Source organism: Lepeophtheirus salmonis, chromosome 1, assembly GCF_016086655.4.
Source record: "Lepeophtheirus salmonis chromosome 1, UVic_Lsal_1.4, whole genome shotgun sequence".
In the NCBI taxonomy this organism is placed as follows: Eukaryota; Metazoa; Arthropoda; class Copepoda; order Siphonostomatoida; family Caligidae; genus Lepeophtheirus; species Lepeophtheirus salmonis.
In genome coordinates, this window is record NC_052131.2 from 27,596,182 (window position 1) to 27,843,607 (window position 247,426).

A 247,426-nucleotide genomic window follows, 5' to 3' on the forward strand; every position below is an offset into this window, starting at 1 on the left:
ATTTAAAATGTATCTAATTTTCAATGCAATTCTTAAGTGTTAGTTATCATGCAAAGACTTTCTTTAAACACTTATTCGAACACTCATTAGATATAGTCATTACATATTTTGTATATCTATGTAACTTAATTAAATATCCATTGTTTTCTATGGTTATGAAATATAATGAAAATGTAAATATTGAAATTTTATGTACAAATTAATTTCAACTATACTCTATATTTATATAATTCCTGGAGTTCTCAGACTTTTTACATTGTGTGGCACGCACCTGAGAAAAAGTCAAAATTTATTCAGATACAATCATTATTGAATATCGACAGTATTGATAAAATGTTATAGAAACATAAAAATAAAAAGCAACATTTTTTGGAAGTCCATATTTTATTGACCTTCGGTAGTTCCATTATGTTTCAACAAGTTTTCAAACAATTATATAAAGCACTACTATGAAAATTTAGCATGATAGAAGTATGATTTTGGTATCAAATTAAAAGTTTTCTGGGATGAGGAGCTTAAAGAACTAAATGAACGGAATGATATTCAATATTTTTTTATATTTCGATAGGTCTATCTTTGGGGACTAATTTTGAGGATAAAGGATTGCTCGAATTTTTTTTTTTTTTTTTTTTTTTTCATCAATAGTTCAATATTCCACTAAAAAATAAATTTATAATAGTTACTTCCTTCAAATTTAATTCAAACATTCAAATTTAATGTTAATTTAACATCAAAACATTGAAAATCATTGCTTTTCCATAGTTTAAAATTGATTATACCATCAAATTCATACTTTTTACCCCAAAAACATACAACTTGATACCAAAATTATACTTTTATCATCAGTATGACCTCTAAAATCAGTTATTAAAGTTTTTAAATATGTAAACGCCACCTAGTGGGGAATATTTTAAAAAGTGACATATCTCGCTGAAGCTCACGTACATGACTAACTGTATTTTTGATATCAAGGGTTCTATTTTGAATTTTTCTTGGTGACTTGAGGAGTTAACACTAGTCAATTACCCTTCAGGATCTCCTACGGACATAGGAAGAAAACGTGTTCTAAATTTTCAATTGCCAATGCACATAAAGTGCAGTATTTATTCCCCACAGCTGATTTATTACTGTACAGTGAGGTTACAGCCATTCGATATCCCAACAACTTTTGTTCATAAGAATTAAAATACTGTTTTCGGATCCCCGTTAAATCCTAAGATCCCCAGTCTACTCCAGCGCCCCCTAAAAATTCATGGCTAACTGTTCAACCTCTGATATTTTGCCATTTACAATGCGTCCCTTATTGTCACCATACAACAAATGCTATTCTCCCATTGTTTTCGATCCTGTCTCAACAAAAATTGCACTCGCGATTTTAGGAGGTGATTAAAATTCAGAGGCTCGTCCCTCCCCATGTGCTGTAAGAGGGGAACTAGTGTACTTCCCCACAAGTTTAACATAAGATTCCAGCAATATCCTAAACCCCTAGATATTTGCAGAATATTTATTGTATTGTTGGGCGGATAAATTTCCCAGAGAAGAATTGCGTTAGGATTTAAAAAGAAGTAACGAAACATATTTTTTTATCATGGTGTTTCTATTCACCCCCACCCTCCATACACACATACGCCTTGTCACATCTCCTCATGCCACTTAAAGTACGAGAAGATTGAGAACCATTGTATTAATATATCATATGACTGATTGAATTAAATAAGGAGAAAGTGTCAATACAGATGTTATGTTTAAAAATGAAAAAAAAAAAAAAGACGAGAAAATATTTACAAGTTATGTTTACTGTTAATATATTTTATACATACATATCTGTCATCATTTAGAGACAAGCCAATAAAAATAAATTGTCAAAGTAGTGCAAACAAAGCAAAATTGATAAAAAAATAAATAATTCTTCCTAAAAAAAAATCAAGTATACTTTCAGGGGCGTCCGCAGGGGTGGGTGTAGCCCCCACCCAATATTCGATTTTCCAAAAAAAAAAATCCAAAAATATAATTTTTCAAATTTTAATCTAAAAAATTTAAATTTTTGTAAATAGCTATCGATTATTGATTTTTTTTTTCCAAAAAAGTTAATATTTATATTTTAACATTATAAATTTTTTGTCGACAGCAGTGGATTTTATAATTTCTTTTCGAAAAATTTTATATTTGAAATTTATTCTAAAAAATGTGATTTTTTGTAAACTGCTCTCGACTTTTCAAATTTTTTTTTTTAAATTTAATTTTCTATGAACATCTTTGGACTTTTGAAATTTATTTTCAAAAAATCTATTATTTGAAATTTTCGTGAACTTTTATTAATTTTTAATTTTTGGATTTCTTTAAAAAAAAATCCAAAACCCAGCCTCCCACCTTTTCTAAAAAATATAATCCTCTGGACACCCTTAACTTGGCAAATTTATTATCTACAATGACATAAATTGTAATTACTTTACATTAATTTGATAAACTATATAATGTTTCGTGCACGATCATTTTATATTTTTTAGACTACTTGATATAGCCCTCCAAAATGTTTCATAGGGACACAATAGCCGTCCCATAAAAGAGTTTAGTGATGTTCCGATACCCATATATTCTATTCATATCAGTTTCAAAGTTGGTATCTGTATTTTGATTATTTTTCAAATAAAATATAAATTAAACGAAAATGTCAAATAAACTTTTTATATTCTGTGGTGTTTTTGGTTGTAACTCATATGTTTATGACATTTTTGTTATAAACTACCATTTTCCTTTTTTTAGGTAGGCCAACATTTCGGAACGTTACATCATATATTTCTATGTCATAATGGCAGACCAAATAAAGGTTCAAATTTAGTATGATACCATTGTATATGCTTCAATAGCGTGCCACACAATAATACAAGTATATCGAACAACTCTTGAGCTAGAAGAGTCTAAATAACGCCATCACAAATATATGTAATAATTATATTATCTAGTGACGTCATCCTCAGTCTATTTTAGCACCTTCGAAGTATAATTACCAATTCCTTATAAGCATATTATATATACTTTGAGTAGTTCTAACCCAAGGATAACGGAAAACTATTCTTTTGCACTTTAATATTTGTAAAATTTGATACATTACTGTGGTTGTTTTAAAATTCATGACGTTTTTTATGGCCTTATAATAGGTATGATAACTATTTTATTTCTCGTATTATGGAACTTTTTTGTTCTATTTCCAATTTTATATACTTTTTTGTTCTATTTCCCATATATTTTAAATAAAAAAAAATCTTTTTTTTTACTTATTTTAGAACCGAAAATTATGGAAATGAAGTATAGTTAAATATTGTTCAATATATGAAAACATTTAGGAAATTTTTATAGGAAATAAATTTGTAAATTGTTGGTACCTAATAAAAGTCTGAGGAATTTTGAAGCAAAATTCTACAGAAATAATTTTTCAGTTTAAGGTTTTTAAGTGTTTTATTTATATTATACAAGGACTTTATTTTTATTTATATTTTAAATGAACCTTTGTAAACCCAGTAATAATAAACATACTAATCACACACATTCCAGGTACTACATAGTTTCCCTCAGAATAGTAACAAAATAGCTCATCTGTTGATATATTGAGAAATTAAAATGTATGTTTTTCCTCTTCATATCTTTTTAATAGTGAAGCCATTGTTTTTTTTGAGCACAAAGACGCTTTCTTTTATATATGTTCTTGTAAATATACATTTTTAGTCTGTGAACCTTTGCATCAGTTTAAAAAGATCTTAAAAAATGTGATAATGGTAAATGCGTATCTATTTCTTAAATTATGTCAAAACTTTCAAAAATGGATGATTCTGTCACGTCTCAATTTTCAAGTTTCAATGCTTTAAATAATTTAAGTACTTTTAATGTTCTTTTTACTTTAAAAAAAAAAAAAAGCCAAAACAGTCATATTTTTAAAACAAACTTTGGACAATTAATGATTATTTTTAACTTGATTATTATTTAACAGATTTTTCATTGGTTATACTTATTAGGTGTATATAAATAGATAAAATAAATTGATTTTTTCTCTTCTTTTTTTTTTTGGCATTGAAATAGCTTTATGGGCAAAATTGTATTTATAAGCTTATAAAACTGAAATTTCGAATATCATTGGAAGAATATAGCAATAGATTTCATTTTATGCATATACTTATGATGTGTAATACAAATATCAAATAGCACAAATTCCCCATGAATCACAATTATCAACATATAATTAATCATGAAAAATTCAATGGATATTAATAATAAATATTATTTTTGACATCCCCTTTAAGTATCTAAAAGAAATATTGAGATTCAAGACGTGTGTACCATACTGACACAGCTGAATTAATATTATTTCATTGATATTATGAGCAAATGCAATGGGTATGGGTTATTCAAGGACATCGTGAATAAAATAGTTGTTTATTTGTAATATATTGCAGTCTCGTATATTTTCCTTTTTATTATATGGCTTTTTATATATACCATATTGCATGGGGGGGATGGCTTTTTTGATTTAGGGACTTCACAAAATGAATACACTTTTTAGGATTTCATGAAATTTAAGCATTTCTAATCAACTACCATATTAATCATAGTAAATATTACAAAAAATATAATTTTATAATTTTTAGCAAAAAATATTTTACCAGAAGTAGCAAATCTTAGCTCCATTTTCGTTAGTGTACATAATCTAAAGTCAAATTGGTTTACTATTGGAGTCGTAGGGAGGTAACAGAGAAGCACTTTATTCATACACTGGTTTCATTCATAGATTTATGATGACTAAGTTAGATGTAAAAAATTGCATGCTAATTTTATTCAAGCAGCATACCATACAAGGAAGTCTTTCTTAATTACATTTTCAATAAATGTGTGGTGTTTATAGTATACATCACGGCATAACTATCAGGTGTTTTATTGTTATTTTAATAGTTCACAATCTTTCTAAAATATATGCAAGGAATTTGAGTAATATAACCCTGTTTTATTAAATGCCTACTAGACTTTTGAATTGAAAATTAGTAAACCAGTAAATTGAGAGTTATGAGAAGCAAGTTGAGACAATCCCCTACATCTACAGTACTTACCATTCCTCCCCGAGGGCAAAATAGAGGGAAGCAATGCTGATGTGGTTGGAGATGTTTAACTTGCTCTGTACAGTGCTTCACCAATAATAGTTTAGAGGGTTGAGGTCGGGAGATTAGGCAAATTTTGACTTGAGAAAGAGTGAAAATGATTTTGGATTTTGTTACTGTGAATGCATTTTTCAAGCTATTTGGACGAAAATTGGCAAAAAAATAAAAACAATACTCTATTTATTTACTTTAGTCAAACTGAAAAAAAGCGTTACCAGATATCGTAAATTAGCATCAAAGTAATTTAAGTTTATTTCTGGGAACCTTTTAAATGAAACAGACAAACATTTTCAGGGTTTTTTATGAAATATCTTGTTTCACAGTTTGACTGTAACAAATACATATATTTATTCTCTAATATCCATAATTAAAGGATTCCTTTTCAAGTTAATGTACATATGAAAAACCCTCCAAGGGCTATTCCATGATAGACACAATCTAAATGCATAAATTATTCAGTATCAACAGGTAAAGTTATTATTATTAGACTGTATCTTAATGTTCTGCTTTTATATGTTTACCTTACTGTCTTTTCATATGCAGAATAATTTGCATAAATAGTTCTGTAATGTCTTAAAATAATGGAAGTATATTTTTAAGATGTTGAAAATTTTGGGGCTTTTTATTTTTCATTAAATGCATTTCTTGCATACCTTTCATTTTTTATATATAAGTAATTACATTATTGTCTTCACCAAAGTTACAAAGTGTATTTGAAATTCAAGGTGTTATGATATGACATGAATTGATATTTCACTAGATTCTGAGAGCTTCTATAACCAAATATATAGTACCCTGTAAATTTTTTATTAGTAACTATCATTGCCTTTCATATTGTGAGAACTAATTAAACAGAGATATTGTGTTTTTTTTCCGCAATATACTTATTTTATTATTATCTTTCATACTATGTATTGTAAGAACTTCTTCCATTCAAACTTCAAACATAACTCTCAACACATTAGCAACAATAAATTAAGAAGGAAGTGCAAGTATTATCGAAATCATTGTCATTGATATTGATAAAAACTACGTTCGAATTATATTGAAGGAATTTGTAAACAATCTGCAACGTGTTTTTGACGCTTTTTCAATCCATTATGATTTATGAGTTACATTCATGTGCATTAGTGATGTATTGAATCCACATGGGATTTTGCGACTGCAAATTGTCTGCATTTTATAAATATTTCACTTCCCTCAGGTCCTTCATCCTAGTTTTACCGTGAGCAGACTGGACAAAAATAAATGTGAAGGGCGCTTTTCTTTCTTTTCTTTTATATAAAAAACAACTTAGGAATTAAAACTCTTTTAGAAATAAGATACAGAGTCATTTTTTAAATTACACTCATTGAAAATAAATTGGTTTTTTTTTTCTCAAGCGGCTTTTTTTACATAATTGTTGTTTATAATTAATAAAATTACGTGCTTCTATAAAATGTATCTTTATTTATGGACTTTTTTTAAACATATTTATTTTCTCTGTTTGCACATAATTAAATTGCTAAAAATTCCCAGCGTTATGGTTATAATAAAAAGTGAAGTGTATGGCTATTGCATTCCAAATACTCCCCCATAATCCAACCTTTATTGTATTTTGCAACCTTTTGTATACCAATCGGTCCATTAAAATCTGAACACTTTGAGTTTTTAACTTCAACAAGATATAACGTATTAATTAACATTAGAATTTCAATAAAATTAATACCATAAATAGATGTGTATCTGAGCTCTCTTAATAATTAATTTAGACATCCTTAGCGGCAATTATGGCTTCCAGGCAGTTGTAGAAGGTCTTGCACCCTCAGTGGATGTAGTCATCCACAGTGGATACAAGTCAATACTTTCAGTTACCTTAAAGGTTTGAAAGGGTTAATTTCATTTAAATAAAGTAAATTTTCATTAGAGTCTAAATGATGACTTATATGCTCATTTTGTTTCTTCAAATTGGTTATAAATGTCTCTTCCAGTTATGCATTTGCATTGGTGTCCACAAGATTATATAAATACAGTTGTGTGTTTGTGTTCTTTGGAGAAAAAAAATTCCTTTTGTTTTTCATTATTTTGTTTTCTTTCAGTGGAATAATTTTTCAAAATTTCTTCATTTGGGAGCCCTTTTAGTCCTCCGCTGTAGACGCCCCCCTAATTTGCATACGTTTAAGATGGAAGAGCTATTAAAAGTAACATCTCAAACAATGTTGTTTGGGAGATTTTATATATCTACATTCGAGTATATGTCGTTGAGACTAGTGTGAAATCAAGGTTAGCTTCAGCGATTACAACCATGAGTATTTAATTTAATTTAAAGTGCCGTCAAACCTGGTCTAACTCCCACTTATTTTAAGCGTGTCACGACACTACACAGCCATATCCAATTTTTAATTGTTACAAAATAAGAAACCCAGTTTAAGAAATCACTTACACTAAGTGGTCGTATTTTCAGTTTACCTTGACTGATAACTTAATATATGCTTAACTGTAAGAACATTGTGTGAACTCTCTTTTGTTCATAGATATTATTTAAACTTATACTTTTTTCTCAAATTGTTCAATCTCCATAATAATGTTACTCATTTACTAGAAAAGTCCTTTTTAAATTTCGGGCAGAGTTGGTGAATAATGAATACTTTGAAATTTAGTAATAAGTTTATTTTAAGATTAGAACATAAGCTGTAAGCAGGTTGATAATCCAAAATTAACCTTTGCCTTCTCACGTCGTTACCTTTATTACATCACACAACCTTTCATCCAAAAGAAACAAAAAAAGGCCGGAAGTCATATGATAGTTAGCCAAATAAGTCAACCACAAAGCTGTTATTTATCTCTTGAGTACTTCCAGACTATCGACGTCATATTATTTTTTCACAATTTTTAAAATTAATTACATACATGCATTTGATGATATTAAAACACTACATATTACTTTATTCGATAAGGTATTATAATATTGCTAAGTAATATTTTAATAAGCGCAACTATACATTTGTATTTTTATAAAATACCCCTTAAAAAATTCATGAAAGTAATAAAATGGCAATATATCTTAGATATATACGACGAGGGATCAACAAGAAAGTGTAATCTTGTTGTTTTGGTTTTGTATAACTTTTTTTCCCTGTTGATTTATGAAAAATAATAAATTATGAAATACCCATGATGTATCAAGAGTGACGAGGGAATCGACAGCTGACAACAAAAAACACAGAGCATTCTTGTGTTTGCAAGATAACACCATGTTCTACATTAAGTTGCACAGCATAAATAAATAAATAAAACTTTTTTACAGATTAATAATTTATTTGATTAAGGCAGTCTTTGATATGAAATACTTAACTACATACGGAATTTCGAGGGAAATATTTTTTTCCCCTTTTTTTTTTTTTTTTTGTAGATATAAAGTACGAGAAATCCTAGAAAATGGGACCACGGAAGAGAAACCATGCAGCGTAGTTAAGTTAGATATTTCACTTGATGAAATTGATCTTGTAAAAGTTTTTGTTTCTTGAGTTTATCATTAGAATTTTCTTTAATTCTAATTCCAATAGAATATGGAACGTTTTCTCGTGACATCATCACCTTGGAAGTCAGCCATATTGTAGGAATAGTCAACCAAATTTTGCAATATAAAAAACCCTTACTCATAAACAACTGCTTATAACTTTTTAATTTGGGTACATTGTTTTTTATACTTTTGTTTAATAAATATGTCAACACAATTAGCTTTAACATGGCCTCACTTTCGGTTTATTATGCAATCCATAGTATCAGTGAAACCCCGTTTTATATTTTTAAAGTCGTAATTGACTGTATTTTGCAACTTTTTATCTAAAAAGAAGCAGAAAAAGGCTAAAAATCACTTTTTATTATTTATAGTTGTTTACGACTTAACAAGAACTAATTCAACCAATCAACGTTAAAAACACTAATAAGAGAAAAACAAGTAGAAAAATTTAGTGCTGGCAAAAAAATACACTGTAAATTTCTATTTTGGTGACTATATCGGTGTCTGATTGACAAAAAGTTTCAATTTGTAATCTTATTTTTTATTCTCCATGCATTTGAACTCCTTTTTCTGTTGGATAAACAAATCAGTCAGTAAAATTATAGCTGAAAATTACATAATTCCTTCTTGATTTATTTTATATATATTTGATATTATTATTTGGTTTCCTAATACACTGATTTTAATATCATATCTTATTATCGTCATTTTTTTGGCAGCCCCTCATATTGCAAAAAATAAATAATAAACATTATAAATTCGATCTTTCGTAATAATTTTGATTGTTCCTGATTTAGTAAATAGAAAAACAAATATATATTCTGCTGTTTTTGGTCATAGAAGAGTAATTATATTTAATGATTGAATTACCGTATATGTGCTTAACAATTATAATAATTTACCAAATTGCATGCATTACTTATCTTGCAATAAATATACATAAAATACATAGAGATGCTTATTTTATTGAATAACATGTAAGATTTGACTCATGAAAACAGATAGAAATAAATCAATTTATATAGGACCCAATATACGAGTACATATTGCAATCTATTTGAGACGTTTTTTTATAAATACAAGTATGTATACTCTGAAATTGATAAAAGCCTTTTGGCAGCATTTTACTTACTTAGTTCTAAGGAAAATCTTTATCTATAATAATAGGTAGTAATGATCAGTTATTAAATGCAATAAAACTATAAAGATAATTTGAGTTCTTATCGTTAAGAATTATTACAGATCGTAAAGAATGAAAGAGAGAGAAAAAACGAAATCGGATCCTTTGCCAATCTTTGAGCAGTGTTTTTCTAACTATACATGTATTATACTAAAATTATTGCAATCAATAATAAATAATTCATGTGTATTTCATACGTGTTATTTTGACTTATGTGAAAATACACATGCTTTTGTAGGTATTTGTCTGTAGATTAAAATAACTTGTTATTTTTAAACTTATAAATACCATAATAAGATTAAATTTTTGAGGAGAAAACAACGTTGATATCCTTCTACTATAAAATTAATATTTTAAGTTTAGTAAGAAATCTTTTTTTTTTTTTCACAAAAAAATTCAACGGTTATTGTACATACCACTTTCAGAAATATATTTTTTAAATTTTTTAAGAGATTTATAGTAAAAGGCAAACAATGACCCAATAAAACTTATCTTTTTTTAACTAATTGTCCAATGACAAGAGGCCAATCCTTTAAAGATAAGGAAAACCTTTTAAAAAAAAAATGTAATAACTTTAAATAAAATTTACATTCATGATGAAAGTGACACGTGTTTCGTAATCTAGAATATAATTCATATTCTAAAGAGACTTATGATCCTTTTACAAGATACAGTAAGGTAGACGAGTAATTAATACACAAGAGTTCATTTGAACATACGGAACATTACATTAAATAACAGTAACGCAACCTTGTCTTTTATTTCAATTTACATCTATTTTATATTTTCTTTAATAAATAATTCCATTTTTTGGCATCTCTTTATAAATTGTATCACACAGTCTGGATTTTCTTGTACTATCTTGATTTATAGTGGGAGGAACTGTACCTCAAATATCTAGAGCGAATCAAAGGAAATATACCTCTCCATGCCTCTATCAAAATTTAGGTCCTACCTCCCTCTTAGAAAACAACATCAAAAAAATGAACTAGGCTTTGCCTCTTCATTCAACATAGTAGAAGCTTGATGTCAATGAGGGTGTAGTATATAACAACTCGAACCCTGAGTCCAATATCGTACAAGGAACCTGTAAATAGTTATGATTATATTCTAAGTTAGAAAACTTCGTTAAATCGTATCCCATCAAGGACGTTAAGGTGTCTCATTCTTTGATGCGGATGATTGTGATTGACTATTCCATGTCCTTTCGCTATTCCCATAAACAAATTCTGAAAATGTCTCCAAGATGAGTGGCACATTGCTTTAGAATTGGGACAATCGTATTTTTGAAGGCATATTGCAAACTCTCTATCGCATTCGCATAAATGATGAGAACAAGAACTCCGACTGTCTCGACTATTCTTTGTTACTGTGGGAAATATAAAGTATACATTTTTACAAATAGGAAATTAACGTATTGTTGGGCTTGAAAAAATAAACTGTTTCTATGGATCTAAAATTTTAATAAACTTTTTTCTTTTTTTTATACGTTAATATAATCAGACTATTTGAAATCATTTGAAAGTTATTTATTGAAATAACCTTATATATGAATTAAATTATTTGGTTTTGAGCTACGTTGTTCTTTTACACTATGAAGTTTACTGGTAAATACTTATAGATCCATTGATTTCAAAAAGTAAAATTTACAATGAGGCATATCTAATAGCATGCAACATACAAATTAGTTGTATTATTAAATCTAAAATAACTAATAATTCGGAACATAATCATTTTTTATCTCGCAACCTAAAGACAGACCTCCGCTGTTATGCCCAACAGTTGTTATTCTTTTTCAATTCTCCGTTAGAAAACTGGGATATGATACATTTCAAAATTTATAAAATGCAACTTATTCTTTTTGATCAACATTTTATCGCCAATACTTTGCAATATAAGAATAACAAATTTTAATTGTTTAAATGTTTATCATTTAATTAAATACTTTATTTTGGAGGTTTCTTTTTTTACCCAGTTCATTATCAGAGTTATAAAAAGGATACTCACTAACGGTTGGTTAAGCTAAGCCAAAGAACTTAGACATAAAAATAATATTACCAGGGATGTCCGCAGGATTATATATATAATTTTTTTTTTTTGCCTTCGATATTTTTGGAAAAATTTAACAGATTAAATTGCTCCACTTAAGAAGTCAACTTTTTTAAAAGAAATAGTATCCATAAAAAAGTAATCATCCTTATTTCCCCATTAGAAAATTTTCCCTCCTTAGATATCAATAATTTTTTTTTAAATTTTCAATTGGATCTTGAGCATAAAGATTTTGGTTATTTTTATACCGGTCCATATCAAGAAGATAGATCACATAACTACAAAATTACACTTAAACAACCTTTTATAAAATAAAAATTATGTAAATGGATTTAAATCGATAACTTTAATGAAACAACACTAAAATTTCCTCTTTTTCGACATTTTACAGATTTTCAAATCAAAACGCGTCCATGAAGGATACCTTTTTTGGACGTTCGATAGTTATTTTCTTGTTTAGAGGAATAAAACGAAAAAAAAAAAAAAAAAATCAAGCGATACCAAATTCCCAATTTTTGTCATTTCGGTACAGCGATTCGTCATTCGGTACAGAGTACATATATAATCCAGCGGCGTCCCTGTTAACTGAGTAGTTATTTTTGTAATTTTAGCACATCCTCTCACACACATATACCGGGTATTATTTTTTATTTAATCCCGCGGTATACGTATTGTTGGGCTTAAAATAGGCTGTAATGTCCCTAACGGCAGAGTTCCGGCACGTTCATGTATGAAACTAAATCATTTTGGGGCATGCATAGCTATTCTTTGGTACGTAGTCTTTGAGAAACACAAGCTTAAAATATAATGAAACTTTTATTGAAATGAAGAACATATTTTTATATTACCGCAATATGGAGATCCTCCATTACACCTCCACTTATATCCCACAAAATAGGGAAGATGATATTTCAAATTCATACAAGAAGTCTTAGTATAACACCAATCATGCATCTTACAACATCTATAAATCATAAAATCTCTTATAAATATCAAATTGAATACATAAAAGTTAGTTCTTTACTTTCAAAATAGTTTTTGCTTTAAATAATTATTCACTAACCAACAAAATCACAGTCTTTTGTGTGTTTCAAGATCAAAATAGGCTGTACTTAATATCATTCGATACCTTGATTCTAAATATGGTTCTAATTTTTCTCTATTCGCCTAAAATTCTTCTTGTCTTTCCTGAAGCCACTAATATTGGAATTTTCTTAAAAGATTTAGTCGAAAAAGGAGTTTTGTCTTTAAATAATTGTGTTGACCTTATCACAAATGGACAATGACATCGAACTATTTTGTAAAAATATATATATAATTTTTTTTACTATTCAGATGTTTAGCCATCTGATGACTTTTTTTTTTTTTTTTAGCTATGAGCCTTTGAAGAAAAAGCATCAATTTTCTTATTTAAACAAAGAATACTCGAGCTCTAAAATTGATAAAGGCATATCAAAAAGGTTAAAAATCTTTTTATATTGGAACATATTTATATAAGTTAACTACATGTATATTTAACACCAAGCGCATGGAAAAATTTGAATCCTAAGAATAGCAAAAATTATCCGAAGCTATACGGTTTTTTCGATATGTCTTTTACTATTAGAGAAACCCTAAGAACGAATCAAGGGATCTAATTCTACTAAGTACAGTCTATTTCAATATTGAGAAATTTTTAATGTTGAATAGTCTACTTGGAACAATTACCTATCAATTCCATCCACAATACCCCCAGAGCCCAAGAAACCACAGTAGCAACCATAGCCTTGATAAATCAAAGGATTACAACCTGTGGCACATTTTACCATTTCTGATAAATCCAATGCTCCTCTTTTTCCACGAAGTTCTAATTCAGTTAAGGATCCATCAATTGAATTGTTTCTTTTTAGCTCTTCGAAAATTGAATCTTCTTCAGAAAAGTATTTAGGCCTTTGAAGCAAATGAGCTGGAGTTTTCCATATCTTTTGAACGAGAAAAGGATCGCTAGAACACCAGATCGTGCCTAAGGTAAAATATGTATTGTATATGAAAATAATTAAAAACAACAAATACACATGAAGGAATACAAATAAGAAACGAAAGGAGGAAAGAAATAATGCATTAAAAGAAGAAGAAAGTGCATTAATAATTTATGCATTTTTGTTTTTGGTAAAAAATATGAAGAATATAAAGGAAGGAAACTTTTCTCAAAAAAAGAAAAAATAAATAAATTAGTTATTTATAACAAAAACAATTCGTTGAAAGATTCCACTCACTAAGAATGAGGAATTTTTTCTCGTTATAATATGCATATATCTATGTATATAAATGTGAATCTTATTGATACCTAGAACAAATCAGTTCGAGATGAAAAGACGTATTTTTTTATAGAGTAATGAGGTCAGGTACACTTAAACACTCTTAAGCTCTTTTCATTACATTCGTATTACATAAAACTGATTATCGTGAAAATCTCCATTTTGAATATACTTTTCTTCGAGATATTGAATAAAAACTGAATTTGAGACGGACGGGGGAGGGGGGGATGAATAGTATTTTTCACTGATTTTCCTTGAACTTAAATCGTTGGAATAATTATTTGAATTATCCTCAGTTGATATAATTTATCAAAGTTTAAAACTTATTCATTGAGAATACAATTTGAGATATTTTAATTTTCGGAACAAAGGAGACAGTTATGTAACGTGTTAGAGTTTTCATCGTGTTGTTTATTCTATATAGATGCATCACTATATTCAGAACGTAGCAACAGCTATTCTAAGAATGCAAGTGCACTGCGAACGTACTAAATAGAGCACGTACAAACAATACAAAAAAATATTCTCTATTAGGTGGTGACAGTCTCTAGGTTGTTTTTAACTAGTTGTTTAAAAAAATGGAGCAGGCTGAGAATAATTTTCACAGCGTCCTTTGCCTATATTTTTATTAAATAATAAGCTTATTTGGGGAAGTTGAATTATTTTTTACACAAGATGGTGCCTCTCTCTGTTGCTTTATTTACAAACTAATATAAATATACAGCGCTCATGCCCCGTTGAAGTAAAATTTAAATAGTGAAGTACAGTTTAAATAATATTACATATCAATCAGAATATATTTTGAATGTCACCAACTCCATGGCTCCGAATCCAACACACATTATTATTTTTTAATAAGTTTTATAGCTTATTTAAGTACTATTGAGTCATTTGAGTCTAAAGACTTTAAATATAGATTTTATTTATAGCTATAGATAGTTATTAGTTATATGTAGTAAATAATTGTGGCAGAAATAATTAAAATATTTTGAAAATATTATATTTTACAAGATGAGCAACAAATGAAATAGATCAAAATCTATCTACTGCTAATACATACATTCAAAAGTTTCTGAACATAATATATGGACTCGAATAGAAAATCAACAAGACAAACAACCTTTCACTGCAAATATATACTTTTTTCCGATTGACTATTCATAAGACTCATGGATATTTATAATAATTTAGAAAAAAAAACTTTGCGAACACTCAATGTTAAATTATAAATATGTTTTATTTACATAAATTATAATAATACTTTTAGCCGTAGTCAGAATTGGTATAAATTTTCCGACTTCTGACTTCGACTCCAACTCTGCACCGCTGGTCATAAACATATTGAAAGTAATAATGTAATAGATTAAAGATTCTAGTTATTTATTCCCAAAGAAATTCAAATTCTTAATTCAGATTTTTTAAATTTCTATTTCAAATTCAATTTTTTAACTCTTTAAACCCCCTCTAGTTATGGAATAATTGCAACATTTCACAATTCGTATTCAAATAAAGTCTTCATGCATAATTATTTAATCAAAAATAAATGTATGTTGTGTCTATTTCAAACCATCTTCTAGTAATTGAACTAGAAACAAAAAATATACCAACTGCCCTCTGTTTCCCGAATCAATCAAAGTTTTGAGATACATATCCACATATTCTTTTTAATTTTCCTTTAACTGTCCAGATAGAGTTACATTGACAAAGTATCAGTAAAAAATATAGTATTACAATTACTCCATCTGATGTAGGAATCTTCTTTGAAGACCATATACATGGTATATATTTTCTTTTCTAGGAACAACCGGACCACGAACATACGCACATTGAGTTCAAGAGAATAATTTTTCCTGATTGTGTTGACCATTAAGCTACGTCGTTACATATTATTATTATTTCAAATTGTTAATACACTAAAAAAACAAATTCTTATGTTACATGTGCATTACAATAACAAACCATTGGAGAGGAATAACCAGCAGATTCCTGTTACTTAATCAAGACAAAACTTTTATGCTCACAATTACATAGCTACAAAACTATTATCCTAACTACTGTATTTATAATGTGTAAGTGAGTGTCATAGGGAATTGAGTTGATTATTTTAATGCAATGGGATACTTTAGATTCTTTTTTTTAATAAGCTAAAAATAGTTTTTTAATTAATTGAAATGTTAGAAATCACTACTTATGTACGTAAAATGTGCATATATATACATGTATGATAACCATAAAATATCCTAATGCTTATTATGCAGTATACTACATGTTATTGAAGCTAATATAACTTTTTTTTATTAAGGTAGAGGAATTAGCAAATTACATATATATATAACTATAACTATATAAACCTAATTTAGCTGTATTTCTGTCCACAAATTATTGATTAGGATGTAAAGGAGAGAGGGAGATAATTAATATTTGAGTAAACTGATATTTTTCAATTTTCAAGCAAGATTCTAAGAGCTGTGTTCAAGCACTTTCGTCGAATAACCACCAATTAGTAATGTTTTAGCTACGAGTCTGACTACAGCAGTGACTGTGCCCTGGACCAATAACAGGATGAGCTGGGATTAGGACAAATATCATTGTTTTCAACATTTTCTTTCCTTTCATTTCAATTTTTTTTTTTATAAATATAAATTTAGAACTTAAATGACCTAAAGAAGTTTCACACTTATTTTTTAAAAATAATTCGAGGCCCTTTTTTCAAATTAAATTTTTTGTAGAATATATAATTTTTATTCATTAAGAAAATATATATATTATAATTAAATTATCATTTAAAAAAAAAGAGGTCGATTCGTTCTATTTTATGCCCTTTTTTAGGCAGTTTCTCATCGATTTGTGTATATTATTCAATAATAAATATATATATATCCTGCACAGAACTCTCTAAAACTAATTCTGACCTGTGACACATTTTCTGAACTTACATTACCCCGGAGCATTTTTTTTCTTCGTAAATTATTTTTCTTTTGAATTTCAAGCATGAATTTAAATTCAGTTTTTTTATTTATGAAAATATAATTAATTATTTGTGAACAATTTTAAAGTTAAATGGGATTAATATTTTAAGTATTCCGTGAAATATTAGTCTTAGAAGTCAAATATTTCCACAGAGGTAATTGGAAACAAAATACTTGATGCTACTTGAGATATGTACCTGGCCAACCGTTATTATTTATTCATCTATATTGTACAAATTTTGAGAGGTGAAGAGTCATTTTTTACAATTTTTCTATAAGCAATGTTGTAGAACACATCATTATCTGTTGATTTCTTAGAAAAACATGGTCCTGGTCGTCACCATGAGGAAACAGTATGAGAAGAGGATTGAAATACGATTAAAATTTAATCCATCCATGTAGACATTGTAAATCGTCTTCCTCGAGGCTCCAATCTTCTCCCTCATGGCCTTTTGGGACAATCCCGGGCAGACAAGCACAGCTACCTTAATCCTCTTCTTGTATTTTTTTACAGATAGTGGCGAATAGAGAAATGTTTTTTCATAGCAATCGACAGCTAATCATGCGTTCTACAACATTTTTAATAGGAAAATTGTAAAAAAATGACTCTTAACCTCTCAAAATTTATAGAGATTAGTAAATAATAACAGTGGGCTAGTACAAAAAAATACTGAGGAATATTTTCATTTTTAATTTGTTGTGAGTAGAAAAAATCTCCTAATACTTAAATAGGAAAAGACTATAAAGGAATCAATCAAATAGTAACTGTTTTTGGCTGAATTAAATGTTTTCAATTATACCCATAAACATTATGTATTATTGTCCATTATTTGTATTTGATAATCACCACTGTATCAAATTCACCCACCGATGGGGGAAGGTGAGACAAAACATTGTCAATCCCACTTCTCAATATCCAATCTATAAGCTAAGTAATATGCCAAAAAGTCCTATATTGAATTTTGAAATTAAATTGCATTATTATAAGAATATAGGTTATACTAGAATACTAGTATTAAATAAAAAATAAATATTGTTAAATGGGTGACTAATTTATTTTATATTCGCATAATGAGATACGTATGTACTTAATATAATTAAACTCTTTATAGAGTTGACAAAGGATTTTAAGTACATATGTGTATACTAAGGAGAAGCAATCAAATTTAAAATGTTATAATGAGAAAAATAACTAAGAAAAATAATTTTGATAAAGATGTAAATTCTTAATTTAAAAGGTTATTACTCTTTAGACCAATGGCTTGAATAAATAAAAGGACGTGAGTGTCATTTTCTTAACTTGAAGGTGAGGAGGGGGAGCTATGGGTTATAGTTACCGAGTGTCCAATAAAATATGAACACTTTGAATTTTAAACTTCAACAAAATATAATTTATCAATTAACAATAATATTTCAACATAATTAATACTAAAAATAGATGTGTGCCTGAGCTCTCTTAATCATTAATATAGCCGGCAATCATGGCTTCTAGGTGGCAGTGGAAAGCCTGGAACCGGCTGAGACTATTTTCCTCTGTAAGACGTCCCAGTTCTGGCTGACAGTGGCTTTGAGGGTCTCAGTGTTCGGATGACACTGCAGGGCTTACCTTCTACATGCAAACAAAAGGTTTGGCATCAAGGCAGTGGGGGCCAAAAGTGTCAAAAAATAACTTAAAAGACTCATCCAAAAGAGTCTTGCAATGGAAGATATTGGTTTCTTTCATTGGTAGTGTCAAAAGTGATCTCTTCATCCTCACAAAGTTATTTCCGACCACTTTTTGATAACTCTCTGGACAGTCTGATGTGAAACCACAAGATTTCTTCAATGGCCCCTCATTTTCTTTAACTTTTCCAGATCCGTTTGGTCTTTTTGAAAGCGCCCTTCTTCTTCTCCAACTAGACGGTGGTCCTGGAGAAACCAAACTGTTTGGAATGATTGATTGGAAATTCGTCGATCATGTTAAATTGTGAATTTATTTACTTGTAGGTAAGCTAGAGAGATCAGATTTGATTTGGTTTGTAATGAATTGTTTGTGCTTTTTTACATCGAAATATGAATTAATTTAAATCCCTCAACCATTATTGATTATTGAATTAGTAATTTTTCAGATTTATATGGACCACCCGCTATATAACCAAAAGCGGCCAGCATTGCTGAATAAGAGACAACCAGACATCGTCCGGACAATGCCAGGCTTCACACATCTTTGATGACGCCCCAGAAGCTCCGGGAGTTCAGATGAGAAGTTCTTATGCACCTACCCTACAGTCCTGACCTATCAACAAGTGACCATCATCTGTTCCTGTCAATAGCCAACGCACTTGTGGGTAGAAATTTGGCCTCAATAGAGGTACGTGAAAATTGATAAATTGATTGTTCCTAGTTTTTGCAAGTAGGAACAAGGGGGTTTCCGAGAAAGGCATTATGAAGTTGGATTCTCGTTGGCAGCAAGTTATTGAACAGAACGGGGTATACTTCGATCAATTTGGATAATTATAACACTTTCATATAAAGCATTGAAATAAAGCAAGAAATACAAAATTCCTTTTCCGCCATACCTATTACTTCAAAGCTGAATGACATTTCCCTGTTATATTCAATACAGAGTCACCTCAGTGACTATAATTATGAATGGTAAGTGTTATTTAGTCACTACTTCCGTGACCTTATTCATGTGCACAATAATCATTTTTATTTTCATTAACATTATCCATTCATATATTTGTCCATTATTGGATCATAAGGATTCGTGACACAACTATGTAGTAGTCAATAGATCATGTAACATGCAACGTGTGTATTAAACTAGCATTGACCATCACCTTTTTTTACTTTCAATTAAAAGTTTGTTGAAAATAATACGGTGTTTTATAACATTTTAATGTTATACATCCCTTTGGAAAGTTACTTTTTATAATACCTAACTCTGTACTAAAAAAAGGTTTTTTTCCTAATTTTCTTTTTTTGTGTGTATTTTTTTTTAGCCCCTATTTATATGAAACACAAGGTGTTGTAAGTTATTTAACTTTTTTAATGTACTAATTAAAGTTAGTTGATATTCTACGTACAAGGATCATTTTTTATGTATGTATGTATATAATGTGTACCTATTTATATTAGGGTGTCTCAAGGCATATAAAGTATTTTCTTGTCTTCAAAATCTGACATACATAATCCCAGTTTGTTTCTTTTTTATACCAAACATGAAATAGGATTTTTCTCTCTCGAAAACAAGTATAACCCGTATTATTTCTTTCCGGTATATTTTCTTCTCAAATGCAAATGAGTGAATTAGTCATTTTGGAACGCTGTAACACACAACTAGCTTCACCAAACACAAAACTGTTAATGTATTTTTTTAGTTTACATTTAACCTTTAAGCATGCTTTCAGTTTTTGGATGAAAAACAAATTCGTGTTATAATTTTACACTCCTTCTTTATGGAGAAAAATAACGTTTAAGCTAAGCAATGGCTTGAAAAATGTAATGGTGACTCCACTCCATAGAGTAAATAAATAAATAAAAAATTAAATATGAATAATTTTAACAAATAAAAATACCTGGGGCTTTTCAGTTAAGTATTAGTTATATTTTAATCATTGAAAAAGAGGGAAGAGAAATTGATTTCTGCTTGAAAAAATAATATTTTAATTTTTTTGGAACAATTTAATCTACAGTTTTATTATATTTATTTATTTTGTCTTCACAGGGTTAGAAATCAGACACTGATGTTTATAATACATACATGCCGGAAATGTATGTTTGGGAGATTTATATTAATTTTTCTCTTTCATGCACGTATTATTCTATACTTTGTAGCTGACGTGTACTATTCTTTAAATCTGATGTGTAATATATGATATATTGATAATATCTGTATGTAGAAAATGTTTCATATACACTTACTACCTAGCTATTAAATACGTATAAAAAATATGTTTTAAGAACACATCATGGAAAAAAGTCAGACCTTTTTATTTTATTAATTATAGAAACTCATCTATTTACCTTCAAAATAGTTTAAACCATTAATAACTTCATAGTTATTAATAAACACTATTGCTACTCTTAATTTAGAATGCAAAAAACCTCTTGTTGTACAACAGTCTGAACGCAATAAGTCTTATAATCAAATTTTTCTACGAATTTTATTCAAATCTATAAAAATTGGGCTGTACTTTGAATATTGCTACGACACCATGATTTGTGTACCGATTCCCGTTTTCAAAATATTTAGATAATAAAAAAATATATAAACCATTCACGCTTGTCGTGATTATATGAACACTACAATTCTCTATACTATTAAATAAATTCTTTTAATTTGAAAATATGAAGTACTTATATATTTTATATTCTTCAAAAATAATCTTTAATTTATTTGAACAATTTACAGGGTGGTCTTCATAAATTTGAAATTTTTTTAAAGGCTTATAACGAACGAACTAGATGTGGTAGAACCATATTTATTTATTTATTGAAAGGTACATTGAATGACAGTACAACCAGTACAGGTTTTCCTTCTGAACTTTTAATTTATATTTCCTGGATCGATGGAGTAGCCCCATGAAGAAATTACACCTTCCAACAAGACAGTCCAGCGCCCCACAAAGTTAAAAAAGTGCAAGATGGCTTGGCTGCAAAATGTCTCACTTTTTTAGGGCCGTAAACAACCTGAACCCATGCAATTTATATCAATGTACCAAGTATAATTCGTGTGTGGAAGACTTGAATAAGTCCTTTACACGTAGAATGGTAAAGGTGGATCCGTGCAAGGTCGTCCGGATCTGTCATAGCTTATTGTGTCATGTGGCCGACGTTATCAACAGAGGCGGATCTTATTATAAATAATTGAATGTAATTAAATATAGGTTTCAAATAATAAAAAAACATGGTTCTGCCTCATCTAGTTTCGTTAGATATAAGCCTTTTCCAATGTTCCCAATTTATCTGGACCCCCCTGTATAATAATTTCTGTCGGTGTTAATATTGATTTTCACTACTCAATCTTTTTTTTATTATTAAATAGCAAATATCTATTCAAAACGTTATGTTGATTTTTTTGGAGTATTGAAAAAATAACTGAAATGATTTAAAAATACTTTTCTATTGAGGTACTTTAAATGTAAAAAAAAATCCCATGGTTGAAGATTTTATAATGAGAAATTAATGTCAAAATAAAATATGGTTAGATCTACCTAAGTGATTATACGAATACAACCTTTTTTCGGCCAAAGGATGTCCATTTTTGTGTAACAATAATACTCTCTTCTTTACAACTACATAGTATTAGCTAATTTTAACAGATTTATTCAAAAATCTCTAAAAAAGTATTTTTCGGCATTAATTAGTTAAGCTTACATATTTGTACACATACATAAGCGTTCTTAATATTTTTCTTTATAGTGAATGTGTTCTGAAATAATATAATAACTTTTTTATGGCAATTTGAGAAATTTCTCTAGCAATGTTTTATTAAAATGAAGATTGGTGTTGCAAGAATTGGTTCAACCAATTGAGTATAGTGCTATTTTAATGCTTTTGTACCATTCCAACTTAAATTTAAATTATGGACTTATGACATCACTACATTTAAGTGTCTTGAATTTAAGTTTGGCTTATATTAAAGTCTACTTGGTGCAAACGGACCTTTATCACTATCACACAGATAAAATATTAGTTAATACTAGTATTAGTGCATAAGTTGGATTTTATTTTTCCAATATTAAATTTTTTTATCAAATATTTAATTCTTTTTTGAAAAATTTCAAATACTTAATTTTTTAAAAAGAAATTTCAAATATTAAATTTGTACAAAACTCAACAAATATTCACATAAAATTAAATTTTTTGAAAAAAAATCTCAGAAATCCATAACCATTCTCGCAAAATTAATTTTTTTGGAAAAAAATTTCCAAATTTCATAGCTGTTTATAAAAAAATGAATTTTTTGGAAAAGTTTTTAAAAAGCTACAGCTATTTACAAAAACTAAATTTATTAGAAGAATATTTCCCCAAATGTAAACAAAAAATATTTTTCTTTTTGCTTTACTTATAAAAATAATTTAAATAATAAAATTTTAAAAATTCAATTACTAATAAAAAATTTATAAAAAAATTCAAAAATTCAATTTTTGTAGAAAAATTTCAAAATACATAGTTATTCAAAGAAAACATTGAAACATTTAATTAAATATCAAATATTAAAATTTTTGCAAATAAATTTCAAATATTCAATTTTCTAGTAATAACCAAAAATTTCTTAAGCTTTTTTTTGGTGGATTTGGTATTTTTTTCATTACTAAGAACAGTAATAAATAATTAAATATTGGTAATATTTAAGAACCGAAATCGCAAATTTAACATTATTTTCCCAATGCTAATTCCGATTCCAGAAAAAAAAAACAATTTTATAATTCCGATTAATCGTCCCATCACTAATTTATACAAAATATATAAATAGCTCGATTTAAAAAAAAATGTACTACTCTAGAATAAGTGAATATTTATTAAAATTGTTCATTAGTCTTTGTAACAGAGTTGTTTTTTTTCGGTCAGGATGAAAACATTTTACACGGTTATAAGGGTAATTTTTTTTTTTATTAAGATTCATTATCTTAAAAATAAAGTCATTCGTGCAAATATTCATGCGGCATAGCAAAAAATATTATATTTGAAATAAATATACAAGAAATTTAATATTTGAAAGTTTTGTGAAAAAAATTTAATATTTGAAAGTTTTATCGAAAAAAATTAATATTTGAAAATTTTGTCGAAAAATTTAATATTTGAAATTTATTTCGTCGAAAAAATTTTATATTTGAAATTTCATTGTTTTACAAAAAAAACTAATTTTCCAATATTTTTTTCATATGATTAAATATTTCAATTAATTTTTTTTTCCCAATTTTTTTGTGAACAATTGTATATTATCGAATTTTTTGTGAATAACTACTTAGATTTAAAAAAAATATTTTTTCAAATATTTCGTGAAATGCATTTTGAAACTTTCTTCAAAAATTATAATCTTTGGATTTTTTTTTTCAGTTTGGAAGTAGTTTAATATATTATTTAGGTACTATTATTATATTATATTAGAGATTACTACGCAATTTATGATTTTTCTTTATGTGTATGTATATTCTTGGAATGTATGTGAAGTAAAATTGTTTTTATTCTCAGAATTTCTATACTTGTAGCTCTAAAATTATGTATGTAGTTCTCAGATTTTATCTAAAGTTTACACAAAATATTTCAATCTCAACAAAGAAGTAGCAATTAAAATTTAAATGCTCTAAGATATCTGTTTACATACGTAAATATCACAAGAGTAAGATGCATCATATCAACAGAATATTGACAAATGTACTACATGATTTTTAAGACATTTAATTAGGGTATTACATCTGCCTATATAGGTTTATACATACATAAAGTTTTTTTAATGAATGTTGAATTAATGTCATTAATAATGACGTAAATCCAAGTATTTTACAAGTAATAAAAATGAGTAAAAAAGACTTATTACTGAAGCAGTCATAATATGGAACATATTTGATGTATGTTCATCATGGCATATCTCCATATCTTATGAGGCGCTACAAACTAAATGTCAGTCTTAAATGGATTTAAACATCATGTTTTAAATAGATTTCAGAGTGGTTAACGGTTCATTTTTTTACGAACACGATTCTTGAAGCCCAATTAGAGCTACAAGTTTGGGATTTACTGTCGAATCTGAAGTCTTGGTTAAACTAATTTAGGTATATCTACTCAGCTTAGCAATTTTAATTGTTTTTCTCAACCATTCCAAAGGAAAAAATTACAAAAAAAAAAGAAGATATTAAATGGCGATTATAGCATTCTTTCCATTTGTTTTACATAGTTATTTTTCATTTACTAAAGGATTAGTAGGGATATTTATAGTTGGCGGGGTTTATTTCGACTTGAATTCATTAACATTCAAAACACCAATAAGGAGCAAGAATGGAAAAATTGTCAGCGGATAAGTAAATACAAAGTAGTTGATTATGCTTGTGCGAAAACATTGTGAATTTATTTGAACTCAAATCCTATTTGTGTTTTTGAGCATCCAGCTCTGATTTCTCCATTTTATGAGTATTGAAATTTAAAAAAATATATATAGAGAGAGAGCTTAAACAATAATAATGATGATAACTTGAAAGAAAGGAGAAGTTTTTGAGTCATCAAGTCTGGAATCTTAATCCATTGACTTCGATCCCAAGTTAGGACCAACACCAGTAGCCCATGACGAAGGAGACGAAAAAAATATATAGGGGGGGCTTGAGAGGATTTTCAAATAAAGTTTTTACATAGTTGCAGTAATCTGAGTTGAGCCTGAAGTTGTTAATCGTTGATTCCAAAGTTATTAACAACTTTTTGAACTAATTTTTGAGGTTTCAAAGAACGTATTTTTCCTTTTTAATTATTTATCTATCCCGACGATTAATATAAAAAAATGAGATTGAAGGGATTGGGAGATGATTTATTCTGTATATAACATGTATTTTTGATAATAGTTTAATTTAGCAATAATATAACTTTTACAGTCTAACAAATTTAATATTTTTTCTTAAAAAAATAATTATTTTTGATCATCAATTTACCACTATAAAATGTACTGGTAGAAAAGTATTCAATTTTTTTACGAATGCTTATAGTAAAGGCAAATAAAGTTCAATATGTATAAAATGTCTTTTTTAATGTTGGGATATCTACATACCCAAGGAACAAATATTAATACAGCAATAGAAGTTAATAAATACTCGCATTCAGATTAGAAGATTAGTTAAGGTGGGTTCACTGACGTCCTAAGACACTCATTTCGGACACATAATTTCTCCCTTTTTATTATTATTATTATTGCTAGTGATGAAAATCTTGTGTACAATACGCATGTTAAAAAAACGAAAATCAACATGGTAATCCTGACAATTTGAAAAATGTTTTGGAGGAGAGAAAGAATAATGCTCATGACATTGCATTAGATCAGCTGTGACAAGGGATGAAGGAGAAAAGGGAATAAACAAAGACATTTGCTACGATGTTGATCTTCAATTCTACTCTGAGTCCAACAATCCTAACTCCCCAACAAATCCTCAGGGTTACACTCCGTCTCTTATGAGCACACACGATTATACAATCATGTTTTGTAAATAATTTAATCTATTTGGAAAAAAAGGTTCACTACTCAGGAATTACGTAATAATGACAACTGCTGAGGATAAGAAAATTCATTCTTCAGATTACCAATTCCAAAAAAATAGTCAGCTAAGAGATTTACCGAATTTACATCATTGATTATTACATTTCACTTCATTATTATTATTTTTTTTTTTTGGAAAATTAAAAAGTTACTACAGAACAAATAGTAACAATAGTAACAAAAAGGAAGAATAAATGCGTGCTAAATTGGGCTTTAGCACTTCAGTGAGCCCACTTTAATTCAATGGCGAGTTCCCAGGTCTGATACATTCAAGGGATTGTTTAAGCCCTAGATGAAATAAAATGAGCATACATACATTAAAATACGTACATACACATGTATAGAATAAGGTGATTCTCTAACAAACATTTATACATATATATGTATACATAAATACAAACCCATCTAAATGCCACTGTATGACATTAAATTTGATTAATTTTAATTTATGACTATCCCATTGAAACATATACAATAATATATATTTCTTTTTTAAATTAATTAATTCTTATGAAAAATAACAGAAAAAATATCTATGTTGAATATTATTAAATAAATATTTTAAAACAACTGGAGCGACGGAGATCTGTGAATGATGTATTTCTACATAGTTAGGATCAAAAGCCTCTAATGTATTTATTAGTCCATGTAAAGCCACAGTAAAAGATAGGAAAAAAAAACAACAAAGAGAATAATTCATCAGATCCATTAAAATCCTAAAATTAACCTTGAGTGTCTTACCTACATATGTAAATGATTCCTCTTCCACACACATATATATATAGAAATATATGGACATATAAAAAAACGTGAACAAAAAGTCAATTTACATATTATAAAAATATAACACTTATGTACAAAAAAATAAAAAACTTGGACGAATGATATGCTTGTATATAACAACATACAAATCTTTGTTTTGTATGGACAAGTGTATTTACCCAATAACATATATAATAATGTTCACGGATGGTACCAGAGTTCTATTAGGTAAGTCAAAAGATACTACAAAATAGTTTGTAAATAAATAGTTTCTATACTGGACATTATTTCATGATAAAATCATATGACATGGGTTAGTGCCGTTTTAAATACATATTTTATATATTAAGCTATTCACATCACTTTAAAGCAAATTGCAAATCTATGAATCTTTGTTAATATACGAGTATTTACATATGTAGATGCAATTTTTCTCTAATGGGAAATGAAATATAATGATAGATTCTTACTATTCATGGCTTAAACGAATATAAATAAATACAAATTTTATAACCAACTTATGTGGGAATTATTGAATAAATGCTTGCAAATGTATCTTTTCACTTATATAAATATATTGGTAGGCTCTCATTTTTTGTAATTAATTTGCCTTGAGCTTTTTAATCTTACTACGTTGCATCATTGGTGGTATGACTTAATTTCGTGCTTTCAATTTTTAAAATAATTAATTGACTTTAGATTGAATATTAAACGACACTTGTTCCTTGTTTTGAGACCTTTATGAGTGAGATATTTGATATATATTTGAAACTTAGTGGTTCTAAATAAATTATTTTGAAACATTTTGATTGATGATTAAGTATAAATGCGTGAGAAATGTGTGGCATAGAGCGTGATATTAGGTGGAAATACGCGACTCGTACGTTAATTACGTGATACTTGAGATATCGATTTAAAATAGATACTTATTGATAGCGAGTGGATCTCAGGTACAAATTATATTTGATTCATAACAAATATGAGGAAATAACAATTGTGTGATATAAGATCCTACTTCACTCTACAGGATTCATCACAATAATGCATATTCCCAAAACATGAATAGCTCCTACGTATCTTTGTTGTCAGTAGTTCGTTTTTTAAAACCAAAATATTTTTCATTCAGCTAAGAATTGAAAGAAAGGGCATAATCGTCTATCTACCAGTTAATTGGACAAACAGTTGTAATTTGACACCACTGATTATTGCCATTGGCAAATCAACTCCAAATAGTGCTCAATGGAATACCCATACATCAAGTTTCAAGGATCCTACCAAAACAAATTACTTTTCAACGAAATTTATAGAAAAATCCTATATTTATACCTTTTAAATATTTATGTTTAAGATACATAAAATTACAATATACTAGAGAACATTTCATAAAACATTATTTACCATCACAAATTTAAGCTTTAAGGCTTTAGTAATAATAAATGATTGATTTTAATATAAATCGTTTAAAATACACCATAAATCATTTAGAAAATAGTATGAAAATTATTTTAGTGTGGCTGAACAGATTTTGAGTGTTTCAATTCATCAATGGAGAAAAGTGGTAAAGCAAAACTATACTAACATAATTATGAAAACCAAATATTTTGAAATTTGATTTTTTCTGGTCAGTTCCAGTCTGATAGAATAAATATATATATAAGGTACTCCATTGAAATCTAAAAACTCACAAACGCAATAATTAATGAAGGTTTGTGTGATTGAAAGGAATTCATATTTCGTTATATTAAAGCATAAACAATTTGTTACAAAACAAAACCAACCTGAGCTCTCTTGCCTACGTGCAAGTCGAGTAAATTATACTTAAATGTGATCTACGAATTTCAATTCACGCACTCAATTGTGCGTTGGGCGTCTCTTGGACCACCGTCAATGCGTCAGCAAGTCCAAAACGTTGAATAGGAAGAAGGGGTTATGTAAAAAAGCCAAACTGGATCCGGAGGAATGAAAGAAAATATCCCAGGTCAATCCCCTCAAGTCTATGAGGGCCCATGCAAGAGATCTCAGGGTATTATACTAAAATGTCCAAAAAACTATCAAAAAAGTTGGTGGAAAGTCCCTTGTGAGGATGGTAAGTCCATTTTTGACACCAACAATGAAAGAAGCCTATCTCCTCCGTTGTAAGACTCTTTGGAACTATTTTTGACACTTTTGGCCCCCTACAGCGCCGATCCCAACTTTTCACTACACATTTCGTGTACATGTCGAGGAAAAGGCCTGCAGTGGCTGTCATCCAAACACCAAGGCCCTCAAAGCCACTATCAGCCAGTACTGAGACACCATGACAGATGACTGCATCTGCCGCCCTCTGGAAGTCACCATTGGCGCTAAAAGCGGCTACATTAATGATTAAGAGAGCTAAGACACACATCTATTTATAGTATTAATTTGGTTGAAATTCTATTATTAATAATAAATTATATCTTGTGAAAGTTTAAAATTCAATGTGCTCAGATTATAATGGACCACTCGCTAGATCTGTCAGACAAAAAATATAGGTCAACACCGATTTTATAGATGGATTGGTGATTATATCATTTACAAGTATGTTTTCAAACTTTGAACATTGGTACAATGATGGCATATGAAGTTTGAATGGTTTTATATTTGTTTAACTTGCGCAACTTAAATTTAGGGTAGATATTTAAGGGAGACATAAAAAACCCAATTTAAACCAATTAAATTTCGATTCATATCTTGAGACCGCGGACTGGACCGAAATATCGGTCTTGATTGTTATAGAAAAATTACTGAATACCGTACTAAAAAAAAGGTCTCAGATCCAGTCTCAAAACAAATAATTACACATTTCCTCGAGTTTTAGTTTTTAATTTTGTTAGAAAAAAATCAAACTGAACCAGACCTATTTAATGCCAAATTAACCCAATATACTTGCTACCCAGAGCCAACTCTGAAACCTAATAATAACTATTAGAATCTTGGCTCGACACATTGAATACATCACCTTAATTGTGTAAATTTTACGAGTAGATATATATATATAGGCTCAATCTGATCTGACAATAATATGTCCAATCTGGATTTAGTTTGAAGGTTTCCTTTAAACAATTCCAAATTTTTGAAAAATAAAAACGAATCCACTCAAAAATTGGATCGGACCAGCATTTGGTAGCTATTACTATATTATCTAGTCTAAATCTAATTCGTTTTCGATAGTTCTTGCATTGTATGCATTTAAAAAGAAAATACTCAGGATTGACTATTTGAGACATGTTTATAGTAGGTGATATGTACTTACATCTATGATGACACCTGTGTATCGATGTCAAAACCTTTGGTCTCCCTCTTTGTACATAATTAAATGATAGTATGAATTATAATATCCTACTAAGAACAAATGTGTCTCAAAAGTGTGTCAATTAAATCATAATATTTTATATTATACTTTTGAGGTATTTAACAGTTCCTTAGAAAATAATAGATATATTTAAAGTACGGTATTAACTATATATATTGTAGATGTTTGTATTAATAAAAAGATATATACATTTGTTAAACGCTAAACGCACAAATGTCTTAATATTTGGATTTTTTTAAATAATTATATTATCTTATATATTTATGCGTCAAAAATAAGAAGGGATGTATTGAAAAATTACATCCGTAATGTGTATAATTACTTTGAGATATGTACAATGTAGATGCAAGGTTATAATTAAAGTATTGCCTACATTACGAACAAAGAACAAGGCATTACTTACTCAATACTTGTAACCTCAAAATGCTATAAATATACATAATAGGTTGAGGAAAAAGTAATTTCGTATTTTTCGCTTTATTTCAATGCTTTATCAGAAGTGTTACAATCATCCGATCTAAGCCAAGTATGCCCCGTTCTGTTTCATAACTTGTTGCCAAAGAGAGTCTAATTTCTTAATGCCCTTCACGGTAGAGTGGATGCATAAGAACTTCCCATCCAAACTTACAGAGATTCTGGCGAATCATCAAAGATGTACGCGGCCTGGCGTTGTTTTTATAATGTCTCGTTGTCTCCTATTCACCAATACTGGCCACTTCCATTCGATTGTCAGCTTGAAACAGTCGAGTTTTTTTTACAGTAAAGGGGAGAATTGAGCGAATAAAAAAATATTGTTCGAACTTCTGTAGTGTAACACGAACTGAAAGAGTATGAACCCCGTAGACATCGTAAATTTTCTTGGTCGCTTTCGATGCGTTTTTCTATTTTAGCTAGTAAAAATATAAAATATATACTGTACAAAAAGTGTTTGTAGTACACATTCACACCTTTACAACGCCTTATCGTCCGATCCCATGGGACCAATATTGAAAAATATACCTAGTTAAAAAAAATATGACGGGGAAATACGAAATTACTTATTCTCCAGCCTAATATTTTAATCAAGTTTTGAATCCTCCAAAAAATAATTATAAGCTCAAAGACAGAGTCATTTACATTTTTTTATGGACTATATATTCTTATAACAAAAATAAAGGTAAATGCTACTAATAAATAGGGATAACTATAGGTTGGAAGACAAGCCATAGAACATCATATCCTCATTATTCTATAGGACTATATACAGGTCATCCCATTTTTATGATAACGAAAACATATTCTTTTAAAAATAATAATAAAAAGTAGAAAAAAAAACCCAACACATTTTTCAGAGTCATGCCTTATTTGATAAGTATATCAGAGGTTGAAATGTTCGATATCCTTACATTTTACACATGTTTTAATCGGTTAAAAAGGTTGGTGGAGTTGGTTTCAGCCTATTAACATTGAGTTATAAGTCTTTCCTTAGGCCAATAATAAAGTAACCTAAAATTATAGGGATTTTGGGTGTGTTTAGATATATGTATATGGTGTGTACAAGTTGTAACTTGTACAAGGAAAATTGCTAACTTTGAATGAGGATAATTATGTAATAATAGAATATTACCACATAAAAAGTCCATATTAGTGATGGGACGATTAATCAAAATCGGGAATCGAAGAATCGGGGTTTTTCTCGAATATGGACAGGTATCGGGAATTTAATGTTTAATTTGCGATTCAAATTCTTATTTATTACTTTTCGAAGTTATGAAAAAAAAAAAAAAAAAAAAATAGCGTCAGGGAAGCAAGGCTGATTTCTAGTGATTTTACTTAATTCTTTTTTATTTGACATATTTATAAGAGTAATATTTACATATTATTATTGTTTTTTACACTTTTATGTTCGCTTTAAAATCATTTAATATTCTTGCCAAATATTTTTCTACTTTTAAATACAATAATATTTAATATTTTAATTTAATTAACTATATTATTTAAAAAGTTGATCGTTATATAGGCTTTAACTGTGGCTACCGGTTGATAAAATAAATTAGTAAATAGTTTGTAATTAATAATTAAAGAAAATCTTTTGAATAAAAATCCACAGCTGCTCATAAAAAATTTCAAAAATCCTTAGCTATTCACCAAAAAATTAATTTTTTGGTGAAAAATTTCAACTGTTCACAAAAATAATTTTTTTTTTTGGTGTTCATAATTTAGAAAAGTAATTTTTAGTTAGTTATAAATAAAAAGTTTCATCACCAATTAAACTTTATTTTCCGTACTCCGATTCTGGTTAATCGTCCCATCATTATTAAAAATAGTAATCTTAACAATTTGTTCATACAAGTTACAACTTGTACCAAATAAATATTTTGATTAACAAACATTTTCCATTTTTCTTTCATTTTTTTTTAAATTTGCATGTGCAGACAAATATACCGCTTTCATTACTTATTACAAAAATTATAAACAGGTCATTAATCATATTACATTGTTTGTTACTTAATATGCAGACACATAATTTTTTATTCGGGGGGAACGTCAATATTGCGTCCACATGAGTATGCTTTAATGAAGAAGAATAAAAGTCGGTTTATAGGTAATCATTTGAGAAGGCAAGATAACTACTGCTCATTAAGTCCACATAAGATAATTGCTTTAATTACTACATACCCCTCTGGATATTAAGGCTTTCATAATAAAGTTATTACAAATAACATGTTCTCTTTTTGTTTAGAATCTTTAATTTTGATATCCAACACATAATTAAACAAGAAATTGGTATTTAATGACATCTAGGCAATATACCTCAGTTTAAAAATGCAAAGAGATATAAATACCATGCATATATTTTTGTACCTATATATTAAAGCCTTAAGGCAGTTATTTTAAAAATAAACTTATATTCAAATATATTGTTACAATTAAAGCCACAAACTCATACTTTTTTTAGGTATGATGTATACATTGATTATTATATATAATAAATGATTTATGTATTTTTATGAATATCAATATTACATCACAATATTAAGAAACCCTCCTTCACAGATTAAAAAAGCTTCATAATAATTTAGTCACACTTTTATATATGTTCTGTATTGCAACACTCATACTTATAGTTGTAGGATGAATGAATAGATTGCCGAATAATTACCTTTGATTAAAAGAGCTAATTATAGATTTCATCCTAATTAAATTAAAGCAAAGAAAATAATTGAGTTATTACCTTTACGACTTGATGAGTTATACTCTTTGTTTGATAATTGTTAAGATTTTATAAATATAGTGAACAGTTTTTCATACGGGAGTAAACGAAATGTATTCTATGAGAAATAATATTTTTTATGACGATGAATAAAGTATAAAATATACTATATTCTTTTTCTATTTATCAATCAGAAGAGTATTTTTTTATTTTCCTATGCTGCTATTATTATTCTTAAATAATTGGTGAGAGAACATCTAAGTTCAAAGTAATCACTTGAGTGTGTACTCATGAAAGATGGAAGGTAACGCAAGTGATTGGTTTGGTAGTTATAAGTGTAAGTCCTGATTGGACTTAGTGTCTCCAGGGCCATTAACACAAACCTGAGGATGACGTCATACCGCCTTTACAACGGACACATCCTTTCAGATAAAATTAATGGCACTGGGATGCCCACAGAAGAAAATTGCTGCATGGTTCAATGTCCCATGGTAACCTACTGATATTTTATTCGGATGAGAAACAATTGACTGTTCACAGATCCCAAAACATCCATCGCGACTGCTCCCCGCCCCCTCCATCTTCTTTGGGCCACAGGAGTGGGTGGGTACAAAGAGGTACTGTGAACTTCTGTCTGACCAAAAGATACCTTCGATGAAATATGAGGTCAATGGAGTCGATTCCCTGTTTCAACAAGACTCAGCCCTCTCACAAGGCTTACATGACCCCAAACTTGTAGAAAGAAGAGAAGGTGCCATTTTGGGATGCCTAAACCTGGCCCTCTAACTCCCCCAATATGAATCCCATGGATTGCTTCTTTTAGAGGGAGTTAGAGAGGAAGTTTTTTGCCAATTCACACAACAGTATCGACTCTTTGAAGGTATCCATCATCAAGTACAGAAACAAAGTCTCCCCGCGCACATGGTCAATGCCTACAAATACCTTACGACACATATCGAACGAATAATTGGCGAAAATGGCTAACACATTAAATCAACTTTTTTTTGTATTATTAGAACTTGTAAATAAAATTTCAAACCTTTACTTGCTTCCCTTATTGCTCAAATACAGTTAAAGGTAGTTCATATTTTCCTGAACAACCCTGTACTTTATACAAGTATACTTTATACTGTATATAAGTTGTATCTTGTAGAAACAGATTGTACAAGATAAAATTTCTGTAATTTTTAATTACTACAAGTATTATTATAAAACCAACTATTACATTAATTACCATATCATATTTAATGTTATCATTTCCTTTTGATCTATTAAAACTATTTATTTAGTATGCAATAACAAGTAATATATTTGGAGCATTTAAATTATATTATTTGACAAATAATACTTATAACTAATTAGTTTTTTTTTATCAAAAAAGGAAAATTATATTACCTTAGCATAGTTACCATCTATTGAAAATCTAATTATTTTGTTATACTTATCCAAAGTACTGAAAAATATTCATTTAAATACACCATATTATTTTTTTTTAAATTGTATATTGTACAAGTTATCTTGAATAATTTATTTGGAACAGGATTTTATCTGTCTTAACATTTATAAATCTATGCTTTTACCCTCCTAGACATATTAAGTAAATATCTAGATATAGTTATATAATCACAAATGGCCTCAAGAGTTTAACTGTGATTTTTTCATATATGAGTATGTATGTGAACATAATGTTCTAATGATGTTTAGTTAATAAGAGTAATTTTATCATCATTGCTGTTATACCTAACGAAAAGGGTACATATAGCTTGATTATTATTACTGTTATAGACATGACAAGCAAATATGCTTACCTACATATCTGTAAAATTTGCTATTCATGCATGTCATAAACCATAAATGGAGAATAAAGAAGAGTAAGGAAAAAAGGATAGTGCTTAGATTAGGAGCAAAATCAGTGATGTGACTGGATAAGAAAAAATATCTGCTTCTTTAGGTTTTTCCTTCTCATTATTGTATATGTTATTATGTATATGTATAACATATATATATATAGAAGCCCCATAGAGATGAAAACGTCACATGGAGTTGAATATTGCTACATCATGATTTTATAATTAATAGGCATAAATATCAAAGAGTGCTGTATTCGAGTTCAAGTACTAATATCAGAGCTGCTTTATTCGATCCCCGGCATGAGGCATTTATTAATTATAAACTAAATTCACAATTGTTCTATTAAACCATATGGGCTAACCCCCCATAGACCTGACTTGGCTCGAAAGTGCAAGCGGAATTGACTGCCTAGCATAAAAATGAGTATATCATAAATGTATCAGTTATTAAAATATTATTTTATAAAATGTAAATTGAGTAGGTATCTGATTAGTTAAAAATTGAAGGATTTTTTAGCATTTTTTGTACATATTTACTATAAAAGGGTTTGTTTGTTAAAATCTTATTTTCTTTTTTACTATATTAAGGAAGTTATAATTGATATAAATCCCACCATTTGCCCTAATTCCATGAATTTACCACCCTACACTTTTTTTTAAAGATTTATTAGTGTTTTATCTTTAGATGGTTGGAGCTTAAAAAGTCATAAACCACCAACTATTTAAAGTAATGATTAATTTTAAAATAAATTAGTTTTCTTAACCATTTGACAGCTTTTAAATAGTGAATTATACTTGACTATCCTTACATTGGTTGACAATATATATCAAAATTCATCAAAATACTAGTTTCTTCATCTTTAAGTAATCTGAACTCAGAGTTAAGATTCCAATATTTCGTTTCTGAGTAAGACTACTATCAATGATACCACATCCCAAATTTTAATTAAATGCCCCATATGTATATAGTGATAAAAATTGTATGTATTTTGGGCATGTTAATAAAGAGAAACCAGAAATTGGAAGAATTTTTTGGAGGTGACAAAATAAGGTTCCATGACCTTTCATTAGATCAGCTACAATCAGCTGGGACGAGGAGGAGAGGGGAAGGAAATAAACAAGACATTAGCAAGAATGACTCCTATGTCTAGCCTCAATTACCTGGCCAACTGTTATTATTTATTAATCTCAATTATGCTAATTTTGAGAGGTTAATAGTCATTTTTTTACAATTTTCACATGAACAATACTGTAGAACACATAATAAGCTGTCGATTGCAAACAAACAGTGTCCTAGTCTCCCCCATGAGCACACAGTACGAGAAGAGGATTGAAATACAATTTACAATATCATCCATGTACGGATAACATCGTAAATTATCTTCCTTCAGGCCTAGTCTACTCCCCGATGGCTTTCAGGGACAATCCATCGCAGAAAAGCGCTTGTATCTCAATCAAATTCTCGTACTGTGTGCTCATGGTGGCGACTAGGACAAAAATTTTCAAAATCGACTGGTAATTATGCTTCTAAATTAGTGTCCAAAAATAAACACATCAATCAAATGAAAGAGTATTGATTTTATATTATAACTAAGCTACAAAATAATTGCTACATTAAATCTGTTTAATTTGCATTACAAAAGTTAGAAACAAACATAAACCATGTAGGAACCATTTTATTTTTTAACAAAACAAAAGACGAACAAAGTTTTTTTGTGCTCTAGGATTATATGATTTATATGTGTTCCCGAATGTTTCCATTTTTTGTATGCATACAATTTATTAAGGTATAATTTATCGTGTTTTTTGTATTTCGTTCTTAAAAGCAGCTGTTTTCTAAAGTTTTATTGAAAGAAAATTTGTTATGATTATATGTACTACTAATAATTATTATACAAAATATTTTACATAAATTTTTTTGCCACAGCCTAACCACAACTTGTGGTATATTGACAAAATACACCCTACTCATTTTCATCAAATTCATAAACATTCTTTATATAAATTAATATAACAACTTCATAAGAAGTATAATATATATTAATTTAAAAAAAAACTTTATGTAATTCATTTATAAACATATTCATTGTATTTGAATTTGTTCAATTTACTTATTTTTCAACATTTCTTTGAATAATGTAAATTGTATTATTTTATTAAAGGAGCTTAAATAAAATTATGTTTTTTAATAAATATAAGTATTTTTTTTCCTTATTTTTTATACCATGCATGAATAACTCGATACATCGATGGGTGAAAATTTTAAAAGTCAACGAAATCTCAGAAACTCACTTTTTTCTGTTCATAATAACAAGGGACACATATTATGTAAACTCTTTAGTAGTCCATCATAAATACATTGAATAATGAAGTAAATAATTAGTTGTGTTTGAATTTTTAAACAATGAGTGAGCTACAATTCTTACATTTTGCATTTTAAAAAATTATGTAAATATTCTTAAACAATATACCATAAATATACTTGACTATAAGTATCCGTATAAGTCTTCCAAATTCATTTTATACTAAATTTTACAACATTATTTTTTTTTAAATATAGATGCATCTATATGTGTAGTTCCAATTTGTAAAATTGGAAACATTGCCGGAAAAGATGATAAAGGCTATAAAGAAGCTTCTTTTCATCGATTTTCTAGCAAAAATCAAGAGATTTTAGAAAAATGGAAATCTATCATACCTCAAAATTAGATGCTTATTAATTCTATTTGAGTACATCGCTTAATTTTGTAATAAACAGAAGTACACTCAAATATAAAATCGAAATGTACATAAAACAACAAAATTTACTCGAAATAACAACATTAAAAATTCAAGAAAAATAATAAGTGTAATGAATTGGTATTTGACTTTGAAAACAACTTATTTTATTTTAGAAAACATTTAAAAATTTTTTTTTACTAATATTATTATAATACATCTTAAAATACCTCACCCAAAAATGTGTTCTAATATTTTTAGAATGAAAATTAGTTGAAATTAAAAAGGAACTTGTTTTGTTCTTTGCATTTCAATGATGAAGATTTTAACACGGAACATATATGCTCAAACCTATCAATCTAAAATAATCTGAACGAAGATGTAGTTTTGTAATTAAATCTTCATACTACTTCCATGATTGAGCAGAAGCACAAAGAAAGAAAAAATTAATAAACTTCATCGAATGTCTGAATTTTTTTAACGATGATAATGTTTCCTCTTTATCTTAATTGAAGGGAAAGTTGCATTTGAATTGCGTTTCAAAACGAATTCAAGTTATTTGTCTGGAAAATGAAGTACAATTTTTTATTCATAATTAAAAATTATGCGGATCTAATTAACATATTGAAAGTAGTAATTTATGTATTGTTTTGTATAATAATATAAAAAATTATGATACAATAACTATCAAACACAACCGACAAGAAATTTCAACTATATATTTCAGCTTTTAAAAATTGTGTTATAAAAGTGTAAAAAATACTCAACACTACATTGAAAACAAATTTCTTTATTTGGTTAGATTTTGGGGATTAAAATCAAATAATTAAAAACTTTTTAACACAGAACATCTAAATAATAGATTTGTAGTTAAATTAATATAATATTAACGTTTTTAAAATGATAATAAGCTTCGTTTAATTGGACTCTACCCCGTTTTTCATTTATTATAGGTATCCAGATTTCAACGTAGTTGGATTCTGAATCGACTTTTAACTTTCTTGAAATATTGATGAAGCATAGTCATTGTTAGTTTATTTATAACTATATGATGTTAGAGCAAGCTGTTAAATTGACCAATACTATTATTTTAGTATTTCTCTATTATTTTAGATGATTTTAGAAAAACTAAATCTGAAATTTAATAATAATTTCAATAAAATACTTCAAATTAAGGAGCTCACAAAAACCATATGTTCCAAACCTTCAGCATTAGATTTTTCCTTTTTCCTTAAACTTTAATTCTATACTATTTGAAAAAAGTTGAAATATCGAATTTATATCATTAGGAGATTATCAATCGCCCCATAAAATATATTGATATGAGGCTTATACGAGGTCAATTATGGGCTCAACAGTAGAGGAAACGTAGAATGGAGTTGTCATATGAAAATTGCGTTTTCAAAGGTTTTGGAGTCAGTGCCAAAGGATAAAAGTAATATTTGGACTGCTTGGGGAAAGGAAAAAAACTCAGGGGGAGTCAATGACAGGCCTATTTCATTCGGGGTGAGGGAAACCATCCCGTTGGCTTACCGGGAAATCCTTATAACTTTACAGGGCTATATATTAATATAATATAATATATATCACCGTATGCTTATCCTAATAACTCTTTCTCGAAAACCTCAACGTGTTTGTTCATTTATAAAGATATCGTAGATATAATCCTATATATGTTGACTTTTTAGTATGTAAGTTAGGAAAACTCATGTACTAATGATCTTGAAATGTATCCAGCAACATAGATTATTATATCCCTCCTTGATTACTTTTAAGGTAAAACAGGCCCATCCAAATTAATGAAGGATCAGATTGGTATTTTTCATCTTCCTCTCATTTAAGTCCTTCCCTAAGGAGGGCGATATCCTCCATCACTATAAGGAAATACATATACTGTCTCGGTGTAAAATATGACATCTTGAATTCCATATGACAACAATGAAGTAAATATTTATCTGTCTCGTGATTAGAGAAAGAAATAAGGACTTCTGAAGACTTGTTCAGGAACAATTCCTTTACTTTTTACGAGTCACATATGGGTAATTAATGGCATTATTACAAGTCCTTAGTATCACAACGATAATAAGCTATATCCTTTTAATAACTAACTTAAAAGGTGATCTTCAGAGGTTTCGTAGATAGTGATCATCCATATAGTATAGTATTCATGTATTATATATTCTAATGAGGATAAGTTTAATTCGTAAAGGTGTAGAGTACAAATTACTCAACATAAATAACAATTTAAATAATGATGTATTTTTCTATATTATTCATGTAAACGTTCATATTTATGTATTACTCAACTTAAAAAAACCATGGCCTTTATTGAGTGCCAAAAAATTATAGAAATAGTTCATGTTGGCACTTCACACACTAATCAATAAAATGAAAGAGATTCTAGGATCATGTTTGAATTAAATTATAACTGATTTTTTTCTTGATTATAAAAAGGTTCAATCAAATTTTTTATATTTTAGTATTTAAAATAAAACCATTAACTTCAAAAAGTATTTATTTCGTATTTTATTGAATAAATATAATTTTTGTTACTCAGTTATAAAAGAAGTATTTTAAAAATTTTATTTTAAAGATAACAGTTTCATTTTCAAGTCAAAATTAATCTTTCATCATTTTGTTTAGTATTTGATTTTTACTGCCAGGACATTAACAAATTAAAATTAATTAAAAACTCTTCTCTTTCAGATAAAACAAAAAATATAGACCGTCAATTTCTAATAATTATTCTCAAGTTGATTTTTTGAGTATGAGTATACCAATATATAGACATTACATAGGGAAGTAGGCATTATTCACGCGATGAGAAAGTAGTTGCTTTATTCTGGGGGAGACACCGAACTGGCAGTCTCGCAGTCGCTTCACTGAGCAACAAGAAAACCTCCTAATATCCCTCTCAGGTTGTAAGAGATGAAGTACTGGGTCAAAATACAGTTTAAACTCTACCAACGCCGCGTTTCTAGGTACCAAGGAACCTTTCTAATATGATATAATACACACCTGCCACGAATTTTGTAGGTGAACTACTGGCAGCGTGGCAAGTTAGATTTCTCTGCGGCTGCTTCCCTAAGCATCCAGAAACACAACTAATATCCCAATATACACCCCCAGGACCATGTTGTGCAGGCGAAGTATTGGGCCTCAAGGCAGTTTAAACTGCTCCACCGCCGCAAGGAAAGAGCCACTCTACCTCAGTATTTATATGACTGAGAAAAAAAACTGAGATTCGTTTTAGATTCTGCGCCCATAGATAAATTTGAGTATTGTCTTAAATTCACTTTTGTAAACTCCCCTCTCCCTAATTGATCCCCTGTGTAATTGATAATACATTTATTTAAAAATAATCTTTCCCTTACAGTATACCAAATAAAATATTTTTCAAATTTTCTAAGTATTTTTTTCCATTATTAATTCATGATTATAAAAAAGTATTTACTTTAATTTATAATGCTTGTAGTATCATATGTAAGGAGTTGATGGGCAGTAAAGGAGGATAAAATAAATAACATTTTAATTGGATACCAAACTAAATAGGAATACACAACTTACCCAAAACTACCATTATGAGAAAAAATAAGGTGAAAATTGATGAGTTGTTCATGTCTGTCTCTTCTCTAGGGTTTCGTTTCTTCTCTTTCACAATTATAAATAAATATATTTTTGTGCAAAAATGGTGCAATGTGTGAGTATACTATGAAGAAGAATGAAGATAAATTTAGTTATAAAAAATATAATTATATCTAATATTTCTGTAGCCAGCAAAGACTTTGAAGCACATAAATTTTTTTTTTATTTAAGATGGAATGTAATATTAGTGCATAATTCGATAAACTTCCTCGTAGTAGGAAACTTTCGAGCTATAATTTTCGACTAAACCATTGTTAAGTTCAAACAACTGACAAGTTGTATGCTTGTTCCGAAAAAAAACAACTCAGCGCTCTCGTATACATATAGTAATAGGTACGCAATACTCCCTCTAGATTCCCTGCAACAATTATAAAATGGTCTGTATATTATGTATCTGTGTAACACTCATTGAGTCTGTTGTATCTATAATATGTAGAGACATGTATATGAACATGCATCCATGTGATGATGGCTCTAGTGATAATTCATAATATTTTTAAAAAACGAATTATTAATGGAATCATTCAGATAAATGATTAATTATTGATTATGATGATTGTTATTGAACTCCGAAATCATTTCTCACAAGGCTCGTTCAAAATATGAGTCTCATTCTATTTACCTATAAAGCATAAGTACTGCTTCAAAAATTATAGTCATCCCGTTAATTATTATCAAGGAGTTTTTCTATGGAGATAAGGAGAGAAAATAATTTTTGGCTCAAATACATTTAGTAATGTGGGAGTGAATTTCTCCAATATATACTTGTAATCAATAAGGGGTTTTAAAATCAATTTATACAAGAACTAAAGGACAAATTTGATAGTAATATTAACTATTATATTTTAATAATAAAGGTTAAAAATATCAACATTAAATTTAATGTTTATTCAATATGGTCACCCTTGGCCTTAATTGCAAGCTTCATACAATGCATAAATGACTTATAGACTTCAAATAGTTACTGAGTAGATATAAGTTTACTTTACTTATTGATGTTTGACTTCAATGTCTTGAAAACTTTCATAAAGACCAAACTGATCCGGAGGAGTTGAATCAAACAGCCTAGGTCAATCCTTTCAAGTTCATGAGGGGCCATGCAAGAGGTGTCGGAGTATTACACCTAACTGTCCAGAGAGCTAACAAAAAGTGGATGGAAAGAGCTTTGCGAGGGTAGAGAAGCCACTTTTGACACCAGTTATGGAACAACCCCATCTACTCCGTTGCAAGACTCTTTTAAATGAGTCTTGAGTTCTTTTAAATTATTTTTTGACATTCTTGACCCCTCGACTACACCTTTTGGGTACATATCGAGGAAAAGGCCTAGAGTGTCTGTCATCTAAACACCAATCCCTCAATGCTACTGTCAGCCATAACAATGTACTATATCTGCTGCAGGTACCAGGCCGTCCACCGCCTGGAAGCCATCATTGCCGCTAAGGTCGGCTACATTAATGATTAAGAAAGTTCAGGCACATTTATTTATGGTATTAATTTTGTTGAAATTCAACCGTTAATTAATATTTTACACTTTGTTGAAGTTTAAAATAAAAAGTGTTCAGACTTTAATGGACCAGTTGGTATATTAATGATCTTCGAACGGGTTCAACATGCCCATTTTATCGAATATGAAAAAGCTACAGTTACATGATTTGAATTACAATTGAATAACATAATGCAGATTATAGTAAATAATTAACCATTTCTGTCAACATTTTATTGAGTCATTAGATAAAACTGATCTTAAGGGGTAGGATTTATTATTTTACTCTGTACTATATGTTTGTTTTAATCGGTTTCTTAACTGTAACTTATATTGTTGTTTGTTTTTTTAGTTGTTTTTTTAATTATAGATTTTTTAAATTATTAATTTATATAATTTCATCAAAATTCAAAACTCCTTTATTGCAAATAAATTTGAGATATAGTTTACCATTTAATGTATAAATAATTCTTAATATTTTTTTTGTCAAACAGTTTCCTGAATAAGTTTATGTGAACAAATTTATACGATTCACAAACTTTGATTAATAATATAAATCAAATAATACAAAAATATGTTATAATATGTACAGTGAAAATAAAATAATTCAATACTTTGAAAAATCCAGTTATTTATTCATTAACAAATATAATTAAGTATTTGTTTCTCACTCAAACTTGATTTTTTTAACTGTTATAACCGTATATAGCTACTAGAATAGTTGTATCAAATGTGAGTTACATTTAATTGTATTTTGCAAATAAAGTCCAGAACGGTATAATTTAGAAAAATATTTTTTTATAAATAGACCTTGAATGCCACGACGTCACATTGCTAACACAAAAATAACCTATGTATATTGTTGTCAGCTGTCAATTATCTCCTGTTACTCGATACGTCATGGCTATTTTATAATTTATTCTTTTTTATAAATAAACGAAGTATTAAGTTATACTATACTTATGGTCTGTTTTCAAAAGGGCAGGAATATAATTTCTTGTTGATCCCTGGTTGTATATATATATTCCCTATCTTATTATTTTTATTAAGAAATTTTGGTTATCATTGAGGGATGCAAATGAATGGCTACGTTTTTAATAAAATATTACTAAGCTATATCATAGTACAGTATCCAATAACTTAATTCGTATGATTTTAATATTATTATATATATATATAATATATAATTCTGTGTAATTCATTTTAAAAATTGTGGAGAAATAATCTCATAACAATAATAGCCCGTGAGTACTTAAGACATAAACATCAATTTGTATGATTGACTTATTTGGCTAACTACCAGATCTCTTCTGGCCTTTATTCAGTTTCTTTTGGAGGAAAGGCTGTGTGATAAATAAAAGGTAACGACGTGATGTAGGTATACTCTCTTAAATATTAGTGTGACTGAGTTAAACAAGCTTCGTATAATTGAGCAATAAAGAAACAAAAAAGTGATAATTGTCTCCAATTTTAGCAGGATATAAAGAACTTGCTGTATATATTGTGAAAAAAATTAATTATGAAAATACATAAATCAAACTATTTACAGTTTCAAATTCATGTCAATATAAATCATGCCAAGTAAAGCTGTGTATTTGAGTAATTCTTTTTGTAAATGTATTTATAAAAATTCATTAACAAAAGTTTTATTTCCGTACCACAATCAGATAATACAAGTAATTCCTACTTCATTTTAGATATTTATGAATTTAATAAATTTATTACAGCGGAACATTAATTTTCTACAAATAAATTCAAGGCAAAAAAGGAATTTATCTTTTAGCGCAAAATCCAAAATTGATCTCAATTTTTCTCTCAATTATCTGTAATATCTGGGATTACAGTAATTCGAAACAATAAAGTGATCTTTTCACGATGAGTAGAGAATTTAAATAATTCAAAATGAAATTAATTAAAAAATACAAAATTTAACCGAAATCTCTCGTAAGGCATACAGGATCAATAAAAACGCTCTTAAATAAGTTTTTTTAATCCTACGTTTAATTTGGTGATGGTTTTAAATGTAAAAATATATATAATAATCCCAGATATTTCATAATTCAGATGACTGAAAGAAAAACTGAGGTCCGTTTTGGATCCTGCACTCACAAATAAATTTGATTATTTATTTCAATTTATTTGTACGCAATCTCCCCCCTCTCCTAATTGTTTATATATATATATATTTTCTTTTTGTAACCATGAGTTTGATTTCTAAGAGTGACTGAAATAATCTAATTAATTACTCAACAAATGTATTGTGACTATTCTGTCAAATATGACTCGCCAAATGACCTTAGCAGATGAGCTTTATAGAAATTATTTATTTAATTATTTCGAAAAATTATCATTCTTTGACTCTGTTTATTTGTATTTAGAATCAATTATTCGACATAAATATAACTTAAAATTCTTTTATCTACTACAAAAAAATATTAAAATTTGCATGATCAACTTCTTATCGTTTTTTCAGAGGAACTCTGTCTATGGTTTGAAAAATATTAACAACAACTTTGTGGAACGTATTGTATATCATCTAATAGAAGTGCTCCATAATGCCCATATCAAAAAAGTATTATTTAAAAATAATGTTGTTACGAGTAATAACATTAAATACATCATATAAAGTAGCTAATGAAATTGAATGTATTGGATTGACAGATTTTTTTATTGAAATAGGCGAAACATTTCTTTCTCTAGAACTTTTTTATATGAACAAATTTTTAATCGAAGTAACTATGTCCCTTACAAAATAAATATCACCTTCCAAAGAAGTATCTTACAAACTGATGTTGGATCGAGTTAAAAATATCAAATTTGTTCGCGTTTGAGTTTTTGAGTATTATTACATAATACTAGGTTGGGAAAAAAGTTATTTAGTATTCCTCACCGTTTTTTAACTAAGTATATCTTGTTTATTATTGGTCACATCGGAGTATACGATATAGTGTCGTAAAGATGTGAGTATTTACTACAACCGCTTTTGGGGAAAGAATTTGTCTTGGCTAGTTCAGTTGTGAATAATTGTGCGCTAAGTATAGAAGTCTCCAAGGAAAAAATTCCCCATATTTTATATTTTTACTAGCTAAAAGGGAAAAACACGTCAATAGCGACCAAGAAAATTTGCAATTCGTGTTGCACAGCAGTAGATCGAGTAATTTGGTTCTGGTATAGTGGAGGTGAATGATTTAGGTGGTGTTTGTTGGGATTGACAGGAAATAATATACTATAAGCTGCTCCTATATGGCCAAAAGCTCTATTCAGCCTTAGACTGTTAAAAACTTGACCGTTTGAAGCTAGAGATCGGACAGAAAAGGCCAGCATTAGTGAATATAAGACAACAAAAACATCATCAAGACAACACCAGGCTGCACACCTCTATGATGACGCACCAAAAGATGTAGGAGCTCAAATGGGAAGTTTTTATGCATCCTCCCTATGGTACAGACCTCGTACCAAATGACAACTATCTGTTCCTGACCAACACTCTTTGGGATACACATTTGGCTTCAAAAGAGGCATGTGAAAATTAGGTGTCCGATTTTTTTGTCAATAGGGACAAGGCTTCTACAAAAAAGGTTATTATGAATTTGGATTCTTGTTGTCAACAAATTTATCGAACAGAACAGGGTATACTTGGCTTAAATCGGATTATTGTAATACTTCTTATAAAGCATTGAAATAAAGCAAAAAAAAAACGAAATTGTTCTTTCCACAACCTACAAATTGGTTCTTCCATCAATTATGCTTTAAATAAGAAAGGAATGACTGAAGTGACTTCCTTTTTGAGTGATAATTAGTGTTTCGTCTGTCCTTTTTTATTTTTCTCAATCCAGTTAGAGTACCGGTCCTTCGGACTGTAATGCCTAGAACTGATTAAAAAAAGAAGATATAATGCTGAGTGATGTCATACAAGACCGAACAGTATAAGTCTTATGTCTGATACGTAGGACTGAACCGGACAGTTCAGTTCTATATATAGACCAAGAAAACACTTCTCATAACCATAATTTTGCTTAATCCTTTTTCAAGTAGTTGGAGTTCAATCAAAGTCGAATTTTCCACGATATATTTCAGGCAATTATTTTAGTAATTTTCAGATAATAGACTGCTTTAAAAAAAATTGAAATTTTTAATATTTCGAGTAACATTCGAATCCAATACTACTACACATAATCTTAAATATATTTTACCAAAAGAAGTCTACCACAAGTAACAAGAATTCCAATGATGTAACGTATATTCTGTAGTTTTCTGCTCTATATATGTATATTGTTAAATCAGGTTGTATATGATTTGTCCATAGCCTAAGTGATTATAAGTACATATGAAAGTCACATTCGTTCTTATTTATATAGGTTGATATTCTTATGTTAGTGTGGTACTTATATATTCCAGCGTACATACATAAGTAGGTACCTACTAGTATATATTGAAAAATAGTAGAAAATAACATTATAACACCACTTAACCTCAATATATATTATAAAAAGTATTTGCAAAGGATATTATTATATTATCAACTCCACCGTTGATTAACGAATTATTTATATATATATATATAAAGTACATACAAAGGAAAATACAGTGTTTAAAGCTTTTTTTTACCTTTAAGGTAGGAGTTCAATATCCTTGTGATAAAACAATACTATAGGCGGGGGGGAGGGAGGGGGAGTAGAGAAGTAGAACAACTGGTAGAAGAAGGGAAAAAAAAAAAGAATAGAAACACCTTGTCATTCCTCCATTTTGAATAATATGTCTTATCCTTACATTTAAACTATAAAAAAACTCTTGGTTGAGAGAAACCTGTTATTTTTTATAATACGTAGGTAAATATACTTTTAAAATATCACTCCAATGTCTCCGATTAGGATAACCGTCCTTTTTTGTTGGCAAGTAACAAATGAGCAGTTATATATGAGAAAAAGTGTTTCTTCACTAATATATTTGATGGATTGAGATATTAACTACTTAATACAGAATATGTACATTGCAATCACTATAATTGGAATGATAAATTATACCATAAAATAAATATTTCCTTCATAAACATTCATATACTTATAATTATTGCTACTGTTTTAGTACTCAACTGATTAGCTTTTTTTAACAAAAAAATTACACAACTCATCAATGAACACCTTTAGAAAGTTTTTGTACATTTATCATCGAAAATAATTTGGTTAATAATGTCATTTAAATTCTTACTTTTAATCATTGATGGATGATACAACATACTTCAATCCTTATAAGAAGTGTATACTTATTTTAAAATATAACATGAATATAAAATAACTAGTTCATACAAGTGAATATTTTGCAAAAATGTGAGTTTTTTTTTTTAATATGATGTAGTTATTGAGATTATATATTTTTTTGTTTTATTTATTAAGTTTGTCATTGGACATTGTCCTCAAGTTTAGGATTGTATTTAACGATATAAAGGATTTGATATAATACTGCTTCATCAATTTCTTAACTTTTGTATCATGAAGTAAAAAAAAAACACTTTTCAAACAGCAATTCAATGTATTCGTTTGTGATTGACCGTGAAGAAGAAGGAGGGACATAAAAGAAGTTATACCTTGAGGAAAAAAAGAGTTTTACCTACCATTAAGCCCATTAAAAATCAAAAGGATAAAGTAACGGAATCATGTCTGAGAAAGCTTTACGTCTGTCTCATCTAATAAATTCTTAAAAACATGTTTTAAAGAAATCTTTGAGCTGCATTAAAATATATACCAGTTATGAAGAATCAAAGGACATTATACACTATACAGTTAAAAAAGTTTAAGGTAAACTACAAAAATGACCCGATAAGCTTGTTTATCGAAGTCTAAGTAGTTCTGCTCTGCCATATCTCAATGGAGTCCATCACGCAAAAGTTTGAATCTTGTTTTTAAATATTTTTTTTATTATTACTGACACTTTCATTCTTGTTCATAAATTCTAATTTACCTAGCATATGAGCTATCAATATGAAGACAGTAGTTTACTTCTGAAACGCCGGCATCTCTCAGTAGACTCGGTGTAGTATAAAAGAACTTGATAAGACAAAAGTTTTGTCAAATTTGGGATAGGATCTCTAGATGAAAGTAGACAAATCTCTTTAAGTCGGGATGTAATGAAGTAGACCAAAATAATTTATAATTATCTTTGAAGTTTGGTATGCAGAACCAACTGGCTGTCCAAAAAATTTAAAAAAAGTGAGTGTCCTTTATTATTATCTTTTTTTTTTCTTCAAACTTTGCTCTCTTAATCATTAATATAGCCATCCTTAGCGGCAATGATGGCTTTCAGGCAGCGGTAGAAGGCCTGGAACCCATTGCAGATGTAGTCATCTATCATTTTGTCCCAGTGCTGGCTGACAGTGGCTTTGAAGGCCTCGGTATTTAGATGAACTTCCACGCGACCTGTACCCAAATTGTGTAGTCGAGGTGATTTGTATCAGGGCAATAGAGTACAGGAGGTCCAAAAGAGTCATAAAAGATTTCAAAATAACTCATTAGACTAATTGAAAAAAAAGTCTTGAAACAGAGGAGATGGGTTTCTTTCATTGCTGGTATCAAAGATGGCCTATCCACCCTCATAAGGCTCTTTCCACCCACTTTTTTTATTGTTCTCTTGAAAAACTGGTGTGAAACCCCAAGATCTCTTGCATGGGCCCTCATGGACTTGAGGGGATTTGCCTGTGCTATTTTCTTTAATTCGTTTAAGTCCCATTCAGTCTTTTTGAAAGAGCCTTTCTTTCTCTCCTACGTTTCGGACTTGTTGAGGGCGTAGATGATGGTCCTGAAGACGCACAACTGATTAGATTACGCGAATGGAAATACGTCAATCACTTTCAAATGTCATTAATAGGACTTGTACGTAAGCTAAAGAGTTCACGTTTGCATATGAGTTAATTTTAATCACTCAACCTTAATTAATAATTGCATAATTAAGTATCAGATTTCAATGGGCCACCCAGTATATTCACATTTTTTACAAAACGCAATCCAGCGCAGGACTTCCTGTTATGAGTAGGGACTCAAACAAGTTCCCCCAGTGTCTTCCTAGCTACACGTCCTCCCTTGATCCTGAGGAAAATTTCAAAGTATTTTTAAAATTTCTGTATAGAAAGGACAAAAAGCGAATAACTGAAAACTAACAAAATGATTTGCGATTTTGTTTTCAAAAATAACATAAAGGTTTGTCAAAATAGATTTTTAAATTGCAAAATTTATTCCGGAACTGAATCCTACCTTGAAAATCATATGTTTGACACTTTCACTCTCTTGCACCTAGTTCTCTTTTAAAAAAAGACAATAATGTTTAACATAAAATGTATAAACCCCAACTTTTTCATGCCTGCTATATTTAAGACTACACCAGGTACATTTTTATCCATTAATTCACCATAAAAACTAATTCCATAAAATAAATTACATAATTTAGGAAAAATGTTAGGAAAAATTTATATCAATATTCTCAATACAGTTTACTTTGATATTAATAATCTCTATGTATATATTACAGTTTGTGGGTGTGTCCTCACCGTTGGACCTAGGAAGCTGAAGCTTTGTATGGTTGCCTGTATGAATCTGATCAGGCTAAGTTGGGGGTAGGGGTGTATTCTGTATTCAATACACGAAAATTATTTTTTTGGAGATCAAGAAGACTAGATTGGGGATTATATAATTTATCAAAAAATAACTGACGTCTCAAAAAACAACTTTATGAATAGCAACGTTTTCTAAATTTATTCAAAATCAAAAAAGTTATGCGCAAAATAAAAACTAGGAGATAATTGCACTTTCCCTTTTTTTCAGGTGCACAAAATGTATTTGAAATGAAATATTAAAATACATTTTGTGGAAATTTGCCTGAAAATTCATTTGTATATAAATTTATTTGACACATGAAAAGTGATGTTTAACAGAAATATCTGATATTTTCTGTATATATTTTTTTCACATTTTGAAGAATGATTGCCCCCATACGATGCATTTTGGAAATACATTTTAATTTCTAACACTACAAAAATGTAGTTTCAATTTTTGTAACATTTTATTAAACAACTTTTGCAACATTTGTAAAAATAAACCATTTTATTTTCTCAAAGACATATTCACCATAACTTTTTTTGTCTTTCAAGTACGAAAAAAATGTTTCTCTTTACAATGGAAAGAAATTACTTTTTTCACCTTTTTTGAAAATTAGTGAAAAAAGTTTTTGCAAATTTCAATTTGACAATTTAAAAAAAGAAAAAAAAATGGACTTCTCATCTGGACAATTTTTTTAAGCATATATGTACGTATGTTATTAGAAGTTTATAAAACTATATATTAATTAATTATACATATTTCTAAGGTTAATATAGATACAAGGTTATACCATAATGCGTGTACGACTGATTTAGACTTCCGCCACTCTTTTAATATTGACGTCATAGTAGATGAGTGGTTGTGTGTTTTGTCAAAATCTTTTTTTCTTCTTCAGCACTCGGTACGATACATTAAATTAAAAATTCCAGCAATAGTGATGTCATAGACTATGACTGGTTGCGTGTTTTGTCAAAATCTGCCTGTCTTGCCCGATTACATGATGGTATAACCTTGTATTTCTATTAACCATGCATATTTTATAATCCTCACACACACCAAAGGGGTTTAAACAATAAGAAGGAATAATATTGACCATTGTCCATGCGATTTCCCACCTTCTCCTTATCCCGAGTAACCCCAAGTAAACTATTTGCTAGTAATGTATATTTTTCAAGTATATTTAAAGCAATCATTCAAATTTGACTTAAAATTATTCAAAATGATCTAATCGTGTATAAAATAAATATCTAAATGTACAATAAGTCTATAAAAATATGTGTGTACATAAAATAAATATTTTTTTGCTCATTACAACGGTTGTTATTTTTGTTTTTACAGGTACAAACACCTAATTGCAGAAAAGTACGATCTTAATTCCTGTTAAAAATCATATTTCAATAAACAGAACATACATAAAATATTCCTAATATGTAAAAATAATTATTGAAGACATAACATTTTTAGAAAAAAAGGTCAATTATAGATGTTATGACCTACTTTTAAAGGTACAAGTGATGTTTATTTATAGATTATCGATTCTTTGTGAATTAAAGATTTTGTATTAATTTGCAGTCACTTCCTATAGTTTCTGATTTTATAATCATGTACGAGGGTCGTTTGAAAAGTCCATGCCAAGTCCGAGAGATGGCACTACTGACGCATATCGAGGTTATTTTTCGTCCTTTTTTTATAAATCCCTCTGTTTCCTCGATTCAAACGAATACCAAACAGAAAGAAATAGACCGATCTGGCTGAAAGTTTGTGTGTGCTCTTCCGTGAGATGTTAATACCTAAACTTAACCTTCACACGTTTCCGTGGTCCCAACTCTCGGATTATGCACTGACTTTTCAAACAACCCACTTATTGCCAAACTATTTTTTCACATATTTGACATGGAGTCTAAGTTTTTTTTTTTTTTAAATGAAAAATAAACACGCTAATATTAAGGCATAAATATTTATGATATTCAAAATGATTTTTAACTTTTAAAAAAATTTAAATATTTCCTCCTCCTTTTAAATGTTTCATATGTAATAAAATCAAAAGATGTTATTAAATATTCTAAAATAAGACATATGTCTTCATATACTATGCGTGATATTTTATCTTTTCCTTCTCCAAAAGGGCCTGACTGAAGTATAGATTCATTATTTGTTTTTTTGTTTTAAAATATATGCCCTTAGCAACAATTCTGTTCTCTCTCTCTTCTCTTCCTTAACATGAGTATTTGATTAAATCATCAATAATTGTGAAGGAAGGAAAAAAATCAATTTGAGGATAGGTAACAACCAATCAATATATGATATGAGTGTCATTAGTAATTAACTATTTACAAAAGTATGTAGGGGAGACTGGAAATAGTTTCAACAGTTTGTTTTTCAAATATTAAAAAAGTTTTAATCACAAAATATATATGAGAAGTTGAAAATATGTGGATAAAAGCACCTTTAGTAGAAACAATTTCTTTGTAAAAATGGTGTAAGTTTCAATTGATTTTGTTATATCTTGGAACAATTTAACTATTGGTTCTTTTGTTCATATAATGTTATCAAAATTCAAAACTCAAATAGTATTGGAGATATTGTAACTTGTTACAAAGGGGGAAGTAATAGAGGTAGATCAAGCTAGAAAGTATTGGGCTTCAGTCTATGTCGGGCTACGAGATATCGGGTTTCTGGTCGTCTAGCGTGCCGAAATATGAGGATCTATACAATAGATGTAACTCAATTTATACTCATGAGGCCTAAATTTATTTGAAAATCAGAATGTAATAACGAATTGATTAAGCCAAAACTCACAAAATCAAATCCCAATCAATTTAACAAAAAGCCATTAAATTTGAAGCTTTACATTTTCATAAAGTTATATAACTTTGCAATCTTACAAAAAGGCTTATTTGTTCAACCTTCTGCATTTTAAAATGTTTAATGTATGTCCATACGAAATCAATCATAAAAATGCGATTTAAAAAAAGATATTTGTATGTGTGACACTTACAAATTATCAGTAGCGTCAAATTCAGCCTATTTTTCATACGGTGTTAAATCGGAGATGAAGTCATCGATTAGTTGTAAAGGAAGTATTTTACATTAGAAATAAATGTGAGGCTGGAAGGTTCAGCCCATGAGCTCTTCGGGCTGGGCAAAATGAGGTTCAGAAAGCAGACTTTTGGGGCCAGGCATAAGCCGAGCTCACATCTAGTCGATAATAGTGTTGAGTTTTGTTCTAGGAATGATAGATTCTTATGAGACTGTAATAAGTCCGTGGTGAACAGTTACAAAAAATAAAAACGACAGTTAAAAAAAAGAAAAAAGATTCGATTTATAATTTAAAGGAAAATCTAGGTTTCCAATTCCGACAAGTACAGAAAATATTTGTCAAGTAAGTCTCAAACTATCATTAAAGATCATTAGGTCTAGATATGGATCCAATCCAAAGAGGACATTGTCAATTTCACAATCGTCTCCCATCAGTTCGTCTTCAAAACTACAAAAGAAGAACAGCCCTGTATGTGAACTAGAACATCCTGAAGGCTCTCATAGGGTGTCTAGTCTTCATAGAAATAACAAAGTCGATAGCAATTGATTGTCTAATACAATAAAAAAATAGGTATGATAACGTTTTTAACCCTCAATCACTGATAAAATTGGAGAAAAAGTACGCTATATTTAAACTTTTTACGACATCTTGCTTACCCGGCTTACGGTCCAATACTAGGTGTTGTTTAGAAAACTATTTTTGTGTTCTGGACTTTTATCTAACTTTCAGTGCCTTCGACAAGCAACTTTCAAATCCGAAACGTGGAGTCACACTGCTGATCAACAAGAATTTCAAGCCAACAACTCAATTTCAAGAATCGGATGGGAACCTTATAGAGATATCCTACAACTTTTCGGGAATTACTTTCGATATTCTGGGAATTTATGGCCCAAATTGGGACACCCCTGATTTTTATAGTAAAAGCTTTTAACAATTTTGGCTCACAGGCCAACAATTATGAGTGAGGATTTTAATATAAAATTGGACATTAACAGGGACTCTACAAATCCTAACGGAAAGACGAATGCCCGCGCAAATAAAATACTTCGCTACATCATTCAATCATATGATCTCTATGACACAGCTGAAGCCGTAAAAGATTATAGACATACCTACTTTTCTTCTGAAAAATCATCCAACCCCGCGTCCTCAAGAATTGACCTATTTCTATTCATTGGTATTCAAAAGCAATCAGTCATGTCATATAAAGTAATCGATACCAAAATATCCGATCATAAGGGACTGTACATTAAAATTAATTTGATACATTTCCCAAATTATAGTGATAAAAAGCTTGGAAATTCAATTCATCGCTATTAGATATACCCAAAGTCAATTATGAGATCGTGGAAATAATTGAAACCACGAGATACAATGTCAAAACAGGATGTGAAATCTTCTATGAAGTACAAAAGATGCTATCAAAGATCAAAGCTCTATACATACATGCTGGAGCCCGATAAGCCACCAATAGGAATAGGAAAATTGGTATCATTGAAAATATAAATAAAGAGGACATTTTGGATCGTGAAAATAAATTAAAACTGGATCAAATCTTCCGGATTCTGACCTAGCATTTAGAACCAGATTAAAAATGAGCATCGAAAACTGATCTAAATCAAGATTATAATGTGGTATGATGGAGAAAAAAAGGAACAAAAGCAAGGATCATGCTAGCAAGTGGAAAAATATCTGAAGATCCTACAGAAATAAGTAAATAAATAAAAACCGTCTTCTTCGAGCTGTATCAATGCTTCGATTGTACAGCACTTAAAAAATGTTCTAGATGTACCCATCGATCTGCATACTTCTACAAAGAACTCAGATGAAATGTGGACTTTAAATTCATAATTCCTCCGGATGATAATAATTTCATCGAGAAACATTTAACGATACAATAAATCTTAACTGTTGTGAGAGAAAACGCTAAATCTAATAAAATTCCTGGATGCACTAGTTTTGGTTTTGAATTTTACAAAAAATATATACTTTATTACAATTCTACGAAAAGATAATGAGTGTTGGATATTGTCCTGAATATGCGTCTGATGGAAATATCATACTGATTCCTAAAAAGAATAAAGATGCAAAATTGAAAAAATTTTAAGGCCTCTTACTGTGCAAAACTGTCTTTATAAGATTTTTACATACATTATTTTAAATCCCATAAACAACGTCTTGGATAAATTTTTACATGAATCTCATTATAGATTCTTAAAACATACGCTAATGGACTACATTCCTTGCACTCTACAAATGTGTATAGAAAGTGACCAAGAGGTGACTTTAATGGCTGAAAATTTCGCCTAGGCAATCGATACTTTATCACACGAATATATTATCAAAAAGCTGTACAGAAAGGATTTCGGAGACTATATCATTCGAATGGTCGGTGTAACCTTAGCGATAAATAGAATAGCAATAAGGTATGGAAACCAGTGCAGTTACTTTGGGAATAAAAGAGGCGTCCGCTAGGGGGATACACTGTCTGCAACAATTTTCATAGTATGCTTAGACAAACTTATTCGTGATGTTCACTCAGAAGCCTCGATAAAATGATTTCAACTATCTGATAGAACTTTAAAATATCTGTGCTACGCAAACGATCTAACTATGGTATTTTCAGGAAACACCAATCAAAACACTAAAATCAATTGAAATATTTATATGCATACTTAAAAGTTTTTCCGATCTGGTCTTTTTGTGAATGAAGAGAAAACCGAACTTTTATGTCCTTGTGGCCCCGTAATATCCAAAGAGTGGCCACAATTTTGTTTTGGAAAAAACCTCAAATGGTGATTGTGTCATTTCACAGAAAATTTAAAATAATTATAATAATGAAAGTTGAGTGATTGAAATTAATTCATATTTTGATACATTAAAGCATAAACAATGAGTTACAAAACAAAACAAGCATTAGTTTACATACAAGTCGAGAAAATGACAATTGAACGTAATTGACAAAATTCCATTCGCACACTCTAAGCAGTTAAACCACCGTCTATACTATTAACAAGTCCAAAACGCCGAAAAGGAAGAAGGGTTCTGTCAAAAAGGCCAAATTGGTTCCGTAGCATTGAAGAAAAAAAACCCAGGCCAATCCCCTCAAGTCTATGAGGGTCCATGCCAGGTATCCCCGATTTTCACACCAGACTATTAAGAGGGCTATCAAAAAAGTGGCTGGAAAGAGCCTTGTGAGGGTGGAGAGGCCACTTTTGACACCATCAATCAAAGAAATCCATCAGCTCTATTACAAGACTTCTGATTGAGTCATTTGAGTTCTTTGGAACTCTGTTTTGACACTTTTACCTTCCCTCACAACCCTAATTTGATCCCCTTGACTTCAATTTTGGGTTTATGTCGAGAGAAAAGCCTGTATTGTCCGTCCTCTAAATACAAAGGCCCTCATTGCCACTGTCAGCAAGTTCTGAGACGCCATGACAGAAACTATATCCGCATCAGGTACAAGGGCTTTTGCCGCCACCTGAAAGCCATCATTGCCCTAAGGCCTACTACATTAATGATTAAGAGAGCTCAGACACAGTCACTTCATACCAGGTACATATTGTAGGGTGAATGCATAAGAACTTCCCATCCAAGCTCCCGGAGCTTTTGGTACGTCTTCAAAGATGTGTGTGGTCTTGTGTTTTCTTGATTTTTTTTGTTATTTCCTATTCATCAAGGCTGGCCACTTTTATTCGATCACGAGCTTCAAACGGTCGATTTGTTTATAGTAGATGGAAGAATTGAGTGAAAAAAGAAAAAACAATCGGCCCCGTATATCTCGCAAATTTTCTTCTTCACTTGGGACGCGTTTTTAGGTATAGTATGTAATATAAAATATCTGACTTTATTTAAATCAGATGGAATTTAAAACAAGTGTAAATTTTATAAACCAGCTACAAGTGTTACAATTGTGTTTGTATTGTTTACTCTTCTATATTACTATATAGTCATCAGACGTATATCCCAAAGGATAGCTATCACATACCTAGATACAAATTATGTTCTTGACATATTTGAGCTTTATCAAACATATTTAATGTAGATAGTTTCCGAAAAAACAATTGTACATACGTTTTCATCTGTCGTCCTAAATCGCCCAGTTCTCTCCTAAATATTTGCTCTCTCAGTGAAACACAGCATGCATATATTTATAATGGTGCTCTCCACAAATATATTCGAACTGGTTTGGTCACCAAAATTGATATTGGTATATTAATAATTTTTCAACTAAAAACATATCTCAAAATGTCAGTAATTTTCCAAAACACAAAATTTTCAAAAAATCAAAAAAAATTAGGTGTTTGAAAACAGACTTAAAACTAGGCTAATAACTTTTTTTTAAATCATTTTAATAAATACTACTAAAGTACTGATATAATGAATCCCACTAATATATAATATTGGCAATAGAGTATGTTTTAGTAATTTATTCCTCAAAAACTGTTCTTAAGAATAATATTCTTAATTGAAAAACGATATGTTTAACTGTTGCAACTTCCTACAGTGACAGAAATAACATTTAACGGCTTCTATTTAAATGTAATTTACGAAAAAAATAATGACAGCTACAATCTTTCAATAAGTTCAATCGATAGTAAAAAGTAGTTGTTATGTAGTGGTAAATTGTTAAGTAAGAGGATCATAGATATTAAGCCAGTACCAAATACCTGGAGGTGAAATTTCTACCATCTCCCCTACTCATAATATTGTTATATATGTCTAAGGGAACACAATTTGATTAAGACTAATCTAAAATTTACGTAGAAACATATATCCGAAATAAGGTTACATTGTTATCTAATTGACTATTTCTAAATGGTATTTTTTGTTTGGGTAATTATTTAAAAATCTTACCTATTATTAAAGACATAATTAACTTTTCAAAGATTTGACTCACCTAAGAAAGTTTATGGTTATGTATCATTTAAAACATTTTACTTGTACTATAAGAAAGTTTTAATTATCTCTTTTATTTCTTATAACATTTCTATACCCTCATGAAAGGCTATTTCTCTCTCTTTGTACATATATAAAATACGGTGGTCGTGTAACTACAAACAATTAAGAATTACAAAAATATTGAATTTGCCATTTACAGGAGGCCCCCGCTTATCGCAGTTTTTGGGGGAACAAAAATCTGTGTTATATTATATTTGTATTGTACGGGGACTTAACCCTGTAAAATGGGAGAAATTATTTCTCAAAGTCCACTTTTTTCTATTTTTTCTTTCTTTCGAGTTTTGTTAGGTGAATAAATACACTTTATTCATGACAAATTATTTAAAATATTACAAGTAAGACAAGATAATTGTAAAATTTAATCTTTTGTACTTGATTTTGAATCCAGTCATTTCAATACTGTAACATTTAAAAAATCAAAACTTTAAAAATATTTATTCAGCACCCTTTTTAATTGCAAGTTTGCAAATATTTAATTATAACCAAAAGTTTTAAATATAGGTATATAATAAAATACTTACAAGACACTACCTCTATGCAATATTATAACTTCTATTATATAAATATATAGGCATAATATGTAGATACAGATCCCCTATAATGTATATCCAGTTTCTTTTTAGTCTCCTGAGGCGTATTGCGTTTCATGAAGAAATGTTTAATCAAGAAACGCAATTATTTTTCGTCATTGTTTTGAAAATCAACGGCATTTCCTCGATTTAAACGAACGGCAAACAGATAGAAGTAGACTAATCTAAGTGTTCCTCCAAGAAATGCTACTAACTACACAATATCTTGATACGCTCCAGTAGTGCCATTTATCGAACTTTGCATGGACTTTTCAAACAACCCTTCTATGATATTGTCATATTTTAATTGAATGTGATTAGCTCAAATAAAAGTAAATAAAAAAAAACTGGTGTTCCAAATTTCAAATAAACAGTGCCATAAAATTTATAAAGGTATTTAGGTTATAAAATATTTTGCTTTGATATTTGTTTAGAAGAAAATATAACACATAGGTTTACAAGTGTCAGATAAAGTTAAAAATATGGAGTTGCCAAAGATAAAATTGCTATAGTATTCAGATTTACGAATGTGGTGAAGAAAAAAGCGAAATTCATAAATGGGTAATTAATTAATAATTTCTTGAATGATAATAATCGTAAAATAAAATCACAAGTCCAGGTTATGAGACGAGTGAATATGACTCTCATTTAGTTGTTTAGTTTACCCAAAAAATATACAGATACTAAGACTGTGTATTAGATATTACAAGGACAAACTCAGGATTATATGTTTTTTAGATTTCAAATAAATTTTTTGGGACAAAATTAGTTTTTTTTTGGAAAATTAAATTTTTTGCAAAGAAATTTTTTTTCAAAAATGATATTTCAAAATATATATATATATTTTTTTTTTTTAAAGAATCAAATTTTTTTGATATTGGGGTGGAGGGGCCTCTCCACCCCACCCCCTGCAGACGTTCCTGTATTAAATGTTAAAAGTGTATAGTAAATAGCGCCAGATCTGCCGTTTACATTTGTGTTAAAAAAATAAGTAAGAAATATAAGATTGTTGGAGTGAGTTAATGGAAAATAAAACACTACCCACCAATGGTTTTGAGTAGAAGTGGAAGTGTTTTAGCGCTACCAACATGAATGGATCTCTAGAAAGTTTAATAAAAAGTGTGAGAAAGGCTTTAAACGGAATTATGAATTATAAAATTGTCAAGTTAATCCCGGATGAATATTCTACAATATTGTACAAAAAAAACTATGATAAATTCAAGGGCATTGTTCCCTACTATTTCTGTTAAGCCCTAGACAAAGCAGGACTCATTGCACCAAACAGTCTCTTGTAAAGGAAATAAATTATAATGGAAAACTAAAAGAAGCCGAATTTAGCTATCTTCGTATTATAAACTTCATTACTTGGTCAGATGGAGTCATTGTAACACTGTCATGTTTATTTATACTTAATCGGGGCAACTTCATTTTACAAATGAAAGGACAATTTAAAAAAAGTTATATTTGACTTAAAACAGAAAATTCAATATCAAAATATAAATACTACCATTAAAATAACCTGACCTAAAAAATAACATAGTGACATATTTTACAAAAATACTCTTTGACTATTTGAAGTTATATATTAATAAAACAACAATTGTCCAATACAAACATTTAGAATTATTAGAATGACTGATGTAAATATAAATAAAAAATTTACTCAAACATAATTCCTCAATACTTATGTCGAAAAGCACTATTAAGATCTAATTTTTTTATGACATTGGTGAATTCAGATAAATAGTTTCAGAAATGAAAAGATTATATGATCAATATTGATACACAATTAGTTAGCTCGTGTTGCGCATTGTATTGTCAATATATGTATATAAAGAAAGGCAATATATTCTACTTACCAAATTTACAATATTAATACTCTCTCATTAAGATATGTCATATTTACATTAGTGGACTAACACACTTGGAAGTAATTAACCTATCATCATTCTCTCTCCACTATATTCAATAACTATTCTTTAACCCAAATCAAAAATGCAAAAGTACAGAAGATTAGAATGTGCCTTCAACATTACCAGTTCAAAGTGTCATGGAAGAAAGGAAAATACCATATTATTCCAGATGCTTTGTCACGAGCTCCAGTAGATGATCCTGAAAAAGAAGAAGAAGAATTGGAAAGTGGAATGAAAGACACAGTTAGATTAGCCATAATTAGAATAGCTGTAATTCAGAATAAAATCCAAAATATTGGTTTCGTAGATCCAATCATTGAAGAAATACGAAATATACCAAAAGCGGATGAAGACTATGGAGCACTCGTACAATTCGTGGCATGTGGTCTGAAAGAAAAAGGAAGACTAGAAAATCATAACGTAAGGTCATTTAAGAACATGATCGAAGACTTAGCTGTTGAGGACGGTTTAGTATCGAAAGATACACGAATTGACGTCCCCAAAGTGTGCCAAAGACATCTTCGCTAAACTACCTTTGTCGCATCAATGAAAGACGAAAACCAAAAGAAGAGCGAGAGAGTCAATATTCTGGACTGGAATGAACACTGAAATTGACAAGATTATTGAAAACTGTGAAACTTTTCAAAGATTTTTGAAAGTATGTGTGTTCTCTCTCCTAAAATAATATTGATAGTTTGTTAAGGTCCTTATTGGAGTATAATTGAAGATCGACATGGAAGTAACTCCTGCCATATTTTTACTAGATACGGAGTGGGATTTATTTTCCCCCTTGTCCTCTCATAAATTATACAGCAGAATAGTTGCTTATAGATAATTTAGTGTTACGTCATAAAAAATAACTACCCTCTTCCCATACCTTCTATAAATTAACAGTGTGACCATGTTAATTATTGATTTTTTACCTCATATTTTTATACAAATCTATGTATAGTATACAAATCAACTTTAGAGTAAGACTGTGTCATTCGAAATATTATACTTACAATACCTTGTGACAATGTAGTAATGTAGTTTAATTAGCAGGTAATATTTGTAAAATCAGTATTAAAAGCAGGTAAAATTTTGATTCATGTTCCTTTTTAAATTATATCATTTATAAAAAAAATTACATTAATTTTGAATTATTATTGAAGGTTGCAATTATATTTTATAATTTGGTAGGCCTAAAACTAAATTCCCTTGGAAGATTGTAAAATGCATAATTTTATATTATTTTGTTTATTTTTCCCATAGTATTTGTTAAGATTTAAATATCTTTATTTTTAACTGGGTAAAACTGATCATTCCTTTATACAAAAATAAAAAGGAAAAAAGAATACAAGGTACTATGATAAATAATTAATATCATCTAAACAAGTCGAACTCCTAAACTACTCCCCCTAGACGACAGAGTGAGTAAAAAGGTCGTCTAGTTAGTAATACACTAAAAAAAGCATCATAAAAACATTGATAAATAAACAAATCGATCATTTTCCAGTTGTAGATCTTGTGGATCTTATAGTCGGAGACGCTGGAAGGATACTTGGAACTCCAAATGCAGGTCGAAATCTATCCATCGAGACATTGTCAGTTTTTGATCCAAAGTACAATTAATAGTAACGATCGTGCCTCTCAATCACCTTAAACTGGCCTAAGAAAGTTGGAGAAAGAGACTATTTTATAGGTTTATTTTTAACAAAAACAAGTTCGGGTTTTTTTAATGTTTGTTAATGGTTCCTTTATTAAAGTGTCTCGAAGGAACGTGTGTTATTTTTTCCATTGTTTTAAAGAAACTTTCGACGTCGAGGTTGCCGGACGTAAAGGTGGACGCGTTATGAAGAGGTTTCTGAAAACATGATTGATAGGAGGCGAAGCAGATGGGTCTTCAACAGTGGAAATATAGGAATTACTAAGTTCCTTGGCTGCAACACACATTTGCTTCACCTCTTCAATTGAATGGGACTCTGCTCTTAAGTATCCTTGCTGGTCTTTAGGCACATTTCTGATGAGGGCCTCCCATGGTAAATGATGAGGCAAATCATGGATGTATTCCTTCGTCTATAACTTCCCCAGGAGTAAATCCTGATGAATCGCACAGCATATCAGATTTTTTTAAAATTCTATCTGAAGGTGAGAGACCATATTTTTTAAAATTGCCTTTTTTGCACAATCATACATGATTCCTTCTTTTTTACTAGGAATAGACCTAAAAACTTCACCAGGTAATGCTGAAGCCATTAAACAATATTTGGTCTGATCTTCCTCATAAAAAAAATCCAGCTCAATTCTTCGAAACCAATTTTCCGGATCCATCGCCGAGAATTTTCGAAGACGTAGTTCTGCTATGGCAAGAGCTAAGTTGCTGACTTCTTCGGCTACTACTTTTGTTCGATCTGAGGGACATTGTCCGCATGGTCTTGATAATCAGAATGAGATTTTTTAGGAGGCATGATATCACTTCAGTGTCACCAATGTTAAGATTTAAATATCTTTATTCTGAACTGGGTAAAAATGATCATTCCTTTATACGAAAATAAAAAAGTAAAAAGAATACAAGGTACTATGATGAATAATGAATATCATCTAAACAAGTCGAACTCCTACATATTCATTATTCTGAAAGAAAATATTGGTCTGAGGCATTAATATAAATATAATTTGTTACATATCTAGATCACTTCCAAGTTCAGAAAATTTAATAGAACTCTATCTATTAAAACTTTAATTGACAAACTCATTTATTTATTTCTAATAAATCTTATACTTTTTGCATAATTCCTACTTATTAAAAAAAAAATTGATACTTTGAGGATACTATTTTAACCAAATTTATTAACAAAATGCAATCATAATAAAAATTATGCCTTAATTGTCAATATGTATACAAATTACTTAATTTTGTTTATAAAAATAATTCATAACATATACTGGGATATTTGAATTCATAATTAGTACAGTTTATCGGCAAGCGCGACAAGTTCTCCGGCAGTTTCTTCTAACAGTAAATGTCGAACATAGAAACCTTTTCCACTGACATGTGAATGCTCCCCAAAAGTCATAGCATATCTTTGGTTTAGATTCTGGAATATCAACATACTTGTATATATATGTGTATCTTAAATAATATGAATAAATTTTTCTGCTATTACCGCAGAGTTCGCATGTCTTAGGACAATTTCTTCTAACATTTGCATTCCATCTACATTTAAACTTTTTATAACGACATTTGCGACTCAGATCTCTACAAACTGCTCAAAGATAAATGAGCTTATACATGTTATATATCAAAACAAAGTATTAAATATTTTTTTATTCATACTTATTGGACGCTTGGTAGTTGTTGTATTAGAAGGCACTATAATATATAAAATATATGAATTTATAGTATTATAAACTATTTCCGACATACTTATTGGACCCATAGTAGCTGTTATATTGATCACTGTAAAATGTAATACGTATATATTCAAAAAATTAATATTACATTTATTTTGTTACCGAGTGGTGGTGGAGTTGAACCCGGAATAACAGTAGCATCTGAAAAATCAATAAATGAAATTATAATTATGATAAGTAATGAAGTTACCTTGAGAACGAATTCTGCTACAATAAAAACATATCAAGATTAGTAAAATGATCCTCATTGTAGACAATATATAGTAGAAATGTATAATAAATGATGTAATTGTACTTGCTATTTATACTTAAAATATAGATATGAACATGTGTGTTGCAGAATTGTTTCCTATACAGACAAATAGGTTAGTCTAATTTTAAATTTATTATTTGACATACGTAAAGTATCCTACACATGCTGACTTTTTTTTCTAAAATGATTGCTTGTGGTGCCAATAGATCAACTTTTATTTTTAATAATGTTATGTTTTGTAAAAAAAAAAATGTAGCACATTGAATAATATTTTTTTGGTAAACTAACAAAGGTGTATACATTTTTATTTAAAAGTCTGAAAATATAGGTACAAGAAAAGAGTTCCTATCTTTTTATTATATCTAGAAACTTTTTTTTTATCTTCAAGAAATTATCGGTCTTTTCTGAGATAAACACATGAAGATTGACAAAAATAATTATTAAAAAATACCAAAAATGAAGAGTTTTAGTAAAAATCAAAATATAAACATTATATTCTTTATATATTATTTATTTCAAAATAAAGGGTTGATTTTATTTAGTGGTACACTTAATTGACATTTTAAAATATAGGAAATTTATTCGTTGATTGTATTCAAATTAGGTGATAGGTGACTCAAGATTCCTTATGTAAAGTTTCGACTCAATTTAAACAAAACAAACAGGAACGAGTGAAGCAGAGCAATAAAGGAGAGAAACTTTGAAGCTTTTCCCTCGCAGCATGTCCTTCGAGGCATTATCCAAGAAACTCAGGAGGAGTTTCAGTGAGAAATGTCTTCAGAATAAAAAATCCACCCAGAACCATGGTCCTGGACATTGTGACCACCCCAAGCAATGCCTGCCCTCCCATTTAAAGAAAATTCAAGTTAGCGGCTTTAAATGAAGCCTCTAATTCATATTGTTAAAAAAATGTTTACTTTGAAGTTTAATTAATCATATGAAAAAAGATATTATTTTGGTTTATTTCGTAGAAGAAATTTTATTTATTTCTGTTATAAACTTAACCTCAGTATTTTAAAAGATTTAAAAAATTAAAACAATGAATCTTCATTATGAAAAGAAGAAGGAAAATATAATGACGTCACTGATGATAGACATAGGACTTATATAACTGTAAAGTAATAATTTTAAAATCCAGACTTAATTCATTCTAACCCAACACAAATTATGCAAATAAATATAATTAAAATTCATTTATATTACACAATGGTAAACTTAAGACTATCCCAAAAAGTATGAAAAGCAAAGATTTTAACTTATATTAATATTAATATCTATACAAGTAAATCCTTTCCAATACATATTTCCATTGTCATGAAACTTACGATATCCTTGCTTGATACTTTATATAATAATAATATTAATTTTAGAAATAATTATTTAAAAAGACTAACATTAATTTGCATAGAGTATATATTAATGATAATGAACTATCAGTATGTAAGCTTATAGTAATATGTTTTATGTATTTTATCCAATTTGCCATTTATTACATAATATAAGAGTGGTGAATAAAAGAATAGCAATCAGTAAAAATTACAGCATCCATATTTTTTTACATACATACATGAATAATAAATTTTAATTTGTAAATTGCCCAATCTATCTAAGTGTTCCCAGATTATCACTTGCGTTCTTCTATTTCAGTTTTTTATTAAGGTTATTTACTCTAATTCTTGTCCTTGTTTTCACAAAGGATATAAGGACTTCTTTTGGCCATTTAGGATATAATTCAATTAGATGATTATGCAGCCTTTCAAATACGTTTGGGTTTTCGTCAATCGCATCTTCATGGTTACAATGAAAATCTTTGAAATGTTTTTACATCCTCTTTTGAGTATCCTCAATTGAAATTCTTTAAGGGATCTATAATTCTTCTTACTTGGATTTTTGAGTGGCTCTCTTCTAGGATGGTTCTTATTAAATTTTGTTTAAATTACTCTGAGTTTAGTAACTTGCACTTGGTTTTGTACCGATACAATTCCATTTAAAAAAAAGTACTTTTTGCAATTTTTTTATTTGCCCAAAAAAAGCCCATTTACTTCCTCACACTGGACTCTTTTTTTCGAATTTGTAAATGTGAATCTGAGACCTGTATGCCTTGTTCAAAAGCTCTTGTTGGGACTCATTAATCCCACTACATATTTCCATGAGCCCTACAATATCAGCCTCTGTTTCTGAATCCATACTGGTTTGCTGGACCTTACTTACTTCCAAAAGTGGTTTCACGAGCTCTTTCCTTTTGTGAGTTTCCTTATGAATATCTCTGGAGGATTTGGGTTCATCTGAACTGGGAGAACCAAAGGGAATATGGAGTGAGTGAACTGCATCACTTTTTAATTTCTTCCTGGCCTTTAATTCAAGAAGCTCAGCCTGGAGATTTTGTTCAAAATCATTAGACGTAAAATGATATCACAAATCTTGGCATTCTTAATATTAATTGGGGTTTTTCTCCTGCTGGCTGAGATCCAAAGTCGCTGGAGCATCCAATTTTTCTTAGGAAATGTAAAATACTGGGCATCCCGTGGATCAGAAAAGCAGGCCATGGCACAAACACGCTTTGAACCTCGAGATGACACCATTTTGATAGGTAGATCCAAATTATTGCACTTCAATAAAATTATCTGAACTGCCGCAACTGTGACGTCAATACGTCAGCTGAGTCCGCTAACGCCATCCAGACTGCCTTAGAAGATCCTTGCCAATGTTACTAGAACAAGGTTAGACAACAAGAAAATGGCTGGACTGTTCTAGTTACATTAATCCTTGTTGCCTCATCTTTATATATAGTCACCTTAGACCAGAGGGAGTGAGGTAGTTAATAAAGGAAAATCTATGATAACTAAGTGTGTCGACTTTAATTTCATGTACTAAGTCTTGTAAAGGCCTGAGTACCACAATGGTGACCCTGACGTATAATATATAAAGAGAGGAGGTAAGTGTATTTTATAAGCAAAGTCATCAAAGACTACAACGACAAATAAAAATTGAAGTTTTAAAAAATTACTTATGATAGTTGATACTGTAACTCCTCTCCATGAGTCATGACCCTCCAATGACGTAGAGGACCCACACCTATTTAATTGGAAAACAAAAATATTTGTTATCATAACGTGGAGTAAAGAATAAATATGTTAAAAAACAACGTTTCTAATAAAAATAAAATCACTAATTATAGAAAATAACGCTGTTTCTGTTAAGTTGATTCCTTTTTGAACAAAACACTCCAAACAATGATTCATACAACTAGAAGCACAATTTGATCTCAAAGGTGCAAATGATCAAAAGAACACACTCTTTCATTTTATATCGGAATTGCCTGAGGAAGTAATTGGTCACTTCGACGAATCGGAGCTCGACGGAAGTGGAGATGCATCTTATGATAATAATACATTTTATACTCCTTTGGAGGAATCCCGAATGAATAAATATATTGAACTATTACAAGCTAAAACAGGACCTGAAGAATCTTATAAACACAGTAAATTGATATTCCTATCGAACAAATATCCACGTGAAGATTTAATCAAATTTGCATCAATGAGCAGAGTTGCACAAGAATGCAAACCAATATTAAAATTGTGCAAAAATATTTTGATTTATATTTGAAAAAATGAGATAGGATCGGCTTTCGTGGACCTCAGTTGACGAATAATACTCCAATGAAGTAAAACAACTTCTTTCCAAATAGGTCAGACAAACTTTCCCCGTAACAGGAGCTAAGATTATAATTAGAATTGATGCATCTGATTGGGCTATTGGAGGAGTTCTGGAACAAGAAATTAATAAGGATATTCTTCCCCTCGCATTTTATAGCAGGAAATTAAACGGAACTGGAAAAAAATCAATTTTTGATCGTGAGCTGCTATCGATTTATGAAATAATAAAAAGTAAAATCACATGATTGAAGATAGCGAGGTTGACAGACTTATAGATTACAAGCCGATTGTGGATATATTGAGACCAAAAACTTCCAAAGTTGACAAACCAGTTTTATTGGTTATCCATAAAGAAAAATACAAGTCAATATATGAAGCCACTTGGCACGTTTGAGAATACACCACAATCGTACGTATCAAATTAAACTTTATATTAGAACATGGAACAATAAATAAAAAGGATTAAAAGGATCATCAAAAAGCTTAATCAATGGCAAAATACAAAAAATAACCCTCGAGTTACCCCATCAGCTAGATTTCAGAAAATATGAATGGATATTTTGGGGGCATTTGAAGAGTCCAGTAAAGAAACAAATACTTGTTCACTTGCATTGATCCATACACCAATGGATATGTACTGAACCAATGCCTAACCAAACTTCACAAGAAGTGGTTAAAGCTTTGATGAAGTGTTAGGTATCAAATTTTGGAGAACCTGATACTATTCATTCGGATAGAGGTCGACAATTTGTAAGTGATATATGGTTTAATTTCATCAAATATTTTGGGATCAAACACACAACTACTCCGTCCTACAGACCACAAACTAATGGATTACAGGAGAGAAGGCATAGAAAAATAAAGAAATTAATTAGAACAAACGATGGTAAATAGCATGAAAATCTTCCATTATGCTTGTTGCAGATGAGAAGCAATCAAATGACCGATAGTGAGCTTACCCCAGCAGAAATGATATGGAGAAAATATAAAAATTCGCGGCAAAACCATTGGGGTATATCGTATAGATTCAACACTAGATTCAGTTCGAGAAATTATTCAAGCTATACCTTATCCTGGAACTAATCACCACAGCAAAGTTTGGAATTCGAAGGAAATACGTAAATGTAATAGAGTTTGGGTTAGGGATGATATAATTGGAAAAACAGAATGTTATTTAGGTCCGTATACTGTTCTGGCTGGAGACAACTCAACTTTCAGAGTGGAAATAAAAAGATCTCCAGAAATAATGAATATCAACTGACCAAAACCTGAGTTGAGTTCATCAGAATAAGTATAATTTTTATTTTCTGTGAGTCATATGGTTATGTTTAATTTATCATTTTTTATCGTTTATTGTTTGTTGTTTTTCTGTTTCAAAAAGGCGGAAGTATAGAAACTATGTTTAGACATGGTAGGTGACACCCCTGATCGGAAGAGGGAACAGAGGGAGTGAGGTAGTTAATTAAGGAAGATTTATAATAACTTAGTGTGTTTACTTTAATTTTATATACTATGTCTCGTGAAGACCCGAGTACCACAAATATAAAGAATTTCGTATTTTAATATATTTTCATTATTAAAATTATAAACAATTCAATAATTTTAGCATAAATTGTTTGAAAAATATAGGTATAACAACTAAGTAATGTGTATATATATATATATATAATAGTTGACAATCACTTTAAAAGTTTTTAAGTAAAGGATCAACAATTTCTTTGAAGTTTTATTCATTTTAAAGAATGATAATAAATTTTCTTTTTTTTTATCATTTTATTAACTAGCTGAATCAGAGAGTCTGCAAAAATGAGTAGATTATTAAAAAAAAAATTAATATTTTACACCTAGTTTTAGCCAAATATAAGATGAAAAGATTAATTTTAACGTGTAAACATATAATGTAATGTACCCGTATATATTTTATTCTATATAAAATTATGACTTAAATAAATCTAGGTATTGTTCATTACGGATAAACTGTATGTATACTCTTATTTAAATCAATGACTGACATATTAAATTTGTCAATGTTTCATTGTTTTTACTTTTAAATTTATTATTTTTGATAAAACTAATGGTTTAAGACATTAAATTTATGCATATTTGATGTGTAATTAAGAACTTTGTCAATTATGCATTTTTTTAAGTAGTAATATCTCTTAACACAAATTATATTAGTATTGTTTTATTTAAAAGGGCTCAAAAGTCATTTTTTATTAAACTGGAGTGAGGGGACAGTGGCAAAAACTTTTTTGACGTACAAAGTGGTCCATTAAAATCTGAGCACATTGAATTTTAAACTTCAACAAGATATAATTTATTAATTGACAATAGAATTGAAACAAAATTAATACTATAAATAGAGTGTGTCTGAGCTCTCTTAATTGTTAATTTAGCCGCCCTTAGTAGTAATGATGGCGGCAGAAGGCCTGGGATCCTCTGTAGTGTAGTCATAGCGTCCCATTTCTGGCTGACAATGACTTTGGATGGTCGGTGTTTGGATGACAGACACTGCAGGCCTTCCTTTGTCAGGTACCTTAAAATGTGTAATCATGGGGTTGGCATCAGAGCGGCAGTAGGTCCAAAAATATCAAAAACGAGTTGAAATACTGATTCAAATCCCATTAAAAAGTGTCTTGCAACGGAAGAGATATGTTAGTTCCATTATTGGTGTCAAACGAGGCCTTTCCACCCTGACAAGGATCTTTCCACCCACTTTTTGACATCTCTTTGAACATACTCGTGTAACACCCCGAGAACTCTTGCATGGGCCCTCACAGACTCAAGGAGATTGTCTTTACCTGTTTTCTTGAACCCTTCCCGGTCCAGTTTGGCCTTTTTGACAGAGCTCTTCTTCCTCTTCAGCGTTTTATGACTTGCTGACGGCGTATACCGTGGACCTGGAGATGACCACCTGTTTGGAGTACGTGAATGGAAATTTGTCAATAACGTTCTGGTTACATTTTCAAGACTTTAACGTAACCTAAAGAGCTCAAGTTTGTTTGGTTGATACAAATTGTTTATGCTTTAGCACATCGAAATATGAATAAATTTGAGACACTCAACCTTCATTAATTATTGAATAAATAAATGTTCATATTTCAATGGACCAACCGGTATATATATAGTTGTTGTATCAACGCAGTGACACCTCGTCATTTTACATAATTTATGGAAGGTCAAAATGAGAATAATACTTGAACATTATTGAAGGTTTTTTGTCATTTAGGACTTGCAGGATTAGTTCATCTCTTTCTCGATGATTGCTCATTTTTTCTGTTCAATCGCTCATTTTTGAATTGAAGAAGTTTATTTATGTAAATACCTACATTTAATTTTTGGATATCATTAATCGCAAAAACTTGCAAGGATTTTTTTAACCTAAAAAATGAACAAATAATCACGAATACGCAATTTTTTAAAGAAAATGAACAAAAATACTACAAAAGGGTCAGAGCCTCTTTTGTATCTTTAAAGTAATTGGTATTACTTTCCCTCTTATATTTTAACCTTGAAATTATAATGCCGTACATGCTGCAACCAAAAATCTCATAAATAATTTTAAATGAAGAAATGACAGTACTTACAATGAGAAAAATGATCCTATTCTTTATATTTTTTAAAAATGTATGCATTTTTTGTATTAGAAATAAAGAAAGAAATAACTTATTAATTGATATTTGAATATTTTAATGAAATTGACTTTATGGTTAAAAATGAAGTGAAATGAAATGAATTTTTATATAAGTAAAATTTTACTCTTCATTAGAGACTTTTTTATGTGCGTTGCTAATGTATTTTTAAAATGTGTTAAATTAATATTATTATGAAATATATGTTTTTGTAAAAGTTTTGTTTTTTATGCATTTTGCATTAATAGAGTGTACAATGTACAAGTTACAACTTATACGTCTCATGATTCCTTATTTGATTACAACATCGGCCATTTTAATTAACCGCTATAAATTTCATTTTGGGCTATTAAAATTTCTTATTAATGATATATATACGACTGATAAAACTGTTGAGCAATGTTTTATCTAATATTGTACAAAATACTTTTATATTCGATGTTAAATTTACAAAATTTTAACCTTCTCCTAGGTCCTATCCTAAATCTTAAGAATGGATCCCATGTAACATTTTTACTATAAGACGTCATAATATTTATCAGCCAGTGCTGTCATCATCAATTAATCTCTTAGATTAAGTATTTAAAGTTTATAACTTCAATTAGGCCTAAATAAAGAAAACTACTAAATAATGTTGTGAATAAAAAGTAGTTGAAGTTTAAATACATTTATTCATTTGTTCAACTAAGAACCAGTTAACTATAATATTAGTGAAAATGATTCATTGTAAAATACATTTTAGATGTTTTTAAGACGTTTTTCAAGGACCAATAATTGGGTTGGGATGTGGAATCATGTCCCATAATGATGATCGATACAACTTTACTTATCAAAAAACCATTTTTTCAATAAAAAAGTCAAAATACAGAAATATTATATCATCTAAAAAATATTATATCATTTTACTTTCCTTATCCCATGTACTTTAAACTATTAATGTCTTTTTTTGTTGCAACTTAAGCATTTGTTTATATAAATTACAATTTGTAAACGACATATATATAAATATGACGATAAAATATTTTTTTCCTTGTAATAATTTGATTATATATTAGCAATTATAGGAATAGGAAAATGCATACGCATAAAATTCTTGTTTCTCTATTTATAAGAACCCATAACGACAAATATCCTATAAAATACATCGTAAAAGGGTTTTTGTATCCATATAACGTGACTTTAAGAACAATGGTCAATTTCAAACTCTTGGAAGGACAAAAAAGTAATACTATTTTTGCATTTATATTCAAATGACATAGTTATGAACAAAATAAAAATTTACATAATTCAAACAATTTTTTTGAAAACTCTAACAGTGAAAATTTTTATATTTACCCCTTGTTAATGAACAGGGATATTGTGCATTCCAAAATTTAATGAATTGATTCAAATCTGCTTAAAATAATTTTTATCTGTAAAACTTTTAATTATGCTTCCTAAATATCATAAAAAATGCAACTTTTTGCTGCTGTAAAAATTCATTTTCTTGCAATTATTCGTAAATATTTAATAAGGACATTTTCGGTACCTACAAATTTCTAGAAGAACTTAATATTTCATAGAATTTCTTATTAAAATAAATGTTTTAACTGCAATAATAACAAATTATACCATTTTGATTCCCTAAATTAATGTTATTAAGATTAGTTTTAGAAAATATTTTATTTTGATAATTTTAATTGATATTTACTAGTACAAAATGAATGAAATAGTTAGTATTACAAATTAAAATAGCGTAATTTGTAGTCTATGCCGATTATGTTTTATCCCAGTTAACTCACCACGCAAAAAAAAAAGAAAAAGAAAGGATGTTCACATAGGAGGGTCAAAAACATTTTTTAAATAGAGGGAACAAGAAATACTGAATTCCATATTATTATTTCATAAATTTTATACTTCCTGCATTATAGGTAACCTTAATAAATTACAAAGAACTGCACTAATAATATTACATTTTTATACAATTTATTGGCACAATTTGGACCATCAATAAAGAATTAACATTCCTTTAAATGTAAATGGATATCCTGTGTAATTATAGAATAATTGAAGGAAGAGATATCATTATGTTAATAATGAAGATATGTACACATGCAAATCATTTCATTACATATGCATGTATTTTTATAAATGCCCAATGGTTGAGTATCTAATGTGGCATTATGACTTAGGCACATTTCATGACTTTGTCACTCTATACTGTTGTTTCTTATACCAGTAATATTGACAAATTTAAACTGTGTTACTACATTTGTATATGTACTTATTATACTTACTATAATTTATGATAGAAAATCCGGATTATGTTTAACCCTACTAAACATTTAATATTCAATGTCGCTCAAGTAAGTCCGGACTTCCTATAACTGCATCCCAATCAATAAGGGAAGCAAGTAATCCATAGGGTAATTATATAGGGGGAGTTAGAGGGCCAGGTGCTGGGATGTGAAAATGACACCTTCTCTTCTTTAAACAAGTTTTGGGTCATGCAGGCCTTGTGAGAAGGGGCCGAATCTTGTTGAAACAGAAACTTGACACCATTAACCTTAGCTTTCATCAAAGGTTTCACTTGGTTAGACAGGAGTTCATAGTACTTGTCTGCACCAACCTCTCAGAAAGAAAATAGGGAGCAAAGCACTATGTTGCTCTCAATGACCTCTAGGGTCATGATACTGGTCGAAAAAATGGTTTTAAAGACGTGTGGGATATTAGCTCTCTCTGCGGCCAACCATTTTTCGTTTTAGATGCTGTAGGATCTATCAGCAGTATTATTTTTCTAATCCAAATAAAAGATGATTTGGTTACTATAAGACTTCAAATCGTTGAGTAATTTTCTTCCGTGGGCAGCCCGGGTAGGCTTCATTTTATCCGTAAGGATATTTCTTTCATAGAAGCTGTATGATTTAATCCTCAGGTCAGGGTTTTATGCCTTAAAGACTGTTCTTTTTGGCAAGAGCGTTGATCAAAGTTTTATGAGAAGAATTCAAGAACTTTTCAGGCCTACGAAGAATATGTGAGTGCATTTTGTATTAGTCGGAGACTTTTGAGCTTTTGTGACAGGAAGAGATCCCCTATCTTTATTCCTGACCTATAACGATCAAGCATATTAAATCCTAGCTCAAACCCAGAAATGGAGATATTCCAATATCTTAAATGTCAATAATTTTGACTTACAGATGAAGTCCTTCAAACGCCACATGTTTATAAAAAAAATAAAAAAGTTGGAAGGATCGCTTATGAAATACAATGAAGAAAGAAAAGTTTTCTTCAGCTATAAAATGAACTGGATCGTAGATAGATATTCAGAATTATCATTAAGGAGTTGAATCTGGAAGTAATGGTTAAACAAAACTTTTATCTTCACTATCAATGAGTGTCATTGGTAGCAGTTGTAGTAATATTGGGCTGCCAACTTTCCACTCGTTGTGGTAAATGCATGCAAGTCTTTTTGACTTTCTATTGTGTGAATGATTTCTGCTGAAGATGATCAAAGTGAATAAATGTATAATTTTATATCTTTATGAAACTTTAATTATGGTTTTTTACACTATTTTGCTCTACGTGTTGATATAAATTCGTGTTTAAAATAGTCCATATTTATCGAATTGATACTGTAATGCAAATTATAGCAAAAAACTTGAGTCAGTTGAAACCGAAAAAATCGGAAAGTAGCCAGATTATAGTAATTAATTGTTTTAACTTAATGCAATTTATTAACATAAGATAAAAGTTAGAAGGGCGACATTTTCTCAAATAAATTTAAGTCAAGAATAGAATTTATCTTTTAGTGCAGAATCTAAAACTTATCTAAGTTTTTTCTATCAGTGTTCTGAATTTTGAAATATCTGCAATTGTAATAATTCCGGAATATTATCGTTCAGAGTCATTTTTTTACCTCTAAGACAATCACCAAATTAAAAGAAAGATGGATAAAGTGTTTTTATTGATTCCGTATCTTGTTCTAGACTTGATATATTTCCTTTTTTAAGCTGAAAAATGATAAAAAGCGGTATTCTTCTTAAGATTCTTATAACTTATTAATCATTTATACTGATAACGAATAGCATAGCTTATATTATAGAAAAATATTCAATGTTTAAATTAAAAATCAATTACTGTTTTATGTTTATACCTTTGAATATGAAATAAAATTCATTTTGTTTAATTTTCTCAGTCTAATATTAAACCCAAAACATAGAATATTATAGCAATTGGTCTAATGAACTCATTAAAAGCTTTAATACATATTTAAAAAACTTATAAAATATAATGGAAGAAAATAAATTCCATATTTACAAAGAATAAAAGTACCTCATTCAAACTTTTAATCTTTTCGTAAATTGTATGAATCTGCTCTTTGAATACATTTGAATACTTTTTATCACAAACACAAGTGGTATTGAGGTTCCACAAGTGATTTTAATTTATATTTGCATTAAACTTGAATACGCAACTTTAAGCAACATTGAAAGGGGCTCTAATTGTGTAGAATGATAATCATTATTTGGGCGTCAGATCTTTGAACAATAAAAGGAGGAGTCTTGTCCATTCTACTCCCCAGGAGATGATCAAACAGTTATAATTCTTTCAAGTTATGTATGTTTGTTATACATATATAGGATTTATACACATGCATGCAAAAGTTTCATATTACAGGAAGAGACGTACTTATAAATCAACTTGCTTTAATGTTATTATAAAAGGCAGGATTTACTGTAGAGTAAGGTCGCCTTAGACAGAGTTAATATCAAGAATAATATAGTCAATCTGGGGAACAGATAGGGTTTTCAAGCTAAGAATTCTGAAAATATACATTAACACACTGTAAAGTATAATTTTACTTCCAATATCTCAAAATCCTATTTCCTTTTATTAATTGGGGTTTAATACGTGAAAGAAGTTCCTTATAGAAAAATTATTTCCTATCTAATCGCCTATTTAAATTTTTTCATTGATAATTTGAAGGACACAGTCAATCAAGAATGGGCCATGATGTATTAGGACTATATAAATACCAGGGGCGTTTGCAGGGGATGGGCTGGAGGTGCTATAGATCCCCCCCCCCTAAAAAAACAATACAAATTTACTTGCTCTTTAATAAAAAATTTAATATTTAAATTTTTTTTTCAAAAAATAAAATTTAATTTTTCAATTTTTTTGCCTAAAATTAACTTTTCGTGAACAACTATAGATTTTTGAATTTTTTTCCAAAAATTTTATATTTGAAACTTAATTTTTCAATTTTTTTGTTAATAGCTGTAAATCTTTGAAATTTTTTTTCTAAAAAATATTAAATTTTTTGGAAAAATATTATTTTTTATAAATAACTGTGGATTTTAAAAAAATATTCGAAAAAAGTTTATCTTTTGAAAATAACTATGTATTTAGGAAATTAATTTAAAAAAAAAAAATTTCTATTTTTTTTTTGTAAAAAAAAACAGTTTATTCGTATTTGATGTTTTGCTTTTTTTATTACCGAAAATGAGACGAGGAAGAACCAAGAACAATAGCAACCAAAACTACTATCGAGAACTTTATCACAAGTAATTGGCTATACGTATGTTCATTGTAAGTAGGTTTTCTTATTTTTATATTAAAAAAAGAATGATTGAGAGATGCAATGAAGATAGTTATATAATATATAAGAATATATTGATTCTCTGCATTATGAACCGTATCAAATCTATTTGAATATTTATATTGATATTTTAAAATGCATATGAAGATTAAGTGTAAATATTCTGTATTTGAACATATTTAATTTTTAAATTGAAAACAACAACTAAAACACAAATTAAATTAATTAAATATATATTATTTTTCAATTTATGTCCTGAGTTTTTAATGAATATATAATAATTATCTGCATTTCGAAATAAATTAGGTATTTAATTAATGAAATTAACTTAACTAACTTTAAACAATTTTGAACGTTTTAAATTTATGTATCTGTATTTTTACTGCTTAATTAAAAAAATGAATACATTTAAATTTTAAACTTTGACAAGATATTATTTGTTAATTAACATTATAATTTCAAAAAAAATTAATACTTTAAATAGATGTGTGTCTGAGCTATCTTAATCATTAATTTAGCCACCCTTAGCAGCATGAATGGTTTCCATGGGGCAACGGAAGGGCTGGCAACCGTTGCAGATATAGTACTCTGTTATGGTGTCCCAGTGCTTGCTGCTAGTGGCATTGAGGGACTCAGTGTTTGGATGACAGAAACTGCAGGACTCCTACTTGAGTGCAATATAAGTCATATTTCTTTTATTTTAATCGGATTTGCAATTCAAAGACACTAATGTCACTTTAAATTAAAGTCAATTGACTTCAAAGTCAATCAAAACTCTCTATTAATAGAAACTGTCAAAAAACATCAAATATAACCCCCAAAAAAAAAAAAAAAAAAGTAATTTCAAATAACTTTAGAGGTAAAAAAAACTTTGAAGATTGAAACTTTAGAAAACATTAATTTTTGATTAAGATACAACAGAATATTGAATTAACAAATCCCTCCAAAAATTGAGCACCCTAGTATACACGCTAAAAATAAAAGTTTAGAAGAAGTTGACCTTTTTGTTAACTTGACCTTATATATGATCTTAAAACTATACTATAAGCTGAAAATAATATAAAACTATTGCTTAATCATGAATTAGCTTTAATGATCACGAAATTCTCTAGTTTTTTCTTATTACATTGAAAACAGATTTGAAAAAATACGCATTCATAGGTGAAAAAAGTAATTTTAGGGTTAGGGGAGGTGGGTTGGTTGGTTTTTTTTTTCTTCCAGAGTGCTTAAAATATCATTTTGCAGCTGAAAGGTTGGGCTAACATTTAATTTGCTCATTGTCATTATTTTAACATCCCCTCCCCTAATTATATAATGAATCTACATAGTGAAAATATTATCTGGAGTCGAGGTATTTCACATTAATCTGACAAATATAACTAGTAAAATATACCGAGTGTTCAAAAAGACTTTGACCACTTTGTGCTTAAAAAAACAAACAACAATCATTACAGATCAGAATAAGGTTGTACAGGAAAATCTTAAAAATAATGATTTATTTACACATTATGAAGATTATTAATTGCAAAATTGATTTCCACCAGCTTCAATTACAGCCTCCAGACAAGGGTGAAAGACAGTATATACTTAAAGCAATGTCTGCCCTGAAAATCCTCCTATAATGGGACTCCACAGAAGCTTTGAGGTTGGTAATGCTGCTTTAGCAGACTCTACTGGCTTTGGACTCAATATTCTATCATATAGAAAAGTCAAAGGATTTGGATCAGGGGACTGCAGATGTTAAAAGTCTTAGGTACAGAAATTCATGTTTTCTCTCATATAGGCTTGAACCATGGTTACGCTGGAATATCCACGACTTTTTCCCAGGCTTCTTAAAGGTCTTGTGGATCTATGGCAAGACTTGGCTTTTCAAGATCTTTAAGTAGTTAGCTGTTGTTGGAAACTAAACTGGCTATATTGTGTCACCTGTTGAGGATATGATGATTTCTATACCGATCCCTGAGGCTTTTCCTAACCTCCACAAGCTTTTTTAATAATGCCAGAGCGGCATGGGCCAATATGATTTTTTTTATTCCATTGATAAAAATAATTAATATATAACAATAAAATACCAATTTCTCGTTAGCTAATAAATCCAACTTTAGCTGATATAACTAGAAAATTTGATTTGAACTTTAAAAAATCTCTTAAATTGTTGTCATAAAGGTAGACAAAGACTTTTTCAATGCCTTGTATTATTATAAGATTAACTACATTGGTCTAATTTATTATTTCATAGAATACATAATGAAGTGAATTGATTTTGATTTGATTTAAGTAGATACATTATTACAATTGGTAAAAAAAACGAAAAATCATTTACAATCAAATATTACATAAGTTATATATTTGATACATAGTGCATAAAAATATTCTAAATGATGCATTAATGTATTCATTTCAGCAACATTTCTTACTATTGAAAATACATTCGTTAATCAACAAGAAAGAGAATATGTAAAATGATTTTGTTTCTTTGAAAGCACAAATAAAATGAAAATTTACAAAGTAACGTAAGAATATATCTGCACACTTGTGAATATTAACAGCAGGTAGTAAACAAGCATATTTTTTTTAAATTATCAAAGAAAATTACTCAAAACATTAATCCATAGATGGAAAAATAAAATAAAGGTAAACTATGCTAAACAAATAAAAAAACACTTAAGTTTAAAATTAATTAATAATTATTCACCTTAAAGCTTGTCACATCATAAACTCAGATCTTTACTTGTCCTTTAAAAATCATGAGATCTCTGGAATAAAAACTGCAATATTATGCGTAAAGAGTATTACATTTTATAGTTTTAAAATTTAAGCAGAAGATGACTTGTTTTATTTCATTATAAGCCTTTCCATTATGTTGTCTTTAATTATGAATTTGTTTTATAAATACAATTTACCAAATATTTTTTTTTATGAATTTGCACGCCATTTGCAGAAAATATAGCTTCTATTCAAGGTTAGTAGACTTTACAAACTTTTTTTTGATATAGTTTTGACTCATTCGATTCTAAAAAAGAACTTGAGGTCTGCAATGCTGTTTTGTATTGTCAGGCAGCCTTGCTCTCTAACTGCTACCAGTTACTTTCGCCCAAGGGATTTGGGTGGCCATAAATCATTTCGTCAAAATTCTATACTCTATAGACCATTCAATTTTGTATTATGTAGTCTGTTTTTTAAAATAAAATATGTACCTTGATGATTTTAGCAACTGTCGAACGATAAACTTTTTTTTTCATTCCAAATATAGTTAAATACATTCTAAGATAAGTTTCGAAGGCCCTCAAGTTGCAGCCTCTGGTACTATAATGAAAAGTTTTTAAATTTTAATTTAGTAAATAAAAACATACCAGAAGCAATGGGAGCGAATTGAAATAGTAATATATGAATGCATATATTTGCTAAATTTAGTCTGGGACTAAGAATTGGCCTAAATGATTTATAGTGTAAGATTAGTTTTAATCTTATAACATGACATTTACTTTTAGTGTATCACACAAGCATTAAAACAAAATAAAACAAAAAATCCGTTGGTAATTAGACATTTCTGGGCCAATTGTTCCCCCCTAACGAACTTTTTGTAAAATAATTGTTACAAAATGTTCTATATTATAACAAGAGCTTATTCTAATACAACAAATCAACGATCGGAACACTGATTAAAGAAAAATAAGCAGAAACATCGACAGCTGATAAAAAACAAAGTTATTCATTTTTTTGATGGTGAGATTAAGCTGAGAATATCCAGCTAATTTAAACAAAAGTGCCAAGGATAAAGTTCTTGTTTACACACAAGCTCCAACTAATAGTACTACTATTTTATATATTGTAAAATTTTACTTTTTTTTTAAATGTTCTTTTATAACATATTATACTAATATTGTAATAGTATAATATTTACTTATACGTAATCAGTGACCAATCTGAAATAAAAACTGTCTTTGAAGTCCATATACCGGGTGGTCAATTAAAATCTGAACATGTTAAATTTTAAACAAATATTAAACTAATATCATTTATTAATTAACAATAGAATATCAACAAAATAAATACTATAAATATTTGTGTGTCTGAGCTCACCTAATCATTTAGGTAGCTGCCCTTAACGGCTACCGAGGGTTTCCAGCGGAAGAGGAAGGCCTGAACCTGCTGCATATCTAGTCCTCTGTCATGTGTTCCGGTGCTGGCTGACAGTGGCTTTGAGGGCCTCGTTGTTTGGATGACGAACACTGCAAAACCCCTTGACATAAATCTTAAGGAAGTAGTCGAGAAGGTTGACTTCATGGCTGTATGAGGGCATAAATCTTCAAAAAAGAAATCAAGATTAATAAGAAAGTGTTTTGCAACGGAAGAGATGGGGTTCTTTCATTGCTGGTGTCAGAAGGGGCCTCTCCATTAATTATTGAATTAGTAAGGGTTCGGATTTCAATGGACTACCCGGTATAATAAATATGTACATTTCCTTTTCTTGAAAAATGTCCTTGCTTACTTTATATGGGAATTAAATAGTAAATGAAGATGTACGTTTATATAGGTGCGTTCTAGTATTGCTGACGCTCCCTTACACTACTGCCTGTTACCCAAATTAAAATTGGGTTCTTTGTGTCTAATGCACTCCCTTACCAAATGTATCACGATCGGAGGTGTGACTGTGTTTTACTTACATGTAAAAAAAAACATTTTTTTTTCATTCAACCGGTGATTGAGTATGAATATGTACTAGGTGAAGAAAAAAGTTCTGAGCTTTTTTTCCCTAAATTTTGACAATAAAATTAACATAGCTAGATTGACCGATTTAAATGGTTCCGAACGGTTTTCTGGCCAATCTTTAGTTCTTAAGCAATAGAATAAGTGCTCACATGCCGTCAAACTCGACGATTTTCATTATTTTATCGATATTTTCGACGTCCATGGGACCAGAGTGGACTCGTTGGAACTACTGCTTTACTATCACATTCGTACTTTATTGGGTACATAAACAGTAAAATAAATTTTAGTTGCCTGCTCCACATTTTCACCTTTGATGCTGAAGAATATAAAAAGAAAAATATTTTTGTTAATTCCATTTTGGAACTCTGTAACCAAACACTAAACTGTAAATAAATTTTTTAAGTTTACGCTTAATCTTTAAAGCATAATTTCAGCTTTTTTTTTTTTTTTTTTTTTTTTTGATGTAATGTATTAAGTGTGAAATATACTAACGAAAGACATTTCCCGAAAAACGTTCAAAACTTTTTACTCAATATGTGACCTAATAGTACGCAAAATATGTTCATTATTGAAATTTACTCTTGTGAATGTCTCTTGACAAAAACATAAATCCTCGGTTCACCCCTTGACATAATAATTATATATAATTAATTCTTAACTAAATAAAAATACACTCCCTAAAGGTCATGAGGGCATAACCAATTCTTTAAAAAGTCGATTAATAATTAATTATTTCTGACACTACGTACTATCGGGCATTTCATACATAGAAATGAAAAGTAGTTTTTTTTAAAAGGAAGCTTATATAAGTACACAGTATGTATACAAATATCGATCATGTATTGTCCTTTTCAAAGACCGATTTGGTATTTGGTCTAAACGGCAGTCTGAAACCGTGAACCAAAATTAAATACTCTTCAAATCGTTAAAGGATTTTTAAAGTATCGCACGAAGAATATATGATTTTATGAGGAAAGGAAAGGGCTCCCATCTACTTCCTAGTAGTTCTTCCTGAGGAGCTATGTATGTGTAAATATTCGTATATTGTATTCGTATTCGTATATTCTATAGATACTTAAGTTAACAAGTGGTCCATTTAAATCTGAACACTTTGAATTTTAAACTTCAACAAGATATAATTTATTAATTGACAATTTAATTTTAACCAAATTAATACTATAAATAGATATATGTATGTGCTCTCTTAATCGTTAATGTAGCCGTCCTTAGTGGTAATGATGGCGGCAGAAGGCCTGGTACCCACTATTGATGTAGTACTTTATAATTTTGTCCTAGTGCTTGCTGATAGTGGCTTTGAGGGCCTTGGTGATTGGATGACGGACGCTACGGGCCTTCCCCTTGACATGCCCCAACAGATGTAGTTGAAGGGGTTTGTATCAGGGCTCTATGTAGGCCAAAAGTAGCAAAAAAGAGTCCAAAAGAATTCAAAAGAGTCTTGCACGGGAGGAGATGGGTTTCTTTCATTGTTAGTGTCCAAAGTGGCCTCTTCACTCTCATAAAGCTCTTTCCACGAATGTAAATTTGTCAATCACGTTCAAGTTTTATTTTCTGGACTTGTACGTACGCTAGATAGCTCAGGTTAATTTTGTTTCGTAACTAATTGTTTATGCTTTAATATATCGAAATATGAATTAATTTTAATAACTTACCTTCATTAATTATTGAATTAGTAAGTGTTCAGATTTCAATGAACCATCCGGTATATGTAAAAAATCCAAAAAAAGAAAGTTTAAAAAGAATGAACAAAACACTTTAAAATATTCAAAACATATTTCTCTAAAACATTACATTATGTGTTTATATATTGATCATGAATGAATATAATATTTTAAAAAAATATTTTATTTTTTTTGCAAAATAACACTTATTAATTTACCTATGTAAGATATATAGCATTTAAATAATACGTATTTTTCATATTATTTTTTTAAATTTAATTAAAATATGTATTGTATTAAAGACAATTCCAGGCAAATATAACGTTTGTAATATTTATAAAGCTGGGTTTTAGGTACTTCTCTTAAAACTCAAAGGCTCAAAACATTTTGTATCGCAGGCTTATCTTAATCCCAATAAGTGTAACTAAAATATATTTATTCAATTTTTGTGATTCAAATCAATCCTTTGTCAATGTTATGCTAAGTTTCCAAATTTCTCTCTAAATGAACGTCCATAACCCTGGAATTTCTCTTTTTCAATATACTAAATATCATTTTTCGGCTAAATTTCCTTATGGTGCTCCGGTGAAATGTATGTTCAGGAAATTGTACTTCAGAAAAATGTACATTCGGCAAAAAAAAAAAAAATCGCTCAATTGGCAGCTAACCATAAAAAAAGTAAATAGAAACACTTTGGAAATTTAGAATCCATACAGATCAATTGGGTAAAATGTCCTAATTCACATAAGTACTAATAAACATTAAATTAGATTAAATAAATGAAAAAGTCTATAAATTATCTTTATATTTAAATGAACAAATTATATTTTCTATTATATGTTCTAAAACGCCCCCATTTTCTCTGGTTTCCTTTGTCCAGTAATGCGAGTTGTAAACACTTTATTACTTCATTGTTAGAGTAGTAAATCGTAAACATTTCGAGAACAGCTTAGCTGCCATGACGTTTCATTAGCTGCAATCATCTATGAGAGGAAAAGAAAAGAAATATACACTAATCCCATTTCGTATCGATCAAAGACATAGGCAATAACAGGTGCGTCCGCAGGATTATATATATATTTTTTAAAAGGGCTTTGTTTTTGGATATTTTTTGAATTGAAAAATAGGAATTAAATTTTTCTTTCAAAAAAATTTACAATATTACATTTTTGGAAAGAAATTTCAAAATCCAAACGCATTTACAAAAAATTTAAAACATTAAATTTTTTGGAAAAAAATTTCAAAAATTCATAGTTATTAATTTGGGAGGAGGCCATCTAGACCAACTCCTGCGGACGCCCCCGAATAATTACTCCATTGGCGATCGTCAATCCTTTTCCCAGGTGAACTAGGACTTATAAAGTATAAACATTACAAGATTATATATTACTTCTTTATCATTATTTATTAATTATTTTATCACTATTTTCCTTTTTTGTTCTTCTCCTAACTATATAACTAATTTGATCGAGATACAACAGTGAACTTTTTTCAGCATGTATATTTTTAGTAGATATGGTTCAACACCAGGAAACAAAACTTCAACTATAACGTTTTTTTTTATATATCTCAACGTAACTAACCTAGACTTTATTTTTTGTGTATACGAGTATATCTATATAATAATAATCTCTTATCTAAACTGAATTTTTTTATGTCAGAATCAAATATAATTAATTTGGTCTCACAAAAGTTTATAACGGTTTCAGAACGTTCTAAGATTTCCACACAGTACCATACACAAGAACAAAAAAGGTTAATATTATAGTTCATAACGGTGTATCTATTTTTAGTTATACATATTTATACTCCTACATGTACAAAAATTGCTCTTTAGTATATGTCACGTAAATAGGAGGGGGGAGTTTGTTTGGTCTACAAATTGAACATAAACGACATCTCTTTATTTTTATTTATTAATGGTATGAATAATTACATAACGCTAGTAGAGTTATTTAATACATATTCCTATTAAATAGCTCTGAAATATTTAAAAATTAGAAAATTATTTTTTATTTGAAATATATGGTTTTATACTCTATATTCTCAAACTCAATATAAAATCTCATTTGTATAAGTCATTATTTCGACGTTTGTATGAGGTTATACTTCAATATTATTATTTATTTATTTTTTAATCTTGTGGGAAAATTTTCAAATTTACCTATGTATTTCTTATACTTGAATTTTAATTACGCTAAAAAGTCAATTATAATAACATTTTTTTCTAAATCTGATATAATTTTTTTTTACCAACTTCCTTTTCAATTAGTCTGAATTTTTTTTTTCAACTACTTTTAGATATTTCTTTATTTAGAAAGATAAATATGTAAGAGTAACTTTCAATATTAAACATAAATAGACTAATAAAAATTTATTTGACAAGGTCGTAGGACTATCCGTCGAATAAAAGGCAATTTGCCAAACAGGTAACACGCCGAAGATCAATTTGCCGAACAAACAATTTCGGACATTTTGCGGAAAGAAGAATTGCCACATATTGATATATGGAATTACTTATTTTAATTCAATTTAAACTGATATCATGATAAAGAGGTATTGTTCATATAATGTTCTGTATGTCATGTGGCATATCATTCTTCCTTTTTATCATCTAATAAATCCTCTTTTTGATATTGTGCTCGTCTTCATATAATATATTTTTCTTATATATTAGCTCAAAATATGGTTGATAAAGAAATTTTAAAAAATTATGAAAGTATCATCCATTAATTTGTGATGACATTGATGAATCGGTCAATTTCAAATCATACTCCCTCTTCCAGACTTTAAAATTCTAATTGGATCAAATAAGAGACTGGTTGCGGCATATGTGAATATAATAATAATTTGATACATATGCTATTGTCATAAAATTTAAATACAATATTAAAAATGACATCCAAAAAATATTTGAGTAAATAAAGTGACAAATTTTAAAAATAGCTTTACTTTTCATTTGCTTAGATCTTTCTCTGAGTAGTTAAAGACGGAGAAACCTCCATGTTCTTCAAGAATTAGAATAAAAAAGAGATATACTTTATCTCCAACAACTAAAAAAAGATATTCTATATCTACGGGATGATGATTGGATGAAAATATATCCAAAGAAGAAAATAAAACCAAGCTAAGGCTCCTTCCAGAGTATAGTCGACTCCTCCGTGCTTAGGAATATATCCATCCTATTATAATAATGAATATATTCAAAGGATAAACTATGATTTGATACATCGTCATTCAGATTCAGTTAAAAAGACTCTGGATGTGAAATATAATATATGTGTATGTTAATTAGGTACTACAACAATATGAAGACCCATAAAACTAAAAGGTACAAAAAACAACAAATTGCAACAATTGAATCAATTTAACTGAGACAAATTTGATGTTTTGATGTGCTTTAAAATTGTCAATTGAATGAAAAATGCTTCATTCATTAAGACAAGAAGAAGAGAACTTCTTCAAAGAATGAGGAACAAAGAAAAATAACGAGAATCAAAATAAGATGCTTGATAATTTATCTCAAAGATGCTCCATTTCGGATTTCGTATTGCTAGAGGTCTGACAGGATCAAAATTCATCCGAGGAAAACTATCAGGCCTCATAATGGAGTAAAGTTAACTCCTTCCTTCGGAAAAGAGATTCTAAGATCAAAACAATTAAGAAATCAATTCACAATCGGTAACAACTTTAAAAATTTCAAGCATAATTAATTATTATTTATTCAAATTTGTATTTTATTAAGAATTATGACGTCATTAAAAGATATTGAAATCGTATACATTATTATAAGACTATTGTCTGTTTACAAGTACACTCCCATAAAAAATTACAAAATTGAACAAAAGCCTTCGTATATGCAAATTTTTTAAACAAGTATTTTTTGAATTATTTTTAAATTATATTCATTATCGCAATGAAGGATAAATAAATTATATAAAAGAGGAAATATATTGAGTTCAGAACACGATATGGAATTAAAAACAATTCTATGATAATAAAAAAAAACCTTTGATATAAGTTTTATTAATCGTACTTTTGATTTAGTTTTTATAGTGAAAAAAGACTCTGAACAATAATAGTCCCAGATATTTTTTAAACCTGATGCGTCTGCGAAAAACTGAGATCAGTTTTGGAATTTGTGCTCAAATATAAATCCCTTCTTTGACTTAAATTCAACTCTACAAAATTATTGTTCCCCGTGTAATTAATGAAGAAAAATTCTACGAATTAACACATCTAAATACTTTTATGTCAAATACATCATATGAATAATACTTATTTATCATACTATTATTTTAAATTTAATAAATATATACAATTATATATTTCGATATGGCAAGAACCATTTTTCGTCCAAATGTCCTTAATTATCTTTTGGCGAAATGTACTTCAGGAAAAAGTGTTTCGGTTTGCCTCACAATTCGACATATGTACAAGAATGTCTTACAAATAACATGATAATAGCTCAAAAACTTTTAATCATTTTAATTATTACAGTTTGTCATATTTTACTTAGCTGGAATTAAATTAACAAGCGGAAAATTACTTTTAATTGTACTCGACGGAAAGGAGGGTATATATATGAACACATTTGTACATTTGCAAAATACCAGTTACCAATTATGTTCCTATGGCAAAAAAAAGAAGAAGAATAAAGCATATGTATGTATATAATTTATTCAAGTGACAGTGATCAAACAATGACGTTATAAATATCTTTATGTTACTAACGACACTGACAATCTATTTCAAATGCTTCCAGCAAATCTAAAAGTAAAAAACGTGATTAAAAAATAAAGAATAACCATAGAGTTATAGTTGAATAAAGCCAAAACTACAGCTTATACCATTTACATTGTGTATGCAATGCGCTAAACTTAGAATGATATTAAATGAATTAGTTAGTTATAGTCGTATATCATTAAAAACTGTTTTTGTTGTCTGTTTCCATATTTTACGTCCACTAAATTTTATCAATTAGGTTTATTAAAAGAACCACATATGTTGATCTAATTTATTGTTGGAGCACATTGCGGTAAAAAGTGTTTAGTAGTGTAAGGTGTGTATATATTGGATTAAAATATCTGGCATTTTTGCAAATGAACTTTCCTATTGTTCATAATATTATATTCTTTCATTATACTATAAAAGAATACTAGCTTTTTGAATGTGGAAATTGTGTAAATATATTAGGTACATCAGAAAGAGAAAAAATTTGAAGAACATAAAAAAATCAACTTGTAATTTGGTGGAGTGATAAAATCCACTATATTTTTTAGCTGACCTGTTTTATTTTTTAATTGCTAATCTGAAAAATGAATTTTATTTTGGTTGCTCTGCTCTGAGTCAAATGCCGACCTTGCTGTTCCTCTGATTCCATTGTATGCGATGAGGAAGTGGTTGGTGAGCAGGTGAAGGATTCGGCCAAAATACGGTTCAAACTCTCGCGCCGCCGTATTTATAGGTACCCACCCTTCTAATATTATAATAGTACATCCCAGTCCACGGTTTGTGCAGGCGAACTGCCGGGCCAATATGAAGTTAAACTTTTCCACCTCCCGTCCCTGAGCAACCCAGCTCTTAAGTTGTACAATTTAAGTAATGGACTTCAATGCCGTTTAAACTGCACCACCTACACTTTTTTAAACCCCAAGATCCCCTTCTAATATTATATAGTACACCCCAGCCCACGGTTTGCCGAAGTGAGCATCTGGGCCCAATGTAGGTTATATTCTTCCAATGCTGCTTCCCTGAGCATCTAGAAACCCTCAAAATATCCCAAAATACACCCTGTCCTTATGATAAGTGCTTCGAGGGTTGGAAAAGGCGTTGGCATAAATGTATTGTATCTGAGAGGGATTACTTAGAAGAGGATAACATAAATATTGATGAATAAATAAGTATTTCTTCCTAAATAAATACAAAGTCACCTTACTTTTTGAACACACCTCGTACATTGACCATTTCTAGATAAGATTTCTATTGTTTTTATAACACTGTAAAATTTACAGCTTCTTAGGCTGTGTGCAACCTCTAAACATTAATCAATATAGCTTAAGCTTTATGTATTTTTTGAATATGTACGCCTGACATTCGTAAATTTAAATTGTAAATATTAAGAATTAGTCTATGACTAACATAAACAATTGATTTTATTAAAAGAGTCTAGAAATGTAACCTTCATATAGCAAAACCAGAACTGTTCAAAATCGAAATAAATTGGTGTATTATAACTTTATAGGAACTAAAATGATAAATAAAAAAACTTAATGATTTATATCTATTACTGTCTAATTACCACAAACTGCCAATCAAAACCCCTTTGACTCCTTTATAGGTATACTTTTTAATTTCTTTACTACTATGCTTCTTTTTAAAAAAAATCCTTTACAAGTTATGTTTATCCTTAAACACGAAGTTCTCCTAACCTTAGCTTCAACTCTAATATATCTAATAATAATAAAAAGAGAAGTAAAATATAATTCATTTTAGAATATTATAAATTCATCGATGTCTTAAATGGTGCACGATATTTGACAATCAAAGATATGCATATATATATATATATATATACCCATGCTACATAATTTAATTCTAGGAAAATTACTCACTTTGTAAATGGATATACTAAAATTTCAAGTAATGGTGCAATAATGGCTTGCTAGGAAAATATAATTACGAATGATATATTTGTAGATATATTAACAACATAGAGACTGCTAGAAACATTGCGGATGTGAAGGAAAGTGGAGTTTTCCTGAAATATACTAGAAATGGAAATACATTTTTATAACTTTTTAAAGTATTAATTTTTCAAAGTTTTTCCGGATATAAAAATGATATTATATTAAATGCCAATATATACTAAAGAGGCAAAGAAAAGGAAGTATGTTTTTGCAAAATTCAAAATAATTTGATGCTGCGGAATTAATGTAAAAAAATGTATCTTTAAAATTAAAAGAAAGACTTCATCAAGAAAGTTAATTTTTCCCTTCGAATCTAATTGTTCAGGAATCCTTTAAGATACCTAAATATTAAGATGCATTTTGAGTTATTAGAGCTATAATAATTATTATAACATTCAAATGTTATTATAAATTTTAAAAATATCTTAAGGAAATTGTCTATTATTATCTTTAGTAGTTCAGCAAATCACCTCCATTAACATTATATTTATGAACAAATTTCAAAAACCAAGTCATGACTATATATATTTTTTTCATAAATGATTATAACATAAATTGATTATAACCTTAATATTGGTAATAATTATCCCACATTGTAAATTAAATGTTATTATGCTATTTATCATTAAATAAGTAATGGCAAAAAATAATTGTCATTCATAAGAAAAAGATAAATATAGGGACATTTATAAATTGCAAAATATGTACCAATGTTGAATTCATGAATGTATGTAAAATGTATATAATTAAAAAAATCACGATTCTTCATATTGTAAATTGAATCCTGCTAAAGATTTTCAAATTGCAAATTGTGCTGTTTAGGGTGCAATTGAAATTCTTGAGTTTAGATGAGAGTTTGCTCTCTCGAGCTTTAAAAGTAGAATAGCTTGGATGTTAACTGAAGGCGAACTAGTAAGAAAGGAAGAACTGTGAACTATTTTTATTGGAACTACTACAAGGTATTCAGCATTCACCATTAAAATCCCTGATCTGGATGGTCCATCCTGGAAATATGCGGGGGATCTTATTCACTACTACCCTTCAAGTTTGAATAAGAATAGGAAGTTTTTACGTCACCTGATACGTATCCATAGACAGTTTAAAAAGTTCTGCGCCTCAAAAGTTCAATAATTACCATTGAAACTATAGCTTTTTTTTTGTTTTGTTTTTTTACATTATTTTTAATATTTTTATGTGATTTTGTAAGATTATTTAATATCTATTTTAAATCTATGGACATAGTTTATTAATCTTTTAGAGAAAATGGATGTTATAATGTAAATTATCTGTCCACCATGTTTATAGTAATCATGCATCTTAAGTTTAGGAATTTAATTATAAACTATAATGTTTATTTATATATTTTTTTGCGTATGTAACTTCCATAGACTAATAAAGGGGGGAGGGGAAATGTTATGTAATTAGTTGAAGTACGTAATTAAATACTTATACTTTGAAGCTTACTAAAAAAAAAAAAACAGATTCAATATTTAGGTGCTTCAAATTACAATTCTTACTTAAATATGCACTGTATTTATTTGAATTTATAGCTTGATATTTGCACTCAAAGTTCCAGTTCTAAATGTAATAAGCTCAGTAAGGAGTTTCCATAAAACTCTACCAATGGATGTTCACCTCTTAATCTGAAAGATAACATATATATATATTTCAATAGTCTACAACAGCGTTTTACATAGTGGGCGATACCGCTTTGATTTAGGGAGGCAGTGATGAAAAACCGGTGATTACATATAATTACAATAAAAAAATGATCTACAAATCCAAGTCCAAAAGACTAAAATATCCTTGTAATAACTTATGTCCATGATATTTTTTCCCCATATTCAAATATGTTCTTAATTAATCACTGAGTCCCTCAATCTAATTTTTTGGGGTCGTTACTTCATTTGTTCTTGACTTATTAACAAAATTTTGGAATTCATTATCGATATTGTAAAGAATGTTTTTCCTGTGCTCTTATTATTTATCCACCTAAAAACATGAATATGAAAAAGAGAGTGGGAGATGTATTTTTCTATAAGAGTATGTTGTATAAAAGCTTCCATGCCTGAACAAGTTATAAACTTGTATAAGGATGTTCTACAAGTTGCCATTTCTTCGTTATGAAGTGCAATATATGGAACATATAGAAAATATTTAATCATTGCATGATCCTCATCTAAAGTCCTGTAAATACTTTATTTGAAAATTATTTATCTCATTTTTTGGTGAAATTTTATCCAATTTACAAAATATACACAAAAGCACACCATGTACATAACATGTTGGGGAAAAAGAAATATAGTATTTTCCCCCTCTTTTTTATAAAATCTTAGTAAATCTTGTTCATTATGCTGTAAAGGTGTAAGTGTATACTACAAAAAAAAAATTTGTACCTTATTGCACTTGACCGGTTCAGTCGTGATTTATTTTTCGTCGAATATGGAGGTATCAAAGGAAGAAATTCGGCATATTTAACATTTTTACTACCTGATAGGGATAAACGTGTCGAAAGGGACAAAGAAAACTTGTAATGTATATGGAACCGAATTATTCCGGTTTGTGTTGCACATAATTGATTCGACCGACATTTTTTCATTTTTTTCACTCAATTGAGACCTCTACTGTGAACAACTCGACTGTTTGAAGCTGGCGATATAACAGGAGCGTCCAGTATTGTTGAATAGTAGACAACAAGACATCAATATAACGCCAGCCGTACGCATCTTTAATGACACGCCAGAAGCCCTGAAAGTTCGGAAAGGAAGTTCTTATGTATCCAAACTACAATCTGGACCTAGTAGAAAATTACTACTACCCTTTTTTGTCTATTGCTAACGTAATGGTGGGTAAAAATTTGTTTTCAATAGAGGCGTTTCAAAAATTGGTTGTTCAACTTTTTTGCCAATATGCAGACTGGCTTCTAAGAAAAAGTCAATATGAATTTGGATTCTTGTTGGCAACAAGTAATCAAACAGAAAACGGCATACTTTGATTAAATTGGAGGATTGTAATACTTCTTTTAAAGCTGGGATTCCCAAAATTTTTCAAGCTGGATCAATGTAGTTTTTGGGTACATTCTACAAGTTTGCCTGCACGCCATACTTTATCTTTCTTTCTCGAAATTGGAGACAGTGACAGCAAATAGTCTAAGATTAATTATTGCGGCCTGTTAATAATACTGAAATAACTTTCAAATGTGGAATACATTATTTGAGTACGAGGAGAGGGATATCGACTCAAGCAATCATAATTGCTCGAATGAAATGCTCATTGAATTTGATGACAATTAAGTTTCTTTTCAGGATACCAATTACGTTCATCATGTAACTATACTGTAATGGTTCATGGTAGGTACAAGTAAAAGTTGTTGTGATTTTCTTAATTAAATGTTATTTCCTGCAGCCTCATCCCTCAGTCAACGGATAAACTCCTGCACATAATGTGACCTTCCATCCATTTACTTTCATGATCATCCAAAGTGCTAACTATCCGAATATCTCGAAAAGGTCGAGACCCCTTTCCTCCTAATCGAATTATATATTCTTCGCTTATTAAAGTTATTTCCTTATTATTAAAAGGTTGCAATAATTGAACTTCCGATATTCATTGTCGTTGTCTCCATTTTCAATATAAAAAGAGAAAGTAAGCTGTACGGGACAACTTTTTCAGAGATATTAACAGATTTCACATGTATATATAAAATAATAATTGTATATAAACACTCATCATATATAACTAGAATAAATATATAGTATATTTTACCCTATATCAAATAAATTAGTATATCTGATTTCCTGTTATTAAGAATTTCCATGTTTGATGTTAAAAATTATTTAAATTATTAAGGAATTCGTTTGTAAATATATTTACTTTTAACTAATTGACGATAAAATAGTATAAGTTATGAAATCAAAAAAGTCATGGTTATAATAGAGAGGTTCTGTGATTTAAAAAGAATAGTTTATTCAGATGTATAGTAATCCATAGATAGAGTCAAATCTTCTAAGATATTCAGCAATTGTATTATTTTGTGGAAAATAAAAGACCAAATGAAATATTTTATTTATTGAAACCCATTTTTAACTTTTTGAAAAAAATTAGAGAACAATAGTCTGGATTTCTTTGATAAAAAAATGATGCAAAACTAAAAAGTAATGGTTTATATTTAGGTAAGTTATAGTATTCCATAAAAATCAGATTTGAAGGCAATAAGAAATGTTATTTGATTTAGCATTTTGTTATTAATTCTGTGATGCTAATATTTCCTATATTTATTCGACAGCAACACAGTAATCAGAACTTTTCGACAGAAATTACTACAACATTTTCTGAGCTTCTTTTATTTCATATTATGATGTTGCGACATACAATATTATATGGATGGTTCATGTCAGATTTATGAAACTTCTTCAAACGATAGTTGAAACATTTAAGTATGTGAGAAAGTTTAAAAAAATAAAATTTATCAAATAATATACCTATTATTTAATTATTACTTATAGATTCCCTTCTCTCTTGCAAAAACAAAATGAGGTCCCCCTACAACTTTTTTAACATATCTAACACTAAGTAATAGTCAAACTAAAGAAGTAGATGATTTTTTATTTTTCCAAAAAGATAGAGTCTTGTAATTAACTTCTTGGGCTGCCTAATCTAATTTTTGGAAGAACCATTTCACGTCAAAGAATACTTTTGATTAAATTATCACTTAATGTCGTTTTCATAATGTCAGCAATAATAATGAGAAATAAAGATGAAAGAAATTTGTCAACAGTTGACAAAATTTTGTCTCAAGTCCTTCTCTTTAGTAGCCCTTAGCTACACAAATAATATACAAATATGACCGGAACAAATCAAGTTACATCAACAAACCTTTTTTTTTTTCTTCTAATATTGGAGATTGTGATTCCTTTTTGTGAACTGAATAAAAAGATTCGTTCGCTTAATCATTTCTAAATCTAAGGTACCCCCTCTTCCAATAAAAATACATTGGTACCATTTTTGGGAATGATCCAAACTGATATTTTAAAAACCTGTATAGAATCAATATATCAAATTCAAATTTTGAAAACACACAACCTCATCAAATTTTCAATTCTACTATCTCCATCAGTAAAATTTTAATTGGTCCTTGGAGCAAATATGATTGTAATCTCTACTAGTAGAATTATTGATTCTCTTAGTAGATATCATGGTCGTAATCTGTCTACTAAGACAGATTACGAGCATGATATCTACTAGGAGAATCAATGATTCTACTGGATTTCAATCTTTACTGTCACAGATACAGTAAAAAAAATCATAGCTAGAAAACGAACTTAGATGCTTAGCAGTTTCTGGAATAACTTTTTTTCAATATAGTCAACATTTTTACAGAATTATGTACTTTAAATTCATGTAATCCATCGAAAATGAAATTAAATAACACTTTTACACTTGAACGAAGGAAAAACCACGGTGTAACTCATTTCTAAAGCATAAAAAGGATCAAATAAGTTAGTAAAATGGATATCAGTATTCATTTTACTCGAGACTAGTAGACCTAATATTTAACTATATAAATCTAAAATCTCCAAATTACTTTTATATTTTGTAGAAAAAAGTTATTTTTATGTCAATTCATTTCCTTATTATTTTTTTTTTCAAGAATTGTCTCTGCTGATGTTTCCCATTAACAACTATGTAGGTTTTATCTTGTGTATGATAATCCTTCAGGTCATTGTTACTAAGGCAAGGGCCAAAGCAACAAGGATTTGAAAAGAGAAGGTAAAACTAAAAAAAATTAAGACTAACACTCGATTTCATTGTTGGTCTCTGCCCTCATCAAGTAGTGCTAACTAACTTTATGACCACCTTATAACACAAGGGCTTAACAAAGAAAACAAGTTTTTTCCGTTAAAAATTGTCTTTTTTTAAATAAGTTATTATTATTATTTATTTATTTTTAATTACTTTATAGAGTGAAGTTCCTATAATACTTTTCAAGTCGTTGCTTAGGCTGAACAGTATTTTTCCATTAAAAGCAGTTTAAAGTTAAAACACAATTATTATTTTTATCCATTAGCCTCGTCTCCTTCGATTCCCCGTTTTAAATATAAAACCAAGACTGTTGCATAAAATAAAAGTTGTACCTATGTTATTAAGTTGTTTATGCTAAGACACAAAAACCCTCGATATGAAATGGAAAATTGGCGTCAGTCTAAACAATGTGAAACATATGGCAAGGAGGAAAAGGGACCAAGTAAGCCTCAAGAGGAAATTAAGATCAAGAACAACTTCTTTTGTTCGAAAGGACGTCTTTATGGAAGAGATTTGAACTCAAAGACAGACTCAACCATGTCAGTCAGAGTTCATGCATACTAGCTACCTATAATACCATCAGGAAAGCTGTATAATGAATCGGATAATTATATATATTCCAGCAGGCAGGTGTACCGAAAACACAGCGAGAAAAGTGAACTGACCAACTTTTTTCACATTTTTAGACAAAGGAAAATGGTCTCAATCATCTCGAGATCCCAATCCCACTATTTTTTGTGAAGTATCATGAAAAGGAAGATCAACACCATTCCTCATCCTAATTTGGAGATATTAAAGGTAACCATCGTGGAGGAATGGGCTGATTATCTAGAGGACAAGATAGTGGATGCTTGAAGGAGTTTCCTTCCCCGTGTACAGGTTGTCGTCTCCCTAAACAGATCATAAATTGAATTTAAAAAAAATAATGGTCATGCAATTCTAAAAATGTTTTGTTTTTTGCAAACCTACCAAAAAATTAAAAATTATGGCCAATTTTTTGTGACGTCATTGTATCTTTTTTGTGAAGCTATTTTTGAGTGTATCTTTGAATTACTTGATCAATAGTTTTTAAGTTCATAATCTAAAATTGATCACAGTTTTTCTCTGAGTCTTTAGATTTTAAAAAAATCAGGGATTATAATAATTTCTGACTTTCATCGTTTAGAGTCTTTTTTTTCTCCATTAAAGCAATACCTATATTAAAAATACGATTAGTACAAGTTATTATTCTTAAGGAATGGGGAATATCATAGAAAAATATTAAACTAATCATTTAAAAAAATATTTATTTGAAAAATTATGCATTCCCAAGGACTTTTGTTCCATTTTGTATTTTTAAAGGATCCCATTTTGAAATATTAAAATTATATACTCGTTGTGAATGGATTGCTTTATAGTTTCGATCCTGTTATCTCATTTCCAGTCCATTCTACTCCCTTATGGAATCTGGTAATTTTCTACTTATAAATTCTCCTCCCGTCGTCCCTCGTGGAATTCGAAATCCAAAATTTGAGCATCTTTTGAGATGGATGATCAAGTTGGAAGTATTCTCCTTCGATTGCTTAGATTTTCATTTTATGGGGTATGAAGTCATAAAATTGACATTGAAATTAGAAAAAATATTATGATAATGTTGACTATTTGCTAGTTCATCCCAATAATTAATGGGATCACTAAAAAATGGAGCAAAAATCCTTAGAGATACATATTTTTTTACATCTTTTTTAAAATTATACATTGAATATTTTTCTTATAATATAAGCCATGATATTCCTCATCACTTTGTATTATACATAAGTTATAAGGGTCTAAAGAAGAGTGTCGTTTTTCATCATTTTTCAGAATAAAAAGGGAAATATATCGAGTTCAGAACTAGATCCAGAATCAATAAAACACTTTTTAGTCATAAAAACACTTAAACATAAGTTTTATTTATCTTACTTTTAATTTGGTGATTTATTCAGGGTAAAAAATGACTCTAAACGATAATAGTCCTGAATTACTATAATCTCAGATATTTCAGAATTCATATGACTGAAAGAAAAAATGAGATCAGTTTTAGATTCTTCATTCATAGATAAATTTCATTTCTGTCTTAAATTCGTTTGTCCTAACTCCCCCTCCCTAAAAATTATTAACACTGTTATACAATTATTTATATAAATTGGTTTATTATATATCTCTTGTACAAAAGTTACAAATTGTTGAGTTTCAAGTACAAGTTACAAACTAGAGATGACTAATTTAAAATGAAGGATTTACAGTACTTAAGAAGATCATGCAATAAATGAATATCCCCTTTATTAGTGCTGTAATTTTTGACTATTTTAATACAAATAGGTATATAATTATTCTGTGGTACATTAGAAAGTTCAAATATTCACAGTCAATACTCATAAATACATAATTACCATGTGATTTTAACAAACCAAAATGTAATGATAGTCTTGCTAACTAGAATGACCAATGTTGTAATTAAATAATAGAATTTAAGACGAATAAATTGGAATTTGTACAATTTCTTTGTACAAGCTGCAACTTTCAAACACAACGTCCCCGATGTACACTATAATAATATCTTTATATATATATAAAAAAGCCATATTTTCTCGAAAGTAATTAAGTACATTAATTTATTTTCATATCAATTGTTTTAATAGGAAATAAGGTGTAAGGGATATTTACATAGATCCAGTTTTAGTACAATGATGAATGGACAACTAAAGTTGGAAAAAATTTATTATTTGTATGGAAAAAAGACATTTAATAACTATAATTATAGTCGTACAACACAAAATATAAGTGTACAAAACTTTGATAATGTGTAAATATATACTTACAAATTACATCCGTTTTTATACTATTCCCTGTTGTTTAAAAAAAGTATCGACACGTCATTCATTGTCAAATGTTAATATTTGATGAATACTTCAATGAGAATTACATATACAAATAGATTTTCAAATTAAGTGAAAAGTTTAGTAATTTAATACTATTGACAAATAATTTATAAGAACTGTTGAATAAATGTAGTAAAAATTGAAGATGATTTTCAATTTGAATTACTATATTTTAAGTAGTGTTTTTTTTGTTTGTTTTTTTTCAAATAAAAAAAGTATAATTTATATCAATAAACAGTAAGACTTTAATAATATTTTATAACTTCTCCATGTATTTATTAATTATATGTAGAATGTAAAAAGGCTTAATTAAAGAAACTCTAAGGGCAGAGTTGATAGACCAGTTTCAAATATTAAATTTTTGGGAAAAAATTCAAAAATTAAATTTTTAGAAAAAAAACATTTGGAAAATTAATTTTGAAATATTAAAATTTTTAGAAAAAAAACATTTGGAAAATAAATTTTGAAATATTAAAATTTGTAGGAAAAAAATCAAAATTTATCATAAATTAAACTTATTTTTTTTAATTTGAAAAATTAAATTTGTTGTAAATAGATTTAAAAAACTCAATTTTAAATATTAAATTTTTTGGAAAAAGTGTTTCTCTACAGATGGGAGTCAAAATATCCAAATAGAGCAATCGACAATTTTTAAAATATCACAATATAAGATGACTATTTTTTTCCTTTTATATATTTGTCGTCTTTTTTTATTAGAGTCTCTTTAGTTTTGATCATTCAAAACTTCAAAATACATTCACATAATTACAAATATCATAAAGAAAATTAAATATGTTTCTATTATATATTTCTCCAGCAATGATTTGATAAACAGATACAACTGTTGTTTTTTTATAAAGTAGGTATAATTTTTAATTGATTCGTCTTTTGTTTGGCCCTTTATAAAATTATTTATCATCAATCTGTATAAAATAATTACTGATCAATCAATACAATGTAAGACTGGTTTTTATTTTAAGTGGTAATTCGAGTTCTTCATGATGAAGAATCCACGCAAAAATAATTAATGGATCATTGAACAAATAATTTTGAAGCCAGGGAGAAATGATATATTATGAAATATATAACGCAATATTTTAAATCCTCACTTAACCTCTGTATTTTTTAAATATATTTAATAAATAAAACTCGTATATATATTAATTATCCTACATAGATAGTATTAAAATAATTTATGATTGTGTGTGTTTGATTTATGTCCAGCTTAAAAACAATGATAAAACGTATTTATTTCAAAAACGGAGACAAATAAAAGTTGTTTAGAATTTTGATATAAGTAGGTAAAGTTATGTTTAATTCTGATCAGACAAGATTCCTGGGTTCTGGAGGACAAGTTTGATTATCCTCTTTGAAAATAAGTCGATTTTTTCCCTAAAACAAGATCGATTCCCCGTGTCTCAAAGTTTCTTTAAGGTATGGATTGTCGATTCGAAACTACGGCAAAAAATTAAAAATCCAAAAAACCAACTATTTTATAAATGGAAAAAGGGAGATTGTATATTAAACAACAATTATAAAGGGGAATTAATAGGAAGATTAACGATTTAATTTTAGCAAGTATCTTCAATCTTCATTATGGCTGAATAAGGAACATGGCTAGTTAACAATGGCAATGCATATAAATAAATCACAAGGTCAAACTTTTGAATAAACTGCTGTATAAAATTATTATTTTGATATGTTTGATATTTTTAAGAGTGTCAAAAGGGGGTGGATGTTTGATTATATTAACATCAAATCGATAGAAACAACAAAAGTGTTGTATACAAGGAGGTTTTAGAATATTACCTATTATATCATGAAAGTTTATAATAAATCGTTTTAGTTTAGAATTTTAACATAAACAAGCTAAATATAAATAAAATCTTCTCTTATTTTTCATTTGCTATATTTAAAATACAGTATTCGTGCAATTTTTTTTTTTTTTTTTTTTTTTTTTTGGTTTCAATAAAAACTAAATGTTTTATTATGCCTTGAGATATTAAATAAATATCTGAAAATTAATATATCAAATATTTACGTAGGATAAGTTACGCATCATCGGACACATTGAAGAAGTGTTTATGTTCATATACTTAATATAGATATCGTGCGTTGATAATTGATAAATATGTTTTTAAAAAATTTTGTATCAAAATATATTCATTAAAATATCATTAAAGATTTATAAACACTATCAAAAAATGCCAAAATTTATAAATTCGGACAAGTTTCAAATCAAAAATTTTAATTTTGGACGTCATTCGAATCATGTTTCTTAATTTCAGACACCATGAAATAGCAAAAATATAGATAAAATAAATATACATAGGAGTGCAGATGTTGTTTGAATATGTATCTCATGGGTGGATAAAATTCGAAATATAACGGACCTACTCTTGTACGCAGGGAAATCCTTGATTATTTGTCAATCCTTGAGATAAAGGATCCCATATTATTTTATACGAACGAATGGAAGGAGGAACAGCCACACGGTATATAAATTAAAAGAAGAAATTAGAAAAAGAAGAATGATCATTCCTCCTTTTGTCGTATTAATAATTTAAAAAAATTATAAAGTATCATGTCTGTGTTTCCAACTCCGTCACGGGGAAGAATATAATGGAATCAGTTCTGCGATATGATACCATGTATTCCATGGATACCTCCAATATCCGATTCACTGTTAAATCTCTACTCGGATTTTAACTCTAGAAAAGTATCTATGGAGTCTTTCGGAGTCCAAGTTGCTTCCCTTCAACTCATGGAACCTCGGAAAATAATCAACTTTGCCAATATGATCCTATATTTTATTGAGAATATTCCATGTCAAAATCTATATTAATTATCATCCTCATAATATGTTGGATCCATTATGAAGAGGAATTGTCTCTACCTCTAAATCCTTCATTTACTTCAGCAATCAAGAGTTAACATTTATATTCCGATAGATTATGTTGATGTTATGGCCTTTTACATTCTTTGGTTTCATTTATCAATAATAATTATGAATTACTAAACCATTATCTGCTTTATACATCTTTGCATTGCCGTTCTACAAAATCCAAGTATCCTCTTTGTTGAGAAAGGTTTCATTCACTAACTTGGAAGATCCATGTTCGATTTATTAATAAGCAAGGAAGTCAATGGACTACCTCGTCCTCGATAACTCTAATGTATTTAAGAATATAAAATGAAGCTGAGCTCCTACAGGATTAAAGAACTAATAAATTACAATTTGCCACTCCGTTATTGCTAAATTCAGTTTCTCATTGATTCAATGATTAAAAACTGTTTTCATATTGTCTAATTTATTGTTTTATTAATCAATTAATTTAATATTATAAAATACCATTCATAAAGGAATTAATTTGAGTTCGTAATTGATTAATTAGTTCGAATATATTGCCTTGCTTGGGTAATAAACCATTGGAAAAAGGTATTCTGTCGTTTTCTCATATTTTTCCCTCAATAAAAGGTATTCATCCAAATGACTTCAAGATTCAACTTCCACCATGAATATGCTTCAAGGGGAATAGTCGCGATAATCTAGTTAAACTTAATGTTAGTATGAGCACCTCTAAAGGTATCTATAACAATTATTTATACTTGAAAACGTAATGTTAATAATTATTATTATTTAGCAAATAATATGACAAAAATCCAGCAAATAAATAAAATACTAATGTCAAAACTCCTATTGAACTCGAACATGGGAATTTTTGTTTCTCAAAAACCATTCCATCAATCGATTCGAAATTTAACAGGATTATTTAAAAATGTGTGATAATTAAATAACAATCTCTTCTGATATTCTTGGTTGAAGTACTAATGAATTGTTACGAGTTAACTGTTAAGTGTTCGACAATTTGGAACGTCCGACGATGCGTAACTTAAGAGATTTAATAAAAAGGAACAATAAAATATTAAGAATAAAATACAAGAAGATACAATTAGTTGAAAAGAGAATTATTCAATTTAACTATTTTACAATATCAACAAATTATGACAAAACACCAAAAATGATACTAAGATTCCCCATTCCTTATATCACATTAAAAAGAATCCCTTGGTTCAAACAATCTTTATGTCTATGATAACACGAATCAAATGAGAATCTTCCATCCTGGCCAAATAGATAAGGGAAGCTTGTGCTGTCTTTGCCTATGCTGATTGAACATAATAAACGCTTCAGAAATGAGTAGCTAGTTATTATGTCAAAGGTATATAAGTATAAATATAAACTCTATACCTTAGATTTGAAGGATAAACGTAGAAAATTATCTTGATTCAGATCATGCTAATGTCTTACACAGGTCTTGAAATGATCGACGCCCATGAAAGATACATTGATGTGACAATAGATATTCTTCATTTACTTAATAGATAGATGGAGCTTAATTCCTTCGTCCATGATGATTGACAATTTCATAACAACGAGAACAAGCTTCATTGAGAGAATGCCGATGTTGTTTACACAGATTCCATTTTGTATCATATGTACTCATTGTACTAATTGTCAATATAATACACATATATTAATATACTATAATATTAATACATAATAATATAGACTCATATCTTTTTTTTTTGAATTGTCTTCCACTTTTTCCAATGGCAGAAGAGACTAAAAAATAATAAGAAAATCGGAAGCCATACTTGAAGTGTCTAGAATTATAATACATCTTTTTTTTCTCTGTTCCTCATTCGGTCTTTGATTAATTAACTCTATTTTTCTTCTATTGATCTTATCAGTTCTTATATGCGTATATGATTCCATAGAATATTTAAAGGGATTGATGTATTTTTGAGCCGGTAGGGAATTATTTACGAGGTTTAAAGTCACTATTACAGACTGATGTTATGGGAATCTGCACAATGCATTATAGTTCCATTAAAGTAGATGTTATTCTCTTCTAAAGAGATGAGATTAAAATAGATGTGAAGATAAAATATCCAAACGTTATTAATAGGATATTATTTGCTGAGGTTAAATGATGGGTGTAAGACAATAGTATGGTCATTTTGTACCACATTTATCAATAAAGGTTTCAGTTCCTGAGGAATTGCTGAAAAAGGACGCACGGTCTTATCTCGCTAACACAAAAATGCCCTATATATTTTGTTGTCAGCTGTCGATTCCCTAATACGTTATTGATTAATCCAATGAATTCTTAGCTATCTTCGTTTTCAAGAGGACAGGAATAAAATTTCTTGTTGATCTCTTGTCGTTCATCTAATATGTTCATTAGCCATTTTATTATTTTTATAAGGAAATTAATATACAAATGCAAATGTATAACTACTATTTTAATAAAATATTACTAAATATTATCATACAGTGTCAAATAAAATACTATGTAAATTTTAACAATATGTAAATCATTTTAAAAATGGTGGAAAAATAATATGACAAAGATAGTCTGGGATTACATAAGATATAAAGTGCAATTGGTATGATTGACTTATATGGCTAAATACCAGATGATTTTGTTTCTTTTCTTTTTTCTGTTTCTTTTTGAAGGTATTAGGGGTTAGTCATAAACGCTGTGGTTCCTTTTTTTTTTTTTGTGATAAAATAGCCAGTTTATTTAACGCTCTGTTACTGAAATGGGATATTTTAGACCTGCAGATTAAGAAAAAATGCTTCTTATTCCTTTAAATCTACATTAAATACCAAATACTTTTCAATATGCTCCTGAAACATCAAATCTGAATATATACAATTCTTTATTTATCTTGGTATATCCTTGTTTAAGATTTATTCACTAATTTTTAATCGAGATTTACCTTACCATTAAAAAAAAAGGTTGCAAATATACATATCAAAATACAGTGAGAATAATTCTTAAAACTTTACCTTCTTTATTTTTTGTTCCTATGAAACAGTCGTTTATTTGTCAAAAAATTATTTTTTTAGAAAAACGCTATTAATGGTTGGCATGGCCTTAAACACCAAAAAATCTGTTTTAAAATCCTTTCTTGAGCCATAAAGACCTGCATGAAAAATTTCAGCAAAAATGTATTAAATAGTTTAGGTGTGATTCCCAGACAAAAATGCCAACACACACAAATGTATAGCTACGCTTTTAATAAAGTATGACATTAATACTGTAGACTTAGATAATGTCTACCATTTAATATATTGATAATGTATTAGTAAATTATTAAAGTTGTATGATATATGTAGTATTTTAATTCATTTTTACAGGTGCAAAAAAATAAAATGGTTAAAAAAGTGATACAAAATATAAATGACGCAATTATTTTAATCATTCAACTGTGTAATCATGCTTCAAAACAAGTATTTTTTGTAGTAAAAACTTTCTTATCACGATGGATAACTCTCTTCTTTTTTTTTCTTTTTTTCATCTCCACATAATTGAAAAATATTGATTAATTTATCAGTTTGATGTTTTCCCAAAGTTTTAATCAAATACAACTGCCTCCCATTACATATAATTATATGAGTTTTAATTTTTTTTACCAATACTCTAACCGTGTTTTAAAAAAAGAAGGATGTTCATTAAATAAGACTAGCCAATATAATTATTTTATTTTTAAAAAGGGCTTACATGGGCTATTGGAAAGAAGTTAATATTATAACTTTTTTTAAGATAATATTATTTTAATATAACATTTCTTTCTATTTCTAAAATTACCTTCTTTTTTTTTTAGAAAAGGTCAATCCTTTTTCTGTTCTTTAAATTTTTGTATTCTGTCTCCTATGTCATCCCTGGTATTATTCAATCTACATGGCCTAATCTAATTTGTGATTGTCCCTTTAAAAAAATTGATTTTTAAAATAAATACTTTTGACGAGGTATTTGATACCTTGATAGGTAAATTATAACAATAATTTTACAATAAATTCAAAATATTGAATACCCCAATATCAATCACTAGAAGTTACTAATTTATCAAACCCTCAAATTACTGCTTCAGATCTATTAAACTATTTGTCAATACATTGTTCAACACACCTGACATTGCTTTAAATCATTTTATTGATATATAAAAGAATAAGTATTTCAAATTAATCAATCATAGTTATTTTGATATCAGCAACAACATGTGGAAATTTCTACTATTGGTTGGTTTTTTCGTCATCTCGATAGACTCGCAGAGTAAAATTTGCTTCCAGCACATAAATTCATGTGAATAATTTTTTTTTTTAAATGTTTTAGTGACAAAAGTCACAACTGGACCTATGGTCAAAACTACAGTAGCCATTAAGAGCTCCACAACCACTCCATCAAAAACAACGCCTCCCTCTTCCTCAACAAGTACTTCCCAAGCCACAACCTTATCCCCCACAACATCTAGTATAACAACAACAGCTCCAAAAGGTTGAGCCATTTCTACCATTTATTTAAATAATATTTTGTTGTTTATTATGTTTTCAGTGTGCTGCGATCTTTTTCCACGTTTTTGTAAAACAATACATAGTTGCAGGAGCTATCGAGCTAGAAAATATTGCCCTAAGACTTGCGGAAGATGTCGTATGTTAATTAATATTTATTTAACAATTGCATTTCACTAATTAATGATTCAATTTTTGTAATGCTAGGTCCAGTGACTAAAAAGCCATGTAAAAACAGATGGGGATATTGGTGTCAATACTACAGGAATTATTGTAACTATTATAAAGTGCGAAAGAATTGTAGAAAAACATGCAGAAGATGTCATTAAAAATACAGATAGTAATCGTTATTTCAACTGTTATTATATTTTTTATCTTCTATAAATAAGCTAATAAACGTTTTTTTCGAACATTGTATTTTTTTTCAATGCTTTAAAAAAAAATAGTTTGGATACATATTTATATTTAACTAATGACCGTTCAGCTTATTAACTTCAATTCTACATTTGATTACATTAGTCGTCCATAATGTTTTTTTTAAACCTTTACTATCATTAGTTGATGGAATCCCTTATATTTCAATTATGTCTTAATTAACTAATTTGCAAGTCTGAGTCGAGTCCTAATTCAATATATATAGAAACCCTTATTTTCTACTTCTCGGACGAAAATACATTTACAGTGGATCCCATGTACAATAGGCAAAATGATCGGGTCGTAAGATTTGGAGAAGTAAACTGTAACCTCAATGAAGTATCTGCGACCAAACATCCGGTCTCAGTAATGAGGCTCGGGTTTGTTTCATCTAAAAGTCTCAAAATATAGTAAAATGAATACAGATTGACTAGCAAAAATTACTACATGATTTTGCATACCAAAGTGTTTCCTTAGATCACAAAACAAAACAATCAAAGAAAGCTAACTATTGTTTTCAACAGGAAGGAAAAGAAAGTTATGGTCAAAGGACTTCTAGTCACTGCAGAGCCCCGACCTGAACACCATAGATTATAGCATCTCGTGGCAAATTGAAGGCAAGGCCTGTAGACAACGTCACTGCAGTATTGAGTCCATAAAGCAATCAGTTGAGAAAGAGTTGTGATCAATGCTGAAGCACTACGTTGTGCAAGGCGTTCTGGGATCGCATGGAGTGTGAAATTGAGACCGAAGGTGCTCAAATTTATAAATAGTCTTGAATAAAGAGTAATAATGAAGTTCCAATTAAAAAAAAAAAATGTAGAATTTAATTTAAAGCTACGAGGTGTAATTACATAATTGTTCAACGTTCGTTATGTTCCAAGACTATCGGATGGCCCAGTACTTGATACCATGAGCATAAGTAGTTTGTTTAATTGCAAATTTTGTTATAATGTAATGGATTATATTTAAAATAATTTATTTTAAATTCATAATAATACATTACGTAAAATAAACACTACAGGCCCTATATTATAATACTCTTTTGTACTGAAGAGGCTTAAACTTTAATAAGAAATATTATTTAAATCTTTGCTAATAACTAAATATACGATGGATCGTATATAATCAAATACAACTGCCTCCCATTTTAAAAAGCTAAGAATCTGACTGATCAATTTGGAGTTGTAATCATTTACGAACAAGTTGTGGATTAATCTTGTTTTAGCCCCTGTTGATTAATGCTTTATTTGATCAAAAAGGCTTACTTGTGAGATACATATTCATTTGTATAAAAAAATAATTGAGTTTTAAATTAATGATTCATCAAAATTGTTATCAATACGAGCGTTTAAAAAAAGTGATTTTTATGGACGACAAACTAGACATGCCTTAATAATGAATAGTTATAATTCTGGATTTTGTATCTAATGTAGACAAACTTTATGACACGCGATTTTTAAGAAGTAAATAAGTCATAATATAACTTCGTTCATTCATCGGAATGTGAGCCATCCCTTTATGCATTTATTATAATATCGGAGCAAATATCAAAATTTCAAGTCTTTTTTTCGATACCAAAACGATATTGAATATTTAGCCCAATATATCGGTTGTCCAATTTCGATCTGATATCTCATCCCTCGTCTATTAACATCATCATATTATACTTTTGCATATAAGTCTCAACCCGTGTGATTTGGTTACATAGCCAGAAACGAAAATAATAATAAATGGTTTACTGATATCTTCACGCAACTCTTCCTCCTCTATATGATATACATGGTTTATAGCTAAAAGCTTTCTTGAACAGTATTACGTGTGACCGGTTCAGTCGTGAGTTATCGTGCGTCGAGTATTGAGGTCTCAAAGGAAGAAATTCGCCAAAATTTAACATTTTTACTACATAACTGGAAAATACAGGTCAAAAGTGAAATAGAAAGTTTGCAATGTATAAAGGGCAATACTTTTTATGCTCGTGCTGCACAACTGTGGTTCGAGCGATTTTGTTTTGGTTTAGTTTAGGGGAATTATGCTCCATGGTTTTGCAGGCTTGTCATCGGAAATGTCGGTAAAATCAAAGAAAATATCGAGATAGACCGTAATGTTAGGAGTTGCAATACCACCCAGAAGTTGAACATCGATCATAAAACCGTTTTGAACTATTTCCAGTATTCAAAAAATAACTCAATTTTGGGGTCCACACGAACTGACGAAAAATAATCGCATGGACCAAATTTCCATCTGAGAATAATTACAGCTTTAATCGGAAAAAAATCGATCTATTTTTAAAGCAGATTGCCAATATGTCAATGTCAAGTGACAGAAACCCAATGAGGTGTCCCAGAACATGGCAAAGCTAGGATTGACTGCCAAGAAGATAGTGTTTTGTGTTTGGTGGGATTGGCAGGGAATAATCTACTGAGCTGTTCCCCTATGACCAAACGTATATTCTGCCCTCTACTGTAAAAACTATACTGCTTGAAGCTGGTGATCGGACAGGAGCGGCCAGCATTGATTAATAGGAGAGTAATATTATTTCATTTAGACAATACCAGGCTGCACATATCTTCGATGGCGCCCTGATCCACCGGGAGCTCAGATGGAAACTTCTTATGTATTTTTATCAATGAAATGACATGGAAAAAATGATTTACACAGCGAATGACTTCCCACCAAAAAATTATAAAATAATATGCAATACTGTTGATCATTTAGGAATATCTAACAACCCTTCATACGACCTCTGCAACCCTCTAAAATGTACAATTAAGGATAGAATGATCCAGAAATAATATGTGATGTCATTATTTGATCCGTATCTCACTCCTAAGCAGTTCTATCTGAGATACCGGGTCACCTTTGGAGTGTGTTATATATCGAAAGAGTCGTCTTGCAAAGAATGTAACAAAAAGGAAACGCTCGCCCATGTCTTTCTTGACTCCAAGCAACTGCAACTGATATGGATGGAAAAACCTCATAGACTCACTCACTATCTAGTGAGAGGGCCCACCCTAGAGGAAAAAATTATAGTTTTTAACGGCGTGGCACTAAACCTATGGCAAAATTGCAAAACATGATTGCAAGGTCGAATTTTTGAAGATGTTAAATTCACACAAATATAGCTCACGCTGCTCCTATCAAATTTAGTTTTTTTTTAAATCCTTTTTTATGATTGTTTTTATTTTTTTATTTGATGATTATTTCACTAATATGTAAAATCCTGTTTTTATATCATGTTTTTTAGGTGAGCTCTTATATTTCATTTCTGGCCTCCCTGTTTTCTTTTTTGTAATTTTGTCCTTATAATATGTAGTGTCGACTTTTTTTCTGTTACATTTATTAGGATTTATTTTTAAAAAAAACCCAAGCAGAGAGTCGTCTCCATAAAATAAATGGATAATAATAATAATCAATTCTTCGTGATTTTTACGTTTTTATTTATATAAGTCTTAGAAAACATATAAAATGTATATTACTTTGATTTTCAAATTAGTATTAAAAATTGGTAATATTGAGAAATTGAAGTAAATGTGTAATCTTTTGAAAATATATATAACTTTTCCCCAAAAAATGGGTAGATATAAGATAAAATAAGATTGACAAATGGGAGTTTACAATTTTAGTACTGCGGTCCTCGCACCTAGATTGTTTCTTTACCTTCATTTCACTGGATAATCTAGATATTAAAATATAAAATATGTATTTTCAAAAATTATTATATATTTTTTAAATGTTTTTTTTTTTTTGCATTCATTAGTGTGTTTTATCTATACTTTTTGCCCAAAAACTATACAAAATTATTAAAAATGACATTTTTGAAAAGCTTTAAGGGGGATTAGGGAGGATATAGGAGATACTTAAATCACTAAAAAAAATAATTTTCGAGCTTATCATATCTTAGAGCAGGAGTAAAAATGCCGAGACATATCAAAATAAAAAATTATATAGGTCTAATGGGGCATATTTGGCTTAAATTGGATGATTTCAATACTTCTTATTAAGTACTGAAGTAAAGGGGAAAATATGAAATTACTTTTTTCTCCTTTTAATATATATAAATACACGATTTGAATGCATAATTATGAAGCAAATGGGTGCAATTGATAGGGGGAATATGGAGGGATGTATTTTTCAGATTTTATGAATCCATAATAATTCCATTCCCCAATATTTGCAACATTTATGCAGAGCGCTCTTGAATTGTAGTTGTTCATGATATATAGATGCATGTATTTAATCGTTAATTCTTCTTCATTATCACGGGAGGTTGGAAACTTTTCTGTCTTTCATAATTTAAAAAAAAAAGTAGAATTCGTCTCATAAAAGAATATTTACAAAATGGCGTTATCATCGTTATTTTAAAAAAATATATATAAAATACTTTTATTATCCTTAAATTAACATATTAAAAGCGATAATGATTTAGGAAATTCAGAAAAAAATAGGCGATATAGGTCATTTATTAATGAGTCAAATAAAAATACTATATTTTAAAGATGATATAAAGATGCCTGGAAGCTTGATAAGTTTAAATAACCTATTGCCATATCCGTAGCATTGAATGTAAGATGATATATACTATTAATAGACATATTTTTTATTTAATCATTGGATTCATTCTAGAAAAATTATGCAAGCATATCCAAATAAGTTTATTTTGTATTAAATTAACAAAATTTGAAGAAAATATGATATGATTACATATTGCAATTATTTGTGATCGTTATAGAAAAAATATGGAAACAGCCCAATCTTGTATTTGAAACACTCTAATTTTACCTTACTCTTATAGATTGGACCTTTAAAGCATCTCATATGAGAGTTAGACATGAAAAGGTGGATGTTATTGTCTCATCCCACCTGCCTTTCTAAAAAAAAAAATGACGGACTTTATAAGATATTTCCTTTTTACAATATAAAAATTTAATTAATTTAATATGTATGAAGACTTTGTACATAACAAGATATTTTCCTACTCCTTAAACCCATAATTTTGAATTAAACAACACTCTAGATTCGTACTAGACTCTAGAGCAAGACGAAATACCAGAATATAATTAAACTTATCTTTTCACATAATATTAAGTAAAGTACTCCAGACTATTGATTAATAAACAGAAATTAATCAATAAATGCTGCATGTACCAATTAAAATTAATTTCTTTTTTGTTTTAAAAATGTTGGCGAAGTATTTTTAAACATGAAATATATTTTGAAATTTTACTTCACAAATTCATATAACAAACTAAAGTACTATACTGTAATATTAGTGAGAATGTCATCTCTTAAAGCAAACTTAGAAATTTAGAAAGTTTTTCAATAAACAACAACCAAAAGAAAGTTTCACTGCTAATACATTTATATCCATCGTAGAAGAGGAAGAGTGCAATAACTGACTGAAATGCAACTTCTGATATGACCAACTCTTGGCTTCAAAAAAATTTCCCTCATCTAGTAAAAAGAAAATCATTCCAGGACTACTCGACCAAATTAATACACTCAAATTAACATTACTTTTTCTATGGTTGTATAAATTTAATTTGTCAATAACCTCATAGTCAATACGAGAATAAATACATTACATAAGAATAATTATTACACTTTTATTGATTATTATTTACATCTATTATTTTATTTCAAAATATTATAAGTATAAATTAATGGGCTATATTAAAATTATCTTAAAGCTGTCCTAAAGTTTGGTGAAGACGGTTGTGTGTTACAACGTTCCAAAATGGAGGTAAGAAAATGGACAATTTGATACATTCTTCATTATCAGTACAAGCAAGGAGAAGTAAAAAAACAACATTGGACCCAATACAGTATCGAATGCTACAGCAAAGCAGTGGTTCTAAGGATTCTGTTCTGGTAATGTGAACGTTGAAATTGTCGATAAAATAATGGAAATTGTCGAATTGGTTCAGTATGTGAGCACTTATTTCATTGCTCAAAAACTAAAGATTAGATAGAAAACCGTTTGGAACCATCAAAATGTGATAATCCCAACTATGTGTCGAGGTAATGCAATAAAACGCACAGAACTTTTCACTTCAGCTATAATTAAAATGGTCAATTTTAGAAAATATGAGCATCATCTAACTTTAAATTAGACTTTTACTTTTCAAAGAAATAAATGTATTTTCCAGTGTATTTCTGTAATTTTTTGCATTGTAAAAATCGGAAGACTTAAAGATAAATTAGGATTTATAATCGCTATATACGCTCAAATTTCCATCTTTTTACTTTCAGGGATGTGAAATCGCAGCTTCGCTATATTTTCTTATGACTCATTTAAACTTAGTACAGTCTGGTACAAGAAAACTCGTTGTATTCCGCAGACGTTTGTACTCTTGCATAGACAATAATGTCAATGCCATCGTCCCACTTGAATGTTGAACATTGTTTTCTGCTATGAAATTATTTAAAGTGAGCGGAGGCCATTAATAAAGGAGGATCTTCCGAATTCAATAATTTTCTTAAGAGTAAACTGCAATATGTAACTATCTGTTTTTTTTATTTTTTTCTAAAACAGTATTTGAAAATATATATACATAAGCGAAAAAAAATGTTTGGTATTGAAATAGGTATGTAAAACGATTTGTAAAAAATTAGATTTGATGCAATAACTAACGTTACTTGATGCTTGATGTATCCTTTTCTTCTGATTTCAGTGATTTCGACAGGAATTTTCTCCGCTCCTTTAATTTTACATCGACTTTTGTAAAAAAAAAAAAAAAAAAAAAAAAAAAAAGGAATTGGGACTTGTACTAAGTTTAAATGAGAGAAAAAATTGATACATAAATGGTCCATGTCAGCTTCATATAAAATTCTTTAAAAAATGATAGCAAGTTACACCTAATATTAATTATTTCAATCTTCTCTCTATTCCAAGAGGAGAAAATATTTGAAGCGCGCTTTATGTTGTTAACAAATCTAGTTTTGGAGATAATTATTATCTCCGTTTTTATTAAAATCCTAAATATGTTACTTAAGTTTCAACTACTCATATACTTTTGTATTTGACCCCCTTTGGAGAGTATGAGAGCGTTTTTCTTCTTTTTTTCTTGTGTTTATCAATTAATAGACAGATTAAAATATCTGTACACATATAGGTATCTATCTATCCAAGTGTGTGATTTACCAGATTGAAAATAAAACAAAGAAGTTCGTTTTAAGACTCTAGGTTACACTCAACAAGTACTTAAAGATCATTTCATTATAAGTGGAAAGGTTTATAGGCAATTTTTTTGAAAAAACTAAATTTTAATGATATACAGTGAATAAGCGATAAGTATGTTGGGAAGGAATAATGAAGTACTATCAGGTTTTTTCAAATCTTCAATAGTGAGTAAGTTAGATAAAATTTTGCATGTTGGGTCAAATAGAGTTACAAAATATTAAATATGAGGTGGAATAAAAAAAATTGATCACATCACTGATAAAAATCTATCTATATATTTATTTTTCTCAAAATTGAAGAATAAGTTTCATACCAAATATGATACTTGAAAGAACGACAAAAAATAAAAAAATAACATAAATACTAATGGGTTTTTGTTGAACCTTTTTCTTTATTTCCTTTCTCTATGTATTTTTCAAACAACCCTCTGAGATTTGATTTTGCCTGCTTATACCTAAAAGAAATGATCTTTTATAAGTACTGAATAGTTCTTATTTCACACAAAAATATATGTATATTATGAATGAATTGGAAGAAGCCACTCTATACGTGCTTCTATTCCCCAGGCCTTTTAACTTTTTAGTTGATGACTATGACAATATGCTCCCACTACACTCCACATCAATATTTTCCCTACTTTTATTTTATACATTCTTCATATAAAGCTCATTTGAGGATTGGTTGAGCGATAATAATAATAATTGTTGTTCATATTTCATTAAATATCTTTCACTTTGCCTATATAAAAACCCTGTCAATAAATTTTTAATAAAGTTTCTAACATAATTAATTTTGACAAATTTCATAAAAATAAATATGGAGAATATGATATGCAGCAAGGATAATTTTCTTATGATAACAAACATTTTAATCACTTTGTTCTATATTTATGATCTCTTAACTTTTTCTTAATCCAAATTTTAAAGCCGGATATTTCATCTCCAAATTATGAATTCCTTATTCTTAATTTGACAAGTATATGCTATGTTAAACGTTATTTATGAACAAGAAATAAATTTATTTATAAGGAAATTTACTCGTATATATACTATTTGGGACTAAAGTTTTAATATTTTTGTTATTAATTTATTCCATAAAATGAATCATAAAGTTAACACTTCACTTACAAAGTAATTGTGAATTCATTAAATTAAAAAAATAATTAAATAATTGATCCAAGAATAATTTTTTGAATGTGCGCACAATATTGAGAATTTGACTGTATCTTAGCAAAGTAGTCAACCTCATATATATATACTTTTTTTTAAAGATGTACTCTGAAATAACATTTCCATATTCATAAAAAAAATCGAATATTTATATTGAATTGCCTGCTTGCAATGCATTCTGATAATTTGAAAATTAAGTTTGCAGTGGAGGAAATTAACTATAAACCCAAAAAAACTGTCTTTTTGTTAAATTTTGAAATAAAATAGCGCAGTGAAGGGTTAAAGAGAACGTAAATGCAAAAAAGTATTGAAAAAAAGAGACAAAATTTTATTTACCGAATAAAAGTTTTACAATAATTGTTTAATTCAATCATTTTAAATATATATACATTTGTGCTTCTTTTTAAATTATATACTTTAGTTACAAAATTAAAGGTATAATTTGTATTTTTGGTTTCTATTGGATATAACATATTGATTATTTCAACTATTTTTTCAATGATCACTGAAAAAAAAATAATTATTTCTTAGATCAGTTTTACTGTTATAGTACCAGATATCCCTCTTCCAAAATTGTCATTTAAACACTTAATTACAAATTTTTTGTGATGTGATAATGTGGCCTTGATGTTTTTCTATGAATGGGAATGGGAAAAAAACATCGAACAAAACTGAAAGAAAATGTCTTTTCATCAACAATAAAAAGGTGTTTTTCTTTAGTTAAATCATTCATAAAGCAGCCAATGGACCGTAGATCCATGAAGACTAAAAAATACATCTTTATACCTCAACTAAATGAAAAATAAAATTGTGCAAATGATGTTCTTTTTTATTTCCTTTGCTTAGCAAGTAGAATTATTTAACTAAATTGAGTAAATAAAAAATCTCCAAGATCTTTTGAAGATTACATTATGGAAATATACATTATACGACTCAATATTATAAGCAAAAACATAATTGTAAATTGGTATTTTCCATAAGCAATAATAAGGAAAGGCATAATTCAATTGGTTTTCACTTTTACTTAAAACTGAATGGATACAAATCCCACATTACATCCCTCTTATATATCTTTACTCTTATTTTTGTGAGGGCCCTAGAATTACTTACTACGTTCTTGTAAATAAATTATAGGATTATCAAACGTATGTGCGTATGTTTTATTATATAATTGTACGCTAAGCTTTATAAAGCAAGTTCGAATTGCTTTAATGTCCTCTTCAAATAAGCCTATATAACCAGCTATTAATTAATTACTTCAAAATTACTTGTAAATTTAATAAATATGCATACTTGAAAAGAAGGAGGCCCACTAAGTACATGTCGATTACCAGCCCTTAATGCCATTGAGCTCTTCTGGTTATACCGCCTGTATCTCCTCAATTTTTACAAATCTCCGTCCATTTATAGGTCTCTTCAGTTTTGGGTTAAACAAAAGTCACATGGGACCAAATCTGGTAAATATGGTGGCATAGCATGATTGTAGTGTTGTATTTGGACAAAAAACTCTCAACGATTCTTTGTATTAAAATTAAGCAGTTTCGTGACAAACTTTGCTGACACTCGTATCATACCCAAAACGTCTGAAAAAATTTATGGCACGAGCCAACAGATATGTCAATACCCTTAGCAACTTCTTTTTACACATTCGAATGTTTTCATCTGATGTTGACGTGCATGGTCGTCCAGAGCGAGGCTCTTCATTGGCATCTTTCCGGCCATCTGGGAAGAGTTTGTACATATTGTGAACTGTTTTTTTAAGCCTGGAAACATTTTTATCGAATACATAATGTACATGGTCCTACTGAAAAGAGCATTTCCCTGTGACGTCTGCATTTTGGATGTCTTCTATCTTCAAGCCCTAAAAAAAGTTCTCAATTTGTACAAATTTTATACAAATAAAACCCTTTTTCATATAGACCGGAGGTTTTCAAACTTTTTTAGCTCATAAACCACTTGCAATATATTTCTTTTTCGAAGACCCCCATTATATTATATATAAGCAATTAATTTTATTTGTCTTTGAAAGATTACACAAAGATTCTCACATTGAAGGGGTTATTTTTAAATTGTATAAAGTAGGAGACTATAAAAAACTATTTAAAAAAAATCACAAAATCAAATTACATAATATTCAGATTAGAACTAAACTAATTTAAAAATGAGAAGATTATTACCATCATAAGATTGCAACAAAATAATGATTTAATTATCAATATAAAGGATAAGTTTGATGCTCTGACAATAATTTGACAAAAATTGCTTTGAAGTTAATCTCTAAGTTCATTTATTTGTAATCTATTTCGTTTTTTGTAAAAAGATTGGCATCTGAGCTGAAACCCCTTTCCCTACAGAATGAAGATAGATAAGCTATAAATAATGATTGATTGTTGTTAAAATATTCTTCACTTTATTTTGCTTGCTTAATTTTCACTTCTTTTCTTTCATGTCGCTATCTGTTTATCTTTCACGGTATCCATTGAATAGCTGGCAAACATAGTTTGACAAATCCTTGCGAGGAAATAAAATTTAGTTTTAGATCTTGTAATAAAAATATGATCCAGCAAAATAAACAATGGAGTCTGATTAAAATAAGATAACTTTAATTTGGAAATGGTATAGCCCTATCAGATAAATATCAAAGCCCAACTTGACCCTATAATAATATGCCAGAATTTCCAAGAATTTTTAATTAAAAAGAGAACCTTATATAATTATTGAATTGAACTATAGCTATGAATATAATCTCTTGTCATAGTTGATTGACCCCTACCTTTCTATTACCTTTAGGTAGATAAAGCTTCATAAAGCGAAGAACCAAACAAGACAATTATGTATCAATTACATAAAAATCAATTTGTATTAAATAGAAGATATTTACTTATTTATTTATTTTCTACTGGCAAAACTGTTCGGATCAGAAGTGCTGACTTTATGTCAGTGATTTTTTTAATATTTGTAATACATTTCTAGAAGGATTAAATAAAACATTTTCATCGTAAACGTTTTCGCCTTTCAATAGTAATGAAATAAATGCTACTTAAAATAGATTAATTCTTGGGTCGCCTTTTTATAATATTCCAATATTAGATGTATATTATCAATGAAAATGTGCAATAGCTATCGGAAAAATGGAGTGTAGTCCTATAATTTAGATAAAATGAAGCAAGTATTTATTCAAATGTCGGTGTAGGTAGATTTTACGAGCGTAGTTTTTTTTATCATACATCCACTTGTACTTCCCTGTGCTTCAAGAATAAAATATATTGCAGTTATTTGAGTTGATTAAATCTATGATGTGTCGTTACCTATAGTGTATCAAGCAACTTTTCTTCCAAAAATAAACAGAAAAAAAGCCGAAAATCCTCTGGAAGTTAGCCAAATAAGTTAATGTACTCCCAGATTATTAATGTCATATTATTTCTTCACAATTTTGAAAATAAAATATACATTTGTTCCCAAAATTATTCAAACACGTATTAAATTTTGTGATGAAACTAATGCATCTTTGTCAAGTTTGTTTATGAATTATATGTACCAACTAGTGAAAGATCCCAGCTTTTGGTCAACCGTCTAGTGGTCTGATGAGATGAAGTTAAAGCTATTTGGTCATATCGATGTTCAGTATGTCTGGAGGAATAAAGGAGAAGCATATAAGCTGAAGAACACTGTCCCCACTATAAAGCATGGCGGGGGTAGTATAATGCTATGGGGATGATTCTCTTCCAGTGGCACAAAGAACCTCGTCAAGGTCCTAGGAATCATGAAGAAGGAAGATTACATCAAGATTATTGATGAAAACTTGAAGGAGTGATAAACTGATAAACTCAAGAAAACAAGCAAAATAATGATTCAAAACACAATGCTAAGGTGTAGTGAAGATATGGTTTAAGGATAACAATATCAACATTCTAGAATGACCGAGTCAAAGTTCAGACTTGAATCCTTTCAAGATCTTGTTGCCAGACTTAAGACAATAGTGATGTCTAGGAAACCGACCAACCTAACTCAGCTCGAGGCCTTTTCCAAGGAAGAATAGGTAAACATTCCATTGGACACATGTAGGAAACTTGTGGAATCGTACAAAAATTATCTAGAAGCAGTCATAAAAACAAAGACTATAATTGTCATTCATTCACTTCTTGGCCACATATAATTTATTAAAAAAAATATGAGAAAAATGCATTAGTTCCAACACAAAAATTAACAAATACTCTTATTTCGTAAAATAAAAATCCTACAAAATATTAAATACGATACTGTATTATAATATTGCTTATTTTTATTTTATTAAAAGGGTAGCTATACATTTGGAAACATACCATAAGCATTGTATAACTTATTACTTATTTATTTAGTAAAAAGAATAAATAACAGCTGACAAAAAAAATATGAAGTATTTTTTTGTTAGCGAGGTGACGCTCTGATGAATTTGTGAAGGTTATTCCTTCTATTATTGTTATTACTCAAGTTTCCCAAAAAATATACAATTAAAGGCGATTAAATTAGTGGTACTATATTTATACATATACAGTTGAGTCAAACCTATTAAAAGGGTAACCATACTAAAGAAATCAGTTTGAAAATTCTCGAAAAACAAACTAGAAACTAAAACTCTAATTACATTTTCGTAATCAGCGCGTCAAGTACTAATAGAATTTAATTTTTTTTTTTAGAAGTAAAATTTTATTGATACCTGTTTTTTCTTATTGATAATAAGTCTGTCAATTCCTTTTAATCTTAGTTTTACATTGACAAAGTTTCCTTCAATATTTTTAACTCCATATATATGTATTTTTAATTACCCCCCTTATATCAATAAGAAACTTTGAGTAGTATCCAATTTGATTCATTCCAAACTTTGGATTTGCTCCGGATATTTCATGCTCTTCAAAACCAAAAAGAATAGCCTTATCGTATATATGAACATGTTTTAATCCTTCAACGCAAAAATACTTATCTTCAATCATGATGACAAATACCTCCCTTTTAAACCTCTTGTCCCAGCAGTGCTGCCACTCGTAGGGAATTAATCTGTCGTAGGGATAAGTTTATTATTGAAGGAAAATAATTCACTACGTAGAGATATTTCATCCCTGCTTTTTCTTTAGTAGAATATGAATACCACGCAACCTCGTAGGGTAAACATACTTCATAAATCATAATATAACTATGAGAGGGAAGAGTTTGAATTATGTAGCTTGGTAGTTTTGGTTTATCGTGATTTATATGTATATGTTCGACAGAACATTCGTATAATGGATCTTTATCCACCCATTGTTACAATGAATCCATATCTTCTCATTTTAATATCCTAAGATATGCTCAAGAATCTTGAACCTTTAAAGTAAGATCTTTGTCTTACTCATTGGTTCTCATCTACTTTAACGGGCGTATCATTCATTGTGGATATACATTTTAACATAAATTCCGATATAGTGACTTCCAATCTCGTAGATCATCACTTCAAAAATACATCAGTTGCTCAAGGGTTTTTATGGAATCCTCTTATACTGATGAATTTCTATATAGACTTAGAACTAGAATAATCAAATAATAGACAGAAAAAGGAACCCAGTGAGTTCTTTTTCTCTATTCAATGCTACTTCATTGAAAATCTTAAATATTTTAATAATAAATTCAGTTCTATTTTTTATTCTACTCTTTTGAAGGACCCCCTGATTTGTCCATAATAAACATAACAAATAAATTACTCGTCTCTAACACAATGATAAGTGCTATCAATTTCATTTAAATGGCGGAACGTTTAATGTAAGTATAAGTCATATTATAGGAAAGAGTTTGGATTGAGTTACTCGGTAGTTCTAGTTTATCCCTGATGTAGATGGATTTCTTCTTCACAAATTAGAATCTGTATCCACTCATTGTTCTAATGAATTCATTACTTTTCAATTGTATATTCTAGATATTCGCCTCCTACCTTAAATTTGATGTACAGAGTTTGGAGGAATATATCATGGCTCAATCTTTGGATATCATCTTCTTTAATGGAAGCATCATTCATTTTTTATCAAGATACACATTAACATCAAGGATCGTGAAAGGGACTTCCAACCTGTCTCAAGAATGAATATATCCGCCCCTCCAGAGCTATTTGTATTTCCAATATAAAAACCATCTCCTACTACCTCTGCTATTTTTGATAACAATAATTAAAGTTATTATATGACAAACTATATCTTAGTTTGGAACATTCTACTCCCAGGACACCCGTCCTCCGTCCTATTGACTCCTGAGACATTAATTTTCAAAGATCACCTTAACAATTAATCCATCTCCATCCCTTTTGATTCGTTCTTTCTAATTAGTTAATGTAACTGTTTATAATAAAAGAATCTATAATTCTTTATCTTGATTTTTAAATAATTCACACAGGGTACTTATAATATTCCTCATAGGTAAATACTCTTGATTCCTTTATATTTTCTATCTCGTCTAGTCTAAATTGTAAATGTACTTTAAAATTAAATAGAATCAATAACAAATTTAAGATTATGAATATTATTTAACAATTGGACCATGCGATAATGATTTTTCTCTTGCCATATGTGTGATGCCGTTGGCTTCATTGCTTAAATTTCTAAATTAAATTTATCTTTAACAATAAATTCGATGTGTCTATAAGAATATACTCCATCAAAAATTGTTGTTACTTTTGATATGAAGGAAGCGACTATAACCAGGACATAAGATAAGTGCTAATAAAAGAGAATATCCCCGTATTTGAATTTAAAACTCCAGACAATTTCCCCAAGTATTAAAAGCTTGCCATACAAATACAGTTATCATGTATAATTCTTCTATATACTACAGTTTTTCCAGAGCATACACGTTACTACAAACTTCATTGACTTCCCTTCTGTTTTAGTTTGAATCTGTTCAGCAATAAAAGTTATTTTTCTTTGAAAATTGTCTTTTTTATTTTTAATGGTATTTAGAATTGTTATTAACTGTTCAAGCTTTGATTAAAGTATATAGAGAATCTATTCATTCAAATTTATAGTATTTATGTCTAAAATGTTTGCTGCATAATCGTAAATTTTTACTCCCTTCCTAATATATTTAAGTATAATAATATAGTCTTAATACAGCTATGGGGGAGAGTTTCTTTTTTTTTCATAGGCAGCCTTTGACAAAAATATTATCTTCCATAGTAACCTAATCTACACTTTGGAGAAAGAAATGTAGCAGGCATTGTTGTCAATTAATTACGAATATTGAAGTCCAATCCAATAATAATTGACTGCAACATTTCAATTCCTTTCAAAGCCAATTTCCTACTATTAGCTAGGTAATAGTAATATTTTCCCACCTCAACAGTAGCCAGCAATTATCTGTGGTATGTCCTCTCTTTTATATGTCCCAATCTTAGTCCAACAAAGACTTTCTTTCATAACCATAATCATAACTTATCAATTAAGGTTGTATAGCGTAGAATGCTGCTCCCAATATTAATCCATTACACTGGTCAAGAATTTTTTTTTTTCCTTGCATAGACTGTGACAACGGATTCTTATAGAATTTGGGCCGTTGATTCCGAATATATGCTTAGATTTCCCACATCACATGAGGTTGTTGTGATATCTGATATTTAATATTTGTGGATGTTTACATAAAAAAGCCTATAGTGATACCACGTGTTCCTGTTATGTGTGTATCTTTCTCTCCCTTTGACTCGAGTACTTAACGTGTCTTAATATATATCTCGACGTGTGCCAGCTCTTTCTTTAGCAATCAATACATCCTTTATTTAATCCAATGTATACCAGTAAAACTCTCATTGGATATTATTTCTTGTGTTGCTCTCATTTGGATTTAGTATACGTTGGAGATTATAAATTAAATATTTTTTTAAATCACCATCATAGCTGTTTACGAAATCCGAACGCATTTATATAAGTGTATAAGCTAGCCATGTCCACATCCTCACGGAGAAGAAAGTGCTGTAGCGACCCAGCTATATTCTGCTATATCTGTGGATGCTTCACTTTATCAGCTCAAAGACTTAACATAACTCACTTGATTAAGAGTGTGTACCTAAGTTTTTTTAGAAATTTAAAGGACCCCTCAATTTTAAAAGAACACGCAATCACACGAGATATTTTAACAGTTCACTGTGTTAACAGTGAGACTGAATTGAAGTGCTTGGTGCAGTAATCAATTCAATTCAGTCTAAATGTTAAGGCAGTGATGAAATCAATAAATCAACAACGATAACGTTATCCATGCATGAAGTATAAAACTTCTGTTATAGGAAAATTTGAAGGCACAACTTAAATATGTACTGATGATTGAGACCACTACAAATTTTCGTCGAGGTTATCATCCATAAAATCTACATAGTACATCAATATAAGAAACCAAATATTAAGATATAATACTATACTCGTATCTACCAATATTCAGAATTATCACTAGTTATTTTGTATCTTCATAATAGATCCTCTTCACATTCCATCAATAATTATTAATTACTCATTCCAAATAGTAAATACTAAATATTATAAAAGGAAAGAGTAAAGATCCATTAGATCTAATATGCAGAGCTATATTGGAGTCCACCTTTTCAGTGTTTATGTCAAGTCCAAGTCATCATTCTCCGGGTTTTTCTAGTCCCAAGTCCTCATGCTCTGGGTACATGGGGAAATAAGTAATGTCTGTCTCTACCTGCAGTATCGTCTAAGGCAAGAAAAATATTAAGCTTAAATTTTTATTGATGAATGAGACCGCTACAATTTTCGTCGAGGTTTATCATCTATAAAATCTAAATAGTACAACCAATATCAAAACCAAATATTATGATATTTTTTGATATTATATTCGTATATACCTACCTTCATAATTCCAATTATTTATTTTGTATCTTTATTATAGATCCTCTTCATATCCCATAAATAATTATTAATTACTTATTTTAAATAATAAATACCAAATATAATTAAAGAAAAGAGTAAGAATTCATTAAATCAAATATTTAGACTGTATTAGTAATCATAAATTACTTTCTGACTCCATTGACTTAGAAATGCCAATGTGAAAGAAAAAAATGACAACAGCTTTCGTAAATAAGCATATATTGAGGCATGGAGTACTCTCGCTTCATCAGGTAACAAATGAAAAAATCTAGCCGCTCCTTTATAATAGCTTTTTGAACACTCCCTCCAGACAAGCCATCTGATGGGCAAAATGAATATAATTTAGAGAAGAAAAGAAAAAAGAATGATACTGAAAGATTAAAAGAAAACCTTATTGAAGAAATAATAGATAATGGGGTAGGAAACACATATCCAATGATAACTTCTTACTCAAACAAAATCAAAGTAAATAATCAAAAAAATGAAATCCAAGTTGCCCCATTTGGGAAAAAGTTTATTTGTATTGGAAAAATAAAGAAAATAAAAATCTCCAGGCATTAATTCTGAATGTCAGACATTACCAAAAATTATATGAGGAACTTTCTAAATACGAGGACGAAGTTCTTAGAGTTAACGATTGTAAGAGTTGCGATTGTTTTAGAAACCTGATAAACATTATCATCAAATTTAATGGTCTTGTAAGGAAATTTGAAGTTGAAAATTGAGTTTGTTGTAACGTGAAAGGCTTATAAAATCAAAGAGCTTTACAAAAACCTATTGAAGGGGTTATTAAAAACGGCTCAGAAACATATTTAATCATTGTAATGAGTGTTAGGACTCCACTATTCGAACCGTTTCAAACAAAAAAAAACCTTCTGGGAAAACAAATAGGACATCATTTGTCTTTAAGACAATAAATTGGTGAACTTTTCCTATTATTACATGAGGAAGATTTCTCCAATTTGATGTCTTAAAGACAAATGTCAGGATCCATTGACATTAAATGATTCAAAAGCTCATATCTGGATATTATATGTTTACCCCCTCCATATAACCCAAAGAAAATTGGATCATTAACGACATCCACAAAATTAAGGTAGCCCTATCTAATGTCAAAACAAGGACAAAAAGGTCCTATTTAAAATCAAAGTTTAAATTGATATTCTGCAAGAATTGCATGGGTACATTTTTTTTTCTTTTTGCTTCATAGGGTAGAAAGAAAAAAAAAAATAACACAAAATTTTTTCTTAATTATTAAAACAAAAATTTAACGTATATTGGGGAACTTTTTTTGTTTGTAAAATTATCTTCCAAGATGCCCCCATCATAACAAGGTTTAATAATAAAGTAGAAACGAAGAATGTTTATACATAAAGTATAAACTCGGGTACTTATTAGTTATTATATGATGAGCCAGAAAAGCAAGCGCCCTTGATGGATGACTGACACTTTTTTAGACAGAAGAAAGAAACAGAAGAATATGTTAAGTACAATGTCTAAGAAAATTTACAAAGAAAAAGGAGCAAATTCTGGATTTAGCGCCAGGCCAGAGCACTTATAAAAATACTAAAGCTTCACAATTTGGGAAATATAAGTTTTCACTTGAGAAACAGTTTCTGAAATACACTTATTGAATTATTTGTGCACCGTTGAAGATACATGCACCTTCACACTGACAATAAATAAACATAGTTCTTGTTATTTAAATATTGTTTTCATTTAAATAATCTCAGTCTTAGGTTAAAAAACGATCCTACCCATTTCTAATCAAATTGGAATCCTCGTTATCACTTTTCCGATTTATTTCATCTTCCTAAATTATACAAAGTGTGGAAATAATCAAAAATGTCGATACGTGGATTACTAATTATATTTCTGGTCTCAAAGAAACTATGCACTGTTTGCTCCATCTGTTGTATCCAGCTGATAGTGTGGTATTTACAAATATCAACTTTATCATAACATTTTGCTATTTACATGCGATTTGAATATTTTATAGTGATTTGAAATATTATTTTATGTAACAAAATGGAATAAGCACTTGAACTCTTTCGTTCAATCATTTTTAATAACTTTTGACGTAGATTATCAAGGCTACAGTGTATTGATGAACTTAACTCCTTATATAGCGTTCATGCACCATCCTATAGTACAATAAATAACTGGTATAACAATTTCAAGCGAAGTCGGAGTAGGCTCCACGACAAATTACGTGAAGGTAATCCAAAATCAGTTGTTGTGCCAAAATACTGTGAGCTAATAAAACAAGATCTCCATGTAACTTACTGGGAGATCGAGGCATCGTTCAGGATCAGTATGACCAGCATCTACAGGATATTGCTTGAAAGAAGTTTGTTCACATTGGATAATACATAATCTGCCAAATGATTAAAAGAAGGCTCTTGAAGAATAGTATTACAAAATGCTAAAAAAGTTTGTTACAGATGCATAAAAAACGATGTATAATATTTACACAGGTGACGAAACAATGATCTATGCATATGAGCCTAAAACAATACAGCAATCGTTTGTATGGGCGTTTCTAGATGAGCCAATTCAAACAAAAATTGTTACATTGAGAAGCATATTAAAACAAATATAGGTAATCTAACTTCCGTGACATTAGAGTACGTAGAAAAGGAAATTCTGAATGGTACACAACTATTTGTGTGCCGGAAGTCTTCCAATAAATCCGAAGAAAAAACAGAAGACGAGGCGAATCATTCTTCATCATAAAAGTGCAAGTGATCTCACTTAGGCTCAAAAAGCATCGAAGTGATAGTTCCTTCACCGTACAGTCTTGATTTAGCCACAATGCCTTTTTTTATTTCCATATATCTAAAATAAATTACGGGATCTGCGATATTCATCAACAGGAGAAGCCACAAATGCATTCAAAAGCTATGTTTTGAAAGTAGCTGAATTATAATCGAAAAAATGCATTAAAACTGGTTCAAACGTATGCAAAAGTAAATTGATCTTGATGGATAATATTTTGAAAAACAATAAAGCTGATTTTGCTATTAACTATTTGTTTTGTTTTTTTAATTTAAGACCAGAAATATTTATTACAATAATGGCCCATATTTAACTTGACTTTTTATTTATGAGACTCTTCAAATTTAAATTTACGAATAGTGTAAGTTTTACTCAGCGAATGCATGGATGACCAAGTTATGCATTTTCTCACAGTCTTATCACGGTTCATAAAAGGAAATACATCCTGCCAAGATCTGTAACTCATCTGTTAATTTACTACCATCCAAGATTCTAAATGCAGATCTTAGTATTCGTTTGATCCAAATTTGTGGGAGTTTAGTAGTCGTATATATTCTTTAGCCCCTTGAATTTGTTCGTCTAATGTAATTTCTCCATATTTAAGTTTCACTGGCCCTGGTGCAGGGACTTGGCTCCACTTGGAGCTTTTTATTTACGGATATAGTAATTTTCCATTTGAGAAACTATTGTCTGAGAAAGTGTCAAAGAAAGAGATAATATTTTTCTCTTTACTTCCCTCTACAAAACTTTTGAATCTTCCTGTTCATTTTATAATTTTAATAGATTATGTCCACTATAGAACTTAATTCATTAACTGGAGAACCTCTTCACAGAATTCTCCCCGCTGTAAACAATGATTCTAATATACAAGTAATACAGATATACAATAAAACAAAATCCACTTAAGGCCTCCTTTTGAAGAGATTTTTCCTTTCAAAAAACATTTTGACTTTTTGTGCGAGCAATGAACATATTTTTATACATTTTTGGCAAAACTTTTTCCCAAAAACTAGGCCACCTCCTATGTAATTGAGAGCAGGGATATATCAAAGGTGAAAAAGGTTTTCTACCCAAGATTATTCTTTATTTAAAATTAATTACCCCACTTTTTCATTTGATGCCGCTTTATATAAAACTAAAGAAACTACCTGAGTATTGTAAAGGTCAATGCAAGGTTCATGCATTTTTATCAAAATGCGTACATTCAATTTGGATCAATTTTTGTCGGAAACTACATTTTTGTTCCATTCTAATCATTCTAACAGCACCAGACATATGATTTTTCTTATGGCCTCTATGTATCCAATGGAAGACTGGAAGTTTTCTCCTTGTTTATTGTGAGATTAGTTTTGTCCTCAAAAGTATCGAAACTCTTCTATATAATTTCAATCCTCTTTTTTCGTTGTTTATGTCTATGTTTGATAGAGTCAAAAGGTTTGAAAAAGTCAACATCGATATCGGCTCCATTTGATCCTATTGCTTTAATTGCAAATGGGATATTTCATGAAATATATTATATTGTCCTTTCTTTTAAAAACTCTTTTACTTAATCACGATTTTCCCGTTCAAAATAGACCTATTTGTTTTGATAGTACACCTAAAAGAAGTCTTTATACAACATTTAATATTGTTATTGACCTGCAGTGGTTGAAATCGATGCCTTTAACCTTTTTCGGTAAAAGGAGTATTTTTCCTCTAGTAAGAGTGTTAGTAACCGTTCCAAAAGTAAGAATTTTACGTTTGGGCCTTACACATTAAATAAATTAAATGAATCTCCCCCTTGAGAGATATTCATCATATGCCTATTGCTGATGGAGTGTGAATTCTTTTTTACAAGTCGATACACACTATTTCTAAGATACCAACGAATAATTTGTTTGGTAAGCACAATGCAAACACTTCTTTGCAATAAGATGATACGAAAAACCTAACGCCCTGCAGACATATTATATCTGGATTAAGGGAAAGTAATTTATACATGAGAGAGTGTCTTAGTTTCCTTTCTCCTCCTCCCCGAGTGTTGAAAGAGACAATTCTATTAATATCGAGTGTCCTCCTTTTTTTGTGATATAAATTGTACTCCGTACTGGTCTAATAACAATTTTATCAGAGGCTTAGACCAACCATTTTATACGTGGAGACACAAACCCTGATCTAAAAAAAATCTAATAAAAGTATTAACATCTAACTTTATTTTAATTACAGGAATGAATTGAACTGTTTATTCCTATGAACGGTATCTGATTTATATATAGTCACATTGGTATTATCATCAAATTTATCATTAAACAAATTAATTATAGAAAGTTTTTAAAAATTGTTTTGAGTTTAAAAATAAAAATGTAAAATGTTTTAATAATAAAACGTTATTAATTAACATAGGTGTTGAATGTGAGAATGTTGTGCATTGTAACAGAAGAACAGAATAACTTTTTCTTGTTATTCTTCAAATCTTCATGTAGTTAAGAAGAAGGGAGTCTTCATATCTTTGTCACTTCATCACCACCCCCAGTGACGATCTGAATGAGGATCGAAACTTTAATATCACTTTTCGTAGTCGTCAGTGCCGGGAAAGTAATTTATTTTAGCGTTCTTAGGATGTATGCTGCTTTAACCCTGTCCTGCTATGTTTACCATGCCAGTCTATAGTGATGGTTTATCTAGTTCGGCGTAAAACTGAGAAAGGAGCTTGGTCTGGTGGCTGTAAAGACTTTTGCATGGCATCGACGCGAACAAAGACGTGAGAGCATTCTAGAAGATCTTTATTGACAAAGGTATTGAGATATTAAGGAGTTTATGGTACTAAAGGGCAGAGCTTTTTTGGTTTGTTGAAGGGTGCAAGGAAGATCGCAAGGAAAAATCAAATTAGGGTGTTCTACATTTGTTAAAAGTTCACCAAACAGGTGAAATAAGTAGCCTTATACAAGTTCTGCTAAGGAAAACCCTATGTCTTCCTTGACAGGAGCGCGTATTCCAAGTAGTATGATAGGCAAATAAATTGTACAGAGTGTGTGTAGAGGGCAGACTTGAGCTGGATGGTCAACTCTTTCCACCATTCCATTGTCACAGAGGTCGTACCTCATCGTACGATGGTGTGCAATACCCAACATATTCAAACATATTCATATTCAAATTGCGCCAATGCCAAATTGTAAAATCCAAACACTGATGAATGCACTTGCAACTGTTTCAGCTGTTATCTCTTTGATAAGCATGGCTGCAGGTCAACAAGTAAAACTGTCAACGCACGTTAGATCTGTAAGCATCAGAGCAAGGAAGAGGACCAACAAAATCAATGTGAATGCGACTGAAAAGAGCACTTGTTGGTTGAAAAGCTTGCGGAAGTGAGGCGGTGTGCTTGTTGACTAAAGAGAATTGACACTTCATCCAGGTTCTAATCCATTGGTGGACATCTTTGTTTATGTTTGGCCGAATCAATCTTGACGTCGACATTCTTTGTGTTGCACAAATGCAATGATGTGAAAGGTCGGGGATATGGTTAAATATATTGACTGTAGCTATATATGGTTTGGGTATTGTGGAAGAGATTTAAGCGAAAATTTATACTCCCTTACCAGGAATTATGACTTTTTTCATTTTTAATGATGGATTTAGCTTCATTTCTTCGATTTCAGTTGACGTTGTTTGAACTTTGAATATAGCAGTGTAGTCAATCGGAGGAGTGTTTGAGAGATATATAATATTTCTTGATAACATATTGCAGGAAGGGTGATTTGCCCTTAACGCAGCTTGGGTAAGTTGTGTATTGGGGAATAAATTCTAAGTGGCACAGATGTAGGGCAAAACGCATAGATAAGTTTAAAACAGTGGTAAGTGGCTTGTTATCAGTTAAAATATGGAAATGACGTATGAAAAATGTTGAACATCTTTGTAAGCTGCAACAAATTCTTCTGTTTCTTTGTTCTGCGGGAGAAAGCCGTTATGAAAAGAAGGCTAAAGGCTTTCATAATGTTCCATCATTTTGTTGTAGGGATACACACATACCATCAGCTGATGCATCTGTTGTGAAAGAGGATGGTACATTGCGTAAAGGGAAACTGAGGTTTGAAGCTTCATCTACAGTTGTTTCGGCTGCTTCAAATATGACATTGGCTCCTTCATTCCATGAAAGAATAACGTTTTGTACTCGTTTTGTAGGTTTAAGCATATCATAGAGAGGAACAAGAATAGAAGAGCAGTTTTGAACGAAACGATCATAGTAGCTTAGCAACGAACGAAGACTTTTCGATCAAGTGTACAACATAGTCGTTTAATCGTTTAAAAAGGGAGTGGAGGAGAGTTTCATGAGTTGATTTGTCAGGATTGGCAACTAAAAAGGTCATCTAAGTAAGTGTAGACGAATGGAAGTCCACGTACAACTTGCTGTATGAATCCCTGAAATATCTGTGCCACATTTTTTAATCCGAAGGGCATACTCACATACTCAAATAAACAGGAAGGAGTTGTAACGGCTGTCTTTGGGATATCTTCTGGCAGACTGGTATTTGGTCAAACGATTAGATGATGTTTATCTACGAGAAATTTTTCAATTCGAGAGTACACTAATTGAAACACTTAAAACTTCATGATTCCAAATATTCACTTTTTAAGTATGTAAACAACCTCTTACCTCATTTTTTTTTCTTTATGCACCATGAAGGGCTAGCACGTCTTCATTAATCAATACGTAAAAATTCATTCTCCTTAATCTTTCCAAATATTAAATATGTGATGGAATAAGTTTAAATCAACTAAATTTAAATTAGTTACAACCCATGGATTCTAAAATAAATCATTCCAATTCAAACTGAATAAAATATATATATTAAATCATTAAGTTAAAAAGAATTTCAATATACAAAAATTAATTGAAAAGGGCAATCTGGATATAATGACATATAAATTAAATATTCGTCTTCAAGATGATAGTTAAATTGATACAATGTATGAGTTAAATACTTTGAAATGAACGATAATTTATTAAAACATCGATATTTCCTTCCTCTGCAGAAGGAATTATAGGGCTGCAAGAATCATGGTATTTAGATTTATATAAATTGTATTAAGAAAAAGTCTGTATAGAAGTCCATTTGTTGTCATTAATTCGACTTATGCGAAGAAACGTTAGTCACTCTACTGAAACTACTCGAAATTACTTTCATGCCTAGACATTTATTTAGGTTGGCCATCCGTTACTACGTGTCAAGGAGTAATTCATGGATGGAGTATTTTAATTTTTTTGGAAAATTAAAATAAATAAACTAATGTGAGTAAGTCTTTGAAACAAATAATTTAAGTAAAAATATTAGAATATAAAGCACCGTGTTATCTTTTTAAACCAATCCATTAAATTAATTTTTACAAGAAGTAAAAATTAGTTTATTATATTACTTTAAAAACTCTTAAGCCTTTGCTTGGAGTCTAAATAACACGTTTGATGGCATTACTCCACAACGTCCTTCTATGTATGTCTTTTGGAAAAGTAAAATTTTCATCGAGGAGAAGCTTGAAGACTTTTTATCAATTGCTGATTTTTTTTATTATAGACAGTACTTCACATTTGACATTATGTGTATAAAAATATATCTCAATTTTGGCTAATTGCAACAAATAATTAAATTATGCTAAAAAAAAGCAAATAAAATCACTCTTACACCTTTCAAATTGATATTATGGCAGCTGACAATTTTAAGCTGATTATCAAAGAGAAGGAAAAAACATGATTTTCTTTTACTGAGTGTCTGATATTTCCCTTGAGTCCTTTATTAGTACCGGGTTACTGACGTACTTGAAAGGTTACTATAATAAATAATTATTGGAGCCCCTTATTGCAGTTCTATTATGTAAGCCAAAATATGGCAATTTATATAACTAAGCATGATTGAAAATTGTCTTTTATATTGTCATTAATTTTATGAGACATTACCCTCCCTACACCAATCAAAATCCTGCAAACTTTCCTCTAATTGCATTTGAATTTCTTATAATGATATTTTTATCTTTTATTTATCTTCAAGTAAGTATAAAAAAGTATTGGAATACCGATACATACTAATTTTATACTAAAACCGGTGCAAAAATATTGATATTGATTGTATGCGAATTTTTTTAATTTATTTTAAAAGTAATAAGAAGAAACTCGCGAATATATTGATCATTAAATATTTTTTATACTTAAATCTATAGTTATATAACTTTTTAAGTTTATAAAGTACCGTTTTAAGGTCATATAAAAGGTCAAACGTTACAAATAGGTCAACTTCTACAAAATATTTATTTTAGTGTATGTACCAGGCTGTTCAATTGTGAGGATGACATGTTAATTCAATTTTTGGTTGTATTTAAATAAAGAAGTACTGTTTGTGAAGTTTTGGACGCTTAAAAAAAATATTTATACAAGCTTCCAGTGGCGTAAATAACTAATTTTTGAGGTTAAGTCCCCCAAAATAATGATCTCATTTAGAAATTAGACGATCAATTTCTAGGTCCTCCAATTCTATGTCATTTGCCACATTCCATTCCCCTTAAGATCCTTAATAAATATGATTTATTGATAGATATGTGATAAAGATACATGAAGAGTAGATCTTCATTAGAAAAAAATTAAATCAGAGTCATCAAATATTTATTTATTCATGCTTCAACATCGCATATGCTGAATAATAAGTTTTATCAATTCAGAAAAAAAAATATCAATGACGCAAATTGGAACTATGTATAAATATAATATTAGAAATGATTCATCATAGCTCTATAAAATATATTGATGATTCGAATCCACATTTAGAAGGATGCATAATTAATCTAAGCAAGAGTAATACCAAAAAACATCTGCAAAGATTTATAAATGACATTTTTAATTAGCAGATAGTAGAGATGTGTCGGTCAATATTTATGAGTGTAAACTGCAGTCTCGTCCAGTACAATGTTGGTCCAATTCAGTCTTGCAATTAAGTCATTAAGTTTATAAATTTAGGCTCTTGATGACGTTCTTTTTTTTTAATCAGTTCTAGTACTGATAGTTCCATGGACCGACGGTATTAAAGACGGTTTCTAAGACCAGAATGAACCCAATAAATAAGGAATGGCATAATACTATTAACTGGATGGTTGAATCAAATTACTTGAGCAATATAATGTACAACATTTCAATGCACACACTGCATTTCCATTAAAAATATAGATTTAACAAAAGAAATTCTTGCAAAAAAAAAAGTAATTCGAAAACACTTGTATTGCTAGACTCTGAGATGCTTAATATTGTATATATATATAACTAATTGAAGCACATCATAATCTAGCTATTTTGTCGAAGTGGACCAAGTATGAAGTATCTTTTGCTTTTGTCCCTTTTGGGTTGTTTGACTCTAGTGTATGGACAGATGACAAAGACAACACCAGGACAACAAACAAAAGGATTGAGTTCAAAGGCCCCAGCTACAACAACCGTAGTTACAACGACAACCCCTGCTCCAGGTAAAAATAAAGTATTATATTTTTAGAAAGGATTTCAAATTAAATATTCTTAAAGTATGTAGAGACTGTTTCCCACTATGGTGTTTTCACTATAGAAATTATTGTTCATACAATTTCTGGATTCGCAAATGGTGTCCTAAAACATGTAGAATTTGTACACGTAAGTCATTTTTTACAATATTCAATTAGTATATTAATTAGATGTTAATTGGGTATTTTTCTATACTTATAGCAGTTCGACCATGCAAAAACTTATGGGGATGGTGGTGCAAATTTTACAGACATTGTTGTAACTTCTCTAGTGTTGCAAGGAACTGTCAACAAACATGCAATAGGTGCCAATAACAAAGATGCTGAATATTTAATCCTGAATGCATGTTTCAATATTTGTTTGAATAAAGTCCTACATCTTTTTTAATAACGATTGTTTTACTATATTTTTTCAAATATTATATTTGACTGTAAATTGATCAAAATGAGGATTTTAATGGTATTAGATTTGTATGAAAGAGACTCATAACACTATTTGAAACAATATTTCAAATGAATCTTTATAGCACTTAATGTAACACCTTTTTGGAAGTCATTTTAACGAGAGGACACTGTATATAAATACAAAAGTTCCAAGTTCTTAAGATTTAGAAGATCAAAATTCTTAATTAACACCAATTTATTTTCAAATTATACAAAAATAGATAGTAATTCTACCCATAAAACCTGAATCCTCAACCTAATAAAAATAATAAAATAAAAAAACAAAAATAATCCAACATCTTAAATATATCACGACCACAATAGAAACATTAACCAAATTAACAATAAAATGTAAATCAGAAAATATATATTTCATATCATTATTTATAATTTAAGATGGAGAGGGACAAATTTCGCTTTTGAGATATTTTTCAAAAAATTAATTTTTCTGAGTCTTGTCCATCAAATTTAATCATAAACTTTTCTAATTTTACAAAGAATTATATGTACCAGATGTGTGAACTTACTATCAATTACATCATAAAATGGTACAACAGAAGCCCAATTTATCAAAAAGGAAGTAAGTACGTTTTAATTATCATAATAAAGTCATAGATATACTTAAGATGTATGAGCGATCGCTCAATGACTCAAAAATTGCTTACTTTGACCTTTATTTTGGAAAAACTGCTTATTTTGTCTTTTTTTTGCTTGAAAATTGCTCATTTTTCTAAACTAATATGAAATAAATACAGAATGTTTGGGTTCCTTTTATATTACTGAACAGCTTTTGATAATTATTTGATGATATTTTTCGAGGGAAAATATACATTTAAAAACCATTCTTTATTATGCTCTCTTTTTGGAGGTAAAATATGTATATGTTGAAATCAGGGTTATGATTACACGATAAAATATATGAGGGAGCCAGATTCCGACAATAATTAATTAGAGAAAGGATAAATCTGGGGCAAAATTGACAGTTGAATAATCCCCATTGAATCTTGCAACAAATGAGAAATACTTTTGAGCCAAATTAATCTTTCATTTACACTTAAGTAATATCAGTGGTGGTATGATGAGATGCCTCCTTCTAACAAGACTCTTGAAGATCTAGCAAACTTCAAATTTCTTTGAACTACGAATGAGGACGTATTTTAGTATGTTTAGAACTACCAATATTGATCGAACGCAAAAATTATTGGAAGAAAATCTTTCTAAAATATGTATTTGTACATATAATATAGTAAAATTTATGAATGACTTATGATAAATATAAAACACTACTTATTTTTAATTATTCTTATAAAACTATATTTTTCTTTAAATACAAATTGCTTACTTTTGAATGGTCATTTTACAAAAAAAATTAGCGCTCTTTTTTGCTCCTTTTCGCCAAAAAAATAGCTTTAAAATCCAAAGTCTAATCATAACTATCAAAAAAGAGAATTTCTAATTTGTTCCCTTATTATTGGTCTAAGACAACCATAATTTTAAGACTTTATTTGTATCACTAGACACGAATTAAAGCAGGGTCATTTCTATTTCCTTAGTCTAATATATATTTTAAACACAAACATAGAAGCATAGTAACAAAGCATATGTACTATTTAATAATCTCTTAACAGTTAAATAAGATATATTTTTATAACTCATTTTTTTAGTTCTTTCGGAGTTGAATTAGTAGATCCATATTTATGTTATTGACATTATTATATATTATGTTTTCCTAAACAATACCTCCAGTAATAAGATTCATTTTTTCCGATGAAGACATCCAAAAATACTGAATAGTAACTAAGGGTTCAATTGTTTGGTGTTTTATATATTACATTCTTTGTTAAAAATAAGGCTCAAAAATGTATATATTTGATTTGTTTAATTATTCTAAAGATGCAAGTTAAGTTAAAAATTTGTATTTGTTAAAATATAAAAATACGACAAATTTGAAAAATTATAGTTTATCAATAACTATGAATTTTATGAGAAAAACTATCGAGTATGAATGAAACAATAAAATCAATTTTGGTTAAATATAACATAACTGTGTTTCTACCAAGGAGGTTTTTATCTACATCAGAGACGGATATATCTTTGTAATATCTTGTAAGAGGTGTGTTCAAAAAGTAAGCCTACTTTTCAAATTTCGCAGGCAATGTATATTTGTTATGCTTGATTTTTTAAGTACATTCGAAAAAGAACATATATTTATTGTTTAAAGCTATAAAATATGTTTAATTTCTTTTTGAGGGGCATAATGACTATAATTTATTTGTGTGTTCGGCGAATTTTTGATGTAAGTCTTTTCATAGGTATCTTCAGCTTTTTTTTTTTTTTTTTTTTTCATAACTCTATACACATGATTTGTCACAAGTTATGACCCTTTTGAGCAAATCCGGATGATCATTAGCAATGTTAATGCGACGATTATTTTTGTCAAAATTAATCCGTTTTGGAACCAACTTATCTGACACTCGTCTCATGCCCAAAATATTCGAAAAATTTCATGGCACGAGCCCACCAATATGGTAATATCTTTAGCAATTTTACTGATAGTCATTTGACTATTTTCAAAATTCAATTTTCTTAAATACTTCAACGTTTTTAACATGCTTGGGTGTTCAGAGCAAGGCTCGTCATTGGCATCCTTGCGGCCATTTTGAAAGAGATTGCAACACTTATAAACATTGTTATACTCAAAACATTTTCACCGTATACGACTGCCAAATTTCATGTGTTTTTGAGCTCTTGATTTCATTTTCTACATAACATTTCGTGCAAATTCATTGATCCATTTTTTTTTCAATAACAAAAATTGCTGAATACAAAAAATACAACTTACCATTATACCTTTCAAAAACAAACTGAACATATTTTATAGCTTTAAAAAAAAAGTTCTTTTTTGAATATAATAACATAAAACAATAAAAAAATCTAGCATATTAGATATACGATACCTACAAAATTTGAAAAGTCACATTACTGATTAAACACACCTCGTATGTATCATATTTTTAGTTCACTTTCTATTTAAATTCTTAATTTTTGATAAACTTTATGTATCAGTGTTTTTTTTTTTTTTTTGGATGATACTTAGTTAGTTTCCTGAAGTATTAACTAATCCTGGAACTAATTTTTAGAGGTTTCAAATAATGTTTTTATGAGTTTTGATTATTTATCTATCCAGACGATGAGTATGAAAAAAGGGTATGAAAAGTAATGAGGAATTTCTTGTTCCATAATTATTCATTAATTTAAAAATAATCTATGCTCAAGAGCCTACAAAATTTAATTTCCATTTCTCCATTTCTTATTTTCAATTGTGAATTCACAGGTAAAAATATAATGATAACAAATATTCACTTATTTAAGAATTAATAAGAGCAAAAAAAGTTATATATTGTTAAAATAATAATTTTTATTTTGGGGTGGCTAAATGAACCAGGAAGTACTTACATTTGAATTTGAAAGAAAGTAAGAGCAATTAATTTTAAATTTTGGTATTTAATTAAAACACAATTAACATTTTGTCCACTCAAACCCCTTTTCCAAAAATATTTTTTTCTTTTGAAAGATAAGCAAATGATTAAATTAGAAAATAGTCAACATACGAAACATTATATTTGTAGCTATTCCAAAAAGCTTGACATGATAAATGATCATTTGTCTATATATAAAACTGATAATTAGGCAAATCAATTTCTCATTATTCATTATATTAATTTTTATTGACGTCAAAAAAGGGGAATAAATGAGAAAAATGAACTCCTGATTCAAACTTTTGATGGATTTTTTTTTTAAATTATACATATGTATGTACTAGGTGGTGCATTGAAATATGAATATATATTATATTTAAATATATTAAAGCAAAAACAGTTAGTTACAAACATGAGCTCTCTAGCTTAGGTACATGTCGAGAAAATGACACTTGAACATGGTTGACAAATTTCCATTTTCGCTCACCAAGACGTTGGGCCTCTCCAGGACTTTCTTTTGTCACTTTTAGCCCCCTTTAGCCCTGATGCCAACCCATTCGACTAAACATTTTGGGTGCATGTCGAGGCCTACAGTGGACATAATCCAAACTCCGAGACCCTCAAAGCCATTGTCAGCCAACACTGGCACGCCATAATAGAGCACTATATTTGCAGCAGGTGCAAGGCTTTCTGTGCGACCTGAAATCCATCATTGCCACTAAGGGCAGGTATGTCAATGATTAATAGAGCTCAAACAAATATTTATTCATATTTTTAATTTTTTTTAAATTCTACTGTTAATTAATAAATTAAATTTTGTTGAATTTTAAAATTCAAAGTTTCAAATTTTAATTAACCACTTGGTACTCATGTACGATTTCCTACGGCTGCCACGCTTGAAAAGGCTTCTCTCTTGCAATCAACTACAATACACTAATTCGAATTTGTCTTTTTTCATCAAAAATATGTATGTAAAATGATACCATTCCCGTTTTTAATATCTAAAACGACTATATATACAAATAATTTTGACTTTGGACCTCAGATATACCTGTCACAAGGGGAACTTAGCTTTATTGTTGACGTTGTTTTTAAATACTCAAAAATTTGCGATATTATTTTTTTATTATTGTAGCAACCCAGAGGTTGAGTCTATACAATTAAAAGTGATACCAAATGAAAACAAACAAAATTCGCCTGAATATGAAGATAAAAATATAAATACTTCTGAAAATTTTTAACATTTTTAAGGTACAAGTATAAAAATAGTATTATAATAAAACCAGATAAAAAATAAGTTGCCCGTTAAAAAGTCACTAATTTATGTATGTAGTCTCACTTGTTCAATGTCCCTTTCTGATGACTGTCAAATTTGTTTCAGTGATACTCAAAATTTGATTTAAAAACCTCTCTGCTCAGTTTTATTTGTGATTTTAGTCACAGTCACTCATTAGCTTCACACCTCTCTCAGCCACATCATTGATCACTTTTACTTACCTAATAAATTGATGTGCTCTCCTGTAACTGTCATAATCATATTAGATGTCAGGAGGAGTTTTTTGAGCCGGTTACATTTCCCCCAAAAGCATAAAATTAGAATAAGATAATATTTGTGATATAAAACTATAAACAATATCATGTATTACCAGGTCTGTGAGAACCGTAGCTGCATTGATAACACTGGCTTTCCTTTTCTGTAACTCTCAGGTTTCGTCATTTCTGTCCTTCTCCTTTGTAGTTCTGATATAATTTGACTCGCATTTCTTTCAAATGTTTGAAAAATAGATTGTTTGGACTATTAATTTCATCCAAAATAGTTCCTTTCTATTATTGCCTTTGATATGTGATGTCAACAATGGAAGTAAAATACCATTGGCATTATTTTTTCTTCCATTAGCTTCACTACACCAATATTGATGACTCTGTTACTCTCCGGTGTATCAAGTACAATGACTACAATGTTGTCTATAAGACCCCATGTATATATCAGTTCTAATATAGGTTGGATTCTAGCGGCAATTGTAATGAAGTGTTCACCAAGAAGTTCCCCTTCTTGATAGCGTTGAGCACCAAGGAATAGTTACTTTGGCCTTTGCATGTTTCACTAAAAAATTCCTTACAAGTTTACCATTCATGTGTAGTGTAAAGTAATCTAGCAGAATTTCATTGAAAGTATTTATGAAAGTTTAGAAGAAGTTATGGCAAGTATTTATTCTATTTAGTCTTGTAGTAGAGGCTGATATTACGAAATCTTCAAGATCACTGAAGACATCATGGCTGTAGTCTGGATGTGAAATTGAGAACCGATCTGTAATCTTGCAAACATCTTGGTGTTGTCTCAGTGTATTCTAAAACCTAACTAATGCCAGAGCCTTGACGGTTATTTGAGTCATTTGAAATTTCTCAAACTAATGCAGCTATAATTATGATAACATTCTACCTTATCCTTGTTCTCTGAAGCTTTTCTTTATGACAACAATTTTTTTCTAACACTTTGTCATAACATGTGTGCGATACGAGTGTTTATCAATTTTAGTAGAAAATATACATTGTCACTTGAATATTCATTGATGTCTTCTCATTTTATAAATAAATGTGAATTAAAAGCAATATTTTTGGGATAAAACTATATACCATATTATATTATCCTTTCCATGAATAAAAAAATGTAACATTGTGTGTTAAAATTAATTAAAATTTATACAAGTATTGATTTGGTACGTAATACCTCCCTCGTTTAGGTTCTAAGCCTAAGCCTGTACTAAAAAACTATAAAAAATAATATTTTGCATACTCTTCATAGACTCATAAGAAAAGTGGTTCGACTACAAGATAGTTACCTCAAACTTAATACATATTTTTTTAAATGTTTCATTTGAATTAATTGTATAAAATGCGACCATCTATTTTATTGCTATTTCTGAGTGAGTTAAGGTGCATTCGTGTTTACAAATGAACTTTAAATTTATGTAAGAATTTTATAAATCTATGTTTATGTGATAGTTTTAAAAGAATCATACTTACTGATACATTTTTTTTATTTGTTTGGTTTCGACTAGTTGATAAAATAAAGCCTAATTTTGCCAACTTATGATAAAATATAATAAAACAATAAGATAAAATAATATGTTAAAATGAAATGATATAATGTGGTAAAATTAAATGAGTCAATTTGAATAAGATTAGATGAAATAATAAGGGAAATTGTGATTTAAATGCACTAGTAAAATTATTTCATTGAATTTAATGATAAAACCAAAAATGAAAAACAAAACAAAATTACACGTGGGGTTCTTAGAGTGGGAATTAAAGTAGATGTAGATTTTTTTTTTTTAAAAGCTCTTAGAACTTTTAAGAGAAGACGTTTTCCTCTTATAGTTTAAAATATGGTCATAACATATGCTTTAAAAAGCTTCATCATCAGCTTCACATTTCTGGTTTTAAAACTTATTTTAATAAACCCAAGCACTCTGTTTGCTTTTCTAACAATATTTTAAATATGAGTGCTGAATTTCATATTAGAAGATGTCAGTACTCTAAGATCCTAATAAACACCCACATTCTTCATCTTTCCAGTTCAACAGCGCAGCCCAGAAAAATCATAAAGGATCTTTTCTCATGATTTACAAGATTTTTTTAACGGTCGCTTCACTTCAGAAATTATCTGAGGTCATGTTTGGTCTCCTCTTCTGAGTGGCAAACAAGCTATGTGTCGTCAGCAAAGGACACTATCCTTCATATATAAAATTGAATTATGGTTATTTAAATATAAACTTTATACAATAACACAGTTAAGATATCAATAGATACATAATAATCACGTTTTAAAACTACTTTGATACATGCAAATTGAAAATAAGAAAAGAGAGCAAGCTTTCATATGTACACTCGCGGTAATCTTACTATACGAATATCTTAAATAAGTAAAGTTAGTTGATTATAACATAGAACAATAGATATCCAGATTTTCATTCCTATACTTAATGGATGATTACAAAGATAATACTGATAGATAATACAGACTTTACTCCTATTAAAGGGTGTGACTTTAAAGATTATTTATGGTTATATTTATAGGATAAAGGTAAGTGGTATGCAATCAAGTATAACTTAGAAAAAATTGAAAAGATGTTGAAAAAAGATTCATGCACATCTATCCGGTATGTCACGTTGTATTCTAGAGATTCAGTGGGATATAGTTATAATCCTTAATTTTATCTAATCGGTAGTTATTTCAAATACTTTATTTAGATTTTTTTTTTAAACTTTTTGTTAAAATATCCCTCCAGTTAAAAATGATAGGTATGACAACCAGTGTTATTCCTTAGATTGAAATGTTTATTATTATATTCATTTAAATTGAAGATTCCATATTGACGACTCTTCTCTTTCTTTAATTCCACCAGAGGGTGGCCATAAGATGTTATGTGTGTGTCTGCGATGCATAATTAATCTTTGTCGGATATTACATTATTAGGCTTAAAGTGAGAGTTCATATGGGGAATAAAATTATCTCTAAAGAAAGTCCCCCCCATCTATCTCAAGGATCGATTTAACTTTTTTTGAGGTACGTCATATCTTTTTATAAGAGCTCCCTTACCCCTGGTGCATGTTTAATGCATATAGACATATTATTAGCCTTATACCAACAAAATTTGAACTTGTTGCTCCCTGTATTGTTTTAAATCGACCAATTTTTCCTTAAGTTACCACTAACTTCGTCTTAATCTGCATCATAGGACAAATTCTGCATCACTTATATTCATGTTTCTGATCAACATAAAATAAAAGTTTAAATGCTGCTGACTACACTGAAATCCATGTGTATCGATTTTTGTATGTAACACCTTTTTATACATAAGAAGTGTTTGGTTGGCAAAAAAACATGACTAGCTCCCAACCTGAATCTGTTTTAGGCTTTATTTTACAATAAATTTTATATTAAACATACATAATATAATAAAAAAATCAATTAAGAGGGATTGCGAAAATAAGAATAATAAATAAAAATTTTAGTTTAAAATTCTTCCGTTAATTATAGCCCACCAAAAAAAAATTCATAAAAAATATCCAAATATTGAGAAAGCAAAACCAAACACTTTTTGATTAACATTACTTCCTAAAATCAAAAATACAACTATAACCGAGTAATATAAACATACAACCACAATTTAAAAAAAAAACATCTAAAGAACGATAATAATAATGATATCAGAAGACCCAAAAGACGCTGCTCATCTCATTCTTTACTTTTATGGAATCTATCTATTGTGTCCCAATCCAAGGAATTCCCTTTAGGAAAACACAAGGAAAAAGCAGTATATATTACTGCAGATGCAATTCCTAATTTCCCGAAATCGTAGTTCATTGTCGGAAGTAACTCGACTTGCTTTAAGAGCTTTAGAACTTATTAACACATGATTTATCGCACGGATTTTGGGGTTGAAATTCATATGCAGAGGAATCCGGAACAAAATAAGGGATTTCATATAGTTTGAAGGCAAACCGACCAAGCCTAACAACCCAGCATTGTGCCATAAAAAGCCTTATAGCAGCTCCATGAAAGCATGTAAAACTGAATTGTATGTCCTTCTACAATCCTTGCAAGATGTAAAAAAGAAAATACACCCTATTGAAACTTGAAAATGGGCCGTAAATTTATTTTCTTTGACAATTTTATTAGATCACATAATTCTTTCCTCCCACATTGGCGTCAAATCTAGTAGATTGATAGGGTTTTTACATATTAACAACGTGCCAGAATCTATGAAAGCTATATGTTAACTTTAAATGCCATGGTTTGACCGACCTAAGTAGCGGATGTCGAAATTTTCCATGTATTAGTCCAGTTGTTTTATTGGATTTCATGTCATGAATTGTAAGAATTTCTTCACTTATGGCTTCCGATTCCAGTTTTGCAGGGTTTTCATTTGGTCCAAAGACTTTATACTAAATTACTTCAGAATCTAAATATGAGTCTTTACTCAATGAATCAATAATTAATTAAAATAATACATTACTTATCGCAGTAATGTAATCGAAAAATTATTTTAGAATTGTCCATTATTGAAAGGATTTCTTTCTGTGATAATTGTAAAGTCTATTGAAAAAAATTATAACTTTAATACTTGTCATTGCTCTATATTTGTTCCATATGTGACAAAGTTAAAAAAAAAATATTTCCGCCGTTACGGAAATATAAAAAATAACATTGTCATCAAATCAAGCAAAATTAATTTTATCTTTAATTGAAGTATTTTTAATGTACATTACTGGATTTATTTACACTTGTATTGCTAGATTCTGACAAACTTAATATTGTATATATATATCGCAAAATTAAATACTTGATAATCAAGTTATTTTCTAGTTGTGAATCAAGTATGAAGTATCTTTTCCTTTTGTCTCTTTTGGGTTGCTCCACTTTGCTGGTTTATGGACAGATGACCAAGACAACACCTGCACAACAAACAAAAGGATTGAGTTCAAAGGCCCCAGTTACAACAACCGTAGTTACAACGACAACCCCTGCTCCAGGTAAAAATAAAGTATTATATTTCTAGAAAGGATTTCAAATTAAATATTCTTAAAGTATGTAGAGACTGTTTCCCACAATGGTGTTTTCACTATAGAAATTATTGTTCATACAATTTCTGGGTTCGCAAATTGTGCCATAAAACATGTGGAATTTGTACACGTAAGTTATTTTCCACAATAATCACCTTGTATATGAAATGGATGCTAATAGGTTATGTATTTATAATTATAGCGGTTACACAGAAACCACCATGCAAAAACTTATGGGGATGGTGGTGCCAATATTACAAACATTGTTGTAACTACACTTCTGTCGCAAAGAACTGTCAACAAACATGCAATAAGTGCTGATAACAAAAATGCTGAAGATCTAATCCTGAATAAATGTTTCTATATTTATTTGAATAAAGTAACAACTTTTTTCATAACTATTGTTTTACTTCTTTTTTTTCAAATAATAATACTTGAAAAATATATAATGTTTAATATATTGACTACTTTCTTATTTAATTATGAAAAACGAGCTTATGTGTTCAAATATGTATATTTTGTTTTTAATATCTTCCTAAATTTATTGTTAAATAACTCTCTTTTACTTTTCTTCAAATCTAAATGTGAGTATTTTCCTGTTTCTTTTGTCACCTTTCATTAAATTTATTATTTTAGCAAAATATAATTTTTTTTGCTCTGATTAGTTCTCATATATGATGCCACATATGAAAATCAGCGAATTTTTTTTTTATGGTTATATTTTATACTTGTGAATTCATAATTGAAAATAAGATAAGAATATTAAATTTTGTAGGCTCTTGAGGATAAGTTATTTTGAAATTATTAAGTCATAATGAAACAAGACATATATAAATATAACAAGACTTTATTCATTCTCCTTTCATTTCCCTTTGTTAGGATAGATACATAAAAAGAGCTCTTAAATAATTCTTTTCAAACTTCATTAATTAATTCCTAAAACTAATGAAGAACCATCTCATTTTTTTTAATTTATAATAAATTAAGTATTTATATGGAAGGTAAAGCAAAATATGATATATACAAGATACTAAAAAGATATCTTATTATTTGGAGGCTGATAAATAGTCCCAGGGAAGTAACATAGTAATGTTATATTTAACCAAAATAGTTGCATTCAAAGTTGTGTACTTTTTTACAGAAAGTTCAAAGTCCTTGATGAATATATTTTATTCAAATTTGTTGTAATTTTATGTATTTATATATCAAATTACTTATAACTTATCGTCACTTTTTTATTTTACGTATTATTTGTTAAAGTTTATACAACACAATATTTGTATAAAGTTTATAAATCAATAATCATTGCAAATTATGAAAAACATAATCTATAATCGTTTCAATTACATAAATATCCGGAAGAACAAAGAAATTGAGAATATAATATATTATTACATATATTACAACATTTAAATGAGTTCTGGCTAATTTAGAGAAAAGTTTAAATTATTTAAATTTTTATTCTTAGTAAAAGAAATTATTCAACAGTTTTAAATGAGCTAAAATATTATTCTGAGGAAATGGCTGTTTTAATTTAGAGTAAAAAAAAGTTTAAATTATTTAAATGTCTTTTTTTATTCTTAGTAAATCAATGGGTAACTTTTTTTATTATTCGATTTAATAGTTGTTTATTGTTTCTTTTTTCTTATTAAATAATTCAATAATATTAGTATTCATCTAAAAATATTAGTACTTAGTATTATAAATTAAACATACCAAAAAATAATAATAATAAGGGAGGCGAGAAAAGAAATAAAAACCTCAGCTAAAAAACATGAATTTGACAAATTAGTGAAATATTCATCTAATAAAACAATCACAAAACAAATTTAAAAAAACTAAATTCATTAATACTAAGAATAATTTATAGATGTGCGTGTGTGTATATAATGTACGACTTGCTTAGAAAAACAAGGATAGAAACGCTATAATTTTAAAAACAGACACATACTTTAGACATAAGATAAAAGTTCTTTATAATTCTGAGTTACGTAGGAAGGGCTGATCAGACTAGATTTCTGGGCTCTGGAGGGTATGTTTTCATTTTTTGTCAATAAGTTTTTTTTTCTTCCTAAAACAAGATCGTGTATCAAAGTTTTTTATAAGGTATGGGTTGTATATTCGAAAATGCACCAAAAAAATTAAAAATCCGTAAGACGAACTATTTTAGTAACTGAAAAAGGAAGAACGCATATTGAATATGAATTAAAAAGGGGAGTAGTTAAATGAAGGAAGAAGAGGATTAACAAGTTAATTTTAATATGTATCTTCAATCTTCATTATGGTTAAAGAAGAAACATGGCAAGATAACAATAACGCTAAATAAATCACTAGGTTAACATTTCAAAAATAATTGCTTTATATTTACAAAAATCAGTATTTTCACATGGCCAATTATATGTTGGATTTTCAAGAGTGTCAAAAGGGGATTAAGTTATATTATTATATTTACATCAAATGGACAGAAGCAACAAAAAATGTTGTATACAAGGAGGTTTTACAATAGAAATTTACCTATTATATAATAATCATTTTAGTCTTGAATTTTAATATAAACAAGCTAAATATAAACAAAAAAAATTTAATTGGCCATCTTTGAGATCGTGCTAGTCTTAAATATAATTATTAATTAAATATATATTCCCTTATATGCACCTTAGTTGGTCATTTTAATGGTTTATTTATATGAAATATTGAGAAAATATATTATAGAAAAATATACAAATGGCTAAAAATTTATATTCAACCATAAATAGTTTTTTCAGGGAAGTGGATATCTCCCTTTCTCTGCATTTATTTTAATTTTAAGATTTAAGTAAAGTATTCAATAATAAATTGTTTATCTGGAAACATGTTTGCATTAAATATTGAATCATTAAAGAAATATGGAGAACTAAGATATTAAAACGGGTTATTAACAAGGATTTATCAAAAATAAGTGATAAATTATTTATGAACTGCCATCTCTGAAGAAAACACTAATTAGTAATAACCAATAGGTTAATTATCTTTTATAAATACCGGGTTGTTCATTGAAATCTGAACACTTACTAATTCAATAATTAATGAAGATTGAGTGATTAAAATTCATTAATATTTCGATACATTAAAGCATAATCAATTAGTTTAAAAACTGATCTCTCTAGCTTACGTAGAAGTCGAGAAAATGACACTTGAACGTAATCGACGAATTTCCATTCCCGCATTCCATGCAGTTGGGCGTCTCCAGGATCACCGTTTACCCCGTCAGCAAGTCCCAAACGTAGAGAGGGAGAACAGCTATGTCAAAAACTGGACCTGGAAGAGTTAAAGAATACCGCCCTCGTCAATCCCTTCAAGCACATGAGCTCCCATGAAAGATATCTCAGGATTTAACACCATATTTTAACTTTTTTTTGTCAAAGTGTTCGGTGTCACCCTTCTCTTCGGGTGATATGATACACTTTATATATTACCATTTTTGTAGTAATGCAATTCTGAAAATTTATAAATATTAGAATAATTTGACTATATGAACCTAAAAAGTCTAATTACACTATTTTACGAGAGAAAAAAAATGAAGAAAAATTCCCCAGATAAACTGTAAAGCTTTAGTTATTTGTCACAAGATATATTTTTTTTCTTTTACAATTACAGTCATACACGAAATATTAATGGGGGTTGGTAAACCCTAGCCCATTACTTCCCAATTGTAAAAATCGATTGAATTTTTTTATGAAATTTTGTAAAATAGCTTCTATTAGTGCATATATTAATATTCAAAATCATTTTTCCATCAAAAGTGTCACTTGTGCCGTTGGTGGGCCCATACATATATGCACGCTTGGGAAGATATCCTACAAAAATATTTTTACTTATAAATGAAAATGATGCTATGATAATAAATAGGGTTACAACTAATTTTCATATTTTTTTACTCCAATTTAACTTCATTACGATAAATATCATAAAAAATATATTGATATATATTATTTACAAGCGTTGAATACGGTATTTTTCAAAAAAAAAAATAGCAAAAATCTTTTGCGTCTATGTATGCATATTGATAAACATGATACACAAGCATTTTGTTTTTTTGTTTTGACAATTATATATATAAAAAAATTTATGTTGTAAGTTTGGCAAAATAATGGTGTGGATATTTTTACCATGATTGGTTTCCAAGGATTTGTATATAATCGTCTAAATTAATAAAATATTTTGTTTCTCCTTTGAATTTAAAATTACACCACTATGTCTATGAACACGCCATGCTTGAACCATTTGCATATTTAAATTTTCCAATTAAAAAATCACCAATATCATTTTTTTCTTCGTAAACTTATTGCATACTTTGAAACCAAATAATCCAATTGGTCAACCCTTCCAGAGTGTTGTTGTAAATTTTGCAGAAATGAGGCTGATTTACTTCTATTTGTTTCTGCTTAAATGGATCTTTTTCAATGAAATTATTTACAATATAAACTGGACTGTTGTCTATTTCAACAATGATTACTTTATCATAATTGTTAAAAGTGCACTTCTTTTCCCTCTTTTCATTTTTATTGATTCCTTTTTTTGAATGGATTGAAATTGAATTGAGTATATTGGATCTAACAGTACCTACTAATCTAACTTTTTTTTTATCTCTCAAGTTGTCTATGAGGTCAAAACTAATGTAAAGGTTATCCATGACCACCTTACAATCTTTGGATATGTGTTCTTCTTAAAGTCGTCCATAAACAACATCCCTCCCTTATCCCAATTAATAACCTTTTTATTGAGATTTGGATACCCCATAAGGAATGCAATAAAGAAGCTCGCCGGAAGATGTAGTTAAAACCTCAATCTTAGACCCAAATAGTGTTGGCTTTGATTTGGCGTATTTTTTCATAATGTTGGGTCAAAAGTACTTGACCATCGATTCATTCCCACAAATATATTCAAACGTCTCCACATATTTTTGTGCAGTTCTGTTTATGGTTTCAAAAAGCATGGAAACTTTTCATAAGGGATCGTCAGGATGCGGATAGTTGTTATTAGCGAAATGTATAGAGAGTAGAAATTCATCAAATCAATTTTGGGACATCGATTTTTTTATTAAGATATTTATTGAGTCTTTGCCAATACATATTTCTTTGTGACGCTTTGAGATAGCTACTTAGTGCTGCATTATGGCATCAATCGCTCAAACTGTATCACTGTCACTAAAGGTTGGATTGTTTGAGTAGTAGGCAGATCGTTTCGTCTCCACTTATATTTTTTTCTATTGATGATTCCAGTATGAATCATTTTAAGAAGTCGTAGTAGGTAGTTGTGGTAGAATTGGTATCAAATGGAATTTTTAAGTTATTCCATCTTAAATTTTTATATGGTGGAATTTAACTGTGGATGTGATATTTGGAATGTTTTCTCATAAATTTTAACTTCTTTTAGCTTTCGACTATCAATTGAAAGATAATTTTCTCTGTCTATTTGTCAAGATATAAAAAAAGGATCTTATTTCCATATATGTTTATATGTACTTTTAAATTGTTTTTGTTTTTACAAATATACGCTGAGGTTCATCAAAATTTGGCTTTTCATTTTCGTCTAAGTTATATTGATGATGAATACAAAGATCAGTATTGGAGGTCAACAAACCTTTTCGAAGACAATTGGGATATTTTTCAATTGCTTCTTCCTTATCCCTATCTTCATCAGTCTGTTCATAAGGATCTTCGAATGGAATTACATAAACACTTGTAGATGCATTTGGAGTGGCATTCTCTAAAAGCGAAGGAATCTGTTGAAGATTCAAATTTTAATTTATATAATTATTAATTTCAACATCAAAGTTAATTAATTGATCTTTAGGTAAAACAATTAGAACGTTTGCAAAAGTAGGGAAAATAAGATATTTCTAGTGTTCATTCCCACACGTAGATATATGTACTTACAAAATTTAATATTAATTATAAAATAAGACTGTAGCAAAAATAATTCATGTATGAGGTACATATCAATACATAATTTTAAAACATTAAAATCAATAATAAAGGGTATATCTATTCCTATGAAAGTCCAGAATGTTAGACATTCCTCCAGAAAGATCCATAATTCAAAGATCTATAAATTATACAGCACTTATTCTACACAAATTATATTTTTCTTTTAAATGAAGTAACAATTATTGTTGAGGTGGTTATAATGTTTAAATACGATTAAAGAAACTGATGATTTTAGTACAGTTTGTAGCTAAAAAATAATTTCAAAAAAGGTAATTTTGACATACATATATGTACGTGTGGGAAGTTATGGGTTAATAAACCTTTGAATACACCAATTTTGGATTGTTAATTAGGTGCTCAATTTTTTTTTTTTTTCCAACTTGGAGGATGGGATTTTATTTGGACTATTTGTAGCCATCTTACAGTGCCCTGGTTTTCTTCCAAGATTACTTTTCTTTCTAGGAGGAGCCTTTGGAAATGGTTGGATTTCCTAGAATGATATTTCCGGTGAATTATCTAATCTCTGAAAACAGAAACATCCAAGGGCTTCCATTTATTTGAAGTGTGAGTAGGAATAGTAAGGAAATACAACTCCATTATCTTTGGCATGTTGAATTGAATTACAATTTAAATGAGATTCCAAGTTATCTATGATAAGTAACACATTATTGCTTTTAGATGCATGGGAATATTTGATGAAGTGTTCAATAAATAACAAAAAGTTTTCAAATTTCATCCAACTAGATTTGTGTACGAGTCTCAATTATTCACTAGTCGCCCAGACATAATTTTTGTTTTATCAAATTTTATTCTTGGAAAAACAAATACTGGAGGTATTTTCTTGCTCTTACAATACCAACCATAGTAACAATTTCGCCCTTTACTCTTGACACAACTTGTCCAAATAGATGGCATCCTTTTGTGGTAATGAGTTTTGTCATTTTTGGAGTTGATGTGATTCTAGTTTAATCAAGATTATAGATTCTGTGACTTTTGTAGTTGACAAAAAATTTAGTCACATAACTCATATTGAATACGACCCAAGGACGCCAATTCGGATTTCCAGATGTTAACAGTCTTGTTTCAATCCAAAAATTATCTAATTCAATCCTTTCCCTCTACTCTTTTGGTTTCGTCCCAAGATTTTGGATAAACAATTTGATTTTTAGTAGCACTTTCATAAGTTTGAAATGGAGTAAATCCATAAAACATTAAAGATGTAGTCTTTAAATATTGGCAAAATTGGCTGTCGATTTTATCGTTAAAGACGGTTTGTTGAGTTCTAAGAGGATTTGTTTTTGCAGTCTATAATTCGGGATCGTTTAATTACTACAAATCAAGTTGTCGGTGGAAGATTATGCAATTTAGAAGTTTTACAAATATTCATTCGTACGGCATGATCCTCAAATGCGTTTGGAAGGTCCTCTAAGGAATATTTTTTGGAGCATTTCTTGTATAAACCATTGGCATTTTAATACACTTGCCGCCTAATGTAAAATATAAAAAAAGTGCCTCCATTTTATCATTTTCATTTGGAAAGGGTGTAAACCGTACAAGTAAGTTTCAATCCGAACACTTGTGTTCGAAATCACCCCACAAACCTGATTTTTAAATTATAAATTAATGCACAAAAATATGCAAAAAATATTTACAACTTTTTTTCGCTATAAATATTGGATATTAGAGTAGGAATAATTTTATAACCAATATCCAACGAATAAAATAAAAACTTTATTTGATATATCTTCTAAAATCTGAATAAAAATTATATCAAAAGTAATATCAAACTTTGATGTCCTCTAAATCATTGGACGCACATCCCTTATATAAGTAAATTCTTGATGCTCATATTTTATCGAACCACTTGCTAAGTAATAAGTTAATTAGTAATATTAACAATGAATGAATATAGACTTGGATTGTTTTTATTATTGAAAATCAAGATCTGAATTATTTACGTATATAATATAATAGGTAATATTAGTGTTTACAAATCGTGGGTCTAAGAAGGCCGTAGTACACAAATAAGCTAATTTGTAATTGCAATTATGCGTTATTCTTTGTTTGCTATATTTCTGGTGACATCCCCCCTGATAAAAATTATATAGGCGCTCTTCCATTGACTGTCATTAAAGATACAAAAAGAAATACTCAAACTTGACCATAAGTAATAAAGGGAAGAAGGAAAATTGGGAAATAATAATAACCGAAATTGATTTATTATTATGCAAATAGTATTTTTTTAAATTTTAATACATCTCCAGAAATGCAAACGAATATAAAATGGAAAAAGTTATCCTCCCTTCAAGTATATATTATATCAAGTCTATTGTAACAGTTGATCCATCGTACCACTATTAATCATAGTAAATATATATCGTTACACATCAGTTTGGCATTTTTAATAAGCTCAGTGTATAGTTACTCAGACTCGGTGAATTGCAAACTCCCTTCAAAAAGAATAGTTTGACAAAGAAGCATGATAAATCCGACTCAATAAAAATCTTATAAGTGTCTCACATTTTTTATAACTCTGCACCTTTTGCAGCAGAATGGGGTTTCTTATCTTTTTTATTAGCTATTTGGTTCTCAATGGTGATAATATTATGAATAGTTTTTCATCACTTTCAATCAATTATTAAGTATACTTTATAATCATAATAGTTATACTTCTGTTAAAATTTATTACGTTTAATATGGCATATAATTTAGCATGATTATAGTTGTTGTTAATATATTGATAAATGGTAATGTTAAATGTGTTAATACAAGAGTAGTAGATATAAACTTAATCGTATTTTATAAGTTAGCGTACCATTAGGTACATTTGAGAAAAGTAAACTTTCGATACATAACACATTTTCGTAAAGTATCATCAAAGCTCTTAATATTGTGTTACTATAATAATTAATAATCGTGAGAACATCGAGTAAGTCTTGGTCCTGGACTAACTTCAAGAGCAAGCAAGAGGCCTGATTAATTCAAAGATGATGGAAATATTACTGTAGAATGTGCCTTCAAGAGCAGTATCGTTTACAGGAGATATTTGCTCCTTGTCCCACGCATTCTAGATTCTTATATATTAATATTTAAGAGCAAATAATAATTATTATATCAAGAAATTTATCATTCTCCTATAAAGGTAACTTAAAAATAACAAATAATTAAATAAAAAAGAAGCCATTTAAGGAAAAATTTGAAATTATTTTCTAAAATTAAATCATATAAATAAAATGGATATGAGTGTGATATAGACTAGTGATTTATGTATTATATATATCAAGGACACTGAAGGACTCTTGATAAGGAAAGTGTATTCTTATGTTAAAAGACGAAGCAGAGTTGACTTAAAGAGGAATGGACCCACGAATTTCAATGAAGGATCTTTAGGTATTTTAACATTGAGTTAATTATATATAAAGATTAAAACCTGTACGTATATAATATTAGAATGTTCCTTTGTATAGAATGCATTTATATCAGTACGAATAGAATATATAGTCTATTGAAAATTGACATAATTTTGTATTTTTTATATAATAACTACTATTTAATTTTAGCCAAAAAATGCAAAAAAGAAAAAAATTACATTACCTATTTGAATGTAAACGGAGTCATTGCTATTTTTCTTGGCAAAATATTAAAAACTTTCATCAACCGCAATCTTCACACTTTTCATGAGTATATTTTTGTTTAGTCTATTTGAACACTAGATGGTTCATCGAATTTCAAAACACCGTCATAATAAACAGAGCAACGCATAATTATTAATACTAAATATTTCATCTTACAGATGAAATTATGACTAGTGCAATTAAGTCTACCATGATAAACTTATGCCACTTAATAGTCCTCGGCGTTGTGACCTCTGATGGAAAGAAGATTACTGTTCTTTTTCAAGACTAAAGAAAATCGGCCAGGATGCCTACTATACCTAAGGTGCTTAGGTATACCATCTTACCATGTATGAAGACAAACTACCTGGAGGGTAACCATGCATGGGCTCAGAACGGTGCCCCCTCTCACACACCCACCAAGTGCCAAGAGTTATACGCAGATACCCTGGCTCTATTCTGGTCCAAAGAGATATGGCTCCCTCCTCACCAGATTTGAACACACTGGACTTTTATATATGGGTCACTTCGGAGTGGGAAACCAACATAATCTCACACCCAACTATGGGCACACTGAAATAGTCCATAGTTGCTGTATGACACAACTTGTTAAATGAGTTTGTTATCAACTCCTGCATGGCCTTCAGGTGATATATAAAGCTGTTATTGATAATGAAGGTAGCCATATAGAGTGATATTTTTTTCAAAAACCTTATCTACATGTTTTGTTAACATAATTATCATTTTTTTTTTTACCTATTATTGAAATTATAAAATTATTTATATATTTCTAAATATATCTCTCGAGTTATCGAAAGATATCCCTACCCTGTAGATTATATTTCTCGACAATTGCCAAGCATATTAATATAACATTAACAATTATAATTATTTTCTTATGTATCGATTGTAAATAATGCTTTAATGTAAATATGTATTTATTTATGTATTTCCTTGATTAAAGTTTGTATTTTCATTTTGTCCTAATTTTTCAAACTTATAATATACTTGATAATTGATTAATTAACTACGAATTAAACATATTTCAATTATATACTTCTAAATATCTAAGTATTTTGTAAAATCTTAAGATTTTTGTTGACTACTCTCTTTGGTAAAAGTTTTATTCATAAGTGGGTTTGCTTCGTTCCAGAATGCCGTAGTTGTTACGAGGCATCGAAGTCTAAAAAATTACTTGCTTTTCTTAGTGTGTACGTTTTGTTATTCAATATTTTCAAGAATTAAAAAAATATATCTTCAACAAAAAAATTCAAAAGAATATTTTCAGTAATTATAATATTTTAAAAATAATAGTAGAATACTTATATTTGCTGGAAATGATTGAAGTTGGATATTATGAAGAGCATCATTTTTATCGTTTTATATTTCGGTCTAGTTTTCAACTACATGACAGAACAACTAGTTTTTGAAGTAAATGATAATATTTAAGATCAAAAATAACAAATATTAAAATAAAAAGTAAAAAGTAAAAAAGGATTTAAGAATTGAATGTAGGAGATTAAAAAGATGATTTATTTCATTACGAATATTGATTATGTTCCTCAACGTTTATCGTATAATTGTATTGAAGAATATTATTATAAATATTGAACAAATTCCGTACAATCTACTCTTATTTAATATACCTATCTTTGAAGTGAAAACATAACAATGCCTACATACCGCATCTCTTCTTGTACGCTTTCTATTCCTTTATTCATTGACTAATTTTATTCAAATCAATGATTAACAATAGGAATGAATTAAATATTAAAAAATTCGCAAATAACTCTTTTTAAAAAGAATGTTATGGTTGAACTACTTAATCTGATTGTGAAATTTTTTGTTGTAGCTTTTCAATATACCTTTTCAATATACCTACTATCTTTGTTCCTCATTATTCAGTCATTTATAGAATTCATCTAGTTTTATAGAAGTGCAAGGATAAAAAAAATATTTTATAGGAGATTTGGAGTAAAAGATGTATTCTATAGGATAGAGGCAATAACTTATGAGGTTAAAAGTTCCAAAAAAATCCTTATGCGTTTCTAACGGTCGGGGAAAAAAAGAATATTGAATTTTTATCGGAAGTTCGTTTCGATTCTTTGTCTGGTATTGGAATTATGCTTAGATTAAATCTTTCAAAAAGGGTATATCCCTTCATTAATTTGTACGGGTATCTTGACACTAGTACGAGTAAATAAAAAAGGAAAAGATTAATTTGACTTAAATAACTACAGACCAATATCACTTATAAATACTACATTCAAGATACTTACGGGTATTACATATAAATTCACTTCATAATTTTCTACCAAGATTATTCACTCAAAACCAGAAATAATTTGTAAAAAACAGACACGGCAAGTATATCCTGAGAAGTATTCAAGATGCGATTATTGAATCAAATAGAAGGGAATTAAACTTTGAGTACTTCTAATAGATCTTGAAAAAGCATTTGATAGTATCGCATGATTGTGTATTAGTACAGATGGTAAAATATGAAATCTCTCGAAAATACATTGACATTATATATTGTATGATCCTCACACTTCATAGTAGTTAAGTACCAAATTTCAAGAAGTTAGCTCTTTTTGATCAAAAAATACATTATAAAAAGAAGCGTCGGGTAAAAAGATTTTAAAGCGACGTTGAAAATTTTGGTCTGAGACGAGTATATATATGTCCGAAACGACTCAAAATTATGTGGTAAAATTTGCTACACTTAATTTACTGCTGAATTTGAGCTTGTGTGCCAAAAATCATCCAAATCTGAGAGGGCCAGGTGACATACCCTCGTTGATTTGACATGGAATGACCCATTTTATATAAGAAGATGAGTAAGAGGAGGTGATCTAGTCGCGCCAACTCTTTTTATAATAGCTGGATATAGTTTATATGAGCCTATTTTTCCAAGAATTTGATAAATGGATACCAAGAGTTAGACTTAAAAACACATGCTTTGAGCCAATAACGTAACAGTATTTCTATCAAGTTACCCTAATGCACCGAAAATGTCTTTTTGTGAACTCCTTTAGATACTGAATAATTTCAATAAAGACTCGTATCTATCAATTAATATAAAAAAATCCAATATAGTTAAAGCCCCCGAAGATTTTTTGATCAAGTGTATCCAAATTTATTATATACACCCTCATTGAAGTTGGTAGAAAATCAATGAGTCCTCCAAAAAAGGAAAAAAATATCATGGAGTTATGTTAGAAATAAGTAAAAATAAAAAATTTCACCATAACTTTGATTTTAATATAATAGAATAAGTTACAACTTGGAATGTGAATATACTTTTTAGGATAATTCAATTACTTCAGTTCATCGTTTTCACGAAGGAAATTAGACGAGAAATTGACTTTGTTAAAGAAAGTGCCTTTGGAATGAAAAAAACACCTTATTTATGGGAAGAAACACTACATACTCCAGTTAGGGAGTTTTTGACTTTTTTGAAAAAAAAAATACGGTTGGTATATGTAATACCGAAGTGAAGTGGAAGTCCTTAAAATATTCCTGCCTTAGAATATTAAGACTGTGTCAGGATTTCTGGGCTGAAAAAAAGAAAATATATTTTAAGAACTACTTTGGCTACTATTTTGAGGAATGAATTACCATGGGCCCAGGTCAGCTATACCTAAGAATGAAGCTTATTGGAAAGAGCTATTATCTTCTTGGAATTCTTTTTTGTTGGCTTCTCTCCCACTATTTGTTGGAATTGAACCTGTAAGTTTTAATGAGCTTTTCAAAAGTAGAGATGAGCTAATGAATCATTCACGAGTTGTCTCCTTTGTGAAAAAAAATCATTTATATGCCTGTCTTCTTCTTTTTAATTTTGTAACGACAAACGGAATTATTTCTAGGTGACATAATAACAAAAAAAAAGTAGTATAAAAAATAAGTATGAGTCTATACATCTCCTTTTACACTACGTTGGAGGCTCTAATATACAATATATTCAAAGGGAGCTCTTGAAAATGACAGTATCTCCCCCCAATTCTTTTAGTTTCTAAACGTCTCCGATATGTAAATAGAACAGACATGGGGATCGGTCATGAGAAATCCATTTACCGTTTCAAGAGAGAGATGGCTACAATATTGTCTCGCTAAATCAACAGTCTTCCCCAAAAAGTCGAAAAAAATGAAACAGTTAAGTTCTGCTCTTTCTGATAGTATCAGACTAATTCCTCCTTCTATCTTTTTTATGAATGTGATTATACAGCTACGTGTAAGGGAAATCATGGGAGAGAAAATTAGGGATACAAATGGAATATAAATTACAAAAAAATATTGGTTGGTGGGTATGTCGCTGACAACTCGGGTTCATCTTAAGCAGACGCAGTCATCACAAAACTTATTTGTATTTTATACTTCAGCCAGACTATTGGGTCAATTATGAGGACGTCAGGCCTCATTATTTCGAAGACAGACTATTGATGGTGATCCATCGGTTTTAGACTATAGCATTTATAAAGTATTATTATTTATGAGAACTTACTCGAGATCCTCTCTTTACGGCTGTGTTCTTTAGTAAAGCAGTAGCTTACTTATATGATCTCAAGTTGGTTCTACAGGTTTTTATTTCAACTTCCCTAATTTTTTGTTTCATTTTATCAAATAATATAATGGAGAAATATATTAATACCATAATTTATTTCTCCATTATTATTTGAATAAATTGTATAAGTTTTTTTAATTATGAATATTAAAAAAGGGGAAGAAATCATAACAATATGCAAACTCAACTTATCATCTGTTTCATATATTGAATGTCAATGATTATTTCTATGTTATCAACTCTTATGCTTCGAATATTAAGTTATCGATAATTACCTATCTATTATATTTATAAGTTACAAAAAAGTTACCTCTTTTTCTACATTGACACTCATTAGACCAATTGTTCTATTTATTTATTTTTAATTTCAAAAATAAGGTCATCCTATTTTTAATCGACTAGCCAATTTTCGACAATCTCAAAGAATAGTCATTGTGTGAATTGGATATCCAAATTGCAAAATTAAGATCTTGTAGGAAAGAGAAGGGCTTTGTGATTAAGAACCATATCATAAAATCACTTTAAAAAGTCAGCAGTAGTATGACGTAATTATTTTTTTCCAAAGGTAATATTATTACTCTTGAAGAGAGAACATATAATTATAAAGTAATCAGCAATGCATGGAAGTAACACAAGTATTTGTTGCGTAGTTATAAGTGTAAGTCCTTGTTGGACTCGAAGTAGAATTAGTGATGGACATGTGATTAATTTTCGCCTATGTCATGGCTTAATACAGAGTGGGGTCTGGGATTATTTATTTCATCTCATAACTTCTTATAGCTAATTTAATGAAACATCGTGACAGCTCTTGTCCCCAAACATTTTTTAAATGGTCAGGATTACCGCATTTATTGTTAGTTTCTTTTTTTAAACATACTGACAGATCATATTTTTTCATCTATGATAATTTATGAGGCTGGATGTTTCGTTTCGCATAACATGTGGGTAGTAGATTTTTATTACGATTATTCTAGAAGATTTCTTTTTCGATTTATGATCGGATCAATATCAAATGTTCTCTCATCCGAGAAAAAATAAACACAATTTACATTATTTCATAAATCAACCAAATATACTTGGTACTTTGTTTTAGGACTTTGTCTATGATTACCTCAAGAGCCACGTAACTTTAGGGTTGGTTTTTTTAAGCGCTGCAAAATTCGGGACGTTTTATGATTGTTTTCGTTTTACATCCCAGAGATTATTGATTTTATATGATTGAAAGTAGTACCAAACGAAAGCTAACAAAATATTATACCGTAGAGTAGTAAAGACATAAATAAATATAATAATTTTAATGTACTAACAGTTGGGACTTTATAGTGACAATTATGTATTTTAATAAAAAACATAAAAAATCAACTTGTCAGACGACGTTTCTGATATATCTTTTGTCACTTCTTCAATGGGACTTCCTTCTCTTTTCAAGGATAGATGTGATCTAAATAGCAAAGTCACTCATCCGTTTCATACCTCTCTCTTCCACAAAATTGGTCACATTTACTGACTTCACAAACTTACATGATTTCCTGTAGTTATCATTATTTTCACAGGTGTCATCAGAAGTAGTGGGCCAGTCACATTTCACTCCAATAACATGAAATAGAAAGCGAGTTTCTGGTCCTGCCAGGTCTGGGAAAACTGTAGCTGCATTGATTGTAGGAAACCCTTGCTTGTCTTTCTTTAAGTTCTCAGTTTCTTATAGCGCGACTACGAGCTTCTCCTATTCCCACTTGATTATGGCGTTATGTGAATGGAACCAAGGATGGTTTTCATGAGAACAGTGGTTGTTAATCTATTGTTTTGATATTAGTATTGCAGCATTCATTACCTGGAGGTTATAGATAGATACCTCAGCAGTAGATGTGGGGATCATATTATCACTCGTGGATAGTAAGGCCAGAGGCTTTTTCTTCCTCCCCAGCTTGAAGATACGTGCCCTTCCTGTATTTTAGTTACTTGGTTAATAAAAGCATTTTATTACAGCTAATGTTCCTGGTCATCCAAAATGCTTAGTGAATAGCATATGGACTGGCCAAATGTATACTTCAAAGAGGTGCCTCATCCAACAGGAGCAGGACATATCTACAACCCTAATTGTAATCTTCCTTCATACGTACTTACTTGTTCAAGAAATCGCTTACGACTGCAATTAAAGAAGCACAGAAACAACAAATATATAAAGTAACTCATTGAACGATTTTAAATATGTTTCATTAATATAATATTATTCTTTCTGATTCTTTTAGTAATGGAAAATTACAACTTATGAATTAAAGTAAATCTAGGTATCTCAAAAATTTGTGATTAGGGGGAAAAAAGCACAGTTATGAATTTTCTGTTCAAAAATCATTTCAATCCCTATATCCAAATTCAAATAATAAATTATCACTCTGGAATTGTTGCCTGTGTTATATGTACATCAAGAAAGTATAAATGGTAATTTTGCTTCCCTAATTATCTAGTTTAACTACTCTAGTTCAGTTGGCATACTAATTGGCCATAATTTTAAAGAAACTAAAAAGGAGGCTGCTAAAATTGTTCTTTATTTTGTCAACTTTTTGCCAGATTTATAAAGATGACGCATACAAATATGCATACTCTAATGGTTTCAAAGATATAAATAGATTAAAGATCTAATTAATTTTTACAAACTTTAAAGATCCTATCACTTGCTCCTCATTTAAGTTTTCCATAATTATAACATTTTCAATACAAAGTCATAATTATAATAATAACATTTACATATTAAAAAATCATAGTTCAAATTAGCAAATCTTTCATAATGTCGCTAAATTAAGTATTAATATAAGCTTAAAAAAATATTATCAGGATATATAGTTATTTTTACACATTTGCATAAGCAAAAAATCTATAAAATAAATTATAGATATAGTTCACAAAACGTATTTCTTAGAACAGGGCATATAACTCGATACTTGATGAGATTTTTTCAAACAATGGCCTTGGGACTAATCTCTTCTACATAGATATACTATTTTTTTTTTTTTTTTTTTTTCAAATTCCATGTGATTCCTTAAAGAAGCGTGAATATTACATAATGTAGTATCGATATAAATTGCTAAAATTTGAAAGAACGTTTGAAACAACGGGTGAAAATATTCAAAGAGTAAAAAGTTTTTTTAAGAGTTACCGGTATCAGCCTGATTGGAGTACAAAGTAAATTGTTTGCAATTATGTCAGAAATCGGCATATTTATGTTTTTCAAAAGTGGTAGTCTTATCTTTCCTAGAACTGGAACAACAAACTGTTTAGTCGATTTGGGGGAGGACATTCTATTCAAAGTTTTAAGATGCAAATTACTTCATGCAAGCATATGTTGAAAAACTTAATTATTACTTATAGTATCAAAAGATGATATGACAAACACACTTGTAATTGAGTGCTGTTCTGTTTGTTTCGTTTATATAAAGAAACATTCTTTCATCGTGCATCTATTCTTATAACAAGACAGAAGTGAACTAAACAATCAATATGCGACTGTCTGTGCTGTTATTTGCCTGTTTGTGTATAACGCTGGTTCATTGTCAGAGTAAGTTATTTTCAATATATTTGATATTTGTTTTCAATTAGATATTTAAAATTTAAGAGAATACAAAGATTGTTCCACAAGTCAAAACAACCAAAGGGATTGTTACAACTACACCAATTGTCACCACAACAACAGCTGCTCCAAGTATTTTTATTTTTTCTATTATTTCTTTTATTTACGTATAATATTTTAATTTATATCAGGATGCTTTGATCGCAATCGTTGCTGCCCACGGTATAGACATTGCTGTCGAAATTCGAGGGTACGAAGTGTTTGTCCAAAAACATGTAGAGTTTGTACGGCAACTACTACCTGCCAAAACAGAAGTCGGTATTGTTTTTCGCCAAGATTTTGCTTTTCATTCTTCTACAGGAGGGCTTGTAGAAGAACATGCGGAGTCTGCTAAGTATGACCGGATAAATAAAATGGAGATTGTTTTGATAAATCACTTTTTTATGTTTTAACTGCAAATATATAAGTTCATCAAACTATTTGAATGATTGATTTATTATCAAAGTTTCAACACTTAACAGTCGAAGATTTAAGATGAATTATCGTTAATATAATTATATAGGACTTACAATATATTAATATACATGTACCTACAAATAGAAAAAACAATGTTGAATGTACACTTATGTACTTTTTAAGTGATTCATGTCTCAGAAACCTTATCTCCTTATACAGGTGTGCGCGTCTAAACTGAACACTCCTTTTAATTTTACGGCTTGAGGGTTTTACGTGGGGTTTTCTTGTAGACCTTAAGGCTAAGATCTTTCTTAACTAGCCGGTCCATGGCCCTTCTGCTGACGTTGAACTCCCTTGAGAGGCCGCTGACGGTGACCTTGCCTCTCTTGTCCTGGACAGACTTTTTCACAGCAGCAACCATTACGTCCGACCTTCGAGGCCTTGACTTAGATCTTGTGGTCTCCTCAGGAGTCCCTTTGGCTACCACGCTATAAACGGTGGTGCGGCTGCAGTTCCGAGCCTTGGCAATTTCAGTGGGAGTTTTTCCCTGCACGGAAAGTTCCAAAATTGCGACTCTCCATATTATCGGCTGTTGTTTCACTGTTGCTATTTAGATTTAGCTGGAGTTTGTTTATAACTAGTCAAGACCCTTGCCTCGAAGTATAAACCGGTTTCAACTCAATAAAATCACAAATATGTGCATGGCGTAAAATTTAAAGGAGTGTTCAGTTTTAGACGCACACACCTGTATTAGAGCTACAAATTAGCTACAATGATGCTGATTACATTTTATTTATGTAAGGTATGGTACTTGAATGATAAATATTAGACGGGTAAATATTGATACAAGGTTGATCCCATCACTTAATTTAAATTATTGTAAATTGGAAACTTAATCGTGATTAATTTTGAACAAAGTGAAAGATAGGTTTGGTGACTCAAGATTCTTTATGTAAAGTTTTGACTCAATTAACAACAAAACAAACAAGAAATGTCCTAAATCGATTTTTTTTTTTTTGCTATGTTGCACCAAACTTTTTTTTTTTTAGAAGATATTAATTAAGCCACAATAAAAAATGGAACCTTATTATTTGGTTAAAAAAAATTAATTTTGTATTTCCCGTCTCTTTTCTAAACTAAGTATATATTTTTCATTATTGGTCACACTGGATTATACGAAAAAGAATTGTAAAGATATAAGTGTATACCAAAAACGCTTTATACGCAGTATCGCGCTTGGCCGGTTCTATAGTGAATTATTGTCCGTTGTGTATGGGGGTCTGATAGGGATAAATTCGCCCTGCCTTGTTTTACATTTTTAATACTTGAAAGTGAAAAACTTGTCGAATGCGACCAAGAATATCTTCAATGTTCACATGCCAATACTCTTTTGGTTCGTATTAAAAAACAGTAATTCCATCGATTTTTCCCCCGCTCAATTCTGCCCACTACTTTGAACAACGCAACTTTTAGAAGATAGCAATCTAACAAAGACGGCCGCACACATCTTTGATGTCGAGCCAGAAGCTCCGGGAGCTCGGATGGGAAGTTCTAATCTATCCAACCTACAATTATGACATGACATCAAGTGACTAGCAAACTGTTCCCGACAATGGCCAACGTGCTTTGGACTACAAATCTGGTAACAATAGAGGTCTATGAAATTGGTTGTCCGAGTTTTTGCCACAAGGGATTCTATGAAAAGAGTATTATGAAGTTGGATTCTTATTGGCAACAAGTTATCAAACAGAAAAGGTTATACTTACTTAAATAGAATGATTGTAACACTTTTTAAAAAGTATGCAAATAAATGAAAAATACAAAATTATTTTTTTCCTAACCTATTATCTTCCAAATCCAGACAACTAAGGCCGACAAGCGTAATTTTTCATGTTTTATATAACTTGACATGTCTGGAATATGTTGAATATATTTATTTGTAACTAATGTGCAACAGAAAAACTATCGATGACAAAAACTCTAATATATGTGCAATAGTAGTGGATAAGAGATAAAAAATTAAAATGTCCCCATTTTTATCGCTCAAAATAAACAAAAAGGTTCACTCCAATCACAAAATCTTTAGGAGTCGCGCATCCCTCGTAAAATTCAGTCTTTTTCTTAATTTTTTCCTATTCTCCCTACATATTAGTATTAATGGTTTTTTATTGAATTATTTTAAGAAATTTCATTTTTATCAATTATACAAATAGCTAAAACATAAATTCCTGAAAGAAAAAATTATTGTAATTAATTTTTCCTTTGGGTATTTTCGCCGATGTTCTTCTGACACCAGAATCATGAACTGAAGTTGATCTTCGGGCTTGTTGCGGCCATTAGTTGTTAAGTCTTTAATTAAAGCTCCTTCTGTTGCGTCATTTGTCACAAAAAGTTACTTTACTCTCTCCTTTCCTTGTTTCTATTCTTTTGAGGTGGTCCACTCTTCTGGTGGTAATAATAATAATAAGGTAGTAATATCTAGATGGAAGAAAATTTTATTCATTGCCGAGATAAAAAATTCTAAAAGTTCTCTGAATACAGCATTGCTTCCCTAATCAGTGGTTAAATGTTGAGTTATCCTAGGAACACCTTCTTATCTTCAATCTCTATAGTGTAGAAACAAAGTAATATCTGCAATTTTACTTTGATTCTATCACGAGATTAGAGAATACACAGGTAAGAAAAATTTCCAAAATGTGATGTCGATAGGCAAGGTGTAAGAGCTCACGTTCATGTAACATTTCAAGCATAAAACAGACGCCAGATTTAGATAATCTACTTGTCTCTATGGTGTCAAAGGAAAGCCATTTAATTCTGTCTTTTATATTCCATTCTACTAAAACTGATACGATCTCCGAAGCAATTGAGTTTGCATCCCCCCCCCATGAATCTTTACCTGACACAAAATTTCTAACGTTCGATCTTCTCTTGGTCAACCAAGTCAGGCATTAGGTTACTACCATCCCAATGTAATGTTAAAGGAACTTTCAGAGGAAGTTTACCAACAATTCAGCTGTCAATAGAGTACAGTTAGTAATTCGTTTCCTTCTTACGGAACTTGGGCTAATGTCAAGATCCTCGATATAATGACCAAGATGAGCTACAAAAGGAATTAATATAATCGCAGCTTTTCGGTAACTGATCTGAGTTCTGTCTAAAGCTACACTTTGACTTATAACAATCTTCGGTTTGAGACGTACTTCTTTTAACACGTTGAGAAGAGAAAAGAAAGGATTTTTCCTTTTCTTCCTACGAGAAAGAGTGTACCGAGGAAGAGGTACATTGTTCTTCCAGCCATCGATCGATGTATCGTTTTTCCTCCTCCAACCTTTTTCTTTTGTTAGTTTCCCGAGCAGCCCATTTGTTGTCTTCTCCAACCATGTTAACTGGCCGTCCTCATTTGTGTTGCATAATAAGAAAATCTTATTCTTCTTGAGTTTTATAGGGTGTAAGGCATCTGGATGTAATATGGTACTAGGAAAACTGCCCTGGGGAGAATTGCCCGTGGAAGATTGCCCTGGAGAAAATTACCAGTTAGGAAAATTCCTCGCATTTTGTTCAAACTTCATTATGAATAATAACACATTATAAATTCGCTTAATATTATTTAATACAGATATCTTAATATATTTGTTTGGTGGGGAGGGGGTGGGGAATAAATAGCTTAGGACCTCTTAAAATATGGTTGAATACTCTCCGCCCTCTGATTGGCTCAGGTGTAGTCTGGGATTGCTAAAAAACATCGCCAATACATCCAAGGAATCTTTGTAATACCAAAAAAAAAAGTTCAAAGGCTTCAGGTTGCGCGAGGTACTAGGGATGCAAGGATTATACCAACCTGTATCCTTAAAAACCACCGACAATACATCCATATAACCTATCTTATACCAAAAAATAGGTATGAGCCCCTGGGTTGCGTGAGGTACTTGGGGGTCACCCTGGATCCTTAAAACCCCCACCAATTCATCCAAGGAACCCTTTGATAACAAAAAATAGTTCCAAACCCTGATGTTGTAGGGGATATTGGGCCACCTCTGTCATAAATATAAAAAATACGGGCAATTTCCTCCATGACAATCTTGCATGGGCAATTTTCTCCACGGCAGTTTTCCGCGCACGGTCAAAATATATTTTCTAATCTTAGGACAAATATCTTCTGATTCTCATTCGCCTTCCTTCTCCGTCAGTTTTTATTTTTTTTGAAATTGTAATATTCTTGATGGAGCTTACTGAGTTTATAAATTATTCTATATGGCGATAGTTGGTATTTTTGCCTTATCCCAGATGTCATAAATCATAGTAGCAGTCGTTTTGAAACATTGTTTAATTTCGGGTTCCGATTGTGGCAAATAAAAAATAACTTTCAGAGATCACCACAGCGTGGAAATTTAGTTCCAAGGAATCGGGAAATTGGTTTGCCTAACGACCAAATTTCATCAGTTCGCTTCATGCTTTCCAATGTCATTTTTTCTCTCCAGATTGTAAAGACAATGATGAGTAATATATTAATCAATAATGATAATTTAATTAAATAACCCATAGCTCCAATAATTCTGAATGGAGTTAATGTTGCAAGATCAAATGCAGTTGGCTGAAATACTAATGGTGTATTATAGTAGAACAACTTTCCTATGTTCCCACCTAACACGAACAAATTATATATGTTGATATTCTAACATGTTCAAACATGATGAAATGTATACTCACCAATTTGACCTTGACGCGACAAGAATTACAAAAGTCCTTTGTTAATTTGTGGGCATTGTACAATCCCTAAATATTAATGTATTGACTTGATTTTTACTCTAAACAAATATTTAATCTATCACAAAGAAAAGAAAGTTTGTCTTCAGGGAGGTTTTAAGAATTTATTCAATGCAAAATACTTTTTTTCAATATTTTCAATAAATGCATGCACGTACGTAGATGAATTCATGCGAGGCAAATTTTTTAAGAAGAAATCAAAGTTGCATAGAGAATATGCATTCCAAACTTGTGCAGAATACATAATTGCCTACCTAGTCAGGTGCATGCCAATTACTAATATACATACTTGATATATAATACATATTTTAGCATAGATATTAAGTATCATATATGTTTTCTAATATATTCTTATTTCATTTTAACTTCTAGTATTCATTTTCTTGTAAGTGTAAAACCACGACATAACGTGGTTTTACACTAACAAAAATTCTCAAGAAAAAAAAATCATTTCGGGGAAATCTTTCATAAAATTTATCATAATATAAGCTCTCCTTATGTAATTCATTAATTAAATAGTTGATTAGATACTAAAGAGACAAAGTTTGAAAAATGTATACTGTCGTGTCATGTGCAGATAAAAAAATAATAATATGAAACAATTTTGCTTAATAAACCACACGCTCGAGATAAACTATTCTCTTGAACTCAATGGGCATGAGTTCGATTCTCAGTCTTTCCAAGAGAAGGGAATTTTTTAGAAAAAGATTTAAAAAATTCATGACTAGTGAAAGAGAATTACATTTTTTGGAAAAGTTTTCAAAAATTCAAATTCAAATACTAAACTTTTTCGAAAAAGATGTGAAAAATACACAGGTATTCACTAAAATTTAAATTTTTGGGGGAAAAATTTAAAAATTAAAATTTTTTGAAAAAATCACGAACACACAATTATTGAGTAAAAATTTAATTTGTAGGAAAATAAATAAAATGTCCATAGCTATAGACAAAAAATTGATTTTTTTGGAAAAAAATTCTAGTAAAGTTAAAAATTATTTACTTTGTGGGTTTGGGGGAGGCTACAGCCCCTACAGTCCACCTTCTGCAGATGTATGAAATAGAATTTCTGATTATTTTCTTCTTCTCATGGCAACTTGTAGATAATCGAATTTAACGTCATGATATCTAAGCTACTCTAACCATTATTCAAATTGTGTCGGTTATCACGTCTTTTCGGTTTCTTTTTCTTATCACACCGGCAGTTCATATTTTCATGAGCTCTACTTATTTATATCAAATCTTTTCAGTTGCTAATTACAATGATTGGCATAAGGTGCAATTACATACAATACTACGTACTTCACCTTTATTTAAGGAATTTTTGTTTGCTACTAGAAACTTAATATTGAAGATTTTCTACAAAAAAAATAAACATTGAAAATTTTTCTCAAAAAATTAAATATTTCAAATTTAAATTTTTTGTGAACAGCTGTTAAGTTTTTTTATTTTTTTATTGTACTGTTTATTTTTGAAATTTTATCCATAAAATTTAATTTTTGAGAATGGTTGTAGATTTTTGAATTTTTTTTTCTCCAAAAAATTATCATTTAAAATTTCATCGAGGCCGTTTACCCTAGGTTCTAAAAGTGTGACAATTTTTGTACTTGGCACTTTTCAAAAGAACTGACAACCCCTTCCAAAAAAAAAAATAATAATAATAATAACCTGAGGACACCTTAGTTTATCATTTTTAAAAAGGACTTTTTAATAAGATATATATGAAGATATTTAATCTCAATTACCTACATTCATTCCTGTAAAGAGCCACAAAATTAATTGAATGATGGATGAGCTTATTTCAGCTTTTTACGCATATTACTGCGAATAGTACCTAGTATATTTATTATAGCCCGCTTTTATAATTCAGTCATTACTTATAATTTACCTTCTTTAATACTGAAGATGTAGGGGAGACCGTTGACAATTTCAAAACTTTATTGCTATTGGCTAATTTGCTCCAAGTTAATTTGACTTATACATGCCAAATTTTAACCAATTATATCCTGTTCGAGGCTCTCTAACCTCTGTTCCAACAGTCCAACAATTTTGAATTTTGCGCCATTCGAAAGAACATGCAAAAAACTAAAATTTGATGTTTGTTCTGTTTTTGTGCGATCAAAAATGACCGAGCAACAACCAAAATGATAGAGGATATTCGATCACCTCAAGTGGACGCAGTTCTGAACAGGACAATGATCGCTTCTGGGGTAACTCAAGAGATCAGGTCAAGGGAACCTTCAGGACCAAACATCCAGCTCAGATCATGATCCTCTGTGTAATGGTGTCCGAAGGCAGCAAGATGCCTCCCTACTTCTTAGAGGGCAACGAGAGTCAACACGAACATCTACTAGAAGGTCTTCAGATACCATGTCTTGCCAAGGTTGAACAGCAGTTTTTCCAAGGACAACTATGTATTAACTCAAGATGGCGCCCACGCACACAGGCCAACGTGCAGCATTTTTGTAGGGAGAACATTGCTGCCTTCTGGCTTGCAGACTTTTGGCCTTCGTCCTCACCCGACAAGAACCCTTTGTACATTGAAGTTTAGTGTGTCTTGGAGGGCAAGAAAAACAAGACTTCTCAACCGAATATTGATGCCTTGAAGGCCGTAATCACAAAGGAGAGGAATAACTTGTTCTCGGACTTCATCAAGGCCAGTTGTGCTTTTGTTCGTCCTCTTTATTGAAGCCATCATTCAGAATGTAGGGGGACATATTAAATAAAAAGGGTAGAAAATTGTTAAATTATTATCTTTTGTTTCAAAAGTTTCCCATAAATATGGCACAAAATAAAAATATGTAGAAGTGAAAACGTGTTTTTAAATTTTTTTTTAAATATTTTAGTCCTTAACCTGTATATCTGCTATTAGTTAAATTAGGAGGGGATACGCATTCCTTGTAACGAAATATTCAGAAAATGAAGTTGATATTATTATTAGATCTGAAACTTTCAACTCCCCAAAATTTGTTTTCAGATATGAAGGTTAGCAAGCTAGTTCAAAAATATGAAATTAAAATTCGCCAAATCTATAAAGAAAAAAAAAATTTAAGTTTAATCTTACGGAATGTCTACTGGGATCTAAAAAGCCTGAAATCATTGAGAATAGAAATAAGAAATATTGTACTTTCATAGCTTAAAATATCCATTTGTATAAAAACTTTTTTTTTAAACGATTATTCAGTTTGGGTTCAAGTTTCAACTCAATTTAGTATTTTGATCATTGATAGATGCATAAACGAATTATTATTAATTTTGTGTTTCGACCAAGACAACAACCGTACTTTTTATTTTGTACATTATGCACCAGAAAATAATGTCCTCCTATGATTTTACTTCAAGGTTTTTTTTAGAACCATACATTTAGGAAATAACCAATAATAAAAAAATATCGATCTTATTACATAGTTCAAGATTGAAATTTTCTACTAATATGTAGATGCTATAGGAAGAAGGAGTAACTTAAAAAGTTTAAGAAGCTCTTTTTAGATTAGGACACTAATGCTTGACTCTTTTGTTCATTGCTATTAAATGACAATAAGTTTATTTTTATAAATAAAAATTCAAAAAAATTACAAAACTGATAAATTTACGATGTTTTATTGCTGACAACTGTACCACAAACAAATGAGTGAAAAGAAAATGACAATAAAATGTGAAAAACTATAAGCGTTAAAGGTCTGAATATCAATTTTGTTGTGTAAAATACCCAACCAAATAAATAGGAATACATTATTTGTGAATATTTAATGGTACAAATATGTGCATTGGGAGATTGAAAATGTATTCAAACACTCCGTAAATGAATATTTTTTTATAAACATGCAATTACTGGCTGAGGAGACTTTTAGCAGAAAATTTTTTGTCGATGGAAAATTTGCAGAATGACATTTCGCCGAAGGATAATTTACCGAACGGTCATTTCAATGGAGAAACATTTCCCGAAGGCCCATTTGGCACATTTTTGTCAAAAATTGATATTAAATTTATACGATTGCACATTTTAATTCAATTTAAAATGATATTATGATGAAATAGGTATTGTTCATAGGCAATATATGGCATATAGTTTAATTAATTTATGTTATTTTGCAGAATAATATTTTATGTGCATTAATGAACATTATATAAACACAACACAGTACTTGTTCACTCTAAAATGATTACGGTAAAATGGTTGCAGACAAAAAAATTTGGGTAATATCGTTGCGTGGTAAAATTATCATGTACATTATTATTACAAGACAAAAAGGTTGTGGGTAACATCACCATGAAGTAACATCACTTTAATCAATGTGATTGTGAGTAATTTCATCACAAGACATTATTATCGTGTACAATTTCGTTGGAGTTTATATTATCTTGGGAAGATAAAACTATTGAATTGAAGAAACATGCTATGAAATGCCTCATTTGCATCCCCACCCCACAAGTTCTAAAGGTGAGGTTCTGACCAACAAAACAATTTAAACTCAACTGCATTTATGACCGTTTTATAATCTGCTATTATATACTCCTAAACACAAGTTGTACAGGTGAATGACTAGGCTCCGTGGTGGGTCAAATTCCACGGGTTGTGTAATGAACTCCTGGACCCAATGTAGGGTTGCAAGTATGAACTGCTGCGCCCAAAGTAAGGAAAATTCTTCAGCTACCACTTTATTAAGCATCCAGAAACCCTTATTATATCCAAAAATACACGCCAGCCCTCAGGTTGTACAGATGAAGGGTTGGAATGCAATGTAGTTTAAACTCTACCACCATGAGTGTTTAACCCCTTCTAATATGTTATGCCATATCCCATTTCATAGACCATTAATTTCTGAGCAAGTACGTTGTATTTTTTTTTTTTTTTTTTTGTACAATGTTTAAGTGATGTATTGCGTTATATATAAATCTATATACTTAGAAGTATAAAAGGTATTACACCAGTATTATATATATTTTTTACTAATAAAGTATTATAAAAATAAAATTTTAAGGAGTGGATGGTACATAACCAGCGGACTGTGGTGTAATATAGCCTATTAGAAGATATCTTTTGAGCATAGAAACGTGTCAGAGATAGTATTTAAGCCGTCTTTTGTCTTAGAACTTCAACTATACAACCTTAGGGCCAAGGTGTTTTTTTGGGATATTAGGAGGGATGTTACATGCTTAGGGAAGCGATGGTGGAAGAATTTAACTTGCCTTGAGGCACAACAGCTCATTTACTCAATCTGTTGGCCGGGATTTATTATATAAGATGTCTTTGCCTTGAGGCTCTGCACATAAAATGTACAATCTGAGGGCCAGGGTTACCCCTACGATTTTGCCTCAATAATTTTAACAGACACCCACAGTAAAATGTGGTTCGAATATTAACCGTTGTGGTACTACATATAAATTAAATAACAAGCAAACACAACGCTGTGGAATGGAGAATAGGATGACAGATTACATAATCTACATACATCTACCAGAATGCAGTGACGATAATGTTCAAAAGATTCCTATCATACGGAAAAGTTTGCTTTAAAGGAGAGGACTGAAATTCCAAAATTTGTTTACATCTTAACCAATTCGAGTTTAACCAATCAACGTTGATAAAATTATAAAAAGCAAGAGTGAAGGAAAATCGTCAGCTGACAATAAAAAAACATTTTATACTTTTGGTATGGAATGATTTTTTTTTTAAATATGTACAGATTATTATGTGTTTTGAAATTGAACAAATATTACTATAATGATGTTTACAAATTTTTTTACTGAAAATTACTTTTAAACCGTTGCAATACGATGTACAGTTCAAATATATGAAAAAATTATAATCCACAAGCCGCAACCGATGTAATAACAGTCACTGATTTGAGATAAAATAGATTTCTGCCCAGGGTCTTGGACTGTGGTCTCGAACGAAATATCGTTATAAACTATGGATACACGGGTTAACTGTGCTGATTAATAGGTAATCGAAAAAATTTGATAAATATATTTTTTTGTGGCTTAGCTGTTCCCGGTATAAGACCAAACAACATAATACTCAGCATAAAGAATCATTAATTTTAATTTATAAGAAAATCGAAGACAAAATTGATAATAAATCTGAGAATAGACTCTTTAAGAGAATAGTGCAAGTTAAGGGTAAGTCTAAGTGAAAGACTTTGGAAGGATAGTACAGTTCTATCAGTGAGATTAATCTAGATTAAGACTAAATATCTTAAGACTGGGCCAAAAATTATTCGGTTTGGGACTGAGTCTCAACATTAATACATACATAATATAAAGATTTAAAAACTTATAATATTTATTTATACTCATTTATCTTTGTACAAATTATAAGACAACCCTTTTATTATAATATATATAATAGGATTAAACGCTTACAAGAAGATAAATATAATTATCTTCGTCTTCTCTAAACATGAAATTAATATCATTAGAATATATCTAATCAAAAAAATGGGCAAATATAGATAAAAACCTTTGATGAACTTTTTTTTATATTTATACGAATGATGCCATTAAATATAGTTTAATAAATTGATCATATATTATATACAAATCTCTTTTAAAAATTATCTATGCACATTTAGTAATCTTTTATAGTGCATCATCTAAGGGTGAAGAGGGTATGTAATTATTTGCAAATGTCTCGAAATATACAGTCAAACTGGAAAAAAGGAAACTACTGTTGACTATTTCCGGATTTTTCTTGTATCCGAAGTACATATATGAAAAACTATAATTTTTGAATTACTTATGTAAATTAGTAATTTTGAAACCCCCATTTTGAAGCAACCAAATCGATAATCAAGTATTTCTATAATATTTTTAAGTAATTGTGTGTTTCGGTGGAGTAATAATTATATTAGCCTGTTCCTCAATGATTGATACAGGTTCGTTTGAAGGAAAAGGAGGAGAGTTAGCGAAAAAAATTCCACCAGTATCTTTTTTTCATAAGTTTTATGGTGGAAAAACATTGCATAGTTATTCAGAGACTAAATAGCTAAAGCCTACATTTCACATTTGGACATGTTTTTTTTTTCATTCGTCGGTGAACATAGAGACTCACAATTTTCGCTCGTACTTTTTGATACGCTACAAACTGGGTAAAACAGTGAATGAGATCCACACCAACGTATCTATTTTACCCATATGTCTGCCCTGAGCTGGTGAGCTCAGTAATGACACTTTCAAGCTCGAGATAGGTGTCCCATCAGGACATCCCCGGGAGACAAGGACACCCAACAACATCTCCCAAGTCAAGGACCTGGTAAAGAACAAACCCCGATTGAGCGTGCATGAGATCTCAACTGAGCTTTTCCTACCACCCAGTGGTTTTTAGAATCATGACTGATGATCTCCACTTCAAAAATATCCTCAGCGTGTGGGTACCCAGTTCTCTATCTCAAGCCAACAAGGATGAGCGAGTGAAGTGTTGTAGAAAGGTTGAAACGATCAAAAAAAGTACCTACACCCTGGACCTTAATCTCTGTGGCCAATTTATCTTCCGTAAGCTGAAGCACCTGTTTCGGGATTACAATTTTTATAGCTATGAAGACTTCGCCCGCGGGGTTCAGTGAGTGATGAAGTTAATGAACGAAGAGGAGCATTCCGGGGAATCGTGGAAGTTATAAAACCAATGCCACGGCGTTATTCGAGCCAGGAGAGACTCTGTTATTTGATTTTGTACTTTTATTAAATTTATGAATGTAATTTCTTGTATTATCGGAGCAGTCTCTATCATTTCACACAACTTAATATGTGTCCGTATTGATTGTAAAGTAATGTGATATTAATTTAAAAACAAAAAAAGAGTAACATACAGTTAAAATTGTACAAACTGTACAAAAATAAAAAATCTTTATAGTAATTCTTCACTCTCATTAATGCCTATGAAGTTGATGTAAAAAAGGGGGAAAAATAGTTGACTTTATACAGAATTCTTATTTTGCGTATCTTCTATGCAAGTATTTTAAGTAATAAAAACTGTATCCGAGAGAACATAGACTATATGTATAATTTTATTATATACGGATTTGACTTTACATTATTATATATTTATTTTTATTATAACAATTAAATAAAAGTAAATCTAAATCCCCACTAAGTCATTCCTTACATAGAGTATGTCAGGTATTGTTAATATAAAATATTTGGATACATTTTCGATCTGATAAAGTTCATGGCTAAATTTAAAAAATAACATCCGTGACTAAAATATATTTAGATATTTTTCTTCCTTACATGATCAGTTTGTCATTCATTGAAGCTTTATTACTATTATTAACTCCACAAACTAAAATGTCTAAATTTGTATACTTAAAAAAACCATTTTTTTAATTATTATTTTTGGGCTTTCATTAAAATTATTGATAAAACTAAATAATGATTAGATTAATAATGAAATACATCAAGAATCATTGCGATAAAAATTTATCCTAAAGTTTAAAATTAAGAGACTAGAACGTACCCAAATCCTTCAATATTAACTACATACGTTTTTTACATACAATAATGAAATATACTAAACTCTACTACTACAAAATACGGGCTTATAAAATATACATGTAATAAATTTAAAACAGACATATTCGATGTAATTGTTCACATCATCAGGTATCCACTTATTAAGATTTAAGGGTTGAGTAGAAAATACTTGACCATAGTCGAAAAAACTGAGCAATATCTGTAGTGTAGTTCCCTTCTCTATACTTGTGACGGGGAATCCTTAAAGAAAAGGCGCAATGAGAATGTTCTTTACAGAGAGTAAAAGCTTATTGCCCATGTGAAAGTGAGGCAGTTAGGTATGCATGATTTAGTACTAACCAAAGCAAAATAGACAGTCCTAGTTTCTGGAGTAGACTTTTCTTTCCCTTTAGGAATTTCGAAAAGAATGCAAGGAAACAAGCACTGCTGAATGAAAAAGATTAATATTCAAATGGAGGAAGTATCGAAGAGAAAATAATGCTAGGCATTTTTAAAATGCATGTATGATTGAATTAAAAATCTTTCCACAGTTGAAGTAAATACAGCTCGTTGAAATTTAGAATTCACCCGTAAATTTCCTATTCTCCTTGACTTCATAATTACCTCTTCCCATGTTTGCAACAAATCAATAAAATCAATTCATGTTTGACAAATTGTCTTTGCATTATGTTCCAAGGGAAGTTAATGCAACATCTTTAAATGTCAACGGTTCTTGAAACTTAGCTTTCCTTAGGAGAGAGAGATAAAATTGTCCAGACTTAACCCTTGACTGTTGTATTGTATTCATATCATGGATCGTTAAAATTTCTTTGGAAAGAGCTTCAACCTCGATACTAATTGGGCTATCAAAGGGACCAAAGAACGCCGTCTTTTTTTAAATCTGACAAATAATGTCCAAAATAGAAGTCAAGTCATACACCGTGGAAGATTTCCACGAGATTCTTTGGGAGGCAGCCTTGAAGCAGAAATGTCAAACAGAAGATAAACTAATCAATCTGTTCCCATCATATTTTATTGATTTTTACTATCACAAATGACAAAAAACAACATTTTTTTCTGGATTAAAGGATAAATCAATAATTTATAATTTAAGGCAGAACATGACCTATTTGAACTAGTGGTCCCCTTAAATGTATCATTGCCCTTTTTAAAGGCTGAATATAACTTCGGTGAAATAACTCCTGTAGCCAAATTTCTTCAGCTTCGCCCAATTGGCCAATCTAGCCAATCCGAATTGAGAATGTTACGTGTGTTATATATGAAATCTTTGTTATTCAAGAATCCTTCTGTTGAGAATCGGCTCTTTTTGCCTGGCAATAAGACCTTAAAGTACCTTATACGATTCGTTTAACACTTTTATGATGTACAATCATTGATATTTAAACCATCCCATTTCTTCGGTACAAATACGACTAGACCTTCAGACACAGAATTTGGCAATTCCCCAAATGCTTCCATAGATCTACCGACATTAAATAAAAAGGGTGAAAATTTTCCTCCAAAAGATTTAAAAAATACACATTTCAGTCTACTGAGACCTGAGGATTTATTACCCATGAAGATTATTTTATATATACTAGATGTGAAAACTGCATTATATACTTTCTTTTATTTAAACGGAATTTTTGGATCCTGTATACCAATTAAGGATGGGAAAGAATCATGTAAAGCATTAAGGATGTCTACTGCTTTACATAAAGTCTTTTCTATGCATAATTTTGCTAATTGATGATGCCGTATGGTTTTCCTTCCTCTTCAAGTTTTTTACACGGTAGGCATGGCTATTTTCCTTTAGCACTTCTTCCCATATTCTCTTCCGAAACGTCCGATATTCTATAAGTATTTATTAAGTCTCACATGTAGCTTCATGAAAAAAGGGACTTGACCACTCGAACTTTTAATGAAATAAACTTACAAATGCCAATATTTTTCTTAATATCATGCGTCATAGTGATAGTAAAAAGCCATTTATTTTCAACTTAATAGCTTTACTAATTTTTTTTTTTTATATGATTTCTATTTTGAAGAGATATTAAAAACATTTTGGTAGCCTTAATGGTGATTTTTCCATTCAGGAGAATTACCAGATGCAGAATGATCTTTCTTCTCTGCAGATTGGGATCTTATTCGACTAAATTAAATGTTCTGTGTATTTATATGGGGTTTCAGTGGTCTCTCCGGTATTGTACTATCAATTCGATGATTTTGGTGATCAGGTTCATCGAACTTATTTTTTTATTCAACGCCGTTAGAAGGTATCTTATCCTTAGAAGTGCAATCTTTAGAAATCTCAACCTCTAAATGTACGTCCTGTAAAACTTCAATTACTTCAACTATATTCCTGCTTTTTTTTTATCATTTTACTGTTCTCTCCAAAATCATCCTCCGTAGGAATTACTTCAACGCTATTACTCTTTTGTTTTTTTATTGTCCAAAATTTATCTCATGATTGTCTTAAACATCATTTCATAATACAGCCAGTAATGCTTCACTATGAATGGTAGAAGCTTAAAAAATTCTAAACACATTAATCACATACAAATTCTGGAACTGGTAAGTGAAAAATAAAAGCTTTTTAGCAGCTGTGAAAGGACTGAGATGTCAAACATTTAGCGAGAGCATTATGTTTTCATACAGCAGCTTGAAACATTGTTCAGATGAATATTATTTATGCATTGCTTGAGTAAAAATTGAAAAGAAAACTTCTATACTTGGATTGTCTACATAATGTATTTGAGTTGGTATAAATTTTTTCTCCATTTGAATTGGTCCCTCATCTAAACCTGATATTAAAGTTTTTAAAAGGGTTTCGTAGGAGTAGGTATATACTGATAAAACAGACTTTAATCTAGTCATAACCAATTATTTAAAAGTTATTTGATGATATGAAGGATAACTTAATTAAATTTATTAAAATAAAACATTAATGTGTTCAAATAAGAAATGATCAAAAATAGTTTTAGAACTTGTAATCATTTTTTTATAGATAATCTTCCTTGAGGCTTACACTTTATTGCACCAAGACCTATGCACCCTACTCGTTGGATGAGTAAGGCATTGTACGCTCTCAAGATTTATATATTTCGAGATCAATTTAAACTTACTGCTAATAAAATAAGAGGAATTTTTAATATTTTTATTTTGAAAAAATATATCAGAGATTGGTTCAAAGCTTTAGATGTTATATCTTCTCCTCACTAATTTCTTAAGTTTCTGTTAAGCTTGATTTTTTTGCAAATACACAACTAGAATCTTTTGAAGTTTTAAAAAAAAAATCCAGCCACCTTTAGAATTTTAAACGAACAAAATATAGCCTTGGCATTTAAAAAAAAAATATGATATCAAGGAAAAAAACTATGGCTGAAGGATTAATAAATTAGGAAGGGTCTATTTATCCTTTAAATATTCCAAAACGAAAAAAAATAAACTTTTAAAATATTGAAAAACTATAATTAGTAAAACACCCTTAACTTTTATACATGTAGGGGATAACCAATAATTTCCTTCAAGCTGACCTAAAACATGTAATTAAAGAGATAAGACGGCGTGTTCAATCATTAAAAGCATAACACGTGTTGTAAATTATTCGGCTGAAAGAGGGGTGGCCCCCATAAAATAAAAGTACACTCCTTAATTGCTAATGATGAAGAGCAGAAACAGTATTTTATACAAGTATTTAAGGAACATCGAAAGAGATTTCCAATTTTAAAAATAAGAAAATTAAGCAGAGAATTTATTTAATTTTGTCAATTTTTTATTTCATTTTTCAAAATAAATAAAAAAATAAAATACTATTGAAAAGAATAAACTTATTGAAACAATAGGAGCCAATAAAAAAACCTGTAATAAATATCAAAATCCCTCTGGTAAATTACGTGCAAGTCGAGAAAATGGCACTTGAACGTGATCAATAAATTTCCATTTGTGCACTCCAAGCAGTTGGGTGTCTCCAGGACCACCGTCTACGCTGTCAACAAGTATGAAACGTTGGAAAGGAAGAAGGGCTCTGTTAAAAAGGTCAAACCGAACCCCTCAAGTCCATGAGGGGTTTCAAACTAGACTGTTTAAAGAGCTATCCAAAGTGGGTGGAAAAAGCCTGATGAGGGTAGAGAGTCCACTTTTGATATCAGCAATCAAAGATACTCGATTACTCCGTTGCAAGAGTCTTTTGAATGAGTTTTAAATAAGTCTTTTGATTTCTTTTGAACACTTTCTTTTTTTAATTATTTAAACTATTTCGGTCATAGATTTATTTCCATTTTGATTGGCTGTCTACACCCATAATGCCGTTCCTTTGATTACAACTTTTGGGTGATGTCATGGGGAAGGCCTACAGTGTCCTTCTTTCAAACACCGAGGCCCTGAAAGCTACTGTCAGCAACCACTGGGACATAATTACGGAAAACTACGTCTGCAGCGAGTTCAAGGCCTTCCGCAGCCACATGGAAGGCATCAATGCCACTTTGGGTAGCTACATTAATATTTATGAGAGTTCAGACACACATCTATTTATATTAATAATTTTGTTCAAATTATATTGTTAATTAATAAATTATATCTTGTTGAATTTTAATGGACCACTCGGTATATCCAGGACAATTGAAAATCTTGTAAACGTTATATTTCATAAGTTGCAACCACAAAATGAGATAAAAAATTTTGTATAAATAATTTACTGCACATAAAATGAGAAAACGTATGGGATGAAATTCCATTAGATGTCGACATATATAGAGCAATATTTTACTTTAATAATGATAAATATTAATTAATAATTTTTCTGCGACACATCATAGCGTTCAAATATCCACAACTATACTACTCGTAATAAATATTTCAATATATTAAAATGAATTGATTGCATTAACATATATATTATGATTAAAATTACTAGTATTATCTATACTAATAAAGTAAAGTTTGTTTAGATGAAATTTTTATTTTTGAGTGGGTACTTAATGTTTAAGCATTCATGACTCCTTTATCTATGACATAACAATGGAGTAACGAGCATGTAAAGGTCAAATTAAGCGAGTCATATTAAAAAAAGAGAGAAAAAAAAAGGGGAGGGGGGTCATGTTTACTAGGTGTTGTCAAAAAGTTAGGCTACTTTTGAAATTTCGCAGACAACGTACATTTGGTATGCTAAATTTATATTTACATTTATTATTTAAAGGTATATAGTATTTCTATATTTTTGTGAGAGGTATAATAGTTTGTTGCGTGTTCCTTAATTTTTGACATACGTCCTAGGTTCTTCGATTAGGACGTTGAGACTTTGGTTTCAATTTCATAACCATGATTCGTCACCTGTTATGACCCTTTTCAGCAAATCAGGATAATCACTGATATCTGTCAACAGCTCATTAGCGATGGTCATGCGACGATTATTTTTGTCAAAAATAAGCAGTTTCGAAACAAATATCCGTGACACTCGTCTCATGCCTAAAACATTCGAAAAAATTCCATGCTACAAGCCAACCGATATATCAATATCAAAAGCAACTTCTCTTGTAGTCATTCGACTATTATCAAATATAATTTTCCCACAGCTTCAACGTTTTCTACGTGCGAGGCTCGTCATTGGCATCTTCTCGGTCATCTTTGAAGAGTTTGTACCACTTATAAATACTTTTTTTTACTCAGAACAGTTTCACTGTATGCTACTGTCAACATTTCAAGGGCTTTTGGAGCACTTAATTTCATTTTTTAAACAAAATTTTTAGCAAATTCTTTTATCCATATTTTTCCATTTCAATAAATTTGGGAACACATAAAATACTACAAACCATTATGACTCTCACAAACTAAACTTATGAAATAGCTTTAAATAATAAATATATGTTGTTGTTTTTTTTAATGTACCAACTTAATAAAAAGATCTAGTATACTAATTATACGTTGCCTGCAAAATTTGAGTAAGTCACCTTTCTGTTTCAACACACCTCGTATATTTGGTAAGGGGAAAAGTAATTTCATTTTTCCCGCCTTTTTTTAACTAAGTTTATTGTTTATTATTAGTCACATCGGATCATATGATAAAGCGTTGTAAACGTGTGAGTGTATACTAAAATGCTATTTAGATTTAATATTAATATGAGTATTAACATTGGCCTTTTCAGTTGTGAACTATCGTGCGTCGAGGATGGAGGTATCAAAGGAAAAAAATTGTCATATTTTACATTTTTACTCCCTGAAAGGGAAAAATGCGTCATTTCTGAAGCGGATTGAGACTGGCGATGAAAAATGGATCACTGGCGTCAATGTTAATGGACAGAAACTGTTATCGAAAGCCGACCAGACCGTGGCCAAACCAAGGAAGTATTTAATGGGATTGGCAGATAAAATCTACTTTAAGCTGTTCCCCAACGGCTAAACTCTCCATTCTGCCATGTACTGAGAACAATTCAACTATTTGAAGCTGGCAATCGAACAAAAGCGCCCATCATTGGTGAATAGGTGCATATCTTTGATGACACACCAGAAGCATTTGTAGCTCGTATGGAAAGTTCTTATGCATCCCCCCTACAGTCCAGACCTCGTGCCAAGTGACTACTGCCTGTTGATGTATATTGCCAACGCAATTGGAAGTACAAGTTTGGCCTCAAAAGAGGCCTGTGAAAATTGATTGTACGAGCTTTTTGCCAATACGGAGAAAGGCTTCTACTAAAAGGGAATTATGAAGTTAGATTATCGTTAGCAACAAGTTATCAAATAGAACGGGGTATATTTGGGTTAAATTGAATGACTGTTTTTTTTTCTTATAACGCATTAAAATAAAGCAAACATACTAAATTACTTTTTCTCCAACCTAATCATTATAAAAAAAGTGTTTTTTTGCGACTCCTAATAACTCCAATCATTGTCAAATACTCCTGTTAAATTAGGCTAAATATGACAAGAGTGAATGCAACATAAATTAGTTGCCCAATAGCGGGAGGTTGGGAAATAGTAGTCCAACAAGTAGGATTATAAGAATCCTGTGGCATTCCATGTCAAGTGTACACCCCAGTGTTAACTTCATCAGCTATTTTCAGTTTCGTCTCGTCTTCGTATAAAAAATATATAGTTTTCTAAATTTAGTATCTACAACTAGACTTGGGTAAGGTTGTATAAAGTCATGGATTTTGTGCCTCATTTTCAAAAAAGGTTAGACATTCAAACCTTCAATCGGCTTTTTATGCCTACAAGCCGTGTTTTTATATTGTTTTTTATTTACGTCATAAAACACGAGTAGCAATTTATGAGTTTTTTTCGTGGCACATAACTAATTTAAAATACTTATTTGACCAATCCCAATCCCAAATTTTTGAGTGCATCTAATAAATGAACTAAAGTTTATTATTCAGTAAAGTATATTTATTGAATTAGTTCGACTTCTGCTTATACTTCAAGTCAGGCTTGGACACTGAACAGAAAAACGAACGGCGTTCACTCTTTACGTTCATTTTTTTAACGAATGAACGACGAAGGGAAAAAAATAAACGATGAACGAAATATGAATGGTGTTCATTTTGACGTTCATTTTCTTATTGTACACAATAAGTAGCTTTTTGACTATTTTTCCCGAAAATTACAATATCTTTTTTTCTTGATTATGGGTATAATTATAATTATTATCTTTGATGGCGGATAAAATATGTTTATTGAGTCTTTTTTTTTTTTTTTTTTTTTTTCAATCTGTTGCTTCATTTAATTGCACTGTTCACTGGAAAATAAATCATCTCAAGATAGAATTCAAAATCACGCATAAGGTGAAATTGATCAAATAAAAGGCATAATGGACGTTAATGCATTTATTTATATTGTTAAGTTTTTATCGAATTTGTTCATGTGAAGTATATAAATTTGAACCCAACATTAGAACCTTCAATCTTTATTACTGCGCAATATGAAAGTACTCATCAAGTCGAGTACATATATGAATATCTTCCCACGCTCTCCAGAGAATAAATGAGAATTATTGAAAAAAAAGGCGAGGTTAAAAATTAAGACAGAAGTACTTTCATATTGAGTAGCTATAAAGAATGAAGGACTAATGTCGGGTTGAAATTGATGTACGTCTCATTAACAAATTAAATGGGAACTTTACACGTTATTCGATAAATAAATGTTTTTGAATCCATTATAACTTTTATTTGATCCATTAAACCTGATTTCTAATTTTGAAGGCTATTTGAAAGATAACTTATCTTCCAGCCAATAGTGCAATTAAACAAAATAATGGATTGAAAAAAAAAATTAGATTGGTTCAAATATTAAGAATTAATCTACATTAAATATAAATGACATGAATTTGATTTCCCCATTTTAGTAATGAAAAGCCAGCATTTCTATGGGGATCCCCAAAACACTACTATACTTCCGTGCATTCCTCCTGCAAGTTATTTTCTATCCGTAAATCAGCATTTTGTAATATACCTACTTTATTTGCTATATTTTTGGGGAAGGTATTATACATAATTTACACTTACTTATAGATTTGCATCGTGAACTCTGATTGAAGGTAATTAATTTACTGAAGCTCCAAAACAATAAGAAATCAAACCGCCATATATTTGGGAAGTTGCTCACCAATAACTATTTGTGGGCCTAAGGCAAAGCCAGTTCAAAAATAAAAAAAAGGCTAATGGATGACGTTTGACGCTTCTCCCTATTCTTTCTTCTTCTATTTAGATTTCATATATATGGTATTGTGTTTAACCATGCAATCGAACAGGGCCAATCCGAATCAATATGGCGCCTTATACAAAATATTAGCCAATAATATGTATATTCAATATTAAACTGTCACACAAAGCTGAATACATTAATTGCCTTAGACATTTATTATATTCAGAGAAAATATAAATACCTCTAATAATATAATAAGTAATTAAAAAATGTAACATCCATAGCCAATGCAAAATATAAAATTGAACTATGTACAAAAAGAAAACTGTGGATCAAGTGTTACAAAATAAAAATATTACAACTGCACGAATATATGTATAGTGTATACGGTTGATATCCAGTATGCACTTATTAACTGGTCGGAGCAGTATAATGAGGTTGGGTTGTAGCTGAAAATATAGACAAGTGATTCAGGACTAATTTTATCCTCTCACACGGCAAGAAACATCTGTCCCTCCTTCACTTTAAAGTCTTGCATTAATTTCTCTAACAATAAATAATATTAATTAAAACAGAACCCACCTGTCTGTAGAGGTTAACACTATAGACAAACTAAAACGACTGTGGGTCTATCAGAAATGAACTCACAGGAGGAATTTACAAACATAAGCATTTGCCTATATTGTTAATGGTACGGGTAAACCTTCGCAGTAAATTAGGTAACTCAGAAAAAATATTTCAGTTCAGCAATTTTTTAAAGGAGAAAATTTTGAAAATAAATCGGAGGCTGCCTTGAATAAAAGTACTGCCTCTATTTTGAGGATATTAATAAAACAATTTTTTTAAAGAATTTGGACACAATTTTATGAAAATTGAGACTATCATTTTAGAAACCCAGTGATTGCCTGTTTTGATTTTAGTAAGCTACACCCTTGAGTCTCATTTTTAGGTATTACGAAACAAAAAGGGGTTCATATATTAATGAGTATTTCTTTAGGTTGGACTTTTTATACTAGATAAATATTAAATGAAAAAAGTAAAAATTCAAAAATGAACGATTGAAGGGAAAAAAGAACGGATGAACGGCGAACGGAAAGTTTTAAAAAAATGAACGACTGAACAGAAAAAGGGTGAACGGGTACAAGCCTGCTTTAAGTACATTTTTGATCAGAAAAGTTACTTTGTGTCTGACCCTGATTGAGCTTCTTTAGTAAACTTGATAGTTATTATTTATTGATATTCTGTTCATATTAAACATCGTTTGGTGTTCTATAATTTGTTGATTATTAAAATTGAGTACACCATCTTTTAAGACGTAATGACTTTACAAAAAGCGTATAGACGATAAAAATATTAGTGCCAGTGATTAGAAAAACTTTGTAAGAAATATTTATTTAACTTTTTTTCGTGCTAATTATGAATTCGCATGCAGTTTATACAAAACCATTATATAGAAATTAATTGACCTTCCTGGTTCTCCATCTTCAAGTTCGAATCCATGAGGTATCTAATTTGATTTTTTTTTTAATATAATACATTATCACAGAGTTTTTAAGAGTTAACCTCAATAAATTTCTTCTTATCGCGACTGAAATAAACCTTTTAAAGCAAAATTTTCTAATGTAAGTGAAACTTTATTTATTCATTTCCCAAAAATATTGTTATTATACTTTAATTATTGAAGAAAGAACATGTACTCGTAAGTATAAGATGTACCCCATGTGCTAATGACTGATGGATAGTAACACTGATGTTTTGTTGTGGAGTTATAAGTAAGTGTAAGTCCTTGTTGTTTATAGATATAAAAAGCTCAGTTAATTAAGGATGAATATTGAGCTACTAGCCCTGATTCCAAAATTCTAAACCATGGAATTGTTTATAATGGGTCGGGTTTACTATTTGAAAAATCATTCTCAGTACTAAAGGAGATAATATTTACAAAAGGGTGTTAGCTTATATTGAGCTTAAAGTGCTCAATGATTCATATAAGTCATTTAAGTATATATGGTATAAACTCACTATTCTTTTTGTTATCTTATTGATATGCTATTTAGTATTACACAGATGGGAGGGATCCTGTCTTATAATGAGATTATACAAGTATAAACATTTAGTGAGTTTACATCCTTAAAAATAAGTGAACTATATTAAAATCAAAGCCCTACCTTCCGAATCCATGGATCCTGGTGATCACTAAGTACCTGAACACAGTACCACTTCTCACGTTATAAACATTACAACTGAAAAGCCTCGTCATATTAGCTAACAAGCTAATCCGTACGATATAGTGCTATTGGTTGTGTGACGTGAGAATATTGAAGAAGAGAAAAGGAAGATAGAATAAATATCCTAGTATTACAGTGGTGCGTAACGTAATCGAAATTCTTTCCAGTCAAAATGGCGGTAATCGTAGCTTGTGTGGGCTTAAGGAGGGGATGTGAATTAAAAAAGGAGACAGGTTGTCCCACAACTCGCCTGCAGGCTAGTCACCAATATAATATCCTCAAATATAACTGGACATTGTTCTTTCTTCTTCTCACCCACAATAGCTGGGAGGGGGGGAGGGGAACAAGAGAGAAGGGTTTGTTATATAATAATAATAAATATGGTGTTGTGCATATATATATAGATATAAGTGTGTTGGAATTGGCTTAATTAAATAAACACTTTTATACCATAACTTAAGATTTAAAGTTGTAAAAATTGGTGCTAATAATTAGATACTGCTAAATGTCCCACCCAAAAATTATAAATATACTATGTTGATTTGATTTTACTGAGCTTGTTCATAATTACCAAATGTATTTATTATTGTAAGAGGTATAGTATTTTATGAATAAATCATTGGGGGGGGAGGGTAGGAATTTCAAGATGAGTAGGGCTTTAGTTTCAGCTCTAAAATAAGTCCTTTTACAATTACTTAAGTTTAACCCCTGGGCATAGGACCCAACTTAGTCCCAAATGGCGGTACTGAGAATGCTTATCTTGGATCCTACTCATACCCAAACAATAGAATTGAAGTATTTCTATATATGTATTGACAAGATGAGGAGTAGATTTTTTTTCCATCATTGATTTCACGTTGCAGTTTATAATCGTCACCTCTAATACAATCTTCAAATTATTATGATTACCGCGTTAATTTTCTATTTTTCTTATTTTAATATAATGATGGGTAATATTTTTTACAACTCTAATAATATACATAGTAGGTAAAAAATATATAGGTATATATGGATAAAAGTAACAAAAAATAACCTTTTATGGTTAGAAAAAGAAAAATAGTTGATTATATAGCTTTTTTTTCTTGTTTCTTTACTAGATAGTCATTATGTTCTCATCTCACTGTGTCTTTTTTTGGTGTATTTTTTTATATGCATGATAAAATGTTAATATATATCTATATATTGTATATAATTTGTCAATATTTTCCCTGTACTTATGCAATTTAAATTTTGGAGGTTCTCATTTCTATAAAGAAATACTCTTTCCAAAGTGTTATAAGAGGATTATTAATTACTAATTTTAATAAGAGTCTTAATTTCGTAGTATGTTACATATCACTGTACTATATTCTTCCAATCTACAAAAGGCACATTACTATATATACTTCTAGTTTTTTATTCAGTGTGACACCTTTAACGAGAGCCAAAGGAAATCCGGAATGTTTGCTCAGGAGAAGATTGTCCTGTTACGAGATTGTAGGTTTTATATTTTGGACCAAAAATATCAGAGGGAAACGGACACTCATTTATTTTTTAAAGAAAAGAAAATTACTGACAAGAGTTTGTGTAATTTGGTTCTCAAAATTGATTAATAATTTTTTCCCATGAATATTCTTATTCAATCCCTCATAACACCCATCAATTGAGTTTAATTATTGACAAAATGTCCCAATAAATAAAATCTTCATAACATTAAGCTTTAGATATCTTAGTGAGGTGTCTTGTATTACTCATTTTAAAATTAAATAGTTTCGTAATAATCTAAAATTCTAAATTACATAATACATTTAAGAAATTTTTAATTTTTTGAGGAAAATTGAAAAACTTAATTTTATATTTTCCTTATTTAATCCTATATTTTAATCAATTGTTTTCCTTCAAAACTAAATTGTTTCTAACATCAAATCAACTTAATTGTGTTTTATCGATTGATGCACTTAAATAACAAAGACTCATGTATTTAATGTTATTATTTTCTTGTAAAAGCATAATGTTATGCAAGTATAAGATCATTTTTCATTTATTAGTTATATTGTTAATATTTTTAAAATGACAATATTTTTAAGGAGATACTTCTTAGCACTATATGCAAAGAAATGAGAATTTCTTTTTTACTTAATTACATTTAAATATTTAAAATGTACGTCTAAAATAAATATGCTAACATAAAAATTACACTTAAAAGTACATTTAAGGTTATTTCATTTAACTCATATTACAGCGAACGTTTTTTCCTTTAAATAAAAAACTATTATATTTATTTTTTCTAAAGATGTACTAATATCAAAATTTTAGCCAATTCTCATTCCTTATTATAAATAAAGGAATTACATAAACAAATAAGAAAATGATTTTTTTTTTAATATTGCACTTTAAAAAAAAAATATTCTCAGTGCTAAAGCAGCTAGGTATTAATAAAAGGGTGTTTGCTTATATTGAGCTTAAAGTTTTCAATGATTCATATAAGATATGGTCAGGGGAAGATCAAGACCAGATCGTGTAGTTTAGGTACAGTTTATAAATACATAGTACTATCTTATTGTTATTAAGGATTAACAAAGATAGATAAAGATGGGAGGGGTCCCGTCTTGTAAAGAGATTACAAATAGTATAAAATTTAGTGAGCTATATTAAAATCATAGCCTTACCTTCCGAATCCATGGATGCGTATTATAACAAAGTACTTGAACACAGTGCTATTGTTCACGTTATAACTTTTGTAAAATATGCGTTATATAAAGGGTAAGCAGCACAACGTAGACTATTAATTGATGTTTATTTTCTTATTACTATAAAAGGTTTAGTGATTATTTTTTAGTATTCTGTTTCCACCTTCCTTTTTTATAAAAACAAACTATAATAATCATTTAATAATTTTATCATCATGAACGAGCAAAAAGGCAGTGCATCTCAGACCTCCTAGATGCTGGAATTGATGTGATGAAAATTACGGTCATTGTTATGTGTTCTAGGAGCCTTGTCTTTAATTTGACCAAAATGAAAAATATAGAAAAGTCCTTGACATGATTTCAGGCTGTGGAGGGCATGATTTAAAGAGGGATACGAAGTCCCTATTAAGTATGGAGAAGAATAAAAAGGAGGATCCCACAAAATCAATGAATCGCCTTGCCAAAGACTTCTCTGCGGGTTCTAGGACGATCAGTATGGCTAGTCAGCACAAAAAGTTTTACAAAAACTTTTTTACATGTTTTGTTTGCATTATTTTTTTGCCAATTATTGAAAATATAAAATTATTGATGTATTCCTAAATCGATATCTCAAGTCTACGTTTTGCTACCCTGCCCTGTAAGTCAAAATTATGTATTGATTAATTAATACTGATACTGTATCAAATTAATTGAAATTGAATTTTATGGAAGAATTCGGGATTCTATATTAGATTACCTAGGGTTGTTTTCTTTAACTTCTCCAGGTCTAGTTTGACTTTTTTTTGACAAAGCCGTTCTTCCTTTCCAACGTTTTGGACTTGCTGACGTAGACGGTGGTCCTGGAAACGCCCAACTGCTTGGAGTGTGTGAATGGGAATTCGTCAATCACGTTCAATTGTCATTTATTCGACTGATACACAAAATATAGAGCTCAGGTTTGTTTTGTTTTGTAACTAATCGATATATACTCAAATATGTAGGGTTCGGAAGCAAAACGTGGACTGTTAACAAATGCTAATTATGTAATTAAAATAGAGAGGTTTAATGATTTTCCCTGCATATTCCTAATCTCCTGTCCTTTTTGCATAAGCAAAGAATAATAAACATTTCTCAAATCTTTCATGATGAGTGAGCAAGAAGCAAAAAAGGCAGAGGATCTCAGACCTTCTTGATGCCAAAATTGAGGTAGCAGAGATTATGGACTTTGTGAAATACTCAAGGAGCCTCTTTTTCAAGGTGGCCAAGATGAAAAAGGATCGAAAGGACCTCTCAAGGGAAGAAGGAAGTGGGAGACACAACTTGAAAAGGGATTCTTAGTTTCTGGGGGACCTGAAGAAGAAGATCAAGGAGGACCCAACAAAATCCATGAATCGCATCTCTAACGAGTTTGACGTGGACAAGGGGACAATCAAGAGGGCTGTGAAGGAGGACTTGGGGGTTTCCTCTTAAAAAAGGACCCCTCACCGCCTGTTGACGGACACTCTGAAGGAAAGGAGATTGCAGAGGTGCAAGGAAGTTCGTTCGTTGATCAAAGCAAATAGATCCACTGTAAAAAAATTCTCTGACGAGAAGTTCTTCGTGGATCAAGGCAAATGGATCCACAGTGAAAATTTTCATTGACGAGAAGATTTTCACCCTGGACCAGGTCTACAACTGTCGGAACGACTGTTGGCATGGTGGATCTCCAGAGGAGGTGAAGGGGGTGTTTCGTACAAAACATCTGGTCCGAAAAATGGGCCTTGGCGTCGTGGCGTCCGACGGCAAGAAGATGCCTCCCTTCTTTTTTGAAGCCGGGAAGAAAATCGGCCAGGAGGCCAACTACAAGGTGCTGAGGGTCGCCATACTGCCATGGCTCAAGGCCACCTATACAGAGGATAACTATGTGTGGACCCTCACACACATCGCCCAAAATGCAAGAAGTTCTGCACCAACAACGTTGCTGAATTTTGCCTTAAGGACATGTAGCAATCATCTTCGCCGGATTTGAACCCGTTGGACTTTTCTGTGTGGGGCACTTTAGAGAGGTAGACTAATTGGACATCTCACCCGAACGTGGACTCCCTGAAGGTCGCCATTGTGAAGGAGTGGAACAACTTTTTCGATAAGTTCATCATCAACTCATGCAAGGCTTTCCGTCACCTTGTGGAGTCTGCCATTGCTGTTGAGGGCGGTCATATTGAGTGAACGTGTTTACAAAGGTTGTGTCCTAAAGTTTTGTTAAAAAAAAATCAAGATTATTAACAAAAAATAAAATTATTCACATTTTTCTAAAATCAGTTTTGCTTCCGAACCCTGTATAGAAATACTAATTAATTTCAATCAATCAACCTTAATTAATTTTTGAATTTGACAGGCTTTAGATTTTAATGGACCACTTTGCATGTTAAAATAACAACTAAAGAAAAATTAATTTTATCTGGACCCCTACAGGTAGGAGGCCATAGTTTTAAACAGAGGTTAGACTATACTATGATCCTTACTTCCCTGTATTGGTTGACCATTTCAAATAATATTATTTGTTATTATTTTTTATAAATAATGTAAATAAATAGGCTAAGGTATAGGTATTATTCAACTAATTACAATAACCGATTCCAATACTTAAAAAAAGTCCGATTCTTGCTTATTCTTATGCCTCGGTACACCTCAAATTTTTCCCAAGCATAACTCTTCAGAAACATTGTCTGCTTTCCAAATTTTCTGCAAGTATCAATGTTTAGCGAAATATACTAATTTTAATAATTCTTTATGGTCGTCGTTAAGACTGAAAAGTTGTCAATAATAAAACAATTTTGATGTTGAAAATATTAATAAAATAAGAAGGTTGAAAACTAACAAATTAATTATTTACAACATTCTGTAACTATTATTTATAAACATAAATAATATCAAAGAGTTTGGAACATGCTACAATAAGAAAATACATCAATTTTTGACATTTTATGTATGTTAATTTCCTTTCTAAACCAGAAATAGTTTATATATTTTTTTACAGGATAATAACAACTAAATTAGGTCAGAAAATATGAAATATCGTATAAACAAAAAAAAATTATGTATCATTGCTTTTTAAATATTAAACAATGAGGGCATATACGTTCTTGGATCCTTATGAATCAAATTAATCAATGTTTATATATTGGAGTAACTCATGGGCTGAAAAGTTCCGGGATAAACAAAGAAAACAGGTTTGTTTCGTTCCAAATTGACTTTTATAATATTATTTTTTTAGAAGAGTTTCCATAAGACATTACTTAGTTTAAACGGTATTTTTTCCCATCAAGAAGTAGTCTAAAATTCATTGATCCATTGTTTTGAAAATAAGAAAATTAGTGTCACACTTAACTCGCAAACTTAAAGAATAGATTATCATTAAATTGTGGCAGCTATCTTTAGAAGATTGACACTTTCTGAAAATAAGGTGAATTAAAAAAAAGGAGCCAATATATTAATTGAGCCTAAAACTTTTCAGCCCATGTGTAAATTTAGATACTAAATTTTTAATAAATATAATTGAAATTTTATCAAACTGGCCCTTTTTCTACAGGGAAATTTTCCATAAACAATTTCAATCATATTATGCAAAAAAAAAAAAAAATTGTGAAAAAAATTGTGTGTGTAATTGATTTGATTGATATACTTAACTTTAAAAATACAGACACAAAACGATTTCAGTGCTATTCATTAATCTTTTTTTATTTTTGTAAGTAAACAAAGAACATATTAGAAACCAATCGATTAAAACGAATATCAGAAAGTAAGAAATAGACCAATCTAGCTAAAATTTGTTGGGGGTTCTTCCAAGAGATGCTAATAACTCAAAATAACCTCAATACGCACCAGTAGTGCCATCTCTTAGACTTTAAACGGAATTTATAAACGACCCTCGTATATGCATATGTATATTTTAATTTTGTAAAAAAAAAAAGTAGAAAATAGTATTTATTGGAATTCTAAAGTCAAAAAAAGAAGCCTCAATAACTGGTTCATTTTGGTAGAATATTCAAAAGATATTTAAAAAAATGTCCCCCCAAAAAAAAAAAAAAAAAAAAAAAAAATAAAAATCGACATCCCCATAACAGCCTGACCAGGTTTAAAAAGAGGCACCCGTGCAAAATTTCAGCTTCCCTGGTTCAACCGTGTGGGCACCAATAAAGGACACACACACAACTTTATTTTCTCAGTGGAGGAGTGAAAAAGGCTCATAGAGATTTGTAACTGTTACTCCCTGTAGTCACTTAGATATTGGTCATTGAATAAAGTAAAAATATTTTTTATCAGAACAACTCCCACTGTTATAAAATAACTTTTTGCTTTTAGTAATTTAATTTAAGAATCTTATTCTTCATTAGGATTTTTTATTTAAAAGGTCGTTAATGGTCGGATAAAGGATAATGTGTTTTAGTAATTATCTTATTAGGTTGACAATACTTTATCAGTCATTTCATCATGTTCTAATTCTACAAATATAAACACACCAATTATGGGAGAGGCTTCAAGGGGTAAATGATTTAACGTTTGAGGTAATTTAATATATATAGGCAGTTAAAAAATCGGTATACAATGTGGTACCAGCTTCTGTTAAAAAAGTTATATATCTACAAGGTCAAGAAATTTGCAAAGGAAATATGGCATCAACAAACCAATGTTCGAAAGTAACAACCAACTGCTGAACGGTGTTATACTAAGTCCTCATTCTGCAGACTCATTTAAATAGATTAAATTAACGAAATTCATTTTAAAAAGGTTAATCAAATATTTAATGGCATTAACAATAGTGGAAAGACCTGCATTTGGTTATTTCATAAAATAATTGGATCCGACATATCCGCTGCCATCCAGTAAACATATTTCTGAAAATTAGTTGCCAGCTTTATGAGACAAAAAACATAAAGAGGTACAATAATGTACTACAATTTTTATTCTTGCTCCAAGAAATTTTAGAATCTATTAAGTTTATGTCTAATTAACTTATCATTTTATATAAATATATATATTTATATACAGATTTTTTAAGAACTTAAATGTCCAGAAACAGTTGGAATAACAGTGGATGGATAGGCAAGTGTATCTAGTGTTCCATTTGTTTCTGTTATAACTAATTTTTTTTTTATTATTCTCTATCGGAGCGTATAATTGCTTGCCCATAGTTTAAGGATAGATATACTGGAGATGAAAATATTGTTTTGAAAGGCCTATCCTTTTTTTTTTTTTTTTTTAATATATTGATTTAACATAGTGTTATTAAATAAATATATATGTAAATGTAAATTGAAATCATAATCAATAAAAGTAAATATTGTTTTTTTACTAGTGATAAGTCAGTAAGCATTCAAATTGTATCTTTGAATATAATTTAATAAACCATTAAGTAAATTACTTTTATCTTTTATTAAAGTCGGTCATAATATATTTATATTTAAATGATAATAAATATATTTTGACCGACTTATCTGTGATAAGTATAAAATTTTTAATAAAATTATTGCTATAACATCGGGTAAAGCAGACAATTTCAAACTTGCCATTAAATTAATTGTTATATTACACATTTTCTGCATTGTATATTTAATTCATTTGGTGGTGAGTCAGGCTTTAAATAAAGCCGTTTCAATTAAGCAACGGAAAACTAAAAAAAAAAGTCATTGCCATTAATCAAAGTCCTTCAAAATATTGGAATAGGAAAACATGGATAACTACAAATTAGTCCGTGGGTAGAAACATAATGAGACTAACTCTGTTTCCTCATGGCACAACTTATATTCAAAATTGAAAATTGCAATTGATATGATTTGCTTTGACGAGAGTATGTATATAATTAATGACGTCTTGTGAATGAAAAATGGTGGAGGAATCACAAAAATGTCTAAAGCCATTTTATAAAGCAACAACAACAATAAGTGGATCAAAATATTCTACATCTAGCCTGAATATGCCACTTTACAAAATGATTACTGCTTTTTTGAAGAAAATTGTACAAAAGTTTCCTTCTTTAGGCGAATTAAGTTCTAGGTTATACAATGCGTTAACCACAAATTTAAGTTAATAATAACATAGATATAAATAGGTTTATTCCCCATATTTTAATTTAAGACGGTTACCCAAATTTGAGGAAAAAATACTTCGTTATTCATATATCAACATTATTGTATCCAAGATTCAGGAAATATGGGTTTAATTCTTCATAATTGATTTCGAATACGATGTCAAAAATTGAAAAGGAAGGGAAACGTGTTGAAACAACCAACACAAAAGAGGATGAGGAAAAGGAGTATGCGTGTCTCTGACCACAATCTCCAATGAAACAAGAAAGTTGAAGAAAAACGAATATTATTTGACAATAACACATGTCAATTAGATAAATTCTGCCGGAATTTTGGTTCTATCACCAAGTTTCAATCCAGAGTTGTGATGGATGACTAAAGGCCGGCACTGTTTCCCTAAGCTATACTAAGGTTTTAAAAAGTACTAATATAATGCGTTTTTTTTAATAATAATGAAAACAAAATCCTCAACGTGTCAAAGAGTAATTCATGAATTGTCTATATTCAAATTCTCTTGAAAGACCATGATCCAAAACGATGTGAGCTGTTGCATATTTTGGCCTTTGTCACTAAAGAGACAGATTCCAAGGGTTCAACTTCTTTGAAAATTACTAGATAAATTAGAATGAGAGCCAGTCGTAACTCATCTAGGAACAATTTACGAAGAAATAGGAAAATTGATACAAGTAGGCACATAGGAGGATTCTACTAGTTAAAGGAACGTTTCTCATGAATACTTGAGATAGATTTTCCAATTAAAAATCGTTTATTCGAATAGTTAATTAAATCACTAACCATAATCAGATCAAATCAAATAGTTTTCTTTACTACATAAAAATATTAAAATTTCCCTTTTATTTGTATTGTTGTTGTTGATTTCTTGTATGTCTACTATTTCTCTTCAGTCTTTTAACTGAAAAATCGATTCCTAAAAGAAAAATGTTTTTTTAGAATCGGTCCTAATATTGGACTGGAATTAATAAATAAGGACCAATACAACTCTATTCATGACTACACAGAATTAATTTAGGTACTACTTTACACATACTATTATATTAAATATTTATTTCTGAGCAGGATGGTAATAAAAACAAAGTTATTAACGGATACTTTTGACGGGTATATTTGTAAGTATATACAAAATAATACAAAACCAATTTGACCAGTTAAGGCATGTCAGGAGGTTCATTGAAATATGAACATCTTTTACTCCATAATTACAGCTTTGTTAGTGAACTGCGCGATTTTTTGCACCCCAAATTTAAACAAATAACTTTAAATCTGTTTAAAATAGATTTTAATAATGGAAATTTTTGGTATGCTCGTGAAACAGCTTTCGGAATTAATATAACTTTTTACTCATTTGAAAATGTATTTTCTTGTAAATATTCGTAGACTTCGTTATTTTTAATCTAGGTAAATACATAAACCGAAAAACATAAAAAATTTACGACACTATTCCGGGGATCAAACATTTTGACTCAAAATCTCAAACCGAAAAAGATTGCGAATCAGTTGTGATCTTTTGCATCCCTAGTAGATATGTTGTGTTAAAACTCAGCCTGTTTCTGTCTAACAAACTCCTAGTAATTAAGCCAAATACAAAAATGTTGCATTTGTTCCTTATTTGAATAGGTACATATTTGTACAATATTTTTATTATGTATTGAAACTACGTAAAGGGACAGAATACTATCAATGAAAGTCAAAAAACTTACTTAAAAAGAATAAAATTATCAAAAACTTGATACTTTTGCTATATCCAACAATCTGCCAACAGTACAAAACTCCTGATTTTATAAATGTGTAATCAAAGAGCTTAAGGAAACAAAAAAAAATCATTATACATATTTATTTAAAGACTCTTAAACAATTTATACTTGAACGTGATGATGGTTTTCAAGTCTCTCAAGGTTAATTTGAATTTGGAGTTGTTTTTGAGTGAAATAATAATAAAAAAATTACCATTTTATTTTCAAATTTAATTTACTATTGAGTAATTTCCATTAGTGAAAAATTATAGTAGTTTTTTATATTAGTACAATGTCATACATGCTAATGTAATAATTGTTATCAATTTGTGTTCAAAGATAATGTGTCAAAAGTACCTTTTTCTCAAAAATGAGATTTTTATTTTACATTCTCCCTCTCCTATTTCCAATTGGGAACTAGTTGTACTAGGATTGAAAGGAAAATAATAACTTTATACCGAGTGGTATATTAAAATATGAACATTTTCAGTTTTAAACTACAACAAGATATAATTTATTAAGTAACAACATAATTTTATCAAAATTAATATATGTGTGTCTGAGCTCTCTTTATAATTAATGTAGTCATCCTTAGTGACAATGATGGCTTCCAGGCGGTCGTGGAAGGCCTGACACCCATTGCGGATGGAGTCCTATCTCAAGGCGTACCAGTAGCTTTTCTCGACTTGTATGTAAGCTAAAGAGCTCAAATTTGTTTTTGTTTTTTTGTCTCTAATTTTTATGCTTTAATATATTGAAATATAAATTAATTTCATTCCTCAATCTACATTAACTATTGAATTAGTAAGCGTTCCGATTTTAATGGACCACCCTGTATCTGTTCCCTTTCGACAAATATTGTTGAAAAAAATATTTCCTGACTACATTTTAATTATGTATCATAGTTAAATCATACTATGTATAGTATCATGTAAATGTAGCATAGTTATAACCATATTTATTTATTCTGTCTAGTCCAGTGTTAGGACCAGATATATCAGTCTTTGGGACCGATCCTTGCAACTGTCAATACTAAACTGATTTGAAAAAGAAGAAAATAAAGTTATTTGGCGTCATCAAGGACCAAACCTTTTATGACTTATTTTCAGGAACGGGTCATAAGACTAGTCAAAACTATGAGTATCTTAATTTTGAAACTTTAATTACCAAAATTTCAAAAGAAAAGTTTTCGACTAGTTTCTCTTTCGGAGTGAGTCCGTAATATTACAACTTTAGTTGGATAAATAAATATGACATATAAAAAATGCACTTTTCTACTTGAAGGTCAAAAAAAAAAAAATATCAACATAATTATTCCTAAACATAACATGAATTCACACTATTCAAGTAAAAGGTCACAAAGTCATAATGCATCTGTCACATAAAAAAGTATGGCCCTTACTCTATTTATTTGAAGCTTTATAGAATTCAGATTCAATTCCATTACTTGTAGCTCTAATTCAAGTGCGAGTATGTTTAGAAAAATTTTAATCCATGTAATCCTTGTTGCAACTTTTGTACACTGCCAACGTAAGTCATTTTATCAATCAATTAATAGAAAATATAATATTAAAATATTATAATTATTTTTTTATCAGGCGAAGAGGATTCCTTTCCAATTAAGGACGATATGCGCATGGTGAAAATAAATCCGTCTTTGACAAAAAATACACTTATGGTTACAAAATATCCTTCTACGACTAAAAATACACCAAGGATGAAAAAGGAGAAAGCAGGTTGGGGTAAAAGGGGTAAAATGATTCCTTTGAAAAAGAATGGGAAAAAAGGTTCAGCTAAAAATGGCAATGGGATGATGAAAAAAGGCAGGAAGCCTTCAATGAAGGGAAGGAATGAGGAGGCGTTGTCAGAGGGAATAATCGTTCACCAAACCTTTGATTATCAAGTCTTAGAGGATTCATAGTTCAGGTAAGTTGTGGCTGAAGGAATGTCGTATCTGTTATAAATACATAAATTTCATTTCATTTACAGATGTGTCGATGATCCTTGTAGAAATGAATCAAGTATATGATAATTTTCTTCTATTTTACTATGAATAGTTGTTATATCATAACTTTTTAGTTGTTTTAATCTTTTCTGGATTGCTCCTTAAAATGTTCATCAATATCTTGTATATATTTCCATTGTTTTTGTTTCTTTTCTTGATCATTTTTTCCATCAACTATTCTAGATAATTTCAGTAACTTTAATAAAGGAGGATTTAAAATTTATCTTGATCTTACAATACCTATTTAGTTCTAGGTGTTTGTAAACTAAAGCTTGTTAAATAAGCGTTTAAAAAAAATAACCTTATAAATATTTATATATTATACCAAACAATATATAATAAATAACAGTACAAATTAAAAGTAGGTGTTAACATTTCTTCTAAAAAATAGGCTTCTTTAAAATTTAAGTCATTGTCGAATTAAACAACTCAATGGAGCCAATTAAACATTTGAAATATTCCGATAAAAATAATAAAGGGGCGTTGTTAAAATCAATATTATGAACGTCTATGCTGGGCGTATATATTGTCAACTTGTGTTTCATTTGATTCATATTGTATTCCCCAACTTCAAATTTTGATTTTATTATAGTCAATTTTATAGTTGCAATTTATTTATGGCAAATTCAGTCTTCTTTTGTCACTCCAGGAGGACGGAACAAGAACCATTCCTCCTAATATTCTTTTAAGCCTAACGAGCAATATAAGCCGTTCGCTAGCTTTCTTCTTTCTAACGATTTTCCGACTCTGTAACGACATGTAGACGTTATCTGTTTTTTTTTTTTGCATTCCGAAGGGCATGGTTTGATGATGTCGAAACAAAGGATATTTCCATTCATATGGCATTTTATATTCTAACCCTTAAATAAATTAAGAATTTTTGTAGATTTTTGAAGAGCTTTTGTAGCTATATTGTCACAGCATAATCCAGTGTTTACTAAGATTATTGTCCAGGATTGAAGGTATTTTATATATACTTTAAAATTTAAAACCTCAAACAATCTCCTAATCAGAAGTGGTACTTCTAAATTAAATTGCATGTATTATTTAGGTACGAGACATAGACCAATTTTCGATATGAAGTTAGCAACCTTATAAGATATCTTCACTATTTTATTGTCCAGTCCTGGCCATCTTCCTATTTAGTTACCCATCACTAATCATTTATAATTGCCAGAGTCTCCAATTCAGTAAACTCGTTTCTATCAGTCTGCCTTCTTCCTTTCTTGCTCCCCAAGATGATTGTCAACTAGTGAAAAATATGTATGTCAGACGGAACTTTTTTTTTATTATTAAATTTATACTTCTGGCTAATGCCTGTAGTCTCTTATTATTCATAATGTCCATATCCAATTGGCTTCTATGAAAGCATGAAGCAATTTCTATGAAAAACATAATAATAGGTTAATCTTGCATATAGTTATATCATAATAAAAAGCTTCCTTTTTTATAATTCCTCAAATGAAGTGCTGAATACATTTTGAAGATTCAATTGCGTTTTAACGATTTATGCAGTGTAAAAGATGTGTAGGTGTATCTTTAAAAAAAATATCACCAAAATAAGAATCAATAACAAAACTACAATTGGATATTTAATGATAACTTCACTTTCTAATGTATTGAACATGATATCAATTTATGGATCTTTTACAAATGTACATATTTAAGTATGTGTAAGACTAGAGGGTCGTTCAGATAATCTGGATTACCTTTAACTACATTCTGATAAATAAGGGATGCAAATTCAGGTCTGAAATTTTATTTACAAGATCTAATAATACCAAAAAAAAAAATTGCATGTATTTGCCATTTGCACCAATCATTCGCTCGATACAATGCTTAAAGAATTTGCAGGCCTTGACCATGCCCACAGGGAGATATTGTTCCAATAGTTGATGATGAGGGCCTTCAAGGTCTCGATGTTGTTGTGTGAATTGGCATATATCTTCCTTTCTAACTCTCCCTATAAGAAGTAATCCATAGGAATCATATAGGAGGAGTTAGAGGGCGTGGGGGTGTGAAAATTACACCTTCTCTCCTTTAAACAAGTTTTGGGTCGTGAAAGCAACGTAAAAGGGTGCAGGGTTTTTGTTTAAACAGAAACTCGACACCATTGGTCTCAACTTTCCTCCAAGGTATCACTTGATCAGATAGGAGTTCACAGTACCTATTGGCACCCAATCCCTCGTCTGTCTCAGAGTGTTAATCGGAGTTCCAGGAGATGACTTCAAGGAATGGTTGTAGACGTGGTAGACTGTGCTCTTTGGATATATAACCTTATTCTTAATGTACTTTGGGCTGTGTCCCATGCAAGCTAGTCGATAATGGTGTTCTTCCGGGTCTCCTACATCATAAATACTTGTTTAGAATTAAAAGTTGTGCAACTAACTAAGGATCAATCTTTCCCTTTAACATTAAGCCGAGTTAAATGATTTCCTTATTTTTCAGGATGTAGTTAAAGAAAGCCCTATAGTTTAACATTTATTATTTTTTTCTCAACTAATAAATAGATTACTTAAATTTCATATTATTACATATTTACTATTTCATCCCGGAATTGCCCTAGATCTCACTGAAGGACAATTCCCCTTGAAATAATAAATCTCTTACGTATGAAAAATATTTATTTGTACTTAACTCTTTATGTAAATTGAAAGAAACGAAATTAAAAAAAAAGTACAAACAGTAAGTAATTTAACTTATAACGAGACTTAGAATTGTGAGCAATCGTTCAAAAATTGCTCATTTTGACCTTTTTTTTTTTTGGAAAAACTGTTAATTTTGCCCTTTTTTGTGTAAAAATTGCTCATTCCGTCCTTTTTTGTATGAAAATGCCTTATTTTTCTAAACTGGTATAAAATAAATATAACATGAGTGGGATCTTGTTGGATTAAACAACAGATTGGATAATTTTTTTCTAGGAAAAATCTACTTGATAAAACCCTCCATTATTAGGCTCTCTTTTTTTAATGTAAAATAAGTATATAATAAATCAAGGTTATGATTACATGATCTAGATTTCGACAAAAACCAATTAGAGAAAGTACAATTTTGGGTCAAAATTTACTGTGCCAAACTCCCAAATTCTGATCTTCCATTTATGCAAAATGTTGGACGTAATATGAGTTGTAGTGATAATGAGATGCCTCTGTCTAACAAGACTTCTGAAGATTTCACCAACTTTAAATTTTATTCAACTACTAATATGGACGTCTTTTAGTATGTTTAAAACTACCAATACTGATCGAAGACAAAAATTATCGGAAAAAAATATTTGTAAAATAAATATAATAAAACATAATATAGCACAAATTATGAATAAATTATAACAAATATATTTCAACACTAATTGATTCTAATTATTCTTATAAGACTGTATTTTTCTTTAAATCCCAATTGGTCAAATTTCATATTTTAAGTGCTCAATTTTCAAATATTTAGGGCTCTTTTTTACTTGTTTTGGCCAAAAAATAGCTCAAAATACTAATTCTACTTATTATTATTCAAACTCATGGAACTGTATTTGATTAGCTCAATTTTGAAGCTAAATTGAACCATAAAATATGGATAAAGAGGGACAAAAAATAGATAAGAGATGTAGTGATGATGTATTGCATGATAAAGATGATTATATGTATACTATTTAATCATTCATATTTGATTATTGGTTTACATATATTAGAGAAGTGGAAATACTTGGATTTTTTAACATGCAAGGATTTTTACAATTATATTGTATATTCTACAACTTGTTAAAATAGAATATACAATTGTACTTCCACGTTTAAAAATCCAAGTATTTCCACCTCTCTAATATATGTAGACATTATTCGATAAGTTGTACAGTTGTTTCAAAAAAATAATAATAATTTTTTTTTTTTATGACCTCATCAATCGTTTTTTAACCTAGGTATGACTGAAAATAAATCTTCAAACATATATTTCATAGTTCACCTCATTTTTATGAGCAAAGCATGTGACGTCAAAGAAAAGATATCATATAATTAAAGATTTAATGTGTGTTTTATATTTCTTATTCTACTATGAAAAAACAAAACTAAAAGTTATTAATCTTTTTATAAAAATGACGTACATGTATTAGAAGGAAGATATTTTGGAATGATTTAATATGAACGCCCTTTATTCCATTTTTGTAGAATTTGACAAAATTATGTTAAAAAACTTAATTAAGGAAGGGTTTTGATAGGCTCTGTATTGGTAATAACCTAAAAGAACATAAATGTAATTTATATCTTTAAAGTCCTACGTACAATCTACGTTGGCCAGGAGGTGGTGTTTTGAAATTGCAAATACGAGCTATATTGTACGTACCTTATAAGGAAAGGAGATTGTTGAAATTTGTACCAAATTCAAAAATGCAGAAAGAGGAAGCCAAAAATACCCAAAAATTTGTACAATAGGCCTTATAATGCAGAATCTTGAGGATCCAACAAAATGTGATTGCTTTAAAAGAAATTTCACCAACCATATTGATTATATACCATATTTTAACTAATTCAGGACATTCATCGATGCCCACTCCAAACAAATATCCATATTAAGCGTTTCGTCTTAAGAGAAGTCAATTGTACAGGACCCCTAAATCAGATTCGGCTAGTTTAGACCTATTGGAAATCCTAAATATGAAAAAGTCTCAATATATATATGTTTTGTACGAAAATTTGTAAAAACCTAGGTATGTTATTAGAGTTGGTCGATTATAAAATATTTATTCAAGCAATTGCCAACAATTTTCAAACAAATTGTATCAAAAGTCCTGATAATGTCGTTATCTGTCATGTTGATTGACTTATTACTCTAAAAAAAATACGTGTAATTTTTTTAAGGTATGTAAACTAATAAAAAATTGTGCCTTTTCCTATAAAAAAAAGTCGCTTCTAGCAATACTTATCAAATATTACAATCAGACAATTATAATATTTAAGTGAGACATTATGTTTTTAGAAACATATGAATCATATGTTTTTAATAAGAAGTAGATGAATAATTCAATTTCTAAATCACAGATGTGATCAATTTGGAGCTTTTTATTCAGTTCTACAGAAGAACAAACATATATATTAAATTTTTTTATACTTAGAGCAAAATACAAACTTTTAGAGATACAAATTTAACAACATTTTTTAAAACACATTTGTGCCATGAATGATTTTTTTTAAAATTCATTTTATACACGAACATTGAATCATAATATTTCTATATTTGATATACAAATTAGAGCACAATAAAAAACAATCAGGTATCAATTGTTCAATTTATTGTAAATGAATTATCTATGGCATTGTTTAATAAACATCTATTATCCATACCCAACCTAATCACCTTTGGAATTAGGATGCCCCTCATTCCTCCATATAGTAAATGTATTATATTTTGTAGATAAGAAAAAAAAATGTGGACTGCTTTGTATTACTCTATATCATGTTTATAAGAAACCACCAAAAGCAGGAAATGAAGAATACCGGGTGAAAACTTGAAAATTATAAGCTTGAAAAGAAAGAAGAGAACAGCTTGCTATTCTTTAATTAAAGATATAAAAAAATCTTTATTAATTTTTTTCTGATACATAGCCAATGTGATATTGATTTATTATATTAAGCTGCCATTGGCCTCTAAGATGGCAACAAGTCCACTCCTCGTCGAAAGAGGCCTTCATGGCTTCAACGTTCACGTTTTTTCCTGCGGATAGGCATCGGACTGTAGGGTGGCCAAATTCTCTTGTCCCAGAAAGGGATGTTGTTAGCTGAAAAGGTCTGTGTAATTTTCGCAGTGTGAGCAGAGGTCCATCTTGCTGAAAGGTAACGTTAACGTCAAGAAAAATTGCCTGGACTCAGGGGAGCAGGTTGGCTTTGAAAATGTTAATGTACATGGCTGCCATGAGCCTATAACCATCTGTGAACCAGATCAGGGGCGTCCTTAAGAACATCCTTATTAATAAAGGGTGTTTTTTTTGTGGAGCCTCCTTCATCTTTATGGTCTCGTTGGGGTTTTCTTAATATTGTAGATTTTCTTACGAGCTATTCCCATCAACCTGTCCACCTCTATTGGAGTATAACCCACACGAAGAAGAGTTGATAATTTATTCCATGAATCTTGCTGCGATGACATTACTCGTTTGATTTAAAAAAATTACAAAAAAGCTGGTTTAGATACATACATACCTGTAAAATTACAAATAGTTCCAATTTCCTTAGACAGAACCTCTCAAATCAATATATTGCAAGTTTATTATTATTATTATTAAGTTTCAAGTTTCCATATGGTACTAATTTATAGTATATACTAGAGTTAATTACAAAGAAGAACTTTTTAAACGTTCATTTTAAATTATAATTTTTTTAATGGACTGTTACTGAACACAAAAACAAAGAATTTGATTTGAAATACATGTGAGGAAAATATTCCTTAAAGGGAGCCACTGATCTACAGTGTAGTATTGGAATTTCGACAGTAAATTATGTGTACACTATATATTTTCTAATCTTCCTGATATTTTTTGAAAAGTTTTTATGGGTAAGGCATGAATTCTAATATCAATTTAATTATAATTTCTTTAAAAAAATTATTTCTTCCTTGGTCTTAAAACACGTATTTAAACACTCCATCAAAAATATTTGATTATCGACTAATTTTGTTGCCCATTGCTTTTTTGATATATTGACACTTGTATAAATTTTGTGTTATAATTATTAAACATAGTTTAATCCAATCAAAAAATCAACTGAAAGTTTTCAAAAACCAGATTTGTGATGAAAAATATAATTTTTTGTCAAGTATTCCTACTAAAGTCAGATATCCAACTTAATTTTTTTATGAAAAAGATTAAACTTTATTGAGTTGTGTTATTTTCGAAGAACATATAAAGTGGTATTTTGTGCTATGAGAATATTGACCGTAAAAACCTAACCAACCAAGTATAATAAAAAAATAAGCCCTTTTGATTCGGATAAAATGTAATGGTGAACTGCTTGTAAATGAACTATTCCATGTCAAAATGGGACCACCAAATAAAAAGACTTCAACTTTTTGGGGCTATATTTATTATGTCTAGATTTATTAAATATTAGATCCTTATATCTACTAAAAATATGTTATTCAATCATTATATATTTTTCTCCAACTATCCCACTTTTCTCTCACATATCTCATATTCAAAACAATATTAATCATTTAAGTATATACTATTTTAGTACCTAAAAATTTTATTTTATTTCAAATACTACTATTCTTCTATTCATTAAGTAGTATTGAGTACGGGGGTAACGTTTTTATTTCTTTTTAAAGCTTTCAGGTTTTTTTGTTTTGTTTTTGTAATTTTGTCCAATTTCTTTCATAACTAAACAAATCATAGGTCCCAAAGATAGGATTTCTTTAATTTATGATACAATTTGTGACATAATTATGAACGCTCTACAGTCTATTTTCTGATAAATCAGTGGAACCATAATATGCCCGAATATCTACATATTAGTAACATGTTATTTTTTTTACTCTAACTAATAGCCAGATTAAATACTTGCTTTATAAACTAACTTAACTATAAGTTTATCTCATAATATTATTTTAGTATTGTTACTTGTGATGGGACGATTAAAAAAACCAGAATCACATGACCATTCTGATGTGATTCTAGTAAAAATTCCCGATACCGATTCATATTTTTTAATAATTAAAAAATGCATTTTGCTTTTAAGGGCATCCACAGTATTGTATAGTGTGGTATTTGTACTTTCGTATGTAACATATGAGTTCACCCAATTCCTAAAAGTTGTCATACCATGAAATTATTTCCTCATATAAAAACCATTTGTGTGTATGTCACATACATAACCCTCTATCTAAGCACTCCTTTTAATGGTTCAATTACAACTCATTCCATTTGTGAAATATAGTTTTAATTGCTTTTGAGCCTTGAATTTTCTTTCTTTCTTTACTAACTATTTCAACAGAAAACTGTTTTAACTTTTAAGTGGTTAATTGTAAATCAAAAGCTCTTTCTTTTTTTTCTTTTTACTTCTAGTAAGTAAAATTTTTGCAGGAAAATTTGGAATTGAAATGGATTTTGCAAACGTTTTAACTTTATTTTCTTGTTTTTGAAAATAAATCAATAGAAAAAGATTTTGACTAATTCATTAATAATTCTTACTAATAATACTATTAGTAATAGATATACATAAATACATTTAGAAGATTCTATAATAAATAGAGACTTATTTGTAGTAAATCCCGAATGGAAACTTGAAGCTTTCACACTTAGAAAGAAAAATGCCTGGAGCATATTGGCTTTAAAAACGTTGATGTACATGGCTGTTGTGAGACTGTAACTCCCTGGGAACCAGATCAGGGGCGTCCTTGAGGTCATTCAGATAATGAGATTTCTCCTCCCTTAAAAAAAATATAAAAGCAGCAAATTTTTGTGATACACGGCCATCTATTCAATTACAGACAGTTCTAATTACCTCATAAAGAATATCTCAAATCAATGTAATACAAGTGTGTAAGTTTCAAGTGTCCGTCACGGTATATAATTTCTTTTTAAGGCAAGACTGTGTTTGCCCAATCATTTTTATTGAAAAATTTCAAGACATCATAGTTAGAAAAATATAAAGTAAAAAAGTCATTTTAGATATTGTATGTAAGATCTGATGAAGTATTTTATTACTCATAGATTTTTTCGGATTTGAGTGTCTCATTTAGGAAATTTGTTTTTCAATCGCATGTTTGATATACTAAAGAATGATGACTTTTTTTTTTCTTCTAGTATAAACTAAAATGAATATTGACTTGTTATTGTTACATTGATAAAGATATATAATTATCTTATTTACTATAAACATCTGTCAATTTATTCAGTTCTATTCAGCCAACTCTCTGCTAGATAGTCAACAGTTGCAACACATTAAATATCTACATATAATCATGGCTATAGTTAAACATCAAACTAGCCAAAATACTCGATGATGCCTGATAAATAAGTTATCAACATGGATTATGCGTATTATATGCAATATAAATAGTTTACCAAAATTAATAACCAGTTTATGTTGGTGCTAGCTGATTTCATTCCCAGTAAATTCATTCTCTGTCTTTTTATTCCTTGTAAGTTCATTCCACGACATTTTATTCGCACTTTGAATAGGGATATTTAGTGACGTCAGACAGTTTATAGGGAGAGTAATTGATCCTGAAGAATGGAGTGAGGGGATCCAGTAACATGCTTATTCCTAAAGTAGATTTGAATTGTGAAAATAGGAAAGGAAGAGAAAAGAGGATGATGAAATTGATGATAGTAGATTGATGAGAAGGAGTATGAGCAAGTAGTGATAGTCGATAAATAAGAGGAAGAGTAATGACGGGATTTACTTCTTTTTCTCAAGGTATAAATAATATCCACGGATCAAGGTTCCATTCCTACTCCATATTAAAGATCTATTATGACGTCATTTCTTATTCATAAACATCATAAATCTTTTAAATCCGGCTTCCATCCATCACCAATCATCCCTCATCTCCAGTGTCCACTGCCAAGTCCGTCTTTACATCCCTACACAAAAACTACTATCTAGTTTATAATTATATACTGTATGACGTCACTAAATATCCCTCTTCAAAGTGGAAATGAAATGCCCGGGGTGAATTTTACTGTGAATGAAATTACTAGGAATTAAAAGAACACGGATGAATTTACTGGGAATGAAGTTACCAGTCACGATTTATGTTACCATCTATTGTGGCAAAATTTTCTCATACTACACATAATTATTCTTAAAACTGGATATGATTTCGTAGCAAGTGTAAATCAATGCTTATGCTGATAAGTACATCATGAGTCTCTTTGTCATTTTTTTTCTTCCATATAAATAAACTCTCTTTCTTTTCCCGTTATTTTTTATTTTCATAACTGGAGAGGAGAGGGAAACATACCAAATTTGCACATATTTCTCCATTCGTCGCTAACATACAGACTCACAATTTTTGGCGACACTTTTAAGCTCGAGAAAGGTGTCTTATCAGGACACCCCCGAGAGACAGTGACCAACAACATCGTCCAAGTGAAGGACCTGGAAAGAACAATTGCCGATTTAGCGTTTCAGACGTCCCTACAACTCAACTCACAACGGTTTTTCGATTCCTGACTCATGATCTCCTCAACTCGTGGACCCCTACAGCCCGAATCTTAATCTCTGTCACCGATTTCTCATCCGTAAGCTGAAGCCCCTGCTACGGGATTACGATTTTGATAGCCATGGATACCTCACACGCGGCGTTCAGTAGAAAAGTTAGTTAGCGAAGAGGTGCTTTCTAAGCAGTTGAGGGAGTTGCAGAACCCTTGCCATGACGTTATCACAGCCGGATATGATTAAGTACTTTTTTTAAACTTTTGATTGCAATTTATTGTCTTCCTGGGCAGTCTCAATAATTTCGGAACCATTAAATATTCGGACTTTTCAAAGTAAATTGTAAGGTCCTATAAGCTATTAAAAAGAAATAGTCTTACTATGAGGACTACTGGTAGTTTTACTATTAAATTATTTATTGTTTTCTATTCTTGTTCCCTCTTTATGATTTATGCATGAATTAATCTTTATTTTATCTTAATTTTTTACGTGATCCTTCTTTTTGTATTTCTTTCTTATGTCATTTGTACATATAAAATGAAAATATCAATATAAAAAAATGGATGTACTATACTATATTTGGCCTAATAATTTATTAGATAGGATACTATACACATTAATAAACCAGTTGAATAATTTTGTGTTATTATCTTTCCAAGCTATGATTCAAAACCTAAAGTAGCAGTTGGAGAATAGAATACTTTATTTTTCAGATTGTAGATGAATTATTATTTCTAAATATAATCATCATTATAAAAAGATATCTCTTACCCTCTTGCTCATATTTATTGTTGGGGAGGATATAAAATTAAAAAAAAAAACATTTAAAATTATTTCAAAGCTCGATAATTAAGTTCAGAAGTTGTTAATTACTCACAAACTAAAAAAATACCATCCTCAAGAAAATTGATACCGAAAGTATATGATGTAATAAGAATGTATATTGAATGAAGTGCAAAAGTTTTATACAGACATGATAATAAAATTTAGGTCTATCAAATGTTTGCAATTTTCTCTGGACTCACCCCATCACCCTAAAAACTGCTTTACTACAAACACACACTAATGAAAATTAAATCTGGTACAAATGTCACTCTAACACGTCAGTTGCTCATTATGCTTACTTACGACAAAATATCCCCCATCTTCTTTTAATCAGGAATGAAGAATATTTTGCAATTATGTGCAATTTAAATTATAAAATAGAAAACGTAATATTGGTTAAAGCAGTCGGGTGCATTACTCAATTCTGTAATTTATTCAGTCAAAGTTTCGAGCAGGATGGTGAGGACCCACTGAATATGATTTTATTGAAGCAGTCAAAAACGTCCAAAGTCCTGTCTTGTTGAGGAAAAAAGATGCAACGATGCAATCGCTGACAGCATCGACGTAATGTCCTGTTCAACTATCCTTTTTGTCATCAATTAAGACATACGGTACCACAATTATACACCCCACAATGGACAACTCCTGACCTTGTCAAACAGGGAGAAAAGAGTTAAACGGATCAATACTTTGGTCAAACTAAAACAGAAATATTAAATATCTTGTCTTGTTCTTCTCAGACAAGAAACCTTTCTGTCAAGCACAGAAGCATAACTTGAGGAACAACAGATGCTTAAAAAAATTCGTTATAACATGTTTAGGATCATGAAGGCCAATTATCCACAGTAAATTATAGTTCTTGGCGTTGTTAACTGTGAGGGTTACGTTATGCTACCATTCATCTTGAAACAGTGCTTGAAGGTCAACGCCAAGGTATATATCAGTGTTATGCACATATATGTTTTTCCCTGGATCTGCAACATCATGAATGAACGACCTTTGCTCTGCAGCAAAACAAGGGACCCTGTAACACCAGCAAAAGAACACTCGATGTGATGCAGGCTCGTTCTACCCCTTGGCCCCCTAACTCGCCGGATAGAATCCTTTGGACTATTTTGTCAGGGTTAAAGTTGAACAGGTGTCCAATGAAGGTCCCCAAAGTACCACAAGATCTCTGAAAGCTAGCATAAGAAAGACATTACAGACTTTAACTAATGGGACGGTAAAGAAGGTAGTTGGAATTCAAATTTATGTAATAATCTATATTTTTATGTAAATTAAAAAAAAAATGATATAATAAATAAAGTCGCATGAGCATTTTGCATTTTTTTTTCTCGGCTTGCGAACGTTTTAATGAACAATCCTTTACATGACTGTTTCAGTTCTGGGAAAAAATAGTATATGTGGCAACTTTGATGGACGATATATCTGCAAGCAGAGATCCCTCTTCCCACTTAATAGTTACATGCTTGCACGTTTGAAGTTTCAAAATAGCAAGAAATATTATAAATGAACACTAATATCTTCCATCTTATAAACTTTGAAAAATAGAATGTCACTAGAATTTTGAAATTTTTTACATCCTTACCATTAGAAGCATTATAAAAAGAAGAAATTTTTTTTTTTTTTCATACTGAGAATATATTTATCTTTTATATGAAAAAAAAGAAGAAGTTATTGTTTCAATATAAATTAAAAAATACAACACAAAATAATTCATCTCTAACAATCTTTTTATTATTTTCTTTTTTTTGAAATATAACATTGTACGTATCTCTTATCAGTGTCTATGTAATAATAAATATAATGTATTGACATTCAATAGTTTCCATCGATATGTAATAGTTGGGAAGAATAATAAGGAAAAGTGTAGGAAATACTAGAGTATATATAAAAGGAAGGAATATCATTTACAAGTATTTTGAAGAAATAAACTCATTTATTCTTTTATCACAACCATAAATGAAATGTTGATATGCAAGGCACACACATAAAAAATAGATGTGGACCCTAAACAGAAATCCAAGTTAGAATGATTTATCTCAAAATTAACTATTTGTATTCTTTAACGAATCATTTATCCTCATCCATTTATATATAAATAAATAATTTAGTTAACCCTTTGGAGTTGTTATAATTACTTTTTCAAATAAGATAAATTTATGGTCACAACGAAATAAATAGAGTGTATATAATATTTGAAAGGGGTTATATCGTGTCCAAGCTAAGTATCAAACATTAAAGGAAGGTTTTAAACTATTCTAAACATCATGGAGTATTTTAATTTATCCTGTAAATTTGAACAAAAGGTAAAGAAAAACAAAAAATAAAGATTTGCTTCCGAGGACCTCCTTGAATGTCCACTTTTTGGAATCCCTCATTCACTACGGTTATATACGAGTTCTATTGTCTCCATGAAGCTTGAAATAATTTATTTTTACAGTTTGAGACATGAGGCTAAATTTTATAATATATCTTTTCTTTTTCTCTTTTTCTTTTTCTCTCTCTTTGTTTGTATCTCATTTCTTCTTCTCTCTCTTTGTTTCAATCTCTTCAAGCTGGGGCATAAGAATACTTATGCACTTTTATTATGAGATCAATTAAAAAATGAGTTTTTTCCTTGAAATATTGTCGTGGCCTTATCTTAAACTGACAACGATATAGAGGGTTTTAGAGAGCCTCATTTTTTAAAATCAAAGCTCATACTTTCATCTATCCAATGAGATACTTATAAACTTTTTGAATCTATTCGTCTTGAAGCTATGTGCCTTTGAATAGAAAGCACCTATTTTCCACTTTAAAAAAAGATAATTTGAGTTAAAAGTATGATGTTGACATTTTAAAACTGGTTTTAGAATGTTTTAATATTCGGCAATAAAATATATTAACATAATTTATCCCTATCTTCAACACTGAGGGCTTAAAACAGCTTTGAACCTTAAAAATAACAAAAAATATATCACCTTTTTCTCAAGCCCACGAGCCTATGAGAGAACAAATCAGGCCACATTTGGCATCAGGGGATCAAACAGTACTAAGTTGAGCATATGCTGTTCTTGTGCATAAAAAAAGTGTGATTTTGTTGGATAGTGTAATTTACTGAAATATATTACAAAATGGATAGTTGAACAGGACATTACGTCGATGCTGTCAGCGATTGCATTCATCGATTGCCTGGGATTCTTTTTTCCTCAACTTATCAGTATCTTATAAATTGGCTTAGCTTAGTTATTTCTATTTATTAAAAATTGACATATTTGATTTTTGAAATTCTTGAAGTTCTTATTTCTGTATCTTTGAGCTTTTGATCATTTTATTTAAAAGTGTTGCCACAAGGGACCATGCAAGTTAAAGGGATATTTCACGTCCATGAAGAATAATCACCTTCTATGTCAATTATATATATATATTTAACAAATTGGCGATAAAATGATATAGCTTATTGAATCAAAATAGAGTGATTTTGAAAGGGAAATGTTTATCCAGATATTAAGTAATCCATGATTAAAGATAACTTAGTAATAAATATTTTTTTAATGGTGGAATGTTTTTTATGCATTGTTTTTAACTATAATTTTAATTATCCTATACATTGTAAATGTTTGCCTGCACATTATATATTTACTTTCTATCTCGAAATTAGAAACAGTAACAACTGTTTCTAATTCAGTTGAAATTCAATCCTTGCAACATTTTAATAATAAGGAAATAACTTTGGTAAGCGTAGTGAAGAATATATTTTTGGAGTAGGAGGAGAAAGATATCGACTCAATCGATCGCCATTGCTCGAATACATGTGTTTCCACGTAGGACTAGACACTCATTGGAGTTTGTACTGTATGTTACTGTAACTTTCTCTTTAACAAATTAATGGATCTGTTGACATAGAAGTTCAATTCCATGATATCTATTACGTTCATCCTGTAGTTATTCTGTAATGTTTTATGGTATCTACAAGAAAAATTTGTTGTGCTTTCTGAGATGTGATGATCGCCACCGGCTTCATCCCTTAGCCCATGGATCCATTCCAAGTCCCTTCTCCAGAATACTTCATAAGAGAAAAACTCATAAATTCCTTCACATAATGAGACCTTTCATTTACTTTCATGATCCTCCAAAGATTTAATTGTCCGAATATCTCGAAAAATTGAGATCCCTCTCCTCCTCATCGAATAACATATTCCTAATAATATAATTTCCTTATGTAGCGAAGACTGAATTTCAACTATCCGATGGCACTGTCTCTAATTTCGAGGTTGAGGGAGAAAATATGACGTGCAGGAAAACTAATAAAATGTACCCCAATTATCTTGGGTTGTTAGTACCCGGTCTCCAATAAAACTATAAAATAAGGTGGTGAAACTCATCTGTTAGCTTGAGTAGATTCCTTATCTTATTAAAAAAAATCCATACAAGAAGTTTCTTTTTATGATAGCACAGTTTGAAAGTCCTTTAGCACAAGAAGTCGAACTTTTAATTCCATTAAATGGGTGAATTCATTGTGGCTGCAAAAATAATAAAAATTAATATTCAAGTATATTTAACGCAGATCAAAATAGTAGTCGTGCTTACAACTAAATTAGGACAAATATTTGTTACGTCATAAACATTTCTTTTATAATTGTAAATAAAATGTGAATGAAGTAATGTCAATTTGAAATACATTATTAAGTGAAAGTATTGTTTTAGTAGATTAAATTTTATGCACTTTTTTTTTTAATAATAGAGCGTACAATGTATTTTACATAAATGTATATAGGTACATGATGGACGTCTTGAGGGAGTCTACAGAGTGATGGTAAGTTGTACAGGCCTCTCCTCCATTTTTGCCTACAGATAAAAATCACAAGTGTAAGATCAGGAGAGTTGGAGGACTAGGTCTTGAAGTGCCATAAATCAGAAACATTGTTTTTTGGCCATTCCTGCACAATCTTGGCAGTATGGGCGGGGGAAGAGTACTGCTACAAGGTGGACCTTCTTCCTCTCGCCACTTTGTGCATCCAGTGCTTGACTATGTCCTTGAGTATGTCCAAGTAGACCACTTTGTTCACCTTTTACTTGGGATTGAAGAAGTAGGGTTGCATGATGTGACCTTCACTTGTAATGACGCCCAGGACCATCAAGGGGACTGGATTCTTCGTCCTAATCACCATGGGAACTTCAGAAGGTTCTCCACATATCCATTTATCATTCTGGTTGTTTTTCATTTGGCTACAGTTAATACCTTCTCATCTGAGAAGGATTACAAATGTCCTCAAGTATTCTTCATTTTTGCACCTAGCCTCTCTTGTGAGCTTCATTGAATCTGTTAACAGGTACATCCCCCTTAACACATAGCTCTTGTAGCCTAAGTTATCATTGATGACCTTACAGATGGTTCTGCGGTGCATGGAGCGGTTTTTGGAAAGGATGGGCATGGATTCGCCTAGGTCAGCTTTGATTGACCTCTTGAGCCCAGTGATGAACCTGGGGGTTCTCTTTTTCTTACTTTTGGCACAGTACTTGTACCTATCGTGTATTTGTACCTCTTAAAGATGGTATCGGCAGTCATTTTTGGGTAAATCAGGAGTCTGATGATGTCACGGGCAGAGTGTCCTACGCAATTATGCTCGATCAAAGAGGACCTTATTTGGTACTCCATCCTCATTAAATTGATTTTTTTATTCGTTTTTTCTTAGAAAATGATAAATTCACCCTATATAATCTTTCCGTATAATAAAGCTACTTATAGATATCACTGTTGTTGCTCTTGACGGCTATAAACTTGTTCCAAATTTATCTGCACGGGTCTTTACTGAAAGAAAATATTGTTCCCTTCTTATAATTCGTACCTGTAAAAAAGAAAAAACCTTATTAAAATTCTTCAATCTATTTTTTTTCTCATGAGAATTATGAATTCCTATGAAGTTGATACGGGTCCTAATAACATCAGCACGTATTTTCATCCTGATCCAGAATTGTAAGGAATCATTAAAGAAACGGCAGCATATCTTGCAATTGCTGAAATGATTACAGTTATTATCTCCTCATCAGCTTTTCATACTGGAACGGCTGAACACCCCAGAAAAATACTTGCATTATTATTTTAAGGAAAGTGAAGTAGGGTTAACCCATTCAAATTCAAAGTCTCCCTTCCCTTTCCAGTTAAGAGTTTCTGTTATTTGTTTTTTCTTCCATCTAAGTAAACTCTTTTGCTTTTCCCGTAATGAGTAATGCCGGGATGTACATTTATTTCCCAAGGTTTTTTGATATTATCCACAGATCTGGATTGCAGTCCTACTCACTATTAAGATTTATCATGTAAGCATTTCTAATCCATAAACATCATAAATATTTTATATCTGTCTGTTTTATATCTCCCATCCATCACCAGTCATCAATCATCTCCACTGCCCACACCTCTCTCTACACCCTTACACAAAAAATACTAACTAGTTTAGAAACATAAATTGTATGACTTCAATAAATATCCCTCTTCTAAGTTGGAATGAAATGTCCAGTGATTACTTTTAAAGGAAAAACATTTACTGGGAATGAAATTACCAGTCACAATTCATATGTATCTAAATATTTTCTATATGACAACCTAACAAAAGTTTACTCTTTCTTTCTATCTCACTAAATAAATGTCACTCCAAAAAAATGCATTAAATGTAATAAAAAGATAAAAATGTGATACAAGAGGGAAAACTGTTTTATTTTTTTGCAAGTACCAGAATAATAGCTAGGTAATCTCTTTAATGTCCATTTAAAGAATTAAAGCTCTTTTTAAAAGAAAGAAAAAGGAAAACAGAAGGAAATTTAATTTCCTTTTTTTAAAAGATAATACTAATGCTCTTATAAAACCAATGGTTTGTTTCAATTCACTTTACATTTTTTTTACCCCAAATTTGATCAAAAAACATGAGACGTTTATCCATCTATTAATTTTATCTTTTAGGTATCTATTAGATATATGTATACCTTTTTTAAATTATTACATATGCTAGAATGATTTTTTCAATTTAGTAAATGAAATAATTATATATAATACTTAAATAATTATTGGTCAAGGCTTAAAACCTAAAAAGTTCAGACTTAAGGCTAAGGATGTATGCCAACAATTTTTGTATAACAAAAATAGTCACCAAGATTAGGGGGAGTGAAACTAGTAGACGCAGAAATAAGCTGGTATTCATTAGTTTTAAATTAAGTTTCTACGATTTGTGTTTCATCACTTTCGATGAATAACCACACGTAAGTGCTGAATACACTTAATCTGAGTTGTGACTCATTTTCTGAATTTACCTGAGAGTAACCTTTTAAATATTTATTAATTTTTTCTTAAATTCAAGAATCCGTTTATATTCTTAAACCCTCATTCGTGGTTAAGATCCGATTTAAATATTGTTAATTTTTAAAATATTTAGAGAGATATTATTATATAAAGTCTATGAGTTTTTTGGGGACTCGTTGAACAAAATATAAACATTTAAAAAATAAGAAAATAAAATATTATTTCTCTGATTATGTTCAGTTTTGTATTTTGAATTCATCTTCATCTGTGAATAAATTATCCGAGTTAAAATTACCTATACTAAATTTCAACACTTTGAACTTTAAACATCAACAAATTATAATTTATTCATTAACAATAGAATTTCAATAAAATTAATATATAAATAGATGTGAGTCTGATCTCTCTAATCATTAATTTACCACCTTTAGTGACAATGCTGGCATCCAGGCGCGGCGGAAGGCACGGCAACCACTGCAAATTTAGTCTTCTGTCATGGCGTCCAAATGCTAGCTGATAGTGGCTTTGAGGCCCTCAGTGTTTGGATGACATACTATGCAGGCCTTCCCCTCGACATACAACCAAAAGTTGTAGTCGAGGGTATTGGAAACAGGGTTGTAGGGGGCCGAAATTGTCAAAAAAGAGATGAAAAGACTTATTTAAGAAAGTCTTGCAACAAAAGAGATGGGGTTCTTTCATTACTAGTGACAAAGTGGCCTCTCCACCCTCACAAGGCTCTTTCTACCCACCTTTTTGATAGATCTCTAGACAATCTGGAATGAAACTTCAAGATTTCTTGCATGGGCCCTAATGAACTTGAGGGGATTGGCATGGGGAGTTTTCTTTAAATCCTCTGGGTACAGTTTGGCCTTTTTGACAGAGCCTTTCTTCCTCTCCAACGTTTCGGACTTGCTGACAGCGTAGACAGTGGTGCTAGAGACGTCCAATTGCTTGGATTTTACGAATGCAAATTTTTCAATCACGTTCAAGTATCATTTTCTAATTGTTTAATATATCTACATGTTAATTAATTTCAATGACTCAACCTGCATTAGTTATTGAATTATTTAGTGTTTAGATTTCGATGGTCCACCTGGTAATATCTTAAATATATATCTTGTAGGAAGCAAATAGTTATATTTTCAATCGTTTTATTAAATCTAATATTTTATATGTTTATTTATCGATTGTACCTTTTGTTTCAAAGTGATTTGTAATTGTTTTAAATTATAACATCAATAGGGTAAATTGTGTCAATAATCATCAAAACTGAAATTCATATAAAAACTAAATTATCGTTAAATATATTTTTAATTTGTAGATAGTATTAAACCTTGCAATAACAAAAACATCAGTGGTCTCAATATAAATTAATCAAAGCGTAAAGAAGGATTTAATATTTAATCAAAGTCATCTGGGTCTCTTATCTTATCTTGGGTCTGGGAACCATACACAAATGACAACCTAAACGTTTGTACCCAGGGGACACTGGTGTTCAAAAAATTCAATATTACTTACTGTCCTTACTTTTAAACCGAATTTTCTAATGCTTTTTTGTTCGATAGCTAAGATGTCAAACTATATTGTATAATAATTCATTAAAAATGAATTGAATATTTTATAAACTTCTGAATATTATTACTTTTCCACAGGGAAAAAATCTATTTCATTTTTGAAAAAATGATTTGTTACATATATATATGTTTATTAGGGTTTGCACGGTATATTAATATATAAGTGTTATGTGTAAATACCTTGATTAAATCAAGATACTACAAAAAATATTTTCATATACCTTTTGGGCTTGAAAGGGTTAAATGATCATTTAAAACAATAATGATTAGTAACATTAAATCTGAAAGATTGACGAAAAAAAGTTGCTAAAAAATCATTCAGAATAAGTTAAGTTTAATAACTTATTCAAAAAAATTATTTAAACATAAATATAGTTCTTATTGTTTAACTAGATTAAATAATAACCATGTTACTAGTGTTAATTTGTTCTGGTTTCGTCATATTCCGCTTTATTACATTTCTTCCAGTCTTGATTACTATTAGTTTGGTCTTGATTACTATTAGTTTTGTCTTTAATCATAAAAAAAAACAAAAAAAAATGATTTGTTTTGTGTCAGACACATTATCTTTGTATCATAATTGTAATTCAAAAAGTACTAGTTGACGAATACATTTTATCTAGTTATGACAAATGAAGTTAAAACTGCTAACATTGAACCCGTCAATAAATTTATTTTCGATAATAGTAACAATCATTTTATGACATAAAACTGTCTAAACATACGTCACAAACAAAGTTTAAAATGATGGCGTATATATATAAGACTTTTATTTATGTATAATTGAAAATACATAGAAAGGTTTAACATGACCGTCTTATTTTTTTCATATATAGTGCGCTCCACATAAGAACTTTTTCCATAAAAGAAATCTTCTAATTTACAACAGAGAGGAAACAACTCTACTGTGTATTAAAGGCATTACCTTATTTTTACCTAAGCATTGTGTGTAATAAAAATGGATAAAGCTAATATATTCATATGAGATTAAATGTTGAACAACTCTGTATAAATGAATAAAAAAACATTTATGTATACCTAAATATGGTTCCTTTTATGAAATTTTTGAAAAAAAATTAAAAACCCAATTAGAACAAAATTAAGAAAGTCAACTAACTTATTATAGGGAAATTTAAAAATTGAGTTTTAGATTTGAAAGTCAATCTAGCTCTAAGCTTTGAGCTCTTTTTCAAAATAAATTTTATCAAAAATCGTTTTTAATATTCCTGTGTTTTGAATCGTAATTCGTAAACTAGTCATTTGATTGATGCAAAAATATATGATTTGATAGCTATTGAGTTATGTAACAAAACATTTTTACCATTTCATTAAAATTTTGTTATAAAAAATTAACATTGACCTTGATCATATTTTTTTACCTTAAGTATCTCAAACCTCTGATTTTGATTAAAAATATTCAGAATAAGATCAAATAATCAATATTTCAAGATTACAAAAAAATATATATATATATATATTCCACATTTAATGTCCTCTCCATCCTCAGAAGGCTCTTTCCAACCACTTTTTTGATACCCCTCTGGACAGTCTATTGTTAGGCCTGATATATTCTACATGGTACATCATGAACTACAGGCCATTGGTCTGGACTATTATATTTAACTCGTACAGATCTAGTTTGACTTTTTTGATAGAGTCCTTCTTTCTATTCATCGTTTCTATCTTTGGTATACAGTGTAGAAGGTGGTCATAGAGACGGCCAACTACTTAGAGTGTGCCATTGGAAACTCGTCAATCATGTTTAATTGTTATTTTCTTGACTTGTCCGTAAACTAGAGAGCTTCATTTATTATAGAATTAGTAAGTGTTCATATTGCATTGGACCACCTGGTATCACTAATTAAAAGTTCATCAAAATACTATTTCCAACATTTTGAAGACTTCAGAGTTGGATTCAATTACGGATCGAATATTTCATTTCTGACTAAGACTCCTATCAATGATATTCAGGTAAATATGTTTCCTCATAAATTTTTTTTGTAGAATGACCACTATTTAGATAAATTATATGGAAGAGATCATTCGTGTGGTAATATATAAAATTATTCTTTAATATCTGAAAATCCTACAATAGGTATAATTTTTCAAAATTGTAATTAATAAGATACGATTTATTTGTATTTTACTTTGGTACTACTTTACTCTTAAACCTGATACAAAAAGTGTAAAAATAACCAATAAAACAAAATCAAAAACTGTGATAACTAAACCAACCTGTTGTTGTCGAAAAAAACAACAACAAACATATCATTTCTGAAATATCTTAGTTTTTTAAGCTATTCTGAGATGGTTCCTTGCTGCAACAGCAAGATAATGAATTATTCAAATTACAACATATTTAATTTAACATATTTGCGACCAATTTGTACAAGGCAGGAAGATCATATAATATAATAAATATCTAGGATGGTTTCTTTTTTCTCGACCATCAAAATAGCTACTGCAAGAAAATTATATTTTAATTTTGTAAACTATTATATTATCTTAATTGTGAAATATATTGAATATTAGATGCATTTCTCTTACAAAATATATTTTCTTATACTAAAAGAATATCCCTCTAAATACTAAAATATATCATCCGATTCCGATACCATATTTATGAATTAATTTATTCACCCGATTTTTGATAGGGAGAATTGATTACTTTTTTAATGTTTTATTTTTTATTAATTACAGATGGGGAATAAATACTTCCATTTATCAATCATAATTAGTTATTAAAAAATTTAATTTTAAAAAAGTTAATTAAGTCTCTGTGCTCAGGAGTTAATTAATTTCTGGTTTGTAAAAAATAATTTATTATATCTAGTCTCCTTGCCCCTCAGTCTCTGATCTAATTTCAATTGCCTCATTGCTAAAAAAAAAAATAGCATAAGTCTAATTCTACTATTTTATTGGGCTACATGAACATTGTTCAGTCTCTTACTGAGGTGTACATGTAAAACCAGTGCTCGAGTTCAGGTCCTTATCTTTTTTAATGGAACCAGGATGAATACTGATGACTCGAACATGACTCAGAAAATATAGACAGTACTAGACTTCATTTCTGTTATAAACAACATTATTCAAGAAACATACAAGAAGGAAATATTTGGTGAAAATGTACCTATATGGTTTAAGAGTAAATCAACCAACTCCTACCATTACGGAACGTCTGAGAGACTCTTGTCCATGATGCAATTCAAATGTATAGGGTACTAAAAATGTGGCCATTTCTAAAATTTACTTTGTTATTTTCACATACCTCAAATTTGTAATCTGTCTATAAACCTTTTCTTTTTTGAATTTGTATGAACGACGTTGTAAAGGGTTTAGAAGCAAAATGTGGACTGATGACTGATTTTAGCAAAATGTCAATTATATTATTTTTTGATGATTAATTTTGAAACTTTTTTTAACAAAACTTTGAGACACAACCTTTTTGAACATGTTCAGTAATCATGGGAGCCTCCACATCGACCCTCCACACGGCCGAAGAAATCCTGATGATGAACTTCCCGGACAAGTTGTTCCACTCCTTCACAATGGCAGCCTTCAGGGAGTCCACGTTCGGGTGAGATGTCCGGTTAGTCTCCCTCTCCAAAGTGCCCACACAGCAAAGTCCAACGGGTTCAAACCCGCAAAGATAATGGTCACATGTCCTTGGGCCAAAAAAAGCCATGTTGTCCGCGCAGAAATTCTGGCATTTGGTCGATGTCATTGAGGGTGCACCATCTTGGGTCCACACATATTCGAGCCATGGAAGTATGGTGAATCTCAGCACCTTGTTGTAGGCCTCATGGCCGATTTTTCCCCAGTCTTAAAAAAGAAGGGAGGCATCTTTTTTGCCGTCGGACGCTACGACCCCCAGGACCATTGTTTGGGACGGATATTTTGTAGGGAACACCCAATTGACCTCCTCTGGTGATATTCCAGGCCAACGGTCGTTCCGATGGCTGTAGACCTGGTCCGTGCTGAAAATCTTCTCGTCAGAGAATTTTTTTATAGTGGATCTATTTGCCTTGATCAACGAACGAACTTCCTTGCACCTCTGCAGTCTCCTTTCCTTCAGAGTGTTTGTCAACAGGTGGTGTGGGGTCTTTTTTTAATAGGACAACCCCAAGTTCTCATTCACAGCCCTCTTGATTGTCCCCTTGTCCATGTCAAACTCGTTGGAGAGGCGATTCATGGATTTTGTGGGGTCGTCCTTGATCTTCTTCTTCAGGTCCCCAGAAACTAATAATCCCTTTTCAAGTTGTGCCCCCCACTTCCTTCTTCCCTTGAAGGTCTTTTCCATCCTTTTTCATCTTGGCCAACTTGAAAATGAGGCTCCTGGAGCAATGTCCATAATCTCTGCCACCTCAATTTTGGTATCCAGAAGGTCTGAGATCCTCTACCTTTTTACTTCTTGCTCACTCATGATGAAAGATTTGAGAAATGTTTATTATTGTTTACTTATGCAAAAAGGACAGGAAATTCGGAATATGCAGTAAAAAATTACAAAGTCTCTCTATTTTAAATACATAAATAGCATTTATTAACGGTCCAAGGTTTGGCGTCATAAGCCTGTACTTTAAACCTTTATCTTCTTTTTTTGTTTTATTTTTTGAACAATGTTGTCACATCTGTCTATTTCATTGATTTGTAAATGAAATAATGTCTCCAAATATGAGCTCAAATAAGTCATATTATCCATATAAATAATTATGCATATCTATAGGTGGAATCGGCATTATTGAGCCGATGCTTCAAAAAAAGACCGATTCTGATCCATTGATACACCTCAAATTAAAAATAAAACCCCTCCTTTTTGTCTAGTTTTTTTTAAAGATATGTTATAAAAAAGGATTTTTAGGCGTAAAAATAGTTAATTTTAACACAGTATTTTTATAATAATGCAGTAAGTTCTTTAATATATATATTTTTTTTCAATTGTTTATTATTTTTCTATCAGTTGGTATTACTTATTATAGTTCAAATCCCACTTAGTTTACGTATTATAACGCTTAGTAGAAAGGGGACCGTTGCAACAAGTGTTTCAATTGTCCCTGTACTTTTTTCATCTTTAATACATTACATATTTACGTTCAATAAACACATTATTTTTTGAGCCTGTCCAAGGCATTGAAGAGTCTCGCGTGAGAGAAAGACACTCACTAAAAAAATTTATGATCTATAATTATGATCAATGTATAATTATTATACATCATTTTAGATCTTAATGTGCTGTAATACATTGAATGTTATAGTTTGACAGCTTGAAAAGTATAATCATAATGTAATGCTTTTTTACGAAGGGTTTAATTTTATATTTTTTTTTTTACACAAGACATTTACACTTATGTGCTCCAAACTAATTATGTCATACTTCATGTAAAATATAAAAAATAGACATTTTTATCAAATTCATTAATATATTTAAATATATATTAAGTATGGTGTTCCGCAAAAAAAAATAAAAGATATTTTTATAAAGTGCATACTCCCCATAGTTGTAATCAACCGCGGCAATTCTTTTAGTGGTAGTATTTTACAGTCTATTACTGGTCATTCCCTCATAGTTTCTCCAAACAGGGTTCCCTAATAAAAAAATGAGGCCAATAACAAAACCGTGATTACAGGATTACCTCTACTTTTTTACCCTTCATCACCGCTACACCTATATATTTTTGTTCGTTTTTGTTTTTCGGATAACAGTTGCTGACTTGAACTTAAGTTATGGCTTCAACATAGGAGATACCAATACATAGTAAAATTACTAACAATGTAAAAAAGATTATATCTTATTTACATGATAATACTTAGATAACACGCATAAAAATTTGTGGACGAAATTGTGACAATCAGTGATACTTTCGAAAGTAAATTGTATGTAGGTACTAGAGCATTTCTCTCGGGATACCGTTTTTCTGGGCTTTTTTAGAGTATTACATCTATAAAAGAATTACGGTTACATCTTTATTTTTCTGTTGAATTGGGTATTAAATACTTTAATAATATAAGTTTTATTTAATTATATAAAATTAACTTCAAAAAGTTAAATATATATATTTTTTTAATGTTCCTTTTATTGGTCAGATGAAATGGAACGAAGTAGTTCAATGGACAAGGCACTCGAGAGACAATATTTTCTTGAACTTAATGTTTGCACCCTGGTACCCCCCCTCCTTGCCAAGGAAAATTTCATTGTCAAAAAGCCCCCAGAGAAGGAAATATACTTCATGTATATTAACTGCAAAGAAGATTCCTAGATCATATAGAGTAAATGTAATATTATAATGTTTACTTATACCTCATCATTGCAATTATAATTTATTAAATTAAATATTAAAAACATACATATTATATGCTTTGATAATAAATGATTCCCAACAAAGCACCAAATATTTTGAATGATAGAACTTTACTATAACAAAAATCATATACGTTCCTAGTCTTTTTCTTTCTTTCTTTCTTTATACTCAACAATAAATGTTACATGTTTAATACTCGAAAAACGGTAAAACTGAATATATTCAAAAATATTATTTATGTGTCGGGTAAATTATTTGTAACCTATTCCATATCTGTACAAAAGTTTCTTATTTTGAAATATTTTTTTTTTGTTTATATTTGTTCAGTATGAGATGTGACATTTCAGATATATTATTTTTATAAAGAAGAGCTAAATTATTTCTAGTGATGCACAAATTGACTTTTAGGCTGCGTGTGTTTATTTTACCATGATACAATATCCTACATTAACCCAAAATTTGTTTGGTTATCACTTCTTACTCATAGAAGTGGGACTTGTGTTCTCTAAAAAGAACCTGTGCACAATTAGTGATAATGAAAGAAATGAAGAGCATGATATTATATCTGTAGGATTAGCTTAAAATTTATTTTTTCTTTTAAAGTACTAACATTAATACCTAAACATCGCAGTATTAATTATATCTTAACAGGATCTAGTAATCAAAAACTTGTTAACCGGGGTCCTACTGAGAGAAAATTTCCCATGAAACAAGAAACACTTGAAGGTACTTTTATTTTCTGATGAATAATGATAAATATAGTCGTTATCCATAAAAATCACGTGTCATTTTACTTTGTCTCCTATACAATCTCTCTTCTTTTGCATTCCAACACATCCCATACTGACTTAGAGAAGAGCTTGCGATACTCTATCATTAGGAGATTATATTATATTAAATACGCATTAAAAATGATTAAAAATATCAAATGTACATATTACATTCATTTAAAATCTAGACTTACATATATGTACAATTAAAAATGTGCTTAAAAGACTCACAAGAAAAAACATGAAGCAACGTATTTTGTAAAAAAAGTATTAATCCATTTAATGCGAAATTTACTTCTTTTGTTTTCTTCCAAAAAATACGAATAAAAAAATCCAAAACCCCTAATAATCTAGAACAAATCCAATGATTTGCAGAATTAAACAAAATGGTCAAAAAATATATACTCTCAATAGATTTATCATTTAAAGCAGTGGTTCTCAAATGGGGGTACGCTTACCCATGAAGTAATTGTAAACTGTAAGCACTCCAGAGGGTACTTGAAATTTTGAAAAATATATGCCAGTGAAATCAAAATTGAAACTCCGAAATTAAAAATCCTTTGCTTCCCTGAAGTGATTACACAGGGAACAATCATTTTCCACAAATGAATTCCATCCAAAAAGCGCAGAATCAAACCTAATCACAGTTTTTATCTCAGTCATCAGAATTATGAAATATCTGGGATTATTATCGTTCAGAATTATTTCTTACCCTTATAACTATCACCAAATTATAAGTAGGATTGATAAAGCTAATGTAAAAAAAAATATTTGCTGTATCTTGTTCTCAGCTCAATATATTTCCATTTTTAGGCTAAAAAAGGATGAAAAATGACACTTTTCTTTAGACCCTTATAACTTATTCATAATAAATAGTGATGACGAGTATTCTAGAAAAATATTCAATGCATAATTTAAAAAAAAGAAGAAGATGCATCTCCAAAATTCAATTGATCCTATGTGTTATTTATTCTACATTCTAAAATATCTTATGTATCATATTTTGTTCCACCATTAATGTAAATTTTCTTATTTCCATTTTTTTGTAAGACATTCCTATAATGATTATATAAAATGACTTAATAATTTCATAGTCATACATTTTAAATATTAAAATTGTATTAACGAACATATATTTTTTTCTAATCCTTAGATACAATAATAAACTATTCATTTAAAAAAAATTTCATTCATAAAATAATAATAATGAAATTCATGATTGCATAAAATGAGTCTTCAGAGTGTCCCTTAAGATTATATTTGGGGGAGAAGGGGGGTGATTTTCAATTCTTTTGAATAAGAGTTTCAAATTTGTATTAAATTTGATCGAAAAAAATTTCAAAAATCCTTAGCTATTCCCAAACAAAATTTAAAAATATCCTTAGATCCTTAGGTTTTCTAAAAAAAAAAATTTTTTCGGAATAAATTCAAAAATCCACATTTCACAAAGTGTTTTCACTGGACATCACAAATAAACAGACCTTAGAAGTAATAATGTCCAAGACCAAGCTTTTTATATTTCCTCCAGTTTGGTGCTCATGTCTATTCATTTGTGGCATTACGTCAAAATGCTCTATGCAATCAAATATGATCAGCATTTTTTTTTTTAAATTTTTGAAACATAGGAAAGCAATTACGTAAAGTTACTATTTATCCAAAACATTAAATTATATTCAAACTGCACATATAAGTCCTTTTTTATTTGGTTCAGTCCATTTGAGTCAGTCATATGAGTCCTTGGGACTAGTCCTTAATACTATCGGTCTTTCGGTTTGTCAGTACTAGAACTGATAAAAAAAAGAAACTAATAAAGTTGAGTTAAGTATTTAGGATTAATATGCAGGACTGCACTGGACCGGACTGAGATTGAACTGGACGGGACTGCAGTCTTCAGTCCTAAAAAAGGACTACACAACACTACAAATTATAGATACTATTCATTAAATTGAAGCTTATTTCATTTGAGTAAGTATCTCATAATATTATTATCGTTTTTTAAATTATATTTTTTAGTATTTAATTAACTACATAGGTAAATGCAATTGTGGTTCTTGTTGAAATTAATTAATAGAAATATTATACATTTTATACATATATTTAAGATTTATCCAATACGAAATTGGTAGCAAATTTTGGTAGTTTTTTACTTGAGCAATTATCTCCAAAGCAATTTACTAAGTACCTTACCCATTATATTGATCTGTTGTTTCTAATAAATCTAATCAAGTCTTTTGAATGATATATATACCAACATCAATTTAGAAATATATAAATAAATGTTATTTTCTTGTGTTAATAAGACTCAAACAATACATTGCGCAATAACAAAAACAATTTACTTATAAAATAGAATTTATCAACTTGTTTTTTTTTAGATGTATGAAAGTCAAAATATGCCTTATATACTTACACCCATAATATATGTATATCAAAATGGCATTCCATTCAATATTTATTAAGACTTTTAAAATAAATTGATTTTCTTAGAGATGTGCTTATATGTAGTAGATACATAAATCCTTGTCAAGGTCACAATCATTTATTTCAGGGCTATATGTATGTAACTATTCACTTGCAATCGTTTGGCTCGCTCATTTTTTTATATGACAGAGAATCATTGGTTTTATTGCCAATCATTTATAATGTCATTGAGTCCTTCAATCAAGCATTTTACGCGTCCATAGAAATTGAACTACCCATAATTTATTAAAATATTACTTAATGAATATGAAAACATAAATCTGTTATGATGAGTTGTTTCATAAAGAATAGCTAAAGTGATAAAGAAAAGTGAAAAATAATTATCCCCATAGCCTATAACTATTTTTATTATTAAAGAGATCAAGGGATTAAAGCAGGCTAATTTATACAATTGGTTATTCCAAATCAAATGATAAAAATAAATAAAAGACTCACTGCAATCATTGATACTTGTATATACATTTTTTTTAAACATTCAATATTTTGATCCTTATATCCAACACAAACAAAAAAATATTAAACGGTCATACGTATACTTACAATCAATGGCTTAATCAGTAGTTTAGGAAGTAATTGAATCTCAAAATATTTTAAATTTAATGGGTTTTTTCTTTGAAAATCTTTTACTTGAAACATCGCATTTTGGTTTAATATCAAAACATAGATTGAAAACATAAATCCAAATTTTACTAACAAAATGAGCACATGAAGCCGTCGTAAGAAAAATGATATGATATATCTCAATTGAGAGTTTTAAATTGATCATAAAGTGGGATCCAACACCAAATCTACTACTTCCAAATGTTTGGCAATATTATTGCAGCTTACAAAAGTGTGTAATTACTTGTCTGAAAAACAATGGAAATTTATTGACTGCACTGTTGTTAGAAATGTTGTGTACCTATATTTACAGTTATTAACAACTATTATAACAATATATATATATATAGTTTAAATCTATCATTGTTTCAAAATGGCGTTCAAACGTGATTAACTGGGTTTTTAAGGGAAAATATTTTTATAAAACAATGAAATCAAAATAATAAATATGATATGAATCAAATTATAAAATGAGACACTGTCAATTAATCATGCAAAAATTATATTTCTATTTGGCAAGTGATTTTTTACAGTTCCTTCAAATTAAGCTTATTTTTATAACAAATTAATTTAATCATGTTTATATAATATATGGTATATATTTTTTTATCATAGGAACAATTAAAAATACTTATTATTTTCAATTTGATTCAATAGTCCTGTTTGATAGTTAGATTACTAAATGTATATATATATATATTTATATTTGGGAGCAGGGGCGTTAGCAGCTTTCACCATTTTTTAGAATTTTTTTTTCAGGGGGGGGCAATAACAATGATTATGCTTGGTTGTTTTATGCGTCTACTTACTAAATTTCAGACTACATATATGTTTGACCGTTTTGGATTGTATCAGTGATGACCCCAAAAATAGACTTATAAATCTACTTAAGATGTGTTAGAATTAAATTTTAGCTCATACATTGTTGCAATGATAACATGTTAAATATAATCCTCACTCCTCAAAACACTGTTTTCCAAGCCGGATGTTGGATACAAAAGAAGCTCTTTCTTAGATGAAAGAAAATTGTGATAAATGGGGTCCTAGTGGATTTTGTATCGGGTCAGACTCTCAAGAAGCAATTGGAACATTTCAATCGATAGACAAAGAGTTGCTATCTCCGAGATATGAAAACTCTTCAGAGGTCGTTTACTAGTCTGGTCCTTCTCTCCCTCTGCTGGGTAAGGGGTCACAGTAATGTCACTTGAAATGAGGTGGCTGAAATGCTAGCTAGAGGTGGAGTTCTTGATCGACCTCCTACCCGAATGGTTGGTATCTCTCAATCAATCTTAGACAGAAGGTCTCTGCCCATTACGCAGACTTTTGTCGAACATTGACTATTACCGTCAAAGCAATGCAATGCTCCCAAAAGTTACACTTAAGAGGTGGAAATATCTCTTGGGTTTCTCAAAAGGAAAACTGAGCTCCTTGGTTCAGTTTACCACTAGCATTGTTCCCTACGCCGATACTATCACCTTATGCACCATGAAGTATCACATGACCTGCCTCATGAATGTCCGAAATTTATAATTGAGAGGAAAATTTTCAACCTTTTTAAGGAATTCTGTATCCATCTTCTGTAGTTCCTTAGTAAATTCCGTGTCGGGCGCTGGTTAAACAATCCACCATCCCTAGGGACTGCAGTAGGAGACCTAACCGGCAAACTATGCAAGGGCACCACAAGCTACAGTTATTAATACATGTACTAAGACTAATTGTATGTTTTTAAATTATGCGTAACAGTATCTATATATCAAATAAATATAATATGTTAAAAAGTAACTTTCATCACAATACAGTAGCACAACAAGTACGACATTGTTTCCATAAGTTTTGATCAAAAAAACTTGTATTACTTCTAAAGTAAATAGTCATGCCAGAATACTGAAGCATTTTCAACGCTAGTATACTAACTTTGTTTTGCAACTGACAATTGCTGCACCATTACGGCAAAAAAAAATATTTACAAAAAAAACAAAACAATGAGCAATGTGAGTCAATCAACTTCAAAATGTCAGAATCAGAAAGTAACCAGCATACTTTATTTAAATGTTTAAACTTTATGCCTTTTATATATTAGCTAATAAGATAACTTTGTTCAGGATGGGCGAATGCAGGTGTTGAAAGTTATCTTTAAAGTCAATTGTCAGTAGTGATAGTACATATCACGTATTACAAAGGCTATTTTTAATATTATAAGGTAGAAAACAAATTGAACATATATACAATAATAATTATAAAACTTGTAAAATCTAAATAAACTATTAATTTTTTAACTTAATATTATCAAAACTTGCTCTTTTCATACGCCCAGTAACCGTTTTTTATTGAATATACTCGAAATAAGTGCAAAAATATCTCTTTCTTTAGTGTAAATATAAGTATATGTATTTGAACGTTATATAAATGTTAGTTATTTCAATTGTGTTTCATTTTATTTTTTCTCAAAAATTTGTACATTAAAAAAGCCCATTTTTTTTCCTATTAAAATAAATCAGTAATGGTAATCAAAATAGCAATTCTGTACCTAAATTTATAGGAAAATATTGGTATCGCAAAAATACTAGATATAATAATTTATATCTTTTACATGCTTATAAGTTAATTGAACTTGTTATAAGGCAATGTGTTTCGACATAATTGCTTATTAATAAACTTATTAGTTTTATAATAAAGTTGATGTTAAGTATACTTAGATCAATTTTCATTTGAATTTAAGTAGTATAAATAATTCGGAACAATGTTAGCTTACGCAACCTCTCTCACTATATAAGTCTGGTTACAAAATCTATTGTGCATCGTACTCGTACAAGTGTGTATATAGGTATATATATATTAGGGTTGGTTCGGTACGTTCTTACACTCGGTGTAGTATATATATATGTAAAATTACTTTTTAAATATTTTAATATTATAATTTTTTTATCTTAGCAAATAGATTTAGATAGTGAGGTAAGAATTTAAACCATATGCAACCTCTTATATAAGAAATAATTTATGTATTTGATAATAATAAAAAAAAGATTTTAAAATGCAAAATAATAAAAATATCCCAGTTCACGAAAACTCAGTGGTATGGTGGAGTGATAATTTAAATAAATTTCCCAATGTTGCCATATTAGCTTCATGATACCTGGCAAATACAGGTACGTCTGCATCAAAAGAAATAGTTTTTTGACAGCTGGCGATATTATGACTGCTAATCGGTCTTGCTTATTAAATAATCTATAAATTCATAAATAATAGTGTTATATAACCCATGTATATTTTATATCAACCTTTTTTTTTTTTAGAGGAGTTAAATTTATTAAGGAATATAAATTATTAAAGAAAAAATTAATTTAAAAAAATGAAAAACTACATCAATTTTATTCAAAAACATTTTATTATTCAAAATTTGAATTCATGTTATCTGCTGGTATCATAAGAATTTCTTAATCCTCTTAGGGTGCATCCCTATATTTTGTGACAAAGAGAAATAAAGTAGAATGAGTATAGTTGAAAACTATTCAAATTGAATAGTCAACTATTCATTTTGAATAGTTTAAGAAACAATAGTTGAAAACTATCATTTCTTAAACTATAAGACTGTTATAGATTGTTATTCTCTTCCTTCCCTCTTTTCATGCCAGCTTTCTTTCACAGCATCAAATTCATTATTAAGATGTATTTGTAACGGTCTTATTATAATATACCTATAAAAAAGGACCACAAGCACAAAATTGTTATCTTCACTCCTTTAAGACTCTACAATTCAATTATTTGTCCTTTGGTTTGTAAAACACTGAGCAGCCATCTAGTGTTTCATGAACAAAATCGGAGGATAATATTTTTTTTTTTTTAAATATTTGAATAACATATTAACATAAGGTAACACCGAGGAGAACATTTTTTAAATCCTTTATATGATTAACTTGTTTTTTGCTTCAGAAATATGCATTTTTTTCAAAATTTCAATTGAATTTCTTGGTTGAACTCTTTGTAATTTTAGAGGCAGTCATGTATCACAAGCACCTGCTCCTTTTTAATTTTTTTAAATCGGACGAGAAATGTCGTCACAGCGAGATTCAAGACTTAGGACATCAACTCTTCTTCGTGCAGGTAAATGGCTCGTAAGTCTATCTACAATTTTAAGAAGAGGCTAGAACACAACAAGACCATAAAGAGGAAGGATGACTCCGCTAAAAAGACCATCATTTAAGTGGATTCCCTTAAGGACGCCCCTGATCTGGTTCTTGGAGTGTTAAAGGTTCACACCAGGGATATACATCAACGTTTTCAAGGCAACCTGCTACCCTGGATACAGGCAAATTTCCAAACAGCAACGTTGTCTTTTAGCCAGATGGGGCCCCTGCTCACAGAGAAAAAAATTACTCAAACCTTCTTAGCTAACTAAGAACAGCTTTCTGGGACAAAAGAATGTGGTCACAATATAGTTCGGATGTTAATCACCTAGAATTTTCTTTATACACAAACATCGAGAGGAGGGCCTGTAGCATCTGTCACCCGAAAGTTGAAGCCTTGAAGGCCTCCGTTGACAAGTAGTGTGCTGCCATGTGCCCAAACTTTATTCACAATTGTAGCAAATCTTTTTGCAAAAGACTTGTCGCCATCTATCAGACCTATGGTGGTGAATAGAATAAATCAATTTGTATAAATGTTTAATTCAAGAATACTAGGCTATTTTCTTTTTTCTTTCCAATTTTTGGAAGAATTAAGGTTGTGCTCCTAAACAATAATTTTTTTGAGCCAAAACAGGTTCTTGGAGATGGTGATTGTGAATTTCTCCCATCTATAATATAAATATTATAGCGTATATCTTAATCTGCTTTAATACATTTTGAAATCAAATAGTTCAACAATCAACATATTGGTTTAGTTATTTAATCATTAAAAATTAAATTGATACTGCATTTATATTTTTTTAACTTAAACTCCATTTGAATTTCACTGTTGTAAGGAGGAAAGTTAAAACTTCTGACGGGTCGTATTCCAATTTAATTTGTGGAAAAACTATTGATAATTAAAACAATTGCAGACATATGGTGGTATGGTGGGGCAAATTTTAATGTGTCTGAGAAAAACTAGGAGGGAGTAATTGAGGAGGGGGGAATGTTGCAAATATCTGTCCCCCTTTCTCCTCTTCTCATTATTTACAAAAAATAATTTTATATATTTTTTAAACACTCGTATATTTATTTAAAACAACTATTATTAACTTTTGTACTTCCATATTACAATTTTACCATTCCCTTCAGATTTTCTTTTTTTTTAAATACAATTTTTCATTTTATGAGATATATGTATTAAAATAATTTTTAATGGAAGTTTAAAAAAAAAAAAACTAAATTCCCCTCGCTTAAGAGCCACTGATCTACAGTGAATTAAATTACATCAGAAATATACGAATATTTTTATATACATATTATATATATATATGAGTATTTTATTTTTACTTCTCAATTTCATATATAATTTTATTTTTTTAAATTCAAATAAATTAGTTTTAAATATTTTAAACTATAATATGGAAAAGCCACTTAAAAAAAAAAGACTAAATTATATTAATCATGAGTATAGATGCTTTGATCTATTTATACATGCATGTTAATATATCCTCAAAGTGAATTTGATAAACATACATATGTTGTATGTTTTGGAAATATAAATATAGTATTTTTCGCTATATTTCAATGCTCCATAAGAAGTGTAATAATAATTCAATTTAAGCCAAGTACACCCCGTTCTGTTTCATAACATATTGCCCATGAGAATCTAACTTCACAATTGCCTATTGGCAAAAAACTTGGACAACCCATTTTCACAAAACTTTTATTAAAACCACATTTTGTACCCCTCCTCCTTACGTCCTCCTATACTTTTTTCAAGCTAAACCATTTAAGGAAGAGATTTTGCAAATAATTTTGTTTCATAACAAAAAATCTATGATATATGCTGGTATGGTATAACGCAGGTTTAATAGGCTCAATTTGTATAACTCATTTATTATGTGTGCAAATACGAGTATGAATTTCTCTTTTATTAAAGTGCATAATTCTCTTTGATGAATTTTCGTTTTAATTACATGAAACTTTTATACAGTGTATGGCCATTAAATTATAGTGAAACTGGTGTCAAACATATTTTTAAATTTTGACAGATTATACTTAATCTTTTTGCTCTTCTGTATATGTACCTAAAAGTTAAGATTGCAAATTTTAAGCATTTCAGGTATGTCAAAAAAGTAAGCAAAAATGAACATAATAAACCTGATTATGATAATGTTTGTGAGGAAAACAGATTTTTGTTAGATTAACTGTGAGTAGCTTTGATAAAAAGGAAATTTTAAAAATCCCACTTCGTACACATACATGGCCTGGAATTACTACAATGTCGACCCCAAATTATACTCAGAGTCCAACAAGGACTTACATTTATAACCAGGGGCGTTTGCAGGATTACATATATATATTTGAGGGGGCTAGGTTTTTAGTTGTTTTTTTTTAACATAAAAAAAAAAATCCACAGCTATTGACTAAAATGAATTTCCAAAAATTTCGGAAAATTAAGTTTAAAAAAAAAAAAAAATTGAAAAATTAAATTCTTTTAAAAAAAATTCAAAAATGAAATTATAATATTATATAATTCGGAACAAAATTTCAAAACTCTATAGCTATTAATAAGAATTATTTTTTTGTAACAAAAAAATCCAAATATTAATTTTCTTGTTCTGTTGAATAATTTATCCAAATAACCTTTTTTTAAGAAAATAAATTTTTGAAAAAAAATGTTAACAAAATTTGGGCGTAAAATTTTCTCTTCCTGATCATAAAGATTTCTAGTAAAAGGTAAAAATTACAAATCCCACTTTGTATTTAGCAAGAACATAGCCAGGAATGACTCCGTCTTTCAAACATCAATTCTGTTCTGAGTTCGAGAGGGACTTAAACTTACATATAATAGGGGGAGAGTTAAAATCAAATTCAATTATAGACCTACTTTTCGGATGCAAGAGCATCTTTAAAGCATTTCAAAAAATATAATTTTTAATTCCACGTCAAAAATCCCCCAACCCCGAAAATGATGTTATTTCCCAGTATCATAAGTAATTCGTTGTGCTACAATTTGTTATTCTTCAAAATGAAAACTATAGATCATATTTTTATGTATCACTTGAGAAAATGAACTTAAATGAAACCTTTAAAATTCAACAACATAACATTGAAATTCAATCTTCAATATCCCTTTACAAATAGAGAATGTCGTAAAAAGAAGTCATTTTCAAATGGCTATGGAGGTAAAAAAAAGTCATTTGAAGACCGAAACTTTACAAACATAACTTTTTCATTAAAATATCAGAGAAGATCGAATTTAAAGCTCAGCCTAAAAATTGGCGCACGCAAAATAAAAATTTGGATTTTTTATTTTGACCTTTTATATGACCTTAAAACTTTATTAACTTAAAATATTTTATAACTATTGTTTGAAGCACAAAAATGATTGAACTATAACGACATTTGTGAGTTTCTTCTTATTACTTTGAAAATAGATTTAAAAAATACGCATTCCTAGGCGAAAAAGTAATTTTGGTCTCATTTGTATAACTTAACACCACCCCCTAGATATAACTCCCCAACCAATACTCAACTTTACTCTCCGTTATTCATAAACACATACTCTCCTAGATAAACTTGGGACTTAAACTGTTCAGGTTGCCAACAACAACAATAATGCTAAGTATTTACACCCATACAACTTCAAGAACCCCAAAATGTGTTTTTTGTCCTTTTTCCAAAATTTCATAGGCTTTGTCCTCTTGACAAACATTAATATATACGAAACCAAATAAAACAATGGCGTAACTCTTTTAGACTTAGTTGGGATATCAGCATCATTGTAATCTGCATTGTAGAAATAAAAGAAAAAGTCCCCCAAAATTAAAATATTTTGCATAAGAATGTAATGACAAAAATTTAATCACTAATCAAAAAAGCAATAATAAAAACAAATTAGTTTCATTATTATACATATATGATATTTATTTATCCATTAAATTGAAGTTATTACATTATTATTTATAAAAGAAAATTGAGTTTTTAATCGTTATGGGATATACAAAAAATTCGAAACAAAAAGTTTTTCTCAAAAAAAAAAAAAATATAATATCGAAACGTTATAAAATTGTCCAATTTTGATTGATAGTTGATATGCATTGGAAATGACATCTCTAGTATATCAGCTGAGAATCTTGAAAAAAGTATATTTCAATTAATAATAATGTTATACGTGACGAATTAGTCTAAAAATTTAGACATTTTGTTGTTTCCCTTATCAATTTCGAATATATGTTAGTGTTGATAGTTATGAGCTATCAACCTCAAGAGATCAGCAAAAATATTCTCATTTAACTTTCACTACAAGAAAAGTGCGTCAAATCATCAACAACTGTTCTAATTTATAATATTGTGAACTCAAAACTTATCTACTTTAACTTCTATTCATAAGAGGATACAACTCTAGTGGATAGGGGATGAAGTCGCATGATCTAAAAAATAATGGGGATCTGTTTTATTTTCTAATGATACTTATTCCAATTTAGATAGGCCATTTATTGTTCTGAAATCAATCCGCTTAGGTTCAATACCCGGTCGCTCCTGGAGAAGAGGATATATATAATATGTACCAGGTGGACCATTGACATCTGAACACTTACTAATTTAACAATAAATGAAATTTGAGTGACTGAAATAATTCATATTTTAATATCTTAAAGCATAAACAATTAGTTAAAAACAAAATAAACACAAAACGGAGCTCTCTTGCCAGGATACATGTCAATAAAATGGCAATTGAACCTGATCAGCGAATTTCCATCCGTACACTCTGTCAAAAAGGCCAAACTGGATTCAGAGTGAAAGAAATCAACCCACCCCAATTCTTGTCTATGAAGTCTATGAAGGACCAAGCAATAGATCTCGAAGTTCCCATCAGACTATTAAGAGAACTATCAAAAAAGTGGGTGGAATGAGCTTTGTGAGGATGGAGAGGCAACTGTTGACAACATCCATGAAAGAAACCCATTTCCTCCGTAACAAGACTCTTTTTTACACTTTTGGCCCCCTACAACCCTGGTGCCAATCCCCTCAACTACGCATTTTGTGTGCATTTCAATAGGATCTCTCCAGTATTTGTCATCCAAACACCAAGTTCCTCAAAGCCACGGTCAGCTAGCACTGGGACACCATCATAGAGGACTACATCTGCAGCGTGTGCCAGGCTTCCGCCACCACCTGGAAGCCATAATTGCCGCTAGGAGATCTACATTAATTATTAAGAGAGCACAGGCACAAATCTACATATAGTATTAATATATTATATCATGTTGAATTTATGTGTTCAGTTTTAAATGGAACACTCTGTATATTAAGTTCCATTACTTTCTCAGATGAATTAAGAATTTCACTAATATAGAGAGAAATTAAATAATGCAAGACCATTTTTTTTCGAAGAAAACATGTATGAAGCTTTTTCTTTATCCAAAAAAGCTGATTGGGTTTTGATGGGGAAGAAGCAAAATTCTGCAAAATATGTAGGCTTTCTACAGAAAAATATACTCCCATTTTAAAATTGTCTTGATAGTAATAAGTCTCCTTTCATCAAGGTAATGCAACCATTTATATTTCAAAAAACAGGCAAAAATGGTTGCAAAACCAAAATATGAATGTATTAAATTGAGTTACTAAGTTTCCAGACTTAAACCCAATGAAAATCTATGGAGAATTTTATCAAGAAAATTAAACTAAACCATAAAGATGTGATGAGTAGTGTTATAATAACTATAGATAACCCTGAAAAAGAGCGTTTGAAAAGAAATAATTTAGGTAAGTTAAAACTTCCTTCAGGAATATAAGGTATCTCTATATTTTGGCACTCCAAAATTAGATTATTACTACTTTCGAAAATAAGAAGATATATTATAAAGAGGTTTACTGGAATGTGACATGTTTGGGTTTTTTAAACCGGACTATAGTAGATTTTAAATTAGTTAAATCTGAATCAACCAATCGACAATATTTAAAATTAAATTTGGAAGATTTAAGTATGCAAAATAAAATATGTAATATAGTAAACCTTACGTTTATTGAGCCTGGGAATACACATTGTTAATGCTTTGCATGTAAACTTGAAAAAGTGTCCTAGGATTTTGTCACAAGGTGACTTAAAATGATCCAAAAAATTGTTCGGTCTGGTTCTCAAAACTTAATTGGATTTCTTCCTCATTATTTATAACATGCAAAAATCCAAGGAAGGACAGATCTGTCGAAAAAAGGGAGCAACTGATTTTGTTGCAGAAATGTTTAATTTTTTTTTTTAAATAATTGTACTTTAAGCTGTATAAGCAGAAAATCTATTCAAATAAAACAAATATCTTTATTTGAGAAGGCTTAACGGACCTATGACAGTACATTGGCCTATAAAACTCCAAATATAATTCCTCGTAGATTTTTAAACCGTATGGAATTCGATACTTGTAGACCATCATGACTTCATTTCTTATTATTTGAGTTTCCATATCGCTTCTCTCGTCCATTAGAGGAGAGAGAAAAAAAAACTCTGTTGATATATAAATAACAATTTTTGTTATGAAATCAACTAAAGCGTCAATATCTCTGTACATATACTAACAGTGATATTTGTCATTAAAATCAAGGGACCATTTTTCAAAACCCAACGATTATGTCATACATACCGTGTTAAAATTGAGCTAAGCCTCCACTAATAATCAAGCTATAGCTATTTTTCAGAGAGTTTGGTTAGACAATTTTCCAGTAATGGATACAAAAGATTACTGTTTAGTTGGAAAATTTATTTATACGTGCATTTTTTCAACTTTTAAAATGCCCCAGAATAAATGTACATAATTAAGCAGTCTATTCATTTTTTTGTAGAGTAAATTTAATAGAAAGATAAAATATCAGATAGTGTACATACGTTGTTCTATTTATACATAAGTATGTCTTTATCAAGTATCTTTTATTTGTCTTAAAAAACACCCCTTAGTAAAAATTCGTACATAAATATTGTATAAAATTATACGAAAACATTTTGTACACTTAATACTTGATAAATCCGATTTCACTTGCTAATTTCAAACTACATATTTTCTTTTATAGCTAATTTTTAAGAGATTTAATTAAATTTTAGTTATTTTATTAAAAACTTATATAAGAAAACAATAACATTTGGAAAGTCTTTTTATATATTGTGATCATAGGGAATAAATATGGTACAATGTTCATTTCAGCTGTTGTTGGAGGAATAATTTTATTGTGAATTGAGTTATATAAATTAGTATAGGTTTTATCTTATCTAGTGGCACAGTTAATTTAAATTTTAATAAGTCTAAAATTTATAACTCGAAGGTCTTCAAACTCGATGAAAGATAGGTTTTGTGACTCAATTTTTCTTATGTAAAGTTTCAACTCAATCAAAAACAAAAACAAAAGAGAAAAAGTAAAATGGACCAACAATAGAGTGAAATTTTGAAGCTTCTCTCTCTCGGCATGTCCGACATTGCCATATCCAGGGAGCTCAGGTAGCAGCTTCAGTGAAACATGTCTTTATAAAAAACAATCCAGACGGAACTATGGTCTTGGGTGTTGTGGCAAGCACAGGTGAAGTCTGCCATCCCATTTTTGTGGAGAGGAAGGAGTGGCTCAATGTAGATGCATATTCTTCTAGATAAGAAAGTACTACATTGGGCTAAGGCAAAGGTTGGGGACAGCTTCGTTTTTTTCTCCAGATGGAGCTCCATTTCATTGCACAGCTAAGAAACAGGCAGCTTTCCAGACTTTTGGGATCTCGACATGTGACTGACGTTCTACTCTATCTAGGCACTTCTAGAAAAGAGGAGGGAGTACTATTTCTCACAGGAGTATAGAGTCTCTAGAGGGTTCCATCAAGAAGGAGTGGACCAAGCTCGAGTCTCACTATATGGTCAAGCCAGCAAAAGATTTAGCCCTCATATGAAGCAGGTGTTAGAGCTGATAGCTCACCCATCGAAAAAAGTTTTTGCTATGTCCTATTTTTAGATTTATTTTGTAAAATAAATGTTCACACAAAAACCTTTTGTTTATATTCTACTCTTGAAAAATTGCAATAATAAAAGGTGTACCACTCGATAAGATCCACCCACTACTTATTAGTAATAACTAAAATGAAAAAATATCGCACAGTTGGTTAATGACAGCTCAGTACAATTTTGTCGGATGATAAAATTTGGGTAAAATAATTTACTATCTAAATAAGTACTAGAAGTAATAGTAATCTTGATTTATACAAATTTTATCAAATTTATCTTTGTAAATCTAAGAATACCTTGAAGAAAAATGAAAAAATAGAATAATTAATAAATAAAGGTAGTAGCACACACATTAACTACAAAGTTTTTTTGTTTTTTTTAAAACGTATTCTTGAAAATTCTTATACAAAAATTTAAAATTTATTTGAACTGAAAACGATAATTTTGTAAGGACTATAACAATATGTTAATAAATATTGCATGGACAGTAAATTGATAAATGAAGCATTTTGTAAGAATAATTTACTTTCTAAAATAAAATACCTAAAAATGAGAATTATATATGTACATATTAGTTATTTCAATTTTTTTTTAAATCATTAAATATATACCCACTCTAACAATAACAGTATTACTATCCAAGGTTGATAATGGAAAACTCACCTTTTCCTCAAGACCAAATGGTACATATGAATGGTATTCGTAGAAAATCTAATTAGACAATGAAGTTCTGGGCTTGAAAGACACACTATGATTGTTGATTAGAGTGACCTGGGGGTGCTATTGATGAGATTGAGAACAACATCAAATGTACAATGAAGACTAAAATATCTTCATTTAAAATGGTCCTTTTTTTAATTTTCGAAATTAAAAAAAATGATTATTTTTTTCCAAAAACATTCTAGCCCCCCCCCCACCCAAAAAAAAAAAAAAAATGTTTGTGTACTACATTAAATTTATGACAGATTAGTAAATACTGATCAAGCAATTCAATGTAAATATTTTCTTGATCTTAAGATATTATATATATTTTTACTCATATGATAGATGAAATTAGTGTTATAAATATTTCTATTAATTTATTTTAACAATAAATTTTAATCTAAGTAATTATATATTCTATTGAACAAATATTTAATCCGTTCCTTTAAAAAAAAATTCTCTAAAAACCTTTTCAGAAATACAAAAATTTAGTGTACGGCTAAATGTAATCTAAATATGAGATGGTTGACTAATTTTTTTTTGCGTGATTTGATTTGGAATCATCTAATCACAAATATTTTATGACTAAAGATTTTTGACAATTCTTGCTCTTTAAACTGTATTACCCAGAAAAACTTTTTAAATAGAGATTTGTTGCAAAAAGACTTCTTAACGATCAATGGAAATATTTCTTCAATAAAAACTGGAAACTACTATAACGACGGTGGATATCAAAAATGATACCCGTTTATTTTTTAATATTTATATCCATGAAGATGTTACGTTTTGCAAATGATGATGTACTTGGCTAATCAAAAGCTTTAAAATAATAATCAAAAGAACTTGATTGAGGTAGTTGAATATTCATCTTGTTTCAATTCAAAATCATTACCTTCTGAACTGGAGCATGATACAGACACAGGATTATGTCTTATATCTTCAATGGATAATTTTTACTTGAACATCCTTGTACAATAACAGGTGAAATAAGTTCAGTAAAAATCTATGTTTATATAAGAAAAATACACAATTTCCTTCTTAATTTACTAATATATGTCTGAGCTTGGTTGAGCCAATTCATACAACATTTTAAGACATAAAGATTATTTGAAATTAGTAAAAATTGAATATGATACCTACGTCTGTATAAATAGTGTTCACTATATCAACAAAACAGTTTCCATTTTCAAATTAGTTTCTGTGGTTTATTAAAATGAATTAGGAGAATTCAAGAACTTTTGAACCAATAAAATTAAGAAGTTTCTCAAAAATTTCATTGAATCCCAAATAGGTATTAAAAAAAATACCCTTGTTCTTCTAGTGTTACACAGTTAAATTAGCTTTTAGTGCATTTTGCAGTTTCTGTGGCGTCCACTGTAATTAAATTATTGAAAATATTGGAAGATATAAACATTTCTTTAATACCATCTTTGTCATTTGGGTAATAAAAGTCCTTATTGGAGAAGTCCCCTAAACATGTCCGTGTGCAATTATTTAACTTAAAAATTATCAGCAAATTTTAAATCTCTACCTTGATTTGATCGTTAGATTATTGAGAACTCTATTATAGGTGATATCTCTTCCAATCGAGGCTTAAATATGTTTACAACAAAAAACTATGAGTTAATTTTGATACAAATTTAAATTATAAAATTTAACTATTGTAAATTATTGACTTCTTTTAGTTATGGAGAAGACAAAATGAGTAAATGGATAATAATAATTTTACTACATAAATCATTTGTTGCGTATAATATTAATTTCATTTTTCGTTTCTTGAGTTATTAAAACAAAAATAACTATTACATTTAATTAGTTGATTAATGCAGAGTTTAGCTCTTTTATATGCTTCAACAGTTATACACAGGGAGCAACAGCTACGCTAGCCCATGACTATTAAAAAAATAACAGGTAGCCTCATTAACAACACAATATTACTATATAATTGTATATATATATAAATAATCAACAATACTTGTCAAAATTCATTTGTCTTCATTTATTATCTAAAGTCTAAAAAAATTATGTAAACTCTTTACGCGTACGACAGCTTTCTCCTTTTTTCCCTTTTAATATCTAGTTGCTTAAATATAAAATAAATTTCTGATTGATTTATTCACCAATATAACCGTTGACATTTAATTATGCAATTACAGTAGCCTCAAGCAATCTATAATTACCAATCTATGATCATACTATTACAAAGTAAAATAAAAAGTCCCACGATGTGTACATTTTGCTTTATGCTACTTGCTTATAAATAGTTTAGAACAGATAAATTGTCTTGAGGGTTTTAATTCTTAATTTTTGCCGTAAATAGTTTTACTGCTGGTAATTTTGTCTTTAGAAGAATTTTACTCATGATATATTAGCTGCCTTTTAATATTTTTATATTATCAGTTCCAGTTATTTTTGTATCTCAATCACATTAACTATATGGGTATGAAAGAAAATATTGATGTAATAATTAATAGATAATAATAATAAAGAATGAATAGTCAATGAGTTATAATACAGTCCGGAGGAGCACAACCTTCTGTTGTTCAACGCCATATGTCCCTTAAATAATTATAAAGCAATGATATTCGTTGTAGTTGCAATTTTATATCAACATCATGTGGTATGTTAATCAACTCTTGTATTTTGGGATAATATTTAAAACCCCAAAAAATGATGGATTCACTGAATGTATCAAATTCAAAATCAAAAAAGAATATTATAATTGATTATAAATTTCATTAATAATTAATTGATAAATTATACGTCAATCATATTGATAGTTTTCTAGTTCCCATCATCTCCTCGCACTCTATAAAAGTTAAACCTCTAGATGATTTATACGATTATATAAAAGTACCTAATTTAGTGAAACGTTTTCATTATTAATGACAGCGTAGTTAATTCATTTTTTTTTGTTCGTAATAATACTTCATTATATTCCAAAATAAAAAAACTACGGATAAGTAATCAAACTATTTATCAACTACTTATATAAAGATAGTTGATAAATTACAAATGCAAAATTATGTCAAATAAGAAATAGACCCCTGGAGAGTGAGAGAGTAAGTCCAGGAAATATAAAAAGGAGATAATTTAGGATAATGATTTTTCCAAACACATGCGATAAAGATAATCTAAAGTATTTTGCCCTGATAAGATTCTTTGGCAATAAAAGAAAGTAGAGGGAAGTCGAGTTGATGTCTACAAAGAATAAAAGGTTCAGTAATAATATCGTAATATTAACACAAATATAGAACTAGTTACTTGTTACACAGTGACATAAGACCAAGCAAAATGAGTCAAATAAAAGAGATACAACTTCGTAGTCTATTTAATCCTGTTGATGGGAATAAATAAATTAAAGACTCACCACAATAAAGGAAAAATAAATCTTACACTCAAAGCTGTGATTAATCAAGAAATGCTCCTTTCTCTCTATTGATGGAATTTCTTCAAGCTATGCTATGAAGACGACTATGGTTCCTTAACGTGCCACAAGTCAATGAGTCTTTTCCAACAAGATTCATCATAACAGATCCGTGATTCTTTACTCCCTTCTCCTTGTAAATTTTAATAGTACATTATTCATTCTTTATTATTATTTATTAATTATGTCATCACTCCTTTCCTTTTTTTCTCTCCTCCTAATAATTCATCTAATTGATATACAGGATTAAATTTTGAACTGATAATATGAAACACAAAAAGATTGTAAATTTTACCAGGTGCGAAAATGTTTGCAGGAAAATTATTGGTCACGGTACATGAAGTCCTCGAGACACATGATGCCTTCAAGAATATTGACATACTTTTCGTATCAATAAACACAAACCTTTGAAAATAGTATTTGAATTATAGGATTGTTCCAGAAGGGGAACATAAGTATGGTATTTGAAAGACATTAATCATAAGGCTCAGATTATTTATTGTTCTATAAGAATTCCATCATCATATATAGTTTTAAACTTTTCAAAATTCCCTTCTCTAACACCTATAACGACAGACTTATGCAAAATTTTCCCTTCAAAGGAGACAAATATACCACCCCTAAAAATTGTATGATTTTTATCAAGACAAAATAAATAAATTGTCAATATATCAAATCACGAGCTTTTATAAATAAATAACTTGGTTAATTTTTGTGAAAGTCATAAACATTTTATATAAATACTAAAAGTGGGATTACTACAAGATTTAAAGTTAAATATCTTTATTTAACAGATAATTTGAGCCCTCTAATAAAGGTCATACCCATGTCCAACTTTGTAAGGAATATGGAAATAACATGAAATTTGAAAACTACTAATGTGGTCATCAATATCAACAGTAGCGTGTCAAGTGGTTCTTTGAGAAATAAGGTTGCATAGTGCATACCTCGTTTAGGGAGACTTTTAAATTGTTAGAAGCAACCAAAATATACACTTTTGTTACTCCTTGTACATAAGTCAAATATTTTTATGGTTCTACA

The 247,426-nt window shown here is 29.6% G+C and overlaps 2 protein-coding genes and 10 long non-coding RNA genes across 20 annotated transcripts; 8 read left to right on the forward strand and 4 right to left on the reverse strand.

The window, feature by feature from the left end:
* Positions 1 to 10,530: 10,530 nt before the first annotated feature.
* LOC121121967 (uncharacterized) lies at positions 10,531 to 187,826 on the reverse strand. Of its 8 annotated transcripts, XM_071890415.1 has the most exons (6): positions 187,685 to 187,791; positions 68,082 to 68,149; positions 64,924 to 64,962; positions 13,583 to 13,877; positions 12,724 to 12,839; positions 10,531 to 11,195 (listed from the first exon to the last, which is right to left on the reverse strand). In XM_071890415.1, exons 1-6 carry the CDS (start codon positions 187,774 to 187,776, stop codon positions 10,942 to 10,944), a joined length of 864 nt encoding a protein of 287 aa, XP_071746516.1. In that variant the 5' UTR covers positions 187,777 to 187,791; the 3' UTR covers positions 10,531 to 10,941. The 8 variants fall into 8 exon arrangements, 3 of the variants coding, with proteins under 3 accessions (XP_071746516.1, XP_071746527.1, XP_071746525.1); XM_071890426.1 differs by lacking the exon at positions 68,082 to 68,149 and having other exon boundaries at positions 187,685 to 187,826; XM_071890424.1 differs by lacking the exon at positions 68,082 to 68,149 and having other exon boundaries at positions 64,924 to 64,971; positions 187,685 to 187,712.
* On the forward strand, positions 62,861 to 64,572 carry LOC121121991 (uncharacterized). Its single transcript, XR_005865652.2, has 3 exons — positions 62,861 to 63,109; positions 63,174 to 63,555; positions 63,624 to 64,572. It is a non-coding gene; the product is annotated as an uncharacterized lncRNA (long non-coding RNA).
* LOC121126075 (uncharacterized) lies at positions 103,680 to 104,856 on the reverse strand. The gene is made up of 2 exons (XR_005866814.2): positions 103,979 to 104,856; positions 103,680 to 103,895 (listed from the first exon to the last, which is right to left on the reverse strand). It is a non-coding gene; the product is annotated as an uncharacterized lncRNA (long non-coding RNA).
* Positions 106,696 to 107,499, forward strand: LOC121126133 (uncharacterized). The gene is made up of 4 exons (XM_040721474.2): positions 106,696 to 106,853; positions 106,914 to 107,075; positions 107,133 to 107,228; positions 107,297 to 107,499. The coding sequence occupies exons 1-4, from the start codon at positions 106,799 to 106,801 to the stop codon at positions 107,416 to 107,418; spliced, it is 435 nt and encodes a 144-aa protein (XP_040577408.1). The 5' UTR covers positions 106,696 to 106,798; the 3' UTR covers positions 107,419 to 107,499.
* LOC121122003 (uncharacterized) lies at positions 134,792 to 135,406 on the forward strand. The gene is made up of 3 exons (XR_011781396.1): positions 134,792 to 134,985; positions 135,041 to 135,145; positions 135,218 to 135,406. It is a non-coding gene; the product is annotated as an uncharacterized lncRNA (long non-coding RNA).
* Positions 145,291 to 145,965, forward strand: LOC121121996 (uncharacterized). Its single transcript, XR_011781399.1, has 3 exons — positions 145,291 to 145,475; positions 145,531 to 145,635; positions 145,708 to 145,965. It is a non-coding gene; the product is annotated as an uncharacterized lncRNA (long non-coding RNA).
* On the forward strand, positions 154,708 to 155,993 carry LOC121122015 (uncharacterized). Its single transcript, XR_005865658.2, has 3 exons — positions 154,708 to 154,864; positions 155,035 to 155,155; positions 155,268 to 155,993. It is a non-coding gene; the product is annotated as an uncharacterized lncRNA (long non-coding RNA).
* On the reverse strand, positions 156,052 to 159,073 carry LOC139906119 (uncharacterized). The gene is made up of 3 exons (XR_011781413.1): positions 158,710 to 159,073; positions 157,659 to 158,648; positions 156,052 to 157,524 (listed from the first exon to the last, which is right to left on the reverse strand). It is a non-coding gene; the product is annotated as an uncharacterized lncRNA (long non-coding RNA).
* LOC121122031 (uncharacterized) lies at positions 160,459 to 162,943 on the reverse strand. 2 transcript variants are annotated; one of them, XR_011781404.1, is made up of 2 exons: positions 162,807 to 162,943; positions 160,459 to 162,734 (listed from the first exon to the last, which is right to left on the reverse strand). It is a non-coding gene; the product is annotated as an uncharacterized lncRNA (long non-coding RNA). The 2 variants fall into 2 exon arrangements; XR_011781409.1 differs by having other exon boundaries at positions 160,459 to 161,798; positions 162,807 to 162,931.
* LOC121122020 (uncharacterized) lies at positions 163,065 to 163,696 on the forward strand. The gene is made up of 3 exons (XR_011781403.1): positions 163,065 to 163,205; positions 163,263 to 163,349; positions 163,409 to 163,696. It is a non-coding gene; the product is annotated as an uncharacterized lncRNA (long non-coding RNA).
* On the forward strand, positions 181,981 to 185,821 carry LOC139906121 (uncharacterized). The gene is made up of 2 exons (XR_011781414.1): positions 181,981 to 185,318; positions 185,387 to 185,821. It is a non-coding gene; the product is annotated as an uncharacterized lncRNA (long non-coding RNA).
* An 11,772-nt stretch (positions 187,827 to 199,598) lies between the features above and the next one.
* On the forward strand, positions 199,599 to 200,436 carry LOC121122037 (uncharacterized). Its single transcript, XR_005865669.2, has 3 exons — positions 199,599 to 199,738; positions 199,807 to 200,134; positions 200,198 to 200,436. It is a non-coding gene; the product is annotated as an uncharacterized lncRNA (long non-coding RNA).
* The last annotated feature ends 46,990 nt before the right edge of the window (positions 200,437 to 247,426 follow it).

Bases quoted from the DNA above. Each gene is read 5' to 3' on its own strand.
- LOC121126133 (XM_040721474.2), top strand. From the start codon at position 106,799: ATGTGGAAATTTCTACTATTGGTTGGTTTTTTCGTCATCTCGATAGAC. The intron at 106,854-106,913 runs GTAAAATTTGCT...TAAATGTTTTAG, and splicing joins CATCTCGATAGACTCGCAGA to TGACAAAAGTCACAACTGGA. The intron at 107,229-107,296 runs GTATGTTAATTA...TTGTAATGCTAG, and splicing joins TAAGACTTGCGGAAGATGTC to GTCCAGTGACTAAAAAGCCA.
- LOC121121967 (XM_071890415.1), bottom strand. From the start codon at position 187,776: ATGACGAGGCTTTTCAGTTGTAATGTTTATAACGTGAGAAGTGGTACT. The intron at 64,963-68,081 runs GTAATTTTTTAA...TTGATTTTTCAG, and splicing joins TACAGTATCAACTATCATAA to ATGCTACTGTTATTCCGGGT. The intron at 11,196-12,723 runs GTAATATAAAAA...TATTTCCCACAG, and splicing joins TGGAGGATCTCCATATTGCG to TAACAAAGAATAGTCGAGAC.